The 288,358-nt window shown below is 44.5% G+C and overlaps 5 protein-coding genes across 12 annotated transcripts in view; 1 reads left to right on the top strand and 4 right to left on the bottom strand.

Moving 5' to 3' along the window:
• Positions 1-54,165: 54,165 nt before the first annotated feature.
• Trap1 (TNF receptor associated protein 1) lies at positions 54,166-57,463 on the bottom strand. The gene is made up of 13 exons (XM_076766396.1): positions 57,317-57,463; positions 57,017-57,109; positions 56,857-56,939; positions 56,543-56,770; positions 56,258-56,424; positions 56,061-56,170; positions 55,908-55,981; positions 55,479-55,825; positions 55,255-55,402; positions 55,058-55,185; positions 54,779-54,966; positions 54,420-54,715; positions 54,166-54,339 (listed from the first exon to the last, which is right to left on the bottom strand). The coding sequence occupies exons 1-13, from the start codon at positions 57,429-57,431 to the stop codon at positions 54,238-54,240; spliced, it is 2,079 nt and encodes a 692-aa protein (XP_076622511.1). The 5' UTR covers positions 57,432-57,463; the 3' UTR covers positions 54,166-54,237.
• A 1,919-nt stretch (positions 57,464-59,382) lies between these two features.
• Positions 59,383-63,006, bottom strand: LOC143347522 (CD151 antigen). Its single transcript, XM_076776781.1, has 6 exons — positions 62,712-63,006; positions 62,344-62,562; positions 60,990-61,172; positions 60,584-60,796; positions 59,602-59,809; positions 59,383-59,520 (listed from the first exon to the last, which is right to left on the bottom strand). The coding sequence occupies exons 1-6, from the start codon at positions 62,772-62,774 to the stop codon at positions 59,462-59,464; spliced, it is 945 nt and encodes a 314-aa protein (XP_076632896.1). The 5' UTR covers positions 62,775-63,006; the 3' UTR covers positions 59,383-59,461.
• Positions 63,007-63,595: 589 nt separating this feature from the next.
• Positions 63,596-68,742, bottom strand: Elp4 (Elongator complex protein 4). Of its 6 annotated transcripts, none has more exons than XM_076770072.1 (6): positions 68,624-68,742; positions 64,892-65,544; positions 64,776-64,811; positions 64,083-64,696; positions 63,811-64,023; positions 63,596-63,737 (listed from the first exon to the last, which is right to left on the bottom strand). In XM_076770072.1, the coding sequence occupies exons 2-6, from the start codon at positions 65,007-65,009 to the stop codon at positions 63,627-63,629; spliced, it is 1,092 nt and encodes a 363-aa protein (XP_076626187.1). In that variant the 5' UTR covers positions 65,010-65,544; positions 68,624-68,742; the 3' UTR covers positions 63,596-63,626. The 6 variants fall into 6 exon arrangements, with proteins under 6 accessions (XP_076626187.1, XP_076626178.1, XP_076626161.1 ...); XM_076770063.1 differs by lacking the exon at positions 68,624-68,742 and adding an exon at positions 67,388-67,507; XM_076770046.1 differs by lacking the exon at positions 68,624-68,742 and adding an exon at positions 67,262-67,366 and having other exon boundaries at positions 64,892-66,527.
• Mam (neurogenic protein mastermind) lies at positions 67,762-270,555 on the top strand. 2 transcript variants are annotated; one of them, XM_076770015.1, is made up of 8 exons: positions 67,762-68,855; positions 188,751-188,798; positions 203,669-205,360; positions 257,872-258,213; positions 263,829-264,009; positions 265,941-266,243; positions 266,586-266,837; positions 268,285-270,555. In XM_076770015.1, the coding sequence occupies exons 1-8, from the start codon at positions 68,388-68,390 to the stop codon at positions 268,518-268,520; spliced, it is 3,522 nt and encodes a 1,173-aa protein (XP_076626130.1). In that variant the 5' UTR covers positions 67,762-68,387; the 3' UTR covers positions 268,521-270,555. The 2 variants fall into 2 exon arrangements, with proteins under 2 accessions (XP_076626130.1, XP_076626139.1); XM_076770024.1 differs by lacking the exon at positions 188,751-188,798.
• A 15,217-nt stretch (positions 270,556-285,772) lies between these two features.
• Kug (FAT atypical cadherin kugelei) overlaps positions 285,773-288,358 on the bottom strand; it is a 316,166-nt gene continuing 313,580 nt past the window's right edge. For both annotated transcript variants that reach the window (XM_076770881.1, XM_076770890.1), the window contains one exon: positions 285,773-288,358. This exon is cut by the window's right edge and continues 629 nt beyond it. The gene's annotated coding sequence lies outside the window, so the exon portion shown is untranslated.

The raw sequence follows: 288,358 nt of genomic DNA, 5'->3' as shown, positions 1-288,358 counted from the left end.
AATACGCGGCCACGCGCTCGCGGACTTTTCGCGTCTCCTCGACCACCCACGACAGGTCGAGTCTCGAATTCTGACCTCCAGCGCGGCCTTTCAAAATCATTTTCGAACTCGACGATCCACGGAATCGATTTTAAAATCGGTTTCTTCGACCCTCGCGTCGATAATCAGCTTGCAAGCAATGGACTTCGAGCGTTTCTGCTTAGACAAATAAAGGCTACAGTAATGATTTTGCTTCTGTGATTTACCTACAATTATGTTTTAGCTGTTATAAAACCTACCAAGTACTGGTACACGAAATACGAGAGACAGATATGCCCACGAGTCTAAGATTAACCCCCTGTCGTACAATGACGAGTCTGACTCGTTACGAGTTCTTGATGTCAAGTTTCACAATCACGAGGCTACTCACTCGTCATCGAGTCTTATATATTAAAATCAACACATTTTTACATTCACGAAGTATTCGTAAATCAAATCTATTCGTTCTTGTACGAACAAATTTAAACAAAATTAAATAGTACACGTTCGAAAAATTATTTGAAATTAAATCGTACGTCAAGGGGTTAAGAATAAATATACTAGAATATTCGATCGACTAAAAATGGCCCAACAAAGTCCAAATAAGTCTACGAGAAAAAATGATATCGATACCTTCGATCAAATGAATTGCTGCATTCCTTCGAGGACTGACATTTCAAACACAATAGAGTACAGCCCCTGGTCCGTTGTTCCAGCGATCGCCCAAAGGCGTTTAACGATTAATTAAAATCGGCGAGGATGGCGAATCGCATCGACGATCGTCGCTTACTTTTTGGCGGGTTTGTACGCAAACAGGGTTATAGGTGCACGCACACGTTAATGAGGAAAGGGGGTGCACGTAATTTACTGGTGGAGGTGAACGGCCAAAGAGGGAGGACAGAGGAAAGACGTGTAATAGGCATATTACTCTCAATATAGCCTAGGGTAACTTAGCGTGGGTTAATTCGGTGTTTAAGTGCATGTATTTGCGTTATAGCCCATAGTAATTATTATTATTATTCCGCGCCGCGAATGCGGGATTTTCAAGTGTCGGGGGTTGCCGAGGGTTCGAAGCGATGCGTCTCAATCGTGTATTTGATTCTCATATTTCGTCGAACGGTGAGATATACAATATTTCAATGCGCATAAAGAGACTCGAGTTTCTTTCTTTTCGTCAACCTCGTTTTCTGTTGCCTTTGGGGACTGTTTCTTTTGCGTTATCATGTTCAGTGTTTAATATAAAGGACGGAAATCAACTTGATTAACACAGTTCAACGATTTTAACGAGAATATCTATTTTATAATATTTTATTTCAAAATATCGAAACGTTCCTCGACGCGAAAATATTGTTGCTCGGAATAATATGTTAGGTGTACCATTAATCTCCGTTAGGAGGAAAAGGCGCGTCGAGGAAAGCTTGTTTTCGACGCTGGTCGAATTTGTAGCTCGCCCCCTATTCCTCGAACGTTTCCACGGTTCCTACGGTTAAATCGCGTTACAATTTTAAATGGCATAGTTTGCAGTCCAGCCGTGCGGCCGACACGTGCGAATCCATCGAGCCAGAAAATATTCGATTCGACGCAAGAACGTTTTTTGGATTAGCCGATATACCGGCCGATCCGGCCAGAGAATCGTAATTTTAAACATCTGACATCGCCACGCGTGTCAAATCACACGCGTTTCCGGATGGTCGAGTAAAATCGCATACCGTGCATAGTCGTGCAAATGACAACGATCCGTTTCGAGCGTTTGACGTTTTGCACGACGAAAAAGAATTTCCTTCGTCCCTTGATGTTCCTATTATTTTAACTCGCCAATTTGAGCCAGCTCGCATCAATTTTGTTACATATTTGTAAGAAATCATATCCCTTCGGATATTAAAATTCCTACTTTGGATGCGTCACGTCTCAAGAACGACCCTTCCGTCCCTTCGTCGAGAAGTTTGTCGCGATTTCGCGATTCTTGGGGGTTCGCGGAATTGGATGGAAACTGGTACGAGAGCGTCTCGCGCGGATTCATCCCGCGATGCAACGCGTCTAGGTTGGTTACGCGCGTGTACGCATGTAAATGACAGGGTGTGCGAATCGCGGGGGGTGGTCGAGGATGGAAAAGGTGGGCGACGTAGGAGGCAGAGAGTGGCAAGACACGATCGCGTAGAATAACGCGCGATGACGAGGGAGACCAAACGAATGATAGATGAAGGGAGATGAGAAAAACAAAGAGAGAAACTGAGACGGAGTAAGAAAGAGGGAAAAGGGGAAACGTTCCGTTGGACGGACGAAGACGCATAGTAGGCAGTAGTCGCGTTACTTCCGGCCGAGCGGTCGCTGTGCCTGGCAGCTGCGGAGTTTGCAGGACGGGGGTTGTTGTTGCACATCCATGCGCCCCCTTTTGCGTATATCCATCCAGCCACCACACCCCCCTCTGTCCAACCTTTCGCCTCATCCGCCCCCGCGGCTCCCTCCTCGTGCCACGGTTCCCTCCCCTTCAGACCCCCTTTTATCGTTCCGTATCGTCACATTGATTCATTCTCTAATTCGATTAGTTTAAATGGCATTAAAACAATCCTGTTCCGAGCGGGACCAACGCGGCCAGGCAACGCTCCGCTCGCGTTTCCGCAGCTGTTCGCTCTCTTGTTGGGGTTTCTCCCCGAGGTGATCCTGGTTTCTGGATTTTGCGCTTTTCCGCGGCAGTGCGCGTAGTTCTCCTCGAGATTCGGGGTCCAGAACTGACGACAAGTCGCCACAAGACACTACGACAATACCAGAACATGACGCGTCGCTTTCTAGCAAATATTTGAGTGGTAATTCATTACGTATGAAATGTCCAGTCACAGAGAAATGGCATACTATATTATAAAGAAAAATAATGAAGTCTCAAGATTCGAGCTCCCATCGCCGCGAGTAATTATCCGAGCATAAAATGGCCCCGAGTTCGGAACGCAGGCGTGTCGCAGAAGGAAGAAAAAAAAAAGAAAAAGGAAAAAAAGGAGGAAAATGTACGATCCACCCCCGCGAGCAAGGAAAGCGCACATATATCCTCGACCGTGTCAATGGCAATACGGAACGCAACTCGGGATATCGCCATTCCGGTCGGGTCAAAGGCCATTAGGCCCGTGAGTTATGAGACAAGTTCTAATACTCTAATAATCTGGCTGTTGATCGCTTAGCCGGCCCTGTGCGTGGAGAAGCGCTCAGAGCCGTGCTTAGGACGCGAGACTTTATTCTGGCCGATCAGCCGCACGCCTCCCTTCCCATTTCGTTGTCCCCCGATTCTTCTTCCCTTCCTTTGCCTCGCTCTTGCAACATCCTCACCCCTTCCGCACCCCTCCCCTACGTGCCGGCGATCCAGCCTCCCTTTCTGGCTCCGCGGCGAGCCAAGTCAGTGTGAAATTCGGCAGCCCTTATTAAACCTTACACCCTTGCGATGCCGCCGCGATCCTCCTGGCCCGCAGACACGCCAGCGTCTCTCAAATTCCCACTCGACACCCCATATACGTGCCTTCGAGACTCGAAAGACGTTCCCAAACATTCCATTTCGAGCTGCAGAATTTATTAAAACAAACGAGCAAATTTTCTAAGACTTCCTTCGTTCCTCGCGATAAACACGATTAAAGTCTCAAGAAAGTGACAGGAGAATTTTATTCAATCGTTGATAATATATTGTGAGCTATAAAAATTTGGTTGGAGTATTTATGATGCACGAGCTTCGTGTTCTTTTTAGCGGCATTCTTGCGACCCGGATGGAACGTGCGTGGGCAGTCTCGTACAGCTCCGAGAGAGAAGGCAGGATAATTTAAATTTAAGGATTTCTGCGGTTGCGCGTTTATGGGCGAGCATATTGCTGGCGGGCCGAGGCTGGACGATAAACGACCCTGGCTACTTGCGTTTAATTCCACTTGTGCCATGGTCGTTCGCTGCCTCTGACTCTGAAACGCTCGATCTAATTGGGTGAAATTACGGCCGAGGGAAACGCAAATTGCACGACGCGTACCACGCGGGTCCTTTCGTCAGCTCGTTTCCCGTGCTTCGTGTAAATTTGGACATCGAACATCGTATTACGTCGCAGAAAACGGAAGTACTCGCCCTCTTTGAACTAATTGTCTTACGTTCATTGTACCCGTGAACTTCCGAAGCAGGGTATCTTAACTCTGGAGCTAATTATCACGTTGTACGAAACGATTATTACACACTGCGTTACCTTGATTGTCAACACCAGAGCTTCTCAAACTTTCTTAGTCACCTGTAATACTATTTCGAGGCTATTGTTTAGACTTTAAAGGCATTCAAATTTCAATATCAACATATTTGTCCCCCTCTCTACATTTTTGACGTTTCATAAAAACTGGAATTCGCTTTTGAAATTGCGTGCCCTGCACGAGTACTAGAGAGAGATTAATTCTTACAGCGAGGTATCCAGAAAAATGTATCTGGACACGACCCTTGAATCTGATCCAACAACCACCGGGCGTTTACGAACAAGAATTTAATTTCGTGGCGCGATATGAGACGGTATACCGTCGAGCGGAAGTTGGTGAAGTTTGAGAAACGCTGGCCACGCAAACACCGGTCCCGCGATCCAACGCCGTTTCCCTTTCGGTCGTTGTAACTCCTAGTTACCCACGCTGACTCATCCTGTCCCACATCCGCGGCGTTCGCAAACCGTCGGACGCACGCGAGCAGTAACTAAATTTTAAATTTTTACTTACTTCCAGGCTGCTGCTCACCCCTGGGCCCCCGTCATTACCCGCTGCAATCAGCGGCTCGCTATCCACACCGACGCCCCTATCCGGAGACCTCCCTTTCGCCGCCGTCCTCTTTACAATCTCCGACCGTCGTCCTCCCGGATTGCTCGTAACTGGATTAACTGCGGATATTTGATAAACGGCCGATGGTCTTCGATGCTGGCGGGGGGTCCGTTTTTGTGCGGCTTCTGTCGTTAGAAAGAAGAACGACCCCCCCACCGGATCTCGCTCGCCGAGTCTCGCGGACTTCTGGCTGGACGAATTTTTGCTGAGACAACGAAACATCCGAGAAAACACCCCTACGCGTTGTTGGAATATAAAATATCGATAACGCAAACACCTCGATGCCAAGTCGAAATCTGTCTCGATGATTTCTTCCGTCTTGAAAGAATTACCTTACTCGAATCATCCTGTACGAAGAGTACTAGCTTCAAAGCCGCAGGCCTTTATTATTCGACACTCTACTCACTTTAAATGCCCTGAAACCTACGAAAGTCCACATCCCTCATTAATTCTTCCGCGCCTTGAATATGCATCCCAAATTTCGAACCCTTTGCCACTTTGTCATATTAAGCTTCTTGAGTTTGACAGAAATTCTCAGGGTGAGTCCCTCGTAAGATTGAACAGAGCGTAATCGAATAAAAATTTGAAAAGATGGTGGCACAAACAATGTTCGTTCGTTAACGAATTCGTTAGATTTTATTATTGTGGCTACCGACCAAATGACAAACGGTAGTCTGTCCACGGTTTGCATCAGAGAAACAAAGAATTCCGTCCGGAAATAGTGCCGCGATACGTGGAAAATGAGAGGCAGCTATTGTTCTTCGCGCTTCACTTAACGCGACGCAATGGAATTTAATACCCTTTGTAGCGCATGAAGTAGCGAAACGAAATTAAATTCGAACAAAACGCATCCGAGAGGGGGAGGGGGACGAAGTCAACCGTTACGTTACTCGCGTTTGTGCGGAAATATACAACAAAATGTAATGTAATACCACAGACGAGATACACGAGTGTACCTCGCACCTTATGGACTTTGTTGGCTTGGACAATTTTTCCATAAAGATCACGCAAGTTTAAAGACTCTACTATTTTCTTCCGGGTGAACTTTCGTCAGTCTTTCGAGCCACGATACGGTATTCGATATTCATAGACTGCATTCCCGTCCGAATGTTGGCAAAGGAACAAGCAATAACAGCACGGTCAATTACCTGTTTCTGAAAATCCTTGGAACGTACATCCGGTTAAAGAAACCAAAGGGAGAGGAGGTAAGCGATTATTACCAGATCGACGGGTGCTCGAACGAAGTTCGCCTTCGAGTTGCTCGGAAATGCGTTTTTGCGGGGAGCTGGAATACACTCCGGAGCCCTTGTCAACGAAAAGTTCGCCGGTCGGGAAAGCAGGACAGAGGCGCGGAACGAAATTGAAAAAGTCGGGACGGGAAAAGGACGGGAGAAGTCGCCGGCAACTCTTACGAAGCAGGAAAGTTCGTCCTTTTGTCTCGAGGACCAGACAAGTTTTTGCAATTGCAAGTTTCCTACGCTCGCCCCGCGAAACGAGATACCGAACGACGACGTTTCCTGGGAGAAGTGAAATACTGCGGTTCTGGAGTCGACGCATTACGATGTAATGTCGCTTCCGGCCCTCCCAGAACGCCGAATATTAAACAACGAATGGTTAACTGCCTTTTTGCGATTTATGCGACTCTCGCTCCAATTTCTGCGAATTTCGTTACCGATCTAACAGAATATCGTACTTGTACGATCGAGCTCGCTTTGTAGCGAATTATTCGCGAAAGTGGAGGAACAACCGTGTTTACAAAGGGCCAATTCGATCGTTTGCGGCGGATAAATCGAGTAACCGTCGCCGACGAGGAAAGATTTCGTTAGTCGGCCAAGGGTTTCGTTACAATTGCAATTTCCGACGGCGCCCAGCGGGCCGTGGACTCTTTTTTTATTCGTCGTTCATCCCGACGGCTCGTCGAGCGTAAACAGGATTGCGAGGTAACACGGTCAGAAAGTTCTCAAGATTCTTATTTATTATCCCCGCGAAGCCGGGCGAGCGGTGGAAGAACAATCGCGGACTAATTCAGCCGCCTTAATTACCAGCCCAGGAACAATAAGATTTTAGCGCTCTTTTGTCCTGGCAATAATGAGAGACTGCCGCGCGGGTCAGCGAGCCCGCGGAACAGTGCATTTGCAGGTAAACGGGCCGTGGACGCATCCTCGCAGCCCCGGACGCCATTGTTTCGCGACGAGCAAAAAGTCGGGGGCGAGTGGATGCACTTTTCGATCCGACCGAGCGGAATTTCTTCCGAGTTTATCTTATCTCGTTGAGAATCGCGGATAACACTGTTCGAAAATTGAATTTTCGTAACGATTTATCGCAGAGAGAACGTAATGGTGGGGAATGGAAAATGTACACGTTTATTTGTTAAACGGATCGTACGTTGGAAACGTTTGTTGGAATTTGCATACGGAGCGTCGGTGAAACAAATGACCACGCTTTTGAAAATGTAGGAGTCAGTCGCCGAATTCGAAAAGCTTCGCAGACCTTTGATCGCGCGTGGAAAATTAAGTAATAATAAGAGGATGCTGATTATCTGTTATTCAAAATTTATGTTCGCGAACGTGTGGGTTAATTGAATTTGCTCGATGTACTCCGTTAAATCGTTCCTGTATAATCGAATCATTTCGATTCTCGCGTCAAGAAGCTGTCGGAGCGCACGGAGCACGAAATCATGGGTAGAATAAAGAATCTGCGGCGGCATGTATGATCATTCTTTCGTAGGAAGTCGAGTGCACCGCTAAATCTTCGACGTTTCGACAAGTCCAAGATTCGTTTCGTCGAAACGCGAGCTGGCGATTTTCCAGACTGCTGCGATTGAACATGTCAGTAATACGAAGAATGGAGAACAGCCCCTTGCAACCGCAGAAATAATCTCGGCAGGTGATTGCGAGTTTCGCGGTCTCGAGGAATATTCATAATTCTGACCGAATTAGTTTCCAGATCGTGTATTTTCGAGATCTCGTCAAAACAGTAATTTCGTGACTCCGCAAATATGAATTCATTTCCCATTAAAAACATTCTACCAAAGCGAGAGTTTTCGAAGTCGTTGCGTATTAAAGAAACACAAAATTTCAATTTTAATAATAAATCGCTGCCATAGAATCGGATACAGCGCAAAGAGCAACATTCGTATTTCGCGGAACGCAATTTTCTCTTGAATTTCTTATCAAAGAAGAACGTCGCACATCGAGTCCGCGCGACGAGCTTTGTCATGCCGCCAGAAGATCACAGAGATAGCGAGCGACAGAGGACTCGTCGGTCGTTTTTAACGAAGATAGAACCGAGAGGGTGGACGAGGGGCGTAGAAGTGATCGAAACTTCCGGCCCGACTCATCAGCACGCGTCACCCCATATTACGGATAACTATTCTTTCCGCTCGTTGCGAGCTCCCATTGTGAGGGGAGCCCCTCGTGTAAGCGATACAGTTTGGGGATCCCCAATTTTATCCAACCCCACACCCCTCCACTATTTTACAGAAGCAACTCTCTCAGTAGCATTCCTTGCCATCTCTCTAATTTTCGTCCTTCGCGTCATCTTCCTTTCTTCCAATCACGAAATACGGAACGTTTCAAGTATTCCCGACGAGGTTGAAAGGCTATAACCTATTTAAGAGATGGTTTTAGAATTTTATACGAAATTCTCCCTCTAAAAAAAGAAATAAGTTATAGTTGTCAACACCGTCAGGATTGCACCCTGTACTTCGATTTCACAGTGGAGTAGAATGAAAATAGGGCAGACGAATAAAATAGCCAGGGAAGCAAAGATTGTTATGGGGAATGGAGGAAATAACGAGCAGAATGAGGCAGAAGAATACAAAAACAAGAGTGAAAAAGTGGAACGAAAAAAGAAGCGGTTCGGAAAGAAGGAGACAAAACGAAAAGGGGGTGAAACAAAAGGACAAGAGACAGAACGGAAGAAAACGGGGGTAGTGGAAGAGGAGGGAAGGGGTGCGGTGTAGGAAAGGTGGACGAAGGGGCTGGTTCTCTCGATCCTGGTTCCGGATTAAACTTTAATTGATTCAACTCCGTGGTCTGTAGTCAGCGAGGCGCATAGGAGAAGAGGGCACTCGCTCCCTTACCAGCGAACCTGGCCAAGGTGGAAGGCACTCCTCCTTTTCCTTTCAATCTCCTGCAGCAGGATGCGCCTATTATTCCGTTCCGCGGTAGGCCGATAAGTCGAGACGGATCGACCTGGACCGGAAGAAGAATTTAATAATTGCCAAGAAGAGAAAAGAAACCGCCGGAGCCATCGTCGTTGCGATTGTCGTGTTCTCCATTCCCCCAACAAGGGGTAATTATTTTTAACGACGCTAATTCGCCTAAAAAGTTGCCACCCTCTTCAGTATTTTGCAAAATCCTTGCTCGCCCCTTTTCTCACCACCCCGAGTTTCAAACACGAAACCTACATCGTCGTTCATCTAATCCAATTCAAGATTTGCTCGAGACTTTTTTCGAGGATTCAGAAAATATTCCAACCCCTCAGAAAATATTCCAACGTACGAAATCGCTGCAAAACCGAACCAAGGCATTCTCGTGGCTCCTCCGTTGTAAATTCGCGATTTAAGACGGCTTATAGTAAAACGATCTTCCCCCTGTGTATTCCTTGGACACGAGCCCCCCGAATAAACGTAACAAGTTACGGGCAAGCTCCGCCCCTGGTACTTCCCATCGAAGAACAGCGTTTTAATCTTCCAGAAGCCAAGAGGCGAAGGAGCGAAAGTAACGGAAGAAGGTAGGAGAGGCAGTATAGAGCAATGGAGGGGATTTTAACCCCCTAGGCGCCCTTTTATTTGGGAATAATTGAAAGGGCTGCGTAGGAAACAATGGCCAGGCCAGTTCGTGGCTGGCCTCGTCTATTCTTCGAGGGGGTAGGAACAGCGACGACATTAGAAACAGTCACGAGAATCGCATTACCGGTAGACCACAAGATAAGTGAGAAGTAACAGCGGATTTGGGTAACTCGATTCTTCCCTTCCAACCTTCTCCCTTTTCCGCTCGTACGGTCTCTAGCGTTTCTCCCTCGGTTCTTCCTGTTTCTCTGCATATTCCTGGAGCCTTCGTCCCGAGAGACGCGAACAGGGGACGACGGGAGGACGACAGGCAAGGGGAGAGAAGAAAAAGGAGCAGGGTTGGTCGACCCGACGCGCGGCTAGGCACCGTCGACGTTGATTGGATTTTACAGCTAACAAGAAAATTATATTCGAGATTGGGTAGGTAATCGTGCGAGCCATCTCACGGGTCGCACAACTTGCACGGTGCGCGGCTTCTCTTTTTTTGTACACCCTCCCTCTTGCGTTCTCTGCCTCTTATACGGGAGTTTTTACCCCTTGTGCGGGAAACGTTACAGAAATAACTCGTCAAGGCGATTACTGGTGAAGATTGCTCGATAGATTCTAGAGGGTCGTACATAAAAGTGCCGATTGCGAGGCTCGAAAATATCCGCTGGAAGACTCCCGCCACGATCACCCTTCTCATAACGGATTTAACCCTTCGACCGGCGATACGATGTTCACGCGCGAACTTTTCGCGATGGTTACGGTTCGCTTGACACTCGGGGCGACCGGAGAACCACTTTTAAACGACTTCGTCGCAAATAAAGGAAACGACGGTGCACGGCTGGAACGAGGAATCGACGTTTTTGCGAAACTTTGCGAACCTGGACAACATCCAGGAGGAGAGTGACTTTCCGCAGTGTTCAAGATATTTAAGAGAAAATTATCTTATCTTATGCTTGGGGGATAAAACTGCCTGTTAAGTCAAAAAAAGTGTCTGTAAAGTGTCAGCTGACATCACAGAACAAAATGGCTAGTGCATCAAAGTGAAAAATATCTGGTGCACAGGAGGAGAACGAAGATTCGAAGGAAGCCATCGCAAAGGGGTGGTCCGTTTGAAATTTGGAAGGGAGGAGGGGATGAATTATACGGGATCGTAAAGCCACGCGACCGGAGACGTCTAGCAGGCGCGTCGAAGTACCGGGAACGTTAGCTCTTCCGCCTTTGGAGGAATAACTAAGTTTTCGGTTCTGCTCCTCCTGGACTGCGTCGATATAGACTGGGATTGCTGCAGCGTGCTCGGGTCACAGACCATTAAGTCCCAGGTTTACCACAATAAGCACGCTATTCCGCCCTGGACGGCGGGTTACCGCTATTACCGAACCAATGAGCCACGGTCACTGATTCACCGGATTTTTCTCCTTCCCGGATGCAGAAATTCGATGCACTCTTAGCCGCGTCTACTGCATTCACCGGGTTTCCCTTTTTCGAATGCAATTTGTCTTAAAATTGCTCGAGTTCGAGATTGTCTGAAAATCCCTTCCCTCGTCGTGGATTAATATGGCGAAAAATATAAAATCGTGTAGCATTCGAAGCGTTGCAACTTTATTCTACTTTTAGCCGTGAAAAAAACCCTGTGATTACGTTTCGTAGCTGTTCTATTACGCACAGAATATATCAGAATGATGAAATGCAAATTTAAGTGGGTGATAAGATTCCGCGACAAAAATAAAGAAGCACTTGACAAACATGGAATTTCAAATTAGTCTACTCTGAAACGCAAACAGACTGTTTCACAAGAGAGCAGTGTTCCGGCGTAGATTTATTTCGAAACGGTATTCAAATTCTCAACTTTTGCTTTGTCCAGATTTCTTTGAAATAATATCGGTGTCTCGCGAAATAAAAATTTTTATTACGTAGAATCTGAAAGAAATTCAAATGGCGGGGCTCAAGATGAAATATCGCTACTATTCGTACTCGAGGACCGTACTACGGAAAATGTCCAACGGAAATGTAGCACTAGCAAAAATGCAAATGGAACGAATTCGTATGAACGTACGTCCACGTTTGTATTACTTACTGACAAACACGATAATATTTATTATCATAGTTACTGTCCTAGAAATTAACAGTCAGGATTAAAATTACAAGTATTTCGGATAAGGGTTTCATTTAAACGGATTTTGATCGTGCCTAGCGCGGTTTTCGGTTTGATCGTCGTTTTATCTTCGCGAATCAGTCGAATCGGATTGATATCTCCTCGCATTCGGCGTTTTATTGCATCGAAGATTGAGCCACGACCGCCATTGCCGACAATGGAATAGTTCTTGTATATGTGGAGCAGGAGGGGTGGGTCGCGAGGGGGTGGCCGAAGTATATTACCAGCGTTACGGTGGTAGCAACCCCGCTGTCGCTATAATCTGTTTATAAAACAATTTGCGGGCCAAGTGATGCGTGAGATACAATATATCTACAAACATTGTTAGCATCGGCCCAATGAGGATTTCAGGGGGGTTGCGGGGAGAGTGAGTTCATAGAGGAGGGAGGGCCACGTTGAACTCTAAGGGACAGTCCCTTCTGTTTCGTCGAGAACGAGGAGTACCGACATCCTTCTGGCGATTCGCCGTGATTTAATAATAACGAGAACGAAATCTCGGAACGAAAACTCGACTGCTGAACTTCTCCCACTTCCTCGTGGAAGAACGGTGCTCACATTTTCGAAAACACATTCTGGAAAGTATGAAAGTAACGTAGAATCAGTCGATTGTTAGCATTTATCTGTTAATATTAATTTGTTCTACGTCACGGGATAGGTGTGTATTTAAATTTGCTCAAATAGCATTCTGACATACCGTCCCGAAAATCAAACTCGTTTCCACATTTTCGACATTTTTAAAATTGCATTGACATCATCAGCATATAGCAATTTAACCCTAGGGTCGATAACCTGGATACCAGGCGAACGAAACGTAAACTTTCATTTTAAAAACGCGAATCGCGGACAAGAGCGTTAAAAAATGTTGAATGAAATATGGAAAAGAGTAACCTGGTGGCCGGTTATTGGCACGAGGGTTAAACAAAACACGCGGAACGAGTGGGAGCGTGCAGTCGGTGACTTGGGGGGGAACAACAGGGTCAAAAGAACGGGCACTTCGGCCGTTGTACGGTGTTATTCGACGATAAGAATCATCGTGCAAGCATGTCCACGGAAGAATGGAAGAGCAGCCAACCGGGGGTTGCGAAACTCCAGGTATCGAAGCATCGCGAGGCGAACGATGGGTTACGTGCACGCGAGCGACGATACGCCATCGACGCGCGCATTCGAAAGAACTGCAAGAGCTCGTTTTCTCGAGCCCTGCCGCGCCCGTTCACCGTTTTAATTAATCGGATCCGAGATTTCGTTATTACCACCGATTAGCTCACGTACCAATGCGCATATTTTTTCGAACGTAAAACGCGAGTAGAGACTAAAACATCAACGCCCCGACAGTGCTAGTTGATGACGGACAAAACGCGCGCGTCACGTACCCACTCCCGTCCCGCCTATCAACGATCCACCGCCGCCAACCCCCGGTTCCAACCACCCCCCTGGACACGCGAGAGAGCTGGTCACCATGTGACTGGCCCACCCCATCGTCCACCGGACGCTCGTCATCCTTTCGCGCGGTGCAGCGTTGCATCGGTGTCCTGCGTGACGCTACACTTCACGCAACAGTAATTTCATCGTTATTTTTATAAATTGGGTGGCCAGGGTTAACGCTCCAGCTGGCCCGCCCGTCGGATTACAGCTTTTTGTAATATTAAAGTTCAACGCAGCTCTACGTGTCCGGCTGCCGTTGTACATATTTTCGCCTGGATCCACCACCCCCTCACCACCCTTCGCTCGGCTCGTTGTTTGCGCAAACTGCGAACGACGGAATTGCCTCGCGAATCCCCGTTCCTTTTTCGCTCTTTTTCTCTCTCGCGAAATGAGACTAAAGACGAGATTATTACGTTTTAGGGAAATTTGAGGTCGACCGGGATGATTTTAACGCGGAGGATTTCGAGTGTTTTGGGTTTGACCGCCGCACGGAGGAAATTTTGCACTGGGAATGGGCGAGCACTCGTTTTACACGGGCTGAAATTATGCTCGAGGGAGATGGGTTGTGTGTAGATAAAATTAACTGAATGCGTAAATATCGCGAGAGATTGTACGGTGCACGCGTTTTCACGATTGTTGCTAAACAAGGAAACGTATCTTGGGATTACGAAAATTTTAAAAGGATTTGTCGTGTACATATTCTACTGAGTAACGAGAATTCATTTGTTTTCTCGTACTAATGCACATCATCAGAACGTTCAGGTACCATTATACAACTAACAGTTTGGGATAATCTTTCATCTCTAGAAAACTATCATGCACTCGTTGGCTCATCCAGGTGTACGTATGGGCAATTTCAGTCGCACAGGACAGTAAAGTTAAAGATCAGAACCCTAACAGGCAATTTGGAATACCGATCTCTCAGATGGTTCCAATCAGTCGGTCCCGTCGGCTTCCGGGACGCAACCCCCATCGAAGGAAGCTCATCCCGGCCGAAGTGGCGTTCGAGTCGTCCCTTATCAGCCGGCAATAATTCCATCCTGGGGCGCTACGGGCGGCACGAGAGGCGTCGGCGTCCTTGTTGACGGCGTCCAAAAAGTAAGTAGCTTTTTATTAAAGCGGGTGCGGCGCGCGAGCGGATCGCGCGCGAGCTAGGGACGAAAAGTGGTGTCGGGAGAGAGAGCTCGAAAGCGGGGAGGAAATGAAAGCGGGCAAGCTCGTTGCGGAGGTGACGAGGGTAGGCCGTGCCGGGACCCGTTCTCTCTCAGGGGCGTCTAAAGTGGGCGGCTTGGTGACAGTGGGGCGGGTTGAGGGTCGAGGGAGGGTTGCTCGAGGGGGGCGCCTCGAGCACGTGACTGCTCGTGCCGCTGCAGGAGGGCAACCCATAAAAAGAACCAACTTATACGTCCGCGCAGAGACGAGCGGACGTGTGGACGATCGTCCGGAGGATCGACGTTCGTCGGCGCGAAATGCATTATCGTTTTCGGGGGCTGAGCGTCGCGTGCATCCCTTTAGGTTTGCTTGGTCGAGGGTGGGCCACGGGTGATTGATATGCGACTTAGACGAGTGTAAATTCTGATTGCGCCGTGTATTATGATCCGAGATACTTTAACGGAGAACGAGCTGGACGCCTCTGGTCAATGGGGTACATTAGACGTGGAAGGGAAATAAAGATATCAGGGGGGTGGAACTATTAAGGAACAACTTATCCAATATTCCTCGCCAAAATACGCGTCGTTTGCATTTTGAAACATTAAAATCCCTCAATCCATTCAGGAGTTATGATGTTTTAAAGATACGCACGAAATTTCAGTAGCACATTTCTGGCCTGGTACGACCATCACACTGTATTTTACGTGTACGTCCTGGAAATTGTAAAATAAATTTTTGTTTGCTGTTTACAAATCGAATGTTTCGTCGGCGCGTATTTGAAACTAATAGATTCAGTCGGCAGCTGGGGTGAATGATTTTGAAGTCCTCTTTCAGGGGGCTCTGGACTTTATGTTTGTTTAAGTTGTGTACCTAAGGGGATACGCGTGTATCCAACGGTAGCAGTTTTCGAAAAGTTTCCTTTTGTTGTCGAATGAAATCGTGCTTTGACATTTATAAATTTGTCGAGCATGCGCAACAAGTTAAACCAGGCACCGAATGCAGAAAATCGAGCATTACGGATGCCACATATTTTCATTCTCCGATGTACTTGCAATATTTACGTATACGCGTATTAACTTATCGCATTTTCATGCTCAAAATATTGTTCTTTACACGAACAAGTGGCAGTCATCAAGCACATCCTGCACGCGCGCTCTAATAACGGGTATCTTTGCCCAGACGCAGTCACCCTTCCAGATCGTGCGCTCGTTCATCGACCGTCTCCCATAACAATCGCCGTGTAATTCGATTCGATATCGAGAATTAGAGTTATGATTCCGTAGGAATAATATACGAGCAGGTCTTACTGTGATCGGACGGCGGCCCAGAGTCGACACGTGCTGGACGTACGTATACGTCGACGGTCCAATTATAATGCGCGATTTGATACGCGTCTCTGCGACGCCCGATGACGACTCAATTCGCTCAGATTTTCTCAACGAGCACCCTGTTCCAACCATCCCCCTTGCAACGGATACGGTTAGCGAATTGATCCTAGATTTATCAACCACGATCTACTTTCAATCGTGACGTCTGGGACAAGCTTCACCATTCCTTATTTGCAACTATTAGTTTCCTTCGTTACATTTATAAATATATCTCGGTCGTTAAAATCTAGAACAGAATTAATAATTTGATAAAATATCAAACGAATACTACGCTGCGTGTAATTGCAAATTCATTCGCCCCTTCTGACGAGTTCGTCGTCCAGTCGGGGCAAATTCGTTTCTCAGCGAACGCGATGGGGGCGGTCAGTGGGTCGCGTTCTCGATGAAATTGAGAAATTAACAGGGTCGTGTGACTTTTCCGATACGTAACGTCGCTGATAAGCCCCGGTGACGCCCACGTGGAAAAGGGGGGTCCAGCAGGCGACGAGGTTATTAAAATGCGACGAGGAGGAAAAAAAAGCTGATCGGCGACCAACGAGGCGCGTGTCGAGCCGAGTGACGGCCGATTCTCACCCCGTTAACGTGGCTCGAACCCCTAAACGGTTAAATGGCGTTACGCACGCCGCTTGCTTGTTCGTCGCGCTCGCTCGTTCGCGTGGGACATCGTGCAAACCCATCGATCCCGGTTTCGCTACGATTTGCATTTAGTAATGACCCGGCATGTCCCTGACTGGTCGTCGCTGGTGACAATATTGAAAATTCACCCGATCGATGAGTCGAGTGGCTGCTCGATTCGCCAGGCTAAATCTATGAAACTTTTCTTACTCGCGAACGTCTAAAAAATTTCGCGAAACATTCCTACAAGCAAAGGATTTAGGTTCGAATCACGATCCAGCGATCGTCCCTGTTCCTTTTCTCCCATTCGAACGATATTTTCGCGTATCCGGTAGAAAAATTCGATTCTTCGAACCCTTCGAGACTCAGAAACAGACGCGAAGATAACGTTCGGAGCCTCCATCAATCTGTCGTTCGCACGGATATAAAATTCCGTAAAAAAATTCCTCGCCCAAGGACCGACCAATACCATCGACCCGTCGTTTTTCAGCGGTCTTGGAGCTCTTCGACTCCCTTCGTGTCCCGGAGGCGCGCGACTCTTCCTTGTTTCGTAATTTCAAAAAGTCCGCAGCAAAGCGGTCCGACGATAGAGAAACAAGAGCAAAAAGGCGAGGGGTGTTTCGGAGGTTGAGGGAGGGGGCGGACAGAGGGGAGAGTCGGGTCCGCGTAATATAATTCAGTAAGTTTATGACTGGCCCGGGGGAATGGTGGCGGTTTGCATATAACCAGGGGTAAGTTCGCCGCGAGCTTTCGGCCGGGTGGACGGAGAAAGATGAAAACAGATAGAGAGACGATGCAGAGGACGAAACGGAGAGGGTGGTCGGTTGGCCGTATTTCTTGTCTGGTGAGCTTTACGGTGCCGCGCTGCGTTATGACCGTCGAATGGATTATCATTTCTCTCTCTTTCCGTCCCGTCCACCCCCGCCCAACCGCCGTCTTCCTCGTCTTTCCGTCCGTCTCTGTCGCTCCCCGGTCCTCCCTTTGGTCCTTTCTTCGCCAGCGCCGACTTCTTTCCGCTGTATCCTGTAAGAAAGCTCATCCCACAGCTAGTCCTCGCCCCATCCCTCCCCACTGGAAAGACATGCAAAGCAGGATGGCCGATGGGGGGTTGGAGAGGGCCTAGGCGAAAAGGGGGAGAGACGTTTAAAGAAGAACGGAGACCGCCACGGAGGGAAAGAGACGCGCTCGACGGAATATCCGCGAAATGTTCCTTTTTCCGAAGCTCCTTTCCTCTTTCCGAGCGTTGTTACCAACACGCTCGAGTTTTCTCTCCCCAGTGCACGGGATAGCGAGAGACGGCTCGACGGATACGCGGCAAAAGAAGAAAAACGGAGAAAAGGGAGGACCGATGCCACCGTGAAAAGGGGTTAGAGGGAGGGAGGGGTGGTCTTCGGCATGTACCTTACGGATATGTAAACCGACAGGTAGCGATGGGACCGAGACGTGTTTACGTACTATCGATACATCGAGGTCAGAAAGTGATTCGTGTCAATTACGAACGATCTCAGACTCGTCGAGGCGACTCTTCCATCGATTACATCAGAAATAAAACAATTTATGGGACAATGTCGACTGACCGATAACGAACAATTTGGTTCTGTCTGCTTCGTGTATAAACTTTGTTGGCTCCCACAAAAGGGTCGTCAAACACATTCTAATAATATCAAACGACCATTGCAATGCTAGGAAATGAATATCGATATTAATGAACGCGTCATTGGATTGGTCCCATCGCTACCGACGAGCACACGAACGCTCGTAGGTAACCGATATACATAAAAACCGTGCATACGCGTATGCGCGAGCGTGCACGTATTTATGGGTTGACAGAGCTGTGTGCACGCGTACCATGTATTTCTGGCGGAGCACGCGGGGCCGGAGGTCTCATCTTATGTTGCACAACATTGGCCGCCATCATTGGAGCAACCCGGCTGGAATTAATTTGAATGTTTTTTGAGCGGTACAGCTCGGAGGTCTTCGTCTTGCAAGAAACGCCAGAAACCTCCGCCCCCGACTACCCGCCGCCACCCTCGATCCTCGTCTCCGCTACCCCACGATCTCGTGCCTCCTCGCCCCTTTCGTCCGCCCCTTACCACCGGCTCGTAAATATACACCGATATTGCGTCCGCGGTATCCAAGAATACCGCAATTTATCTTTTCCTGCGTCGATCCGCAGGAGTCTCGTTTTATTGGCCGCCTGCACGTTCCTGGCTCGAGGAGGAGCCTGAAACGACAGGTGTCTGGTATTAGGGAGCTAGTTTTCAGGGCAGTTTGGTTCCTGCATCAAAAACAAAGGTGAAATCGAGAAAAATTGACATTTATGGACGACTAAAATACAGGGTGCGTTATGTACTAGCTCAGAGATTAACTATTCCTTTTTTGTCCTCGTATCTATCACCAAAACTTTCCAATAGCTACATCCAAACTTAACCCTTTGCACTCTGAAATATATTTCAATTCGTAGTAGTTTCGGAGGAACAAACAAATTCAATTGAATATCTGTTTTATTCACACTATTGTTGTATTCTGCAATTTTCAAGTACATGATATCTCTTTGGTTTGGACTTGAAAAAATGTCGAGTGGGACAAAGGAGCTCCTGAGATAAAAACTGACTTCGAGTCACACTCGATTTAGGAGTGCAAAGGGTTAATATTAACGATTGTGGATGGTTTCAAAACCTTTCTTCCTTGGATCTGTGCCCCAAGGAGGAATCCTTTGACCGGTATCGTGATCAAGATCGATCGTAGCGATCGGGGGTGATAGTTTACGAACCCCCCCGGTTGTAATCGTCAATGTGTGTCGGTGGCTTGGTGCACGACCACTATCAGCATCATCGGCGTCGCCGAGCGTGGGAGGGTCGGCTGCACACGGTTGCAAGGGTTTATGTACCAGAAGTGATGGGTACATTTGTTCGTTATTTCGTTGTGTTTTTGTTTTTAGAGAGACTTTATTTACGACCGGATAGTAGAGCCACAAATATGCGACGAGATCGACTGACGCGTTTTGTGCCCGGCGCGTAACGTTTTGCACTTACGTGAACGCGACCGTTCGCTCGGTCGGTTGTTCGTCCGTTCGTTCGGCAGCGTTATTCCGCGGCGCTTTTATATCCACAATAATTTGCGGGGGTGAGAGTGTGTCGGCGACCGGCACACCGACGTCATCCGACGCCGGTACGTTTGCCGTGGCGTATCACGTGAACCGCGAGTAATGATAATGAACCGCGGCCCACTGGCGATAGGTGATTTATATACCTACCTGCCCCTATCCTTCTCTATTTTACCCCCCTGTATATTTTTCACTCTTCCTGGTTTTATATCGCGGTGCATTCCGAGCCGCGTCCCCGGGAAAGTGCAAATAATATTGGCTCTATTCAAAAGAATCATTCCCATATCCTACTACCCTCGATGATGCGCAGCCATGGGGCAGAAGAATATTCGTTTATTAGTAGTTTTATGTCTAAGCTTGAAAATAACCCTTATCCCAGTCATTAAAAAAGCAATTTTTAAACCGAACGTCCCGTTGTCAGACGACGGTCGCGAGATCGATAGGATTCGTCGCTGGATTTTGGGTTGGATGTCAAAGGAAACGCGTTGTTAGGATATTTTTTTGTGGCTCCGGAAAACGGTGTGCGTTAAGCATGCAGAGCGAGCCACGAAAAGCAAAGCTGTCAAAGGGAAATTCTCGTGGACCGTGAAAAGGTAGCCCTTATGCTACGCGCGGGATGCTAATTTCTAAAATTAATTAAACGATACTTAATACTCAAGATATTATCAAAGATGGTTCCTTGATTCGTGGCAATTTTTATTTACGCGACATCCTCTTTCGCCCTGAATAACGCGAAACTAATACCCATTGCTCGTTAACGTTTAAGCAATTTCCATGTTGTCTTTGAGGAGATATTTAATTAGAGCCCCAGATATAATTAGCAAAGAGTGGTCAGGCTTAAAGGCAAGGTCGTAATGAATCGCGAACTGTAAAAATCCACGGTGGCCCGGTGAAGTTTCTTTAGCCGCGTCTCCCCGTTTTCATTCTACTTAATACAGCATAAGACGTTGATCTTGAAATCAAACTTATTAAAAGGGCTCGTCCCGGTTTCAAGGAATCGGAGTGCTTTTCTTCGTCGTGTCTTCTCCGGCCGGCACGCACGGCTGCGCATGAAAGAACACCAATTTTTTGCTCTCGAAAGTTTCAGGAACGTAGTCGCCGCGTGGCGAGGTCGGAGCGGTTTCGCATAATAAATCTGAGAGATATTTGCCAGGGTAGGGTAGGAAGCATTTGTCTATGTTAAGGGGGTAGAAAGGGCGCCGACAACACGGGCGCCTCCATCTATCAACAGCTCCAGCAAACACATCAATCCACGACTCACGCCACGATGGACAATTTTAAGGGTGGGGGGGAAAAAAATAAATGCCGATCGGGCGGCACGTCGTCACGATGGGCTGCGATCCTTCGAATAATTTCTAGTCTCGCGATCCTCCGACGAAAATATGTCGCGTGCTCGGTGGTCCGTCGCAAATGGATTTATCTTTCTCTTCATTCGAGACGTCTACAATATTTATAAGTTGACGACAATGCCTCTAAATGGAACTCAAGTATTTTAATGAACGTAAAATAGCGCGTGGTTTTAAAAATATGACCGCTTCAAGAAAATTAAATAAGCTATACAAGTTTTTGCAACAACGTTCTCTTAAACTGCCAGCATGCTAGCCTTCAGTATTTTCCAATGCTCGACCGCATCTTTGCACTTCCTATATTCCCGTACACTGTTTTATTTATTTTTAATGTTCGTCCTTATTAAGCAAAATGAATATTATAGACGCGCATAGGGTGTGGTAAAGGCAAGGTTCAGCCATGGTTTTTATTAAGCCTTGGCTAGAACGTAACAGAGTGAGCACAGTAAAAAACAGCTATCCGACACAAAGAGGGAGAGGCAAAAAATTACATAAGAAACATAATAAAGTAGTATATACAATAATAAATAATAATAAAAGTGGATAAAGATATTGCAGTATAATGGAAGACAAAGGTATCGACTGATACGCACGAATTATATTTACCTGTTCAGGGGTGGATTATTCAGTTTTAAATAAACAAAGCTTTACACTTATATTGATTCACAACTATCAGTTTTGTAACGATATTATATTATACATGTACTACCTATAAACTTGTTATTCAAATTCTATGGAATTTCTTTTAACAATTTTCTTGACCATGTCTTTCCTGTCAGAGTCTTTCTATCCCATCGAAGAATCGTCACTAGATTTTTCTAAGGTGTCGTATTAAAATATGACGTTGAAAGGAACAACAACGCGCCCCCATTGAAAATGTATCAGAAACTAGATTTCGATTACAGGCTGCCGGTTGCGTCGACCGCGAAAACGTTGACAATAGGCAATTTCGCATTTCAAAGGACAATATAGGTACTCGTTGCGATCAGCATGTAATTAGGTGTGGTACGTGGGCAGGCACGTGCGGACAATTCATCAAGGGGCCTTGCCCCTGAACGTGCTTCGATCCGCACCACGTCATTTACGGGTGTTACGAGCACAAGGCATTTTGCGCAACTTGCCGGTATTACTACGGCGATTTCGCAATTGGCAGCGTATTAGTTTCGCCCTGGCGTTTCCTTAAATAGCCGAACGCCGAAGGATAGACCCCTCTAGCTATTTACACACCGATCGAATCAATTTTGTCTTTATTTTCTTTGGTAAACAATCATTGCGCGGGAGAATTGAAACTGCAATCGTAGTATTAAATATTTCCTGGACAAAATCGTAACGAAAATCAATTAAATCCCAGTAACCGTTCGATGCAATAAACTTTACGGCGTTTCCATTCCTCGTCCGCTATCGGAACGAAACTTTGCCCATCTCTGATTCAAAGTTAATCCGAAAAAAAGTCGTCTCCGTTGCGTCGAAAGAATTCACCACGGTCGGAGAACAGAGGTAATTGCAGTCCTCCGACATCCGTTCTAGTTTTTTCACGGCTAGCGCGAAATTCAATTACAAGTTACGGAGAGAAGAGGGGGACGTCGAATATTTCTGAAACACAGTTTTCAAACCCGCCGCTTCCCATCCTCTCGCTGGTGTCCTTCGCAGACCAGGCCGAACGAAGTTAAGAAAACAGAGGAGAGAAAAGAGGAACGGAATGTTTCGCGCGACACTTTCCGAGTAATCCACTTGCTTCCTCCCCGCTAAGTCAGCAACCTAATTAACCGGGACTTCTCGACGTTCCTCGCCGAAAAATCCCGACCCCGCCTATTTCGTGAGAGGATTTTTTAAAATGGGTCACCCCGTACGCAGCGTCCAGCACGTGGGTGCACGCATGCTCCTGCCACCCTGTGGATGGGGTGGGTGTGTGCGTAGGTAGCCAGCGTTCTCTTGTCTGCCCTCGGTGGCGGGTTGCTATAGAGACGCGTAACCATCCAGCAAAGGGAACATAATGGCGGTGGGAGGGGAACGGAGCGAAAGAGGAACAGACAGGGGGTGGGGAGTGAGTTTCGGTGGTAAGAAAGAGGGATATTCTCTCTTGAACGCGACGGGAGGGTGGAAGGTACTGGTAAATGGGATTAGAGTCCACCGGTACTATCGGCATCTCCGACCAGACTTTTCGGATTTCGATCGTTTTTTGAAACTGGAGGATCGCTCTTTGAAGTATCATGGCTGAAACTGGCTTGTATCTTCTGTAGAAAATTTCCAAGCAACGGAGAAATATTGGTAAAAGGTTTTGTTAATCCTTAGAGGGCAGATTGATTTAGGGGTAGATCTTGATAGCAAGACGGAAGTAGTTACGTATCGTACGCTCTTGTTCTTCGTTTCCAAGTATAAACGCACAAAGCCTGGGATTAATTATAACGCGATTTAATTCTATTTAAATTATTACGCGCAATTAGCGATCGAAGGGTTAAAGGTGGCCTATATAAATACGTTAATGCATGAGAAGCTATAAAAACGCGGGTGGGTAAACTTTCTTACTGGCAGGATCAAGTTGTATTTATGGAACTCCCCGCGAGGGTACGAATTGAACTTTATTATCCATAAATTCTTTATTAAAAATGCGGGGAAGTCTCTCGATTATATGTAGACTTGGCAGTTCGAAGCGTCTGACCCAACACGCTCTGTAACTCCTTAGAATACATTTGGTGTACGATCTTCGTTAAAAAAATGAGTGCAAACCGCAGAAAAACAGACATAAAATTTGAAATTCATTCTTTCGAATACAATGTTCGATGTTTCACGAGCACCCTGTATAAATATCCGAGGAAATTAATCATCGTCGCGAATGCACCGAAACGTTTACTTATTTCTTCCCTGTTCCCTTCCACGTAATTTGCGGCCTCGTAGCGGCGAAAACTCCACTCCTCGTCCAATTACCGTATCCGTTTCTTAAAAGCGTATTTCAGCGTCGAATTGCTTGAGATTGAAACGTTAATTACTGCTTTGATCCTGCCCCTCGGCGTCGCAGGCATCGACCCAGCGCGACCGGCAAGTGCCAGTGACATGCAGAAGCGTAGGTAAGCAACCTCTGCATCCGTCCTCCCCGTAGCGAGTCAGCCTCGGCCACCTCGGCGACCCTCTTCAAGCATGGTCACGTGGGGAACGGGATACCTGCTGTCACTTATCGGTGGCCTCGTTACGAGCTCTCCCGCTAACGAGTCATTAGACAACCGACTGGCCCGACTTGGCTCTCCTCTTTTCACCCTCCTGGCGTCCTTCTTCTCGCTCTCTCGTCCACCTTTCGACCTGTCCCCCCACGGTTCCCTCGCCCAGTTCACCCTCCTTACGCGCGACCACCCCCTGCCAGCACGAGCTTCGACTGATATTGAAATGACACTAACTCGAGTCCAACTGCTTGGTCACCAACTCACACGCGCTTGTTTCGCGTTGGGGACATCCGGAATTTTTAATACACCGCAGAGCAGAGCTCCCTCAATTGTCGAGAACCTCAAGAAACGCGAGTTACTCTTTTTGTTATTACGAGAATACAATAAATATAGGTGAGAATTTTGCGTTAATAATATTTTCCAAGAAATTCCAGCAACATCTTTTGCCTCTTAACCCCGGAGGGGAAGCTGAAAATTTCAGAAAATTTTCATCGCGCAGGAAAAAGGAGCAAAGCCTATTTAATCGTTCTTTACATTTTAATTATCGCATAATCTTCGAGCAAGACGAAGACGAGGTCGCGGGCTCGCCAGGTTCTCGTTAAACCAACAGTTTTATTTCACGCGTCTCGCGTAAATGCTATTAAGTTTTCGCTCCGAATGGCCACTTAACGCGCGATTTTCATTAGGAGAAAACGCCGGACGCGTTCAACGACGTAATCATACGGTTACCGAGGGAATTTTACTTGCCAGGATCACGATACGCCGGTGTCCCGGGAAGATTTCGAGCCTGCACGCTTCCCACAAGGATTTTCCGGAGGCGTTGAATCCGTTTCCTCGGTTTGCCCGCCGGAAAACCAAAATAACTCAATTAAAGAAGTTCCATGAATCCGGCCGGTTACCACCGGGATACATATTTATGATCTGATCATTCTCGCGCTTGGAAATTTGAATCGAGCGGCCCCGGAAGCCGCTTCGAGAGACACCCGCTGTACCTTAACTCTCGAGTTTTATTGGTACGAGCCCGGAACGAAGAAACTTCTCGAATCGTCGACAGATTTTTCAGCTAACCGAATTAGAAAACACACTGAAATATAGCGGAAATATAGCGAGACGCTTTGCTTCGAATGCACGATTTGTGAGTTCGATAAATTGTTTTAAAATAGGGATTTAATGTCTCTAAATGCAGCTTTACAACATCGAAATACGAAAAAGTTTTCCTCTGGTCGTGAATATGAAATTACTCTATATGTCTGACTTATCGTAGGCTGTACTACTTGCAGCAGCTTCTATGGAAGTTTCAGTCACTATTTCGAGTCAAATGCTTTTTCTCGTATTTATAGTCAACTAATACGATCCTCGAGCATCTTCTGAAGATTCATAATTTTTCAAAATTATTTGTCTTCATATTTTTATTTAAAAGTTACGAGCGATCGAGTATGAATTTTGCGTCCTCCAAGTAGAAAACGAGATAGATACACGCCAGTGGTCAAAGGACAAAATTACGCGAAATGAAAAGGAGGACTTTTATCAGAATCATAAAAACCATTGACACGTTCAGCGTTCGCGACCCCTCGAATGCAAAACTGTGCGAAATTACGTACGACCTCGGTCGCCGCCGGGTGGCCACAAGGCAATTACTCGACCCGAGCTGTACACGTTCTTAAAAATTGCGTTTAGCACCGGAAAGCGGGAGGAACAGTGCTCTTTGGACGTCGACCATCCTCGAGTCACGCAAAGGATTCGCACACCCTCTCCATATTTACCTTTGGCTTGCTCTTTCCGTGACTACGAAAGGAAGCATACCAGATACAGGGTCGAGTGGCGTAGAATAAGACTTGCACGTCGATTCAAGTAGTAATAACGAGTTATGGTCAGACGTGTCAGACAAATATTCAAATTCATTTATCTCGGAAAGGAAGCCTCGTATGAAACAATTGTACTCTACACTTTCTACTTAGTTTTTCAGGTAGAATCTCTCCAGGTGGCAAGAGAAAGAAGAAATAAGCAAATGAACCTTCAGAATAATTAATTTCGGTTTACAGAAAGATTCAGCCAAGACCGGAGTGATTGTACATGACTCTAATATGACTAGAATATGAAGTTCAGGAAATAATTTTTCAGTACACGACGTAATGTTGATACTTTTAGGAATTCGCGGATCTGACCTATCATATAGTAATTTGCCATTTCCCTACGGACCCGATGGTGGAGACAGAGAAAGTAAAAGATAGAGGAGAGGACGAGGGCCAGAAAGAGAGATCCAGCGAGGGATAGAAGCGGATGTGGAGTACCGAAGACTGTAGAAAGGGCAAAGAGGAGGGGGAAAAAAGTGGCGCAGACAGCCGTAGCAGGAAGTTGAGGCTAAGAAAGGAGAGTGGATAAAGGAACGGGGACGGGAACGCGAGAAGAGAGGAGAGAAGAGAGTCTCGAGGCGGGGTAGCGACGGGCAGCGGTTGGATTTCATTTCGTCTTGTCTCTTTGATGTCCGTGATGCGTGCTGCTGGCCCGCTTCTGCCTTTTTAACAAACTCATCTCCTCGGCGACCCTTAATCTCCGCCCTTTGGGCCGTTCTATCCACCTTTCTTTCCTTTCCGCGCGACTCTGGTAAGGGAGCGAGAGTTGCACGTGTGTGCACGACCGTCCTAGGAGGCAGAACGCGACTCTCCTCTTCTCCAGATACAGAGGGAACGTATATATCCGCGTACGTGTGCGCCCGTACGAGCGTGTGCGTGCGCCTACAGCCGTTCCCCGGCTCTTTATATAACTGCAAATGTCTGAGCATGGTGCGCATTACGCCATTTATGTGGCGGCAGGTTCCAGTAAAGATCACTATCTTCCGCATGGATCGCCTAACTCCGTACGCTATCCCGCGCCCCGGAGATTATTTCCGTGCTAGGCGATACGATATTTTATCGACGGGAGTCGAGGCGAAGTTTCTAGCCAATTTCTCTCGCCGATTCGCGAGATCGATTCAGGGGGACTGTTTGAATACCCTCGCGATTACCGTTTGGCATTCTGGGTCTCGTGACGTTTGCTGTTCGCAACTTCCGGTCGAATTTCTGCGTAATGTTAAACGTAAAGGAGACAGGAAATGTTTAGAATACGGCGGTGGGTCGTTTGAATACATCCAGTGGCGAAGAAGACTCGTTAAATAGTTTTTGTAACCTTAAACACAGTCAGAAAAATTCTAGATACAATTCTCTGAATTCATTCAAGAACTGCAGCACGTTTCAATTTTAGAAACTCCGTGCAGGGTCTACTTTTCGGGTGGCTTTTCGAAGAAATGGCTCAGACCGTGATTTGATTATTTTTAACCAGATCATAATAATCGTGGAAACGTTCTCAAAATCAGTCTTGAGATTTCAGGTCACGAAAGTCGTCTCGTGTGCGTAAGTGGTCGAGTCAAAGCTCCCCTTTTCCCCCGTAGGATCTTCCTTTTTTTCGGTTATTTCCAAAACACGATCATTACCGAACTTTATTACTTCGTAACGATCGGGGTCCCTCGAGTAGAACGTCGTTTGCGGAAAAGGGTCACATCCGCATTGTGCTCGCGAAAATTAAGTGGCCCCTTTTGTGCGCCGTCCCCTCGTCGTCGATGATCGCCCGGTAGGTCGTCGCCTATTACGCGAATAAGGGACGAACGTTTCAACACGGGCCGCGATTATGCCCGTGGAACGACGGTGTCTATGAACATAAGTCATGCCTCGGCGAGGAGGCATCGTAAAAAGGGGTGAGAGGAGGAAGTTATGCAAAACGAAATGCCGTACGCGGGAGCCACGAACGATGGACACGGCCGTTTAGGCACACGTGCCCCATCGCTTGCAGCGTGATTTCATTGAAAGCGTACTGGCTCATTGGCATAAAACGAGATAAAAGACGACTGTGTCGTCTCGAAGACGTTCAGTTAACTTGGTTGATTTTTTGTCGCGATCAAGAAAATTTCTCAGTAAATATTCGAGGATTCTGTCCCAGGATTGCTAGAAAAGCACATTGATTTACAGCTTCGAAAGTTTTCCACGTAAACACATATTTCAGTAATTTTCATTCGGGTCGAAGGAACGATATGTCCAGAGAATAAACCGAGTCAAGAATTTTTACAAACGTTTCTTCATTATACACGTAATCTTACCGAGAACACGTTGCTTTTTAAGTGAAATAGATTTATTTAACTCCTAAGTGAATTATTAGGGCCCCTGCAGCCCCCTGCAAGCTTGAACTAATAATTGTTTAATATATGTCAACGTAATTATTTGAGAATTTATGTAATCCTCCATTAGTTCATTATTTGTTAAATGCTTTAACTTGATTTCCATTTACCAAGTTGGTAAAACTTGAAATTAAGTAAAATGATTCAGTTGAAATTGAGAGTCCATTCAAGAATTAAAACTTTCTTTCTCTCCTTCCCCCATAGATGGAAAAGTAAAAAGGCGTAGGAAGTTTGTGAAATAAGCCCGAGCCTTGGAAGCCTGAGGTTCCCCACCCCCGATTCACCCTCTTAGAATCGATGTTTCCGCGTGGGATCTGCCGCGTGCGGTTCGCGCTATCACCGCCAGCGTTATTAGTATGGAAACCTTTTCTAGGAGCGTCGATATGGCCAAAGGAGAACGGGGTTCGCCGTTAAGGGGTTGCGGCTGCGGGAGAGGGTGTACGTGGGAGGTCCTGGATACGTGGGGGCTTTTTGGTTCAGCGTGGCTGGAGCGTGGACCGCTTCCACGCGCCGCGGGGATCCTTGTTAGGGCGTGGAACGACGACACGCACCGCGTCCCTGGGGTCCCTTTTCTTCGACGACGACTATAACCTCACGCTCGTTACCGCGTTTACCACCTTCCTGGGCTCCTCTATTTTGTCGCATTTGCATTTATTGTCCCTTCGCGGTGTTCTTTCGGGCTTTCCGCTAGGTTGGATATATTTTTAATATCAATGGGATCCTCTCGTCGGGGGTCCCGCGGAAGGAATTCGATGCTCCTAACGTTTTGCGGTGGGGCCCCCCTTTTCGCGCGATCGTCGCATTGTAACGGCCAGGCGGAAATAATTTATGGCGCCATGCGTGCAGAATTCTTTCGGTTATCTATACACGTTTAATGATATTCTGACGAGTCGAATAGAGAGACTGGATGGCGATCGAAAGCGTGGATGATGCGTGGAAAATTAGCAGGGGTTGGGCACGCCGAAAAATGAACGACCAAAGCTGTTTCGCGCCTACGGGCACAGTTTGCACACCGTTGATATTAATTTCTAGAAGTTAAGGTCAATAGCGAGTGCCTACACTCGTACGAAACTCGGAGAACGAGATAAAATGGCAAAATGGAACTGACCTAAATCGCGAATAGAATGCTAATGGAAAAGCTCGTCTTTGATAGCCATTTTACATTCTAAAATTAACCTCGTTTCGATCGAGAATGGCTACTCAGGGGACGAAATTTGCTCAATATAACAATATAATTCATTTTTCACGAGCACTTTGGAAACAATTAAAAATCACAAAAAGGGTTAACGAAGAAATAAGAACGGCAAAGCATGTTCATGCTTCTGAATTACTAATTTCGAGGTATACAAAACTTCGCCATTCTTCTCAAATGAATTTTTCTCTGTTTAACCGTGGACATTGTGTTTGTAACCTCTGCATTTTTGTGAAAGCGTTCGCTCGACCCGTTCCCACGTTTCCTCGGTGAATTACGCGCTCCGCGAGGTCATTTTGCAAAAATTACCATACGATTCCGCGTCGTTTCACCGGGAACGGCCCGAAGTGGCGAAACTTATTCCAGATATTCCACGATATTCGCAACCATATGGTTCTCGGTGTGCCAGCTGCTATCGAACGTCTTCGTCGGATTGTCCGTAGGAACGGTTCCGTTCGATTCGTCGTCCATCGCGCGCAAACTGCCGTAAGAAAAGCCGAATAATAAGGCTGAGCGCTCGCTAACGATTAAATTTTATACTCTTTAGTCCAGTTTACGCCATCCACGATTTTTCTTTAGCACGAACGCTTTGTATATCGTAATTTTCTAATCGTTGTCGTCGACTGGAATATTTCTTTCACGTCAAAAGGAAGTTGACCCGCGATACTACACACGTTTCATATTCGCGGGTCATAAAGGCGGCTCTATTTACCAACGGCAAATCGTCGAAAAGGATCATGGCCCGTTTGTCGTCGTTCTCTGGGAACTCGTTATTTGGGTTATCGAATAGATATAGGTGTGCGAGCCATCCATACGTAGGGCAGATACGTTACGAGCACGTATAACCCGGATTGATGCCGTTGCACGGGAGCTCCGCGAAATACCGGATACCCGGCTGCTAGCCAGTATTGTCAGACTCGTGTTTTCGAGGGGATTGGATTTTTTGATTTAAAGGGCTCGCCGATAGCTATCTCACGATTCGCGATCGACCGCCGATCCCAGCACGTCGCATCGACTGCTATTCGCGCGCTGGCCCGAATTTACCGCTTAAAAACAGACGTTATCCCGCGATTACGTCTCCTCCCCCGCACAGAGGGATCCGTGATCGACGCGACACGCGTTTCCCTACCCCTCCGTTCCACCTGCAAAACGAATCGTTCCCTCGTTGTCTCTTCATTCGGTCTCACGTCAAGATCGCTGTTTCCGGGCTGTCACGGGCCATTCTCCCTCGCACGCAACAGTCCTTCGCTTCAAGACCGAATCCACTCCTCCCCTCCCCCCTCTCCAACGAGGCGTCTACGCCGTTATTATTCATCATTATTCTCGTAATGGCGAATTTAGATATAGTGGTAAATTAATTTTCAGATCGTTTAACCCTTAAGTGGATTATTGGGGCCGCTGCAAGTTTAACCTAATAATTATTGTATTCAATTCATTATTTTCCAAATGCTTTAAGTTGATTTCCATTCACCAATTTGGTAAAAGTCAAGAATAAGGGAAGTATTTCAGTCAAGATTGAGAGTCGACTCCAAGGGTTAATCGATCTCGAAGCGCAGTATAGTAAGCTCGAAGAGGTCGACTCATAAATTCCGCGAAATCGCGTTCGATTAACAAACATCCCCTCGGTAAATTTGCCGGAACACTGCCAGCCCCGAGGCCCTAGGATTCGATGCTAGAGACGCATTATCCGCAACCGGATCTTGGAGGCTCGAACACGGAGATGGCTTCGCGCGTGTGTGGGCGTTCGCGGGAGGAAGGATTGGCACCTGGTCCATCTATCCGTCTTGAATGTATCTGCGGATCTCGCGTGGTAACTGCACGGAAGGGGATCGTTGGAGGATTGCGGGAGAAACCGGCAGTAGATTCGGTCTGTACGTAGACGGACGGACGGGGAACCGAGCGAGGCAGAGCGTGGCGCATAGACGAGCAGGTAGGAGCAGGCATAGACGGGGGCAGCAGGCAGGCATTCAGGCAGGCGAACAGCCAGGCATGCTATGTTAGGCCGTTTGGCTGCCTGACTGGCTGACTGGCGGGCTGGTTGGCTATCGAGCGACGCCGATGCAATTCCAATTCCTGGCTGTCAGCGGCAGAGCTGCGGGAGACGCGTCCATTCGTGATCAGCCTCCCGTGAAATCCTGTGCCTCCACCTCCCCCTCCTCCTACGGCTCACCCCGAAACGAAACCCGGTCTCTCTCCGTCCCGTATCCGTCTATACCACCCCGATATCTCCGTCCGTCCTATCGCTCCTCGTCTACCGTTCTGTCTTATTCCCTCCTATCTGCCTCCTGTCAACCGCCCCCCGAAATTCATCCGCGCCCATTCCCGCCTGTTAATGCGTCGAATGCGTGGCGTCCGCGAATTTCGCGTCCCGAAGATCCCTCGAGCCAATTTGCTGACCCACTGGCAACGGGGACGTCGTGTCACGCGCGACGCTGGAAAATTGTAAATGGAGGGCTGATCTTCCATTTAAAGACACGTTCGAAACATCGTGTCATCGAATTTCGTTTCGAAAGTGCTTGTTTTACTTTTTTGACCACGATCCGCCGTTTCCGCGAGGTCTGCTAAACTATTTATCAGGGCAGAAAAACGCTGTTTACTCTGAAAGGATTGGTCCGCGGGTCCGTGTTGACCAAGCATTCTTTATTCGGTTTAACGGATACTGCGAGCTTGCAAAGTCTCGAACCGCCTTCCGAAAACATTCGATATAAATACTGACCGTCGAAGCTCTCCGAAAGCACGATGTCTGACTATTAAGTAGAACGCGTAACTCCCCTAACAATTCGATCGTCGATCTCTGTACGCCGAAAGTCAACCCCTGTTCGTTTCCTCGCGAAGATTCGAAGTCTCGACCGCGTCCATAATTCTAGTCTACGGTTTAAATATACACCTTTCATCGGGGGTTCTCGCAAACCCCCGACGGGAGTCCAACGAAGCGCGGGAGAAGCGACGATTAACGGGGGGCTCCGCGGCGCAGCGAGGAGTCCGGGACATACCGGAAGCTATCGGCGAATCCGATAACGGGTGGCTCGCAGATGGATAGGGAAAAAAGGAACGAGGAGAGATAAACGTCGTTCCGATACATACGTATTGTCAGGTGTATCTTTCTACCCGCGACAGGGTGCATCGTATCTCCGGTGTACGTCGACGTTTCTGGCTTCTTTCACAGGGGCGCGCGCTCGGCCACGACGAAAGTAGAAAAAGGAAAAATAGGGGGGGGGGGGGGGGTTGGCAGAAGGTAGAGACGACGATGGAGGCTGCGAGGGAAGGATACAACCGCGGAGGCAACGGCGGTGAGATTGCCCTAACACACAACACAATCCGGCGGCTTCGTCTGCTTCGATGGATTTTAAAAGATCCCCGAGATTATTACTTTTTCCTTTTCTTTCATTTTCATTCTTCTATTATTATTTCAGAGGAGCGAGGAACGGATGGTTGCGCGGGCGCAACCGCCCCTTCTGCCCCCCTGCCGCCCCGGTATCGGTCTCTCTCCGTCCGTTGCCGCGTGTTTATACCTATACACGTAACAGGGTTGGATGTGGCCGGGTACTCTCGATGTGTGCATCGAGTCGGCGTGTACGTGTCGGTCGCGTACCAGGTTGAGCTAGGCCGGGTTTGGGTTGGGTTGGATGCGTGGAAACCATGGACGACTTTGGGTAGGCTCGTTGGTTTCCCGCCGCGACTATCGGCGCGTATTGAAGCTCATCGTCACGGAAGTAACGTCGGGACAACGGCAGCGGCCTGAACGGGAGAGTGAGGACAGGGTGAGTAGCGGACGGAGAAGGAGGGACGCGTATCGAAGGACAGAGAGAGAGAGAGAGAGAAAGATGACAGGAGAGACGGAACGATACGGGACAGGGATAAAAACGACGAGGCGGAAAGAGACGAGCAACGAGTAAGGAAAAGAGGAAGCTGGGGAGAGGGGAAAGGGTGGCTGCACCAGATGCTGCCGCTCGAAGCCGCCGACGAACCCCGCGCTCGTGCCTTTACTTCCATTTCGTGTCGATGCTCCTCGGCTTTTTCTGCCATCCCGTCGGGAAAAGGGATGCACGGGATGCAGGTGAAGGACTGCCGCTGATAATAGTCCCTGGAGCCGCGACCACCGCAAGATTTGCGCGACCCTCCCCTCCCAACGTTCCTATTATTCCAATAGGGTCGAACTGTCGGCCAAATTTTATTCACGATCTTATTTAGAAATTTTTTAAATCGATATCCTGCCCTTCGGAGAGACTGACATTTTTATGCGCTAACCGTGAATAACATTTGCCCAATTCTGATTCGAGGAATCAGTTCCCGAGTTTCGGTCGAAAGCTTGGAGAATCGATGCGGCGTACAACCCCTTTGGAAAGTCGAACGTCGCGTCCAGATACGAATTAATGCATTTCCAGGAGCCCCTAAGCGAGCAAAGAATTTTTTACTCTATATGTTCCATTCTTTGAAACTCGACTACTATATGGTTGACTTGAAAAGCACGAATTTTTCGAATTTTTTTTTACACAGCTCTGTAAACACGAAACAGAGACGCAACTTTTGTTGAAATTTTTTTTCGATGCCTCTCACGGTTCCCCGGCTGTTCCGCGTAAAAAGAAAAATCTGCATTTTTTTAAAGGGCTCCCTCGAACCGTATTATGCCACCAATGTAAACTGATTGCGCGTTACAAACGAATTCTTCGTTAAAGTAATCGTTGTGCACAATTCGCGTGTTTTATGCTCCAAACGGGAGAATCGATTTCGTCCGTAAAAAGCGTAAGGATTCTTAAGTTTCGTTGGAAATCTCTAATCCTGTCTCGTTGGGCGTGAAAGGCGAAGGCATCGTATCCTCTCTAAGGGTAGAAGAGGGCACAGGGTTCGCCGAAATCCCACACGAGCCGCGATAGTTGCGGCACAATATACGCGGGCACAAAGGCGAGAGCCCAACGCTATTATTAACTCCAACCGATTTCTTACAATACCGGATTTAGTAAGGGTTGTCCCATTACGTGCAGTTGATCACACTCGGGCTGCAGGTAAAGTACAGGTGTGGATATCGGAAAGTTAAATCCGGCGGCGAGCCGTGAACGGGACGTGTTCGTTCGGTAACAATCTGGCCGAGGGTATAATGAGCCGACAGAGTATCGTTGCGTCACAAACGCATCTACATTCGTTATGGTAACACGATTGTACAGTAATGGCTACGTTACCAACGCGTGGCGGAGGGTGAACGATACACTCTGCGATTTAAATACCCTCGTTAACCTCCTCGGAGCTCTTGCATTGCTAAAAGAAAAGCACAAAACTTTATACGTCCTGCACTAACTTAGTACATCTCGTCCCAAACAAATTCAGGGATTGTACGATTTTTTAATAATCCAAATTCGTAGTATCTCGATCCTGAGGCTTTAGTATAATGTGCAAGGAAGAATACGAAATAAATTTGTGAGAAGTATTAAGTAAAATAGATATTTAATTTCATCGCTCGAGACAAGTCCATAATTCTCTAATTTAAGCTACTATTAACCCAGTATAACGCTAGACATTGCGTCTCCTTTTTCGAGGAACCTCTCGGAGCGGAAGCTGATTTAACAACGATGACGACATCAAACGTAAATGTGCGGAATTTCTTGCGTCCAACGAACCAACCATTGCAGAGGAATGCAATTACTTCCAGAGCGATGACAAAAGATCATGCTTGAAATTACCTTTTGTTGTAAACACTCGAGGTTTCGAAATGGTTAATATTTTCTAGAATAGATCGCAGAATGAGTTGACTGGGCGAAGGTGGTAGGACGATCCTTGCAGAAAACATTAGTAGACCGAGGTTGGGTCGGAAATAAGATAACAATGGTCTTCCTCGGTTAAGACAGTATTACATAGCCGTGTAACGAGGATAAGCTTCTAAAAGCGGCAGTCTATGTTCGCGCGGCCAATCGTTCTGTACATTGATCCCCATTTCGTTCCACTGTGCTTCATGCTCCGCGAAGCGTCTCGTACAAGTTTCAAAGGATTTTTGTCGGCGACACATCGACTGAAACCGTATTCAGGATCTAGGCCTCCGGATAATAATCACCACTCCATACGTTGTTTGTATATTTCGGAACCCCTTTGTTAAAATCGAGACTCGGAAACTTTAATGTCGCGATGGGATACTTAATCTAAAAATTATCTTGCTCGAGCAACTTAATCTTTTATTTGTGCAATTTAACGTGGTAGACTGAACACATACCTCCTGTATAGTTAATATTACATAATATCCTCTTAGAGTTAAAACCCTCATATTTTAATTAACATTGTTCCTTCCAAAAGAATTAGTATTGTAGAAGGAAGATGCGAAGCGAAACATAGGTTTTTTGCGCGAACTAAACAAATTTCAAGTCCAGCGTTTCTCAACGCGAGCGATGGGGGCGGCGTTAATGCGACAATAAACTTTAGGGGGGAGTTGGAGCGACGATAAACTTTAGAGGGGCGTTTGGACACATTACAGGGACCTCGACATTGTAGATTGAACGTAGTCGTTGAAGGGTTTAACTTTAATTTTATCAAACGTTTAAAACGAAAGTACGAGAGGATATCAGAGTATTTGAGAATGTGCTTTCCACCTTTTCTCCTTGAGAAAAATTCTAGAAACGAGGATCTAGACCCACCGTGGCAGTCTTTCTGAGGCTAGAATCGTTGGTTTCGCGTCCCTTCGTCGATTCTTTCCTAGCATAGGTGGTATCTTGGTGGTGGGAGGGACGGAGGTCAAGCGGTAGGTTTGCCGATTCTCGTGTGTACGTCCCGCAGAACCTACGATACATCATTTTCGGCTGGGATGATCTTACGGTAGATTTACCATTTGTACAGTTTATGGGCGTCGGTCTGGGCCATAAACTTGGTTGGCAATGACGGCAGCGCGGGTCGCCGTCGAGTAAGTTGGGTAAGCTCGACCGAAGCCGGGATACTACGTGGAGGAAGAGGGAAGAAGGGGACGCTAGGAGGGAAATCTCGTGGCCGGAGGAACCTTGCGGGGGTGGAAGTAGTCGGGGAGATCCTGCGGAGGCAATAATCGTGTCCCCCAGGTCGGTACCGACGAAAGTGCCGTCGATGTATTGCTCCCCGCTAACCTACGTTACGTCGAGCACCATTACTCGATCCAGACGCTCGAGGGATTCTTGTTTTTCGCGCAGAAATTGGTTCGCGTTACTGGCCCAGCTGCACGATGATATACTCTGTCAGTGATCGCGCTACCACTCACCAAAATCATGATATTTCTACCTGAAGTATCTATTATGAATCAGGTGGCCAGGAAAGTTAGTCAACAATTTTTCTGGATGATTGTATCTCATAACCCACCCTGTATGTATTCTCCTACGCTCTCGAGTCGAAGCATTCCAGAGGAAACAGTTATTTACGAAAAAATGGCATAGTAATTATGCAAACAACCCGTATACAAATTTAAATTCATTTTCAATTAAACAATTTACGATCCAGTTTTATGGCACACCAGTCGTATGATCAATAGAAATTGTTGAAACTTTTTTAGGTATATAGCGTCAAAGAAAATTTCAAAATAAACATAGAAGATAGCATAAATTATAGTAATTGGTATAGTCATCGGATGGGGGGTTAAATGCCCTTTAAAATGAGCGTTTGTACGAGTCAATAGCGTTATTAGTTCCGGAGATATGAGGATTTTAGTTTCAAGTCGATGCGGTGGCTAGTTTCGGAGATATAAGCGTCCGAAGTGTTCATTGATATCGATGAACTCGCGCGCGTGACAAAAGTAAACAGTGCGTAGTAAATTCTTGGAAATACTACGCCCGAAACTAGGTCACGACAGTCACGTACGCGGGCTAGGTCAGCACCACGCACGTGCGACAAGGAGGTCCGACTCCGTTAGACGGAGACAGCGATAGTCGAATTCAAAAAATTACTTTTTACATAAATTACGATATCTCGAAAACGGAAAGTCCGATCGTCAAAAACCAAAAGCCATTTTAAAGGGGAGGCTTTGCCGCTGCCGACAGTGGTTCAATTATTAATAAATCACTAATAGTTTCAGAACTACACGCATCTAAAGATTTATGATTTTTAGTACGCGTTAATAGGCCTTTCTAAGGCGCCGAGCGAGATCGTAGTCGAATTAAAAAATTATCTTTTACATAAATTACGATATCTCGAAAACGAAAAGTCGGATCGACAAAAACCAAAAGCCATTTTAAAGGGAAGACTTTGTCCCTTCTAACGATACCTCAATAATTAATAAAACACTACTAGTTTCGGAACTGCACACTTCTAAACTTTTAGTATTTTTAACACGCGTTGATAGCCTTTTCTAAGACGGGAAGCGAGAGACAGCGAAATTTTTAAAATTACCTTTTACATAAATTACGATATCTCGTAAACGAAAAGTCGGATCGTCGAAAACCAAAAACCATTTTAAAGGGGAGGCTTTGCCGCTGCCAACAGTGGCTCGATTATTAATAAAACACCAGTAGTTTCGGAACTGCACGCGTCTAAAATTTCACTATTTTTAATACCCATTGTTAATTTGTTCTAAGACAGTGGAAACTGAAGATTCTCTCCTTTCGTCTTTGCTATACATATACTACCTATTTACATCGGAAGTTAAACAGAATTTGGTATCAAATTTTATCCAGTTCAAATATAAATCATTCGACCGGTCAGATGACCAGTCGTGGTAGGTTTAGTGTTAACATTTCAGCTTAAAATTTAATTGTTTTGGTTCCTCTGTAAAAAGTCTTGTCACCCATCTATGGATGACGCGTTCCGATATATAATTAATATAATTTTAAAAGGCCCTGAGACTCCGCTCTGGCAAGATGGCGTCCCTAAGCGCTAAACGATCGCGCGTATTTCCACGTAATCCGGTCGTCTCGTGCGTCCGTTATACAATCGTACGTCGACGATTACGAAAGCTTATTAGCGCGTGCACGTACGCGGCGCCGAAAGAATCGCGTACGATCGTTATCGTGCGGATAAACAATGCACCGTGAGCGCAATTATCGGAATGTGCTCATTTCCCAGTAGGAGCAATGCGATCGCGTAACGACGCGTACAAATTCGATACCGTCGCGGGCTTAACGCGAATCGGATCATCGTCGATTCATCGTGATACCAGGCAAATCCTTTTTTGCGTGGTGTCATCCGTCGGCCGTACTATGATCGCAGGATTTTCGCGGATAGAAACGAACGCTGACTGACGCGCAGAGTCCTCGCGAAATAAATTCAGGGGGATGTTTTTTACTCGCAACGCATCGCCTGATTAGGATATTTGAAACCTCGAAACGATTTCTTTGTTGCTTTTGTTTCTGTCAATCGTATTTTTGTCAATTTTTGTCAATCGTAACGTCGTATCTGCGAATAAACGGGATCCTTGGATCCTCAAATTCACGTGAATTGAGTGATTGTTAAAGTATTCGAACGTACATGTGTAATTAGATAATTGAAACATGATGTGTTTGGCAACAGTTAAACGTGAAAATAAATAATTACGTAGTTAGGGGCCAATCGTTACTGCAGAGTGAATTTCATCTTGCTGTTTTGAAATTAAAAGATTGAAATTGAAATGCAACGCTGGAGGAACGAAACTGAAAATAACGATTGTCGTAGTTAATTTCTGGAGTACGTTGAGGCGCGAAGATACAACGATTAATCTGTGATACCTTCCGATTCTTCTCGTTAGCCGGTTTAGTATCATTTCGTTTGGCTGTCATGAATATGCATCGGCCACCTCCGCGTACAATTCGAACTCCTTCTTCTCGTCCTGTTTATCCCGTATCCTCTCGCGGCATCAGTTCTCCCATCTTTCCTCCCAATTTCTCTTTTTCCACGTCCAATTTAATGGCATCGGCATCCGCGCCGTATTTCATCCTTCTCCCGCGTCCAATCATCCATTCTCCGTGTCCTAAATCTCTTTTGCGTCAATGTTCGCAAATTACTCTCTCATCCTTTCCTTTTAACCCACCTTCGTCCTTCCCCCCTCTCTAAACCCCCGAACCGTTTCGCCTCTTTCGACATTTTCTACCTCGAATCCTCTTTTCCTGTCGCCTCCGTTTTCCACCCTCGCCCCCTTTTCTCTCGTGTGGCCACCCAATTCCTCCTGGCCTCTCCTCTCGTCGTTCTATTTGTCCCATATCTCTCTCTCTCTCCCCCACTCTCTGTCCCTCTCTGTGTGGATCAGAAGCCGAATGGAAATTAAATGCGCAGTCGGCCGTTACGCCGATTGATTTGTATTCTCCGATCTGCCGGGAACGGCGAGGAAGTGTGCTAAACTGCGGGATTTATGTTCTCTCCTAATTGCGTCGCTCCCCATCCCTTACCCCCCAGCCACCCCTAGCCAGGGCGTTGCTTCATCACCTTCCAGCCAGTGTGTGGCCTCTGTCTTTCCGGCTGCGGCCCTTACGAGATTGCTTTCGCGTTTCATCGAAACGTTCGATCGTTGGTCAGACCCGGTTTTACCGAAAAATTGCGTCATTCGATTACGATGATAGCCAAAGGCTCCCTGGAACTGACCGTAGCAATTCTTAACCTTCCCTTTCCACGATCTAACCTTCTTAAATATTATCTAAATCAATAATTTTCGTGAAGCTTTCCATCAAAACAAATTTGTTTACACCGATCATCCCCTAGAGGCTTCACATCCGGTTCCAAGGCAGAAAGCCCTCCTCCAGGCAGACTCCCCTCGTCAGGAGACTGTCAATTTTATTCTTTTTTTTTTTAATGAATTTCTAGAAGCGACAAAGTAGTATTTTTAATCGTCGAACGTATTTTTAGCGCGTACCGCGCGCAAAGTCCGCCATCCGTGACAGGTTAGGGTTCGTCGCGTCAAACTCCGCGAAACTAAGTTCGCCAAAGGGTAGTCGACATTTTGTCGGCGTCGATCGTCGACAAAGGAGGTGGCCAGGGAACAGACGTTCCCAACGTTAACCCGGTGAATCACCGGGGATCGAATTTACGTCGGTCACGCGATAGCGATGAAATTATTTTGTATCGTTGCACATCGACGAGCGAGTGACAGTTCACGGTGAGATTCACGATGGAAACGTCGATGGGCTCCGGCGAGCGTTTAATTATCAGATTGATAGACTGACTCGATTATCGCATGCTCGATGATTTTCTCCCCTGCCGCGCGATAATCGTTCATGTAATGTAATAACAGGGGAAAAAATCAGGCGGAAGCGCGTAAATCAACCCCCGAAGAAACATCATACACTCTCCTGTATTAATAATAGCTGTGCGTATGATAACGCGCCGATGGGACCGGTCGTTGAATGGGAGTCGATATCATAGATAACGCGAACCCTTGTATCGTACACCCCCTCAGCTATATATACGGAACGTCCCTCGACCCTTCTTCCTCTCGGTCTACTTAACGATGCTCGACGAATTTGTGTAATAAGTTTTTCTTATATCTGGATACATATATTTAATTATCGTTTGTTCTCCAAATGCGGCAACGAGCGGGTATCGCATCGTTTTAATTCAAGAAACTGGACTTGGAAATGTCGAGGATGCAAGGGGGTAGTTTCTATGAACCGGGTCATCGTAAGGGATGCGTAGCTCGAAAAATAATCGATGTTATATCGATATATAGATGTTCGAATCGATATCGATGTTATAAATTCCTCGTTGAAACGTGTCAATTATGGGATGATCAAGAGTAATGAATAAAATTTGTACCATGTTTTAAACATGATCGAAGAAATTTGAATCGTGCCTCCATCTAACGCTTCCCGCTTGAAACTACAGCGAATAAACGTCGAATTACATTTTTAGTCGCGAATGTTAAAGTGAATAAGTTTTAAACGAGTAATGTGCAGCTGTGCTGGTAAATTAAATAGTCTCTCTATTTAAATAAAATAGCATTGACCAAGTTCGAGTAAAATGATTATTTTGTACACCCTTTGAGTTTAAAATCGACCACTTGCCCTTTAACGCATCGCTACTTTTCATAATTTGTTTATTTATCGCTTTATATATTATTGTTACATATATATAACATACTTTGACTACAGACGAGGTATACGAATAGACCTATCACCTAATGTATTTTTTCGGCCCGATTCTCTGGGGCTCTAGAGCCCCATTACCATTTCCGTGTCACTCGCAACATTACCAACAGATTTAGAAATTAACACAAGAGGAAGTGAGACAGAAAATGAAATTTCAGAAATTTTATTATTTTTTAACGAAATGAAAGTTATTAACGTTTAAAGTTCCGACCGTACTGAATTTTCTTCTCGAAAATGCGCAGGATTTCGAGGGTATGTCTATTCACCAAAAATGATTGTATTTGACCCCCACAACTGAAAATAATTTTTTTAGAACGATTTGAAATTTTTGAATTTAATTGTTAATAACTTTTTAATGAAGCCTCCATCAACAAATACTCGTATACCTGGCCTGTGGTCCTACGTTCGATAGTTATCGAGGCCCGCGTCATGTATCACGTCATAATACATGCTGAAAGCGATATGCACTTTCGTTCGAGAGGATGCCACCTTCCGATAGATTGAACTCGATCTTGCGGAGGTCCACGTACCTCGAGGAACTAGAAAGATTGCCCCTAAGTGACGTTCGCGATGCGAGAGAAATCTGTCTCTTTGCCCGTAAAATGCGATGTCGCGATGGTAATGGTATTAATCATTGATTCGTGCGATACGAAATTTTAACAAATATTATAATAATATTTTACAAGAATACCAATTGCTGCATGTAAACTTCATACAGAGTACGTGCTCGACGATGGTGTGAATTAAACAATTATAAATAAAACTTAGCATTGTTTAACATTCCAACGCAATAGTTTAAACAATTCTTAACAATATGTGGTATATGAATAATGAAAGGGCCCATCAGTATGCGTAAATAATAATTTTTCGCGAAATAATTTGTCCACCGGACGCGTAAAGATGGCTGACGCACGCTATGCTCTCCCCACTCCGCCGTCACGCATTAAAGGCTCGTGCGGAGACTTACGTGTCTCATTCTCGCGGGGGGGTCCAAGGGTGGCGGACTTCCTGGCTCGGTGGGTATCCCGGGATCATCCTAGGCTGACCAAGGAGGACCAGGGGGACCAGGGGGACCAGGGCTGACCAGGGCTGACCAGAGCTGACCACTACTGACCAGTGTTGACCAGTTGACCGGTACTGACCACTTGACCAATGGTGAGCTTGCGATGACCAATTGCGACTACTTGCTGGTCAGTGGTGAGCTCTATTCAAATTTTCCCCCTCTCTTATTTTATTGATGCCAAATTTACTTGTATGTTTCTGAGTACCGTTTGATGGAAATATTGATTTTGTTTGATTTACTGGTTTCTGTTTCGTTTCTATGGATGTTTCCCCTTATCGATATTCTCTTGAATCGTTGGTCATTTTTGTTCTTCCATTATTAATTTTGACAATCCTAGTGGTATCTTAAGTATATGTGGTCATTTACTGTTTCTATCTTTCGATTGTTTCTGGAATTCATGTCTGTCTCTAACAAGAACTGCTGTTGACAGACGATGTATGATAAAATACTGCTTTCACTTCTTATTATTTCGTACAATCGTTTGACTCTTTCCTGCGTACATCAGTATCGTCAGTTGATTAATTATAATTTTTACTTTGATGTTATTTGTGATGTGGTTTCGACGTTTCGTCCATTTTCTTCCGATTATCAGTATCGTCAGTTGATTAATTATAATTTTTACTTTGATGTTATTTGTGATGTGGTTTCGACGTTTCATTCATTTTCTTCCGATTCTGACTCGATAAAAATATTCTCAATTCGTACAATTCATTGACTCCAGCTAGGTATATCAGTCATTGACTCCAGCTAAGTACACTGCTAATAGAATAAGACCCATACTAACATACATCATTTAATTCTTTAGGTATGAGTGTTTCTAAATTTCGTAGGTTGTCCAACTTATAGATTCTTATCTGCTCCATTACATTCTCCGATACATCAGTTCTTTAATGATACTAACACAAGTAGCAGTTTTTGTTTCAGGTCAGATCTATTGTAGATCAATTCCAAGGACATCGAGGGAGGACGCTACAACCGCCGAGGGATTCAACCGCCGAGGGATTCAACCATCAAGGGATTCAATCATCGAGGGATTCAACTACCAAGCGATTCAACCACAGAGGGATTCATCCGCCGAGGGACCTTTAATACCAAGTACATTAATCTTAAGCTTCGTCGCGAATATTAAAATTAACGTCGAAGATTTCTCTATTGTCCGTGTTGCCGCGCCCTACCAAGTAATTATTGACCAAGTAGCTTCACTTTCTCTCGTCCTCTCGTTTCCCGTTTCGATCACCACTGCTTTAATGTAGAAAGCAAGTGATCGGCCGTGTAGTTGGTCCAAAAGATATAATCGCCTTCCCTTGGTAGCTCGAGATATCAAGGGCAGTAGATTCGATCTTAAGATCCGCTGCATGGTTTAGCATCGCGTCGCGTCGCGTATCCCACGATTTAGCTTCATTCCTTCTTAAAAAGGATAATTGCTTGGTACCACTAATTTAGAAAATAGGAGTCTCGTTTTCTCCTATCTTCAGAATTTTAGTTCCGAATCTACTAGCTCATATTTCGACGTTAATTTTAAGTCTCTAGTGTATCCGCGTATGTGCCACGCAATTGTTTACCAACTAGCTTCTCTCGACTCGTTATCTCGTTTCTTGCTTCGGTCACCACTGTTTCATCGAACGAAGCATGTGATCGGCCGTCCAGTTTGTCCGAAAGATCTAGTCGCCTGCCAATGATAGATCGATTTCTAGAAATAGAAATCAATCTACCAAGGGTAGTGTTGATTCGATCCGAAGATCTGCTGCACGGTTCAGCATCGCGTCGCGTCGCGTCTCCCAGAATTTAGCTTCACCCCTCTTTTTAAACAAAACGATTGCTTGGTACAATTAAACTAGACTTAAGCTTCGACGACCATTGTACGCGTCTCCGTATGCCAAGTAATTATTTAACAAGTAGCTTCACTCGATTCGTTCTCTCGTTGCTCGCTTCGATCACCGCTCTTCCATTGAATGGAACATGTGATCGGCCGTCCAGTTGGTCCGAAAGGTCTAACCGCCTTCTCTTGGTAGCTCGATTGAAGGAAAATGTTTCTTCGCTGGAAGGTGTGGAGTTTCCGTATTCTGCGGAAACGCACACCTTCCAGCGGAAGTCGTTCCTGTCTCAGGTACTCTCTCTTTGTCAGACAACCCAAGTCGGGTCCTTCGGGCTCCCGGCGGGTTGCGTTGGAGAAATGGAGACCTCGATTCAGGGATGCAGCATCCATTTTTCTATAGAGATCGAGTTAGCAAGTGCAGTAGGTTCGATCCGAAAGATCCGCTGTACGGTTCAGCATCGCGTCGCGTCGTGTCTCCAACAATTTAGCTTCACCCCTCTTTTTAAACAAAATAATTACTTGGTATAATTAAACTAGACTTAAGCATCGACGACCATTGTACGCGTCTCCGTATGTCAAGTAATTATTTAACAAGTAGCTTCACTCGATTCGTTCTCTCGTTTCTCGCTTCGATCACCGCTCTTCCATTGAATGGAACATGTGATCGGCCGTCCAGTTGGTCCGAAAGGTCTAACCGCCTTCTCTTGGTAGCTCGATTGAAGGAAAATGTTTCTTCGCTGGAAGGTGTGGAGTTTCCGTATTCTGCGGAAACGCACACCTTCCAGCGGAAGTCGTTCCTGTCTCAGGTACTCTCTCTTTGTCAGACAGCCTAAGTCGGGTCCTTCGGGCTCCCGGCGGGTTGCGTTGGAGAAATGGAGACCTCGATTCAGGGATGCAGCATTCATTTTTCTATAGAGATCGAGTTAGCAAGTGCAGTAGGTTCGGTCCTCGGATCCGCTGTACGGTTCAGCATCGCGTCGCGTCGCGTCTCTCACGACTTAGCTTCACTCCTCTTTAATGCAAATAATTACTTGGCACAACTAAACTAGAAGATCGGAGGGACTTGGGTTCCTTCTATCTTCTTAGTTTAGTCATTCAGATTGTATAATTGCGAAAGGGAGATCGATGGAACTTGGATTCCATCTATCTCCCTTTGGGTCTCCACTCGCAGCAACCTCCTCGTGGTGAGACCTGGGTAATATTATTTAGCATTTAATTAGTAATCCTTATTACTCTTAGCCGGGTAATGCAATTATTAATTAAAAACTAAATAATATTAGCGAATTGGCTGCGATCCGCTTTGCATAGGTCATCATAAATACAGAGCTTCTTTGCTAGGTTAGTTTGGATTCTCATTGATTCATTAAAGATTCTAGAGTATTGTCTCAAACGAGGTATACGAGTAAATCTTTCTCCCAATGTATTTTTTCGGCCCATTTTTATGGGGTCTCGAAACCCCATTACCATTTTCATGTCATTCGCAACGTTACCAACAGATTCAGAAATGAATTTTAATCTCTTCCATAGTCAACTCACATGTATTTACGCAACACTATAGCTGTTTGCCTATCAATATTAATTTAGTGAATAGTTTCTCAACTGACCGCCATCCATGAGATGAGGACGCTAAAATTACCTCCGAATTTTCAGGTCGGTATGGTAGTTAGCTGGGGCCGCGAAAGTCTATAAGGTAAAAAGTCTACTTTTACCGAAAGTCTGTAAGGTAAAAGGTCTACTTTTACCTTATAGCTCCATTACCATTTCCGTGTCACTCGCAACGTTACCAACAGATTTAGAAATGAACACAAGAGGAAGTGAAATAGAAAATGAAATTACATAAATTTTAGTATTTTTTAATGTTATCTATAAAACTAATTATTTGCAAAGATAACTAGACAAGCAACGCGAATAATTTGTACTTCGTAACGCTAATAGTAAACCGGTATTAATTCTTATTCGCAACACTACTCTGAAAGCAAACGCGAAAATATTCATCGTTCCCAACCACGATCTGCCCCAAAATACTGGCTGTTGATCTGAAAAACTACAAGTACTACAACTACAGGCGACAACAGTGACATAATAGGAACATGGAATGACTCTCCATCCTCATCCGAAGATGAAGATGAAGAACCATTCGTCGTAGCCCACTCTTGCGACAGTTTGTCAGGGCCTCTTCGACTCCTGAGAGTCTCTTCTTTCTTCGGCGGTCCTGCCAAAGCCTGAAACTTAAACCTACGCTCGAGATTCCGTGCAATACACAGTCCTCCAACGATTCTACGAATCGTTATCAGAACAGGTGTGGAGAAACTCGAGCGGGACGAGCGTTTCGAGGATCCTACCGCGAACGAACGCGACCGCGAAGAGCGACTGTAAAGCCGCGCGATTCCAAGAACCGAAAGTGCAACCAACACAAACGGTACAATCCGTTTGTATCAGCTAAAGTTTCGATTCTCCAAATCGAACTACAGGTACAGGACCTGTGGCAGTCCTGCCCTGACCCTACCTACTTATATCTAACATACACACCAGAAAGTAAGTTACCTACCTACCTAACGCTATATTTAAAACATTGCAAAACTCATTCTCGCAAACATACGCTCCACGGTTCTCACACATACTGTCCGGGCGCAAAAGCCTACACTAGAGAGGACGCCCCGGGGTTCCTCCGACACCCGAACATTCCATACAACATTCACACTCTAATGTTTACGTACCAATATCTGAAATCAACCGACAAAGCCTAGTGATCATTGCGTATTTCATGTGACTTTTAAATAATAGAATCTTTCATAAAATGATTTTCTACATTCTGCTGTTTAAAATCAAGAAACTAATTGTATTTACGTTTCATTAAATATTTTATATTATCGTCTTCGAGCATGCAAAAAGTATGGACAAGATGAAATAGAATTTTATTTGTAAATTATATTAAACTTTTAAAACGACGCAATTCCGCAGCCTAACCACACACACACACATATGTGGAAATTGCGTCGCGCACGATACACTATCCAATGTCAGTCGCATATGTGTATGATTAGTAATTATAAACTAAGTCATCGTGCCCTTTGCCTCCACTCACCCAAGTAGCACCTGGGCACTTGGGTGAATTTAGGCAAAGAACACGGAAAAGTATCCTGAAAATCCTGCACTAAAAAAAAATGGTTACTGTAAATACTAGCGAATAACGAAATAGTATTTATATATTCTTTCTTATTTTATTTCTTTTACTGAACTTTATATTTCTGGTAAATAAAGAGCAAAATTTTAATATACAATAATAATGAACAATATTATTAGCAAACGAAATTACTTTGATTAAAATTGAATTATTTAAGACGAAAGGCTTTACAATAAAATAATTTATTTTGAAAATGTAGGGAAAAATTATTGAAGCAAATTCATTAAAATATTTAATCCTTGAGCAATTCCGTTGTCAAAGTGTATTTTTTAAAGATGAAAGTAATACGTAATGCATGTTACTTTGACTCAAGAATTTACCCATCGCGGAACGTCTTTTTGTACATGAATTGTAACATCAAATTTTTTAATAACAAAAAACTTTAGTCTTCAAAAATAAGTCATCAAATTACATTTTCATATAAAGTACGAACAATATAAAAAACAATCAATATTACAAGTCAAAGAATTTATTTTTATATTTTGACAAATTTCACGTTATATTAAAAATCGCGGAGCACAAAAAGACCCTAGCCTGATCTATAAAATAAAACAATATACATATGTTCCTATTCACGGGTATAAAAAATACCCGTGGTCACTACTCGCCAAAAATGCTACGTATACAACCGGGCACCCGTGTTGTTTCGGACCTTTCGCCCTACAACATGATTGGGCATCGGAGGGACAAAAATCACATGCGACTCACCAATCGTTGACTACGACGGTGACGATGCTGCCCAGTGAAATACATCAGTCCAAGTTATCTGCATGGTCCTGCTGCTGGTCTCCAGGATGTAAGGATGAAATCCATAGCCTGTAAAGCATAAGAAAACAATTATAATCTATTGTACAAATTATAGGTAATGAATTAATATAAAAGATACTATGTTCAAAACTAATTACTGGTTTTTGATCATTTAAAAAATTTTAAATCGTTAGCAAAATTTGAAAATATTATTTTTTTCTAAAGGTGCATAGAATAAAATAGGATGATACTTACGTTTTCTATTTGTAGACTTTCGCTCAATATACATATATTTCTCTTCCGTGATACAGTGATTCTAACACCGGCGTCGAGTAATTTTAATTTTTAAAGGAAAAATGAAACAAAAATATTAAAAAAATGATAAACTAACGCCACCGAAAATCAAAGTCGGCGATTTCGAAAGTAAAGAGCCACGACGCTCTGGAAAAAATATAGAAATGCGCATTATACACTGACTCGATCTTCGCGTGTGCCTAAAGTATAAACGAAAATTTACTCGAAGCAACTGTGCTTCGAAAAACAATCAACTAATCTACGCAGCAAACACTGACTCTACCGACCGCATTGCGCGCGGTCACTAAAATTTCTGAAAAAAATACTGAAATAAGAAATAAGAAATAATTAAGTAATCGCTCAGACATGTCTATTTATAGATTTAGTATTAAATTTGACCGATAAAAACACAAAAATATGTAAACATATATAGGTACAAACTCACTTGTTATAATGAAGTTGATTTCCCCGATATTCCATTTTCAATTCCTTCCATTTGCAATTTCCAAACATGGCGTCGATTGCATGTCGATAGCGTCCCTTCCAGTCGAACTCGACAATCAAAATCTGTAACAGCAGTAAAACACATATTACGATTCAATGCGACAACATAAATGTACCTATAACTTAATTAAACATCGACTCAACCCGAAATATGGTCCATTAATTGTTAATTATGTTTGCAGATTTCATAATCGACGACGGTTATGTATGGGAAGAGCACGTACGAAACAGATCAAACATTTTTCGCGATTCCGATTGACATGAACGTCAGAAACATGTTAATATCACGTGAAAGCATCAACAGACAATAAGGGAAAGTACTGCGAGCAATTCGGAACATTAAGATGACAATAATTAAAAATTACGCACCTCATTAGACGCGAAGCCTGTCACTGCATCTCATCACACGAGTTTCCAAAGGACGAAAGACGGACAGGAACGGACACATGTTCCACGGGGGCGCTGCTTGAACATCGATTATCGACCTGTTAATCGACACAGAAATAACTAGATCGATTGAAATACATTAATTATCACTATTTTAATCAATGCTTTTTATACAAATTTTGTGAATGCAACAACAATAGACAAATAATAATATATATAGAATATAGGAAGACATTCATTTTTCACGATGTTTTTCCTTTACGTCATATGACTGACTCCCACTAAATACTGCCCTAGTCTCTTACTAACCTGTATCTATTTCTTTTGTATTCTACAGTATTTTGTAAAAGTAATTTTATTCTTACCGTTGCTAACATTCGTAAGCCAAGGATAGTAATCTGATACACTTACACTGTTTTGACGCTTGGTTAGGTTCTGTTTATATTCGCGTTCGCCGGCTACTCGTCTTCACCTTGCAGCTGGACTAACGAATTCTTCGTCCGCGCGACACGAAAAAAAGTTGCTTCACACTTTTCCACTATGCATTGTATGTGCCCTTAATCTGTGTGTTACGAAAAAATGTTCGTCTGAGACATCTACACCACACTTCGTTTCTGTCTGTACTACCAACTTCTTACCATAAATCAAGCTCAATGTTATCGACACAGAATCACGATAGATTTTTAACTAAATCTAGTGAAAACTGAAATAAATGATTTTCTAAAATATACTATATACAAAAGCAACATTTATATGAGAATCTGATTGCAATTTCGATTAAAAGTTAATATTTACGCGTTATGTGTTTCTATAGTTATAATTAATATATTTCAATCGATCTAGTTACCTACTAGTCGCTTAACGGATCGATATTACATTTTGAAACAGCGCCTGTGGTTGGCTGTTACTCATTGTGACGTCACAGGGATATAAAGACAATAAATCATTAATTAATTGTTAGTCTGATATCTATTTGTATTTATTTTATTTATTTGCTTCATTTATTGTCAGTTATTTGAGATATAAGGTTTAACCTTTTCTTCCGAAATGCAGATCGAGAGTCGAAACGTTGACCACCTCACCCCGCTCCCCACCCATTGCTCCGCGCGGAAGACGCGACCGTTCCTGTCTGTCTTTCGTCCTCTGGAAACTCGTGTGATGAGATGCAGTGACAGGCTTCGCGTCTAATGAGGTGCGTAATTTTTAATTATTGTCATCTTAATGTTCCGAATTGCTCGCAGTACTTTCCCTTATTGTCTGTTGATGCTTTCACGTGATATTAACAAGTTTCTGACGTTCATGTCAATCGGAATCGCGAAAAATGTTTGATCTGTTTCGTACGTGCTCTTCCCATACATAACCGTCGTCGATTATGAAATCTGCAAACATAATTAACAATTCATGGACCATATTTCGGGTTGAGTCGATGTTTAATTAAGTTATAGGTACATTTATGTTGTCGCATTGAATCGTAATATGTGTTTTACTGCTGTTACAGATTTTGATTGTCGAGTTCGACTGGAAGGGACGCTATCGACATGCAATCGACGCCATGTTTGGAAATTGCAAATGGAAGGAATTGAAAATGGAATATCGGGGAAATCAACTTCATTATAACAAGTGAGTTTGTACCTATATATGTTTACATATTTTTGTGTTTTTATCGGTCAAATTTAATACTAAATCTATAAATAGACATGTCTGAGCGATTACTTAATTATTTTTTATTTCTTATTTCAGTATTTTTTTCAGAAATTTTAGTGATCGCGCGCAATGCGGTCGGTAGAGTCAGTGTTTGTTGCGTAGATTAGTTGATTGTTTTTCGAAGCACAGTTGCTTCGAGTAGATTTTCGTTTATACTTTAGGCACACGCGAAGATCGAGTCAGTGTATAATGCGCATTTTTATATTTTTTCCAGAGCGTCGTGGCTCTTTACTTTCGAAATCGCCGACTTTGATTTTCGGTGGCGTTAGTTTATCATTTTTTTAATATTTTTGTTTCATTTTCCCTTTAAAAATTAAAATTACTCGACGTCGGTGTTAGAATCACTGTATCACGGAAGAGAAATATATGTATATTGAGCGAAGGTCTACAAATAGAAAACGTAAGTATCATCCTATTTTATTCTATGCACCTTTAGAAAAAAATAATATTTTCAAATTTTGCTAACGATTTAAAATTTTTTAAATGATCAAAAACCAGTAATTAGTTTTGAACATAGTATCTTTTATATTAATTCATTACCTATAATTTGTACAATAGATTATAATTGTTTTCTTGTGCTTTACAGGCTATGGATTTCATCCTTACATCCTGGAGACCAGCAGCAGGACCATGCAGATAACTTGGGCTGATGTATTTCACTGGGCAGCATCGTCACCGTCGTAGTCAACGATTGGTGAGTCGCATGTGATTTTTGTCCCTCCGATGCCCAATCATGTTGTAGGGCGAAAGGTCCGAAACAACACGGGTGCCCGGTTGTATACGTAGCATTTTTGGCGAGTAGTGACCACGGGTATTTTTTATACCCGTGAATAGGAACATATGTATATTGTTTTATTTTATAGATCAGGCTAGGGTCTTTTTGTGCTCCTCGATTTTTAATATAACGTGAAATTTGTCAAAATATAAAAATAAATTCTTTGACTTGTAATATTGATGGTTTTTTATATTGTTCGTGCTTTATATGAAAATGTAATTTGATGACTTATTTTTGAAGACATTAAAGTCTTTTGTTATTAAAAAATTTGATGTTACAATTCATGTACAAAAAGACGTTCCGCGATGGGTAAATTCTTGAGTCAAAGTAACATGCATTACGTATTACCTTCATCTTTAAAAAATACACTTTGACAACGGAATTGCTCAAGGATTAAATATTTTAATGAATTTGCTTCAATAATTTTTCCCTACATTTTCAAAATAAATTATTTTATTGTAAAGCCTTTCGTCTTAAATAATTCAATTTTAATCAAAATAATTTCGTTTGCTAATAATATTGTTCATTATTATTGTATATTAAAATTTTGCTCTTTATTTACCAGAAATATAAAGTTCAGTAAAAGAAATAGAATAAGAAAGAATATATAAATACTATTTCGTTATTCGCTAGTATTTACAGTAACCATTTTTTTTTAGTGCAGGATTTTCAGGATACTTTTCCGTGTTCTTTGCCTAAATTCACCAAAGTGCCCAGGTGCTACTTGGCTGAGTGAAGGCAAAGGGCACGATGACTTAGTTTATAATTACTAATCATACACATATGCGACTGACATTGGATAGTGTATCGTGCGCGACGCAATTTCCACATATGTGTGTGTGTGTGGTTAGGCTGCGGAATTGCGTCGTTTTAAAAGTTTAATATAATTTACAAATAAAATTCTATTTATACTTTTTGCATGCTCGAAGACGATAATATAAAATATGTAATGAAACGTAAATACAATTAGTTTCTTGATTTTAAACAGCAGAATGTAGAAAATCATTTTATGAAAGATTCTATTATTTGAAAGTCACATGAAATACGCAATGATCACTAGTCTTTGTCGGTTGATTTCAGGTATTGGTACGTAAACATTAGAGTGTGAATGTTGTATGGAATGTTCGGGTGTCGGAGGAACCCCGGGGCGTCCTCTCTAGTGTAGGCTTTTGCGCCCGGACAGTATGTGTGAGAACCGTGGAGCGTATGTTTGCGAGAATGAGTTTTGCAATGTTTTAAATATAGCGTTAGGTAGGTAGGTAACTTACTTCCTGGTGTGTATGTTAGATATAAGTAGGTAGGGTCAGTAGTTCGATTTGGAGAATCGAAACTTTAGCTGATACAAACGGATTGTACCGTTTGTGTTGGTTGCACTTTCGGTTCTTGGAATCGCGCGGCTTTACAGTCGCTCTTCGCGGTCGCGTTCGTTCGCGGTAGGATCCTCGAAACGCTCGTCCCGCTCGAGTTTCTCCACACCTGTTCTGATAACGATTCGTAGAATCGTTGGAGGACTGTGTATTGCACGGAATCTCGAGCGTAGGTTTAAGTTTCAGGCTTTGGCAGGACCGCCGAAGAAAGAAGAGACTCTCGGGAGTCGAAGAGGCCCTGACAAACTGTCGCAAGAGTGGGCTGCGACGAATGGTTCTTCATCTTCATCTTCGGATGAGGATGGAGAGTCATTCCATGTTCCTATTATGTCACTGTTGTCGCCTGTAGTTGTAGTACTTGTAGTTTTTCAGATCAACAGCCAGTATTTTGAGGCAGATCGTGGTTTGTGTTATTGTTGCGGAACACAAATGATCGCGTTTGTTTTAAAAATAGCGTTGCGCATAATTTAAATTTATCGTGATTACATTTAGCGTTGCGAACGATGAATATTTTCGCGTTTGCTTTCAGAGTAGTGTTGCGGATAAAAATTAATTACCGGTTTACTATTAGCGTTACGAAATACAAATTATTCGCGTTGCTTGTCTAGTTATCTTTGCAAATAATTAGTTTTATAGATAACGTTAAAAAATACTAAAATTTATGTAATTTCATTTTCTATTTCACTTCCTCTTGTGTTCATTTCTAAATATGTTGGTAACGTTACGAATGACACGGAAATGGTAATGGGGCTCTAAAAAATACATTAGGTGAAAGGTCTACTCGTTTACCTCGGTGATTTTACCGCCCTTGTAAAAAACAATAGAAGTTTAAAATCATAGGGAAAGAATGTTGAAGGTTTGGTCTGTGGCAAGAAAGGAAGAGTAAATGAATTCAATAAAAGAAAATATAATTATTTTCTTAGAAGTGATAAGATATAAAATCAGATGATTTGTAATGGTAAAAAGGCGAATGTTACAGTTAGAAAATGGAAATTTTCTTTAAAATATATACACAAAATACTCGTAATTTATTGAATAATAATTCTATCAATATAATAGCTTAAACTAATGTTTCTCTAATGCGAGAGTTAATAATTCATTCATCGGGGCTAATAATATCCGGGGATCTTCTATTAGACCCGCTCCAACCATAGAGCTAGTGAACAGCTGAAACAAATTAAATATAAAATTAGTCAAACTAATGAGTAAATAGATCACAGTCGTTTTATATTTAAAAGAAAATATACCTGGTGTATAAGAAGGTCTGCTAATTTCGGATCTGACTTTATCAGCTGACAGAGTTTCTTAATGATAGGATGATTGGGATTTATTTCAAAGCGAGGTTGAAGGATAGAATACCGCATTTCTTCGTTTAATTGATGACTCTGAGAACGGACAAAATGCCTTGCAGCTGCCATATCTTTTACCGTGACTACACATGGATGCGATTCGAGACGATTCGTTATCTTAATATCAGAAGCTTTCTTTGTCAAAATATTCCTCATATGGCCCATGAGATTGTTGATTTCTTCTTGATTGATTGCTACATGTAAAAAAGAAACATGTTAAACATGTGCATATTAAAAAAAAGTTACAATGTACTCACCAAGATTATCAGGTTTACTTGACTCTGAATCTTCCCGCATTTGTTTTTCGACGGATGTTAAGGTACAAGATTTATACTCTCTCAAGTGCGTTAAAACCAATTCATCATAAGACTCATAACAGAATAACACTTCGACATTTCGTTTCTTGAGAGATTCATAATATGGCGATTGCTCGGCTAGAGTTCGGCTAAAAGGGATAAAATCAATGTAGAAGCTGTTTCAACAATTATTTGTATGAATTATCCGATATAATATGTATGGAATGTCATAATTTTTACCTTGGTGCTGACAGATAATATATATGTTTCTGATCTTCGGGCAAACGTTTACAATAGTCTGGTATACTAACTAATTCTCCCGGTGGCATAGAAGATGATTCAAATCGTAAAAGTTTCGATATTTCTTCCTAGAAAAAATGTAATTACGAAAGTTTATAAAATATGCAAGAATCTTAAACTTGTTAGGGTGACATTACCTTCTCACTGTGGTTGTTACTGGTGACGATACCTTCTTTTAAGAAAAGGCCATAATCTTTATAAAATTTAGTATAGTCTTCAGGTTGTTTCTGAGATCGTTCGTTTAAAAATTTCAAAATACGCGACGTTAAAACATCCCGTAATTTTCTACAATAGAACAAATTTGAAAAAATGAAAATGATTGTTCCATGTGAAAGAATTAAATTAGTTTTATTGTTCTTACCCAATTAAAGTACTATTTTGTAACAATTCGCGACTTAAATTAAGAGGAATATCTTCAGAGTCAACTACGCCCTTCATGAAACGTAACCATTTCGGTAAAATATTTTCTGCCTTGCTTTTAATTAAGATTTTACGACTATACAGAGAAATGCCGCTTGATGTATCTCGAGCCAAGTCAAATAATCCTGGTGCTTCCTCCGGAAAATATAATAATGCTCTAATACTAAGCGGAACATCAGTCGTATAATGTAGAATGAATCGAGGCGAATCGAAACAGTTTCCAATAAATCTGTAGAATTCAGCATGTTGGAGCGGTGTAATGTCTTTTGAATCCAACATCCACAGTGGCTAACAATAGAAAATACATTGACAAACATGTATGTAAAATAATTTAAAAAATGCAGATAAAGTCAGATCCTCCCAAATTTACCTGAATAGTATTAGCCCTTTTACCATCAACAAAAATAGGACTACCAACAAAGTTGCTGTACTTATTAATAATACCTAATATATATTAATAAACATTAATAGTATGTTATATAAAGGGAAACAATTTTATTTTGTAGACATTTTAAATACTCACGATTTATTGTAGTTTCATCGCTAAATTCTCGGCAATCAGGTTTCAAGTGTATAACAATTTTTGTTCCTGGTTGAACACCTTCAGCCGTCGAGATTTCGAAACTACCGGAACTATATGCAAGAATATTTTAACACATTATGCATTTGTTTATCGCACAAAGTTAACAATATTCGTGAATCACGATATATTGTTTTTACCCATCAGACGTCCAGCAAAGACCTTCTGCATCCTTTGCATATGATTTAGTAAATACTTCTACTTTATCAGCAACCATAAAAGCACTATAAAAACCAACACCAAACTGTCCAATAATCTGAGATGTATCACCAGCATCTTGTTTTTCTTTCAATTTCTCTAGGAAAGCCTGCAATTAGAATATGACATTGGCAATGTTACATCTTTATTTTTTTAATTGCCATTATTTGAATTTAAATTAATCAAATTTTAAAAAATACTTTAAATTATACTTTTGTTGTTCTTACCTTAGAACCAGATCGTGCTATAGTTCCTAAATTTGATATTAGTTCTTCACGAGTCATTCCAATTCCTGTGTCCTGAATTGTGAGGATTCTATTCTGTTTGTCTGTAGCAATATGAATTTCTAAATTTCTATCTCCAGCAGTTTCTGCAGCCTGGGTGTCACTTAATCTAACATAGCGTAATTTTTCAAGAGCATCACTAGCATTAGAGACCAATTCACGAATAAATACCTTGTGACAAGAAACAAGGAAGTTACTAAGATATAAAATATTAATTCCAGCAATAGATAAGACAGCATAATCAAAGATTAAATTACCTCTTTATCCGAATACAAGGATTTTGCAACAATTTGTAATAACATTTGAGTTTCAGACTGAAATTCATGTTTACTACTTTGACCTAACAAGAAACAAATAGGAACACATTAGAGCATATTTGCAAAATATATAAGAAAAGGCAAAAATGTTTGCAAGTACCTGTAGGCTTTTCTGTATCTTTTATGATACTGTGATACTCCGTAGTCTGAGTTGCAGTTTGAGAAGAAAAGCATCTTGCTGAACTGGTTACACCTATACATTTAAAAAGTTACTATTTGGAACTTTAGAATAGTTTGTAAAAATGTAAAAATTGGATACTCGAGAAATATGTGATTTAAGAGGAGATAGTTGTGATAGTATCATACAAACATTCAGTTTAAATGCATGAGAAATTTGCTATATAACCTCATGAGCTGACTATAGAACAATAAATACATGATAGTGTAAAAATATGCAAACCTGAAAGCCGTCGACATTGTCTTTCTAAAAATTCCTTCTCGAAATTTCGACTCAACGGTCTTGAAAGAGTCTTCCCTAATTTAACTGCAAGTCTTAATCTGAATGCGGTAGCCATGCTTTCGAGTTTACCAGAAAATTTCCGGCTTAGTAATTATTACCAGATGGCAGACTAGTTGTTATGACGCAAGATAATCGCTTTTAATTATTTCAATAACTTTTGAAGCACAATCGTTTTAATATCAAACACAAATTTTATGATTATCAATGTAACATAACATTACAAGTTCAAGTGTTTCATCTTACTATCTTTCATAACTTCTTCGACGTATTTAGGTCTTTCCAAGGAGGGTAGCAAGGGTTCTTTATTATGTTATTCAAGAATACAATATATACTCCTCTAAACATATTTACAAAACAAATAAAATATACGTCTTTCATAACGAATTCAACGCCATATAGCAAGTATGCATACAAAATGCAGGTAAACGAGTAATTTTAATCGAATCATTGTATTACATCCCTATATTTACGTGACTGATCAAGGCACGAATGCGCAATCGATTAGTATCACCATATCATATCAGTTTCTGATTTCGTACGAGCCAAAGGATTCAAACACAAATTCTTTAGAACTTGTACGGCGTCTTCTCCATCATCCCTCGCGTACAAAGTTTGTCTTTTGTTGTTTTCGGCTTCAAACGATCTTTGACGAGTGCTACCAGCCATAGAATTTTCCTTACTTTTCTTTGCATGTGATTTATACGTGCGCTTTATAGAACTTTTCGAAGAAAACGTTCCCGTTTTCTTTGCTTTGAACGATGGACGACGCTTTCTTCTTTTTCTAACTTCGCTACCGCCTACGTCGTAAGATACGAGCGACCTTATCGACGGATAATCGGCCTTCTTATCGGAGTGTCTTGAATCTGGCGACCGATTGCATTTCGAAATACTGTGATTCGGTTGCGGTGCTCTTCTCTTGGGATGCGTTCGATGGCGAAGGCTAGTGGTCGCGCGATGACCTTTGAAAATCGGTCTCAGAGTACCTACGACTCTGCTTCTAATTCGCAGAGGTTCCAACAATTCGTGATCATGCCAGGAAGCCACGACGGGCAAACCACACGCGTTATGCATTCCCACCAGTGGTACACCTATAGTCCGATGCTTTGGCGTCTCCGAAAATACTTGGTACCTGTCGTGGAAATCCCAGTTGCGCCCACTGCATCTTGCGTTCTCTTCATACGCGGATATTTTTTGACCAACGTGTCCACGTTCCAAATCGATCATTCCCCATTTACTGTCGACGCATGCCTCGTCGTTTTTCGAATGTCCCGCGCCTCCGTTTTTCACTGTTTCGTTGTTGGGTTGGTCCCTAGATTTCACGTCGTTCGATTTTCGGTGACCAGAATTCACCTTTCGCGAGCTAGACTTATGAAAGTAATCGTCAAAGTCGCTAAAACCTCGATCATTGCCTCGCGTGGAAACGTTGTGCTCGCTTTTAATTATCCTTCTGTCCAGCGTCTTTAATTTAGAGGCGGTCTTGCTGTTTCTGCTTTGAACTTCGCGCTGATAGTCGCAGGAGTGACAGGATCGCCTAGTTGGATTAATAACTTCTGAATACTTCGAGACGTGGATCGTTCGCGGAACTTGAGACGCATGTTTGGTTTCATTTTGGAGGAGATTCGTACTGTTCGTGGAGTTGATTTTATGCTTTGAAGAGCAGAGACCCTTCTCAGGCTCGGAGATCGACGATTCAAATTGCAATTGAGGCGCCATGGATCGTCTGAGCGTTCCAAAATTGTGCGCTATCGATGCCTGATAATGTTTGATCGGAATGCTTCTAACAGTGCCACTGTTTTGCTTCGATTTTCCAATGTTCTTCTTATCTTGGCGAACCTTGACGGAATCGTTGTTCTTCTTGAGATAGTTCTGATGAGAAGGATAGTTTGGCACATCGATCGCGCGTTCCTCGTACAATTGATCGTTTCGCAGTACGTCGTCGCTGTTTTTCGACGGATTTTTCCAATCCTCGATTATACTTCGCCCGAATCGCGATACATCGTTAAGCCTAGGTAGATTAGACGCAGTTTTCGTGTCTGCATTCTTGACGTCGATTGGTAATTTACCCTCGCTGCCCTCTAGCCACCTTCATGATTTAGCACCGAACGTCGTTCCAGCCACGTGCATTCGATTCTCGATCCCCATGCCTATGAATAATGCAACATCTTTTAGGAAATAAGTCGATGGACGTGGTAAAAGATTTGGGTACAAAAAATATAATTTCTCACCGAAATCGTGATCGCTCTCGTTGAAGGGACTCAAGGTTTGCGTGGACGTAAACGTCGAGGCCTGAGATTTAGCCCTTTTATTACCTTTCGAACAGGCGAAGAACGTGCTTAGAAGCGCGCCCACTTCCACGAATATCACAGCCAATCCAACTGTGAGCAGTATCAGTGCTTGATCTTGCGTCCACTTCTCGAGCATCTCCAAACAACCCTATGCAAGTAATACCTGTTGTAATATACACGCGAACGTACGTGTACCTCTTTGATATTCCAACACCTCATTTTCTTGGTCCACATACATTCAAGTTTATTCCACTCAACCTACTTTTCGAAACGTATCCATTTATAGATTAAACTGAATCGTCCCGCATAATGCGCAACAGCGTCACAGTGTACGCTTCTATATGATAATGTCATCATATTCGCGGACAACGTCGGCACGCGATGACATTTCAATCTGTATTCAATTTCTGCGCGGACGCGTGAAATTTAATGCCCGACGCGTACAAAAGATAAAGAAACTTTCTCCCAATAACGGGACATTAATTACAGACGCGCGGGCGCGATTTTTCAATCAATTATACACTTGAACGTTGGAATCTCGTAAGAAATTGGTCAATGCTCGTGGACTCAACCCCCTATTTCCACATCTTTGTACGAATAAATGAATAAATATATAGAGGGGCCTCGACGCGACGCCCTCGTTTCCAGATACGATACCATCGACGCGCTTTTACGCAACCCGCATCCGTTAGAATATCCCTTAGGCCTGTGATATTTTCATGCGGGTCTAAGCACCTGTAGTTGTAGTAGTGGTAGTAATTTGGGTTTTACGAATACGCATAGTTACTTTCAGAGTTGTCAACGATTACAATTATTCGGTGTTGATCGATGGTTTAGCACGTGACAAATCTTGATCGCTCGTTACAATGTTTATATCCAGTTGTTTTCATTGATTTAATTGCTTCCTGATTAGCATACGTACCGTGGTGTGTCGGGCGTATTGATGTTCGGCTGGGTTCAAAGCCTGGCAGAGAGTAAGATTGGCAGGTTCGGGGTTGAGGAAGGAGTCCGTCTCATTGGCGTTGTTCAGGGCGCAGCAACTGAGAGGTACCACTAATTCTCTTCGTCCGATTTCCTGCAGCCGCCACCAGGAGGTGCCGTAATTGCTGCTTCCGTTTATGCCGCAGCAAACAAACTGAAAAGGTCGATGCAATTTGCGGTATTCGTTGCCAGAGGGGTGTGCGCGTAATTGCTTTCTACGATACGTCCATGGGGATTGCGCGTTTCGGGAAAGCACACGGGGCACACCTTCCTTGATTACTAATCGTAAATGACGTCACTCTTCCATTCGTTACGAAACGAATTATCTCGAATTAACGCGGACGTACCGAGGTTTGTGCAAGATCAAGGGCTGCCGTGAATTGTTCTCGACCAGGAACGGCGTAGCTGCGTTGCAAAGCACGTATCAATCGCGTTGGCCTGACGTCGATACCCAAAACGTGTGGCCAAAACACGACCAAAACGCAAACGGTACATTCACCGATCACCAGCAGAATTATCGCCATGAAATACTGAAAATACAAGACCAAAGCATCTAATGATAGATGGGAAAACATTATAGAAAGCAATCGTTAATACATATACGATCGAAAATGAACATAAGTATTAATTTCTTGCACTGAAAATCAGCGCCACATTACTTATGGAACGACCTAATAGAAACATAAGAGAAAATACTTTTCGAAAGAACAGTAAACAAACGATTGCAGTGTTTGACTACATAGTGCGTACTTTCTGAAACGTTAGACCGATATTCCGTTCGTTGCTATTCGAACGGTTAACAGCTTTTACTGTAATTTGTAAACAGACTGTTACTAATAAATACTCGCATTTACAGATTCACAGCTAATTGGCCATCTACAATTTCGCATCGTGCATCTGACTTTTATATCGCGTTTGCAAACGTTTGCACGTGCTGACTAAGATGCGTTCACGAGCGGTGCACGCGTTCGCCTAATAAGCGGCTCCTGAATAATTGTTGTTTTTAAATGATACACGGACTCGCCCTCCTTCCGTGAGCACGCGTGCCCGGACTTATGTAGATCCGTTTCCGGGCAGCGACGCGTAACCGTATTCCTGCAAAGCGGGAAATCTGGTTTCAGTCGGGTCTGCTGAGCAAACTCATCGTCAGGGTCTGACGAAGAACCGCGTAGATCGCGCAGACCTTGACTTCTACCGATTAAAACTCGCGTTTACGACGCGAACGACGTGCAATGCACTGTGTTATACACGAAACGTCGATGCCTATACAATCCATTTGTCGTCCATTTTTGTAGAAATTTTAAAAATATCAATGATGTACATTATATCGTTACGAAAACACGAACATATAAAATACACTAATGCAGCGTTTACCAAAGTATGCTTCACAGAAAACTGGTTTTTCGTGCAATGTGAACAGGCATACCGCGAAAAATTGTGATTAATATTATAGCATATATAATTTCAACAGGCACAGTTTATTTTATATTATCGGTTCAACCCTTAATTTAAGTTACGATCCTGTTTTAAAAGCTAAAATATTCATTTTAAAATTCAAATAACCACGAAAGAGCGTGAGTGTTCCATAAGTATATCTTAAGATGAAAAGTGTTCTGTAATTATAAAAGTTTGGGAAACGCTCCGCTGATGTATGATAACAGCTGTGTAATTATAGTCGTTAGTAAAAAGAAAGTGTCTTACAGAGACAGTAGCGCATCGGTTATAGAGACAGGTTGCCCAGCATCCCAGTAGACCCGCGAGAGTGATTAAAAATCCCAAACCGACGACGGCAAAGGCCAAATAGTAGAAAAGTGGTTGCTCGGGGTGTATGTCACCCGGTCCCAACAAACGTGACAGCAGAATGCGTTTGTCGTCAGCCAATAACAATGCGCCCAATGACATCAACGCGAAACCCGATATCTGAAAACGGAGATAATAATCTGTGACGAATTGTACCATATTTAAAAAAGAGAATTGTAAGTTTATTTTGGAATTGGACTACAAGATTGATACGTATCGTGGGCCCATATTGAGTATTCGTAAGATTAAAAAAAAGACTCTTAACTCACCAAAAAAATGATATTCGAGCAGCATACGAAGATTCGTGGTAGTCCAAAGTTTTTGGTTTCCATTTTAGAGTACGCGGTCTTTTAATTACATCGAGTTCTTATGTTTTCTTACTTTTTGTTGGCGCGCGCGATTACAAGGCACCGGTGACAATTCGTCACGTCAATCCTTCGCGATGACACTCCATTAATCGTCGCAATAAACGAAACTGTTGACGCTCGAAATGCAATTCATTCGAATTTGTTCTCCAGTTATTGTACACTTACTGCTTTCTCCAATTCCCGAAGCGTACTTACTCGCGTTAACTGGAGGACTAAAAACCACGCGCGTGATAGATGCTTACACAGTGCTATATGAATACTGGCATCTGTAGGTGCGCTTGCGTTGCGTGCCCTCATGCGCGACCGACCGGATGGAACCGGAAGGAAATAGAAAGGCATCGAACAAAAAAACATGGGGAAGGGGTGAAATGTCCATATGCACGTACTTATGCGATTGTTACAGATACGACTCGTGTTTTCCAAACTTCACGATGGGGAAGCTGAAAATATAAAATCGAACGTTATGGTTGACCGAGATAAAGTGTTACCGGGGTATTGGATCATGGTGTAGGTCGATCTTTTTTATTTTTTTGACTCGCATCACTATAATTCTCAGTCCCTCGTATCATACTACAGAACACGTAAACGTACTACGCGTATCATTGTGAGTGTTCACCGAGCCTATCTCCTCCTGTCTACATTAATTCACCCACCGCAGTATGTATTTCTAGTTAAAATAGCGCAAACAGTACCAACACATATCTGAGGTATACTTCCTACTATTTATTGAAATAAAAAATAAAAGGGAGTTAGAGTTAAAAGCTACAATTTTATTGTGTATGAATTTCTGTATTAAATATTTCTGTACATTAATTTTTAAAAGTCCAATAAATTTTTACGCGATTGACTAGCGCATCCAACCAGCGATGCTGTTTCATCTTGTTCTCGTTGAGCGGAATCTCCAAGTTCAGCTGGTAAATGTAAAATCTGAAACAAAGAGTACGAAGTTATGTATAATTGATCAAACTAAAAATAGAAGCGCTTATTAAATTTTATTCACCTCGATCACGAATCTTTTGCGACGAATTTTGAACACAAGATCCCGCGAATCGGGATTATGCGGAGCTATTGTGTTCAAGGCAGGTAACTTTCTCAGGTGCAGTAAGCCATGGTAGTCTTTAAATAGTGGATTTACTTCTCTTTGAGTGCCCATAAACGATTCTAGTCTAATAGCAATGTCCGATAAGTGCTCGATTCGTTGTATAACGGCATCCTAAAAATTGATTACGATACATAATTTCGTATTTATATAAATTCCTACGTAAAACTTACCGAATTATCTAAACAGTCTACAGGTACGGTTATTACCGCAACCGCGTAAGAATATCTTAAAAGTGCTCTAAAGAAATATAAAAATTTCAATAAATCTTGGTGGGAAGAATCCTTTGAATCACTAAACCATAATCTAGATCCTAAAGAATGTATTACAATTCTTAAAACTTGTCTTTTCGAAAGCATTTCCGAAACCGAGTATTGTCCTTTTGTCAAGGTTTCTTGAACACATTCTAATAGTTTTGAATAAGCCGAATTTTCAAATACAGAATCTTTTTCAGGACAACTATCATCATACCACTGTGTGATATCTGCTTTCTCAATTACTTCTTTTTGCATTGTCTTTGTAAGATCATAGAAATGACCAAAAACTTGTCCTCCGGTTGGAGATGAATCGATTACTTTCATGTTTTGGTATCTCCAAGCAATTTTCATTTGTTCATCTAAATGTGGAGGTTGATTGGTGGAGTTAACATCTGTTATAACAGCTGGTAGCTCTGATACTAACTGTGTTGTATCTTTGGATCCTACAAGCAATGGCTGAGACGTGACCACACCTTCTGCCATAAAATATTTTAACATAACTCTTGCATATATACCATATCGATCTTCCTCTGAAAATAGAAATTTATTTTTCATATAATATACTTGTACATAAAAAAATTTTTTAATTTTAAGTAGTTTTATACGCACCAATTAAAAATAGGGAACCAATAGGTAAGCCACCACCTGAAAAGATAAATAAAATTAATATAACATAAAAAAACAACTTTATTTAATTTTAGTGAAATAGAAAAAATAACACAAACCTATTATATGATCCAAAGAAGGAATTCCAGTTGAAATGAGTAGTTGCGAATTTTTTATCGAAGGTTTTGTCCCGGGTATAAAAGGGAACCTAGTATCTTTCGCACTACTAAGATCCATGTTTTATATTTATATCTAAACTAATCATACAATATGTTTGAAAACTTTGTTTACGAAAAAATCTATTCGAAACTTTGAAGAGAATATTTAACGTGTCTATAATTTGGAACCAAATTTTATGTACATAGGATTTCGATGGAGAGCCAATTTTATTTACAATATGTAAATAAATAGTTGTATACATTAAATCTTATTTTACGCGTTACTACAATCACCGATTGCATTTATAGGTTATGTTATTACACTACAGGTTATGTTATCACTATATGATATGAATTGTTACTACATCGTAACATATTTCATACAAAGTACATAAATGTAAGATATAAAAGTATTGTAACGGTACATGTGCGATTATGTTTTGAAAATTATTTCGGATTTTTTTACAGAATAATGTAGCGTTTTATCGATTGGGCTGTGTTTTTAGTTACATTTAATTCTGCAAAGGTGGTAACACATGCAACTGGTTCGCAGTCGGCAGGTGATGCATTTCATAGTTTGCAATTCTTCTGCTAGAATGCCCCTGTATCATTATCTGCAATTATAATTTACCAGTTGTATAATATACTCTCCTGTTTTAACGCATTCAAAGTTATTTTTCTATAATTTCAAAGAAAAAGTTTGTTTATCTTTAAATTAACACATGCACTAATTCGATTTACAAGTGTTCTTTTAATAATATCTTGCATTTATTCATATAAAAATATACTGCAACCGTACAAAACACTCGGACTTACTATTAACTAACGATATACGCGCATTACAAAAATGCTTTATGTATGCGAAAAATCATTATACAGATATTTTATTTCAAATGTAAATGACTTTTTGTACGCACGTGAAAACTAATAGGTGAATATCTTATGAATTAAATGCGAAAATATGAAAACACCAATATTTGGTCTACGTTCGGCGTCGCTAGATTAATTCTCAAAGGTTTAAATATGAATTTAAAAAAAGATTCAACGCCAGACTGCGGAAACGCTTCCCTGTGCTAGAGATTGCGACGAGCCAGAAGAGGGGAGTTCAGAAATACGTGAGCTAAAGAGAGAGAAAGAGAAAGAACGAGGGGACGCGTGAGTAACCCGTCTCGTGCATGTTAGATTCGAAGCTCCGTGGCACGGGCAGTTGTGCAAAAGCACGGTGCAGAGGTATCCGGCCAAACACTGAAACCCCTCCCTGTTACCATCCCATCTTTCTCCCCTTCTAGTATATTCCGTTCGTCTGTCTTCCTTCTGCTTCTCCCTCCGTTTCCCCTTCTTCCGCCGACGCTTCCTCTCTCGCTTCAGCACACTCGTGCCGTCTGTTGACCTCTTGCTTCCTCCCTCGGTCTTTACCTTTCTTTTTACAGACGAGCCGGGAGCACGCTGCCCTCGCTCAACTACCTGTTGTGACGTCCAACGCGCACTCGACGACGCACTGGGACAATCGGGGGATTCACCGCGCCGCGTGCGCTGCTGCTCTCCGTGTATGCAGCGTACCTTCCTTCACGGTCGACATGACGGTCGTACGCCGTCTCTACGCGCAAGAAAGCCTTCCGTTGGTAAAGCGTGTGCCTGATCCGTGAGCCAGAGCCGATATTAAACCGCGAAAGGCTTGTCGCGTACTCCCACTATCGTCCCGATTCCCATCCCTCCCACAACGACACGATAATAACGAGCGAGGAGGAAAGAGAGACAAAGAAAGACAAATAGACAGAGCGCGAGCGAGAATATAGAGAGAGGCTCTTATCGAGACGTTTTAGTTAGACTTTAGCAACTAAAGAGGGCATTGGAAACACATTTGGGATCCTTCATCGGGGTAATATTGACTCTGAAGTCTGTTGATTAGTATCGATCGCGCTACTGACTTAGTCGAAAGGTATTTTTTACACGAGAACATCGGGGTCTGGAACGTTTGTAACGGTAACGATTTTTATTTAAAATTCCTTTTGTCGCATACTTTGCTTCAGTAAATTAATAAGTTAATTAACAAACGAGACGTTAATTCAATCAACTAAGTGCCTAACGAAGAGATGGAACGATGTTTAAGAGTGTTTGTAAAGCAGGTAGTACACAACATGTTGTTGTCGACGCTCGGTCAACGTATTTAATATAAATATAATATGCATTTAGTTTTGAAAACTAAAACAATGGGATCGAAACGTTCACATTGGGTTAGCAAACTAAACTGTTATATTGAACATTCGAACGTACGAAGCTGAATAATCTTTTAAAGCTGAGAAATTAGTAATTTCTGACAGTATACCTTACCGTAAAGCGCTTGCCAATGAAAAAGGAAAAATATTAAAACGGAAGAACAGTGCTTTTAGAGTTGATCGATTGTAACGTGTTGTGTAACTATGTCGAAGATAATATATGGTAAGACGGGTTTCATACATGGCGCCAATTCCGGTTAGTTGTCGAGATCGCCGTCAGATGGCGCCGCAATTTGGCCGCCTCTTGTATACGCGGAGTTTCCAGGCCCTGAACTTAGTCGCGCGCGGTGAACGTTCCGTCCTACCGTCGAATCTTCGCGCGCGTCTCGTCGAGAGTGACAGTTCGAAAATCTCTTTACCCGGAAGACAAATGGTATCGCGCGACCCGTGGGCATTGTTGCGCTGTCAACGGGACGATGGAACGCGGACGGCGCGGAGTTAGTTAGTGCATCGCGTACACGTTACCGACTCCGAAAATATCGTAGCAATCTCGTGCGAAGCGCGTTCGCGTGGAGGCTGAACTGGCGGTGACTGGTCGCGTTGGAGCGACACGGACTTCACGGTATACCGTTCAGTCACGTGGCGTCGGGAATAAAACGCGACGAACAGTATCTATCGGCGATACGTCGCGATGTCAACAACCGGACAGTGAAAACAGCGACTAAACGTAACATTGCCGCGAGCCTGAGCGCGTTAAAAGGGTGACGAACTTTGTTTACAATTTCACGCGCGTCTCTGCGTTTTCGCGATTGATATCAATACCGAACGAAAGTCACCAAGATGAGGAAAGGGAGATAGAACTTCCGCGAACTGATTCCTTTTATCCGCATCGACTGGATATCGTAGGCGATTGTGTTGTGTTGTGCGGGAAAGTACCGTGTACATTGAACGGACTGAATGAAAGTGAGGGTCTTGAAGTGATCGACGCCGGAGCAGCGACAGCCGATCGAGCGAACGGGTGTGCGCAACAGGACTGTAACGCGCGAACGACAACGACATATTCCAAATGCGTCTTGACCGGAAGTTGAGGATCGTCGCATTGGCAGGGTGGCAGAGGATGCTCGGCTCGAGGGCAGCGGCGGGAGACGAGGTCGCAGCAGTAGCAGTAGCGCGCGTCAGGCGCTTCGGTAGCAGAGGTTCTCACTGAGCTGGCTTACCCTGCGGTGGATTTAGGGGGCTGTATGGAGGCCGGGGGGCTCCTGCCCCGCCAGCCCCCGCAAGGCCCCCCCGGCACCGCGCCTGGCTCGATCTCGGTCTGCGTGGGCCAGGCTCCTAACACCAATAACAATAGCAACGTTATCGGCCAATCGGCCGGGATTCACGATCTGAACACGACCGGCCAGTTGAACGTAACCGGTCAACAGCTGCAGCTGCAGCAACAAATGGGTCAAGCACCTGGTATGGGTGAGGTACTCACCCCCAAGAGGCAGGCGGTCGTCGATCGTCTCAGACGGAGGATCGAGAATTATCGGCGAAGACAAACCGATTGTATACCGAGATTCGATCAGAGTTTCAACGGACTCTGCGAGCAGAACATACAAGACACGCTCGTGCTGAAACAACGTTTCCTCGAAAGCAAGGCGAAACGGCAAGCCAAGAAGACGGACAAGAAGCAAAGCGACCCGATCGGTCTCTCCAGCGTTCACGTGGTGAGTCATTTACTCTACTTGTGGCTCTGGCTTTCGTTCGCGGCTCCTGGCGTAGGTGCTGCCGCACGCCGGTCGTCAACCTTGTCGCAAAACGCTTCTTATCGCCCTCTCTATTGCGCTCTGCGTATTATTACGTGTAAGCGATATTCTGTTTACGGTAAGATCGATGGTATCTCGCGTATTGGTTTGTATCATGCTGTTGTGCTTCGTCATCGAGCTTGAACCAAGTATATCGAAGTCCGTTGTAAATAAGTGACGAATAACGATCGCGAGACTGTTACGAAATTTTGGTACTTTTAAAGTATGACGGATAAGCCAAGTTTCGCGAAGGTCGCTAGAATTGAAAGCGATCCACGAACGATATTGTTCCGGGTGGGAGGGGGTGGGGAGGGGGGTCACGCGATTGAGAACATCTAAACTGTAGTATATACCAAGTAAGCGGCACTCGGCAACTTGCCGGGTCAAGACTCTACTACACAGGTTTGGAATCGAAGCGCGGGCGTAATGAAATACCACGCTCTTTACACCTATCCAAGTTTCATTTACAAAGCAGCGGGACAATATCGATACACTTTGTATACGCAGAAAAGTATTACTTTGCTAGTAAAGAATATTAATATTTCTCTGGTTTCTATAATAAGGCATTTTTATCCAAGAAAAACATCTTTGCCAAACGAAAGAAAACTCTGTTTGCATTAAAAATGTCCATCGTCCCCTCAAAGAGATTTCGTTAAGTATGCATGGAAACTACTGTTCCTTTTCCAAATTTTGAATAATTCGCAATTCTTCTCCAATACTATACAATCACAATGGATTTATCTCGAAGCAGAAAATAGATTCACGGTCATTTCTGTGTTTTTATTTGAATAGTGCAAAAAGAAGCAATTGTGTATAATGCAATGGCATAATGATAGTTGTCCTGAAAAAAAGCGTATTTCAGGATAAAGTTTATTCAGAAAATATGAAAATGTAGTCAGGAAACCTTGAGAAGAGGACAATAATCGGTTTCAAAAGAAACTATAAAAAGACCGGTTTTAAGAACTATAATTCATTCTTCAGGATCTGAATCACCACTCTGCGATTCTAAAGTCATTATTGACGTCTCTGTGTTTTTATGATAACCTTACGCAGTTAACGTAAATGTCAGTAATCATACAAAATTTCGATGATTTTTAGAATTGCAATTGTTTTTTAATTATTTTTAAAGGCAAAAGTAAAGTAGAAAGAAAATTATTTTTAATTTTACGTTACAATCTCAAGAGCTAACCGGGGCGTTATGAGCCCTTTTCAACTTGTTAGCATAGGCCTTTAACGTCGATTAAGTCTACACGTTTCTTTAACACTATCGATTATATCAAATAATTAGGTCAAGGACCTTTACTACTGTTCCCCTTATCCGTATAAAATATATAAATTTGGTTTCCTTCAACCGATACGATTGATTCTGTTAGCATTTCTATACAAAAGTCCGAGAACACTTTTAAATATGGGCGGTGTTTTAGTTGTGCTTCACGTGGGTTTCTGTCGTAGTACAAATTGAGAAAAGTCGCTACAGAATTACCGTGACACTCGTCGAGATTTTCTTGCAAGTTCGTTTTTGTTCCACTACTTGCGTAGCTTTAATCTCCGCGTAGGAGTATCTGTACGGCACGCGACTAAAAAAGAAAGGGAAATTCACACCCCGTTGCGGCAAAGGTTGTCAGCGAGGCTCATGAAGGTCGAAATAAACGCATCGCGTATAAGTTCGTGACAATGACGTTACACCGTACCGTGGAACGCCCCTGCATTGACGTAAATCCAAGGTTAATACGGGACGTCTCGAATCGAACGCCTACAGGTAACCGACGTAGGCAGGAATCTACGACTTAACGACGCCCTCCTCCGCGTCGACATCGCGCATCCACCTGTTTCGCGTCGCTTTCAAAACGATACGGGGATTGATACACGACAAGAATAAAGATAGAACATTGGCTACTCCTCGCCTCGAACGATGAAAACAGGCTCGGTTTGAAACAACGTCGTTTGGAATATTGGATATTTGTCCTTAGTCACTCGGATTGGAAATAATCCTTGGCGGAATTAATGGTCCGATTAGTTATTAACGTAGACGCACAAAGTTGTTAAAACATGAAAGATTCAATGAATTTTTCTAGCAAAAAGTCTCGTTGTTGGCTTGTCAGAGGCCAGTACGAGAATATTATGATAAATACGGTATGTACGACACGATGGAATGTTGTTTGTTTACGTATTCTGTGGTATCGAAGAACATGTTAGGCTACAGTATAACAGGTATATAACAAGATGCCAGTAACTAAGAAATATGTGAAAGATCGTACAAGAACAGCTTGTGTCGAGGCAGGCGAAAATAACATCCTTATCAAACAGTTTGAAAGCACGTATCGTCGTTCGAGACCACCACTGTAAAGCAGTTGAGTTTATTGTTTTTATTCGAGTATTCGAAACACTCGAACCATTCGAACAGATCGAAATTGCTCGGACAGTGTAGTCGTTCGAACCATCGCTCCAATAGTCGAGCACTCGGTTGGATAAAGAGCTTTACTCGGCTTCAGTTTCAAGTGTTCGGTTTGCTTCGATACAATCTGTTCTACTCAACTCGAATCTCGAGCGTTCGGATATCTGTACTGAAAATATCTTATATACACAGTTTCGACTCGAAGAAGCATATTTTAAGTCTTCTAACTATTTTCAACGGTAGAGACCGAATTAAAAGATGGTCGATTCGTTATTTCTTCGACGAGTTTCACAACTCCCGATAACTCTGCATATTATATACGATTTTAACATCAGTATTTTTATCGTAAAGTCTCAAAATTTCTCCAAGTAGGTATCGTGAACGCGAAGGTTAACGTTAATATGGATAGAATTTTTATAAATATCAGCAATATTCTGCATGCAAGCTGTGTCTCAATATAGCGAAGAGGTTGTAAAAATAATGCATCGATGCGCTATTTGCAGAACCGATAAGCGATAAGTGTATCTACCGCTTATACGAATGCGCGCGAACGTAACGCCGCTCGTCGCCAATTACTCCTTTATCCGCGTGGAAAATTAATTTCTTACGACGCTCGTAACTAAACGGTAGAGATTTCCCTTTTTCTTGCGCGTTTGCGGTCACCGTAATCGAATGAATATGAAATTTACCGGCTTTGTTTGTTTTATCGGCAATCACAGGAATAAAAAAAGCAATGGTTCGAGCACTCGTGGGTTCGATACACTTGTTTAAGTTTTCATCTATTCGTTCTCATAGAATTTGTCCGATACCCGCGTCAAAGTTAATGCTAAAAAAGAAATGTGACCCTAACTCTTCTCAACTTTGACGGAAAAGTGACTTTTGCCATCCGACCACAGAAGTCATTTCCACGTAGTATAGTCTACGTATAGAGCTCGTCCCCGAGGGTAATCTTGAAATACCAGAATGCATAAAAAATCTGAGGTTGGCACACGGAAATCGCCTACGTTTGCATAGACAGAATAGTGACCGCGTTCTCCGCGCCCGAGGGGCTAAATGATCTTCGCGTTGTACGAGGGTCCGCGGATCTCGGTGTATTCACGAAGAGCGCGTGTCAAGGTTGTACGAGACCAGTTTAAAAAATCTCGCGAGCTCTGGAAGGTACGCATGCAAATGTCGCCCATATCTGGAACGGATCACTTTGGTCGTTGCGTGTGTTTATTACGGAGCATATGCGATCATTCGTCCGATGAATATAGCGTCGAGGAAAAGGTGACGGTTAAAATTGTCGTTACGAGAAATTTTTCTATCGTATCTAGATGATTGGTAGGATGGGACGAAACGAGAAACGCGACGACACGCGTGAAAGCTGAAGCACGGCCGAACGCGTGCACCTTAATTAAATTCCTGTTGTCGCGATAAACGAACTATTATTTATAGCGGGATAAATAAGAGAGTTGCTCGCGTAACGACCGTGAATTTTTGCGAGTGTCGTGCTAAATTATTATGCGTATACAATTATTTCGTTTTAGTTTTCTTGTTCCTTTGGTCGTCGTTTTGTTCTTTGGTCGCCTCGCGGCTATGGACGAGATATCTCGCGACGCAAATCAACGTACAATCGTACGAGGATCCAATTTTATGTTATACTGTTTTCTTTGGTAATAGACGACCTACCGTCTACAAACACAACCATATTCGTTGTTACGACGAACCTTATGAAACGCGAAGCGATAAGGAACTTTGCGGTTCTGGTATCACTGTTGATATACAATCATAGTAGCTCTATTGTCGATAGCGCGGGAACAGTCAGTACAAGTAGAACTTATCAAAATGTAGAAATAGAACTATAGGAGCTAAAAATTTCGAGTAGGAAGCTAACTAATCCAATAAGAAATAGCCCCGTTTATATAATATCTCGCGCTTAACCTTTTATTTAGGCTACACTTCTAATTTCACTTGTTGCTAAGTAACCTTTCAATTTCAACATAGTACAACGAACGAGGTTTGCATGGAATAATCGAGGGTCAACTGAACACCTGGCGTAGAAATATCGTTTCATAATTACAGGTGCACGAAACATGTAAGGAAGACGGTCCTTTTTAGACTCACAGTGCGCAAGATGCGTGCGTGCACACACGTTTCATGCATCCTTAATAGCGAAACAATTTTTTTGCATCGAGAATACGTACGTCAGAGATGAGCAAACTATTTATCTAAATAAAAATCATGAATAACGATTAAAAGATAAATGATCTGTAATAGGGGGAGTGATCTTGAGCAGCCAATCGGCCGATAACGGGTGAAAATAGACGATAATGTATTTGACTTTTTTGGTTCGGAATAACTTGCCAAACGTGGTACAAAGTTCGTTGGTCACACGATGGGACACCCTGTATACATTTGCCATCGAACGTTGATAATTTGCCTCGGCGTAGATTACGATGGTCTGGTGTTATCAGCCCCCACGTTCACGATTTTCAGCAGAAATTAATCATCGTTTTATCGCTTGCTTACCATTGCGCAGTCGTGTCTGGTTCTTGGCGACTTCTGTCTCATTAACATCCATCGCCAGCTTTCACTGAATGCGTACACCTTATCTCCTATCGAAATCGCTTGATCTATTAATAAAGTTCCAAAGGTCATCTTTTCTTTTTCAAAGCATTAATTCGAGGTATCGTTACGGGTAGCCTTAATACCCTGAACGTACGAAATTGTAAGGTGGTTCAGGTAATAGTTATCTACTTCAAAACTGAAACGTATGTATCTCGTACTAGGTGGTACAACTGCGAAAGAGAAGCCGTTGCATTGAAATCTTTTAATTTATTTTCTCCATGTAGAGTAACCTATATCTATCACATTCAACAGTTGGTTGTTCATTCAATAAATTCTATGCTATTCACGCGCTCCGATTGGCTTCTGCCATTTAAATAAATTCAACTTATGATTTTTACCAACTCAACTTTTTTGCTTTACGATCGAGGAGCCATTAGAAGAGAGACATAACGCCGTGTTTACATTGATTTTTGGTTTGTTTATCATCGAGTAGCTTCTGAAATCCAGCGTCTATTTTAACACCTTGCAAAATCGTGGCGCGTAGTCTGCCCTGAACGGATGCATATTTAAAAACAAATGTAGCGTTCAAAGTAAATTGTAATAGGTGTCGAATAACACGATTGTCAAATAATAAATACGCCAGGCTCTCGGATAACAAATTAAATAAAGGAAAAAACATAAAGTCTGGAGGAAAACCGAGAAGGATGTAATAGATCTGCCAATAACGATACGCACTCGCAATTCCGCTGGCATTCACGCACACGCGTGGACTCATACGTGTACACATTGCCAGATTATATACCGACGTGGTAGTTGTTTCGCTCATTCATAATCATGGCGACGGTGCAGCTCACTACGAACAATGAGGAGCATGAACGGCCCATACTCGTAGACCACAACGCGGGGAAAGCTGTGGGAATCGCGATTTCCGTTGGGAAGTCGACTGCGGTGAACCAGATTCTTCTCGGGCCTACTCGTCCCTTTCAGTCTTTCGTTTCTACCCCGTATCACGTGTTACTGATTTAGCTGACAAATTCGAACGCTGCACGTGGCAAATTGCACTCCAACTCGTTTAGTGTATTTGGTTTTCAAATTAATTAACGCGAATGGTTAGAACTTCGTACTGAGAGTTGTATACAGAGTATCCTCGAAGAAGATGGTCTCCGTACGATATTATACAGGGTGTTCGGCCATCCCTGGGAAAAATTTTAATGGGAGATTCTAGAGGCCAAAATAAGACGAAAATTAAGAATGTCAACTTGTTGATTTTCGGCTACGGGAGACAATTACAATAATTTTTGGTGAATAGACATACCCCCGAAATCTTACGCACTTTTGAGAAAAAAATTCCTTACTGAAAATCTAATGTGTGGCCGGAAATGGTTCTATAACTTTTTAACGAAGCCTCAATCAACAAGTTAGTATCCTTGATTTTCGTCTTATTTTGGCCTCTAGAATCACCCATTAAAATTTTTCCCAGGGGTGGTCGAACATTCTGTATAACAGTGGTGGTCAAACCAGCCATGTATAATCCTCCTTTCATTCGACAACTCCCTCCTATTATTTCAACAAAGCCATCGTATGCTTACGGTTTAAAGTCACTCCGTTAGTTGCCCCCGAAATATTCGAGATTGCCCCCTTGCGAGGCGTACACCCCACGTTGCAAAACACTGCTATGGATTGTAGCTTCTTCCTATGCAAAGATGTCTATCTTTTTCTCACCATATGTATTCCACAAAAACGACGCAACAGTAGAAAATGGCAATTGGCTTGTTTTTCTTAATTGGAACCGTATAATTTGTTTTTTATTCTTCTCGTTATGAGTATAGAAACATCAATGTAAGGACATCGAAAAGGGAACGCGATGCAAATCGAAATTACGAACGCTCGCCTGTCTTCGACACTTCCTTATACATACTTCGTTGTTGACTTTGTTGCTATGAAAGACCATGTGACGATGATGGGATTTCTTCAATTCAATACTCCAGAGTCGGTCGAAAGTGTAAAAAGTGTAATTTAAAAGTATCGATATCTAATTTTCTAGCTGGTTTCTAGATCCGCCACTGACCTCGGTCGGTGTAGGAAATTCGCCAATTATTTCCAGCAGTGCAACTAACGCATAATCTATATATAACGGATTCGCGAGACTTCATTAAGAAAAAGGCACCAGGCGTCTAATTAATTCTCTTATCCCGTTAGCAGTATCGCTCCTCTTCATGTTTACGCCGTTGGAATCACTTTGTCGTTATTTGTCTGCGTTCATCCTTATTCGAGCTCGTCTAGCGACAAGGATGACACGTGTCAGAGCGCGCGTCTCGTGGAATAAGTTTGGTTGGATTGGCGCGCGCCAGCGGTGCTCAACCGCCGACGTTCGACTCCATTATGCTTTCAAAGAGAGATCTCGTCCTCAGAGCCGGTAACGCGAGAAGGATTCGAGGTTATTTGTTCGCGTTCATTCTTATCCGACGCAACCTCGGGAGTGACTCACTTGCTGAATGCTGAACGCCGAGACTGACGGGATCACTCGCAGTGGTACTCGATTCACGCACGATTTATACGACCCAGAATCAAGTTGGTGTAACTCTTTCTCACAATTAGTTGCTGGGTCGAATCGAGACACACTCGAAACGATTCGTACGAGAAGCGTCTTCAATATCAATTTCCACTTCCCAAACATGTTTTCTTTTCTCGGTTTTTGATACAAGCGAGGAAAAAATATATCCGAACCTTATCGTTAGTCCAACAGCTTTTAATAGTAATGCAATCGCCATGGAGCGAAAATAAAGTGTGATTCCTGACCGTGCAGGCTCCTCTTTGCCCATAAGCAATCAAGAAGCCAACACTCGTCACAGTGTTGTCATTGCAGTGGCTCGACAACTCTTATTACAATCTATTAGTCCAACGCCCACTGACAATTTAGAGCGTCGTATCGACCGTCTGCGTCCCCTCCTTTCGCGTCTGTAAAATCAAACCGCGAATATCGACCATCTTCAATGAACTTATTTGGAGTATCTTTTCGGCCCTTTAGACGACCAGTAGCCACAAAGCACGCCGGGCTTGACCTTTCACACTCGAGATAGTTTCAAGGATATCTTGTGTTCGACTCCTACCTCGTACACGTTACGCGGCTCGGCGTTGTTACGGAGATATCGAACCCGATTGTTGCTCGAACAGATTCAGAATTCGTTTCGTTTCTTCTCGATCGTACGCACTTTATCGCCCCTCGCGAAAGAAAGCGCCTTTCTCGATCGATCGCGAGCCTCCTTCGATCACTTCCCATGGAAATTTATTTATTGCCAGCGAAAATTGCTGAAGATGGGGAAAGTTTGATCGAGTTTCAATTGCGTTTCACACTTCAAAAAAGGGGCGTGCACTTTGCCTACCTTTCGGAAGTTGGCCAGGCTTCCGGTGCCTTTCATTGGCCGGAGGACGTAATCTTTCGTGGGCATAGAAATTAGAATATTACGTTGCATCAAATTCTTTGCAAGTTGGTGATCGAATTGTGTCTGGAAAAAGATTGATTTTTTATAGAAAATCGATTCAGGAACATCCTTATCGCGAATTGCGAACCATTCGACATTGATACACCGGTTTTCCATTCTTCCGAGCGAACGATCGATTCCGTTCGTCGGAGAATGACTTGGAAACGAGTCTCGTGCCCTCCGTACATCGGTGTGACGGGCAACAATGAAGAAGAAACAGTAGAAGCGAGAGACGCAGAGGGGAGAAGGAGGCCAGTCTGGGTTCTGTTCCACCTACGAGCTCGTCTGGTCGTGACTGAAGCACCTCCGCCAAATAGGTCTGCTCACCTTGGACGACAAGTTGACAGGACACCGAGAGAAAAGGCAGAAGGATACTGGACCACAGGAGGGAGTAGAAGTTGACGCGTCTTTCTATGTGCATGATTTGCATCACATGTCACGCACCAGGTTCGCCGATTGGTCAGATCGGCTAGAGGTTCTCATGTCTACGGGCACCAACGCCCTCCTTGGTCCCACGTAACATAACGTTCGACACAGTTCGTCTAGAATTATGTCTCAGTACAAAACTTGTGATCTTTGTTCGTTACAAAAATTTTTAAGAAGAAAAAATTTACTTATAACTGGACTCGCGTTGCTCTAAACGAGGATTTCGAAATCCACGGTTCGATTCGAAACGAATTAACGAAATTGAATTTAGAAGGGGCGACTCTCTCACTCGAAACGATCGAAATATCCCCGTATCACGGCGTCGCTGAATTGCAACAATAACCGCGGCAGCTCGAAGTGTTATCTTCGTGAAATGCAGATTGCCTTGTGTTCGATTCGCAGAATCTCAAGGCTGCATCAGCCGGCGTGATGCCCGCGCGAGCCGTTTCGACCTATACGCGCGTTGTAACGCTGTCATAACGGTACGAGGGGAAAATAATTTCACGACAAGATGCTCGTTATCGCGGCCACGAAAATAGCGTAAACAGACGCGTTGGAAATTAACTTGCCTTTTAAGACTCGGACGTGAGATCAACGGCTCCGAAGTTCCGTCTCATCGCGCAGTGAAACAGATTTCCTGAAATTCTTTTTAACATTATTCCGAACACGAGCATAATCTGCATCGACCAGAGTCTTTTTTGGAATTTGCTTTGCTCGAAAACATCAACCAGAAAGGAATAGCTACTTTTTTCTAGAACCATATCTAATTATAATATATATGCAACGCATATATTATTACAAACCAAGTCCTGTTGAAACATAGTTTCAAATAGTGTTTAACAAAGATGTACACGAACGTATAGAAACAGCAGTACGTACAACATCCATTTATTAAGACGTTTCGAGCACATCTTTTTTGTATGTTGTAGACAAACAGGTTTTGAGCAACCTGAACAGTATAAATGCGCATTGGGACCCTAAGACCCCTGCGTAGCATTACTTATAGATTAAAATAATAAGAACGACTAAACACACTATGCAATTATTTATCCGGTGTTTTGCTTCGAGTAAAAAATTAATTAAACAGGAACACGATCCAATTTTCACGAGTCCAAACAGAATAATGGTGGTTTAATCAAAATCTGTTCGGTAGATATTGAATTGACCTGAAACATAATTTGTATAATTTGGCCTAACAAGACGAAATCACCTAAAGAGTTTACAATGGCAGACAGTGTTATTTATATAAACGCGAAAAGGTAGAAATAATATTGAATAGCGGGGGGAGTAAAAATTAAACCGTATCGTTTTGTTTTCGTGCAAAGTGGCGAGAATGCACCGAGGCAGCGTTCGCGCAGCGATATATGTAACGGTCCTTCTCGGAATTCCGAAGGGTTGGAATTTGCTATGTCCTGGCCACCCAAGGAGCTTCACCCGGGTACGCCACGTCCTGAACGAGGTTGCGCGTTTAAATCGTTGCGTGCCTCTCAGGCTCGATTATGTTTACGAGCCGTTCACCAGTGCATTTATAATAAACTTTATCGACGCGTCCGTCATAAACGAAAGGGAGACTCTCGACGAAGATGATATCAAAGATACAATGTTCCGATTCGATGCCGAATGCTTGTAATTGAGCGCGTGAAACCGTGTACTTCCTATTAGCGGTCCTCTTCTCCATACCTACGTGTTTCGGTGCAAAAATTGACAAAATTCATATCCAAAGTAATACTTTCTGCTAACGAATACAAGGTAAATAACTTGTATATATTATTTACTTAATGGAAATTAAGAATACAAATTTAAATATGTGAATCAGTGGTTCCCAAACCGTTTGGAAGATGCTTGTATAAACGAAGCAACCATAACCGAAGTATCTCTGCTTGTTAATTTGTCGTTGTGACCGTTTAAGCAAAAGAAGGACGAAAACAATTGCGTACCTTACATGAATGTTAAGGTAGCCACTTGTTTGAATATTTTTCTACGTCTGTCTCTCGCCGATATTAGTCAATTATTTTTGTCACGCTACGAATGATTTCTGATCCTTTGTGCCGGAGGTCCGGTTAGCTGTGATCCATACTAATATGGGGGAAGTGTGCGCTCCGAACGAGCACCGTTCGAGCTCAAATTGTAGATGCCAATGAGTATAACCAAGCTATAGTTCAACGTTTCCTAAAATTTCTTAGTCCCTGCACTTTTCGTTTCAAGCGATCTTGCATTTCCTCAACCGTAAATATCAACTTACCTTCCTAAATTCGGCGAATCATTCCACCGTGTTATTCATAATAGACGTAAATCTAGCTGCTAAAAGATTTAGGATCGTCTGGTCGGACTGGAACACGTCCACGAACCTGAGGCCCACGGTTGTCGGACGTTTATATGATCTTCAAAAGTCGCCAGGACTCTCTCTCTTCCTCTCGCCGTAGTTTTCTGCCTATCGCTTCTCGCGACCAAGCCGCGCCAACAAAAGCCCCGAAATGCACCCACCGTTCCAGGAATCGTCCGTCTCCTTGGCAGTCGTAGTCGTTTCGAGATCCCAATAAACGCTCTCTCGGCGTGTCTGGGACCCCGTGTCCGGCCCGTCGCACAGTGGGCCCAGAATTCATTCCTATCCATATTTCTAAATCCGCTCGTAGGAACTCTTAGCTCTTTCTTGCCATTTTCGAGAAAGTAAAAGTCCTCTGTTCACGCAAAAATTGAGTAGAACGAAAGTTTATAAGTATTTTCTTGGAACAGAAAATTTAACGATCAAAAAATTCTATCGAAAGCAATAAAAAAAATTGTAATTGTTCGGTGGGACCCCTGGAAGCGAGTTAATTATTTTTGTGGCGCGCCACGGATGAATTCTGATCCATTGTGCGTGCGACGCTCGCGAAGAAGCGTACGTGGGTGAGAGACCTGGGCCCGACCGTGCACGAATTCGTGCGTTTTCGAGCCGACGAGTCGCCTGGGACCGACCTTCGACGGGCCTGGACCCGACCCGGCCTCTTAGCCAGCATATAATAAACACGGGAGTACATCTTCCGACAAGAAGACCGAGCGTTCCGACCAAGGACGACTAATCGACAGAGGTCGAATTTCGTATCTGGGAATAACCGTCAGATTGCAAAAGTTTGCGATAGCGGGAGCAGCTGAGACGGCTGAGATTCTGGTTAAAGCGAAGGACGGTTCGGTTGTCGAGATTGTGTAAACGAGTTTCGATGATCTCGATACGACCACGCGGTTGACAGATGATCGTTTATTTATCACTAATTGATTAATTATGCGAATCGTCGCTGTAACGGACGGTCGTTAAATGTTTCACGCCGACAAACAGCGTGATATTTCAACAATTTCGCGCGATAGAAATATTAGTTTCTCGATAGAACTCGATTTGGTTCTCCTGTTTATAAATATGTATCATCGCAAGGGACAATGATTCTTAGATATTTGTAATTAATATCCACAGTTTTCGGTATGACTGTTGGGATCGTTCTTGTTAGCGAACACATGGCTTCGTTGTACGATATCTTTCTCATCACCCTTCCAAACTTTGGTCTTCTTGCTCTTATATATCGTCTCGTTACTAAATCTTCCTCTTGAGATATATTTATTCCTCGTTCAAGGGCGCTGCTAAGTCCTTCGTCCTCCCATACTTTTCTCGGCTCTGCTTTTTCGTGGAATTTATTTTTCTTTATTCAGTTTTTAGTTAAACGTTAGGCCCAACACAGCAACGTTACGGTCGTACCTCGCCTTTTATGCTGTCGTATATACTTACGTTGTTACGCGTACTTTCTCTCGTATTGTTGCATAATAAAGAGGCTTATTATTGTTATTATTGTGGGACGGGACGGATGGTTCAACCGGCCTGGAAGTGACGTCTTGTGTAAAACTAAGCTAAGAATATTATAATATTTATTTTTTATATTTTGAGATAAGAGACAAGAAACTGATAGCAGATGAAGTATAGTAAATCTCTTCGGGTCGTTACAAAATTATCTAGACGGAACAAGTTTCGAATCTTACGAGGAAGTTAAAACCACCCTTCGACTCAATGTAATTTTGGACCATCTTCGAGCGCCCATAGTTCTTCCATTCACTCCGAAGCGTATCCTGAACCGATTAAAAGATCGTGTTACTTACTCCCTGTCAGATTTATTGGTTTCCATCGCGAGGAAAACAAACATCGTCCATCGCGATAGGCTTCGCCTCGGTTCTTGTTCGCGTAATAAACGCCGGGAAGTTATGGAAACCCGACGCTCGGATTCCGAAAGAGGAACAAACGATCTGTGACGCGTAACCCTCATGAACGCCACTCGTCTTCTACCCACGAGACGCGACGAGTGGTGCATTCCCGTTGCTTCTTTGGTTGTATCGCGCTCGTAGCCTCGCTTCAAAATGCTCCAGACGTTGTCCCCTTTGCGGTTGCACTCCGACGAGACACAGGGTGTTACATTCCGGACGTATGACGCATGCTGCGGACGCTCGCTACGATTCCTTTTCCCTAGTCCCCCCGGGGCCTTCTCGCGCTATCGAGAGTTCAATAAGAGCCTACCTCACCGACAAACCTCTAGTATTCCTTAATCGGGCCATTCTGCGTCAGAACGCTCAAAATTACGCAATTCTCCACATTTATTTCTTTTGATCGCGCAGCCGCGGCGCTCGAAGTTTAAAGCGTATCGCGCACGGTCGTAAAAATTTCGGCAAAATTGTCGGTGATACGTTCTAATTACGAAACGGAGAAAAAAAACGTACTGTCGTCGGAGATCACGCTGTCGACAAACATTTTCAACATAATTTCAGTCCGCGTCGCGGGTCTCGCGGACATTGCGTTAACGAGCCATAGCGGTGTCGTTGACGCGGCACGAACCAGAGCAACCTCCGTTTTTAATGCGAGAATAACTCGGAAAGATTACGCCCGTGAAAGTACTCGACCGATTACGATCAGTTCCTTTCTTCTCGGGACGTTACGTTTCCTCGAACGAGCGAGCGAGCGAGCGGAGCGGCGTCCGTCTCGCCGATCCGCGCCGTGGCAGATCGCATCGTTGTTCAACTCCGTGGACGCTCATGGACACGTATGACTCGCTTTCGTAGCCGTATGTAATGAGCGACATTTTAGTCACCGGTCACGTTTCGGTTAGATGGCCCGTACGCTGTTGAATACGCTATCTACCCCACCCGTTGGTCCCCGGAAAAGTTACTTCTCGCTCGCTTATTGTTTCAAATATACGAAGTCGCGTGGAGGATTCCACTGCATCGTCGTCGAGATCGTACAACCGATATCCTCGAGTACCACTCGGTTAATGCATCGGCGGTATCGGTGGAAACTTGTCCCGTTCTTCCAACACACGGAAGGATTCCCGCGTAACGAGCCTAAGAGCGAGGGATCTTTATGAATTTTTCTCGGGAAAACTACGGATGATGGTGGACCAAAGTTTGTTAGAATAGAAGACGTGGAAATCGCTTTTAGGTTGGGTATAATTTGTGGTATACTCATAGCGTGACGAGAAGCTCGTACCGTCCATCGAAATGGGCTTTTGCTCTTGAGAAATTTCACTTTGGAGTTTTAGTATAAATATAGGCACAACGTCGATTCATCTTTGGAAGTTGCTCCATTTTTCAGACGCCAAAGTGTCAAAAGGTGGTATAGAATCTTGTGTTATCTAATGTTATCAGGCCATTTCATAAGTTCTTACGTACTTTATTAAAAACAGTAAACATCCACAGAATGGTCGTTTCAAAATTGGAGATCGTTAATAATTTCGTGCTATGCGAAGGGTTTCGGAGTAAAAAGAGAGCCAAGAGTCGAGAGAACGACCTTACCGGAAACCCTCTCGATCGGAGGCACGTCGGGCGACAGAAACCGACCGTTCGCTGGAATGGGACGAAATTAACGTTTGCAATAAAGTAGTTGTCGCTGAGGATTTACCGCGATGGCACGCGGAGGAGCTTCATTATCCGCGCGTGACGCTGGCTTTAATGGAAAAAAGTACGAAATACTGCGTCAGGAAGTAAAATGCAACCACGGTGTACAGGATGTGCAATAGCCTCTAGATAACGTCCATAGTACCGAATACAAGTATTGGCATGGGGCCATTCTCGAAATGAAAGTAGTCGTAGACGTTTATTATTGCATTTTTGGATACAATAAGAAAACATAAATAATCATACGCCTTTATTGCACACAGAAAAGACAAAGGATAATAGCACAATAAAATAGAGAAAATGACATACAGCATATACAATTAATTCTCACGTCAAATGTGGTAGTTTTTCTTCCTTCTATTATTTTCCTCGGCGTTTCTTTACTATAATTTTACACTGTGTACGGTCTCGTAGATCGTCGAGTGTACAGATGTTAGGCGCACGGAACAAGGAGCCAATCAGGACCGTTGACCCAGGTTAGGTTTTACGCTTGGATTTCCATTCTCCGTCGGAAAAGTCGAATTAATGAACACGGAAAAAGCGGTCGTTGAAGTCGAAGTCGCTCCGCGTGAGCTCTTTGTCGCGCGTGGCAGCGGTTGAACCCGTGGCGGAATCAAAGAAAGGAAGGAAGAGCATCGCCATTGTGGGGATTACTGTCGGAATAATAATGCAATTGTCGTACTGAATGCCGAATACATTCTTCCCTCGTTCATCATTTACAAACTGCAAGCCTTACCGCGTGTTGCGGTGTTCATTAAGATCCTAATGCACGACGCGAAATTTGGCTGTGCATAATGTAACCTGGCGGCTGTACAGGGTGTTTCGCGAAACGTGAGCATACAGGTGAATAAAAAAAAGATGCGACGGACGAGAGGAGTTAGTTATTCAAGTGGAGTAACTTTAAAACTGGCTTTCCGAATACTAATTTAAACCAGCTGAAAATCCAGTTTGAAAATCCCCTGGTTTCGCGTTTAAAATTCCTGCACACGTTTCGGGAAACAGCCTGTACTCCAAAATGTCGCCACGCGCCCGAACTAGTCGCAATATTTAACGATATCGTTAGTTCGGCTAATGCAACGTCAGCCATCTTGGTTCTATATTTCGAACGTAATGTATTCCGGCATATTGACGTAACACAGAATACGTTCATTATGACAATGGGCTATTTATTCCTATTTAGACGGTGCTCTCTGATCGCTCTGGTGCTACATGGAAATTATTGTCGCGCCTCCATACACCGGCGACTCACGTTCACGTCGAACGTTTGTCAACGATGTTAATAATTTCGCATGCGCGTCGAGAGATAGACGAACACATACAATGGGCTAACCAACCAGTTGAATAATAAATAAGGTCCTCCGTGTTGTTCGTTGGCTTATGCGCTCGCACCTTCGAATAATTCGTATCGGCGATCCGCATTGCTTCTGTTCTAGGTTAATCGGCACACGCGGATAAATTATCGATCACTGTTCAGAACGGTGTACGAGTAACCCTGTACAGTGTTATGATTAATTGAATGAAAACGAGAGGGGAGCCGATGAAGTCATCGGATTGCATTACGTTTGGGTGTGACTTTTCGCCCCATTTCGATAAAAGCGACTCTGTTTCCTTCGTCGGTTTTTAGTAACACTGAGACTATATATTTTATAGACATTCGAAAATGTCGTTTGTAGGAAACGTTGCGATTCCGAAAGACCAGTGCAGGTTATTGTAACGTACAAAATTTGAAACAGGGATCGCGCGCGTTATGGACAATAACTTTGGTAAAATCTGTAGTCACGATTACCTTTCCCTTCACAATGGACTTCGACAAAACGGATATTGCTCAACGCGTGCCGTTTATACACAGATACGCGCGTCGTCTTTAGACTCCCACTAGTTTCAGTATGACACGCTCGAGAAACTTTCTCCGTTCGACACAATTTGGTTGTACCGCGAATACGACGCCTTCGTATAAATGTCGCTCGGAGGACGACGAATTTTTGTCCCGAATATGCCTTCGCTTACATAATTAATCAACATAAATTGGCTTATTACTGAAAGCATTTCATAAACTGGCTCATTACTGGAAGCAGTTACGTTATTACCGTCCAAAAGAGTTACGTGTAGGTTAAGAAATTCATGATGCAAAATTTCTGCATCTAACAAATGGATTATAAAATTATTGCACTAAATTTTCGTTATCTTGTTTTTTTTAAATATATGAATATTTAATTTTATTCATTATCTCCTCAATAAATTCCATATTTCCAGTTCCTTCTGCCCCTATAGAGCCCTATAATGTGGCGGCTTCTCCTTCATGTTTCACTGTCGAGCAGATGTTACCTGCCTGCTTTTCGGTATTTTTCTGCTCCGATATCTGCTATAGTATCTTAACTGTATAAACACGTATGCGCAATAGAGGATACCGCATTCTGATAGATAATACACGATTTTTATCGTAAGGTTTGACCACCACTGCTCCGTACTCTCAGAACATATCAAAAGACAAATCGATCGTTTAATCCTGAAAAACGGAAATACCCTGCAACTATTATCCATTGTTTGGCGAGTGTTTCGGAGTCGGGCACCCCGCGACGCGTCGGTTCGGCGCCAGAAGATGCCCACCACTCAGAAGCGCGGGCGTGTGTGCGGTGCGTGGCTGCGGGGTGGACCGTAAAAGCGGCACGATCTCTCGGGCCAGATGCGACTCGTAGGTGTCGTGTCGGATGGTTTACCAATTGGTACAGAGCTGCGCGATGCGTGTGTGTAAAAACATTGGCGGAGGGGATGGAGTCCCCGCGATCTGTGCGCGCACGCTGTCGTATTTGCGCAAAGGCGCACGCGTGCGTGCTACGCAAAGAGCACGGTACGTTTCACGCGATGCACACGGTCCGCGTGTACGCACGGTTCGTCGTACGGTCGGCTGTGCGTATTCCGTACCCTCTCTCTCTCCCTCCACAGGCCGTTATCCCCCCAACGGTGTCTCATTCTTCCTCTCTTTTCCCGTCGGAAGGCGCGCGCTTGCGCCTATGCGCGAACCAGTGCCACCCGTCCGTCGAGCGCCGCGCTGTTGCCACCTCTTCGCCTCTCTTCTCCTCGTCCGCCAGTACCTCGCGACGGAACTCCAGCTGAGCGTGCCGTAGCGGTTCTCAACCTTCGGCTACCACCTACGATCGGACATCGCGGAGAGCCACGTTGCGGGTAGGTTTCATTTTGGCCCGCACGCTTTTCAATTTTTACTCTCGGACGCGAAAACATCGATCATTGATTTTTCTTCGCAGTAGTTTGAACAATCTTCTAAAATAATCAGACGTTCGGTTTATCTTGACAACACATTTTGATCGAAGATGGTTTTTAACCCGAAATCGGAAACAGTTACTCGTTAGGATGTCCGTGCGCCGAGTACTTTAATTCAAACGCAAGCACATCGCAACACCTGAATTGCAATCTTCGTAGCTTAGCGCGGTAAATCGTTTATTTTCACCGGGTGCTAGTTTCTTTGTCGCATTAGCGACTCCAAGGCTTTTTCGAACGAGCAAAAAGTGGTAGCGCGTTGCGACAATGTTGGGAGAAGGATTTGCTCGGTCTGGCCGAGGTCCGTTGAAAAACGTAATGAACGATTTCGCAATGTTTCTTTATTGTATATGCGATTTACATGATCCAGTAACCGGTTGCGTAACTCCTCTTTGTTCATTACATTGTGCTTGTGAGAAACGCGTAAAAAAAGGATTGCAGAACCTCCAGCAGCGTTCGCCGCTACTGACGTTTCCTCGCTAGAAAAAACCTGTGTTTAGACGTCGATTTTAATTACCGTATCGTTCCACTCGTTGTTATATAAAGCTAAAGAAATATGTAAACAGTATAGTCGATGGTCATCTGAGAGCGATCGGTCCCACTTAAGAAAAGAACAAAGAAGTTACTCCGTTTTTAAAAAAATCTGCTAAAGTTCGTTCTTCGGTGTCCAGGAAGGTTGGAAGCGTGGGTCAGGGGCGACCATCCGCGGACAGTTAATCGACCAATCACTGTACTGTTTACCTTTACACGCCATTGTGTGCATACAACTGCGAGAAGCAAACATTTGAAAGCGAAAAGACACTTTCATTGATTCGCGGCCTACCGATGACCCACGATGGAATTAAGCTCGATAGCAGAGTTACCGTCGAAACGAGGTTAAGCCAACGTAGAAAGCTACATTCATAACCATATGGTGTCTGTGGTAATGTTTCATACCCGAGAAGGGTTGGAGTGCGATGTGTGCGTGGTCCACATGGTAGCGAGCGCTGCTTCGACCCCATAGCATCCTGTCTATGGAAAAGGTAGTAAACGAGGGGATGGTTGCAAAGAGAGAGACAGAGAAAGGGAAAGAGAGAGTGGTGACGAGGCTCTGGCGCAGAAGAACTGGAAGCCCGGCAGCGACACTCAAATTTTCAATTTAACGTCCGTGTAATTGATTCGACGAGCTTTAGCAACTCGAGTTACCGGCATTCCACCTCAGAAATAAAGATTCGCCAGTATGCACGCGCGAAACGCGTTTCGTTTCTCCTCCCATGAACGTTACGACTCCGTTGTATCGTCCAGTATTAATTATTTCCTGTATTTTTCGTTTATTTTTCAACCTTCATCCGGATATATAGATTCGAACGATATAAAGCGTACTAATTATGTACAACATGGTATTAGGAGAAGCTGAATTCTGCAATATTCAAGAATAAAGCCCACAAATTCCTTACAGGCGTTTTTTTAGTCGTTTTCAAGTATTATTTTCGGCGGGTCTATTCTGATTATTTAGCGAGGCGATCGAAAAGTACGCACAGTCGGGCAGGTGTCTCGTTTAGTTGGTAGGACTTTCGAAAATCTCGTCGTGCGGTGCACCTTTGAGCACCGAAGGATCGAGTACAGCTGCCAAGTGTCCTCAGCGTGGCCAGGTAGGTATTTATTGATTCAATGGTAGCAGTATGCCTATAGTTAGGCACTGTGATGTAACTCTAGAACGGGGGAGAGAGGGCCTGGCTCGCTAGAAGAGGCGATAGGGACGATAGGGTTGGAGGTGGCCAGGATGATCACACCGATAGGAAGGCAGAGAGAAAACAGTGTACACACTCGGTTGTTTGCAAATGCTCGGCGATTAGCTTTTAACTTTGCTTGGAAAGCTAATCGTCTCGTATCTTCCACGAAATAGAAATTAACCGTTTCGTTTAGCGTTCTAATTACTATTTCTGTCGTATCGTTCATGGATTAGTTCGATCGATCATGTACGGAGTATACAATTTTACTGTCTTGTCTCAACGTTTGATTATGCTTTCATCGAATCCTCCTCACAGATGATTCTTCCGGAGCTTAGCGTGAAACTATGAATAAGAAAGGGATCTTTACCTAGTATTATACATATTTAGTAAGTTATGATATTTGAAGCCTTGATACGATTACTTGTTTAAGTTCCATCTATCGACCTGTTTATCGCGACTATAAGATCATGAAAAAGGAAACAGTTCAAGAGTTACGCGGAAGTGCTAGTCTTATCATACTTCGTGCCACTTTGGACGTAAGCGGTGCAATTGCCGTCAAATAAGAATATTATAGAACGCGAATACAGGTTTATCCACGGGGAACGGAATTATGACACAAACCTCGATCGGTCACGCGCATCAACCACATTCGATCACTTGTTCATAAACAATAACCAACACTTTCGAACCGGACGACCGTACAAACGTAATAAGCCATTGTTCGGTAATCGATAAACAAGCAATAAATAATCAATTAACGCTTATCTATAATTGGACCATCCATCGCGAGCTCCGTTACCGCGTAACCCAAACGTTCGTCCGACAACGGTAAAAACCGTGTGCTTCTTCGATTTTCAAACTCGACGCGTAATTAAATTGGATCCGAACGTTCCGTTAATGCGTATAAGACGCGTAGATTATGTGCGTTTAATTACAAATTATCGCAAATTCTATCGCGGTAATCGGGAGGCTTGGATTTCTGTCAAGCGTGTGTGCTCGGCGCTTCCTAGACGGTTGATTTACGCGCTAATTAGCTGCAGCGAGATTATTTATTAGCCGAAGGCGGTACAATGTCTTCGCTCGACTTGGCCAGAATAATTATTAACAGTGGTGAATAATTAGCTGAAACGTGTCCTGTCTTGTTTATGGGAACGGGACACCGGACGGAAACACGGGTTTCGCGCGAGCGCCGTTCGCCAGCCGATTCGCGACCATAATATTTTGGAGAATGCTATTTTCAGTGTGCACGCGTCATTCGCAAACAATTAGCACTGCGCTATTTACCGGAGCCGACGTGGATCCAATCTTCAAGGTAGCTCGTTGCGATTTATCGCGCTGATTTTGCCGTAACGTTGTTATGTGGGGCAAAATGGCGGCGAAATGGAGGACAGGAAACTTGTATCTACAGTGGTTTGTTTTAAAATTACGCGTTGCGGAAAACGGACCACGCAGTATAAAGGAATTATGGGTGGTGATAGAGAAACCGTGACATTTACTTTTAGTTGACGAATGTAGAAAATATGCGTTCTCCTTACTCGATCGATTAGCGAAAATGTCATTACGAAATTGCTGTCATTGCGGATATTAGTTTCTTTGTACAATTTCTGTGTACTTGTATTGCTAACGTGCATTCGTCACATACCATGCATTCCTCTTTTTTCTATAAATAGATTTTTAACTAACAGAAGACCTGTCAATATAGTTGTTTATCACCTGCATTCGATTGTTTTTCTCTGCTTACAACATGCGTAACTTTCTTTCGCTTTTTACTAAACGTTGTGATTATAGGTTATATGAAATAACAGTGTGGTCGAGCCTCATTTTTTACACCTGTGCGTTTACCTTTTTATGGTATAATAAAGACATTATTATTATTGAATCTAACCACGTGTTATTTATTTAACGTAGTTACAAGATTAAATTGATTCGGAATAATCGTCGTAAATTATTTCAAAGTAACTTTAATTCTATATTATTATTCCGGAAGGCTACTCAAATAATGAATCAACTTGAAACACGTTCGAGTACCGATTTAAGTTCTGCAGGTACAATATCTAACTTACGTCAACCGTTTCTGCATAATCCTCGAATAAATTCGTTTGTATACAATTACTCGTGCTGGTAATTACTTTTTACCGGTTACTAATAGTAGCCATTGGCGTTTGAAAGTAATTATATTATAAGGTGCTCGGTGGGATTATAACGTTGACGAGGAGGAAGAGGGTTCAGAAGCCAGGAAAAGAGTCAGGGTATGGTGCATCAGAGCAGGTCGCTCGATACTGACCACCTCACACCTACGAAGTAGCTTCTCTCTGTCTTCTTGTTTGTTGTAGTCTGTGCCTCTTGTTATATTTTACACTTTTTTTTTTTTATTTCCCGTCTACATTTTTCTTTGCTCCGTACATCTTGCGACGTCGAGACGGGAAAATGGATTTATTTCTTGTCGGTTCTCCTCATATCGTCGCTGTATTCCGATTAAATACTTTTGACGTTGAATTCTATTTTCGTCTCTCTCATTTTATTCCATTATTTAATCGTGTGTTGGCTTCATTGATCGCATAAGAAATTAACGGACATGAGTGTTCAAGGACTTAACTAACGTCTATTTCGCTGTTTGCGTCGCTCGTCTATCTGGACGACCGAGATTGGGAAATTGTTCTCCGCAATATTCAATTGTATCGCGTCGTCGTAATAACGCGATAGAAACTGAGAATTAAGTAAGATAGGAAGACTAATGGAAAGCGAATTGTCGTCGTGGTCGTTTTGAAAAATAAACGCAAACGAAGAATAATGATTCACAGCGAGAACCAAGTTGGAGCGTATCTTCGTTCTGGGAATCTTCAAACTCGTTTTTCTCGAAGATGCGATCTTCTTCTACGAGAAGATTTATTCTGCAATTTTATTTGAGCTTTTTTTCTTCTAAGAAATTACCTGGGGTTTGAACCACCACGTGTCGAGTAACGCGCGTGAAACGTCTCTCTTTCAATTTATTTTTGGAATTAAATTGAAAAAAGTTATTCTTTCTCCTGGCCACGTTTGCACGCAGCAGTGTACAGTCGAGTAGAGTAGGGTCAAGCACGTTCCGGAGCCAAGTTGCGTACACGCTAAATCTATTTTCAGTTTCGTCGTTAACGTTTAACGTCGTTGCAAAGTTCGTGTTGACGCAAGGCTCACCGACAAGGACTGACTCGGACTTCTTTATCGATAAAAGCGATGTAGGTTGCATTGGAAAGGCCCGACGGTGGTTGGTTAAGGAGCAAATGGACAAATCTGCTCGAGAACCACTGGCGAGCAGCAGGCAGCTGAGCGGACAAAGAGCGAACGGTTATTGCAGGACGACAGTGTAGACTCGAGCAGCGGCACGCTGGTGGGCCTCTCTTCCTCTCTTTCCCACTCTCTTCCCACCATCGGCCATCTCTCTCCCCCCTCCTTTCTCACTCTCTGTGTCGTCGTGCTGCTTGCATCTAAACCTATAAACTACCTGCACCTACACTTCCTGCCACTCGCAATGAAACCTTTTTCCAATCGCGTCTGGAGCAGTCTCGTCGACCTCCATTTTCCAACTTCCGAAAACTTTTTTAATTTATCCACGTGACTTATCGGCTCCAGATGGCCAGGACTAGATAATTTTTTTCTCGTTTAGCGATAGGACGGCGATTAGTTCGGACAGGAGAGTCCAACGAAATTTGTTCTTAAATTGATTATTACAAATAACATTGGAAGAAACAAGCTAACCATTGTACCGATTCCCTTAATCAGTTTTCACCCTAAAAGCATGCGAAGAAATCTGTCGGTGCTCCCGAGCAACAAAAGGACGTTTCTTATCGACTTTTGGTACCTCCTCGCGCGACACACAAAAAGGGTTTCTCCTGGCATTATGTTCTTCGATTTCACGCGGCGAAAATAACCGTTTTTATCGGGAGATCGATCCGGGGGTACAGCATCACAGGCATGAATTTAGCTTCCCCGCCGGTCTGTGTAAGACCTTTATTCTCTTGGCGAAGGTGGATGGGATTGGTCAGTAGTTACTTGTTATTGAATCACAGGTGCAGTAATTGCCGACGTCGCCGTCGCCGTCTCGGAACGACGCAATCGACGAGCAGACGGTAACCTTGTGTCCGCACTAACTGCAGACAGAGAATTGGAGAACGACGGGACAGAGAGTGGGAGACCTGCCGATCGGGTAGAAAGTAACCGAGTAACCTACGAATTGCGTAACGCGAGTCCTCATATTAATATGCAGAAGCGGTGGTTTGTAGTAGACGGGACGGCGTAGTCTGTTAACCGGTGAATTTTGTCTCGCGAAATCGCTTCTGACTCCGCTTACTCGATTCTGCAACAGGCTATATTCGAATCATTTAATACTCGAATAGTTTCAGATATTCGAATGTATCGAATATTTTACATCATGAATATCACTCTTCGAACGTTTGAGTATTCGAATATTTGAATATTTGAATACTTGAATCGTCTAAGAGTCCGAATATTGGAATATTTGTGCATTGTGCCCTGTTTTGCAACCATCCATGGATCGTGAAAGACACTCCCAAGAAAGTTTGCTCTCGAACGTAGAAACCATATAATCTCGAACGTTTTTAAAGAGTAGAGATATGTACGTTGTTATAATAGTCTACAGCAGTGTTTCTCAAACCTTTTACAGTCGACTGAATATTCACAGAATACTCGCATACAGATACATATAATTTTTGAAAATTAAATTTTGTGGATCATCGTAGATACCATTAATACATTGTTACTTATGGTAAACCGGCTGAAGCACGATCGTTGGAATATTTTTGACTGTTGTAAAATAATCGTACATCTGCGACCCGCGACATGGTAGCAAAGTGCTAATTGGCTGTCGGGCCAGAATGAGTTTTACATGCCTCGTCTGGAGTACACGAGAAAGTCCTGTAAATTATGAAACTGAAACATGTAAATTTTGCTTATTCAACGTTTTTTACATCGCTTTTTCGGTCGTCTTTAGAACGTGGGACCAAATTCGTCTAGAATATATGTGCGTACGAATTAACACACCAATGTTACAAGGAACTTCTCGTTCGTACGCCTATCAACAATAGAATAAACATATGTCCTAAAGTATCGATGGTATCGATTAGATTTCATTTTCATCACTGATGAGACATTGTGTATAAAGCAATGGATCAACAATTACTATCTACGGCTGCGTGTCGCACGATGTACGTCCTTTCCACGAGAATTGCTAAAAGCAATCCTTCCGCGTTCGCTGTAACCATTAGTGGACTATTTTCTCCGTCTACGGTGAAAGTGTTGGTTGTCCACGAAGAGAGGACAGGAAGCGTCAATTTCTCCAAGAGATCGTGAACGACCCGGGTCACTTGCACCCAGGTGTTATCACGAGAATCGTCCTGTTCGCCCTGCTTTCTCGTACCACTATTTCTCGTCCTTCTTCGTTCCTTTTCCCTCGTTTTTCTTCGTTTTTCCCCGACGTCGAACTCTCCGCGAGACTGCAGCCTCTCGGAGACTTTGGCAGCGTTTTATTCCGTTACGTAAAAAATTGGAGAACATCTGGCGTTGATTTCAATTGCGCGCAATTGACGAGAATCGTTTGACTTACTTCCACTAAATATTTGCAATTTTTGTTGCAACCGTTACATAAAGTTACGTCCAGGTCATTTTATCGGTTCAACCCTTTAGGGACAGCGTTAGATTACCTTACTCCATCAAACGAAGACGTCGAAACGTGTAAATTCTCTGTTCTACGTTGTTGGAGCAGGAATTACAATCGGATTTCGATAACTCGAACCTCTTTAAGTCCAAACTTTATTAATTTCCTTTCGCGAAACTTCGATAATTCGAACAACAAGCAGAAGTTCAGAAGCCGCACAACAATATACCTACTTGACTCGTAACACGACCGTAATTTGTTTCTGCTTCCTTTACATCGTATTACCTTAATCTGCGTTTCGTTTGGTCGAGTCTTGCGGTAAGCACTCAGTTTCCAATTATGTTGCGGACAATTCTCCTCTTCTTTCCGGAGTTATCCTACAGAACAGTTTGAAAACCACTGGACTTATCAACAATGTCGCGTCGCGAATTACCCGCCACGCGTGTTCGATATTCTCCTTTCGTTTTGCTCGATCAACTCCCCCCTCCATCTTCTTTCTTCTTGATCTTTCATTCCCGCAAATAAACCGGCGGGAGAGTCTCGGTTGTCGAGACGGCTAATTCAAGGTGACGGACAGTCAATGAAGACACGGGTATCCTTGAAGTGGCTTGAAATTAGGCGTTCGCCCGTCGATCTGCCTCTCTTCCCGCGTTTCCTATCTAGCCATATTTTCGCACCCAGCGAGATGGCTCGAAACTATGCTTCGTTAAAACATAATACACGTTCGAAACATCTATGAAGATGTATCATTATTTTCAAAGAGTCTCTTATATATCAAGTCAGTTATTTGTAATCTTGTATTTCACCAACTTTGTATCGTGGGAATTGAGTATTTCACATATATCTCTTGTTACAAAAATTTCATAATGGTGTCGACCAGCAAGTTTCTACACTGGAACTAATATTTTCTTTCTTTATACCGTCTAGTTTCGTTATTGCCACATAAATCCGTCTCTCGTAATCGAACTTGGGCATTTGTCGGCGCGGTCTCTCCGCAATAATGGTTCATTTGCATTGCAACTTTGCTTGCGTTGAAAATTGCTGTCGGTACGCTTTCCTTAATTCTATTCCGTAACACGATGCTGAGTTTACATGTCGGAAAAACGTCGGTCGGGTTTGCGCCCACGGTGAAATTATCTTTAACGAGTTAAACGTTGCGTATTCGTTATTTGAAAACGCGAAACGCGCGTGTACACCTGTCTGCTGCGATTGTTAAAAAAAATAGAAAGGAACAGAGTTGCGAGGGCGTTTCATTTTATTGAGATTCACGGCGAGAATATCCTTTGTTTCGTTGTTGATGTTGACGATAATCTGGTTCCGAGGTATGAACGCTTTATTTCAACGTGCTTTCCATAGTTCGCTAAGAGGAAAAGTTTGCCCAATGAACGCTCGTATTGCGCGCTGTTTCGTATCATTTGAACGCAGAAGAACATCTGAACGAACGAACTGGACAATACGCGTACTGTCATTGTTTCGCAAACATTAACCAACTACTTTTTACTTGTTCTTTGGTTTGGTTTTTATGGGCATTTTTATTTTAAAATATTGACCTATTGCTTTATTCTAATCTTATTCTTGAATTTTGTTGCAGGTACGTATACATCGATTCATAGAGTGTCAATAGTCCTTGCCGAATAACATGGGGTAAGTGTTCAAATATAAAATGTCAGAGAATTGAATGCTCTATTATTCAAACGGTCGTGTTTTACAATTAGTTCGAGCAATGGAATCTATACTATAATCGTGCGCCAGATCATTACTAAATTACCACGTTCGCAGAGCCTCGGAAGCGTTTAATTCTTAAAATTTTCACATTCGATATGTCTGTTCTTGTCGGATTTGAGAAGGAACCAAAAAATTCGCTCCAGTCGGCTCGTACCAGTGACCTTTTTCTTTTTTCTTCATTTTTCGTGACGCCTTCGCAGGTTTTTGGTTATAAAAATTGACCCACGAGGTCATTTATGTTGGAGGGGCCTGGTTTTTAAGAGCTCCGACACGCGATATACGTTAGTCACGCAGCAAAAATATTAAAATATCAAATACACGGTACTTTTCTCTCAAATTCTTTTTTCATTCAAATTGTCGAGAAATCTGATGCTTCGACTGTTTTGAATTTCGTATTAACCTTGGAAGGCAATTCATTTTATTACAAACGAATCGCGCTCGAACGAGTGGAAACCATACGAAGATCGTTTTTTTCGCTGGTATTGTTGGAAGAATGATTAGATACGTCGACAATTAACCCAAATTACTTTAGATTACATTGATTAAATTACGTGGACTCGATTAAGCGAATCCCGGGTCGTAATTGCATTTGTGTAAGCCGAGTCAACCACGGGTTCAAGAGAGAACTCGAAAACGTCGTTACGTTATTGCATTATGCGTGTACGTGCACGCGTATTACGGTCGGTGCATCTAGGACTAGCGCTGTTCGAATAATTTAATATTCGAATATTAGAAAAGTACGATGCAGACTGATTTCATGATTTGAATACTATTTGAACTATGTTCGAACCACTGAAGCGTCGGAGTTTTATTCGTGGAATGTTGGAACGGCTCGGTGGTTCGAATACTCGAGTACAGAGAAATTGGACAAGATGTCCGTAGCTGTAGGTGTATCGAGCGATAGGCAGATGAACGTTTCGGCGACGGATTATCAGTACCGCTGCCGTGACATACCGCAACCGGCATTACGGCATTAATTAGTCGGTTCGAGCGAAGACAACTGGTTGGCAAGGTCGCCGGTTGCTTGCCGATGCTCTGGACCCTCTTCACCGACAGCTGACAGCAAACGTACGCAATCGAGGTAGTACACGCCTCTCCGTACTAATCACGCTACAAACGTTTCCTGTGCTCAGCGTCGCTCAACCCGCGGCCCCGTCGATACTATAGCATTCAGAGAGATTCGACATTTTATTCGAGCAACGGATAGCCACTAAAATCAATCTACAGCAATTTATTCGTTACGTTCATTCCAAAGAACAGTTCAATTTATTCTTTTCATCGTGAAATATTTGATTTTATACGGCGAGACACGTAAAGCTGAATTACTTTTAAAACTACCGTATACAAAATGTTATTAGAGTAAATTGAAGTGTTTTAGAAGGCACATACTTTGGTTTAATTTGCTTCTTCGTGCGTGATATCAAGAAGATTTCAAGGTTACTGACACTTTAATGAAAGTACGTTTTTTCAATACGTATCAGCGTAGACCATATTCTGATGGATTCACTGATTATGTTCACTGAAGGTTATAGATAATATTAAATTTCTCTATGGAAAACTAACAATAATATGATAATGACATAGTGAAATGGTAAAATCAAAGGGTTGAAAACTCAAGCCGTTGTATTATAAAATTAGAGTATCAGATTTTCCCATCCGACATATATTCTCTCCAGAAAATGAAAATTAATTTAATTCGCCGATGCTCCCGGCGACTGAAAAGAACCTTTGAAAAATGGAAAAAGATGAAAAGTTATTCCGCTCTTTCGTAAATACGCGGGTTCGTCGGTGCTTTGAAGGAGGGATTTCGCGCGGTCGAGCCTTAATTTTTTGGGAAAGCAATTAGTCTAGTCGCGACACGGTCTCGTCGGTCGTTGGTCCGCGTTTTTGAAGTCGGTTTCCCGCGAGCTTCTGTTCGCTGCGTGCGCGCGGGAATTAGAAACTGACATTTTCTACTCTACGGAGTGTGTAACAGGTAATTAGTTGTTGCACGGAGCCCAGACCAAGACGGCAAAAAAGTGGGGAGGCAGGAGCGAGAGAATGAGAGAACGCTATTAAGTGAATTACACGTTCGCGGATACTGTTCCAGGTACACCTACGGAGTTGCGCGCGTCCCAATGGCCGTGCATACGCGCGCGTAACGCAAAACTAGCATTACGCTTGGATCCTTCGGTCTCCCCTTTCTGAAAAGCCTGTGAAAGAACCGCGAACGACGGCCCTTCTAGGGGCAGATTTTGAAAATTACACGGCTTCGTGTCCGGGACAGTCGGACCGTGCCGCTCGGATGAATTGTTTAATTTGCGAATGATAGTGATTCGACAGCAGTCGTATAATTTCCACAGAGAAAAGCTTTCCGGAAATCTTGCCATTCAGTCTAACGTAAATCCTACACGGGTCAGTTCGAATCGTTGTTTCTCTCTCTCTTTGTGGGTAATTTTTTTCAAGGGTGCACGACTCCGGTACAAATCCACCTATTAACACGTTGGTTGTATCAATAATTTTTATTCATCGTCGGAGAAAACTTTTACCAATATTATCCATCAGATACAGTAAATCTTTTTAAGAAACTAAACATCAACAAGATTCAACTTTCCATGTTTTATAATGGAAAACCCTTTGTTACTTAATTCATCTTGCGATCAATATTTACTTATAACTTTGTAACAAAGAATTTATAGCCGACCTTTATATAACAATTTTTTCTTATTTCTACTTGTAGAGTATGCTACCTGGGGGGAAATCCCAGAACACCCTGAACAGTATCCATTTTATAACTATTTTTAAAAAATAAACGATCCTTCAGGATTTACGTGTTCCTCGTTACGATTTATATTTTAACAATCTGATCCTTAACGTCATCGTTAAATAGAGGTTTGAGTTACCGAGGGTCGACTGTAATAAAATATTGCCCCGGGGCAAAAGTATTATAATATCGTCATTCGATGCCATGACTTCTCGTTTATCGTTCTTTCTACGCGAATAATTCGCGAACGCCAAAATTTGGAATAGTATCGTTATTGTAGCTAATGAGAGATCTTTTGATAAATTCGAGATGTACCAATGAAAGGTTTTCGCTTGTTCGCACGACCATTATAATTTATTTTTCCGGTCGCATTACGAATCATTTTGGGTATCAGATTTTATGATACAATCTGTTACGATAAATTCTGCAAAACGCGGTGCACTTGTTTTCGGTGTACACCTGATTGCTCGTAAAATAGCACGTTTATGGCGTGACCCTAATTTTAGAGAGCAAGCCTGTGCGTTTCCGGTTTTGAAGAAATCCGGTTTCATCGTATCTCTGCAGATCATATTGCGCCGAAAAGGGAGATTTTTTTCGTAACATAATTGCGACTTGAATTTCCAGATTTATTTTGTTTTCATTATAACATTTGTGCTTTCACTTACATTTTCCTTAACGCAATAGCGAAAGGATGACGTGTTTTAATGACACCACGGTACGTTTGCAATTCTAGTAATCGATTTTAATACTAGGGAAGGAAGAAATTTTATTGTAGGGAGCCAAACAAAGACGAGAAAAAATTTTCTTCTATAGCTTTAAACGAATCGATCGACGTACGTTGCGTGTCGAAGTTAAGCACGTATAAGTGTATTGAAATATTGATGACTCTCTAGCGAATCGACATAGAATCATGGATAAGTATGTATCAAAGAATAGTACTTAAAAAAATATTCTCATCGATCGTTTCAATTTTTCCGAGGGTGTACGACTATATGAAATTATAAGAGCACTCTGTTAACCTGTACATCCACTTTGTACTTTATTTCCTATGCTATTGTAAATATTATAAGAATTAAGGTTTCTATTGGAGCGACGTAGAAGTGATAAATCTAGCTTTTAGGATTGATTAAGCGCGCAAAATGTGTTGTGCGAGTGGCCGTATGTATTTTAAGTGATAATTCCATCACGCGTTTCGAGTACGGAGTGCTTCGACAACTGTAGTTAACCTTGAGCATGAATTTCGGAGTCGTGGGCTTCATGCTTTTCCTATTCGAGAGGGGGACGTAGAACTCGCGTTCGCGCAGGAAGGGTCGATGGCGCGCGAGATGAAATAGAAGGGGACAGATTGACGCAAGGGATGAAAGCGTGGAGAACAACCGAGAGAGAAAGATACGAAACAGCTGTGCTTGTTCCGTGGAGACAAGTCTTGGTATACGGACCCATTCGGATATACCGTGTAATACCGTGCCGAAGTTATGCACCCCTCGTCGCCAGAGGTTCTCAATTTTCATCTAACTTTAAACACGAAGAGTTGAGATTTAAAACTGCTCGAATGGATGGAAAGAAAATATTCGGTTAGCTCCAATCGGAGACGATTCATATCCAGACAATAGTTTCGAACAACGAATAAAAGATTTAGATTACTTTTCCTTTGAGTCAATACTCAAGTACTCGGTCTGATTCGATGAGTCTAGGTTAGAGCCGATACGTTGGAATTAATAAATGTGACATAATTAAATCGTTTATTTCAAACATAAATAAGAAAGGAGTGCTTTTTATAATACTAAATTGTACATTCTAAAACGACGTTTATCATCATTAATTGCATTTGGAAGATTGTTATTTTTAAAGCACAATGTTAGAAATGTAACCACTCTTATCGATTTATTATCCTACGTTTAACGTGCAGTTTTTTGCTTGTTCCATCCGCGGGTAAAACGCGAGAATTAAAAACTCACTAGCTCAATCGTAGGTTCCTGAATATTATATTTATCCAATATAACTCTGGTAAAATAAACGATCTACAAAGCGTGAAGATTCGTGAAGGATTGTTGCTTTTTATTACTAACTCGATTTTTCTTTTTTGTTTCAGGTAAGTCACATGGACGAATCCACACGTAATTATCAAAGATATTTCTCATCACAGGTATTTATTGTATAAATAACGCTACAGCTATAGATGCTGCTGCAGAAAAGAAACGAATCTTAAACCCCTTTCAGTTAGGTTTCGCATATTACACAATTAGATATTTTGTTCGATATTTCCACAATCAGGAAACGTAAAAAGCGATAACGCCTTTCGCCGATAGAATAACAAGAAATTTTCGATCCATCTCTTCGAGCCATAATTACGAAATTGACTTTCGTCTCGCTCCAGCCGAGCAATCCGATCGTTCGTAGCAAAAGATTGTCGCTCCGTCGAAAATCTCTGGAACGGAGAACTCGGATCACTTACAAAGGATTGGCTAATTGCATCGTTGATTGGAACGCTACTGTAACCAACGTTATTCAACGTTTGTCTGGAATTACGCTGCTCCATTTCTTCCTTCTACTAAAGGCTCGGTCGCCGTAGCATCGACTTTCACGGTGAACATTGCGATTCTAATATTAGTCGGTGAATAATACTTTAGTTTCGCAGCACGTACGAGTCGCGTCGTTAAAGAAAACTTCGATCGATGAAAAACGACGATTTTCGTCGCGTCGTGAAAATCGTTGGAGAGACTTTACAAACGGCGAATCGGTATCATAGTTAGCTGCATGCAGAGCCACCGGTACAGAGTGTTTAATTGTATACACTCGGGTCGTGATAGCTTCAAGGATCTTATTCCTTTCTGACGTGCTTACATTCCTTTCTATGTCGAGAACATTGCGTTATAACATCAACTGATCGGGTTACGGTTCGGCCGAACCCTGATTTGCTCCGTCAGCCAGCTCGGTTAATTACTGGTGTCGAGTAGTTTTTAACGAGAAAATTGTAGTATCGTAAACCCAAATGAGCCAAAGAAATAATAGATACCTTATCTTTTATCCTACTTTGATATTCAAGAGGATATCCCGAAGATATTCGCGAACGGTTATAGCTCAAGTTTTAATTCGTACTGTCGACAGGTTCGCAGAGTTCTCAGGTGTTATGGTTTCATAGGGTTATCGCAAGACTACCAGCATTGGGTATCCATAGGTTGCTAGGTTGTATCCGGCCAGAACCAGTTCTCGTAGAAATTAGGTATAGCGAATAACTGAGATTTGAGCTCCTTCGGTCAGTATTATAACGTCGGTTGATCGTCATTGCGCATACAACGATGGAACTATAGATCCCATTTCATATTTAGAATCACGCTATTAGGAATTGAAAATTGTCAAACGCCGTCGCGTTCTTCGAATCTGCATCGTAACGACTATTTTGGGGGCGATTAAATTGCGCTCTGATTGCATTGTAATTCCAAATTTAGAGCTGTTCGCGATAAACGAATTCTGTCTAGAAGGAGTGTGTCTCAAGAGGGAACAAATGTCTTCTCTGTGCGTTGGTAGAAATTGGGCGTGGCCGATAACTAGGATTCGAGCTCCTTCGATCCTCTGGCAGTGGCATTGACCTTGGCGATCCACGGCGTCCGGTGAATATCTGCGTGGCTACGCGTTAACAGGTACCCAGCAATCACCGCAATAATGGTCGAAGTTTCTTGCGACCGTTAGGTATGGAAGGTTGGTAGATACGCGGGGCATAGGTATAGGCAGTGTGTAGCAGCGGCGACGAGGCGCGGATAGATCTGCCGTTGTCAGCATAGCTCATTGGTTTCACCGGAGGAGGATTCCACCTTCGATGCAGAGGAGTGCCCGCAGGTTGTTGATCCTTTCTTCTTCTTCTTCTTCTACTTTGCCATATTCTTCTTCGTTCTGGCTGGTTCTCCTCTTCTTCTGCGGCCTCTACCACGGAGTCCTCCTCCCTGCTCCCATAACCCATCCGCGGTACAGCGTACCTTTACAAGATTATTACTCGCGGATGACAGGTAAAAGGTACACGATCTCTCGCGCGCAAACTGTGGGCGCGGTAATCGTTCGATGGTACGCACACTGGGTCCCGGACACGAATTTATTTCCACGGACCCCATTAACGTTTGATCGCTGTCGATTGGCCACGGAAAACCCGTGAACGTACGATAGAAACACGCTCAATACCATAGCTAATTCCACACATGCTACCCCCCATGCTTACAATGCGAACCTCGCTGTATCGTATCGCGGAATAGAAGGGGTGGTCGGTTAGCAACAAGGGCCGTGTCTTACTCCCAAGACAGAACCAGGTCATCGACGAGATTAGGAACCTCGGTACTGGCACCTGAACTAAACCTGAGACGGTGGTGAGCGATAAATGAAATTTAAATTCAATTTTTGTACCACAAACGCTATAACCGATCGGATAGTTTAAACGAACGACACGAATCATTTCTACTTCACCTTATGAGGGGTTAATAGATACGGCGAGTGAGTCGTTATTTCGCTATATCTGAAATTACAATCACATCTCTCACGCTGTTCCATCCACAAGAACGTTTGCTTGAGTTTCACGGTTAAATCCAGCCGATTCCAGCGATCATCGTTAACGAATTGTCTTCGGCGAGCTGTAGTTTATAAACTTGCTGCAAGTACCTATAAAGAATGCTACTGAGTGATGTTCGCGATACGAGAGAAGTATTTTCAACCATAAATCGCGTTTTCATGATAGTAATGATATTAGAGTGTGGTTTATGCGGTACGAAATACTGATGAATAAGAATATAACCTTTCTGAAAAATTCTGATCATTAGTCTTGAATTCCATCCAGGGGTATTCCGTGCATTAGTTTTTCGTGCGTGTTTCCTGTTGTTCCAAACCTTTTCCTATAACTTGGGATAAAAATTTGTAGATGGGATCGATTTTCGCGAGTAGCCAGTTCAGTGACTCATCGACGTCGGTGACAACAGTCGTTAAATCGTTGTTTTTGTCGCGTTTTATAGATTATTCACAGTTAAATGGCAATTATCTATGGATTTCCTCCTGTGGATGATGGACCCCACGGTAATACCGAGTGTACCTGTTGGTAACGCAGCGAGCGTTTGCCGCGTTCTAGGTAATCGTAGACAGTGGACGCTGGTGGCTCGGTGTAATGGTGCTTAATTTCGCTTGTCTACCGAAAGTACCGGCCGAGTGGAATTCTACAAGCGCGAAAGCTAGGTGGACGGTAGGTACCTGCAAGCGACCACGCTTTTCGTATTATTGAATCGACGCGAGAAATTTCGTGGATTTTCGTGTATCGTGTTTCATCGATATTTTCACTTCTCACTAGTCAATATTCATAGGACGATCCGGAAATAATCGAGTACTTCGAATCAGAACCATGTTTCAAAAAAAATATTATTAACGCCCAATCCAGACCTGATCTTTTATCGCGTATAAGATTATTTGTAAGATAGTATTGATTATATCTTGATGCACAGTTTACCAATGTAGAATGCAGGAATAAATAACTTGTTTGATCTATGATTTATGAGCCTTCGAGGCGCTCCATTTTATTGAGTGCCCCTAGGCAACTGTCTAAGTTCTCCTGTGTCTAGATCCTGCACTGCTTCGAATGTATATATTTTTGAGAGAGTTCGATCATCAGTGATGTCAGAGATGGGCAAAATTTGTATCTAGGTAAAAATATTTGTACAAGATTTAATCTGTTCTGGTATCCGGATTAGTTCCTTGAAGTTATAGAATATTAATACATAGCAGGAAAGTAGAAATACGCCAGGAAACTAATTTTGTACATCGTGTCTAATATCCTGACAATATCTCGCCAATCGCGAATCATTTTCAATTAACACGGATACATCAGCGTCATTAATCTTGATTGACCACCCAATCTGCTCTTCGTTAATCTTATTTTGCGATAAATAGAAGGTACGATACGATAAAAACAGGAAATTCTTTAAAACAGTATCAAACGAAGCTTACTTTTTAAGATGCGTGTCTTAATGATAGAAGACCGGACTAAACGTGGAATCAATTAATACGGATACGAATTCCTCAGATTTGATTAACCTCAGAGGTGATGAAATATGAGTTTTTACAGTGCGGAGAAAGCTACCTAGACGCTCGGTCTAACCTGTCGAGCAACTTCGACACATTCTTCGCAATGCTTCAGTGTCACGCGCCGAACGAACGTAATTAAAAAGCGACAGTATTCGATGAAATGCTCCTTAGAACCGGTTGTCCCCGTTGTTTCGCGCGGTTCGCGAGGTTTTCGCTCGGAGGGACACACATGGCGTTCGCGTTGCACGAATGGAAAATCGTGTCGGATTATTACATCGTGTATTATATATATATATATGTATATATATATGGCAAGTATATATATATGTATATATATATGTATATCGGGCATATATGTGTCTATTAAGGCGAATACCGGATGCACTTCGACACGACAGGTCGCGCAGTTCGTATACAAGGGGCAATCTAAGCGTTACGAGAGCAGCACGAGTGCCATTTGTCGCTGGGACTTCTCTCCGATCTGCTCCAATTAACTTTATTAATCCTTCCGCTTTCGCGGCACAGCCTGCCTTACGTCAATCTCATTACCCTGTTTATCGTTTATTACGCAAACTTCGGTCCAACCCCGAAAGTTCATCGTTCATGCGATTACCCTTAATTATTTATTTACTCGAATCTGACGACGGTCAGAAGATACCGAACGCCCAAAATTTAACGTCTTCGATCCGTGAAAATTGGCAGATAAATTATCAGAAAAAAGCTGATGCTTTTTTCACGCAAAGGACCCTAGTTTCCCGAGACGAAAGAAACGGTTTCTCTCGGTTGGATAAGATCGAATCAATTCCGATAATTACGCCTCCAGGAGAATAAAGCGATCGACTCTGCGTTCCGCAAATTTTTCAATTTTAACTGGTATTGCAATATTGAAACGGTGTTTATAATAGCAATTTTCTGTTCCTTTTATTTCATGAAGTTAATTCGTTGGGCTTCCAGAGAAGCTCAATTAAAACTCATTTGAAGAATAGCTCGGAACCTTCATTTCGTTTGTCTGTCATTGACGTTCTAAAAAAGTATGTTACGTAGCTTCGTTTCCGAGAGAATCGATATGGAATCGCGTGTAACGGTGTAGGGTTGGAAATCAGTATAAGTAGAAACAGTGAGTAATGAACAGACGCGTCAGCCAAATCGTATCATAGCATATTGGACTCCACTCTGGCGCTTGGATAGTAACTTACAGTTGTTTACTTTCACAAGAAGTGTTCAAAATGGGCATCGTCACGGAGATTCTCAGCCTTTTAAATATTCTGTATATTTTATCGAATTCGTTGACAACCTCCTGGTTGGATTTAAATCTCAGGAACGAGCAAGCCAGGCAATTGGGCCCGCGCAACCTATCCATCTCTTAGAAAATCGTTCGTTCAAGAACTGTCTAGCTACTCGGCTGAAATGATACGGTGCACCGTCAAGCATAAATCACAGGCGATATACAACATGTAATGAAACTTGAGCCAATAATTCATGCAATTGACTATTACAAGAAACTGACACAAGATTGATCTGTTAATCTCCCATTAAGAGAAACGAGGAGTTATCGAACATTGTGTACAAACAGTTTATTAGAATCAGTGGAACCGGCTCAGTTTGTGATTACGAATTGTGGGAGTACAGAACTAGGTCGCGTTTCCTTATTGGTTTTTCTATCTATCAAATTTGAACAATAAGCACCAGATTATCTTCCATTTTATTACGATTCAAAGTTCCGTCGTTCTCATCGGAAAACCCTATGTAAAAATTCCCGCCACTATTTATATTTTACAAACTCCGAATGAACAAAAACAAGGACATCGTTACTTTGTTTATTCGTTACGTGAGCCGGGGCTTTGCAAGCAGTCGGGCTCCGGGAACGGAAAACTCTCGCTGGTCAAAGGCTTCGGGAAAAGGCAATACTCGAACTCCCCTCGAAGTATCTGTTTTTCCCAGGCAACATCGACTACCTGAAAATTAGCCGACGCGGGTAGAAATATTATGAACGCTCGTCGGGATGCTCGGGTATCCACTCCATTATACGTAAGATCGTAAACACGCTTATTTACGCGGCGACGCGGCGCGATAACAAACATCACCCCCCCTTCTTTCCCTCTGGACTCCCCCGCAGCGTATCGTTCGGCCTCTTCCTTCGCGAGTAAATAGGAAGAAAAGGAACAGGGGGAGGGGGGAAACTAATCTCATGAATCAAGGGACTCGTTCGCGGGTAATTTAAGAAATACGCGCGCGTTTATAAAAAGCGTCCCCCATTAGGCGTGCAGCGCGCGGCCGCCATGCTAAGGGATTTTATTGCTCCACCGGCGGGCTGCGCGCGCGAACTTCTCGCGACTTTAAATAACGACCGTTAAGTCAACCGTCCTCCTCGTAAGTCAGAGCCGCGCGTCTTGGCGCGCCACGCCGAACAAAGTGGATTTACGCAGTTGGGGTGTATTTATCGACTGGTCCTCAATGGCCGGCTCCGTACCATTAGTATTAGCCGGTGGTCGATTATACTTCTCCCGGAGGGAATCCGACGGTCGCGCGGACCAGGGCCAGGAGGGCAAGAGGGCAAGAGGGCTCCGTTGCGCGGGCGCGCGACTCTCGAATAACCGCCGATAGGAATGCCGGATGCCATATTCGTTAAATCATTCGTGGTCGGTCATATAGAACGAGCGAACGCAAGCTCGCAATTACCGTCCATTCTGAACCAGAGCCATCTCTGACTCTTTCTTTCTATCCTCTTGTTCGCACTCTTTCTTTCGTTTCTCCTTCCCTCTGGTTCCACACCTTCGAGACGCTGCGCGACCTTCGAAGAATTCGACCTTGAGCCTCCGGACCGCCCGAGCGACGCACCTTTAAGCGACGACCTAGACGACGATGCCCACCGACCGACTTAACGTAGTCCAACTTTCAATTAGGCCGAGCCTAATTGCCAATCGCCACCGGCGGCGACCGCTTTCGTTCCAGGGACACCACTCTTAACCCTTATCCCAACGGGATGTTTCTTCGGGACACGTACCAAGTTTACATAACTGTTTGGGTGGCGTATTTCACGTATTTCGTAACTTAACCCTTACGTCGACACCCGGGTATCATATTTCATTAACAAATTTTTAACACGCTTACGTAACTTTCCTAATATTCAGTGATCAAACAATTACTATACAATTATTAGTACGCGTCAACAACCGTGTATATAGTTTCTCGGTTGCAGAGCTATGTTGTTAATACTAATACTGTTCTGTCATTCCTAACTAATTTCTAAACTAACTTTTTTGACAATCCAGTAGAACGCACTACTAATCTACAGAAATGGATCTAGCCGACAGTGACGCCAAATATCCAACGTAGTAGGACTCTTAAAACGAAGTAGATTCTTTATTCAGGCTTGTCGCTAGCAAATTGAGGAAAATAAATTAAAAATTTAAATTAATTTCGAAACGTTTCGACCAAAGTTCAAGTTATTTTTGGCCCAACGAAGTAAGAAAATACACACGGAATGTCCCTGAATCATATAGAGGCGGATACGTGGTGATTCCGTATAAAAAATAGTCGAGTTCGAGAATTATCAACGATTGGTTTCGAATTTGCGTCGAAACGTTCAAATTGAATTTAAAGTTTGATTTTAATTTCTTCACTCCAAGCATTGCGTTTCTAGGATAACTCGTTACGAAGATTTTTCCATCGCGTGACCTTCGTAGTCTTTAATCATCGAACAACCTTTTTCGCGTCGGTGAGAGCCGCCGTCGATGCAAGGATTCCGATTTATTGCGTGTCTGAAAGCAGCCTCTAAATTAGGAACGATCACAGTCCATGGTTTACTTAAACTTATCTCTGGACGTAACTTGCAGCAGTGGCCAATTGATAGCTGCATCGACTTTGAAGATGCAATCCAATCAACTGTAGCTTCATCAGCGGTCGCTCTGTAACTATCTCCAGCCTTCTCTAATCCCCTGCCTTTCAATTTGGCACTTTTTCGCGCTATTTCTTTCCTGTTTCTCGCTGCCTCGCGAAGCGCAGACGTAGCCAGACACACGTCCATATTTCCTACCGACGAAAGTTGTTACCGTTCCATTGAAACAAGAGTCTCTTTACAGACGGTGCACAAAGTACCTTTTTCCGAACGATAGTTTGCAAAGATATAACGAATTTGTTCTGGAATACTTTAGGCAGATGTAGATACCTTCGAACAGACTTTGAAGGAAAATATTACCAAGTATCGTAAACGTGTTTATGTTAACGTAGATGTGCGAATAGTCGATATTAGTCGAGGAACAAATATTTAATTTCGTACTGATTATCGAGAACGCGTGAAACGTAATAATTATCGCGAAAACTCAGTCACTATTCTTTTTATACTTCAAACTTTAATAAGGAGTTCGTTCCTAATCCTATAAATATACTAATAAAGTGTGTGTTGTCGAATAGAACACGTAGGAAATAGGCATTAATTAAAATAAAATAATAATTGAGAGTTAAAAAGCATCCTCCATTATATCGAAAGAGATACCAGTTTTATATTTGGCACGAAAGTCTCTCAGCCTCTACGGCTCGTCAAATGTTCACTGAGTCGTTATCAAACTTACCAGTAATAATAATTCATGTATGCCACAAAAGATATATGAGAGGCAACGGACACGCTCGTGTGCTCGCTTGTAATTGCAAGAAAAATGGCACGATAATGGTCAGGAGACGAATAACAAGACACAAAGGAAAGTTACAGCATATAATCCAGAAAGAGGAAGTGCATCCTCTGAACGTCTGTAGTCTGCCAGACTGTTTACCATAAGCAAATTGATTAAGGTTTAATTCTACGCAAGACAGCGAGAAGTCTACAAAAATACTTGTCAAAGGGAATGTAAGACACATTTATCGTGTAGACTTTGAAACTCTCGATGAGTATAGTGGTGCTACAGTTGCATTCTGCGGTGTATGTACGTGCGATGGATGTTTGTTTACATCGGGAAAAATTTAAGAGACGCGGGAAGAAGGAGTCACGCGTATCGTGTTCGAAAGGACAGCTACGAAACATGGAATTGTTGCGTAAATAGACCGAAAACGACGATGACAACAGACACGTATACATAATATCCCGATCATAACGGTTGCTCTGACACGGAGCTGTCAGTGGCGCCCGACAAGTAGGAATAATGATAATGGTAATCCGTGGTAAGACGGGTAAGCGCGGCAACCTCCTCGTCGCCCTCTCGCGCCCCCCTCCATGGGACGATTTCCCCCACCCCTGTCTTGCGTTGTGATTTTCTCCTACCACCGCGCGACGGTGTCTGTCCCCTCCCTCTACCTCTGGGCAGGTTCGGTCAGCATGATGCCTCGCCCGCGATTCAACCTGTTTTCCACCCCACCACGTGCCGCGATGGGTTAGTTCCCCTCCGTTGTGTTTTCGTTCCCCACCGTGCTCACCGATGGCTCCCCCTCCCTGTGGCACGCTGCTCGCGCATGCGTGCGACGGATGCGTGCGTGCGAGCGCGGGCCGTGTGCGCTGGTGCGCGCGCGTTCGTGTAATAATAATAAGAAGAGAGCAACTCTATGAGGAACCAACGGCCTCCGACCCGTTCACCCTATGCTAGGTGGAGCCGGTCTGATACTGTACCCTCAGTGGCTCTCAACTTGCGGCGTGGCGCTCGAACTCGGTACACGGTTCAAGTCTGCAAGGAACTTTTCTATCGCGATATAAATGCATAATGCAAATTTTTGCTCGAGCAACTGTCTGACGTTTTTTACCGTGTTCGCGATCAATTACCATTGCGATTCAAATTCGTTTCGTTTACGTACGTAAACGGATAATTTGAAAATTGAAATTTAAAGTTGTATCGCGATCGTTGATCTAGTGGGTCGCGGTAACGTAATATCTGCGTATGGATCGGAAGATCGAAGTTACGATTAGATGCACCGAAAGCATAGAGAGGTTCGTTTAATTATTGCTCGACGGAAAGGTCTAACCGTCCGTTACAGAATCCATTTAATAACAAATTTGCTTTACCCACACGTAAACGCCGCAACGTTCCGTGCGTTTATTCATCGCGAGCTTGCTGAACGATGTTAATCGTACTGAGAAATTCATGCATCATTACGGCTTGGCTGCGTTCGAGTATTCCCGGCTCGCAGTTACGTTCATGTATTCTTAATCGCGTTCGTTCGGATCACCGGGATTCGTGCGGTCGCGCCGATAGTTGAGAGCCGCTGCGGGTGTGACCGTGAACGAAGAGGCAGGAAAGCAAGACAGCGTTGTGGAGCAGTATCTCTGTCCTCGCCCTCTGCCTCCTCCCCATACCTCGGCGTGTTTCTGCCGTGCCTACCCCACCCATAGTTCCCACCGAGAGCGAAGTGGACACTAGGTGAAACGGTGGTGGGGGCGACGTGCCACAGAGGGGAAGTTCGCGGTACCGTAGACAGCGGGTACACCGAAGGGAAATGAAAGGGGAGGGGGCAAGAGCGGCGAGGTTAGGTTAGTTTAGGTTAGACGTGCCTCCGAAGAAGAACGGAACTGGTCTGAAGCGAGAGAGACGGAGGTCACTCGAGAGATCGCCGAGAGATGACACCACCGCGCCCACACGATCCAATATAGTGGCAAGCTGCATTCGTGCAGGTGTAACGTACCGCACACCAGCACCCTCTGCCCTCTATTGCCTTTCTCTCAATCTTCGCGACCTCCCTCCTCTGCCTCTAACCCTAAAAAGTCCGTCTTCTCGATCCTTTCCCTCTCTCTTTCCGTTTCGGTTTCGCGTTGTCCCCCTGCGTCAGTTACGAGTCCGTTCGGGGATCCTTGCGACTGATCGGTTTACTCGCGGCGCACGAACAAGAGTACGAATACAATTGCAATTACGATTACGATTACACGGGATTGACCTGTCGCCAGCAGCGTGCGCATGCCGGCAACGTCGCAAATCCACGCTTCCCCTACCCCCCACCTCCCCTCCGACCATTCCACTCCCGCGGTTCCGTCTAACTCTCTTCCTCGCGCTCGTTCGCTTACTTGATCTGTCTGTCTTCGTTATACGATACGTGCACTAGCCGGCGTCGGTCTGCGCAATACTGTCGCGCCGTTGCAAACGCGCGGTGCACTGTCGTCGCCACCTTCGTTTGCGACGCGAGGTCACGCACCAAATTGGGTGATAGATCGAAGGTATTTTCTTCGAACACACTATACAAACAGTAACGACCCCGTAGGGTAAGGTTGCCTAAATTGATCATTTTTTAAATTGCAATTTTAGATTTTAAATTAAATGTTTTGCTCAAAAATTTTAGTATATTTCAGTCATGATTGCAACGATTGAATGCTTTCTAAAAAACTTGCAAATTGACGTTTGTTTACTAGTTTTAACCATTTATCAACGTGCTCTAATTTAGACATCTTTACCCTATAGTTATCAATCGACGAAATTTCACGAACGTCACGGCTCACGGTTTAAATAAATCTCTGTTGCAACGTACTGTTGAAATAGTTTGTTGGTGTTGAAGCGTACAATCCTCCTTACGAAAAAAGTACATTGTAAATTTTGTATTAGGTCCGTTGCTCTCTTTGAACCGACGCTCCTCAGAGATACGAGTTCTCAAAGTTTACACGCGTAACGTTAACTGGTGTTCGCGAGCAACGTCGAGTGGTCCAGCCAAATCTTGTCAAAGGAGAGGCGGTGTATTTCATTCAAGACTCTTGCAACAGCGTAGAGTGTTTGAATACAAAACACTATCACTTTCGAAGAATAAGTGTTTGCTCGCGCAGAGTTGGCAAATACATATTCGGCGATTGATAGCGGACAAAGCGGCGCACAATTATCGAGTTAAGGACCATTCGGATAATTCCGAAGATTAGATTAGGCAATTTGTAGGATATAATGTAAGTAAATTTAATGGATAGTAACAGCCACCTGCGATTAGAATTAAACTTACAAAATGTATGAATTTCCAAACTTTTATGACTGTGCCCAACTTTTGAAATTTATCGTGAGTCTGTCGGTCCACTTTTTAATCGACTCGACCAGCTTTTACAGTATTTCTCTTCTAATCGTGGTAGGTCATTGAATATAGTTACAGCCGTGGAATACCGTTGTTGATACCTACATTTTGTATGGTTTATCTCTGGATCGAAGCTCGAACTCGGTTCTGTATAAATAACTCGCAGGAAGAAGCGCATGTATAAAAAGACATTCGGCGTCTGCTCAAAGCGAGTCGACGGTCAAGGTGCTTGGAATCTTTTAGCATTTAAATTGCGCAAAATCACGGAGACGTATGCATCAACTGTGCGTCGATTTCATCTATCGTCGCCATCGTCTCTCCGTTAAAATACGTATCACGTGTCCTTTTTCCTTTCGAATGCTCCGATGCGGTCACGTGTTTACTCGAACAATTAACTTCCTCGACTCTACAACTCCTCAGGGACTTCCATCGACTCTATTCAATTTAGTTTGTTTTCTAGGACGATCGTTTAACGCGTTTACTGCCACACTAGTTTTCCATGAGATATCCTCGACAGTTTTTTAAATTATAGCGTAACAGACAGAAATGTTTTTCAATAGTTCGATGGAGCACTCGTTATTTCGTAGTATTCTTAATTCTTGATGCGGTTGATAAAAATACGATAAAAATATATAACTGCGATCGTTCAACGACGACATTCCTTCTTTTTAATATCGGTGCGGAAAAGAGTGCATTTAGTTCAACGACACGCACTCGTATTTATTTGACGTATCACCGAACGTCCGGATATACATACGTAAAAAAAAATTTATCGCGTGCCTGGACGCTTTGTATTTAGTCCTCGCGTTGAGATGCCATGTCCAGAGAACGTCCTCACGGTGAATTTCCAATATCGAGCCTGGACCGATCGTGAGCCCTCCATACACTACAGTTTGATTCACGTGATCCACCTCGCGGCTTAATATCACTGCTTGTTGTACGTTAGCATAAGCAAACAGGGGTCGGAACAGTACCCTTGCGTATAAATAGTCGATAGAGCTCTTGATACGCCGAAGAATGGAAAAGAAAATTGTCAAAGGCAACCTTAGTGAATTGATTTTGCCGATCTAATACCGCTCCCGTCATAATCGAACATTATCGTGAATACCGTATTAGAGTGACAAAAGCATAATATTTACGAAAATTAACTGATATTTTTTGGTTGAAAAGTTTTACAAAAACGTCGCTAAATTTTTCAATACGGCCGAGTTTTATTTTATCGAGTTTTATTTTATCGAGTGTGTTAAAACGCGACGAGACGCGGCCCTTCGCGATAAAAGATAACGGGGGCAAGAAAGGGGATTTCGATTCGTCGCAGATAGAAGCTCTCGGTGGCGAAGTTGCGGGTGTATTGCGTTGGGTGAAATTAAACCGGATTTCACGGCGGATTAAATGGCATTTCACGACCCGCGGGGATACGCGGCCTCAGCCGCCCCCCTGTTTTGAATTTGGGCGTGAATGTGACAGTTGGTTTATACGATTTTCGGATTGATGGGCTCGTCGCGCGGAATGCCAGGAAATGACGAAAATAATTATTATCCGCGGAGTACTCGGACCCGTTCGTTGTTCGCGGGCGTTTATAGGCACGCGTGTGTGTGCGCGGGCATCGATTCCCGTACCTTTCGATCGTGGATATTAACTGGACCCGGAATCATTGCCCTGTACCGCGTGCCCGTCGGTGGTCAGCGAATTGGTAAAACCCGAATTCACTTGTTTCGTCGATAAAAATTCGCCCGGCTGGAGAACAACATCATCCAGTGATATCGAGCGTCGGTCGCGTGTCACTTACTCGATCTACAATAGTTTTGCGTTGCTGGCAACGCGCGATATTGTTGTCCATTTTTCCTCCCCTCCGCCGGTCGTCTCTTTGAAATGTAACGTTTGCTCAATTTGTTTTCGCCAGTGATCCGTTGCGCCGCGATGAAAAGTTGGAGCCATCGAAGACCGCCTATTTGGTATGTTTCGCGTCTTTGAAAGCTCCGAAGCGCAGAATAATCCTACATTGCACGTCGGTGCTGCACGGCAGGGGGGGATTAATCCAAAACATAAAATGGAAAAAATGCGCAATACCTGTGTATGTTATGGGGGCTTTGTTTTTCGAGTTATAGTGAATTGAAAAATAACGTTGAAGCGTTATGCGTTTGGGGGGGGGGGGGGGCTGTATCTGAAAGGCTCGTACCCCAAACTTACCTTAAGATGACCCAATAATATAACGCTCGAACTCTGATATATATAATTTTATGAATGGAATAGGGTTTCAGATTTTATAGTTTCGAAACTTTTCCGACGCAGCGTGTACCTTTGGAGCGTCGCGACGCGCACGCTAGATCGTGGAACAATATCGCGGCTGCCGGTGAACGCGCATCGCCGTAAGCAATGCATCAGCTTCGGCTGACCAATCCCAATAATTTACGATTATCGATCCAGCCGTGGTGCTCAAATTTGCTAATTACGCAATAATTATACGGCCTGCATTAGATCCCCGACTACGACGCCGTGCGGCCAACTACGCGGCAAAGTTATTGTCCGCGTGTGCATCGGGCGGGCGCGTTTCGAGCGGGCCAATAATAGTTCGGGTTTGTCGTGTCAATAGTTCATAGTCATGTGGCGTCGTTTATCTATTGGCCGTGTTGGTGCAGCACCTGCACGCCGATCGAACGCGTCCGGTGCGCCTATAGTTTCGCGACTGGCGTGCATTGCGAACGGGAAATGCGTTCGATGGTTGTGTGTTCATGTAGGCGTGTGTGTTCGCGTGTGGTTGCATTGGCCGCGCGAGCGCCACAGAGAGAGCGAGAACGATGCATCGGGTTCGCTCTTGGACCGTTCACGGTGCTCGACGCAACGAGCGACGTTCGCTGACTATACGCACCGAATCTTCCCATAATATGCATTACGCGTATCCGTTTATGCGCTATTAATAACTTTGTAATAACGTTGACTCGCGTCAACTATTCGGGATGGTCCGCGAATGTTGAGCTTTACGGCTGGATCGGAATTGAGTATTCAAACATCGAATTACACGCCTCGTGTAATTACACGTAATTCAGACTATCCAGCGATTGTTGTTTGTTTATTCTCTCGGTAGGCTCAGATTTTCATGACTGCGTCGATCACCCTGTATAGCCTTCCTTCGGTCGATGTTGTCGCTACGTGTTTTTTTAAAACGTATTTCAAGCTCCCCAGATAAAACGATTTCGATTGCGGTTTCCAAAAATAACCAGCCAGTATCTGTAAACACGTTAAATATAGAACAAGCAGGGGACAGTTTGAAGCGATCGCTGGAATATATTCATAATTTAGTACCACCGATAAGTTTTTTTTTTATATCGATGGGTTTTCCCTCATTGATCATTGGTAATCTTCGGCAGGTGCAGTGGTTCTTATCGGTTGCTTCGAATATAGACGCGATATTGTTGAGAAGTTTCTGCGCGTGTCTTCATTTAGACCAGCGATAATCATGCGCCAGTTATCACGAGTGCGTGTACATGTAAATGCGTCACGTGGTAATACGCGTCACGCGTATCAGCCTCTTTGCGTCGTTTGCAGCGCGATACGCCTGCTTATAATAAGATTACTTAATTACATGTCCGAGCAGCAAACTTTTCGCCGACGAATATACCGGGACCCCCTCTTCTAGAGCGAAATACCGAGCTCAAGGCCAGAGATAGGTGAAATTCTTATTGAAAATGTATAAAAAAATTTTGTCGTATAGTGTTTCGTTTTCGAGATAGTGATATTTAAAAATTTGTCGGACACGCGTACGATTGAATACGATTTGGCTGGCGCGTCTGTTCATTACTGTCTGTTTCTACTTCCACCGATGTCCGACTCGAACCAATTACGCGCGACTCCGTATATTTTCAAACACGGTCTTCTCACGAGGAATCACTAGTTTTATTTTAGTACAAACGAGGAATAATTATTAAAATTCACGTCACTTTTGGTATTATTAAAATCGTCGGCGCGCAACGGGAATTTACTATGCTTTTGAATTCATCGTTGTCCCGTTACCGCCGTACACTGTCGCATATTTTGCCTCCGTAAAGCGATCCGTTCTTTCTTCAACCGCGGAACGGAACGAGATTTTTCAGTATAGTTGCTGAGACTCGTCTCTAATGCACGCATTCCTTTTTGTTTCAAGTAAGTCTAAGCATAACGGTACACCACCGCTGCCGCCTAGCTCTGTAACCGATTATAGTGAGTGTACAGCCTCGTATAGTGGATTTGTTATACAATACGTGTTGGGAAACAGTAGCTTCCTGAACTGTGGGACCATAGGTACATGCAAATGAAGACTGGGATTTTTTAAATTTCGCGAATACACGAGTGGGTTGATGCGCCATCCGGTATCCTTCATCGATTTATAATATTTTGTGCGGAATTTGTTCGAAGCCTCTGTCCGTTGAAAAGGATCAAATCATAAGAGAACTATTAAAAAATTGCATCGAATAATTTTTAATTTATTAATTTTTCTCGACGTCTTCTCGTATCTTTGATCGTTTTAAAGACGTAGCTTTCGCCAGTTGCGCTGGATAACCTGTGTACAAAAATCGCTCGCTATCGCGACACGATCGGTGGTTTCTGGGAAATATTGACGGAAAAGAGTAGAAAAAGTGTTTGAGTTTCTAATTGTTCGCAGCACTGTATCCGTGCTCTCGGTCTTGTTGGACGGCCTGGTAGAGTAGTCTCGAGTCTTGGCGCACCCTGCAAAATAGGTTTCCTCCGTCTCGTTTCTTCTTGGCGCCTCGGGTCGTCCTTATTCGCTGCGTGTTCCTCCGCGTCGCGAAGGAGCAAGACGGAAGACGAAGGAAGACGACGATGAGACGGCCGCCGAAGAGGTGAACTAACAGGATCGCAACAAGTGACCGACCGCCGCGCCCTCCTTCTATTATTTCCTCTCCCTCTCGCCTGCCGACTTGTATTCCCAATAGCCTTTACCCCTACCCTCGCCGTGTTTCTCTCTCTCCCTCTCTCTTTCTGTGCTTCGCTCTAGCGTTTACCATCTCGTAGTTCTGGCCACGGCGTCTAGCTCCTTCGTTTTCACGACCCCTTCCTCTGACACCGATTTTCCCCGCGTCTCGCCCTCTCCTTATTTTCTTGCTCGCGCTTCTTTTTCCCCGAGCGACGAAGAATCACCGACGGTGAACGCACTTAACCGCGGCTCGCTTGTTTGCCAAAGGAGCGTCGAAGAGTTTGCCGGAAAAGGGGGAGGAGGGGGGGGGGGGGATCGAGCGCTCGATCTGTTTGCACGAGTGGAAGGGCGAGCAATTAGGAGAGGTCTTGGACGACGCACGCCACACTATACACGATCGGGACCGATCTATTTGCTCTCCGTAATTCGCGACTGTCGCGATTAACCTTTCGAGGACTAGGCGTTTATAACGGGAGCGGCTAATCCTTGGGGCTGAATTCTTTTCCACGGCTCTGTCTCTTCCTCTCTTGTACATGTCCGAACGACTTTTATCAGTTCGAAATTCTACGTAGTCGGAGCGTATAGCGTGTTTTAGGAGGTATCTGTCGCGCTGCAGGAGTGTATTTGTATAAACCAGGGATGGGGGAGTTTCTTTTTCGCCTGGAGCCGCTGAAGCTTTACACCAGCCATCGGCTTCCGCTAACTAGCTATCTACCACTACTGTTCAATGTAGAGTCTTCAACGTAGTCTAAATACAGGAACAGGCTAAACGTGGAATCGGACCTGAGACTCTTAACTTCGTAGCAAGTAACTTGGAAATATATCGTTGCGCCGTGCAGCACACACAGGATCGCAGCAAAAAAAGAATCAAAGAAACTTTAGAAACGTCAAGCTTCGAGTATGCTTAGATCGAGTGCAACGATCATGACTGACCCGAGCAAGTGGAGCGAGTATCTATCCGTACATAATCGGATAAATTATCGTTTGAAAGTCGAACACCGTTTGCCCGTCATTCCGGGGAACATCAAACGTAATGGAAATTCTTTGTAATCTCCTTAGGTGTGATGTTAATTACAATTATCGTAATAATCTAAAAATATACCTGCACAACAAACTTTGAGGATCTATTAAATTGTACATTGTTTCGGTTGTTATGGAAATGTGATATCCGTACAGGAAAATTGGAGCAATAGTGGTATTGGAATACTTAAATATTCAAAATGTATTTGTTCAGACGTCTCTAAATTATTCGAATGGCTCCAGCCCCCCCAGAGTATAGGCGAAACCGTACATTTTCAATCGTTGTGCGGTCACATAGCTCCAGAAACGACGGTGGCGAGCCGTTGCGTAACGGTGTCACGTAATAACAACGAATCGACCTTCTCCTGCAGCTTGTAGCCACCCACCTTCTCTTACCTTCCAGTTCGTAGCGCTCCCGGTGAAGTAGCCACGTTCTAGAAAGCTGAAACGTTTCTCCTCGTGGTGTACGAATACGTCGTCTCTCGTCGTTTTGCTCTCGAGCGGCGCATCCCCCGTAAGTCGACCGAACCGGACTAATCGTACGAGTTTTATCGATCAAGGACACTGACAACGACCGCGTGATGATAATCTGCTCGTAACAAATGCGTCTCGAAGACGCGAGTGCAAGTCGAGCGCGAATTCTTGAGCAATCGCAACGTCCGTCGTCTACGTTTCGAAAAATTACAGAATTCATTTTTAAACTTGCTTACCCGAGAATTTGTTTACAGAGTACACGATTGACGCTATAAAAATTCTCTATGCAAGATACGTACACTCCCATCGTCTGCACAGCCTCAAAGTTCTAACAACCATTGTATTCGATTACAATCTGACGCTCTTCTCGGGATCGAATTCTGTTGCTAATTGAAATGTACGTTCAATTGTCGTGAAACGCAAACAGTAAGCAAGAACACGATAGTAAATTGCGAAAGCAATGTAGCGAGCAGAAGATCAACAGTTTCTACCGAACGCGGGTGTACATTGTGCAGTAAAGGACTTCTACTCCATAAAATATCTTGGTTAGGATAAACCAACCGTTTAATAATTTAATATCCTAACGCAATTAAGTTATTCGTAAAGTTTATGTTTCTGTTCTAACTTCTCTTTTTTCTGAATAGTAAGTTTTCGATTCACACAGTTAATTCTTTCCCAAAACATCAATCTGAGGATATACAAAATAAGACGAAAATCAAGAATATCAATTTCTTGACTGAGGTCTCGTTAAAAACTTATTAAAAAATTAAATTAAAAAATTTCAAATCGTTCTGGAAAAATTATTTTTAGTTGCGGGGGTCAATTACAATCATTTTTGGTGAATAGACATACCCCCGAAATCCTGCGCATTTTCAATAAACAAATTCAGTACGGGCGAAATTTTAAATGTTAATAACTTCTTAACAAAGCCTCCATCAACAAATTGGTATTCTTGATTTTCGTCTTATTTTGGCCTTTAGAATCTCCCATTAAATTTTCCCCAGTGGTGACCGAACACCCTAGAATGCGACACTTAAAATGTCTGACCCAATACGAGTGGTAACCCCTTCCGGGACATTTGGTATACAATCTTAGTTTCGAAAGCTGAGATTAAATTTATCATTATTTTATTTATATGATATTCGCGTTCTCTCGTGAGCATACATCGCGCCTAGCGCTGCTTCTGGTGTTCTAAATTCCTAAGGAGAGGTGGAAGAAAAAATGGAGACGGATAATGGTTGGCTACCGCGTCGTTGCAATTTTTCGCCGCGCTCCCTCTCCTTTCTGATTTCTGTAATCCCGCCTAATCACCGCTCCCAACAATTGCGGCAACTTTTATGTAAATAGCGTAATAGCCGAGGAGTAGACGGTCGCGAAGCACGCCTGAAAGGACGAAGAACGAGAAATGCACGTCTCTCGACGTCGCCGCGAGGCCCTCGTTCACGAAGTGCAAAATCTTTGCGAGACTCGACGAAGTCAAATATTGCGTGTCCACTCGACGCGAAAGCGAACCGCAATTCTTGCAATCTTTCTTTTCTATCTCCCCGAGCTAATTGGAAATTATTAGCACGTCGTAAAGGAAACGCCAACCATAGTCGGATCGAACTAAAAATGCCCCTCGGTGATTACTATTGCCACTACGAATATATTCATTGAAATTCGTAGATACGTTGGTTATCAGAATATTATAGATCAATGGTCGACTGTTTGCGCAAAAGTTTCAACAGTTTACAAGATATTTAGCATTTGACATCACGTTTTGCGCGCCGAAGCGCTAAGTACCTTTGGCTACATACTTCTTACTATATTTGACAGACATCGCGTGCCTCGGGTTTGCCAAAAACGACGAGGAACAGAGGAGTGGGGGTACCATAACGATATGGTAGGGCTAGTCGCTTAGTGGCCTTTGGCGATTAATTGATTTTATTTCGATTACAACCGACGAAGAATCAGTCTGCATTCCAAAATTGAACGAATATCGCATCGACACGGGAATGCGAGAGAACCGATTGCCGGTGCACCGCGAATTATTTTCGAAAACGTGTTTTGGCACGCGCGGAACTTCCGTTACATCGCGTCCAATTAAAATGTATGTTCGAATGTAGAGATACGCGTACATAAATATTCGCAGGCAGTTTACGACGCGAATTATAGATAAATTAGGTAGCGGATCTTGGCGATGCAGAAATGGTGGTCGTTCGACGCACCAGCGGTTCCCAAGTTTTCGTAGAATACTTTTGGTTCAACGTCGCGTTTAAGAAACACCTATGATTTTTTGAAATAAATACTCTTTTTATAAGTTTTGAAATGCTTTTTTCCGTGACGCTCGTCGACGTGTTCCGAAAGACGATTTTTCCATCCCGAATGCGATTTTCCGTACACCCTGGTTGCGAAAGTGGGTTCCTCCGCGTCCAATTAAACCGAAAAGGAAACAAAACGAGAAGAAAAAAGATCGAATTCTCTCGTCCTCCGGTGTTCCAATTATCGTTCAATCATATCCCGGTTCGAATTGGTCTCGATCCGCGCGTCCCCACGGCTTCTCCCTTACACAAAGAGCGCGACCACCGGGGGAGGCCGGTCGCGAAGTCGCGAGGCAACGATAAAAATCCATTATCGTCGATAGTTCGATAAAGTTCGTATTATAATACGGCCCGTAACGATCCTCCGTGAACTCGTGGGCCTAGAAGAAGGACGAGGGGTTGGATGGATATTTCGTCGGTAATTTCCACGTCGGTGTTCCCAGCGGCGGGAGAGCGTTCCTTCGAAACGATCGAAGTCTTGGCTCGGTGTTGCTGCCGTGGCGCGGCGTCGGAATGCCTTCGAGGCTTTTGCTTAGGACAGTACCCCGGCGTCCCGTGTTGCCGGCAGCGGCGTAACAACGCGATAAGTACAGCGGCCGAGAGTCGAGTAGTAGGGTACTCTACAAGATAGGCTGGGCAGGTTTCCTCCCTGGTAAATCGGCGCGGACTGTACGCCCGCTGCACGGAGAAAGGATACTACGCGGAAAGGTAGCGGTAGGTTCTCTGACACGGACTCTGCATATCCTGCTCTCGCTTCGTCGTTCCACCGTATCCGTCTCTCTCTATCTACCTCCCTCCCTCTCTGTCGCTCCTTTCTCCCTCATCCTCGCCCTTCGTGCTCCCCCCTCCTGCGTCCCCTTCTGGTCCTTCCCTGTCGACGAACTCACGAGTTCATAGACAAGGACTCCGGTGTTGTTCACCGCAGGTGGAACCGTCGAAAGAGGGAGCGCGGAGTGGTGGGGAGAGACGCGACCGTCGCGAGAGGGGTGGATACGCCGATGGTGGTGGTGATGGTCGAGTCGCTAGAGGGGGTTGGTTGCGCGCCGCCGGAGCCCCAGAGGGGGTTGCAGTCGCCGATGGTAGGGGGAATTGGGGAAGTTTCGAAGTTAGGGGAGGGGGGAGAACGTGTAAACGCGTGTGCAATACCGTCGGACAGCTCGCTCGTGTGTGCGACCGCGTGTGAGTCAGCTTCCTGTATCACCGGTCGAGTCGTTCCGTGCATATTGATATTTTCGGTATGGCGGGCACGGCGACGTCGCTCGCGCGCGACGGATCGTTCTCGCGAATTCTTCCTTAGGGACTCGAAACGATTTTTCGTTTCCGTTAATTTCTTGTTTCGACGCATTAACCCCTTCGGTGATCCTGCGCGACTTCGAGATTTGCGCCGGCCGATAGAATCTGGATCTTGCGACAGTTTTTAAACTTTCGAAACTGCGACGATTCGAATCGATTCGAACATTATTCGAAGCCCGACGGTCTTGAAAGTCTCGATCGTACTTGACTTCTTTACTTGCTCGGAAACTTTCACCGAGGCTGAAAAATTTAGCATAAGTAAATTGATTTATAGATTAAACTTTATTGTTGCGATAGTAGCGTGTCTTGTGGAAATTTACAAAAAATTGCAGAACGCGATTTCCAATCCTTGTTTGAAGGATTAAAGTTGTTAAAAGAGAGGATTGCTTAAAATGGCGAATATTAATTAAAGTCAATGAGTTATTAGCGAAATAATGAGCTCGGGGACCTCGACAAACATCTCTGTGATCGTCTAAGTGTTAACTAATTTTGCAGTCACGTCAGGAGTAATACTGTTCCACCCCTCTAGTGTAACTCGTTTTAATCCTCTTTTGTTGTTCGCATTGTTTTCGTAACGGTCACTTTATACCGCCCTACAGGTGTTCAATGAGATTCATATCCGGTGATTGTGGCGGTGTATGAAACTGTTTTGGCACGTTGCATAGTAACCATTCCTTAACTTTTCGTGTAGCATACTTTGATTCATGACCTTACCGATGCAAGAGGTTGTAAAATATTTGTTGTAAACGGATGTAATTGACCCCCGCAACCGAAAATAATTTTTCCAGAACGATTTGAAATTTTTGAATTTAATTGTTAATAACTTTTTAACGAAGCCTCCATCAACGAATTGGTATTCTTGATTTTCGTCTTATTTTGGCCGAGAATCCTCTATTAAAATTATTCCCAGGGGTGGCCGAACACCCTGTATACATATAATATTTGGTAATTTAACGTTTAATTCTGCCACAATTTTGACGTCGCACAATGAAATCACGCTTCACAGTCAAACGATTAAAACACTAATACGACCATCAATCTGTTAACGACATCTATTAATTACAACCATATTATTATCTAGAATTAACGTTTCGTTCGTAAATGCTTTTGCTGTGAAAGCAAGTATACGATATGTACATTTTATGGTTTTGATTTTACATAGTTAATATTTTAAGTTGGCATACTTTAGAGATACATTGTAAATCTCATCGCGATTCCTCCAGCCGTTTTCCCGTTACGCGGAAGCAAGCAAACAGACAGACGCAACTATGTTTTATTTATAATTGTTTATATAGCCTATCCTGTTCCCTGATATATACGGGATGGAGGTGGTTTAATCATAATCGATTCAGTAGATTTTGAATTAACCAGGAGCGGATAAACAAACAAACAAACACGCAGATAATAATTCTAAAAATGTGTAATTCGATATAGATTGAACGGATCGATGCAGTTACAGAATTTGTTAGATAGAACAAACGAATTTTCGGAATTGTCTTCGATTTCGTACGATTGTTACGAAGACGCGCGAAATTGTTAAAGATATCCGAGTCGCGCATGCGTGGTGAAAGTTTCTTTTCAAGCAAGTTTATTGCGGGAAGTTGGGAAACGATGTATACACACAGCGCTACGGAGAACCGTTGTAACGAAAAACTTTTCTTATTGGAATTTTGCCGGCTGTAATATATATTTTTCAATTTTCTTCAACCCCGTTGCTGCTCCACTCGAAATGCTTTTCGTTTACTCGTAGACACCAGATAGATTATAATCAAAAAATGTTCGAATGGACGATACGAAATTCTTGACATTCAGTCGACGTTATCACGAATCACTATTTCACTAGATTTCTATGCGAACGTTCGTTTTGCTTCGCAACGCGGCATGAGTTAATTCTCGCAAAGAATAGAGCTTAATTATAGTCTGATATCCAGCTATTGGGTGTGTGCCCAATAACGTTGTTTTACCCCCAATAGGGTCAATGGCGGATATTTATGCCTTACCTATTTTACAAACTGCCATTTTCATGCTGCGCACCTAATAGCGTATGCACTGTTCGCCAATTGGCTGGTCATATTTAAGGATCGATGATTTGGGTGCGATTCACGCGACACAGACGCGCAAATCGCCTCGTCCGAATAATTTTCAATTGTTCGGTGCAAACTGCGCTAAATTTTTTACTAATTTATCCATTTATTGCTCGTATAGAAATTCACGAAGAAACGAAACTTCTTTTTATTTTTCCTTTTTTTTACGTGGACTCTCCCTGCGGAAGTTATCCCGAGTACAATTTACCCTTTTTCCTTGCCTACAGCGCCGCGAGAATTTAAATATCACAAAAGAATTCCACTCGTAATATTTGCAGAATATTCGCAGTTCCACTCGATCTTTCGTTCAAAAGGCTAAATACTGATTCATAGAGAACAATGTACGAAAGGGGTAAAAGCCCTGCAGCAGGACAAAAAACCTCGCGGTCGGTCGCCAGTTAGCGATAAATATTAATCAACCGTAATCAACGTCGTACGACCCGAGCTTTCGTTCGATTTTTGCCACGAAATCGTATACCGCAATCTATCCGGTCGAGGATAAAGGTCGCGAAAAAAACGTGCTCGTCGCTCTTTCCATGTTCCTATGGGGGTGCTGCTGACGATAACGTTGCCGATAAATCAAATTTAACTCGAAACATTAATATGGGAGATCGAAAGTGTGACTATGGTGCATGAAAACATGACCTACGAACAGCGAGCGAGGAAGACCAATTTCTAAGAATTGGATCAGAAGTAATCATGTTATTCGAGCTCTTGAGTATACTGCAATTGAAAATCTAGCCGTATAATGATAAATTAGCGTTCTATGATTTTTTTTCTTTAATAATTTTTTCAAAAAAGAATCTACAGTAAAATATTTCTATAAAAGAAAGAGATACACGTTTGAGCGTGCTCTACGAAAGTCTATTTACCCCATCTTGCGTATATTATTTCCGCGTACTTGATTCCACCCCTAAAGTTCCGCTAATAACGAAACACTCTCTACGGAGACTTTTATCCATTTATCCAGCCATGATCCACGGTCCCTCGTCGTTCCACTCTCGAGCCGTACCGACAGTTGCGGGTATTCGTCGCAGTTTTCCGTTCTCTTCGACCGGCGAACGAGACGGAAAAGCCCCGGCGAGGCTGGAGGGATGGGAAAGAGCGATAGAGCCGGTCCGCGAACGAGCCATTCGTCGAAACCCACCAGGAGTGCCGCAATTATTTTATTTTCGTCGCTGGCTGTCTCACGAATTCAAAAGCTCGTCGAACAGCCGGGAGATCGACGGATCTGGCGATTCGTTGCAGATTTGTGGCCATCTCGATGCGCGCGCTCGTACGCGCGTTGTCACTGGCCGAGCAATCGTCGAGCTTTCTACTTGACGCGGAAGATAACCCGGATTCCGCCGGGCTTCCGTTCTGTCGACGTCGAAGATTGATTCGAATCGTTCGTTATCGCGCTCCAGGGATACCTTGTTCCACCTTTTTGACGATTATTCGATCGTCGTTGCACGCAATAGTTGTACATTAATAGTTTAATATTCGATTGAGAATCGTGCGGGTCTCACCCACCTCGAAAATAGGTTTACGCCGTGCAATATTTTTCTCACCACTGTTTGACTGGACGCATTGCAAAATACATTGTTCTAATTTACATTACGATACGTAACTATAATTTCTTTTAAAAAGATCGATCGTTTTACCCAAGAAAAATAAATACATCTTCAACCGTTTGATAACAACGCACGAAAAGCTAATCTCATCGCGTACACGATATCCTTTGGTGTTTATTTGTTGTACAAACAGCCCGTGCAACGGTGCAACCGCGCCTCCCCTCTCAGATGTCCGTCGTCGTAAACATTGACCTCGTTTGCAATTGTCGACGCGGTGGAAAGGCACTTGAGAAAGAGACCTCGGCTAGGCCATTTTGTCGTAATATCCTGGCCATTGTGGAGCAACGTTGGAACGTTGCTCGCACGCAACCGTGCTCGCGATTGTGCCTTCTTTCGAGGATGATCGTTCCGAGCCGTGATGGAGGATACGACGCGAGCCAAGGTTAATTTCGCCCTTGCTACTTCTGTCACGAGTCGAACAATGTAAGCGTCAAGAATCTAATTTTTCAGACGAAAGAATTGCTTATAAAGACCGTAACATTGAAGGTTGTAATGTAAAATAATGGATTAGTTACAGGTACTTGACGCTTCGGCGTGTTTCGATTTAATGGCAAACGCTTGGGTTACGCGAAATTTCGGGGATATTATGCAGTTTTAACGATTCCCCCGAGTTGTCAGTGTATTTTACTGCACCGTAACGTCGAGTTAGACGCAAATTAATTTACGAAACCATGCTCTGCGCGTACATTCTCATAATTCCGGGCCAATCTTTGCGAGGTCCGTGCAATATACGCATTAACGTACCCCATTGATGTATCGCGCTATTGTTCGAGGCAACGTGTAAACACCGCTGCGCGCAGAAATTGCAAGGGTAGTTTATTTATTATATTACACGGCTATCCAGTTTTTTAACCAACAGAATAATCCCCGGTGCAGCGTTGTCTGCGAATGGCACGAGTTTTGGAAGACGTTGAGCGGAAGCGAACAGACGAGTACGATTTTACGTTAACGCGACCGTGAGGAAGGCGTCCTCCATTTTTGCTTGCCAACTATCCGGGTCACGAAATTCGTGTTACGTCTACAGGCAGGCTCTATCATCCGCATCGCTCTCCTGTCGATACTCAGCGTAGCGACGACAAGGGGTAAGGGGTTCGGAAATACTCTTTTACACTTCCCTCCGAGAGGAAAGTTATTTTCCTTCTCTCTCTCGTTCGACATTTATCCGAGAACGTGTCAATAAGGATTCTCCTCTGTTAAATCTTTACACGTGACGCTGATTAAGGGCAACTCGGTCGTTTTTCCTGCAATCCGTAGGAAAATGTCGGTTCCGGTTCGAAACGCCTTTCGGTGCATTACTGTCGTCGAAGAGGATCGAGCGTTTAAGGGCGATCATAGAGATACGTGACACAAATTGCAATCTTTTTGAAAGCTGATGAAATAGTGGAACGATCGATGATACGAAGCACGCAGCGAATGGAAGCGGAAATTGATTTTGGGAAACAAATTCGGATACAAATTGGTTTTCTCGTGATCAGGTTAGTCCAACTTTGAGTAAAAGGATAGCCTCCGCGCAACGTTAATCCTGAACCGGTGGGTTGGCGACAAAAATATTCACGCTGTCGATGCATTTATTTTCACATTTTTATTTAAACTTTTCAACGACGAATTGATTCGTTTAAAATATGGAAAAATTTAAATAGTAAATCACGGAAAATATTATTTGATCTGTTCCATTGATGGAAAAGATTGCGCAGCATTCCTTTCTGGGATAAGAACAATCATCCGATTAGGTAGACCGAGTACGATTCATATACCAGCTACATTTCAAATCAAGGCCGAATTGATCTCGTTCTACCAAGTATGTAGAACGCGTTAGGTCATCTGGATAGTTCACAGCGTTTTTCTAGAGACGACATTAACATAACTTGAAGTTTAGGTACACGAACGAAGTTACACCTATCCTCCAGCTCTAATTGGCAACACATTTTTTGATTTGAGACACAAATGACTCGATATTTCGTCGTATCGATTCGAGAGTGAAACATTCCAATCGGTCGAGAAAATTTTGCCGCGCTTAGACGAAGATTTTTCCAAACATACTCCAGGCAGCCCGCGAGTGGTGGGTTTATGGTAGCTCGTAAGTTCCAGGGTCTCACGAGAGGCCGCCGTATCATTCATGAAATATCAGGCCTGACGGATGCATTTTCATAATGCGGTCTCCGGCAGTCTCGTCACCAAGTAGAGAGCAGCCACGATGCGCCATTCGTTGGATATTTTATGGTATCGTCCACGGTTTTTCAGTCGGTCGCTGTGCTCTGCAAGCGCGAATTTCTCGGCTGCAGCTTCCGTGACCCAGAAAAGCTCAGGCCTCAGCACCGTCGCATTTTCGAGTTCGATCCATCCTTGTTGGACGCCACGCTACGACGTTCGATAGACAAAATTCAAAAACTCGAAGCTTGAAATGCAACAATTCTTATATCGAGAAATATCGTTGGGGTTGGTCAAAAACTAATATCGGAATTTTCAGCAAGAATTAGTAATCATTTTCCATTTTTTCTCAGATTTTACTCGGATCGAAACAAATGGCAATTTGAGGGTACAGTATCAAGCGAATATGGTGGATGGATAAGATCATCGTAATTATAAAATATTTTTCGGAATGTTCTGTGAATCAGGAGACGGCATTTAGTGGGTTAATGGTGGTTCGTTGAAGGTTTTAAGGAATATGGGCGAGTGGTAGCATTAGCTCAGGATGCAAATCGGTTGCGTCCTGACGCCACGATACGAATCAAAGCTCTCCTGTCTTAGATATAATTCAGTGGAGGCGGTGCCGCGGTGCGTGGCGCGTAAACTGCTCGTAAAGTGCAGCGCGATCTCGAGGGCAGCTGCACGTGTAATCTGATAATGCAGGTGCAACGAGCCGACGACGTCGGTGACGATATTAATATAGAGAAATTATTATAAGCGACGGGCATTAACGTCAATTCATAACCTACCTGCCCCGCTTTCACGGACTTTACCATCCGGGCACAATTATTTCGGGGAACAAGCCGTGTCGAGCGTCTGGTCGCTGAAAACGTGCGCGCTTCAACCACTTGCCAGTCATCATCGATATCGAACAGATGTCTCTTCGAGATTACATTGATGTTCCTTCGTGTACGATTTCTCGAAAATCTCATGTCGTAAAGTCACTTTTTAATAACATATAGAGTGACGATAGAATTAGTAACGCGACTTAATAAGAATCGTTAATCGAGACCTACCTGTTCGCAAATCCGACTCACGAACGTTTGAAACTGAAGCATATTTAAAAGTCTTTTCTCAGACCTACGTTCCAGGTCTTGAAATTCCACGCGGCTGCACCATTAATATTCAGTGTAGGACGGAGATCCGTTAAACACCCACTGTCGCCGATATACTTTCTCCGCTACTAAACTATATCGACATCGTTGGAAGGCAAAGTATCTTCTGAAATGTCAGGTTATTTTTAATGACCTCGAGTGGGAGTTCGCAAGACCTGTCGTAGGTAGAGCAAGCGCGTCTCCTTTCGGCGTCACACTCGAAGGATTTGCGATCAAAGACGGAAGAGGCCAAACGATACTATATTGACGAGTGTGGGTGAAAAAGTAAAGAACCTTATTCAAGATCGAAGAAGCACGACGTAAAGAATTCTCACATTAATGAGGGAGACTTGCATAGGAATCGAAAGCGTCATAATAAACGATAAATGATTAACAAACTACAGACACATATATGCGTTAAATGCACTTAGTACGGCTAATTTGTGTACGGATTTTAATTAGACGCGACGCCGTTTCACCGTATCGGAATGCAAGCTTCAGAATCACGAGCTAGGAGGAAACAGCTCTTTACGATCATGATTTACGGAGCATTTTCACGGCGAGAACGAGAGAAAACGCGCCTTAATCGCTAGTGATGCGTGTAACCGCCTCGTTACTGGAAATCTAACGCGATATAAAGAAGATTGCACAACAAGCGTCGAACCGTCGCCGAAACAGGGGTTAAAAGGAGCATGGGTCACGGGTCAAGGGAAGCGAACGATACGTTCCGTCGGTCCACCTGCCGATGCGCCTTAATTGCATCGTTAGAAGTTCTCGTTAGTATCGGCCGGTCGTCTGCGCGTGCGAATATTTTAACGAACAGCGGGGAGCGCGATAACGATTCCGGGGTACGGGGAATTCGACTGACATCGACGACGCGAATCCACAACCGGTAGGACTTCCTCGTTGGGGTGGTTAATAAATTGCCAGCAAAAGTCCTGCCTGATTGCGATCGATGCCGATTTTTAACGTCGACCACGACCGAATCATTTTGTAAACGAAATACAGCGAGACGTACTCGAAATTTCTGTATTTTTTCTTTATCGCAGATGCATTCCGTTACTAGCATCCGCAAGAATTTTTAGATTATTCCGTTTCAGTCGAAAGTCGTGCGATTTTGTTACGAAAAATACGCGTGTCGTGGAAAGCTCGCTCGACGTCAGAAACTTTTTCACCGGAATATTCGACTTTTTACCGATTTATTAGATCGGAAAATTACTTTGGAAGTATATTCGTACATACGCTGCTGCAAGAATTTTTTTAATCATCTCGGTTCTGCAATTTTTATATCGAGATATACGAATTCTTATCGATAGCACGAATCAGAAAATTTCTCGTATTTTCGTATATATTTTCGCTCTGCGAGTATTCGTCCGAGAGCTTCCGCAAAAATGTTTCGATCGTCTTATTTCCATCAGAGATCCCGCAATTCCGATACGAAAGATGTAATTTACTTCCGGCGCGCGGCGTCGCGGCCCCGTAACGTCGTTTCCCGTAGGAAAATTTTTCGACCCGCGCGGGGTTCGTACAGTTTTGCCCGGAGAAAGAAACAGTTTTTTCTGACGTTAACATTTCCAGTCGGTGTTTCCGAGCGACGAGCATCATCCGAGCGTGGGCAGACGCGGCACGCAAATCCGCGAGCTTGCGCGCCCTCCGTGTCTCTCCGTCTCCGTTGCACCCTCGGCTTTCGAGGAAAAAGAGCATCGACCACCACGCGCCTCCAGGAAAGAGGTGGGGGCGTAACGAAACGAGAGTGGAGAGGAGGGAAAAAAGGACAGTTTCGACCGCGAAGCTCAGAGCGTGCGGAAGAATGGAGGTGGTACGCGTCTGCAAAAATAAAAAAAAAAGAAAAAAAGAAAGAACCCGTGCCCAATTTCGCCGCTGAATTGTTACGAAGCTCCGCTGTTTGTCCCGGCCGGTTCGATGTAATCTGCCGTTCAATTTTCATTACCGCGATTTGTTTCTGGACCGCGTCAGCTGCATTCTTGCATCGCGATTGTGCACTATTTTTATTACGTTTCGAGATTAGAGTTGCCTGTCGACCAGTAGACTTTGAATTTTCCGAATAACATCTTCCGCTTCGACCGACGCTGGAAAGCTATCGTACAAGGAAACGGACGAAACATACTATAAATAGTGATAGTACAAGACAGTGGTTCTCAAACTGTGCGCCGCGGAATATTTGAAATTTTCGATCGCAGCTTTTAATAATCGAGACGTTCGTTCGTCTAAAATCGATTACCTCCGGTTGCTCTGTGAAAAAATTAATTTGGAAATGTACTTTGAGAGGATCGATTATCTCTAATATACATATTCCAACGAGAAAATTTAATTCCTCCGAATTTTCGTTCATCCAGACTTAATTAGTTTGGATCATCGTTCGTCTAGGTTCTGGAATTAATTATTTTCTAAATCGAGGCTGTTCTGCTTGAAATTTTCAGCTTGTTTTGTACTTTATAGACTCTCAAATAATATTTCTAGCTAGGAACGTTCAATTTTGCATTCCGTGTATTGCGCAAAAGCTTCAACTGTTCGAAGCAGGGCGAATTTTTCGGTTAATGTTTAACTACCGTTCTGCTATTGGAACAAATCAACGGCGAGAGAGCAGCTTCGAAAGGTTCTCGATTATTCGTGAAACTTGGCACTTAGATCCTCTCAGGCGACGCCTTTTGCGCTCCCATTTCTTCGATGCACTTTCTTCGCTGATCTCCGTGAAAGTCGAGAGCAAATTACGTCGAGGCGAAACCTCGCGTCGAATTAGAACCATCGGGGTTCGTCGAATTTCTCGACGAACATCTATACGCGGCGATCGATTGCAAATAGGCAACATTTTAGAGGATGATTCTGCGCGTCAAAGGTTCGACGTTTCCCAAATTTCCAAAAATTTTTACGGCGTATCCATTTGGTGTAGTTGTTGCTCGTTACTGTAATAATCTCGTTATTTTCAAACTCGTTACAACCAAGCTTGAAAATACTTCTTTCGCGAAACATAATTTTTTACTAAAAGTTACAACGCGTCCTACAAATATTTCTTTTTAGTAAACAAATTATAATATATGGGATTTACAATTAATTTTATTAAATTAAATTATTTTGAAACTTAACTCCTCGAAAGTCGCATGTAAAATTCTACAGCCACTGTTTCCGGGCTAGCTTTCATAACCGGAATTCTAGTTGAACCTTGTCCACGCCTACGTACGGATTGCTATACATACTTCGTGCAAGAAAGTCAGTATTAACTTTTTCCAAATACAAGTTCTTTTACATATTATCATGTATGTACATGTATCATGTGTGTATATTGTACATATGAAAATCCATAATCTCGTCAGATTGAGAAAATATGCTGCAAAGCGATGGAAAATAAAAAACTCTCCAATGGAAACGCTCTAAATATAATGAAATTTTCAAATCCTCGATATTTTCAGCACCGCCCAAACGAGCGTCTGTTTCTAGGGATCCGTTGAATTCTAGTCAATCTTTGGGGATAGGAGCGCCTATGGTTGCCGGAGATTTTCCATCTGTCGCGGCACTTAGGCAGTCGAAGAGTTTGTTCTTGCTTGCATGGCCGTTGAAACAAAATTGTAGTAATGCAACGGGTCGTAGCACCGCGTATCCAACGTGAAACGGTATCTCCGCCGTGGCGCGCAAACCGAAGCAACCTAGCGAGTCCGCGTGACGCGTTCCCTCAAACCGATTTACACGGAACCGAGAACGGCAGAAATAGCATGGGCCGCGAAGAGTCAAAGAAGTCGTTGCAACAGTTGCTGCAGCGAAGGTCGATTAAATCTCGGCGCAGAACGACGTTACGTCGCGGCTGCTCGTAATCATTTTATGGCATGACATAACCGCCTCGTACGCAGAGGCGCGTAGGTCGATCGTGGAACGGCCAGCGAAACGATCGACTTTTCCAAGGGATCCTGAATTTTCAATGTGGCCCAGCGAAAGAGACCACGCACACGCGTGTACGTGTGCCGTACACACGATCGTACGAACGCCGGGTATGTACCCAGCGTGGTTCGAGGCGCGCCGCCAACTTGAGAATAGTGGAAGCCCTCGTTCGCCAGTACCTATTGCGTCTGTACATGGCCGTATGTACGCGTATATACGGGCCGCGATATGCATCCACCTTCCGACCAACCTGCCTTCGCGAGGCCGCCGCCAGTACAGAGTGGAAATTATTCCGGTGAGCGAGGGAAAGACGAAAGGAGCGCGGAACACGCGGCCCGATGCGAACGCCCCGACAGAGACACCGGTCGGAGAATAGAGCCGACGCGGATCGTTAATGCACGGGAATCCGTGCCAGAAGATTTATCAGACAATCCGCGAGATACGCTAATACAACACCCCTCGATTGATTTCTTCGGGCTCCACGCCTGAGATACGCGCACAGTAGTCCCTCGCTCCAAGACAGAATCTTAGCACTGCGTTCAAGAAATGCGTCCCTACCGCTAGTACTTTTCGATCTCTCTCCATAATAACTCGCGAAGCTTGTTTACAATATAAATAACCACGCGTATCTCTTTTAAGATCCGCTCGTTAAAAAGGGAGAAAATCACGTTGAGAGGAACGCCCTGGACATCGGTGGTCCAAGACGTCGCCCGTACAAATTGACGTCTTCGTGTCCGCTAATAGATTTCAATTTCAACTCCGAAGGACTCTCGAAGCCAGAATTCTCCTGTCTCTAATTGTACCCCGTCGCGAAAGTCTCGTCGCTTAGCTCGACGGGGGAAACCAGGCGGGGCTGTTGTGTTTCTTAAGCGTGGCCTCGGTAACGACGCGCACGGCGAAGCGTGTTTGCAACGTTCCGGTAATAGGCGGATCGTATTCCCAGCAACAACGTAGCAATTCTCGGCTCGAAGGCTCGATTCAGCGGCGAGGAGCCCACGGCCCGATCCAAAGGGCGGACTTCCAGCGGCCGTCAGCTGCAATTAGGCGGACGGTCGCCGCGCAACAACGTGCCACTACACACAACCTCGACCTGTGTTTCGACGCTGCGCTGCTTAGGGCTGCTCGCTCGCTAGCTCGGCCGAGTGCAGCCAATTTCGGCTTTGTCATGGTAATTTCCCGCTCGCGCGAAATAATACGACGCCCCGACGACGACAGCCAGAGATCCGCTGGCCAGGATTTTTTTTCCTCCCCTCCCTCACCCAGAATATCCAGTCTGGCTGCAATTTTTCTTCGTTCGACGAATATTGTGCCATTCTTTCATCGAGCGACGAAATTGCACACGCTGACCTCCGATCTGGAAAATTACGCTTTTTGTGCGTCGGGAGGGTCTTTCAAACGCCAGAACTTTGGGAATGGGTTGCTCTTGAACAGAACTTATAATAAGGTCGCCATTTTGATATTGGTAACATTGTATTCTTCGGCGCATTTATATCTCGCGACGTCTAAAACCGCCGTGAGAAGCAATGCCGGTTCATTACGCACCCACGTTTCACAGTCGTTAAAGTGCATTGTGTTAAACCGTGATTCGTCGGAAAATATCCAACGCTCTTCATAAATACGCCGATACTCGAAAACTTGCACCGTGTCTGATTTATTAATCCTATTTGCTACTTCGGTAATCGTCTCATTTTACCTCTGCGGAGAAGTTACGTTACCTGTGCTTTTTTGCTGCGTACACCGATCGAATACCGATTTCTAAAGGTAGTAAAAGCGGGTGTTATGAGAATTAAAGTTCCGACCAACGCGGCGCGACCGTTTCAAATTTTTTCGTTGTACAATCGCGGCACGCTACGTCGACCCAGAGCGGATTCGCTTATCGAACACGGAAGATGGCACGGTTACGTTGCTTGTTTGTCGCTAGAAAGTTTTGTTCGCCGCTGTTATGGAAAGGGGACACAGCTCGTAGTCGGCGACGAGAGTCTACATCGGGCGCAGGCTTGGACAAGAGTCTCCAGCCGGCATCGATTAAGCAGAGAATTTCGATTGACGTACTTAGCCGTTAATTAATTGGTTGCCAGTGTGTAATTCAACGCTTCCGCATTCTAGATCACGATTGTATCCCATCGGGAGGAAGGGAGGGCTGAGATTCTTGATGCATACCATCGGATGCCTCGGATGTTTCTTACACGCGTAGCCCTGGCTCTGATTGGGAATCGAATTCTGTCTCGAAACGGACATCGCAGAAGCTGCGGCGTTTCCGCGAACAGGATGACTACGGGAATTTTCCGACAAGAACTATAATCTTGCGAGAATACTGATAATTAATAGACGCTGGCAGATTGTGTTACTAGTTTATGTAGGCCAAACTGAAAGGGAACTGTCGACCGGGATCAAAGAGCATCGAAGTAGCGTGCATAATTCAGGCTCGGGATCATTAAAATTACGTTGCTGCGCAAAATTGCCATGATATGTATTGGGATCATGTTGACCCTTCTGAACCTGGTGGTTACATAGTCGATAATAATTTTACAACGTATCGCGTAACGATACAATGACTATTTTTAATATATTTTTCGTTCATAATGCTTTGAATTTGTCCGGAATTACTTGAAAAATATCGGTGCTATATTCCAAGTTTGAAAGAGTTGATTCAAGTTCTTCTTACAACGATCTCCCCAGATTATTCAAAATGGCCAAATGAAAATGAGATTGTTAGCTCGAGAAACGTGACATTTTCTTATTTCGTACGTTCGGAGACACTAGACCGCCGGGTACCTTTAAATTCACACCCTGTATAGAGAGTTCCGATGGCACCGAGCGTGAAAATGTATTCGGCGTGGCCGTCGACGTCGCCGAAGCCTCGCCGATAGGATCGATAGACGCTAGAAACGCAGCCAGCCAGCGAGCCAGCCTCTGCATCTCCGGGTCGCCTGGAAACTGCCTGTGCAATTCCGTGCCAGAACTGCACATGCATATCGTGCGTACAGAAGCGCGAGGAAAGAGCCGCGCGGTGCCACCACGCCGCCAAAACGAGACGAACGAGTTCGCGCTACCGACCAGAGCACCAACTATTTAATATTTCAATATTTTACACCTGTTCGAACGCTGGGAATCGATTCTAAATATTTCAAAATGCGACCAATCCCCTGTATTTCCGTCAAACGCTTCGTCAAACCGTTCCAAACGAGCCCAAACATCGATGCACAATCGGTGGTGTTTCCGGTTACGAAGTGGTCACCGAAGCGATTGCAATTTTTGGTTGGGAAGCAATTATGTTTGAGGCACGTTGAAAATAATCGAAGTATGTTTGAACTACGAACTAGTGGAAGTTTTGGGCAGCTAGGACAGACTGAAAGTAGGAAAGTCTTTCTTGTTTAACAAGTAAAACTTTAGCGTACACCACGTAGACAAGTGGTCTCGATTCTCGACTGTTTTGCAAAGCAACCGATGCACTGTCGCGTTTCATTCTTAAGTTACAGTCGTGCTGCGAGTTGCCATACGCCCAAATGTGAAAGTGCATTCATAGAATTCACTTCTCTCGCGACCTATACTCAAACCTATACATGAATTCGATCCTCGTCATTTATTGCTGTCATAAACTGAGATTCTTACACTGTTGCACGCTGCTAGACACCAGTATCGATTATTTTACACGTCGATCCTATAATGTCTACGATTCTCGGGACAGTATATTCTGATGTTATTATATTTACTTGACCGAAATTATCATTCTACTTATCGAGTTTGTAGTACGTGCATTATTGACACCGGTGCTTGATGCAAACGTCTCCTTCGACAAGATTCGAAAGAATCGCGAGACAAGGAACGCTTGGATGAGCTGCAACAGGGAAACGAATAATTTCACGGTGCAAATCGAACCCATTTCGAAGAGCAACCTTCTTCGAAAGAACTTTCTCCCTCGACAAACATAACATTACGTTCGCGCGTCGCTAGGCGGTGAAGCGTGAAAATCGTATCATCAGCGATCGATCGAGGGCAACCTTCCCAAACGGAAAGCAACATTTTCTTCGTCGCGAACAAAACCGCAGAACAAATCGCGTACAACAGATATTTTCCCTTTATTGCGCATAGTTTCGTCAACCCCGTACTATTTATATTTGAGAGTAGAAGACCATACGAACAGCTTTCTTCCTCGACTTCGATTTCTAAGATACCATCGGGTCAAAGAAATTTTAGTTTACGTTATATCAGATCCCTCTTTGAGAAATAATGCATGCAGGAAGAAAAGTAGGATCGATCGAGGAGTTCGACGTCCAAGCGTCGACGCAAAGTAACGGTACGAGAGACCGAAAGGGAACCGATCTTGATTTTGGGATCGCGGCCAGTCGCGACCGAAACTCGGTAGACAGTATTATTGTGTCGGCCGTTACGTAGATAGGCCTCTCATTTCCATGAGTTTCGTCAGCTTCCTTGTTCGTCACTGCCTACTTACCCGGCATCGATTAAACGATTACATTACCAAACCGGCACGAATAGCGGGCCCCGATGGCTCCTTTCTTTTCGCGTTGCCAAACGATCGTCCGTGTTGCATCGCGCGATTCGCCTCCGTGAAACGCGGAGAGGATCAGGATCGCGCGGATCGATTACGCTAAGACGATAAGTCGATTAGAGAGCACACTTCGAACGGTAATACGACTGGGATTACATCACCCCGGAAACAACGAAAAGAACGCTCGCAACGCCTTGTAAAACTCATTTCTGCTCGAGGAGCAGCCGATGAAATTTTACGAAATAAGTTCCACTTTAATCTCGAATAATATAGATTGGGGTCAGAGAGGAGAGACCCGAGAGAAAACGTTCTTCGAGCCAAGATGGTGTCATTTAATTACCCTCCCTCGATGATATCGAGAATCTCGAGGGGGTAGATTACATGCTTACGATCTTTGAGATTCAGAGTGGCGTCGTACTAGAACGGTCAACGGAGATCCAGATTTTTGTATGTTATAAATATTCTGTTCCTTGTTGGGATCGCGAGATATACCCGCTACCTTTGGAGACACTGTTCTAGAATCAGCATTGCGAATGCGTGACGAAGCTCGAAGAGCGGCTACGCAACGGTGACACGAGGCGCAAGACCTGCTGCTACACCGAGAGATCAAAAGGCGCGTGCAATGGCACACGCCTCTCACTATTGCGAAAGTTGTTCGGTGCACGAGCAATTGCCAGATTATATGAAACGCTCTGTCGAAGCAGATGATTTGCTACGTAGAAATGTGTCGACGCGTTCCCGTTCGCCTTTGGCAATCGGGGAACGTACGATCGAATTTTCGATTAGATTATAAAACAATCTTGTTTGCTTTCGCCGTGCTTGGTATATTTTTAATTTTGAATCGCAGCGTGTACAAAATAAAAAATGAAGTTGAAACTCCGCGATAGCCTTTCGGTCGATGTTAATTGCGACTAATTCAGTTCCAATCCACTGACCGTAGATGCTCGTCGGTACACCCGTGGTTTCTTCGCCATCGAGCGGCCAATTACGCCGCGTTTCGACTAATCGTTCGACCGAGTGCATTCTTTTCTAGCCGTTCCATTGTCCGTTTACGACACTTTCACCCTCTCGCTTTCCGACCGGACCAATCACAGTCTCTTCCGCCTTGGTCCGTAACACCGGAGTGCCACGGACGGCTGAAAGTTTCCAGAGTGCCGTAAAAACGCTCGGAAACGAAATGTTGCTAAGCAGACAGGTGTATCTTGCATAAAAGCGTGCAAGTAAGTAACCTAGCGAGGAGTCTACCTTGGAAACAGGTTCTATCGCGAGGTATCCCCGATGCGACGAGCCTAACAGAGGTTTCCAATCCAATGACGCGTCCATTAATATCGATACTTATCGGGTTCCGAGCATTGTGTTATACTATCAAACAGACACCCAAGTATGTTGCCGTTGATTTAGTAAGACGAATCTGTTGACGTTTCTTGCGGCGGTAGTGTGTCGTGTTGCTCGTGGCAATCGAAGCGTTACAAATAGAGTAGATCTCGGCTCCGAAACGTAGATCAAACACAGTAATTGTAGTGGGGACGAAATTAATTGGCTGCTCAAGAACACTTCCGACATCGTGAAACATCGTGAATCACCGTGAATTATATAGCGGCAGTTTTATTTATTTATTCCTCGTTGTAAAATATAATTTATAAAAGTAGCCTTTGGTCATCGGTCGATTATTACGCACGAAACCGACGATAATTAATATTTTACGAGTGTTTGCATTTTTTTCCGTTCCAGTAAATTTCGTCCGAGGAAAATACGCGCGCGTATACGGGTAAACATTAATCATCCGACACTCGATTAATTGAAGACTGACATTCGACTAATTTAAGACGACTTAAACGCATTAGCTAATTGGCGTGCAAGAAGTAATTTACCATTAAACGTCCCAAGTGTCGTGTAACAGGTTTTATGCGTAAGAAAGGAGTCATCATCTGTCTTTGTATGATTAATGGCACCGTATTTTCGACGTCGTTATGCTCGGGGAATCGTCGTGAAAGAAGAAAGCTCAAAAGAAATATCGAAAAAATAAACAGTATGGGGAATAGAGTTTGCCTGTTTGTAGACTCTGGTAATAGGATCGGATTCAATTAGGTTCGTTTCTCTTTTGCTTGTCGCAGCCTTCCTTGGGTGTTCCGTTATCGGCGAGAAGAGGACCATCGCGGAAATAAAGAGACGCTTTTGTGGGTCTGTTGGTGCGTGACTCGGTGATCCGGCGCTTCCGGTAGCGTGGTGAAAGAAAGCGACGGGCCCCGTCGACGAGTCCCGTTGCAAAATCAGCCGAGAACAAACGAATCGAATGGAGCCTCTCGGCGCCCGATGGCGGCTGAAAGTGAAACGGACCGTGCACGGCGTTCTCGTCGAAAGGAAGAAATTTCGATTGTAAAACGGTGACCGGGGCTTTGCTCGTCTCGCCTCTCTCTTTCCCTACAACGCCAACACTTTTATCTCGCTGCCATGGCGGCGTCTTCCTCGTCCATCCGCGTTAAAACGCGTATCGAACCTAGGGCAGAGTCGAACAAAATCTAGATAAGAGTTTTCAATAACGAATCGTGTCTCCAGAATTATTTAAATGACAGTTTGGTTAAAAAACGGTGGGAAACGCTGATCTAGAAAATGCTGCGCTCGGTATGCGCGTAGTTTAAGCAGCGGGAGCTACATAGAGGCCTCTTCCGAACGAGTTGATAAATACTTTCCATTTGTTAGAGCCGCGGGAAAGTACGACACGCCGCGCGATTCGACGCAATCGTTTCTACGCGGGTATAGAAACATTGCGCGCGATAAATCGGAGGATTTGGGAACAAATAGAACCCTGGAACAAAGTTTGCACACATCCAAACGGACCCAGAGTCCCCTGGTTGAGAGTTAAAACACTTGCACGGCTAATAAAACGTTGTCGCACGAGACGCAGATTCCCTAAATTGCCTAAAAAAAGGGACACTATGCCGGCGAAGATAACTTCGTCTTGGCTCGCGGAGGGAAATTTCTTTGAACCCGAGTGGCATTACTGTTTATTCTTAGGCGAGCACAACGCCTGGACAATGGTGATTTCAGAAACTAAACGGAGTTATTGCGCTTGTCGATCGGTCGCGCGTAGATTCAAGTGGTATCGCAGGGGCGTTCACGGCCGATCGGTCCGCACCCTTTTGTCTGGAATTCCATCTGGAATTCCTGCCCCGGGAGAAAGTGAAATGCCGCGAGACGAAATAAACCCGACAGGAAGAGAGGAAAAAAAAGGACACCGACAATGGGACGCGGTACTACTTGGCGAGAGATATGCCCTCGAAAAGCAGAAGATAAGCATCGAGTCGTTTGAAATCGTACGGACGTGTCTACCTGACACAAATTCTTACGCCGCTCTCGCCGGTTCGTGTAGTCCACCGTTGCTGAACCGACTGGACAACGTGGTATTTATTCGTTCGTAAACGGGACCGATACGATTACGTATCGATGATAGTCGAGCAACTCGATATTGCACAATACATATCCATACGATAAATAATTACACGTAACGCGTCATTTTTTCACTGGGACCATTTTCACATTATTTTTAAAGATCCAAACCAGTCAAAGAATTTTTTAAATTCCTAAACTGTTATACGATTACAAATGATCGGCTTTATGACCTCCTATCGCTTATAGTTAGTTCAAAGAATATTATAATACAATCGGAATCTATATTTTTTAAGCCTGTTGGCGGGGTAGAACGCGAAATCCGCATCGTGCACGACAGACATTTATCCGCGAATAACCAGGCAGAAATGCAACGAAACGGGAGCTGCGTTAACGGCTGGCGAATCGCGCGAGGGTTGCATAGACCGCCAATCGATGGGTTCGAGCATTCACCGAAATCCATTTCAGGAATGGCGGATGGTGTCTGCCGATATTTTCATATCCTCCGTGTGGACGTGTCAACCATTGGCGTGGGCACCGAGAGAATCGAGCATCAAACGCTCGCCTCTGGAAGAGTTATATTCGTTCCGTTCGCTTCGAAACCGTGGATTCGTTCTCTTTTTCGCGCTCGCGACGAATAAAAAAAAAAAAAGAAAAACGAAATACCGCGCTCGCACACGGACACAGAGACGGAGGGAAAAATGTTTCCGGCGAAAGGTATCGGCGATCGACTTCTTTCGCTTCCCGGTGAATCCGAGATTCGAGAAACGTGCAGAAATTTCGTGGGAAACGTTCGCAGCAGCCGGAGAAATCGCGACTTCTTCGTTGATTTTCACAGCGGCTATAGCACCGTGACCGAAGTAATGCTAGGTTGAGAGATGAATCGATCCTCGCGCCCTGAAATATTCACGGCTGGTATCAAAGTACGTACACAGTGCGGTCTGCGGTAATTCTTGCCGATGTGTGACGCGTGTGGCGTGTGTGCGTGCACTCGGCGGTCGCAAAGCCTTCGTCGGGGCGAATCGTTGCGGCCCCCTGAGCTTTTACGGTGCCGCGGGGCCGAACTGGGACGGAAACTTAATTGAAACCGATTGAAAATTATCAAATGTATACCCGACGGTGCCCGATTTCCACTTTCTTTCGTAACGATGAACGCACGACGTTCGACGACTATGCCGCAGCCACCTGAGAATTCATAATTTTTACATCCCGAACCAGGTGTCTGATTACGCGTTGTTGACCTTTTGGGAATCTCCGAACAGTAGTTGGCTCGCCTGTCTATTCCGATTCTAAGTGCTGTTTCAACAGGTTGTCCGTCAACTACTAGTTAACACGTTCTCCGTCGACCACGCTATATTTCTAGCATACTTTCAATTACGTATGTAGAGAACTACGTGGCCGCCATTATGGTTCCTCGATTTTGCTCTATAAATTTGTTTCTATAAAATGCGCGATAAGATTTTCTCTGGAAAGCTCTGTGGACGAGTGTACATAGAAGTTGCGTCGGGACGCCACGTAACTTGGTCGCGACACGCGAGCGCGTCTATAAGGTAACGAGAGTTGTGCGATATACGAGCCCCTCGTTTGTTCAATAAACAGGCGCAACGGCCGGCAACCATTCTCGGCTATTATACTTGCAGGTCGAGATGCTAGAATAACGTCGAAACGACGTCGACGAGTTCGGATATGCTTACGCAACGTCAACCTGAATACAAATTCCTCGAGAAGTCGATCCACGAGTCGTGCAAATTAGAAATATTAAAAATGGCAGCCTCGCGAGTCGCAGCGTGTTACTTTTAGCGAGAGGATCGAACGATCGGAGACATCGACGTAATTTTCGAGCAGACGATGGCAGCACGTTTCTTTTGTGCGGCCACTTCCGGTCCAGTGGTTGATCCGCGCGTACGCGAAACTGAAAATTACCGAGAACGATACGGAGGAGTCCGTTAATTTAGCGGCAGTTAATAGCGACTCGTTGGCGTCCTGGTGGCCTGATGCAACGATCTATTCCCGGCCACGCTCTCGACAAAGACACACGCCGATTTACGCGTTTCATCGAAGCCGATGGCGGTGCCCATCGTCGGTGCATTGTTATTATCGTTATTAAGATTATTGGCGGCTTCCTTGGCCGCGCGACTCGGCCCGTTCGCTGAAAAATCGAATGATCGTAAGGCCGTGATTAGGGTTTTAGACGGACGAGGATGGGTAATTACCCGATTATTAAATCGCCACCCACACGCGGCCCGTTTTATTCGAGAGTAATGACTGGCGCGTCCTACACGCGCCTGCGCCCGCGTCGCCGCCACGGACGATGAGAACGAGTTTTCTGTTCGATACGTATCTACTCGTTGCTCGCGAGTATTATTCAGAGAGTCACGGGGAAGATACGGCCCGGGGAGAATCTGTCGAGCGAGTACCGAGGTTTTCGTGTTTCGAGGCGACGCGTAATCGGAGATCTAACGTAGGGTTGCCAGCATCCGAATAATTTCATACGAAGAGGACAATGGTATCTCTTTTTGGGCGGGATATCGAACGATAAAATTGATGGAATTACTTTGGGTCTTAACGCAATTATATGCGTAACGATATTTAAACGTAAATTCTTATCCATCGTAGTTTGTATCGCGTGATATTTCGCGGGCTAAAAGGTACCTTCCGATTCTCGATTTGGGCTGCGTGCGAAAAATATTTTCCGCGTGCAAAACACTCGGTTTTTGTATTCTTTTGCGGTATTATCGTCCCCGACGATACGGTCGCGTTAATTTTTTGGTTGCCCCGGTCCACGCCTTTTGCGGTTGATGGATACGCCCGACCAGATAGTCCGTACACGTTGGATTTTCATGAAAGTTCAAACGCTCGTTTTTTTCGTTGGATCTTTCGCTGTATCTCTGCTTGTTTTTTCCCCACTAAATGAAATAGGCTGCACCGTAACACGGAAAACGTTACGATTCCATTTTCACATAATTTATATGGTAGTTCGAAACAAAAAAGGAACATTAATAACCGTAATTGCAAATATTATTTGTAAACGTCTCGAAAATGAAAATTATTTAATACCTCGCAAGAGACAGATTGGAACGCCCATCGCTATATTATGTAACCGTTATGTGAAAAATAAGAAGATGTAAGCAGGGGAGATGTATGAGAGATATGTGAGAGTTATATGTATAATTATTTCGGTCCTTAATAACTGTTTCAGTACCGGAACCGATATTATAACTGTTTTCAATTCCTGGTTCAAACTCCGAATAAGGATACCCCACTTTTTTCGCGTGATACATTGGTCCGACCAGAGCAACAGGAAAAGGTTTCTCTCATTTATTCAGTACCTTATTAATATTTAAGTGCAGCGTTAATGCTACGCTATTCTCGATTTCATGTAACTTTCGACCGACTTACGAAGCGAGAACAAAAGGCACGATGATTTTCGTTTCGCGATAGCCGTCCAAAATCTAATCTGACGTAATCGCGGAATACGCTCGCATTAGTCATCGAAATGTTCGCGTATGACAATAAAGAAAAAATACAGGGGCATCGAATTTCCATAATTGAATTCCCGAAATCGCTCGAATCGTATTTTAAAATATCTCCGGATTGGAAATTATCATGCGTGTCGTCGTACAATAATATTTGCCCGAATCGATGAAAACTCTGCATCCCCGCGCAACGCTGGTAAAACGTTCGAAAACGCGGCACGAGTTCTGCGACTATAATGTCGTCGGTTTATCGCACGCGTCGAACATCAAAGCTTCGCGTGCTTGTATCCACGCCCACGCCTCCTAGGTGACGACAACGTTTCCGATATATCGGGGCGAAAGACGTGTCTTCATATTAGCCGCCCACGCGAGAAATCGTTTCCATTGTTCGGCAGAGTATCGCATTAATTCGCGAAGGTATACAATAATTGATCTACCCACGATGAGTCGCCGTTCCTCCTGACTTAATTACACGCGGCAACGTAATCCGCGGTTTCCGTACAGTCACGCTGTTCCGTAACTTGCCTCTTTCCGCGAGGGTGTTACAGGCAAAGTAAAACAAACCGAAAGCTCTTTCTCTTCGTTTTTCGCTCGTAACGACGGTAAACAAATAATCAATTCAAAGTATAATTTAAAGTAATATTTAATATATAGTTCTATGTTATTGGAAAACTCTGTGCAAGAATTAGACGATAGGTGGGCGCGCGTTAACGGAAGGCGGGCAAAGTTTCGCGAGACCGGCGACACTTATGTCGGAAAACGATTATTGGTCGGTGCAACGTCGTCGCTTTGTATGCATAGCCCGTTTCGAGAGGGAAAGTTACGTTATTTTCGTACGGGCCTGGTACTCGGCTGGTCCTCGTTTGCGAAACTCTCGTAGTCCCGGTTCGACACTTTGTCGAAACGCTTAGTCGCTTCCCGAGACGCGTGCTTTTAATCGCCATGTTCCGAGAAAATCGTTCCTCGTTGAACGTTTCGCGGCGCTGGCCCTCGCCGCGAACAGTAGTTTACGACCAAAAGAAACTGCGTCTCGAATGTTTTATGTATTCGTTGCACGAGCGGCGTTTATTGTTACCACACCTAACGGCGAGGCCCGAAATTGATGACAATTGTGCGCCGCTGGAAAGGAACACGCCGTGGATGAATCATCTCCCGCCGCGTTCTTTCCATCGCCTGACCTCTTTGTCTTTTCTGGGCCCAATGACTCGCCCGTGTACCAGAATTAACCGCGATTTCTCCGGAAGACGAGTCGAAAATACCTGCCTATTTAGTCGAGCTCGATGCCGCGACGATTAATCAGGATCGCAATTAACGGGAAGACGGTTCAGCCTTTCTTTCTAAACGTCGAAATATTAGGTCTTGGCAATAAATATAGATAGGACAAGTTTATCTAAAAACGATGTTTCGTTTTCGTGGACAATTTGAGGGGGTTGGTGCACTCTTCGAGATCACACTTCGAGATCTCACGAAGTTGGAAACTCGCACAGATAATATTATTAAAAGTGTCGAGTGTATCGGGGAAACTTCGTCCATGTGGATAGAGATTTTTTCCACTACTCCCTGGCGATGCTTATCGCGAGGAAATCGAGCTTACGCCTTTCACAGGGGAAGACGTGGGGGTCAGCGATGCACCGTCTTTGCTCCAGGACGTAAAGACGACGAAGAAACGAGAGAGAAGTAGAACGAGGCAGTGATAGTTCGCCGCGACGATACGATCTCTCATCAGCAACACGAAGCTAACAAAGCTCGACTCAACCCTTGGTAACCGATAACACGAAACGTCGAGCACCGACCCCTTGCTACTTTCCTCGTGCTATTCTGACGTTGTTTAACCGCCAAAGGGAACGATTCCGCGTCGCTTTTCCCCGTTTCTATTGGTTTTAGGACACAGCACCCAACCGGGTTGGTCCGCTGGTTGCGATTATAAACATTTCGATTTCCTCGTGCGATTCTGTCATTGTTCTACCGTCAAAGAGAACGATTCTCTCCGTTTGTATCGGTTTCAGGACCAACCAGATTGTTCCGATTGCAAACATTTTGATTTAAATCTCTCCAAAGGGGCCTCGTTCGAAAGTCGAGGGCAAACTAAAATTATTTTCAGTCTTTTCGCAATCTTCGAACGTTCGTCTTCGTTCCGTGTAAAGTCTCCCGCAATTTCCCCGGTTTCGAGCACGCCTTCATTATTCGAGACAAAAGCGGCCCCCGGCGCGAGTTTGCCGCGGGAATTCGACAGCGGAGGCCCAAATTAAATAATTACGTTCCCGGCAACGTCGATAAATATTCTAGCCGGGATTAAATGGAAAATCCTGTTGGTCACTCCCATTGTCCAATCTACGATTCTTGTTCACTTTCGCGTTGTTCGTCGCCGTTTCTCTCGGCCATCGAGCTTGTCCCGACCGCCTCTCGCCTCTATCCTCTTTGTCTGTCGCCGATTTCCAAGGTCCTTTAATAACGGGCGCCGTTGATTTATCGACAACGGGCATGAAGAGAGGTCCGCCGCAGCTCCAGATTCCTAGATAGATGGACACGCTCTCGGAACAGGTATAAGTACATCGACCTTCTATCGATTCGACCGGACGTTTCTCGTTTTTCTTCCGCGTTCACCCTTCTTACGTTTTCATCTCGCTGTCAGTTTGGTCGAGCACGTTGGACGCTCTTCCGATCGTTCAACCTGACCAGGGATCGAATTAGCATCGGCTAATCGGGGATATCGATTCCGCGTAAAACGGAACTCCTCGATGTTTGTTTTTCGAACCTTCGCGGAGAAGAAGTCCGGTTTAATCGCGGATTATACGAGCCCCGATAGTCGATAGCCAAGCTGTCGATGCGTTGACTTCCGGTCGAAGTTCGCGCGTTTTCTCCTCCACAATTTTCACAAACACACGGGGCGTTACCTAACCGGTGCTACGAGCCGATAGGGGATGAATCTGTTACGTAAGGGCTGACGAACTTCTTACTCGCACGAATTCCACCCTAGAGATACCATTTGTTCGATCAGGTCATTCTCACGAGTTGTGTCAGTTTCAACAAAATTAATATACGATGAATTAAACGGATAATACCGACTGGAGTGTAATAATAGCAAGTTCAAAGTTTAAAAACTTATTCCACCGCTGTTAATGAAATAAAGAATCAATTAATTATATATCTTATCCGAGTTATTAATTAATATTTTTTCTCCTCGCCTCGAGACGAGTAGAACGATCCTCTGAGAGTTATGTAATTGTATTAATAAAAAGTACATCGAGGAGTAGTAGAGAGGAACAGTATCTTTATATAGGTATAAAATTAGTAATACCGATATCCTCCCTTCTGTTTCTCTATTGTTTTTTGCTTGACGAATATTTGTGGCTAATTGAAGTTATCGTCTAGCGTTTTTATCGAGCGCAGAAAGATAAAATAAGTTTATGAGAATTAATTGAATGATTGTATTCGTACAACCAGATATGCAGAGAAGGTTCTAGGTATTTTCATCAATCCGAATGTGGATTAATTCTTCTTTGCTAATCTTGAAATTCTTTTCACTGCAATCAGTCTTGTGGTCGTAACAATGTTTGAAGTACGTCAGTTGCACACTCTGCTGATTCGCAGCTGCAATAATTTCCCGGTCGTTATGTCTCTTTGAGTGTCACCAGTGACCTTCGTGAAATAATAACGAGTTCAATATTACGGATTACGATTTAATTGTAGGTGTGCGAGCGACGTTCCAGCACCGTTAATGAACTACAATTAGACGGGGATACGTAACTCTATTGTTTAAAAGAGTATGTGTATTAAGGTCTATCGCGGTAACGCCCACGTCTATATTCGCATTATTCGTTAAACTAAGTAGGCAGAAACGATACTACTTTAAATATTTTTAGACGCTATAATCCGGCATTTTTATTAGTCTGGATGTCAAATAATGAAAATACCGATACGATCGTCTCTGTTTTGAAACGTCCTGTGGTCGTAGGACTGCAAAGGATTAAAGAGCCCGGGAGGTGGTGCAACGACTTTCTAGAGAAGAGGCGACAGTAGTCACGGAGAAAGGGGTTTGTTTCCGCGTCCTTTACGAAACCGAGGACACGGTATCGTGGAATCCGCGTAAGACACATTGAAGAACGAGAAGAAATTCCTTTCCCCTTGTACCCGGAAACCGGTCGAGGGAGTCCCAACAGAGGCCGTATCAGTGATCTTCGCGTGGAATTCTCGTTTGTCAGACGTCAGCCAGCTACTCGACCGACCATGACGATCGCGCGAGGCAGCCACTGAGGGAACGACCCGATCGGAAATCCGAACGTTTTGTACGAGCCATCGGCCTATCTGCCCCTATTAATCCGCCTTGCCCTCTGCACGGCCGATGATATCGAGTAGTGTTACGATCGACTCATCGCCGATCGCGAGCCACTCTCGCGGATTCGAGTCCCGAGGAAAATCGATTCATCGCGCGCGACACGGTTCGTTCGGTTCTTTCCGAACGATTTCTCGGTTGTCACTTCGGCTACTTTGCTGGACAATTTCCCTTTCATCGTTAGATCGCGATCGTCAGAGAGAATCGGAGATCATGGCAAGTCCTACGAGTTTTTATCGAAGGAAATAAATTCAGTAAGATCGTATCCTGCGAACAGGTTAACGCTATTCGCGATCTTTGCAACGTGGTTGGGCAGGAATCTATATTTTCCAGAATATTTGTGATCTCTAATCGTTGATCGGTAATTTGTAACTACACAATGACTGATTACCAAGTATGTATATTCATTATAAACAACGCAAATACATATTTACCAAAAAATTTTCATAGTATTATTATCATAAGTAAATTACCGATTCGATCAACGATCGAAAGTATAATCGCCTCATGATTAATGATTATTGAATTAATCACGACCTTTGGTCACAGTCTCTTTGGTTTCTTCGATTGTTCATTAATCAAAGAATTGTTAAATAGTCGGTAATCATGATTAATAAATAGCTGGATTTTTCATCGATTGGAGTACGTTTCGCTCAATTCTGTCCCACTGCGGGGAACGCGCAGGAATTAAAAAAGCCGACGATTTGCATCGACGAGCTTCGCGTACGACGAATCGAGTGAAAAGTGTTGCAAGCCAAGGAAGTTTATTTCAGGGAGCGTTACACGTCGCGAAACACGGGCAACGCTCGCGCAGCCATCGAAATCGTAGAACGAAAGCTCGCCTATGCAAATGCACGACCTGCGCGAGAAATCGATGAAGAAGGTCGAAACCTGGTCGCTTTCACTGCGCGACGCAAAATTTCCAATGTTACGTCAGCGCTTGACGAACCGCGTGGGGTTAATTGTAATCGCTTCAAGAGACGCTCACTTTGCACTTTTCATAAATTAAACAACGTCTACAGCGTTCAGATTGTCTAACAGAACTTCTTCGTGGATGCGTCTACTACTACTATAACTCTTACAATAGTGAATGTATCTCATTGTAATTTAGTTGTGCTGTAGAGCTCATAGATACCTACAAAAAAGTATTAGTTAAAATTTTTCCTAGATTTGGTCGAACACCCTACATAAAGCTTCAAGCTGAAACGAATAGAAACGATGGGTTGTCAGGCGTTTCATATGCAATAACCTGATAGAAACGCATTTACTTTGAGTGAAAAAATGGACATATCATACGTTACAGCTTAATACAAGTTTATGTCTAAGCGAATCGATCCGCGTTAGAAACAGCAACGGCAACCGAGCCGTAAATCGCCGGTCGCATATGCACCTGCGCATAAAGAAACGGCGAGGCTTGCGTCGCGTAATTCCAAAGAGGAAAGTCACGGCGACTCCGATGCAAGCCGTGCATAACTGCTCGTGGGTGGCATGGACCGTTCGAGCGTATACGTTGCAAACGTTGATACACGCCGCGTAAACCGCTCTAGGATTCCGCGACACCGAGGAAACAGGTTACAGCCCGGCACTCGTGACACGCACCGCGGAAGAAGATATACGTTTTCACGCGGATTCCGCCCAGGTAGTCGTTGACGGTGGCAAAGTAATAAGAAGCGGCTTAGCCGACAGATTGCCTGCTCATCCCCATCTTGTGTAATAGTGGCTTCTTTTCCTAACCCAACGCGAGCTTCTTTCGAACCTTACCCTCCCCAGTCTCTCTTCTTTCGATCTTGGTCGTCGTTCGGATAACCGAACGAATCTTGCTTGCGGTGAGCAAACAAGAATCGATTCTAGGACCTGCGATTTATCATAGCTTCCTCAGGATTTCCAAGTCCGTCCATAAACTTCTTAAAGCAAAGGCAAATCGCCTCCGTGCAACACCTTCCGCGCGGAGACGATCGTAGAGCTGCAGGCAGTCTCTCGCAACGGTAGCAACAATTTCAAAACGCATTCGACTCGACCTCTCGCGACCCGTTCCGCCTTTTCCAACGCGTTCTACTGCTTCCTCTATCGTTGCCGCGCGTCTCTAACCTCTCGATACCTCTCTCTGTCTCTCCAGTTGCAACGATGCATCTTTCAGCGAACGTGCGCGCACGTACGCGCACGCACGATTCGCGGTGGCCGCACACAGGGCTAAGCTTTCTCATTACGAAACGAGACTACGCGACTCCGAAGAAGCGGGGACGCTCGAGTGGCAACCGCGTCGTTTTAATGCGCACCAGCGTGATATACGCGAGTCTATATGAATAACAAACGAGGATGCGCGAGCACCGACCGGGGATTCACGTGACTGACGCGCAACCGCGCTCACCGGTTGCCCAACGCGCGCACGCATCGCGAATCTACGGACAATCTTGCCAACTTTTTCGTTTGGACGCGTTTTGCTTGTATTTTTACAGTATTCGCTTAGGTCAGCCCTTTTCAAAGTTTCGCAACATGAAATTATTAACGTTACATTCGGTTTAGAACTTGTCACGTTGCATAAAAATTGTCGTGGGTAGTTCTCGCGTTAACGAATCTCAGTTTTGTAAAATCTGCAAGTCGGGCATGTCGAATTCATTTTAGCCTGAGGGCCAGTTTGCAATTTGCTATCATGTCGCAACCTGTTGGTGTATAATTATTTTATGACAGTTAACGATATTGTGAAAGCAATTTTTTCAGTCGTCTCAAGGCTACTCGTTACACCGTCGTCTCGTAATCAGAAAGATATATACGCACGAAGACATATTTATCGAATATACGCGGCAGCGCGTCGCCATTATGTGGTCACGTGATTGCACGCAGTTGCACGTGCGCGTTATCTAAAGTCTATTCATCCGATAAATCTACGAATAACTCGATCACCTAGCCTTCTTTTCTTTTAATTTACACAACGACACTTTCGAGAAAAAAAATCGTGTATGTGCTGAAAGTTTTGGGTGAAAAAAAAGACTTTCGAATCGTCTTGGAAAAATCATTTTTAGTTGCACGGGCCAATTGCAAGCATTTTTGGTCAACAGACATACCCCCGAAATCCTACGCATTTTCGAGAAAAGAATTCAGTACGGTCGGAACTTTAAACGTTAATAACTGTTTAACGAAGCCTTCATGAACAAATTGGTAGTCTTGATTTTCGTCTTATTTTGGCCTTTAGAATTCCCCATTAAAATTTTTCCCAGGGGTGGCCGAACACTCTGTATATAGCTTTCATTGCGATACGCGTTTCTGTAGATCCCCCTCGTGGCCATTGAGGGATCACGTGATCGTACTTAATCGCGCATGCGCGTAATTCAACTTGTGTCTCGACGTCGTTTTTCGAAACCCCACGAACGACCAGGTAAAATTCATTTTCTTTCGGTCGACGTTCGTTTTGAAATTGTCCGGCAAAGGAAACGCTGACATATCGAGCACACTCGAAACATGAGCGGCTGTCTAATTGCCTTCGTGCACCGCACCCTATCGCATTGGATTAAATAGCCGCGTCGTTTGATGGTCGAGTGACCCACTTTCGCAGTTCAGCCAGGAGCATTTTGTACGAAAAGTTTTGTACTCCTTTCAGTTTTCTTCGGATCCCCTTCAACTGCTTTGATGCAGTTCGCGTACTCCATCCAATATTAGGATGGATGTATCGTGTCGAAGGAGGCCTTTGTTCGGTACAGTAGTCTACCAGAATTTTTAGTTATTCTTTGTATTTCGTCAATTGTTCTTACTAAAAGCGACGATTTTATTTTCGGGATTGAAAATTTGACAAAAACTGAACGTTTAACCCTTTACAACGAATACGTCTGCTTAAGGGTCGAAGTTATCGCTTGATAGATAAAGTTAGCGTAGCTCTATTTCCATTTCACTAACCATAACGCTTTATTCAAAGATATTACAATATCTGGGCGACTCTAACTACCTCGATAGCGACGATTATACGATCGGGGCTCGAAACTGGGTGCTCGTGAGGACCGGATGCGGAGGGTTCTGACGCTCTTTAGCGAATCAGTGAACGCTGACCTTTGGAAAGTGGTTACTCATTTGTTTTCCCAGGGAAGTTTCCTCGGAGATAACGAGCCACGTGTTACCGTATTTATACACGTTGATTTCTGACGAGAGTCCACGACGAACGAAATAATTCTGCTTCGTTATTTTTTGGTATCCGGTTACAAAATGGTTCCCAACCCCCGGGTGTTAGGACATGTGGTGAGAATCGAAGAGATTGGGCGCGGATTGGGAGGGTGGGTCAAAAGATTGCATCGCCGATACCGCGTGTTCGACGCGCTGCAGGACACGTGTTCCGTTGTGAGCCGAAGCGCATACATCCGCATAGGGAATCCCCTCGGACATGCGCAGCGCACAACGCCACGGAACGATCTTGATTTCGAACTTATGTTGGCCAAGAAACAACCCGTAGCTTCGTAAATGGAACAACTCGATCCGTTCGGGCTCGAATTCTGACGAGATATGATAGCACCTCCAAGGACTAAGACTTTATTTTTGTTCCATACACGCAAAAAGTCAAGAACTTAATAGCCAGGCAACCTTACCTTCGAGCACAATGCTTCTTTTCCGATTTTCGTACGTGGATCTTGCCTGTGCAACGGTGTCCACGTTTCGTGAAGCACCCTGTGCAGACTGCGAGCCGAATCGATGCGATGGAACGTTCGGATCGGTCCCCCGAATCCAGTAGGAAAAAACCATCGCTTTTCCAGCCAAGTTTCTGGCCACTTTCAGCCACGTCTGGCCGAGGAGACGAGAAGGCTGTCGTCTCCCGCGTCCGAGATGCGGAGCCGTTAATTAAACTATGTAATCAGCGCGACAGGGAGGGGCGAACGTCCATTTATCGGAGCGATTGCAGAACGGAGTGGATGATATGTTCAAGAACGGAAGCAGGAGCGGCCATTGTTGTGCCAAGGGGCTCGAAGAATGAATCTTGCCGCGAACGGATTTCGGCTGGGATTAAGCCGTCCCACTTTCGATTCCATTCGATGCCGCGACTTATTGTGCCGGCACTTCAATAACCTTCGGTGCGCCGGCCTCGCAATTTCCGGGCGTGCGAATTTTGAAACGCCAACGTTCCGACTGTTAAACGAACTTTTCCAACGAGACGACACCCCTACCCCCCTTCCTGTAACAAAGGCAGACCTACATTTCACGATTTTTTCTTACTTCTTCTTTTTATCGACTAAACTGGTCTTTGCAATCTGCGAAGTATAATTGCAACAAACAAATTGGATGACGAGGCTGCGTCTTGGAGGATCCAGAACTCGTCCGTGGGAGGGTAACAATATGGACTCTATTCGGAAAGAATAACCCGAGAGAAAACGTCCTGGCTACCAAATATAGACTCGGGTCGACAACTAACGAAGCGACTTCGTCAAAATCAATTTGTGTAAATTGCAGCGGATATTAACGCGCATCGGTGATCCCCGTTTCGAATCGACGTGGGACTCGTTGGCTATTTATAAACGCTTTCGCAATACTTCGCATGTATTTTCTTGATAAGAACAATACGCGTCGGAAGTCTCTAACTTTCTCTGCGAAGACACGCGAACGATTGATACAATATGTTGGAGGACTGTCGTGCGTCGGTCCACGCTTTCTCCGACTGGTTGCTCCCTTCTGAAAGAGACTCTTGTCTCCGAGTCGGTGAATACGATTTTCGTGAACCCTAGTATGAGAAACGCTGGTTCGATCCACGGAAGTCGATAGTATGCATCTAGTCTGAACTTCAACTTATCCATCCACTCGTCTGGTCAGCGATGTTCCGAATCTCCTTTGCCTGAACGTATCTAATTTCCTCGCGCGAGGTTCGGCGCTCAGCGTAGACCATCTGATGCGCGGACTCGTCTTCGCGAACCGCAGTCTCGTCTCCGAAAGCGAACGAAAAAAAGGGAAGAAAGCAAAAAAAATTGTTCCGTTGAAGCGCGAATCGATTCGCGGGTCAAGTACCCTCCCCCCTCCCCCCACGTTCCCGGGTGTCTTTCTCCGCGTCGCGTGATTCCCGACCCGTCGCGGTAACTGTATCTCCAATTAAAGCCGGGGTGCCAGTCCGTTGAAGTCAATTTGTTTGAGTGGCGACGTTGGTCCAAGGGGGTTAAAGAAGCACCGTCGGATTCATGCCGTATCAACAAGCTCGGTTGCCAACCGCCCACGGCTAAAAGCTCCTGTGTGTGCCGATCTCGGTGGCCCTAGGTTGCCGGTTCTTACGCCACTGGGATCGATATCCCGGGAGGCCAAACAGTAAACAGCCGGTTGGTCAGGATAGAGCCGGTGGTGGGGCTGCATAACATGGAGGCACCTACTGCCTTCACCCGCCTACTCTACCTACCACCATCACCTCTGCCCGCCACCGACGCGGGGGACGAAAGAAGGATGCCGAGTGCCGCGCGGAAGAACAGGCTAACCCTCTGCGAAGTAGGCGCGACGCTTTCGGATTAACGAACGAAACCGATGCATCGACCGAGGCTCTCGCCGCGTCTGCACCGCGAACGTAAAGAATGCCACCGAACGATGCTCACCGTGTCGGTGAAATCCCTCCTTTCGGTCATAAACACTGTTTTACGACGATATCGCTGACCAATGACGAGGTAACGTTGTTGAAACGCGACAGGAGAGCTTCGAACACAAATATTACAAACGCACACCTTCGAACGCCTACTATACACGGAACAGAGTAGTGGTATTTCAATAACAGAGTTACGATTTTAGTTGTGTACTATGCAGAGCTGAAAAGTAGGCACTCGAACTGCCACAGGGGCAAGGGTACTTGGTTCGTTCCACCCAAGTCCCTTTAGGTCCTTGCCAACTTGCTCGATCTCGATGCTTCTTATTTTCTTTACTCGTCATGTTGTTCGACCAATAAAAACTAGTAGCGACTATCAAGTACTCTATTTTATCAGGTGCCAAATTTTCAACTGTGCACAGTAGATGATCATCCAATAGTTTAGAAAAACAAAATGTTGATCCAGTAGAAAACGCGTGGCAGCGAACGCGATAAAAAATGTTGTATCAGGGTAGAAGGGTGCACGACTGCTCTCTTGCACCTCCCCCCCACCGTCCTGGGTACAGCAGTGCGCCGACGTACGGATAATCCACGACGAGCGTAGAAGGCGAGAGAGCCGAAAGAAGCTTCATTGCGAGCGACAGGGCCCGATAAATCAGGCACGGCTATTAACCGAATTGGGAAAACGCGTCCCCCGAGAAATACGCAACGTCGGGGGTATGGATTTCCGCCTAAACGAGGGGCGGGGTGGAGAATCCGGAAACGAGTCGGCGGTGTCGAAGGAGAAAAGCGGAAAGCTGCTCTCCGAGATGTATTCCCGTTCTCTGCCCCCTTGGTTGGTCTCGCGGCCACGAGGGGGTGGTGAGCTTTTGTGAAAGAGTCTGGGGGTTGGTGGGGGATTTCGTCGTCGAGTGGTAACGGCTAAAGGTTGCCGAGGGTGGTTGATCTTCGCGCGTGAACGTGATCGGCAGAAAGGGACACCTACTCTGCCCCCCACCCCCCTATCGCTTTCTGAAGTTCCATCAAAGTGACGCAGGGGGGGGGTACGCGACGATACTTTTACTCGATTTCCCGCGGTTTCTCTTCCGACATTCTTTAAAGCTATCGGGGGTAAAAAAGTTGTTTCGCGAGAGGTATTTAAACACGTTAAAAAGTTATAAAGGAACGCGGGGGTAGGTGAGAAACAGGCTGGGTGCAAGGGTTCTTTGTGGCGTGATAAATATGTTTGAACGGGGGGTGGTTTATTGGTTACAAAGAGCAAAATTGCGAAAACTTTCGGTCGACGATTCTCAGCCTTTACAGTATTCTCTCCTTGGAAACGGAAGGGTAACAATTAATAGCGTACTGGTGGAACTGTGGGAGGCAATCTCTTAGGACCAATGTTAGCCCCGAGTAGACTAAATGGGGTTGTTTGTCTTGAGTTTTTACGGGAACATGTTGCAAGAAGTATTGCTCGACGTGTCCCTGAATATTAGAAATAAATTGTGATTCGTCCACGGTGTTTTTAGTTATTTTGGAGAATAGTTCCTAGTCCAGCTCTTCGAGCGCGTAACACGGACGTTCCCCTTGAAACGATCGCGCTGAGGTCGCGAAAACGCGTGACATCGCGATGGCGGGAACGCGTTCTCGTCACGCGCACGAGTTTCCTTCGTCCTCGTCGATATCGATACCATTCTCCTTCGTTTCTTATCTCTAATCGTCGTCTCTGGCGGTCGTTCATCCTTCGTCGAGGTTTCGTGTTAAAACGGCCGGGGGTAGCGGGCCATTCGACGCTGGAATAGAAAAACGAGCGAACCCCCCCGACCCGACGACGTACGCAATCGACTTCGCGTTTTCCTACGCCCTCTTGAGCGTTCAAGGGTTCGAGTTGCTCGGCTTACCTTCGCCATCCTGTCTCTCCACCCTTTTCCTCTGTGGCGGTTCGTAGCTTCGGGAATCTTCACCGCGTCCCTTCGCCCTTCACGTCGCGATGCACACCGTGCGTTTTATTTTTATTTTTCCTTCGAATCCCGGCCCCTTTCTTTCGCCGAACGATTTTCCAGCAGAGCTTTACGTCGCCATACGGATTTATCGACGTAACGTATTCGCAGTGAAATGTTTATTTTATTTCGTTTCGTTCATCGACGGTTTCGCAACTTTTAGGGCGCGATAAGAATGTGCAAAAAATATGGTGGACACGGAATATTAAGGAGCTTCGAGCTCCTATTGAACCTTTCGAAAAAAAGGTTCACGTTTAATAAAGTATAATCGAAGGATGTGGGACTGGACCAGTTAGATATAACTTTTCGACTTGATCGAAACCCATCTTCTTCCGATAGATGTGACGAAGAATCTGATCGAACGTATGGTAAAGCATCGCGATTCGGATTTGAACGGAACAGAAACGTATCCTTCGCCTTATCTCTTCATTTCTCTTATTCGTTCTGTATTCGTATACATCGACACCCTTCGTGACAGCCAGAACCTGCAGCGAATATCTCTTGCAACCTTTTCGCCTTCTCTCTCGCTCGCTCTCGTCACCGATCACCCACGATCGGTGTACTTTTTTTTGCGAAACCTATTCGTTTCCTCCGGTCGATCATCAGTTTCCCGATTTACATCTCGATCTACGATTTCCCTGGTGATCCGTCGGAACGAGCACGTTTTCGAGCGTGAAAAATGCAACGACAAGAGTTTTATTCGACAAGCGAGAATACACGAATTAATCCCGCTACGACCACCGATAACCGTGATACCGTTGTGCCTCTGGAAATTTTAAAGATATCAGTATCCCTGGATTAAAATTATAAGCTCAAAATTTGATTTTCGTTTAGCACAAAGTGTCAATTTGATTAAACAACACCTGATTTTAACACTAAATGATTTAAGAAACACGGGACCAGGCGAAATGGCCGATTTAGTGGAGCGAGGAGACGAAAAGTGAGGATCGCGCGCCATATTGCATCTGTTGCAACACGGTCTAGTTAGCAGTGCAGTTTTCTGCATGGTTTACACGTGGAATGGACGATGCAACGGGAAGAGGCGAATTAGAAATTTGTTCTACATACTTATGTTGGTGTAAAGCCAACCATTCCGCGAGAGTCTGACCTCTCGCTTCCGAGTCGCTTAATTTTCCGTCGATCCCGTCTCTTTGCTTTCGATATTAGCCCACCGCTGCACCGTATGAACCGTTCATTATGAAAGTGGCTTCGGTCCATTTATCTTTGTTTCGAGATATGAGGTTAGGCTCGAGTATAAAACATTTTGCGCTTCGATCGATTCAAATATACGATTGCAACGCTTTCGAATTTCAAAAGTGAATTTCCACGAATGTGTCGGTTGCGTTTTTTCGAGGATCTAGAAAGAACTTTAAACGATCGTTTCAAACGTTAACTTATTTAAACTGATCAAATTTTTGGTTATAAATTTTTATCGCCGGCGCGGCGATGGAAGTTTCACGTTCTTTTACCGCGAAAGTCATCGCGTTAAAGCGTGACGTCGGGTTCAACTCGATGCAGTTCACCGCGAAACGGGTTAATCTCGAGCGATTTCGTTCAAAAGTCCTCGCAAACGGCGAAACCGCGCCGCTACGAATGTAATACCGACGCGGGAGCGTGGATCAAAGCGGCGTACGAACGTTGCCGTTCCGTCTGATATTCTCCCCTTTAAGCCTGATTCGCACCTCCGCGTTGCGTTTCGCGATTAAAGTCACACGCACACAGATTGGGAACTAATACTCCAAAACGAATTCCGTTGCGAACCGTTACACGACCCAGATTTCGAACAAACAGTTCTTGCGCAGGCTTCAACGATGTAAATCTTGTAAATGCATAATCATTTTGTTGCAACACGTGTACAACACACTATTACACGCTATTATACGATGTCACATCCTCCTTCAACTACAGTTATTAGAACCATTAATGTGGGTGTTCTACGCTAGTACAGAGTTGCGTCCAGCTTAACTGTAATTTAGAATCGTTTCTATTATTTCTGTTTCGCTCTAGAGCACCATTGTTCCGCAAAAACCATATAATCTCTTACGAATCATCGAATCTGGTAAACAAAGTTATTAGCAATATTGCTACGACACTGTAGCGATCGAAACATGTAATCTTCGCAATTCTTCAGACTCACTAGGGGTGCAAGACAAATATATTAACTCTCGCTCAGCAAATTATTTATTAATTTTATTCGATAAACAAGCGTGTAGACGAGTCAAATTTATCGTAAGATTAGCAGCGTATCTGCCCTGCTGCAAAAGGATGGGTGCGATGTATAATTCTCGATCAATATTCGTCGTTATCGACTCCGTTTGAAAATTTTTCAATGTACAAAGTCACCGTACTATTCTTCGGGCAACTATAATAGTACAAAACCCTGCATAATTTTTATTTTTTAAATACACGTTCCTGGAACCATGACTCTTTGTCTAAAATATCCAGGTGGAAGATTGAAAAACTGTTGTAAGATCCTGCGTGTAAGATTGGCGCGGTGGATGATCTCTGCCGCAACAGGAGGCGGCGCGCGCGCTAATCCTGCATCGAGGGGTTGCGATATTTGGCACTCGGTTAATATCCGTCGACTGGTAGCGGTTCCTCGGGACGCCTAGCGTTGGCCTTCTCTTCCTCTCGCGAGTTTTTATTACGCTTGTTCCATATTTTCTGCCCTCGTCCTCTTTCGTTTCTATCTCGGTCTTCTCCGTCTCTTTTTCGCCATTCTCCTTCGACGGTTGGTCTCGCTCGGTCGTTTCGCCACTCGTTTTCTCCCCCGTATCGCGCTTGGTCTCCGTTCCACCCTCGTCGCGGTGTTCACCCGTTGGTGTTCCTCTCTCGTCTATCGTCACTCCATCCGTCCCCCTTTATCTTCCCTCGCGTCTCTTCCGTCTCTCCTCTCGCTGGCTCCACACCTCCGCTTAATAATACACACCAGCCAGCCACCCGCTACTACAACGGCACACCGGCGGCACCGACAGTATGGCATACCACTTTATTGATCTTCTTTCCCCGCTTTCACAGGTTTCAACCCGAATTTTCCACCACTTTATGCAAGCGTCGCCCTCCTGCCCGTTTACGCGCCCCTACGCTCCGGGATTCATCCCTTCGTCGTCGATAAATCGAACCGACCTACGGCGAGCCGCCCGTGAAACAGTCGATGCTCCGAGAGTCCGAGTACACCCCTGCCTCGAGAATTCTACTACTAACAAGGAATCTTATCGATTTTAATAAAGCTTAACCTGACTAAATTTATACACACGCTTCTGGCAAATAAAAAAAAAGAGACGACGTTCCCGCAGAATTTTCTCGGTTTTACAAGGCCTTTTCGAGACCTTACCAATCGATCGTCGATTTGTGTAACTTTGCATTACCAAACAAAATATAATTTCTAGGAAACTATACACACAGAATCTTTATACAGGTTGTTTGGCCACCTTCGACGTAAGGTACTTTGAAATATCGAAAAAAATCTGGGAGGTGAAAGGGGGTAGGGGCAATTGTTTACCTATAGCAGGACATCCCCTCTGTTATTCAATAACAGCCCGCAAAGTAAAACCAATTGAGGATGACTTTCGGTCATCGACCCAGGAAATAAATATTTACGAGGCAAGGGGAAAAGGAACTTCAAATTTAGAAACGTTGAATAATGCATCGTTTTACACAAAACAAAAGGAAATCTTCCGTTTTTGGAACGTTTGAATCTTTTTATAATTACTATTCCTAGAAAAACGCCTCTTCAAGCTTATCAAAGTTTCATTTTGATTTATTATACAATATTCGTAACGAACATCTAGCTTTCAATGTTTGCGGTAAAACGGTTACGCGACGGCGTAGCAAAATTCGAATAAAAATTCGTGAGTGCCAGGAAAATATGTGAAAAAATCATGCTGCACCGATCGTCGACATATACGAAAGTCCATTAATCGATATAGTGCACCGATGTTGTGCCAAAAGGGCTAGTCTGATGGGACAAATTGTCTCTTGCGGTACTTCCGACAATGTACTCCAACCAGTCTAATACTGGTGGTAATAGCGTGAACTAGATTAGCGAATATCGAAGTTGATTAATTCGCATAGGGGGGAATATTGTAATTTTCTCCACGAAGAAATTACAGTTGAAAGGATTAATATCTCCCACTGCCACTTAGCCATTTTAATCTCGAACAAGATGTCTCAGATGGTTAGATAGCCAAGTAATTACATTTTTAGACGTTAAATTAGTCGAGTTACTCGGGTACTCGGATATTTAGACGTTCGAATAGGTTGTTAAGTAGTTAAATACGTAGATAGGCGAATACGTACAGCAATAATCGCCCGATTGGAGCACTTGGGGCGACTTTTAAAATGAAATTCAGAACAGGACATCATCGATAGAGGGGTTTCAATCGGTCTTTCATCCTCCACCTTGGAGAATGGAATTAAACAAATCGATAACGGAATAAAGGCGCCACAATTTATTCCACGCAACCGTAGTAGGCTTTCATCGTACAACAATTCATTTACGTAACAATATCGCGTTACATAATGCGCCGCAATTTTTCAGCGAAGCGAAAACACTTGTTCCTACAATACGCGGGGCACAATTAAACAGATCGATCCTGCAAATTCCCGACTGCCATTTAAAGCATCAAGCCGCTGGAAAAAACGGTCCTTTCGAACACTCGAGGATTGTTCGGGTTACTTACTTGCACCGTTTGTTCGCCGAAGGTAATTAGTATTCATGTTGCAACTTTAACCAACGCAGTATACTCGCGTCTCGAAGATCAAGTACGCGATGGTAAAAGCACTACCAACGATAACGTTATCGACGAGCGAACTTCAATTTCGCGCAATAATACAAAGTTGAGTGGAAAATTGTGTCTCAACGTTTATAACTTTAAGTAACAAATATTTTAATTGGTGTAGAGTAGAATAGAATTAAAAGGTAGTACTAAAAGGAGGTTCTTAATCTTGTTGCACTCGTGACACAGTTTAAAGAAAAATATGCTTGGTCCGGTTCGTAATCGCGAATAATTATTTGCAACAATGTCGAAAACTGTAAAAAGTAAACACAAAAATGTAGCTGGCTTCACGTTACGATGGTTAAGAGGCACAGATTTAATGTAAGATATTCAGAGTTTTCGGGACGCTTATCTCGTTCGTTCTACATAATAAAATACACAAAAGTCGTTGGTGATTGGACTAAATCCAAGTTAAATTAGAGCAATCCTGCTTTCAGAAGTTTGATCGAAACGTTGTACATTAATCGAATAAGAATGGGCCATTTCTGATTTGTACAAAGTGTATCAAACGCAGAACCAAATACACTAGCTACAGTGATTTTTGCCCTTCTAGGAGAAAGTCACCAGATACACGACAACCAACCTGATGCCTTTCTCTTAAATGGGCAAGAATTACTGTGACCAGTGTAAATAAGTAGTTGGCACGCGTTTTTATGCGCCCTGTGTAAACTAGTTCGCTGTGACTTGTCTCGAGCTTCCTTAAGAGGGGATTCTCGTGCAACAGCTCTAAAAGTAACTGGCATTTATGGCTTTTCCTGGTTTTAAACTATTGTGAATTTGGATCGAAGTTGGTGAATAATTTTTATGGGCATAACATAAAGACGTAAAGCCAAAATGTTCGGAGGATACAAACATGGACTTGACCTTTTGGATACCCTGAGTTGGAAGATGAATCTGGACTCAAGAATTTCGCAATCTTCTTTTACAAATGGTCGGTTGCGAAATATTAAGAAAGAGTACAACATTTAGACGGTCGATTTCTCCATCCATCAAAATGGCAAATACTGTTCGCTTTGTTGCCAGAGGCGAGTCTCACGTGCACCATCAGGATTTCGAATCAGGCAATATCGAAGATTGTTAGAATAGAGAGGGTTCAAATGTTGATTTGAACACCTCGTCTAACGAGGGTCCGGATCACGAGGGAAAGGAAAGTAAATTCTTAACTTTGGACCGTGATGATTTTGGGCCTGCCGTTCCGAGCTAGACCCTTGCTATCGGTTTCAACAGGCCAGTCAAACACCGCAACGATAGGACCGCTTTTGTGACTTACTACTCAAGCCGAGACGTCTCCGCTGAAAATCAGCTAATTTCTAAGCGTTATACATATATTAGATGAGTCCGATGCCTTGGTGGGACTCCGGTGAACATGCGTCCGGACGGAGCGGAGGCAGCGTCTGACTCTCTATCGATGTGGCCGAACTGTCATGGCGCTGCCCTGACTCCGACGGGATTCAGGTCCGCGACAATGCGCCGCCAACAATGTGACCGAGCAGGCTCGACGCTAGACTCACCAGCGCCCCGACGCAACTTTTTATTGAGGCAAATAAAACCATTGGATCAAAGGAACTTCTTCTTTTCCTCGTTCAAAGTGTCGTCGATAGAAAATGCTATCCGCAAGATACATTTACGCTCTATGAACGCTATCGAACGAATTATCAAACCCATTTTGAATTTAAATAGTCAGAGTCGATTCATCCGGTAAACGGAATGTCGTGAAAAAACGGTTCGTTCTATTGCGATTGTTGCAATGCCCACTCGCAAAAAACAATGCGATTCTGCAATGAAGTTCCTGGTGCCGAGTAGTATATGGAACGGATGGAATTTATGACATCGAATTATTCGCCTTTCACCAGCTCTGATTACCATTTAACATTTTAAAAGATGAAACGATGCTGTGGAATTCAACGTAAACAAGCATAAGTTTGCCAATATCTTTCGTAACGCGTCGACTGTACCCTTACCATCTATAAAATTGAAATAACTATAATTAATTAAATATAATTTGAATAATTGTCGAACTTTTAAAATGTCTTCCCAACGATCGAGTGCATCGTTTGCATCCCCTAAACCGGTCCTAAGATCGCGCGTGTATCAGACTGTGTATCCGCTTTCTTGCCTTCGCGTTTTTCTCGCCCCCGCCGCAGCAATTTCCACTCGTTGTTGCTTTTAATCTCGGAAAGCGAAACGAGATACTATCGGAAGATTTTCGACTCGAGCCAAAGAAGAATAAAGTTCTCGATCGAATGTCGTCCGCGCGTATTCTTTTCTTCGAGTCGATCTATTTCCGTCGATGAGAACGGAACTCTCGTGACATTGCACTTGAACAAGATATCGTCTTTGTGTGCTGTAAGTTCGTGGCTGGGCGTTCGGCGTCGTGCATCTCTGCAGTTTTGTTATCAAGCTGGCACGAAAAGCGTCGATAACGAGAACACTTAGCCTCGCGTTCTTCGTATTGGAATTACGTCCAGTTGCGAACCAATTTTAATACATAATTGACAACTACCTTACCTAACGTTTTTAGGTAAAAAGTCGCCTACGTCTGAGTAACATAGCGAACGAGTTAACACGAAATTTAATCATCGAAGTAATCGTACAAATTTTATTTCGTTTGTAATATAACCCGTACAAAATTCGAACGCAGATATCATAGTGTTTACCAATGCACGTTTGTAGATGGCAGGATACGTTTAACACAAAATGACAGCTTTAATGAAATTCTGTAGCAGCGTTTAAAGCATGTTATGCGTTACAGTTTCATTACATTAATTAATTTACAATAAAACCTGTAGAAGAATCGATTCGAACCAATCTCCACCGTTATTTCTGTAATCGGGCGATGTACGCGTTACAAATAATTAATGGAAAATTTCTTTTTGTTGCAGGTAAGTGTCTCCATGGACTTTTTCTGATCGAACGGACGCAGATTCCTGGGTAAGCTCGAGTATCGTCGAATCGTCGGATTAATTTTACGCTTTTACATTTTTATATATTTTTTTTTTTTTAATTCGATCCACGACGGCTGCACGATGGCTGTTTCTCATTCATGGTCAAGCCTCGTCGCCTATTTCCACGGAATCTCATTTACTGGGAACGGATCTGTTTAGCCGGGGCGACGAGCGTGATTCAGTTACGTAGATGCGCGATACTCCGAGTGGCTCCGGGAGCCATAGTTGTATAAACACACTGTCGGTCCGCGCACACTTCTGAGCCTCTAATGAAAACAAGTAGGTAGTAGATGTCATTCCTCGGCAGTGACTCTCATCAATGTTCGCGTGAAGAGTGTAATTAACCGGGACGGCACGCCTAATCGACGGTGAATCTGACGTTAAATTGCAATCGGCGCGCAAAGAAGGTGCCAATTAACGCAAAACTCTTGTTTCAAAGACTGGCGTCGTTGCAGGTAGAAACGTTGCTATCCCGACGATCCGAGTTACGAAACGACGATGTCGCATCGCGGCCACTGGGCTGGTGGAACACTCGCCAAGCTAGCATTTAAAATTATCCAGCACGCGAATGCAGTTTAGTGGCGTTCTGCAAACGCGTGCATCGAGGGGGGTAGTCGAGGCTCCAAATTACATAAAAAATTCAATTCCTGAATCTTTACGCGTTTCGACCGGTACAAGTGCAATGGGGCGGTCCGATTTGCTTGAAGTCGGGGTGGAGACGAAGAAATTTTCGAACGTTCGTCAAATATTCGAATAGTTGTGCGCCTAGAGACGTTGCTCGCGTTCGGTTTTTACCTTTTGGCCGGTCGACGAGTAAAATCGACGACGAGATCTCTCGCGCCAACGTCCAAAGCGACGACTCGACTCTTTGTCCGCCGTAGGAATTCGCTGACGACAGGTTTCACTGGAATCGCGCGATTACGCGCACGCCCCGAGATAAATCGGAGTACACCGCTAGCTAACGTGGCCAGCGAGCGAGCGAATTACTGCGGGGCACCGCGCGATCCGCCAACGAGGAACAAGCGCGCGCGCGCGAGTAATTGAAATTTGTCATCCTTAAGGGGCTTTTTGCGACGAACTCTATGGAACGGTTGGTTCGTTAGCGCGGATGCCTGCCTCAGAGGGGAATACACGGACCGCGTACGCGTCGGAGATATAAAAATGTTTCCTCGCATTGTATTTATTTTAGGTCCCTACCCGGTCGCTTCCTTTTTGAACCTCGTTTATTTAACCCTCCGCGCGGTACGCGTTTTCGCACGCGCGTATCTTGATACGAGCTTACCAAGAGTCGCGTTTCGATGGCTATTATCTTTTTTCCGTCGATGATAAACTGTTTTAGAACTTCGTGGAACACTCTGACCAAGGAAATACCGTGGATTTAGTCCGACAATGATCAACGAAACGTTAAAATATTAAACGACATGGAAAGTATCTGTCCTGTATACGCTTAACGAAGATTATAAACCGACGAGGCAACGTTGCGTCATGTTTTCGCGCGTTGTCAGCGGTTTGGTCAGCAACAGAGACAGTCTTTATCGTCCTGTTACGTTGTGTGTTTTATCCGCGACGCCACTTATCACAGTTTCTCATCGACGATAAATCGTGCCCGTTCGATTATAAATTTGCATAATTTCTCGATAAGCAAATAAGATCCGTCAAAGCGATCGCCGCAGTCGCGTATAAAGTTTCTTCGATCGAAATGTGCGACGGACGCATGCGCGTCTTCGTATGTTTTCCACGCTAGAGAAAAAGATTAAACTCAACGGTACAAAGAGATAGAGAGATCCCCTGTTTCTGTTTTTCGTCTTTTACCGAATTACTCGGGGAATCACCCTTTTTTCGCGAGACAACGGTGCAACGCTCTCAGCGTGACGTCTTCGTGGCAGCCATCGTATTCTTTTTCCTCGCAGCCCGTTCTCGCTCCCAACGAAATTGTTCGGAACGGCGATATTTTACAAAACAATTTCAACTTGAGACTGTACTTTGCTTTCCTTCTATTTTTGGAGAATTTAAAAATTTTCATCGTCGTAAATAGAATTCGAGACGGAGGTTGGGAGAAACCACCGGCTTAGGAATGGAAGCTGGGCGCTGTTCGCACCTGCGATCTTCGATTAAAGCGCCTCGCGAGTCGGCATCACGCTCGAGCGGCGAGACGACCTGATAAGTAAACGCTTTTCGCCCACTATCGGGGCAAAGCACGCGGGACAATAATTGTAACGATAAATAGGGACGCGACGGAAGCAATGGGACGGAAAATCAGTCGGTTCTGCCGGCGTACCGTCAAGGAGGTCGAGAGAGTACTCTCGCATTCCGATGAACAGCAAACCCAGAAACAGGAGGGACTGGCAGGGTGACAAGTTGCGATGAGAGAAAAAGCAGGAGAAGGTGGATTGCTGGGAAAGAGAGGGCAAGAAAGACAGAGAGAGAGAGTGATCTCGCAAATCAGTAGAAGGCGGCATCGACCTCGTCTCTCCGCGTCTCTTTCTCCCAGCTCCGTTCGGTTCGACCGACGCTTTTCTCTCTTACGCGGCTCGCTCCTCTCGCGGAATCCTTTCTTCTGTGTGTGCATTGTGCAGATAATACCGGCACTGGCTTCTTTTTCCGTGGCTGTGGGCGAAAACGAGCCAGTCGGATACGTGGCGCGGTGGCGGAAAAAAGAGAAACGTACGATCGGTATTCTCCCCCGCTCTGTCTCCCAGGCTGTCCGTTCCTCCCTTCTTCCACGCATTTTCGAAAATAGTCTAACCTAAAAATATGCGGGAACGGCGAACCGTGACACGACGTGGCACACCGTCGATTCTCCACGAAAATTGCATTTCTTTTGCGGACCGATGCCCCATCGTTCGATCGCCAGACCCTTGTTTGCTGTTATAGTCGTCCCTGAGAAAGAGAGACCTACGAGGGAACATCCTTACAGTCTCTGTACGCTAGGATCAAGTGGATTTCCCAAAACCTGTTCCTTTCTGACTATGAGGGCTAGTTATTTCTAGATACAGAGGGTAGATCGCGTCTACGGTCCATTCAGACCAGGATGTTTTGGGATTTGTTTAACCTGGGTACTCCAAAAGCCCTAGAGTGTGGAGGATACATTTACAAGCGAAGCAACTATTCATCGATTGGTTATCTTGTTTATTACGAATTTCTACTATCTGCATATTGCAGCAGGTAAAGTTATCCAAGAGAAAACTTCTTTACGTTGACTAGAGTCTGATGAGCCTCCTGGTCCCGTGCTTTTATGACGCGGATGACGATGAGAGGACTCGTTATTCCAAGTCCAATAACCCCTGGGTGGCCGTGGAGCCAGAGGGTAGAACACGTTCACTGTCCATTCAGTCTAGGAGATTATAGACTTCATTTAGTCTGGGTATTCCTGAAGTGCCGCGGTGCTGAACGGCACTCACTATTTGCTGTTGCAGTAGAACCTCGATTATTACGAGAGTGTCTCGTTCGTTGCACGGTGTCGACAAGTAGAACAAATAGTCGCTAAGTAACAAGAAACCATGGATACTTGGAGTACAGTATAGGAATTGATTACTTTGATTATTACAAGAGCCTTGATTATTATATTTTCTACCGAGTTCAAACTCTAGCGGGTCAAATTACTCCGAACGAAACTTCCTTGCGTCGATTAAGTTTCAATGGGGCTCTTGGACTTGTTCTTTCAACTTATGATCATAATCTTCGATTACGGAAAGAAAGATACGAAAAGTACAAAGTATTTCTACGCCAGGAACATTTCATTAGTCTAAGGTTTCGTGCACGTTTTGTCATTTTCACGTTTTTAAGAATTTATGTCCCCAAAACGGAAGAGAGACGGTCCTTTCTACTTTCTGGGACTGTTCTACCCTACAACTAAAGGATAAAAGGAACAAAAAACCTGGACCATAGTTTGCGGCTTACCACTGTTAGAATATGTGTACAGGGTGGCCCACAACGAATGGTACAACCGAACAGAAGGTAATTCTATGTGATTAATTAAGTCGAAAATGTAGAATAAAATGATTTCGTTTGGTTGTACCACCTGGGACACCCTGTATACGCAACCAGAAAACTGTATCTAAAAGGTGATTCGGTTGAAATTCATCGAACCCTTTTTCCTTAGACCATAGTATATGTCGCACGCAATAGTTTCATTATTTGGCCGCAGTTCAAAATACAAAACACAAAACAGCATCGTGGTCCTAGAGAAAGCATAGAAGAACTTTACGAGAATATAAACCTGACATGGGACATTGTGGTGGTGGTTTTTCTTCGCATGGCAGCTAGTTTTTTGCGATTCCCGTATAAAATCCATTCCTCATCTCCAGTTATTAAATTCTTTAACATCTTTGATTCCACACCCTGTACATTCGACGGAAATACTTGGGCGCATTTCGTTTTCGTCTCGTCATCGTATCCAAAATGTCTCTCCCCTTGTTCATCGGGCTTTCATTCCCATAATTTTGCCTTATCTTTATTATGCTCTAAAATCGGCTCGTAAATTTCGAGCCGCTCCCCGATCGCTGACGGGTTACGTGTCCGTTAACGTACACTCCGATACCAGAATGTGTCACCGTCGAAACTGTTTACAGCCTCTTTGTAATCGTTCTGCGCGATACCTCCAAGTCCAATCGTGATTATCTAACGATTACGGGGAAAGCTCGTCACGGTTACGAAGGGATAAATTATCGCTCGGCGCGGTGGTAGAAAATTTATCGGAGACCACCGTCCACAGAAACGAGCACAATTCTCATCTAGATAAATTATTAACCCCTTATTTCAATCATCAAAGTACCATAGTACCGAGTCTTCGCCGTGCTGTATCCGGGCATTTAATTAGAAACGTTGCTCCCTTGACCGACCGATGGTGATATTCGCGCAATATCTGCACGCGACATCCGAGTTGTTAATATCGCTTGTCATTTCGAAGATGGATATCGTGGCTGGAAACGTCACCCCGAATCTGATCCTTAATTATGGTACTACGTTTAAGCACTTCATGCAATAACGATTATTAGTTTACGTTAACGGAGATAAATGTACAGCGACGATCAAAAGTATTAGCACTGCCAAAACATAGAGGGACAAGATTAAGAATAAAATAATAATTTCCAAGGAAACAGGGCTTACTTATAAAATGGTATAGGTACGTTAAAAAATATTTGTTTCTTGACTCCAATGTAGGTCTCGTTGGACGTAGTATAGATCCGTCACTGTGCACCGATCGGTCTCGCTCACGCGTGTCCTTTGAGTCAGGTTGAGTATCACTGACAGATTTGTAATAAGTGTAAGCGGATCGGCACAGATGCGTCGCTCGCACTGGTCCCGTTTGCGCGCTCGCGCGCGCTCTCTTCTTGTCGAATCCCAGCACACCGTGAAACCATGATGACGCAACGACGAAGTGTTGGTGGAGGTTGGGAGCGCGGGCGACGTGTCGCGAATGAGCCTGTGTAAAAGCTTCACAGCCAGCTGCACGGCAGGCTGCTTAAGTCGCGCTCACGACTACGTTGCTCAGGGTACGAACGATTTCTATGTTTTGGAGAAAGTTTCGCTGTCTCCGTTGCGTTGTCGGCGAATAATCGATGCCCCGACTCTTTACCGCTCGCCGTAAACTTTTATTCGAACGATAGGTAACGAACAATATCACGGTCGACCTACTGGATCCTACTGGATCTTACTACGCCAACAGATTCGGATTCGACACATCGAAGTCTCTAAAGTTTGCTTAGTATTAGTCCAAAGGCTGATTTAGGTATGGAGTAGTTCGAGTATCAGGCCAAAGGCAACGAACAATTTCCTACGTGAGTCATAGTACGTCGATCGTCGTTCATACTGGCTCGCGGTGCATCATATCGACTCGGCTTCCTTCGCCTGACGCCGCGCCGCACTGACACGGCGTAGGACTATCGGAACTATACATGGTAGACGCGTTACGGTACAGTCACCGTTCGAGGAGAGGCTTTGTAGTCGGTGGCATCGTGTACGGGTGGTGCAAAGCAAGTAGGCAGGCAAAGCTCCGATCGAAACGGAGCGAAGCGCGAATCCGAGTCGGAGTCGAAGTAGGAGTTGAAGTTGCGCGAGAATCGGAGTCCGAGTCAAAGTCGGAATCGAAGTTGGAGTCGAAGTCGGAGTCGGAGTTGAAGTTGAAGTCAGATTCGGTTCGGGTCGAGTCGGGTTCGGGTCGAGTATAGCCGAACGCGTGGCTACGTGCGCGCTTCGCTGTGGCGTGGTGCGGCGTGTCGTAGCATAGCACGTCGGAACGGGTTGGGACGGGACGAGACGACACGAGACGATACGGCACGAGACGATACGAGACGGGACGAGACGACACGAGACGGAGAGGGACGGTGAGAGGCGAGGCTAGTCGAACCGAGCCGAATCGAGTCGAATCGAGAAGAGAGTCAGTGGCTGACGACTCCTCGGGGCGTCAGGTTCTCTGTATGGGGCTTGTTGTTGTTTCGCGCTCCCTGCAAACCACGTGCGCAGCGTGACAGCTCCGTCACGGACGTTTAAAGGTACGCGGCGTTACCGTACAATAACGACGTCTCTGCTTATCGCGATCCAAGTTTTCGAACGATCGAGCGAAACGGAACAAGATTTTTACGATCGAACGCTCTCGAGGAAGAATCGCATCGTACGAGGAAAGTAGTATAATCGTTTGCCGTGCCGAACACGCTGTTTTAAAGTACCATCGTGTCATCGTCCATTGAAATTTCGAAAGTGGTATCGCGTTTGACAGAAGTGACAGAGTGCGTTCGAATTACGCGCGTGGCACCATTCGAGCTATCGATTCGACTCGAAAATCCATGTTCGACGCTCGAACAAGTTTCAATTTTGTTAAGCGATCGGAACGTGCTGTACGGGTGCTACTTGTTGGATCGCATAGCTGCCAATAATGTTCAGAAACGCGTTTCAAGGCCCGGCGAGATCCGTGAATAATAGAATGTTAAATTTGTCACGATAACTTGGCTACGTGCCCTCGCCGGTTATCGCAGCCGAGACTTTCGTTAGCAACTCTTATCGGGCTACGCGAATAACCTGACCGTGCGCAGCGTAAATATTATGAGTGCAGGAATCTTCGAATCGTGCGACGAGTTGAAATTACGATGTCGTCTAATCGCGCCGAGCGCGTTGCCAACCGCGAAAAGCATACGGCGGAAAATCGCGCCAAGGACGAATGATGTTCGAAGAATTTATCAGCCCCGTTGGCCAGAGTCTCGAAAGAGGTCGCGTCGTTGCTTACCAAAAAGCAAATAAAACGTCTCGAACGAGCGGTAAGCCTGCTCGTGCCATTGAGGCGGCAGCGGGCAAAGTAAGTGGACCGCGCCGGGCAAGAACGTAACGCGGGTAAATTAGTCGCGGAACGGGTACGTCTGCGACAAGAAACGGAGTAATAACGACCGCGGGCCGGAAGAACGTGGAAACGAGCGAAGAAGGAGGAAGGAGGCGGCGGGTGTACACGTATTTGCGAACCGGACAAACTCCGAACATAGACAACCACTGCGGGGAGATAGAGAAAGAGAAACAGAGAGGGTGGGAACCGTACGGGAAGGGGGAAGGAGCGAAGGAAGGAAAGAACGATCCAGAGGAGAGGGAAGAGAGCGGAGAGAAGATTTCTGGGCACGCGCACTCCACCTGCTAGCGTGTAGTGGCACGCGCCATACCCACCCCCCTCCGCTGTGGACGTTGCGGACCTCCTCTCCCCGCGGTCCCTCTTTGCCGTTACCTCCTGGTTCTACCGCGGCCGCCGCCACCGCCACCGATTCTTCCCTCTCACCCCCGACCCCGACCCCGCTCACGATCTCCCCACGTTCCGCGGAGCCTCTCCTCCCGCGGGAATCCCCTCCCGTGCTCCCCTCACGCGTGCCACGGTTTCAAGCTGTGACGCGCGGGAGTCAATCGCTCGCGGACTTCGATAGGACGAGCACACAGGTCCTTGCTCTTCCTCTTCTTCTCCCGTACGCCTCTGTCCGACCGTTCGCGCCTCCTGTGCCTCGTGTTCTACCGATCTTTGCTCCGATATACTCGTCACCCTCTCCGTTTCGATCTTTAAATCTCTTTTCACCCTCCTCTCTGAGAAACCCGATCGGTCTCGAAGACATAGACAGAGGATAGAGAAGGGAAGAGGGAAGATTCGTAACGTCGCGTGGCCGACGATTTCAAAATTCGCGGTGCATAATCGCGATCGATTCCCATTGCAATCGAGAGACAGACGGTTTGCCGGGGCGAGGAAAAGGCGAGCCGTACGAGAAGAGTTGTGCCGGCCGATGTTCGCGTATGAAAAAACCCGGTCGTCCTCCAGCACCTCTTCCTCCTCTTCTTTCCGGCGTCCGTTTGCTGCCAGGGGGGCAACGTGCCGGCCGATCTGTGCATTGTAAACAAAGGGAACAAAGGGCCAACGGCGACAACGAGGTGGACGACGACGAGGAAGACGAGGAACGAGAACGGCGAGTACATCGAGCACGACGAGTACGGCGTGGAGAAGAACGTAAGAAGGAGGAAGGAAAGCGAACGAGCGCGATAAAGAGTGGGGGGCTGACGCGTGCTACTACCGCCGTTACTTCCATCGCAACAAAAATAGTCGAGTCTCCGTGGAGGAGGAGAGACAGAGAGAGAAGGAAAAGGGAAGAGAGATAGTGCTGGCGAAGAAAGAGGAGGAATAAAGTTATCGTAATATATACACGCACACGTGTGACTGAGCATACAGTGGGGTCACGCGCGATACAGTGGTTCGGAGCAACTCGTCTTCTTTCGTCCGGTGCGTGACGTATCGGCGAACAACCGAGACAAACACGATCCGCGGGCGAAAATAAATACGCGATAAATTTGGGGACGAATCGCGCGAGAGACGCGAGACGGAGAAAAAGGAAGAAAACAAGCCGCTCCGCGACAGGAAAGTTTTTATTCTGGACGTTGTATCTGACTTTCGGTGCCCTTTGCCGTCAGCGGTGACAGTGCGCCGCGCGATCAGCTGTTCGTCGCGAGGCCTCGCGGACTTGGAGATACTCCACGATCGCTGTCATCCTCCACGAATCATTTTCCAACGAAATTCATAGTTCGTGCTCCGACACGCCACGGGAAGAACGTTCTTCTCGTTCTCTGTACGCGTGTTTCGAGTCGACGTTCTCGAACCACCTGTTGACGATTTACGAGGGAAAATCGACGCTGTCCGCTTCGAGGTTGCTCTCGAGTCGTTGTACGTGGCGTGCCATCGGAGCAAACGAGCGATTCTACCAGTTCGGTTACCAGAAAAGTGAATATTTCCCATCGATCGTGTGCCAGGTAAAAAAGAATAAAAATCAAGGATACGAGGAAAATCGTTGTTGCCATGGGTTCGATAACATTTCGTCGAAAGAGTGTCGCACGGACGTGTGTGGAATCGGTGGCGGCACATTGACATGCAAATTCGGGGCGAGTTTTCGCCGGAGGAAGTCGGTGTTAAGTATGCGAGCAGAGAGAGCGTCGGTGGCGGAACGGCGCGTCGACTGTTTTTCGGAGTGAGCGTTATCGAGACGTTGTTAATACTCGTTATCGGTCGGTCGCATCGCCAGTGACAGAGACTCGACGCGTAAAGGTTCGGAGGTCACGGAACCGTTGGACGATATGCGGCACGCAAACTCGTTTCAACGAGCAGAGAATTTTGGCCCGCGGAACAAAGGGGCGCTCTCGCTTCGAACGGGAGAGGAATCGCGACGGGATCGTGCGTTGATATGCTCGGGGTACGCAGGAGCGTCGATGATTCTATTCCCGGCGTCTTTTTATTCGGCGTGCCGTTAAACAGGCAGTGTGCACGCGCGTTGGCGACGTGTCGCGCGCGGGAACTTCGAGTTCACGGGTGATAGCTAGTCAAGTGATCGGAAGGGCATTACGTTTTACGGGCATCGAGACGGGTTCGTGTATAATAAAGAGAGGCTCTCGTGTTAGACCTAAGTTTTTGTACAGTAAAGAAAGAATATTCTACGTATACTGTTGGATTCGAGTAGCGCGCGTGACGACGGTATTCGAACACCGTTCAGACTGTTCGGCGCCTTTGTACATTTCGTTTTCTGTTATATGCGTCATCACGGGACGCGGATTGTTACGTTGTCGCGAAAGAAACTTTGGAGAGGCGCGCGCCGCGACCGTTTCCGGAAAAGTGTCGCGGAGGCGACGAAAGCGAAAGTGTCGCGCGGCGTCGTGTGTACGTTCGACGCGGGAAAAGAAAATGACCTTCAAGTTCCGTTGAGAATCTTCCACTCGGATCGAACGGAAGAAAACATGGATCTGTAACGGGGGATCGTAGATCGAGGAAGAAATTGCGACAGTGTGTTAGTGCGGATATTACAGTGACGCGAAGAAGTGATCGGAGGAGGGGCATGGTGGGCCCCCACCAACCAGGGCCACAGGCCCGGGTGGCCCCCCTGTAAAAAGGAAATCTCTCGCTATTGTGCCGCTCCTGCTCCATTACACTGCCTGGAATGATGGTATGTCCATGAAAATAATATTCTTATCTCTCCGTATCATAGTTTTCTTTTCTTCGCGATCGTTCGCAGCCTCGCTCCTAACCGGGGATTTCACTCTCGTTGTTGTTTCGCATCTACGCGAGGTTAGGCTACAATGCAATCAGATTTATGATTAACGAGTATGATTACCGTCTAGTCGAGACAGTGATTAACGATCGTCGCTACCATTATTTGTTTATTTGTTTGTTATGTACACGGATTTAACCCACTTGTACGTTACGAGTGGCAAAACTCGAATTGATTTTTCTCGCTCGAAACACTAGGAATTCTTGTTAACCTTAATCCTACCGGAATCTAAAGTTTGGATCACGTGCCAAGGTTGAATAACTGTAGGATACGTGAGCAAATTTGTACACTAATGACGTTTTATGTATTTTATGATACGTAAAGTAAACTGTAAACTGTACTTGTACCATGAACTATGCAAAGATTATATTTTGTTCGTCTTATATAGCGAAAGGGCTGAAAATTGAGCATGTTATTATAATATTTGTTCTTCGCGTTTTCGAGCGTACTGCGAATTCACGCTCTGTACGTTCTCGAAAATAAGCTCCAGCCAACATTAAGGGATCAAAGTTCTGCGAACAATGAACTGCGACTCGCTATCTGGGGTTTTCATCCCCGCATTCACCGTTAATGCACATAAAGGATATCGATTTGTGAATTTTTTATCTCGTGCGTTGTCTGTCGGTGACTTTGAATGCGCGCGAAACGTCACCAGATAACGGAAGTTCCGGACCCGATAAAAATTATTCGAGCCCGCGAAACCGATGAAAAATCCTGATTTATTTCCCCCTGTATCATCGGGGCTTGGGTTCCCGCGATGATGTATTCACTCTCTCGAAACGACGCCGCGCGGAATCTATTTCTCGTCTTACCCACGCATTGGTCTCACTCGAAGATTCAAAGAAACCGGAAACGTCTGACCGCCGTAACTGTATTGCACCACACGCGCTGGTTGTTTGTATTGAAATTGCGCTGCGTGTCCCTTGGTGCGTATAACACGGTCGTATTTATTATACCGTGACTTTGTGCACCGGTGCAATGTTCGACGATGATCGAACGAAAATGTGGTCGCATATGTTTTTCACGGAAACGATTCGATTCATATTCTTAACAGAATTGTGGTCTGATTCTTGAAGCGAAATCTTTCAAGTTTCCCACTCGAATTTTGTATGGTATTGCGCGGTATTTAAATTCCCTTTGTCCGTGGGTTTGTGCATTCTATTTAATTAGTCGAGTAACCGAAAAGAATGATCGATATTGTACGATATCCAAGGTATACTAAATGTCGCGTGTCACGGTAGGCGAACAGACGCTTTCGGATATCCCAGTGGCTTCTAAAAGTTGGTTCAAACCGTGGACCAGCAGTGTACGATGCGATGGAACGTGGAAGTTTGATAAGACGATGGCGTGGGTTCGGCGAGACAAGCAAAAATTACGAGAGCGACGCTATTGATTCCGTCCCAGTTAGGTCGTCGTTGGCTTCGCTCTCCGGGCGTCCCAGGAGCGTCAAGATCGCATGCACACACGTAGAACAATAGATTGACCGTCGACTAACGGCATTCTGGCGGTCGGACGACCGATAATAGGGGCATCCAGCGCGAGCTCGCGGACATTCCGCGTTTCTCCGTCCTAGGCGCACCGGTTCCGTTGCACTAACGACCGGGGCGGTAGTCGGGAATCGGCCATTCGTGGACGGTTCGCCTCCTGTCTTCTTTAAAACCGTTCGCCAGTTTTCATCGAACGACCGTGAGAGTAGCACGTTCGCCATTTCTAACGATGCAACGTCAATAGAAAGTCAGTATACGGTAACGTCTCGGTTATTGATCAAATCTACGTTAGAGATATATGATTAGGAGTCATCCCCACCACTGTTTATGTTAACCCCTCGTATACGAAATACATACAGATAATACCTGGCTGCGAAAGATAAGTCGATCTCCACGGATCGAACAAATATGCTATATAAAAAGTTTGAAGGTTCATCGATACAGTGGGATATTTAAATAGCACAGGTCCAGAGGTATAAAGGTGAAAATTCTATCAAGAACGTTTAAAAAATCGATTACTTTTTTATTGGATTCTCTAAAAGTATGTACGAGCATAAAAATAAAGAAAATTGCTTTATAATATCATACTTGTAACCACTTGTTGCTTGAACCGAATGAAATGTACACGTTACAAATCCAAATAGAAAAAATTTCGAACATACAAATATACAAATCCGGTTACATGGATAATATAACACATATTTTTTCCGCTTAATACATTATTTTCTGTTTTACAAGCAGTTATAGTATAATTAAAAACAAATTTCCTCAAATATGTCCAACGTTGCCCGTTACTTTATTTTATCGTTCTACACGATTATAATTAATATTTATGTCAATGCTTTTTTATGCGCAATAAAAGTATCCATTTTTATCCACAACGTGGCTTTGTATTTTCGCGTTTCATGCTCCCGTTTGAAGCCTAGAATTTCCAATTTTTCACTCCACGCACATTTCGCTTTATCCGCTACTTTTTTTTGTATTATTTCCCGTAAATAATTGTATTTTAGCCATTTTCTATCGCTTTCCTTTCAACGAAAGGGCTACAGAAATTCAATCGTCCCCTGCATTTTCTCGATGTACGCCTCATCGTACATCGAGAAAACAGTAAGAGCAACTGAGAAACAGTGAAAACAATTCAGGTACAGTTAATACTCGATCGTTGGAAACTCATTAGTAACTCGAGATACTTTCGGTCGCGTGATGGAGGTAACAACGAACCTCGCGGTGTCAGGAACTGGTGGGGATAACGTTGTGACATAATGAAAGTATTTGCGGTATTTTTATTTGTTTCATTACCCATCGACAATTCTATAATCGAAACCAAGACTAACTGGTATCGTAGGGCATTTCGATCCTCCAGAATACACTATTAAAATATGAGACTCAGGGTTAGGGTTAAGGGTTAAACGTCAAAAGTCGGGTTGAAAGGGTTAAGCAACCGATCGACGAGGAGGGTTGGAGTTGTGTCGCGAGGAAGAAGGGGGTTGGTTGGTGGTCTGTCGTCGCGACGCGCGTCTCGGCGTCCCGATTCCGGCGTGTCATAACAGGGGAATGAGCTCTGCTCGGGTGGCCGGCTCATGGCTGCATCGGAATTATTTATACCACTTGATTACACGCGTTGTGCCGTGCCGAGGAGCGACGGAAACTGCCGAGGCACACTGCCCGGTGTACATATATCGTGCACGCATCGTTTTATCGAGCATCGATGCGAGGAATCCGGCATACTTTTGCCGCTTCCGCGATATCGAGCGCACGATAAAGAGTATGAAACGCTCGAAGAACGAACAAAGGGTACGGAAAGGGAACGAATCGTGGAATCTCTTGCGTCGTTCGGTTTTGCTTTCACGTTGGGTTCTTTGACATTCTAGGGGGAGGTAATTGGGTAATTGAAATTTCTACGGTCGTTTAACACTCGCCCAACGGAGGCCCTGGGTCTGTTTTTGACCCGGGACTGATTTTAATCGGTTGAGTCAGACACTTGGCGCGACGTTTGTTGCGTGAACGCGATAAGGAGAAACGATACTTGCTACCTTCTCGTAGTTCAATGCTACGAGAATATATATTCGTCAAAATACATTCGGATATTGGCTTCTACAGCTCGAAGTTAAATACGTAAATTTGAAAAACCAGTGGCGGATCTATAGTTCGTGATCGGCTCCTGAGCAGAAACGAGGTACAATTTTAGGAATCACTAAATATAATATTTCTTGAAAGGATAATAGTTGACGCTCGTGATCGAATATAATAGAAAGTAGGTAGAACTTGCTATGAAAATTCAGCACTAGGTTGGCAAAAAGGTTCTTACGCAAGTCCGTTAATTTTATTCGATGTAACTTCTGACGTAACGTTTGTTTACAATTACTGATTTAACAAGACGGTCGGTACGTCAATGATTTATCGATACATTAATTCTAATAAGAGTCAAATGGATTGAATTTGAATTTCCGTACAGATTTTCTTTTCTCGGTGAGTTTAAAGTGCCGTCACTTAACATTTATCAGCGTATAATAAAACTTGTTGCCAATGCTGATACTTTGAGCCGTAGTTTCGTGTCTTCGAAGCGTCTAATACTTGTTAAAATGTATAGTAGAAAGGAAAAAGGAATAAGAACTCGACTCGAAACCCGGTAAACTGAAATTTCACTGTGACTCATCAGGAGTGACTCATTGTCAGCCTCTGTTGTGCACGGTCCACCGTTCGAGGGTTAATCGTATCGATTGTCGAGCGTGCATCGAGAAGTTGTCTCGTTCGAAACAGCTTTGCGGAGTTTCTGATAATCGTTCGCGCCTCGGGAAAACTCCGTGGCCTCGTCTTGGAAGATACGAACTTTATTAGCTGTCGCGACTGACAACGATACCGTTTGTCATTACTACGAAAATGAAATCAGACGTTCTAGCAAGAAACCGTTGTCTCTCGCGAGCGTCTCCTTTCATCCGAACGGATATTCGAACGCGACAAATACATATTTTATTCATAGCGTGTACGTTTCGATGGACGATCTAAAAATATCTGGCATACAAAATTATTGAAATATACGATATTTTGTGGGACACCCTAATAGGATGTTTCAATATTTATGAACGCGGGAGGGCCGTTCCGGTCGCTTTAATTCGTGAATTCCAGCGAGGAACCTGTTCGTTAGGTGTATCACGATCCGTTTTAGAAACACGCGGCCGTCTGGAGAATAAATTTATTTTGCTTGCCGAAGATGATGGCCTCCAGAAATTTTTGATCGTTTCCAACGGCTCGCGAGATGGCGATCGACGACGTTACTTTTCAAATTTTCGTCTTCCCCGTGGAAGATAAAGTTAACGATGTTCGATATCGATGCGTTTCTAAAGGACTCGGTTGGATGTAGAATTTCGTGTCTCGTCTGCGATACGTCGCGTCGTAATTAGCAGCTACTCGAAGACTATTAATTCCCTGGTAGAACGCAGAGTCCCGTAACTCTCGATCCGAGGCACCGAAATACGTCTCGACGACCTTGCCGCGTTATTAGGCTACGCTTTAAACGAGATTTTCAGCAGCGTCTCGCTGTTCTGTCGATAGACCCTGTGTCTGTGAAGATATATTTAGCTTCGTAGCGGGGTATCGCGGATCGTCGATGCAGAGGGGCGATCCGGCTCGAAAACAGATAGACAAGCAGATAGATAACGTTGGATCTAATATAGTATAGTCTCAGAATATAATTCCTATTCGTAAAGAGCGGCCTCTTTCTTCCAAACCATCGATAACGACGATAACGCTTGTAAATGTCGATGGTCCCTTCTTTTATAGTTTTTCCAACTCTATGATAGTTTTATTTCTATTAATTATTTTGTATATCGTCTTGATATTTAAATTTCTCATTTTACACAGATTCTGCATTTTATTCATCGAGTATCTTGGCCATCGATATCAAAATTTGCTACGGCAGAAAGATTAAAGGTCTCAAGAATGAGTAGTTCGATCGAGACTCTCGCACAGCGTTCAATCTAAGATCGTAGGCTTTTATTTTAGTCGCTCAAGGCTATTGCTGGGTGAATTCCACCGTGCTGTCTTCGACCACTCTTGCTGCACTTTCTTATCTATTCGATTCGCGTTTGTTGCTCCACTTTGTTTGTTTCCGAGCCAGGAATGAAAGAAACAGGGATCGCAGACTAATGAGTTGAAAATCTACGGTAGCAAAGAGAGGAAGTAGGAAAAGAAAAGATTCTTTGGTAGAAAGAAGATAAACGGAAACTGTCATTTGGCGATCGAACTCTATGGCACTAATCGAATTATGCTATTTCTTGTAGAAAAGAAACTCCGATACTTGAGATTTTTATTTAATTTTATTTTCCTCAAAGGGGCATTGCAAAAAGTTTCGAAAGCAGTGGGTCAAAGGGTGAGACGACTCGTAATCCTAAATCTCGCGGATCATTCGTGCATTTCTCACGAACGAACGAACAACAGAACTAAGAGGAGAAGAAGGTCTTCGAAATAATCGCGATTCGTGATCCCCGACTGCCCTGTCGTCGCAAATATTCCACGACGCGGGTACGTCCGATACTTTAGCGCGCGCTGTAACTCGCGTTGGCGTCGTACGCGGCCCTCTTCGTCGCTCTTATTTTCCCCTGCTCTCTTTAGCGTCGTGGTTGGTGTTGTTACCGTCCTGGTCGGCTGTTTGCGCACGCCATTCCTCGCGATGCGACCGCGCTTTACGACGCGATAAACCACCGCGTTTCTCAGCTAATTTCCACTCCGACGAAAAGTCGTTCCGGCCATGAATTCTTTCGACGCTGCGCCCAGAAATATCATGTCGAGATTTCAGGTCTAGCTCGATCCTAGACTATACTAAAAAATTACATAAAAAACGTACGAGTAGATTGAACGATCAAAAGATCAACCCTGGGTTAATTCTGCCACCTAGAAAATGTCTGTTCAGAGTTTACTTACCGTTTAACTTGCTCACTGACTACTTCCTTGTTTGTGAAACGTCTTGGAACTGGTCGGATAATTGTGTCGTTAAGAACGAGGCGCAAGTGGTAATTAAAATTTTTAAAGATAGATCTTCTACCTTTCGCTTTTTAGTCGTTCAGCGAGAACGTACGTATTTTAAAACGGGAATTTTTTAGTTTCTGCAACGTCAGCTGAAAACAAAAGAAGCAACGATTGGAAGGGAAACAATGCATCCGAAAATATACTATCAAAATCGAATGTGTATTGTCAAAAAGTTTTTTACACTTCGGGAGATTTTGACAATCGGTTTGAAAAAACACTGTTTCGAGATAAACGCGTTCAAAGTTGCCGGACCGTGTTCTCCGGCCATCTGCCACGCACTCGAAAATATTTTGCAACTCCATCGCCTTCCACAATTTCGCTACACCCGAATTCATCCAATATCAAGAACGTTTCTAAGTACGAGAAATTCATTTCTTTTTTTTCAAATTCACCCCGTGCTTCAGGGTCGTTGTTTCGAAGTTCTCGAACCGAAGATCCACGGATCACAGTCGGAGGAGCGATCGATGTCGGCTAACCCAAAGAACTTGCTCTTTCGTCGCACGAAGAAACCGAATGAATTCTTCTCGCACGCCATTGAAATTCCTCTGGCCCTCTCCTCCGAGACTACCATACAAACGGAATTAGCGGCGTCGTTCTCACGACCAGAAACGCTCAGTTTCAATCAGACGTTGGCGCGTAACGGCGCGTAGGTGTCTCGAAAGCGCGGAGAGCCATAAAGACGCGTTATTGGCTCCCTCTTTCTCTTACCCTTCCGTGTGTTCCTTGGAAAGGGATGAGCGAGACAAAGGCAATTCCAGCCGGAGCGACGGAGAGAATAGGGCCCAATAGAGGGGTTTACTCGGTTGCTTTTCCTTCTCGCGGAGGACTTTACCGTGGAAAGAGGGTGGCGAGGGTCGACGAGCTTGCGGAGGGCGGAGGACGCGTAAAACCTCCGGCCGCAGATCGATAGGAAGGTCGGAGGTGTGTCGTGTCTGTTAGAGTTTGGCCCGAACTCGCGATTACGTAGCCAGCCTTTGCTGGTGCTACTTGCGTCGCGTACAGTGGCGATTTCGCGAACAAAATCGTTCGATTTCGATTTTAATCCACTTTTGCAGGATGCTGGATAACGCGCACGAGTCGCTACTAACAAAAGATTGGGTGCTCTCAGCTAACGGTACTGTACAGAGATCGTAAGTTGTCGACGAATTAAATTGGTCGTACCACCATCGGGATTGTGTCATTATTAGCTAATTGCCAGTCGATCGTGGGCAAAAGTATCGAGCGTTGAGAATCGAAAGGTGGGGGATTTCTGGATGGGAATAGCCCGGAGTGAGTGACCTAACCCAAATCTATTCCCTTGCCTCCACGCTGGAAAGTTTGTGGACGCTTGGCAACTTACGATCTCTGCATAGTACATACCTCACACTATGAATATCAATCTTGTTCGCCTTCTTCCATCGAAGCGGCCCTAGATGGTGGAAGCTGGCATTCGTGAGTTCGAATTCCATTTATCCCTGTATAAATTTTGTTTCTTTATAGATTAGAAATAGAAAAAAATGAAGTTACAGATTATCGTTTCGATATCTCTGCCGAATGAGTGAATGGATTTAATATTTCGTGTGCACGTACAGAAAATGTCATTAAGGCATTTATCCTAATCGTGTCGACGGTAAAAATATTCATTTGCTTCGTCAGCAAGTGCATCGTAGCTTAGAATGCTGGAAGTATTTATTGCTTAGCGTTGGAACACTTTAAACTTTGTTACTTTAAACTGTACGTTAAATATAATGCAGAAGTGAATAAATACGTCTATAAAAGTTTTTATTTCTATTTCTTAAGCTTTTAGTTAAAAAAGCAATCAAATAGTTACGTGCATAATCGTTTATCTATGCATAGAAATATAAAGATCATCGAAGGTCGTCATAGATTAACTACGATGGAAAATAGTTTACTTCCAGGAATCGATCGAACACTTTCGTGTCTTCACTGGTAGTTGGCATATCGTTCTTGTAATCGCTATACGGATCGTAGAATGTAAACAAACATTCAATCACGCCGTTGTACGCTGCATATTTATCTGTATCCATTAATACTATTATTAGTCTGCGGTACGCTGGCGACCAAAGTACAGCTTTGTAATATTCAAACTTCCAAAATGCGGTATACGAAATCGGAGAAATGTAGCTGTCTCTATTTACGGTAAATTTCGGTAAATTACGTGAAAAGCAGCGCAGTTGCGTGGAAAATTTCCTCGTCGTGCTAGACTTAGCAATAAGGATATTACGTAGTATTCTTCGTACGTCGCATTATGCATCGCATTGTCTCACGAGATCGAGCTAAACGCCCATTTAATTTAACCAGAAATGTAAGTTTCGCCGTTTTTATTTCATTTCTCTTAAACTTGTATTTTACTTAAAGATTTTGATGCGAATCTTGAGACCCTCGCAGATGTACCCATATGGAATCAGAACGAAACATCAAACGTCATTTTCTTGAAGAATCGTTGATTAATAAATTTGAATTTATATTGAATCGGCTTTGAAAGATTTAGAAAATAGGAGGTTTTTAATTTTAACTGTGCCTTCGTGAACAAGGGTCAGAAGAAACTTTGTGGTTGTCTTCGGGTCTTTGATCGTACGAAATCAGTAAAAGATATAAGAAATTTAAAGAAAGAGGACTTTTATCAGTATTATTACTTCTAATAAAATTCTTCGGTACGTAAATACAAAAGTACTGGATAATGAGAAAGATTGAGATTACTGTTCCTTGCTCCCAAGACCAAGTTTTCTTTTCTACCTTCGACAACTACCGAGTATAAACCAAGAATCTTTTATTCACTTTTTAACCGTGCTCCTATAATTGGCACTTAAATGCGTCAATGTTTGATCACGGATATTTTTAGAACAAAAGTTTTAAATAAGTTGCGTTTCAATCATAATAGCCGTTCGATATTACTCTAGAGGCGCTCGTAAATCTCTTCGTAATCGAATGATCAGCGTATCGAACCGAAACTTCTCGGGAAGCGTGACGTTGCTCGATCGGTGACTTACCGAAAGACAATAAATTTACGTAATATGCTAGGGTAAGTACTACCAAACTGGCGTTCGCGGTGATTTTTACGCGTACGATTATCCGTTCGGGAGTGGGGCGAAAGTGATTTTATTAGAACAAGTTTATATCTGAAGCAAGGGCGACGGAGAGTCAACCGGTTTATCTGCGGCAAAACGTGCGTTGTGGGAATTCTGGTGCTAATATCTCGCGAACGAGCTGTCAGCATCGTCAACGGGTATCTTTACGTTCTTTTTAATGTTTTTTATTGTCGACGAATAATCTTCGCGCGTTTATCTGTCCTCGTGGCGACAAGCCGTGTATTTTCATTCTCGTCGCTGTAAGATACGCGTCTCGTTCGCTTTCCTCGGTTCGTTCTGTATCGTTGTTAATCGATTCTTTGTCACGCGAACCGATTAGCCGCGAAAACTCGTCGATTTTTTTAATAAAATATCAATCGTGTAACAATAGCAGTGCATATTTGTATTTCGTTCGTAGTTTTAATCGACTGGATGTACTTGGCGCGAACGTCGCCGCTGTTCGCTGTAAACGGAGTCGAATTAAACGCTTAGTGCGCATTATATTAGTCCACGTGCCCATAATGAATACCGTGCAAACCAGGAATGTCAATCACGCAACCCGTGAGCCGCATGCGAACCGATCCATTACATTTCATTAGATTTTCATTAGATTATTTACTCGAAACACTAATCTTTTAATACTTTAATACATTAATAATGTTAGTACATGGCACATTTTGATTCTACAGTAACGTGAACGTCAAATTTGTCTCGAGCAGCGTATTATTGGAACGTTACGTCATTGAAAAATGGTCTTCAACCCCTAACGATCAAAAGGCTTGTCACAGTTACCTATACCATAAAAAATATACTTTTGTTTCATCCTTTGATATTCCGTCGCCTTTTAGGCGAGTATTGCAGAACAAAAAGAATTGGTTGGGAGTAAAATATCCTCTACTATTCTGAGGTAATTGTACGTTCGTGGCCCCGCGACACGGCAGTAAAGTGTAAATTGTCCCAGAATGAGTTTTACATGGTCGGTGTGAAGTAAGTGCGTGCAGGGCGAGAAATAAAAAGCACGTGGCGAGTACTATGCAGCGCGGCGCGAATGCAAGCGTTATCGATCAAGTATTACCGGAAGCCTTATCCGTGCGCAGAACGCGAGCAGAGCTGTCGGATATATCGCGACGAGTATCCTTAATTATCGGCGTCGCGCGACCAACTAAACGCTAGCCTCTAACGTAATAAAGCGCCTGTTGGGTCGTGGAAAATTCTAAAGGTCCGTTTTCACGTGACATTAATTCACGACTTTTAATTCCGTGACATAAGTCGCCATATCGCGATAACGACGCACGACGCTAGCGAGTAGCTTTGTTCGCGACCGACAAATCCAACGAATCTTTCCCTGCTTTTTCTACAAATATTATTTTCCACTGCAAAATTGCGATTAATTGTACGAACATACTAACGAGTACGACACTTATCGATCTTGTCTCCTGTAAAATGGCAAACGAGGCGGTGAAGCAGCGTCCGTTGGTGATTCGTTGACGAAAAATTGGACAGAAACGGTGCGTAACGATCGCGAAACAGCAAAGTCCGCGAGACCGTTCTCCGGAAGCAATCGTCCGGTCCATCGCGAATTAATATGCATATCCGGCGATTCGTATGCAAAACGACGCAACGGGGTTTTTCGGGGGAGACGGGAGCGTAAATAATTTTTCGAAATCAATAAACGCGAGCGCGCCGCGTTCGTTGTAAATTTAGGTACGGCTGCACGGTCGACGAGCAACGGAATAACCGTAGATCGCGATAATTAATAACGTAACGGATCGAGTACGATCGATCCTCGATTCTCTGCTCCCGTTCAATTATTTTTCCGGCGTTTTATTAGGTCGCTCGGAGAATTCTCGAAGAGAAACGAACCGTGGCGGCGGTTCTCGATTTCCTACCGAATTCTCTACGCGGTTTCGAAACGTCCAACCCTTAGAAAATAATAGTATTACCAGAGAAGTGGTGTATTTGAAACTAGAATTTTTACTCGACAATTTGCTGTGTGATTGGTGCAGCCAAAAATACAAAAAAAAAAAATGATCCGAATATTATATTTAACTAAATTATGGACGCGGAGCGCGGAGTAGCAAGGAAGACGAGATTTATCGGAGTAGTAATCGATTCCTCGAAACCGAGGTTCTCGACTCGTCCTTTTCCACGGGATTCGCGTTGCGTTTCGCGCACATCGCGAACGGTAACGGAAGATTTGTAACGAGCCGTATCGGGCACGACGCCATAACGGAACAGCCGTAAATCATTCGGGCGTACTCTTTCGCAATTAAATCGCTCGCGCTCATTTTGAAGGGAAACATATCAGCCGCGAGGGGCTCTGTAAATCACGAACGGTTAATAAAGCTCGGTGGGGCAGGCGTCGTGCCTTCCTCGTTCGTGAGCCCTCCCGACAGCTAAGAAATTCGAGAGGACTGGGAACTGCATTACGACCGATCGGAGGCGGATCCGACACCTCCAGTTTTATTAACCCGTAATCCAGGCTAAAAATCGTATCACGTAGTAGCTTCAACGTTTTGCAAAGGGAAAAATTCTATCAAGAATACCGTTTTCTTCCGACTACGAATCTGAAGATTACTTTAAAATCTACACGACGCGAAACATCGCCTCTCCCTCGTTTCTCTCGTGTTTCCCGCAAAGTTTCCTGTCTCGTGATCCGTGTCAGACTTTGGTTTCAACGTTGCTGATGTCGGGTTCCCGCGATGGTAACATTATACACTATCGATAATCTTAGGATATATTGTTAGGTAACGTTTCCTCGCGAATGGTCTAGGCCAACAGTATCAGCAGTGTTGCTGGACGCTCGTGATGAATCGACGTAGGTGAAGGTGCGTCCTACGAGCAGAATATCCGCCTATCCGTAGAATAGGGATCCTAAACAATATGGTGTACAGCGTGTCTCAGTACGAATCAAAGAACGTTTGTCCACTACCCTCTGTTTCTACTTACGCTAACAATCAACCTATCCAACCTATTAAATTACGCACGTAAACAACTAGTATTTTTTCTTTGTTGCAGGTAAGTGCCCTATGGAGTTTTCGAGACCAAGCAGACTCGGATTCGTGGGTAAGCAGCTACCTTTGACCCGAACTAAATTTGACGAAAAACAGGAACAAAGTTCCGAAAAGACGCCGGAGATAAAAATTTCGACGCTCACGGAACGTTGTCCGCGGAAAATCGTAACGCCACGTGTGAGATCCGCTCGTTGGCCAGCGTCGTAAACTCCCAACCCCCTCGCGCGCTCGAAATCGTCACCCCGACGGCGCAAAGACGAGGAAGTCGAAACATTGTCGTGGGTTTTTGATCTTCGTCGTCGAGAAACTTTTCGCGACGCGGCGACGACTTAAAGGCAACTCGCCGCCCGGAAGTTGCCACTCGTGGGTAAAGTTCACGAGACCGTGCCGACACTTGCACCCTCTCTCGCAGCTTCTTCTTCTTCTTCTTTCGCCCCTCGTCGCGTCCCTCCTCTTCGTACCTGTCCTCGCGGTCTCTTTCTGGAACGCTCGTTTGCTCTGCGTTTCGTTCAGCCCCTTCCCTCCCCATAACCACCCCCTTCCAGGGTTCGATCCTCTTCCTCCGCTTGTATCTGTTCGAACGCGCGCCCGTGCTCTCGCCCTCGACGACGACTTTCATGCAAAGCAACCCTCCGTCGAGTCGATGTGCGAGCGCGAACGCGTTCAGAGGCGGTCGGAGGGCGAAAGAGGTCGAAGGGAATCGATATTCGGCGGCGGCACGACGCGAAAATCGGAACGGTGGCCCACTCGTTTAACCCCTCGTCGCCGCGACGAGGTGGCGAAAACCCTGCTGCTCCCGGTTGCTGCCCCGTTCTCTTAACGCGTTCGTCGCGACGCGAATTTTAAACGGTCCCCCCGTCAAGCAACGATTTCAAGCAACGAAACGAGGGATGAAAAGCGTTTCTGCGTTTTCCAACCCTCCAGCGATTTTTTCAACTTCCTGTCTAAAACAAATTCCGGGTTAATTTTATTCGCTGGCATATAGAAGCAAAGCCGAGTCTACGGCAAGAGTAGAAGATTTTATTTGTCTTCTGCATACAAAAATTTAATCATATATTAGGGGTTCGTAAAAATGTTCATCATTTGAACATGGGTGATTTTGTATTGCAAATTATAATTTCCTTTTATTTTTATTTATCGCCTCTTAAAAGTTCTTCTTAAATATAAATATAATTGGACACGAAAGGTCTCGAAATTACTAATTTGTATAAATTGAATTCGTTGTTGCGAGATAAGATAGCCTTAGCGGGGTAGTTTGAATGCCGGACCGGCAGAGAATTAGCGTAGTTCGGTAGCTGGAATAATAATGTTCGTTTGGAGCGTCGGTGCAGGCGAGTTAGGCCGTGTTGGGCGTTAAATTGCACTCGTTTCCTTGTCCGTTCGTGGCGCGAGCGAAGAAATTCGCACCAGAGGCAGAGCAGCCAGCGCGTGGACGGCGGTATCTTTTTTAATTAAGCGTCCACCCGGCCCAGCGTCTGATGACATAGTTGAATAAATGATAACTAGGAATAATCCCGACGACCGTGTAGGCTACGCGGCGTAATGAATATTTATCCAACCTGGAGACTACTGTACCCGCGGGGCAAAAATATTTCTCTTCGAAATATCGCGGCGTCCTAATAAAAATTAGACGATAGCAACGATTATGTTTTTTAATTTTCGTATCAAATTATTTTCGAATCCCTCGTTTCGTTTCGATGCTCGAGCTCGGGCTTTTCAGCCATGAAAGACGGGAGGATGGGGATTCGATGCAACCTGGGGACCCAGGATATCGCGTAAATAAGAAAAGCTGTAAATTGCATGATTCCTAGAGCTCCAGAGTCTGCTCCAGTTCTGGCCAGTTATAAATTTCCGCAAAGACGTTTGTTCTTTTCGTCCAGCCCCGGTCCGATAAGTTCGGTTCGCGATGGAAACAGTCACCATCGACGGTGGATGTAAGTCAGCCATCACGATGTTTGTTCAATAATCAATTCAACGCCCCCGATGGGAGTCTTGCCAAGGTGCTGAAATATTTTGCTGGCTAGCACGCGTCGCGATGCCCCGTGCTCGTAAGTTTCTAGAATTTATTCGTCGAAAACCAGCCCAGCTTGCAGCCCGATCGATCCGTAGCCTCTTCAGAAACCACCGCGGACCAGAGACCAAAATTTTAAACAACCCTCGTACGATATCGAGCCATCGAACGTTTCTATTTGTCTCCTTTAATTCGTCGAAGCAGATTCGAACCAGTCATGTCTCGCGGTTCTTCTTCCCGGAAGTCCTCGACCCGTTTGTTCCTGAGCGCTCTTTACCTTCCGGTGTTCGCGTTCCACGGTTTCACATTGTGAAGCGTACGGAACTGCTGGATATCTAACGCAAAAATTTGCATGCGTATTGTAACACGAGCGCCATGTATCGCAGTTTTTCTTTTCTGTTCGCCGTTCCGCGAGCTCGAGGTCAAGGCAGTCGCTGATAATAGTCTATTACCGCAGACCCAGTGGACGCTTTCGCGGATTCGCGCAAACGCAAACAAAACTTCCTCTAAGCGAATCGAGTCGTTTCTATTCATAATATGCTTAAAGATAAACTTCCACACGCTCGTGTAAACAAGCTTATTCAAAAATAACAATAAATGGAATATGTTGTCTTCGCTTTTATTATATAACAAGTTTAAGGGGATCCTTGATTTCCAAGACCAAGTAACCCATCCTCGGTTAGACGTTTTCAAATCCATTATTCGTCGTCTCGATCGAACGCAGGGGTAGCTACGTTTCCCTTCTGTGACTTTTTAATAATTCTGGAATGAAAGGGTTAACAACAGTCGCGATATCGCGGGAGAAGCACATGTGTCGAAGTTTGCTAAGCGTTCGCGAACGAGGATACGCGCGATTCGAGCACGCAATCGGCGGCGGCGGCGACGGTGGCGGCGGCGCGACGTAAGGGTTGCACCCGCGAACTTGTCGCGTGCGTGTACTTTCGTTTCGCAAATGGAATCTCCCACGCTTATGGTGAATAATTTCACGGCTGGCTTCTGAATTATGCGCCAGCATTAACTATGTCGCGCATACGCGCGACGTCGGGGGTTGCTTGGTCGATGCGAAATTAATACGCTCGGGGTATCATCGAGTCTCGCCGTCCTCCATCGAGACAACTGCCGATTCGCTGCATTTCCTTCGGGCCCCATTGTAGTTTTTACGTTGTACTAATTCCCGGTCTCGTTCCACGAACAGTAATTAATTTCCAGGGTAAATGTTCTAAATATTTTAACCTTTCCTTTCTGTTCCTCCCTTCTGCGTACTTTTTCAACGTTTTACCAGAGTTGTATTCTACTGCAATTTAATACAAGATGGTAGGGCGCGATTCGTCGTGGAAAAATAATTCTCTAATACGTTGGACGTTTGATAAATGTTTTGAGGAATGATTTCTATCCATCGATAATTCGTATTTTTTTAAGTCGTAGCGCGTATCTTTGTTTTTAAGATACCACAGAGCGTCCAACGATTGTTTCGACGAAAATGCGTCGTGTCTTTCGGAAACAATGGAACCAGAGAAGGTAACCTGACTCGCGAACATCGCCGCGGAATTACACATCCGCGTTAGCCTCCTCTCCATTGTCGATGCACGCGTGTCGCCTTCGCAGAGAGAGCAACTTACGTTTGCACGCGAGAATGAGCGAGATAGAGACAGATGATGGTGAATCAGGGCGGGGGTAACGCGTTACGCAATCTCGTCGTCGCACTTGTCGGTAATTGCTTATTTATTACCCTATCACGTCGGTGGGTCCGAGTTTTTCCCGGCGCCGTTGTCGAGGATGTTATCCTTTTCGATGGTGTTCCGCTACCTCGTTAAATCGATCAGCTTTCAGCCACGAACAGTGGCAGATCCACACTGGTGGGTAAAATGGAGGCATCGGATGGAAAAGGGCACGTGCATTAAAATACCGCTTCGAGAAAATCTATTTCTAACTTGTCAGTGAGGAATTAAAAATAATACAAGAAGGTTGTGTTTTTTGTTCGACGTGAAAGTAAAGATAAAAATTCAGGCTCGAACCTTTCGAGGAGTTTAGGAGCGGATCGAGCTTTCGCGGAGCAGAAATTTACGAGGATTTCTGACGTTGCGAGCGCACTGTCGTTGGGACGCCTCGGCGTATCGCGTATTGTGCCGTTTACGCACGTTACGATCACGTGATTCCATTATGCCTGCCTCTGTGCGATTTGTTATTGTAATTACTGGAATCTGCATATCGAGCGACGAAAGTCTACGGCCGCGCTTGTGCTTTGTACCGTGACACGCGGAACTATCGTGCAACCGTAATAGTTGACGCGTGATATCATCTAACTGTGGAATACGAAAACTGATCTTGTTTTCGGAATCGGGCGAAAAGGGATGCTTAAAAACCTCTGCTATACTGGGTAAAATCAAAATTATTCGCTACCATACCTAAACGAAATATATATATCGTAAAGAAACACCTGAAAATTTTATTCTGCGGTCTTCGATTATTCTCTCGAGTATTAGGTACAGGTATCTTTCTGGCCGAGAAATTCGACACTCGTATGCACCAATCTAATAATAATCGTTGGTCGTGTGACAATTTAGGTCGATTTTCTGTCATTCGTCGACAAACGCCTCTCCGTTGAAGCTCGATAAGGTCGTTATACAGGGGTGGAAAAAATTAGGTCAGAAAGTTGGAGGTCCACTTCCACGATTCCTTCCCATCGGAAGATGCGCCACTGTCTCCCCAATCTGGTCGAGTTTTGCGCCCTTCTTTGCCGCGCCATCCCCGCGACTTTCGTCGAACCGTTGCGGTTCGTTGGCGGTTTAGAATCCGAACGTAGGCGGGAAAGTTGATCGTAATGCCGTCCACGAAAGTTTCTGTCATAGGGTCGTTTGTCATTACGCGTAGCGAGACATACTATGCTGCTATCCTAAATCAAAATGGCATGTCTCGAGATATTTTCGTAAAATTGAAAGAAAATTCTGTAACAACTTGGCCAGCATTTTGGATTATCGTCGTCCCACGCGTGAAAGGACATCGTAAAGACAGACTGTTGGGTCCGTTTATCACTGCATCGGTCAACTCTGTATCCGATATGCAAAGCGCTGGTAACACGTGGACGAAGAAGTGTACCACCTTGTAGCCGAAGATGTGGGTGTTAGACGCGATCGAAAAGTTGCAAGACTGTAAAAGGGGCGATCGTCTCGAAAACAGCGACCCCGACACGATGTCGTATCAGGGCTCTCCAAGGACTTTCGTAATGGAGTTGTATCAATAATATAGGGGCGTAATAACTTCGGAACCAGGGGCTGCCACACCCTATTAACCGCATCGCTTCCACCGCAATTACAGTACGCCATCGTACACTCGTGGCTTGACACGATATTACTAGGCACTGATAATAAAGTTATATAGAGATAGCCCTGTGATGGCATGCATTTACTCTCTGCGCACGTGCGACGAATAAATCGGTTGTTGATCATCTTCGACGGTCTAGCTCACGCAAAGTTACAGAGTTTTCTCAAACTCTTTACATTTTGCTAAAGTAATCTTTATGGAACTTTTTATTATTTCCCGACTATTGGCTCGTTTCTTGCCAGATTCGTACAGGAACTCTCCGATCGCCATTTTCGCAAGTTGTTCGCTTCGGGAACAATTTATTTGGTAACAAATTATTCAGATGCGTAAAACATGAGAATCCGTTGGCGGAAGATCGAGGTATCCAGAGGAGGATATGGTAAAATTTTATATTACAATTCAGTGAGTTTCTTTATCGTCATCTTGACGTACAAGATTTTGCATAATCGAACAAGATCCCTTATTAATTCATCGATGCAGTTTTTGCTTCTTCTAATTGTAAATAGAATCGTTGATGCCTCTTCCTCTGTAATGTGGAACAATTTATAACCGAGCGTATATATTTAACTTCTGTTACCACCTGTAAATATTCAATCCACTATAAGGCGACATTTCATATGCACCAACCCAATTCAATAACTCTTTGTATTAACTATGCCTCGTAGAATGCGTAGCAGTCGACACAGTTCTTTGTAAATATTTATTAATCTTTTCTCTCTGTGTAGTTAAATACAACGAGATTATTTGCTCGGAAATCGATCTTGGTATCTGGAACTTCCTCGCATGTTTTTCCGTGTTCGAATACGTTCCTATTTTTATCCAGGATGTTCGGCTTAAAGTCATGCTTATTGGCCGATGACGCCAGTACTGCGATTAATTTGAATAATGTGTCCCAACGGTAACGAATAACACATACAGACGCGCGAATTGTTATATTCGTTCCTTACAGTACAGTGAAAAGTACTTCGGTAATACCATCCAAACAGGGGACTATTTTATTCGTACATTACTTTTGGTACTGTGCAAACATAATGTTTGGCATATCTGTTTTAAAAAGCCTACGGTTGTTCACCCTATCTGTACTCAATCAATTGGCTTCGTTATCCCACAATTAGTATCGCTGATACTTGATGCTACAATCGCAAGATGTGTCGTTTAATAAAAGATTACATTTTGGAAGCGACCGTCGTAAAAAGTTACCGTGCGTTAATTGGTACAACTTTGCTATAATGTTCACCGTAATTAGGGTACAATATTGATACAATATACGATTTCTGATAAGCATATTCGACGTGCGTGGGCGAGGGAACACAGCGTCGAGCAATCCATATTTCTTGTCGGCCGGTCGAATCGCCACAGTCGCCGTGTTACATTTACATTTGCACAAACGAGTATCGTAATTGCATCTGCGACCGCGACACGCGAACGAACATGAGATGCGCCCGGCAAAAATTATTTCGCGTCCTAATTGAAATACATTCCTCGTCGAAAGATAGTACCGTATCACAGGATCGAAGAAATTAAATCATTCCCACGATTTGATTGGCAGGTTAGCCTGACAGCTGTGGAATTAAAAATTTATACATTTCTTTTATCATATCTTCGTGGAAGTACTGCCAACGGATCGACGAAGTTTCCCCAATTGAAACGAGTCCAAACACGACCACATTTGGATTACTTTCTATTGTATACTTCTTTTAACATTTTTGAAAAGTTGTAAACTGCTTGGAATTAAAAGCAGTCCGAATATGGTCGTGTTTGGAATCGTTTTCATCGAGAAAACCTCCCCAAGCCATTGGCAATACTGTCGCGAAGATAAACTAAAAATTTTTTAGGTTCAAAAAGGAAATTTTGGGGCCATCTGTTAACGCAATGGAACAATACGATCGAGAGAATCGTTACTTTATTTCATTCGACATTTTTCGATTTACGTGGCATTTCTTTCGCTGGGGGTGCAGAAAGCACGTTTAGCAGAGAAAAGGGTGGCTGAAAATTTGATTGCGATCGAAAGCGTATTACGATGAAACGACAATTGTAACGGCATTGCGCGTCGGCCGCGCTGAATTGATATTTATACGTCTGCTTCTAAATTAGAACGGCTTATAAATACGCTGGCCGCAAATAGCGTTCCATCCGCGACACGTGCGACCACATGAGATGCGCTTTATCCGCTGTTTATTATTTACTGTTTACCCTTTGACACATCGTCCCTCCGATTACACGGCATCGATGCAAGCGAATTCGTCGTCAAATTTGAGAGATCGAGCTCCTAACGTGTCGACTTCAAATAAACGACTGTACGAAAAAATGTTTAAAATAGAATTGCATGGTGTCTAGGGAGGCTTGCAGAAACATTTTTGTATCGTCCATCGAAGCAGGTACCACTTGTGGAATATCCTGTACGACCCATAAAGCGATTAAGCCCTTCGTTGCGAAACGCGTCAAACGTAAAACGCTCGGTGCTCGTGGACGCACGGAAACTGTCCAGTCACGTTGGTTTTGATGCGTGACAATATTCGCTCGTGCTCTCCCGCGTTCGCAGATACGGCGCTCCACGGCACGAAAAGGTTAATAGTCTCGTGATACGTCGAAGACGCGCTTGAAAAATGAGGGAATAAATTCGCGTTGTCTCTCTGGATGCTGGAATAGAAAGATTCTCTCGTTAGCGGGAATCTGCAGGCTGCTCCGTTTCGTGGAAAAATATCTCTGACGCGAAACGACGACGGTACCTTTTCAGATTTCGTAATTTCCATCGAGAGACAATGAGATCCGGCGAACAAACGCGGAACGACGCAGGCATCGAAAGAGGGAATTGCTGCGAACGGGTCTTCGTATTTCGAGGATTAAAAGCGCGAGACGGTCGGCTCGCCGGCTGATATTTAGGTCGTGTTAACAGTTGCGTCGCTAGCGGAGAGCATCGTTAACGAAACGTAACGCTCAATAGAGCAGCGTATCCTCCCACGCAGGAGGCAGCTAGCGCGCGCGTCAAGGTTACTGACACGTTTCTGCTTATCTTCTCGAACTGCTCCACGGCGGCTTCGAATCGAGAAAATCTGGCCAAAACCCACTGCTCGACGAGCAATCGTTAAATTTCCTACGTTCAGATTCCATTCTAGCAAATTTTTAATCAGAAATCTCAACGTCAACACGAATTTTTCCAAATTAAATTTTGTTCGCCATGTTTCGACCCGATTTCGTGGGACGCCCTGTACACATTCCTTATCGTTCCCCCCTGGGATTATCGGCTCGACGAAGTAACGCTTTCCCGTCAGCGTTTTCATTTCCGAAAATATTCATTTACTCGCGCAACCGCGCTGCATTACTTCCGGTCGAAGTGGCGGAACGTTGGACCCCCCAAGTTTGGCAAACTCGTCGGCGCAGTCGTTAACCGATTTCGGGGGTCGAATCGGGTTTACGGGACGCGGGCAATTCCCGCGTTGCTCTCGCCTATTAATTTGCAATCGCTAAGCGGCAGAATTAATCGGTCGTGCGAACTCTTGGAGCGTGATAAAGAGCTGGACGCGGTCAGGGGTTAGAGGAACGAGATAGGCACAGGGAGAGAAAAAGATGGCGCGGAAGGGAAATAGGGCGTGGTAGGAAGCGCGAGTTGATGAAACCGAATCGGACGGGAATGAAAGTCCGGAAAGATTTATGTCCGCGTTAATAACTGCGTCGTCTCGTTCATGGCGACGCCGTCGACAGTCTCGATTATGTTTCGCGGCGGCGAGGAAAATCGGCGAACCCTTCGACGCCTTTCACTAGTGTCACGCACTGGGCTACCGATCTCTCGATTTCTAAGAGAACAGAATTTCTCTAGATTTACAGGCATTCGTAAAGTTCGTTTGTTCAACAAAAAATAAAATAATTAATAATGTACAGCGTCGCCCGTGGCAAGCCAACAACTCGTATCATCGAGAATTCGTTAGCAGCAACGAGCACGTATCATATCGTCGCTTCTTACGAACATAAAGAAACAGATCTCCGCGCGTAGTCGTAGTAATAAATAAATGTAATCTCTTCCTGTTCATTTCCCACCAAGGAAATCCAAAGGTAATCATCAATTACACGGTTGTTAACTGGCGAGCCACATGTGTTACGTTGTACGACCTGGACGCAACGGTTACGTCAAATGAAAAATAAATAATTTATTTACTGAAATTGCATCGAGACGCCAACGAGGAAGAACTTTTTTATTTTCGACCGGTACGAAATTACTATGATCGTAGTTTGCAGATCGATGCTCATAATTTTTCTTTCAAATTGGACCGTGAATCTCTTTCAAATTACTGTGCCGACTATTGATTCTGTATCTTCCTCGAGCATCTTGGACCATACGTTTAAGAGTTATTTATAGTGGAAGTTCCATATCTGCGGTGTCTCCCTCATCTCGAATATTTATCAGTGTTTACGAGGATATTCTAACGACAGGATGAATATATTTTGCTTGCAAACAGTAAAGCAGCGGTTTACGTCCTTTCTAATCACAGGAAGGAGCTCGCGTAAATTCTGCACGCGTCTTCTTCCTCGGTCGTGTTTATCAGCACCGACGCGTTTAATAAACGTCGCTCGATGACGTTAATTTCTGCACGCGCGCGCATCAGCTTCGTTTTTAACGAATTTCCTCTGTTATTAACTGGCTGTCGTTTCAGCCTCGCTGTTTCCCTATTTTGTAATACAAGCGCGAGCTTCTTCCACGCGTTGTATTTAAATTAGGGGCGACACGTATTTTTCCAGACAGTGCAACGTCGAATATATACACGACGAAAGAACAAAATTTCTTCTAAAAAGTACAAGAATGAAAATTTAATCGTTGAACTACGTAGTCGTGCAGCTATTTCTTATCGAATAATTATCGAATTCGTCCACTGGAGTCTTCCAGTTCGAGCGTAAAGAAATCACGTAGCTCTGGAAACGAAAGGCGTGTACAGAAAGTTGAGAAATGATGTGACGTATCTCGTGGCGTTATGGGTAATTAAAAGTGCTCGGAGTAAATTCAAGAAAGCGGCAGACCGTGAAAGATCGATCGTTCGCGAGAACGGATTCAACGGATTCTTCGTACAAGAGTTAAAGAATCACTCTCCTCCCGAGAAGTTTGAAACGATCGTTGAAACTTGGAGGTCCATTCCCCGTTCCAGCAATCCTTGAAAACTTCGACGCACGCACGTCGTGTCTAATAAAGGAGGACCAACGATGGACTTCGGAATCTTTTCGACCGCCCCTGTATCGTTAGGAAAACAGTCTTTCAGCGATATATGAGAAGACTTTTGTTAATTCGATAAAAATATTCTTCGAACAATATATTGTCTAGGAAACGGATGATCTATCGTCGCAGGATTCGAACGTTCGTGCTCACGAAAAATGATAAAAAGTGAGCAAGTCGAGCTTTTTGGTAGTCTTGAGCCCCCTTATGATCGTATCTTTCACTATGCTATGCGTCTGCAACTGACACGCTTTTGGGGCCGCGAGGTTCCGTAGGCTATGATCAAATATAATTATATTAGCTTTAAATACAGACATAAATCCTGGCTCTCTGGATCGGTGGGGGGTTAAATGACAAGGGCTGGAGAGGGAAGAAACGGTTTCTCGTCGTCTAGGTTGTACGGGTCAAAAGCAGAAAATTAGACCGAGAAGGATGGCGCAGGATCCGCGAGGAGGATATTGACGCGAGCGTGAGCGAAGGTTTCCGTTGTCTGGCGAGAACCGTGCACTTTCCGCGCTGCGAAATTGCTCCGCTGAAGGCATCGGTTGCTAGATCCCGACCGAAACTGCTCCCTGGGATCCCGTCTCGCATCTATTACGACTTACGTACACACAATCCGGGGCCGGCTTTCTCGTTTTTCCCGGGCGAAAAATACGGGCGTTCTGGTTCCGCGCGAGGCGACGGAAATGTCTGCATTACCGCGCGCTTTCTCCGCAATTTCCTCCGTGGCCGCTGATACGCCCGTCGGTGCTACCCAACACACGTAACCTCGAAATTTATCGAGCTCAGCGAGCTCTCGATGAGAACTCACCGCGTTTGCTCGCGAAACGCCGACGGGGAATTATCCAGCGCCATGTTTTCGGGATCGAAATTTCCTGGCGAACCTGTCGACGAACGCTTTCCTACTCGAATAAATATTTGGCCAATTTACGGCCACCTTCCGGTTAACTGAAAGAATCATACAAAAGACAAAATTAATTCTCGAGATTCATAAATTTCAGTAGGGTTGCGCAGTGTACAGTTGTTTAAAGTCAAAGTTTCTCGCGTAGAATTGTACGGTTTCGGTCTGGCAGGGAACGCATTAAAAGAAGCAGTACGGAGAGGATCGGCAATTTCTTTCGTCGCAAATTTTCTGCAGAATCCATCCCCAGCCCGGAGGGAGTCCTCGCGTCCTGCGTCAGGACGAACGCAGGAGGCTTGATGGAATATCGTATTACATCTGCGACAGACGCGGTCTCGATTCGAGATACGACGCAGGTACAGGGGTTTGCGGCGGATGCCCGCGGAAACGTAGGACGCCCGATTCGCTATTAGAGGGTAATACGTATTATCGATTTTGGAACGAGGCAGAGGTTATCCCGGTTCAAATCATGACAAATGTGCAGTGGTGTGCGGCTCGGTTGTCCGCGTGGCTGTGTGTGCGTCGCGGCGGCACGACCGCACCCTGGAAAAACTTTTCCCAATCTTTTTTTCCCTGTATCGACGCTCCGCGTATTTCGCTTCGAAAACTGGTCCCTCGATTAGCTTCCGTCGTGCACCGGTCGTTTTGCCGTGTCTGTGCTCGAATTTTGGTTCCCCGTTTACAATTTCTGGCAATACAATCGCGAGGAAATGGCTCTGGAATTGTCTCGGTCGCTGTTCGATCACCAGCGAACGAAAAAACTTCAGACGATTTATTCGTACGATATTTGTGGAATAAAAGATAACGTTAGAGATTCGTTAAATATATTTATTCTAACATCTTTCGACTCGTAAAGTTCTAGGGTTAATACCACCCCTATATTTCTAGTTTGCTTGAAACTAACAAATCTGAATCTTATTATATTCAAAATACACAGAAGCTAGACACGGCGCTAGTAAAAAATTTTACGTGGAGTTTAAGGTAAAATAGAGTATCGTGATTGGTTATCGGGAGGAACCAACCGCGCGGAAGCATCGCGAAATGGCCATAGACTCACGTGCCGCGCGTCGCCCGATTCGTGCATCGAGATTTACGCGACGAGAGTAGGAGACACGAGCCTCGGTGAGATAAAACACAGTCGCCAGGAACCGATCGTCGGTTCGTCGCTGGTGGACGTCGGTGCAAAGGACAAAGACACGTGGGTAAAAAGCGCGGTCAGTATTGACAAGCACGGTGAGAAATTGCCGGGTTAATTGCGAAAGAAACTCGACGGAACGAGGCATCCGGGCCCGCGGAGTTAAATATCCCGCGCTACCGGTTGCCAGCTCGAGGATCGTAGAAAAAGCGGCGAGTTTAAAGGACTCGTCGCGTTCTGCTTTGACCCGCGAACAGAATGCTGCCGAGTGATTCCCTTTTTTCGATTTCGAGCCGATTATCGCGTTCCTTCTTTCTTTGCCTCCCGATTCACGCGATTTCGTCGAGCGTCCTCCACGTGGGAGGTGGCCGGGGACGAGTCTCGAAACCGAAATAGGCGATGATTCTCCACGCACCGACGCGACCACAAATGGGAGTTTAGCGGCGATTTCAATTAAAGTAAAAACCTCGCTTAAGAGGACCGGGCAGCATCTAATTCCAGCGAAATAAAGTCTTCTTCGGAGAATCGTGCTGTATGTAAAACTGTCCCCGTTCAATTACGAACGTGCGTGTATTCGCTAATGCGTTTTGACTTGTTAAGTCGTCGAATGCGTAATTAATAACTGTCTATTAATCATTCGAGATTTTCAATTTGCCTATCGTAGCCACTGTATACAAACACGATAGGTGAACGCACGTAGTTGATTTTATGACCTCATTTTTATTACATATTTTATGTTTACTTTAGTAACGGTTATACTCCATTCAGGATGTGTGTCATGTTTGGTCTCTGCGCCGAAATATATCGTACTGTAGGAAAGAGCGTAGCATAAGTTTCCGAGGGTAGCGGTTCGCAGAGTAGGTCAACCCATGTCTATCCTTGACCATAATTATGCACTAGTACCGACAAGGTTTAATTTAGCATCGTTGCAAGACCGTAAAATTATGGCAGGCCTTACGTTTTTATTTAAAATCGGCAATGGATATGTTATCCGATCACCCTTATTAAAATTAATTAAATTTCATATTTCACGCGGTGCGCGGATGGGAAAAACAGATTTAAATTCGCGCTCTTAAAACTTCAAGGGGGAATATCGCGGCGCGGAATTGAACAAATCGAAAAATGTTGTTCTCGCGTTTCGAAAGTTTAATTATTTAAAAATATATTTCGAAAGTTTTGCTTTAAAATTTAACGAAGTTATCGTATATTTTCGAGAGCGTGTCAGATTGCTCGAGCATACCGACCGGCAGGTTTCAACGAGTTTTTCTGAAAACTATGTTTCTCGAGACTGTCGACGTGATATCTCGGGAATCGCTGAACAGTTACATTTTAAATTTCGCGTGCATTTAAAGTAGTCTGTTTGTAGCTTGTGCCAGGCTGAAGTTTGTAGCGTTAAATTTTCTACGTTTCTAGTTAAAGGTATTTCTTTCTAAAGTGCTGTCATTTTGATAAATCATATATTCGTTATCTCCTGGTTCGGTAGATATGGCAAGAAAATGTACTTAAATAAATATCTCGATAGTCTAGCTAATGGGAATCCCCTTTTAATCACCGATGCCTTCATAGATATCACTTCTAATGGAAGCAAATTCAGCTGACCGCTCAAGGCTGTTAAGGGGTTGCCTCGCTATAACGTTTAGCTACTCTACCGCTCTATGTCCCATCTGTTCACTCAATCCTACATACGCGTGTTATCCGTGTCCAAATATTGAGGTGGATACCTTGAAAGAGGAGCTAGTTTCTAGCGATATTCGTAGTCGCGTACATGCTCCGGAGCAATCCGGTAAATTTACGTTCCCTTTAGTCGTTCTTTTACTGTCTCTCTTAATAAAATATACTTCCACGAAGATGCAACGAATGTGGGCGTCGGTGTAGTGGCAAAGTAGCTAGATAGTACAGAGAAGGTTACCCCTCGATAGCCTTCAACAGTCAGTTGAATTTATGTCCGCTGTAACGTCAAATGTCAGCGCGTATGAGAGACAAATCTGCCAGGTAGATTTAACCACGAGCCTTCCAACGCTGAACCAAGTTTCCTACAGCCATCCGATTATTCGTACTTTCGTACAGTTTATCGGGTCATAGATTTTGTAGGAAGGTTTTTTTTACTTATAACTTGGATATATATATAACACAATCACCTCGCTATCTAAATGCTTATCGTAACGATAGATCCCCATACGCTTCTGCCACGAGTAAAAGATGATAATCGCTACGTACTTAAATGAGTCACCGTTTAAGAATTCTTAAGAAAGCTCGGCATACCCTTAGTCCACGAGTCTCCCTTCGTCGTCGAAATGCCATCGCCTCGGATCGGTGATTAACGACTGATCGTCGCGTCTCGTTTCTCGTTTCAGCAGCAAAAATTCGTGAAGAGGACGGCCGAGGAGTTGGAGCCAGCCGGCGGCGGTAGCGGTGACGGAGGGTTCGGCGAGCCCCCGGTGAAGCTGCAATGCACGCAGGCGCAGCATCAGCACCAGCAGGGTCCCGGTGGCGGCGGTGGAGGCGGGCCTCATCACGGTCACGGTCAGCACGCGCCAGGAAACGGTGCGAACTCAACGGGCCCGACGCACGGCGGGGGCGGTGGCGGTGGCGGCGGTGGCGGGAACGAGGGCCTCACCAAGTTCTCGGTGGAGATCGTGCAGCAGCTAGAGTTCACCACGTCGGCCGCGAACTCTCAGGCCCAGCAGATCTCGACGAACGTCACGGTGAAAGCGTTGACGAACGCTTCGGTGAAGAGCGACCTGCTGAACGCGTCGTCGTCGCCCAAGTCGGGCCCGGACACGCCGGCGTCAGCGACCTCCAGGCCCCAGACCGGGGGCGGCGGTGGTCCTGGCAGCGGGGGCGGTGGCGCTGGCGGTCCGCCGACCGGCGGGGGCATCGGTTGCGTGGACATCGGTAACCTGGTCGAGTGCAAACAGGAGCCCGACAACGAGTTCGTCGACCTGGAGCAATGCGCCGCGGCCCTGGAGAAAGACGCGGCGGCGAACGGCGCCGGTTTCCCCGGTTTCTCAGACTTTATGGGCGACGACACCGGCGACGAGATCATCACCTCGGACGCGTTCAAGGACCTGATCTCGGAGATCTCCGACTTCCATCCGGAGTTCATGAAGGACTTCGACTTCGAGGAGAAGATACCCGTGGAGGCGTTGGCGAACAACGCGGCGGTCGCCGCGGCTGCCGCTGCTGCGGCGAACAACAACAATAACAATAGCATCGGGACGAACAACGGGCAGATCAAGATCGAGGACGACAAAGACGCGATACACCAGCAGCACGGGAACGCCAACAGTAACAGTTTGAACAACGGCACGGGGACGAACAACGGAAACGTGCCAGCCAACTCGAGCCCCGGAGGTCTCGGATCGGCCCAGTACTCCCCGGCCAGGCTGCCTTACTCCAGTCTCGACTTCAAGTCCGAGATGAGCCCCGCCGCCCAGACGCTCAAGCAGATGGCCGAGCAGCACCAGCACAAGAGCCAGCAGCTCGGTCTCGGTGGATTCAATCCCAGCGCCGCCGCAGCGGCCAGAGGACCTACCGCTCGGTCCCCTTACGCGGAGTTCCCTCAATTTGGCGGCACCTCGGACTACCTGGGCAGCCCCGGTAGCAACGGTCCGCCGGGCGGACAGCCCCAAGCGACGCCTGGCACCGGGTCTTATCACAAAAACAACGGAGCGTCCGGATTCCAGAGCCAGCAGACCAACGACATGTTCGTCAGCTCCCAGACGCAATTCGCCGCGGGGCTGGCTGACATGAAGAGACCGCAGCCAGCCGCCGGCGGTAAACCGAGCATGCTAGGCCCGAGCGGAGGATACAAGCAACAATACTCGCCGTACGGAGGTAGTCCAGGATCGATGCCGAATCACGGCAGCCCCGGTTATCCGCTTCCACCTAGAGGCTCCCAGGGAGCTGGACCCAATCAAACCGGTTCCCAGGGACCTTTCACTAGCTCCACGCCGCCGAGGCCTCCCTCGGGACCCGGCACCTCATCCCTGCAAATCAACCAGGCGCAGCAGCTACACATCAACAATCCCGGACATCAGATTCAGGTTAGTGGAACTCTCGTTATTGCGTTCCGTGGTTTCGATTGTCCTCGCGAATTTCGGGATCTGTGTTCTCCGAATTGATAGCGATCGAGACTGTTGGACGGAACTGTAATAGATCTTGCAAATCAGAGCTCAAAATTTTGGTAGCTCCTCTTTGAAACTCTCTCGAGAAAGGTCGAGAATCCTCCCTTAAGAATCGTTGATGTAAAACGTGTGTTTTTCTCGCGACGCGACTAATGGAGGGCTAATTACTTTCCGCGTTAAAAGAACCGTTCTACCGTGGTCCGCTACTAATCGCTGTCCACGATTTCAACCCCGAGAAGCCACGGTAAAGACCCGGAGGATCGTCTCGTTCCCGAGACGGTGAAAGATGAGGGAACGGGACGCAGGAGTCAGGACCAAGTCGGAATTCCTCGGCGCGCGAGTCAGGCGAGGCCGAATGATATCTGTTGCGTCGCGACGACATGTCTATTTTTGTCGGGCGGGATTACGAGTCGAAGTCGGTGGCGGCGACGACGCCGTCGCTGGCGTCGGTGGTGGTGGCAGCGACGTCGGCTGGTGGCGTCGCCAGCGAAGGGGCGCGCTAGCCAGCGGCGCTAACAGCAGTAGCGGCGAGAACTCGATGGTAGAAAACATAGGGGGGAGATACCTGGCGTCACGAGGGCGCCCCGACGCGCAACAAGTAGTCTGCCCCCTCCAGTCGTCTCTTTATAAATTTTCCCTCTCGTCGTGCGCCCTCCCACCCCCTCGATGAAACGGTACGGTGGGGAGGAGAACGATCGACGGAGGAGAAAAGAGGGCTGCATGGCCGCGCGCAGCCGGCGTCGCGACGCCGCCACCGTCTGCTCGATTTAACCTGCGCCTGCAATCCGCGTCAATACGCTACGAGTCGGTAGTCGCGAGGCTGCACTCGCGACAACCTGCACGGGGTCCGACTTTGTCCTCGCGATTTATTTCCGAGCGTCGTCGTTTTATTTATAACAAAACGGCCCGGAAATGGTAACGCGACGACACGAATGGCGTAATAACTGGCGCCGAATCGCGAGGGGAACGTTTTTTCGACCTCTCTGGATCGCGTTACGTCAAACGGAAAGAATCGTTGGTATTTTTTGGACGCCGATCCCTTATTTATCGTTTTGTTGCACTGACGAGAATATAAATACGGAAATATTTATTGGGAAATTTTTCGACTTTTCAGAGCTAATTTATAAATTAATTTGGATTGTATTAGTCCGTTGATTCTTTAACCTTTGCAGAGGGAAAACTGGCTCTTTTTGGATCTGACTTTTAGCCAATGTTTATGCTTAAATTGGAGAGACATTAGAATTTCTTGTGTGTAAAATAAGTCAAATTTAAATAATATTTTGGTCCATAGATAATGATAGGTATTCATTGTAAAAATCGTGCAGAGACATCTCACGTATCGGAAAGTATCGTAACGTGGTTTTTCGTATTTGTTAACTTGTTATCGTTATGGATTTACAGTGGCGAGAATATAAATGGGAAAATATTTATTTTAAAATTTTACTTTAATTTGTTTTATCCTGTTTTTATTTGTTTGCGCAACGTCCCACTTCAAACGAGATACGGTGAAAATTCTTATCTAGGTAAAAATTTTGAATTTCGTATGAGAGATACACAATTATTTATCCAATACTCGTTAAAAAACAATTAAAGTTCAATTATAGAATGAAATATTTCACAATGGACAGATAAAAATTTAACTGCTCGATTTATTCGATTGTCGTCGCGAATAAATTGTTATACGTTGGTTTTATTGGTCATCTGTTATTGGGATAAAATTTTTTCCACCTCTATATAAAACTCCGCTCTGTGGGCTCTAACTGACTCTAATTGAATGGGGAAAATGGGATTTTATCGTATTTAAAAAAGCAATGAAAATACAAATAACACAGAAATTAACTATAATTGATCTACACGTTCGATGATATTTTTTTCTGACTTTTATATTAACTTTGATAACTTCTTGTAATAAATATTCGATAGTAGTGCAATGTTCCACGAAGTATAGAGAACCACAGAGAGAATCTAAATAGCAACTGACACGTAAAAAAATACGATTAATTGAATCATGAGCCTGGTAGCTACATTTGTAAGCGAGACAGTGAAAAATCGGACTTCTCCCGAGACGTTTAAACGCTAGTGAAAGTTACTAAGATTTAATAAAGGTGAACATCTGACCTATCTATTAATGAACTTGATCAGAAAAATATAAATTAACTACTATTCGCATTTAACGTTCTGCTACGCTCTTAAATAGTTTAAGTAGCATATACTATCTAACTTATACGAGGCAAGTCTCAGGTATTTATCCCGTACTCTTTGTATCGCCATGTTATACACTTTGTATGTTTAATTTCCAATTCCAATACGATGGGGGGCAAGGAAAAGCTTCAGACGTCAAAAGGAAGCTACCGATTGAGGAAACCGAGACTAGTCCCTCCGAACGACTACTCGATTGTATAAAATCCCTCGTCTATTGTGACCGTTTCGAAGAGATCTTATCTACTCGTCCCTCGAACGCCTTCGAGAACCTAAACGTACTCTCTGTCCCGATCGCGTATGGACACTTCTGTCCCTCGTAAATCACGTCGGCTACCGCGCGTATTTGCATCTCAATGCGTCCAGGCGAATGACGCCCCCCTTTTTTCGTTCTCCACCATCGTGTTTTCAGTCTTCCGTGTCCAATTTTGTCGTCTTCGATTTTTCTTCCTATTACTCGTAAATGTATTCCTCCGTTAAATTATTAAGAACTACCCCGTGGAAATTAAGTAGCTCGTATTTTTTGTCGGGGCATAAGGAGTAACTAAGCACACAGATTTGTAACTTTTGCTATGAAGTTAATTGTTTCTCCAGCGATACTTCCGTGAAACGAAACGCGTTGAAAATTTAACGCAACGTCACGTAAAAGAATGTTATCTCGCGACAAATTTACATATCATTCAGGGCGAGACCGAAAACCGCCGACTTTCCCACGTTGTTTTCCTTTGGTTAATCGGCACGGTTATCGCGACGGAAGTCAAAAAGGTGTCGAAACGAGCTGCGTTTCTACCCCCTCCTTCCTTTTCTCTGTTATCGGACGTTTGTATGCCCCTCGCAGAAAGCTGCTGGAATTATAACGATTACGCATTGTTATCGGATTCAGACGCTAACGCGCGGAATGTAAATGACTTGAACATTTGGGTCACCGGGGTTGTTCGGCGTTGGCGTTCACGCGTGACTCTTCGTGAAAATGGATTAAGTCTAGAAGAATTAACAGGATCGTTTCGAGCGAAAATTACTCGTTTCTGCTTTGCGTTTTATAGAAAAGTAATTTTGCAATGCGAAATGTTAAATAAAATGTAACGATTATGGAGCGGACAGCAGGAAATTAATATCGCATCTACAAAGGTTGCCACGTTGTTGCAGTGCTTTCACGGAATTAATTTAAAAGGTATTCAATTATCTCGCTCTCACGGATCCTTTAAATATGTCCACCGTATATTTTATCATTATCGAAGAATGTTTCGATAAAAAAAAGGCTCTATCGCGAGATTTAAACGTTCGAATAGTTGAGCGATAGAACGATCGAACATTGGGATAGTTGTGGTTAGTACAATAGAGGTTCTACTGTAATCGAAACGGTTCCTCATCCTTGAACACGACGAAGGTTACACAAAGTTCCGATCGACGTTGGTACCGGTTACGATATGCCGAGTCTTTTGGAGCGATTCCAACTACAATGGATCAGAATATCCGGATACGAGTGTTTTCCTCGACGGGCTTGTTAATAAACGGACACTCGCGTATTGCCGGAAATTGACCGTGCGCGCAAGCGCCTCCCGTTCGGGTTCAAAGGTTACGTAAACCTTCGATCGTACGCGTTTCGAGTACGCGCTAACGCGCCGCATATGTAATTCGTAGCGCGCCACAATGGGACAGATTCCCCGGAACATGGTAAACATTCGATCAATTAATTTATCGATACTTCGAACACGAACATAATTAATCACTAAGAAAAGCAACGCGTTACACGTCGATAAATAATATACAACGAGCGTCGATAACTCTCAGATTGAACGACCCAATAATCGACACGTTTTGCGCGAATTGCTCTTCATTTATTAAATTTTAACAAACTTTGACCCTTGCCAAACTAAATCATACAGTTCGTGTATGCCAAACTGATTTTGGCCAGTGGCTGTTTACAATTATTTTGGAACAGTAAAGAATATTTTAGGGGCCATTTTTGTTGTGCTTTCGAAGTATACGGAACAATGTGATATTAGTGTATTTTATCGAACAGTTAAAAAGAGGATCGTGAGTGACAAAAATTTAGGAAGTGCCCCTTCGAATAACTCTACGAGGACTGGCAAAAAATGTTCGGATTCGGTGAGATTTAACACAAGCTGTGCGTCGACGCGGAAGGAAAGTAAATTACAGTTCTGCGATAAGTAGATCCGCGAAATTTTATTCGTGTCGCTAGGTACACGGAGGATTACTGGACCGTGGGAGACGGTTCGCCCTCCGCGGAGGTTTTCATCCCTCTTTGTGTCGCCCTCGAGGGAATTTCCGCGGTCGAAAAATCGACGTTAACGGGGAATCGAAAGGGAAGGGCCAGATTGTATCTTACGGGGCGGGAATCGGTATCGGTCGCATGTGCTACGGATGGAAATAAATCGCCGCCGGTTGGCGACCCTGTCTCACCTATGCAAATCGGCCATCGGCTTAATTGACGAAATATTCAAATCGTCAGAAGCTCCGTGGCGCATTCGAATGATAATGGCTCTGTATGCGCGCGCGCTGACTTCCTCCTTTTTTTCAAAGGTGGCCACCTCTTTCCTTTTATTTCACTCTTTTTCTTCTCTCTGTGGACGTCGTTGTTGTTCGTCGCTGCTAGATCCGGCGCGATATGCGCGGTAGGCCTTAACGTTTGGTCGTTTGTAAGGTACGCGTTCATCGTTGAAGGGTTATCGATCGACCCGCGTCGATCTACATATCCGAGCAACAAGGACGCGTTTCCTTTTTAACCGACCTTCATCTTGACCCTCTTAGCGCCGTCGTCGCCGTTAAATATAAATCAGCCTGGAATTATTGTTCGGAAAGAAAGAGGAACGGTCGATCTCGCGTTCCACCTCCGTGGAAGGCTTTCCACCCTGTTGGCTGAAAAAATAGGTCACTGTATAGACTCCCGGTCATCCCTCTTTAAAGGAGCGCAGCACGGCTCGACGAGTAAATGCAGTTTCAGGAATTTTTTTCGAACAAACGAGGTAAATCAATAATCGGGTGAGATTTATTAACACACTGACGAAACTCGACTTAACTGTATTTTTATAAGACAGTACGTAGCAAAACTTAAAATATTATTAAAAGGGGGTCGCGACTGGGGTAGGGTCGTGAAACATCGCCAGTAGAGGAGTCGAAACGCGTCGATAATCCTCGGTGACGGTAGTTTCTCGTTTTTCCGGTGGGATCGTCGGGCTGCAGTTCGTTCCGCGTGAACAGGAAAATTCGATATCCACTCCATAAATATTCATTTTTCTGGAGGCGTCGCGTAAACAAGGATTCGTACGCGAGCGGAAGTTCAACGCTCGGCCGCGCTGGTCCGGTTCTGCGTTCGTTTCTGCGCGGTGTGTACACCGCTTGAAACGTGATTCGATAATGAAACAGCACTCGGCCTAGCTGACTTTCGCGCGCCGGACCGCAGAATTGTCTCGCGTTGTTCGAGCGTCGCGACGCGCGGTCCAGATATTAACGCGATCGTTCGCGACAGCCTCTTGCGCAACGTGTCGGCACCGTGTTGTTTTCTACTAATTAACGACCGCGACGTACAGGACGATTCTAGAACCTGGGACGTACCGCGACTTATCTTCACTCAGCAACGACTCGGTACTCGCACCCTCGTGCCAGATAAAATTATTCTATCGTCGAGAGATAGTTCCTGTCGCGACGTTCGATCCTTTTGCTTCGTCGGTTTTGGATGTCTTTGCTTATAAAAGAGTTATAGCTTGGTCCAGTTTCGAGAATCACCCTGTATACGGTGCACTTGCTGGAAATCGGCCGGCCACGGTGATTGGTTGCCGTGTTGTCTCTGTATCGGTGCATCCTGCGGCGATAGAACGATATCGGAAAATTGTATCTTGTCGGTCGAGGTAGAGTTGATAGTGCGGACTCTGTAGTTTGAGATGGACTAGATAAATTCTCTTAAGAGGTTTCTCTACTTTGGAACCCTAAAAATAAATTTTACAAATAAAAATAATTGATTTTTTGAGTAAAGATTAAATCAACTCGTTGCTTTGATAGGTATCTTCGTTTGGAAAATATCCAACGCATGTATTGGAAACGTATTTCTTAAATTTCTTTTTCTTATGGAATAAAATATATGTTTAAAGAGATATTATCGACAGGATTTGAAAAAAAAATTACCAATGAAACGCCCCTTTTTGGTATTAGAAAGTAGGAAAACCCAGAGACGAGGATCGTTTGAGAGATTTTAACGATTGGTTATTAATGTCGCAAGCTTAAAAGTGCACCCACAAACGGAGTCCACGCACGCAGCAAGAATATTTCCAATAGCAGAGAGACGAATGCTAGGATAATAATCGTCGATGCTCAGCCATTTTTACAACAAATTATTTTGAATATTTATGGCTAATTAATCTTGGAGAGACCGAGCCATAAGTCATCGCTTTAATGACTAGGAGGGAGAGAAACGGGGATCCTCGAGACCACCTACGTTATACGGAGTTATTTCTAGAAAATGATCATTAAAAACAAGCGTCTTACGAGCAATATACGTTGTTTATATATCTAACGAGCTGGGGGAAAAATAATACGAGAGGAACATACTTTTAGACAATTTCCTTTGATCGATGTCCTTGCATTTTACTCGGTAAAAGAGCTATGTTTAGTATACAATTTCGATTACTGTTTTTCCCGCGCGTTGCATTGAAAATTCAAATTTTCACTTGCGGGCGTCGCGAAGTTCGCGGAAAACGCGGCGTAACTTCCGATCGCCAGTCTCGGGGCGCGTTTGAGACGTCCGCGGGCATCCTGAAATATCTTCTTGACGCGCGGTGTGCCCCGACAGAACGTTAGAAGGTACATTCCGCAACGGTGCTGCGTACAGCGCTGAAATCGATATCCATGTCCCTCTGTTTGTAACCTACATCGTGTCTGCTCTGGCAACGCGCGTACAGTCGACGACAAAACGCATTGTTTCGTTGCCCGCGGCTGACTCGTCCATTCTTCGGGCAATTTGGTTGAACATATCAGTATACAACGTCTGGAAATTGTCAATAGGGGCCCAAAGAAACGGTTAACTTTTATTTATTTTCAACCCCAAACATGCTTCGTTCAAAATGATTCGCAGAATCGATGTATACGAAGAAAAACTGTGTAGTTTTATTAAAAAACGAGTCGAAATTGCATCGATGCACTTGAGACAGAAATATACGAAACACAAACAGTTATTGCGCCGTTCAACTTTGATCGATGCCACTGTTTTCGAGCATCGAACGAATTCGATTTTCCGAATTCGAATCCGAACGGAAGCGTGTAAGAGATAGGATCGTTCCAAATAAAGCGACTCACCCTCTACGTGCTATTGGCGGTCACCAGCGCGGACGAATCGAGCGGATTCGATTTTTGGTTTCGCCGCTTTCATTTCGGGAAGCGACGTCCGCGGGGGTGGCTGCAACACGATTCCGCGTTCTGTATTCAGGTGTTGTGACTTACTTTTTGTTTTGCAACCGGACGCTGATTCCTTTTTTATTGGCGCGGTTGTTTGTTCATCGGGAGATATCGCAGCGAGGATTTTGATAACTTCTTTATGAGCCATCGGAATTTGTTCTCCCGTATACAGAATCGATCGTAAATCAAATCTTCCGGCGAAGAAGTTTTGGTTCGAAGGGTAGTAACAGCTAAAATTTAATCCCGAAAGGCAAAAGGCATCTTGTTCGCTGTGTCATCGATGGCAGAGCGCCGATGGCCGGGGTTTTCGACGCGATTCGGCCGCAAAGGCCATTCGTCCTGCGCGTGTAAACGTAACTTAAGCGCGCATACTTTGCCATCGGTTAATATTTACGCGTTACACTCCTCCGGGCGATGTCGTGTTTTACATGCAAATATACGGGCGAACTGAAAAAACTGCTGTCATTGCGGCGCGTAAAAATTAAAACGGTCCATGCGTGATTTATATCGCGGTGCATAAAACAGGTAATGAATGGCGGCGCGCGCGTACGTGCGTGGCTGCTCGCGTGGCCGCGCGCGCCGCACGCGCGAAACCCCGCGTAATCGATACAGGCTTTAAGTTTGTTTGACGTCGATGACCCTGCGTGTGGTACTCTACGATCGACACGAAATGGATTTAACCGTTTGCTTCTTATTTTTTTTTTTTAGAAATATTTTTGTCACGGAAAATTGAGAAGCGTGCACCAAAATTGAATTTTAGCTGTTCAAATTGTCGACTCAACAACACGTTCGATCACTTTTATTATTTATTAGAAACGAAAATATAGAATTACTTTCGAGTTGGTTAAGGTATTAAATAAGGGTGACTGTTTAAAAAATGAATAAAGCTCGATTCGACTCGATGGAAGGCGATTTCGCGTACCAGTGATTCGTTGTAGCGTTCTTGTGGGCGAATTTAGAACTCCGCGTATCTTTCGGGCGATCTACTCCCGTATTAGTTTCACGTGCAGCACGTTTGGTTCCACCTATTGTTTCGATCCGGCAGACATTGACCCGTACCAAGTACGTAATACGTTTCGGAGGGTGCTACGAAAGGTCTGTCGCGAGTTAAAAATAAAGTCAGAGGTGCCGTGTGTCTTTACATGAATTTATGCAAATGCTACGCCGAATCGAGACCTCTTTAGACGCGTGTACGGTAAAAGGACATAGCTTACGTATAATTATACTGAAATAATCATCGAACACTTGTTTTAAATTGACGACAGAGACGTCAATCTACGATTCCGAAGGAGCCGTTATTTAAGTAAAAGAAAATGATACATTTTGATACTCTTTAGTTTATAATTCAGTTTTCGTCGATGTTAACAACTTCTTTTTATCTTGATGTGACAGAAAGAACGCTTTTCTGCGCGAGGTAGCTGTCCGAGCAATCGGACATGCCCCAGTTATCGGATACTTGGCATAATTGTTTTTTTATTATGGAGAAAACAGGTTTTCTTTTAACGATATTCGCGAGTCTCATAAGATCATATAATATTTCTATACTTGACTTGTGTTCCGAGCATTTTTAGCGCCGATGACATAAATGCCTCGGTTTATAACGCGTTATCTTAAACGAAGAGTGATTTCCTTGGTACTAAAAGTAACGAATGTTATAAGATTGATCGACTTTTAATACCGAGTAGCTTTATTTAATTTTACGGTTTTGATACGATCAACGGTAAATAGAACATTTTCTTAGAAAGATGATCTATTTAATTTAATTAATTCCTAAGGAACAGTGTCCTACTCGAGTCCAGCTCGACGCAGGGTCACAGAAACGCAATTTTCTTTTTATCGGGATCCGTTATAAACCACAGCGAGTAACCGATACAAAATAATGTTAAGCGATCGCGCAAGGTTTAAGAAATCGGTAAATAACGATGGCAGAACTCGATAGTTTCGCGGCAGCGTTCGCCGTTCAGGCGGCTCAGCGTCGCACAGGAGAATCCGGTTGACTTGCTAATTTTAACTCGACCATGACACCGCACAAGTGCACTATACCACCGCAGTTTCGTACGTACGGTACGATTGTCTCATATCCAGCCAGCCCAGGGTTCCAACCGATAAACAGGAAAAAGCTCTACGGCGTCCTCGTCGTTCGTCGAACGGATTAATTAAACAGTCGGTTAATTATGGCGATGCATCATCGGCCAACGCGCGCCTCGGTCGCCAGCTTTGACTTTTACACTTTCCGCGAGAACGTTGGAATTTTAAAACCATCGAACAAACGTTCCCAGGTTATTGGAAATTAATTTTCTTAATCAACGAAGACATCCAGGAATTAATGCATGAACTTTACGGTGTTTGGACATAAATTATCATTCGAGGCAAGTTTCACCTCTAAACATCGGGCCTCCAAAAGTCCAAACGTTATTAGAGATTAGCTTTCTCAAGGAAGAGTCGGACTATCGAACGTTCAAGATTGATTTTCCGTGCGGATAGTCTCGTAGTCGGTCCAGGGTTCCATTCGATACACAGGAAAAAGCCTGACGGCGTTCTCGCCGCGCGTCGAACGGGTTAATTAAACCGTCGGTTAATTATCGCGTTGTATCGTCGGTTAACGCGCGCCTCGATCGTCCAGGGTTGGACTTTCGAACCAGCGGTGTTCGTTCGTTCACTTCGGTTCAATGAATTCGCGGACGCGAAAGGTAATTCGAGGGTTGCGTGTACCCGGGGCCCCCGACAATTGTAATTAATCGAACCGGTATAAGCAAAACGCTGTCGACGCGATTATTGTTTGCCAGTTCGCGACGCTGGACGCGACGAATACCCGTGGCCCTTTAACCGATTCGTTTTTCCCGGGAACCGTTTCCATGGAGCTTGCACGCATTTTCGATGAGACGAAATTGCCGGTCGATTTCACGTCGTTTGTTATTTTTTTCTGCGCCGCTCGGTACCGCGTGCATTTATATTTCGGCTTTAATTTACGAATGACGCTAGAAATCTTAACGCGCGCGCCGGATGGTAAAAATAGGCGAGCGACGTAATTTTTCCGGCACTTTATGGATTCGAGGCGCCCGTAACGACGAAGACCGGGCGATCCAGCGATTCGAGAACGAGATCTCGAAGCGTCGGGGGATCCCTCGATTCTGGCGCTCCGCCGAAAATTCGCGGATTCCAAATTCGTCGGCAAGTAGCCCGCGCAACTACGCGTATTTTTGGTCGGTCCTCCGCGAAACCCCGGCTAATAATGACTCGTTCGAGGAACTATCGACCGCCTTCTGGAACTCATAACTATATATTTGATCCGGGCCAGATAAACATTGCTCTCGAAAATAGTAACCGCGGCGGTTGCTCGTGGCGTTAAGCCGACGCGATACGTCTTCGTAAGGTCTCCGGCTTTTTCCTCCATTTTTTGACGGACCAAGAAAAAGAGAGAGAGGAAGGAACGAAAGGAGGAGAGCCAGCCATGCTACTCTGCGAGCAACAGACGCGCTCATGCGCTCGAGATCTCTCATCTGCTCGTTCGATCTCTCGTACGTTTCTTTCCACGGCCCGAGATAGCTCGCCTCTAAAGATAGGCCGCTTGTTCTACACGCGTTTCGTATTATGCCGCCATTATCGATAAACCGACCGGCGAGTGGATATTTTTGGCCTCTAAAAGGTTCTTCTTAGCGTGGCGTTTCGGGGCGACGCGCTCCGGGATATACTTCGCGCGACGATGCCGCGGGACGTCGAAAACTCCGGGGAGAAAGAAAATGCTTGCTTTAAGAATTTCCCCAGTCGACGGAAAGTATAACTCGCGCTACTTTTCTAAGTGAAATTGATGAGAAACGGATCCGTCGACGCGGCAATTCGAAAATTAATTCCCTCGATCAAAGGATGCAATAACGAAGGTGACAATCGCTTGGAGTAGTAAGAAAGGATCCGACGTCTGCGTGGATATTCGGAGCTTAACTTTCCTCCGTTAAAAAAGATTACCAAGACAAGTCTCTTGGAATATTAGGGCGTCTGAATCTCTGATTAATTCTCTTGGTCAGGCAATAATGACGATATTAGGCTCGAGAAGAAAGGATCCGTCGACGGGAAGTAATAAAGTAGAAGACGGCGTGTAAGGTGTAAGAACAATGAATCTATCGACGTTGTGGAAAAGTTAGCGATGAGACGGCGTTGTTTAAGACTCACGGGCGTTCTTAACACTTTCTTCTGGCGCGAGCGTTCGTTCCAGCGTCGGATACGGGGTTATGAAACGCGGCGGTAAAGTATGCGATAATCTTGTCCTCGATGCGCCGTTTAACCATGGTTCTGGTCTCTTCTCTTTGGCGCAAAAACAAACCGTGATCCGCGTGCAATCGCGCGACTGCAAATAACTCGGCTTCTGGCCGACGTGGGATGCTCGGAGTTGTAAACACGCTGCTCGATTCGAACGGCAGACTCGAAATGTTTTATTCGGGCCTCCGCGAACAAACGACCAGCGACTTTCACAGTCGATCGCTCTCTCCGACGCCTACGATCATTTATTCGGCTAATAGACCGTCGAAACCGGACGTTCGTAAGTCTCGATAAATTTTTTGCTTCGTTAATTTAGTTGGCGTTAATTTAATTTCAAAAGAAGACGACGTAAATGGTAACGACTACTTTGGAAGTTGCTGTTACGAACTGTGACGCGAAAACCACCGATATAACTGTTTGAAAACACGGTTAAACGGACCACCGAAACCATGACAAGTTGCAGAACTGTGCACGAGAGAACGAACGCGAAAGAGACAAACAGCGAATCGCGCTTACGTCATCCTTTATACGGGAAGACGGTCTCCGATATCATTGAGGGCATCTCGTCGACGCCTCGCCACGCCTAATTATCATCCCTTCTACGTGGAACGGACAGTGGTGAAGCAACGCTCTATTCGAACATGACTTCTTTTCCGTCCGTTTATCTGGAAGCATCCTGGATATCGGAATAATCTAGCGATTCAAAAATTTACTTCCGCGATAAAAATGGCTGTCGAAGTCTGGTCGAGGAACTTTGAGAGCCATTTTCGGCTCGTCGATAAAGGGAGGTATTCGCAGAAAAGTGTCGCGGAGGAATGACACTCTGGTAAATTCGTGATTTACAAGTGGAGCGGAAGTGGCTATCGCACAAAGCCGTGGCGCGAACCTAATGCAGTCGTAAACGAATTTTATTGTCGCGTGGTTGCGCAAACAAGTAGCCAGAGACTGGCGTGGTGGAAAATAGAGCGGTGTGCGGTGTGGGCAACCGCGTAGACCTCGGTATCGCCGATAGCTGGAATCATATTGTGAACGACGAGCTCAAGAGTAGTTCTTTCGTTGTCGGTGCCATTAAAGAGCGTCTTACAGCGCTCGCAAACTCGCATAAACTTCCATCGTGCACGTTTGGATTTTCTGTACGAGACTGTCGGCAGCTTTCTAACGTTGCTCTGAATTCTTTCGGCAATTACTATTTTAGATTGAAATCGAACTGGAATAAAAATATAATTCATTAATTTCGTATTTATAGTTACGGGTGACAATCAGTTGCCAGTTTGTGATTCAAGGGAACGGTAGATCGAAAGAATTTGGGAATCGTTGACGCAACAGCAATAGAATATCGTATATCTAAATAAAAATGTAGCTTGAAATAAATATTGAAAATATTTCGTTTCCTATAATTAGCTGTTCGTTATCGGTAAGATTAATGCTTGGATATGCATATATTTAAACCTGCAGTTTGCATAGTAACATTAGTATTATATGAATTATTCAATTCAATTATGTTACGCGTTTCAAAGTTTTTGTTCGTCTATTATTGGATAAAATTCTGCCCATCATCGGCGTCAAAAAGTTCCACGTAGTATCGAGTTAATCCGATTCGTCCGAATCTTCGATCAAGAACATTCTCAATAGCGATAGCGTGTCATAAACACTCGATTACGTCAACGAATTACATCCTGTTAACTGTTTGTAGCGCGGTGGCTAGCACGGGTGGCCACCTAGAAAATATCCATTCAAGCACAGTGGTTGGATCAATGATCGCCCGCTACAATAATTTACACGCGTTCGAACCGTATTTTCATTACGGTTATCATCGCTGCTAAGATTTATAGACCAGCAACCTTAGCTATTTACGGTTTAGTTTGAGTATCAATTAATTCACAGACGTTCAAACGACAAGGAAATAATTTCTATTTGGAAAGACGAGCGAGACAGAGGGTTGTACATTTTTCCCAAAAGCTAAAAATAGTTTACTTTATAATGAGTCGGTGATTAAACGCGATTCGTAATTGCGCTCTTCCTCGTTCGGGCGGCAAAAATTATTCCTCGTCCGCGCCATTGTTCGAATTAGTCCACATCTTGAATAATTAGGTTAATCGTCGAGCAGGCTAATGCGAAACCCGATGCCGTGTTTGTCGCTAGTTTCTGAAATACACGGACAAGGTCGGCTGGCAGCGTTATCGCGGCAAAGTGCGCCGCCGATATTGCATAATAGTTCTTGGATCGGGCCGCGTACGTATTGCTTATCGTCGCGTGTTTTCTGTCCGTCGCGATTAATTGAAAATACCTAATAAAATCGAGGACGTTCGATCGTCTCGAGACTCTCGTAACTACGTCGATCGATCCGTTTCGCGTGCGTTTTTCCTCCCGGTAGTATACTAATGCCACGAATCCAACGCAGTAATTCCACCACCGTCCGGAGAACCGATATAAGCGAAAGCGACGTACGAGAATCTCCGCTACGCAATTCTAACCGGACAACAGTTTCCATCGTGGCGCATTCTATCGTGGCGTAAGAGAAACGTTTCTAACGTATACCGTTTGTTTAAATTCGTTACTCGAAACAGAACAGATTCGTTTTATAAATAAATATTGGATTTCACGATCGTTCGACCCAAATCAAGTACTCGAATGTTCGAGCAAAGTTAATTAGTCTATCGAGCTCGACGTAAATTCGATTTTTGTATTCTTGGATAGAGTCAAGAATAATCTTGATTGGCATGTTAAAGGGTAGAAAAAGTATGAATTTTAATACGTTTCGAGTTGTATAGATAGTCAGGTACTCGACTGAAAATTAATTTCGTCTTTGTGAAACTTGACATAAAATATTTACAGCGAATCGTGTTATTAATTGCACGACAAGGAGGGTTGAATTTAGAAAGCAGCGTTCGATGAAACGCGAGGCTTGATTCTTGAGGGCAACGAACGTTCGTGCACGGTTTCATCAAAATCGGCGTCTAGCGGTTTTATAACGTAGGTGGTAGAAGTTACTTTCGGAAATGGACGGCTCCAGCCGCGAATGTAACCGCTGGGATCTCGTGGACCAGGCAGACGAGATGGAATGGCGTCGGCGGACTGACAAGCAGGGAGAACGAACCAGAGGGAGAGGGAGAAAGAGAGAGAAGCCGGACGTAAAAGGAGACGCATTGTTTACAGTAATGAAGGCGTAAATAAGTGATGAGCCGCGCGACGCATCGATCTCGGCCAGGCCCCGGCTCTGTTTGATACGGCACTGTTCGCGGGGATGCTACCCCCGATGTGCCAGCCACCCTCCAACCGCGCACAGACGTCGACCAGGTCTTTTCCCGCCTCTGCTCTCTCGGTTTAATAATCTTTCCACCGCTATCGCGAAGCACGATAAGCGTAGCGCGACCGCCGCTACGCGGATCATCGAACGTGCTCCGTTAATTAATAATTTAAATTTCGCCTAATCTATTTTCTATCTCCTCTCTCGTCGACGTTTATGCAATCTTTGAATACTGGAATCGAACAGAGGAACGATCGGATACAGGAACTTTTTTAAAATTATTTCTTTCACCGTTCGATTAATACCAAAATTAAACAGCGAGTGGTCGGATCTGTAGAGTTATTATGTGTTCCTCCCGAATACATTAGAGGGTGAATCTCCTCTTTTTTTTCCACCCCAGACTGTATATTTTTGGATTCGGATTCGACAGAACTGTCACTAAGCTCTGTCAATATTTTACTGGATTCGAACGTTCTCTACGTTTCTTTGTTAATCCATGTTTCGATCGATGAGAAAATAGTTTAAATTTTCACAATTTTCCCTCTGGTCGTTTTTCCGTTGCACTCATCGTTTTGCATACTCTTCCGCAATCTAAACACAGCCGAGCCTCGAGTCTCGAGGTGAGGTAAGAGCGATTGAATTTCAGATACCTCCCTCTCTAAGAGGCATGGTCCGAAGTCGAGCCAGCGCCTCTTAGAGAAGATTCACCGGTACCTCTGCCTCCTGGTGTCCACTGGAGGATCTCGCTCTCGAGGGTTAAGGGTTTTTACGCGTGAACGCGTGGGGATGTCCACCTTGCGACAGTCGCGAGGGGATTATTCTCAGATACTCGCAAGAATGAAACGGACAAGAATGATCCTTGCTTATTTCATTAATCAGAGATCCACAGTTTGGGCGCACCCGCGGGGAATCTCGACGAAAGGTATCGGAGTAAGGTGAAACGTGGACGCGCGGCGATACGATGCCGGCTGCACGGTGAATAATTTAGGGGCGCAATTAAAAGGAACGACGCGTTTCTCCTACGACATTAACGTTCATTAATAAACCACGAATGGATGAGCGAAGAAGCGAGAAGTGGTTAGCGGTGGAAGAGGCGGTATCGCGAGAGCGAGAGGCGGCGTTTTCAATTAAAATGCCGACATCGCCGCATTGCAGCAGTCGGCGTCGGTCGGCGTCGGCGTCGCGCGTTATGTGCACGACGTGGGCCACGCTAGTCCGCGAACCGACGACACACAGCCACGTTTATCCGCTTTTCCGTCTTCGTCGTCGCGCGTCCTTTTGTCCGACGCCACCCCCTACCCCACCCTTGGTCCGCATCCGTCTCCAGCCACTGTTTCTCCGCTTTTTATTACCGCCCTCGAACATTGTCCGCGTGTACTTCGCTGCCTCCCCCTTTCTACCCGAACCACCTGAAGCTGGAAGATTCAACCCCTTCCGCGAGGGGCGAGAAACGGTCCTCTAAACGAACTGCTTACGGAACCTTGATTTCGAAACGGTCGAAAAAGGTCCTCGAGACTCGTTTCAACCCTTTGACGGTCTAAAACGTTTGCAAGAGTGCTAGTTAATATTTTGTTCCGCCGAATAATGTTATCCTTTCCGAGGAACTTGTATAAACCGAGCGGTATGCATAATTGGTTTAAAAATTTCATTTAATTTTTCAAAGAGCACCCTTTGACACAATAAAAAATAATCAGAGAAAGTGCCAGAAGCATTCATACGAGGTACCGAGCGAAAATATTAATAAATACGAATTATCGCGCATGAATTACGTTTGTAGAAGAATAACAATTTTCCAAAAAAGTTCAACTTGTCACGGTGAGCATTAATATTCTCTCATACGCGATTTATACAGCTGGATTTACGATAAGTCTCGGTGCGTAGAAGTGGATGTTCGCTTAACATAATGTTTGATTAATATCGTCGACTTTTTCTCCGATTCTCTGCCGTTATTTAAACGGTCGTTATTTACTACCGCACGTGACTTATCATAATTTTTCGTCCCTTTTTCCCTTTTGTGTATTCTCGTATATTTGCTGTTTCTTTCTCCCCCGCCCGCCTCCCGTTCTCTCGACCGTATTGCTTTTTGCATCAAAGGGCTCGTCCGTTTAAATAAATGAAAAATAAATAAATCGCTGTAGGTTTTGCGGACAAGACACAAGTGTTTAGTACGTTGGGAATAAATAATAGATCATAACCGTGTGCTTTTTAAAACAGATTCAACCGACTTTTTCCGAGCACGACTCGAATATGCGAGCACACACGCCGCGTTATTGGAGGATTGTCGCTATGATTGCTTGTCCCGAAGAAAATACGTGGCTTTAGTGTAATAAATCGCTTTGATAAAATCGTTGGAAGATGCAGATACTTAGAAACGGCCGTAAGCAGGTATTTCTTAATTCCTCGAACTTTGAATGTACTAAATAATTTTGTAAAATTGAATTCTAGAATCCTAGAATCCTTCTCGATCAATTTGTCGTGATTAAGTTACTTACAGAGGTGGAATAGTTTAGGTGGACAGATTTACGGGACGAGGGGAATCGGTAAAATGCAAAGTGGAATTCGTAGCGATTCGATATGCAACGACGATGTCCAGAGTCGATTAAACTTTTATTACCGCGGACGAAAGTCGCGCAAGAATTTCGATCGCGGAAGCTTATTGCGGTGACTGGGTTCTCTGGCTGGTGTCCTCATTTAGCTAATGCTCCAGAGATCGCGAGAATCACCTTCTGATAGATTCACGATCGTCTCGGGGGAGCGTACGATACGGTCACGAGCTCGAGTCACGTTCGAGCGAATGTTGTTCTTGAATAACCCACATTCGCGCGTCCTTCGTCTAGTTTCCTTGAATCGTCGTTAAGGGTCCAGTCTAACGGTCCTAGACTCGCTAATTTAGTCGGGAAGTTTCACCACAGACGACTTATACGAGTAGACCTTTCACCCAATGCATTTTCCCCCCATTACCATTTTCCAATCTGTTCAGAAGTTATGAGTCTTTAAACATACGCATGAAATTTCGGGGTAACATTTCTGGTCAAACATTATGTTTTCGGTAATGAATTCTTTTCTCGAAAGTGTGTAGGAATTCTAGGGTATCTCTATTCACCAAAAATTATTGTAATTGACCCCTGACGTAATTAAAAAAATTTTTTAATTTCGTCGAAAAATTTCAGCACCTACCCCATATCGATTTTACTTAAAACTTCGTTTTTGATTTTGAATATAAATGTTCGACGCTGTAGGGAGGGGAGTAATTTTAAAAAATTCTGCAACTTGAAACATCCATTAGCGAATTCGTAATTGATTTACGCTACATTTATCACTATTAATTTACGTTGCGTTTTAATCGTAACACGCGTATGGCAACATTAATCAACAGAGTAGAACGCAAAATCTACGATGGCGTGAATTTTCCATCGCAATTAATTTGCAGTAAAAAGCGTAAACAGGAAAAAGGGGTGTGCGGGCGAAAAGCGGGGGTGTCGTTGGTTTTGGCTCCCTGCGCGGAAATCTGAAATTCCCGGGCGAGCGTTATTCTTCTCGTTCGATCGAGCCACGTGTTTTATATTCATGAAATCGCGCGGAAAAAATGATATCGATGCTTAAACGCTTGTTTGTCAATGACAGCGCCCGCGAATAACCGATCTATAACCCTGTCGCCAAGCTTTGCGTCAGCGTCGACGATATGCGGTTTTATAGGAACGATTCATTTCGTTCGTGCAAAGATGAAAATGTAGTTTCTTCCGAATCTGAGTATTTTCTGACGCGAAAAATAAAATAACGGTATCGTTAAATGCGAAGAAATGTTCCAACAAAATAATAATCACGGTGAATTGTTCGATTTTTCATTTGCTAATAATGGAGGCAAGTTTCGAGAGATTAAATTTAATTTTGAGCCCAGCGAAATGAAAAGCGTATGCTGTCGGAATTAAATATTAAATGTAATTTTTCGAAATTTTCTCGTATCGACGATAAATAAAAAATCTAAATTCTCTTCTGTACCGTAAGCTGTTTATACGAAATTTTAATTTACCGTACGGTGAATTATTTAATGAAAAGTAAAGTAATCGATGCTGCGGGGGTTACTCACATTCCGACTAAATATTTAAAATAAATAATTGGTTTATTTGACAGAAATTACTATTTGACTGGTTCTCTAGAATTTGATGTTTGATTTATTCTCCATGCACGATACTCACGAGTACCTTTTAAAAATAAAAATAGCATCGAAAATATCGTGGAGCCGTTTGCTTATTAGAAAGTAAAGTAAACGATTTAATGATATTTTTAATATAAATTTCCGTGTATGTTGGCAGCAAAGAGTCACGAAATGGCAGAAGGAGTTAATTGGAAAATTTTAATATAGTGTTACTTGGTAACGAGGTTAAATTGGAGGTTGAATTAAATGGGACGCGTGTTTATCTCAACCATTTTTTGCTGTTATTTTTCTGTGTCCTGATTTCACCTCTGAAGTGGCGCCCACATGTTGCAATACACGGTGCACAGGTTTTATCTGTCTCTTCGATGCGTTTCACAATCGAAATTTTCCAGTTATCTGAGCAAGCATAGACAGAGCAGCAATTTGGGTGGAAAGTTTTAATTCATTCCTCCTGTTTGCCTGCTCGAACCCCTTTAGATGATCGTTTATTTATATCGTTGCAAAATTATTTGCCCGATCAAACACGCAATTCCTTCGTACGGTTAAAATCGAACAAACGACGATACTTCCTAATACTTATTGGCGCTAAAAAGTACGCGTTCGATATCGTATTACGTCGATCGCAATAGCTACCGAATGCATTATTGCATCGCGGTAACCTACATATCGAATCGAAGCTTCGTCTAGTGCGATCGACGCGCAAAAATTATCCACGCGTCGAAATTTCAGCCCAGAATTAACGCGAGGTAATTAGTTTGCTCGTTAACGCGAAATGAAGTCGCAACGACGCGGAGAAATATAACTGGAGATTCTCTCTAAACGTAGATTTATTCGTCGACCAACTTTGAAAGAAACAAACTTAATAACAGAGCAGCAAAGAAAAATCGGAGAATCTATAATTTTTTAGGGTCGATCGGGTTGTTAGGAATAACGTGTACGAGAAGGATCGAGATACTCGAGATCCAGCCATCGTTTGACCAACGGGGATCGAGTGCGGAATCGATTCTCGCGAAGAATCGAGAGCTCGATGGTTCGCCTGTCGCGTTATCAAAGCTAATCCAATTTTCCATAGAGTCGGTTCCCATTATTAAGCCGAACACCCAACGCTCGCACGCGCAGCGATCGATGGCGAGGCTCACGGTCGATCGACAAACTCACGACAAGAAATTAGGGCTGGAACTTGAAACACTTAAGCGATTCGAATCAGAATACACTATCTTGTTTAATCAGATATTGTTTACAATAATTACATGCGTTCATCTACGTCAAGAAGAATTAAAACTCTTAGTGGTGACATTTTATCACTATACAATCTTGAATAGCAAAATTTTCATATGGTATTTATGACTGTAGCGTTAATTCTACGCATTTAAAGAGGATCTTTTACGCTTCGAGAGTTGTTGAACACGTATTTCTCCAGAAGGGATGATAATAGAGGTTATTATTATTGTGTGAAAAAGGGTATCGATTGAAATTGGGAAGTTTCTGGGGCAGAAACTATCCTTCGGACGGTCGCCTTGGCCGATAGAATCGAACACGCGCGAAAGAACGCGGCCGCGTCGTCGAGTAGGAGGGGGAGGGAATATTCCGCGGCAAGTAGGCCGTAAGAAATCTTAATTAAAGCTCTGGAAGGGTCCATCCAGGCCGTGTATTTTCGGGTGGACGCCGCGTGAATGGCCCAGGGCGCCGACGTCGGATTCCAAGAGCAGAAGGCACCGATGAAGAAAGCGAGTGCACCGAACGCCAGTGAATTGGCTCGAACAGAGAAATCTATTCTGACCGCGGGATGCCGTGTGCTCGCGATACGCTAATATAGTATGCTTCGCAGAAGCTAAGAATGGCATGAGGACCGCCATCGGTTTCTGTTGTTCGCTTTTGGCTACGCTCGTTCGCGCGCGCGCGCTCCCGCTGATATAGTCGCGATGCAATTTAATTCCGAGGTTATTTTTGTAATCGGAGGAAGAACAATATCCGGACCGCGAATGGAGTATCCATCGCAAAAATGCGATGGACCGTTTTTTATTTCGATATTTCGAGATTTTTCACCGATTTAGCCGATCGAGGACCAAATTTAAAATTCACAAACGTCTTTGAAACGGCGTGCAGTGCAGTATTTACACCCCCGAAGGCGGTACAGTCATTTTATAAAAATATCCCCGCCATGGAAACTCGTTTTAAAAATCAAAATGACAAAGTATTGCGAAATAATGGTCGAATAATATTATAATCCGCCTCGAAAGGGTTAAAGCGTTCCTGGTAGCGAAAATATGCACCGCGGGCAAAGAGCTGAATTCCGCGCGATGCGAACGTCGACGCAGCGCGGAAAGAATACGCGGGAGACAATGAAAATGGATGGCAAAGTTTTTTACGACCACACACGGCGTATTTAAAAGCGTACCTTTTATTAGACGCGGAGATTCGTGTTTGGCGCGCGGCGTTCGCAAGAGTAATGGAAAACTCCATAAAGCCGAATGCAGCCCGACGCAGAAAACAGAACGAAACAAGGGAAAATCGGTAGCGGCAGAAAATTTGGCAAATGCACGCGGAACGTGTTTCGAGGTTAGCCATCGCGAAGGCAATTCGTTCCGTACTCGGCCATTACGCTATTATTTTTTCTTTTATGGATTTCTTCTGTTATTTCGCTGTGTTCTTTGTTTCGTCAATCGTTACGTAAAGCAGCTGGTATTATTATTATAGTATTGCAAAGTTTCTTGACCTCCTAAACGCCATTACATGTTCCTGAAATAAATTACCAAACTTGGTATTCATGAAATATAAAGAATAAGGGTTTCTAGATTTCCTGATTCAAAATTATTTACATCGTATAGTTATTGTAAGAATTAACAAGACAGAATTTAATTTCCATTATGTGTTTAACGAATTTCGTTTATTAATTCGTGGAATTATTTCGGGACAAGACAAGAACCGAAAGATCGGGGTCCGCAAACGCAGATAAACAACTCCCTTTCGCAATAGATGTGTAGAAACAAGTTTGTTGGCACGTGGCTCTGGGATCTTATAATGCAGATAAATCACTACATGCGAACATATAAGTTGCCTACATAGTTTCACGCGAATTTACTTGTTGCGGATATATCCGTGATAAGCGCCGTGCAACGTGCACGTGCACGCACGACTGTATCCTTCATAAGCGTTTAAGAAGTTGTTTTGTAGTCGATGAATTATTGTTTAAACGTGTTCAAAGTTCCCCCAAAAGGGAGTCTCGATGACAGTGGTTACTGTACGATCTATACAGTTGAAGATCTTCTTCAACGACTTTAATTGAAACAGAAGCGTATAAAAATAGCATTATCGTTTTATGCCGCTTTAAACGGAGAGAGGAATTTTACTTCTTTTGGATTATTCGCGGCAGTCGACTAAAATGAGAGCCCAGGTAAAAATAACTAAAGTATTTAAACTTCGTCGACATTTTTTGCTCGCTCGTTTCATCGCGAAGAAACGCGACGAAAGAAAAGCAGGATTTAGACTCGCAAACGAACGCGAAGCAAAAACAGAGGGGTAAAAAGTACCCGTGCAGCGCGAACTGAAAACCAAATTTACAAAGCTATGCTCGTATAGTTCATCTTTCTTAAAGACAGCTCCGGGATCCGTGTCAAGTGCCGGGAAAAATATTTACGGGTCACACTTGTTCTAACCGTTGACCCTTTTGCTCTCGAATCGCAGAAACCAAGCAAGAATTCTTGACGCCAACCAACCATCGTCTTACGTTTCAGAAAATATTTCGAGTTTTCGGGTGACATTATTTACGCGATAGAAAAACCGAACAATATATTTATCGAATCCTACTGGAAGAACGTCAGCCATAACTGGGTTAAAACTACATATCGCTTTCGTCAACCGTTTGAAGTTTAAACGTCAAAGACCCTTCAAGAATATTTTCAAAAACATCAAAGCCGCGCAGCTCGGAACGTCACGACGCTTCGAACGATAGCTGGAAGCGATCCGGTAGTGTATTCAAAAGACAGCGGCCATTAACGGATTCCACGAAAGCACCCCGAACGCCGCCAGTGTCGGGCATATAACCCCTAACGCCTGGCTCTCGCCTGTACGGTTCTTCCATAAACCATCCCCGCGACTTGACACTCCGGGCACGTAGTATAATTCTTTACTCTTCCATCCCCTTACCTCCCTTCTCTCTCTCTCTCCTGGAGGATGCACGATTCTACGGTCTCCAATATAACCAGCGGCGCGGCTAGCAACACCACCGCCACCCCACGATCACCGCCACCCTCCAACCTCCATCCTCCACTCTACCGTTAAGGTCTCGGTTTATCCTCTTGCGTTTCTCTTCCGTCTTCCTGTCGTCCGTGACGGCGGGGGCGTATGTCGTTTTCGGTTCCTGGACGACGGTTCCTCCGCGTTTCAAATCAACGAATCCATTTTGGGAACACTCGGAGATAGCTGTATCTATTAATCGAAACGACAATTTATCTTCGAGCGGATTGAACTTTGGTAGATTCTGATTTTTAATTGTTCGACAAATTTAAACAGACTATGTCTTGGCATAGTCTTTGGTATCCGTATTAGAAATGACCATGTATAACCTTAAAAAATTTCATACGCATACCAACAGTGCAGTAAACGTCAAACAGACAGTATAAATCAGCCTGGGTTCTTCTAAATCACGAACACCGGATTCGAAAGTTACCGAACTGGTATTTTGGCCGACCGTCGAGGACTTCCGGTCACGTTGCGCCCCCGTTCGAGGATCCAAGTACGTCGTAATCACAGATTTCGAGGATTTCCGTCCACCGTGCATGACGGGCAAGGCACCGACGCCGACGATGGAATCCCCGGGACTAAATGCAACGGAATCGATCGCCGGAAATACCAAACGTTTAAGGATAAAAAAAAAAAAGAACGGATGGTTCGTTCCGCGACGAGGCCTTCGAGCGAACCAGAGCGAAACGCGGTTACAGAAGTAGAACGAAGGACATGCATATCGAGTCAGGGACGAGGGAGCGAGGGCGGGTTGGAGAAAGACGACAACTCGAAGGCTGACGGGGTGCTGGAAACGGGTCGTCGAGGGATGCCAGGACGTAAAATGGAAGAAGCCCCGAGGACAGCGTGCCACCTCCGTCGGCCCTCTAATGCAACGTGACGCGATACGAGCAGACTTATGGTTCACCCAGGGGCTGAAAAACGAGAGAGAGAAAAAATGTTGAGGCTGTCGGTCGGTGCCAGCCGCCCCCGTGCCTGTCTCCGGGAATGTTTCACCAATCAGGAAGCACCGCAAGGCGCGCCGTTAATAAACGAGGCTGCGCCAGCGCGCATAATTCAGAATATCGTCTCGGTTAAGACGACCGGAGCCAGGTCTAGCCAGCCGACACAGTGTGTGCGCGCTTGTGGTGTGTCTTTCATCTAGGTCAGAGGTGATTTCCCGCAACCGTGCTCCAGCCATCCTGTTTTGTCACTCGAGAGGACGCTGTCAACCGACGGAGTACGACGTCGAAGGAACCGTAGTGAAATCTTCGTCGATGAAGTTCGCCATCGCGAGGATGGGAATTGAATATTCATGAATCATGACTTTCTGTTTCGTTTGACACGAATGCCGTAGTTAAACAGTGTTGCTGTATTTTTCCATTCGTTCGCCGAGCTTTACGAAAATTAATGGAAAATTTGATATTGTTCGACGACGATGAATCTTTCTTCTTGACATGTGAGAGCAAGACTAACGAAAACCTTAGCGTATGGAATATTTATTTGAAAAGAACGTACAATATACCCTTTTTTACAATTGGTCGAGTGTAATTGCTACGCAATTTAAAAACGTAATGAAAAATGTAAAGAAGCGAGTAGTAAAATGTTTAAACGTTGCGGATGGGCCGTTTGGATACCTGGTGGAATACAGTAATTTCCTAACGCGTGAAATATAAATGATCTCATGCAGTATTACGTTTTCAACGGTCGTGCTTTAATGCTTTTACGTGCGAAATGACGGGAAGAATCAACGTATATAAACAAAATATATGGTTCTGTAACAGTAAGGGGGAAAACGCATAGTCTCGAGTAGTGTTTAAAATATTTCGAAACGTTTCGTGACCACCGCAGTACCAGTACAGTATCGATTCGGTCGAGGATCGAAGCTCCATTCGATCTCAGACACAGATACCGAAGATGTTGGGTCGAGTCTGGGTCGTTGTGTCTCTGACGCGATTCTATCGGACTCGTCGAAGCGTAATACGTAATTTTGTTAATGCAAAACGTAGTTACTCTTGAACTAGGTGTGCTAGGAGAATATTCAAACTCTTATTTTGATAATCAAACGTAGGTGAACGTGATCGCGCTGGTCGTTGACACCAGACGCGCGACGGATATTATTGAAGATGTCAAAAATAAAGTAATACAAAATTTACAAACTTAAAACGTCAGAGTTAGTTTTTGCCTACCCCGTTTCGAAGTAGGATTTTAATTATAGAATCCAAGCTGCTAATTAAAAATATACATGTTCTTTGAGAGTAACGCGACGCGATCCGCTCTCGTCCGCTAACGACTAACAACCCTAAACCCCTAACGATACATAGATTGTTACGTCTTCGCCTCTAATGTTAGTTTATTGCCACAGCTGAATCATTATCCACGGTTTACGGTACAATTACGATACAAGTCAACGCGTATCGCCAGCAAACGTCTTTATCAACAACGTACGGAGACTTTATCTCCATCTGTTCACCAGACCTTCAAACGCTCTCATCTTAACAGATTGATTATTTATGCATTTTCTTCTAAATTATCAATTAGTAGTTCTCCCAACCGTAGAAAGATATCCATCGGTAAAAAAATATCCAACGTACACATCGTTCGAGCACCCTTGTTAGCGATCGAAATAGTCTACGTAGCATTTCGTTCCAAGAAAAATCAAGGAGATTGCGTTGAACAATAATATTAACATTCTATTGGTATTCGAGTAAAATTGATAGCAACATGCTTGGTATGCGTTCCGACTTCGATCCTCTTATCTCGAACAGCCTCTACTCTAAATACTAACTACGAACAACCACCGAATTAGTCCTGGAAATACCCGACGACCGCATTCTCGCGCGCCTCTTGATTCCGTGGATAGCCAAAATCGAAGTTGCCCCCGGAATCATCCCTTGGACCGAACCCTAATTTGACTAATCACCATCGACGGGGTAGCCTTTTCATTTACTTACCTCGAACCGAGTCGAAAGGTTAAACAATCCGAACGTCGTCCTCGGGCCGTGAATAAAACATTCTTCCCGGCCATTATATATCCGAGACTGACTTTCGCGAGGAGTGCTAATCTGAATTTTTATTCGTCTCTCGCGGAGACGCGAGCCGGAGAGCCCCGTCGGGCAAGAAGGTGGATGGAAAAACGAGCGACGGGGTCGGTGGGAGGTTGGAAAAGGCCGAAAGCAACCCCGAAGGTGCGATCTCGGTCGAAGGTATTGACTTTCCCCAGGGTTGGCCCTCGTTCCTTGCTAGTAGCGCGATGATGAGACCCCTCGGGGAGAGGACTCTCCCTGTTACCGCCGAGTCTGCCCCTCCGCGTCCTCGGAGCGTAGGTGTGCACGGGTGGTTTACGAGTGTGCAGGATCCCGGAACGCAGATACGCCGAGGGAGTGTTCCGCGTGTAGGTGGATAAAGACGCAGGTACCGAGGCAGGGTTGTTCCGAGCCCCAGATACCAGCTACCGGCCGACAGAAATCTTTCCTGGAAAAAACGATCCTCCCCGTCTCGTCTTGTAATTTGAAGGGACTCGAAGGACTAATATCTCACTCTCGTTTACCCCTTGGAAGAACTTCTCGGGTTGATCTTAGCCTCCCTGCGTCGTCGAGAGTTCGCCAACGACGCGGGGATTTTCTTCTCCTTGGTCGGTGATCGAGTTACGCGACGATTGATACCCGGCGTTACTCTGCACGGAGCTGGGCGAATTTCATTCGCGATCAAATTTTAGATTCGAATTGGAATCTGTAAACGAACGTTCGCGACGTTTCGCGCGAGTCGTATCGCGTCAGGTCAGCCGCTACGGTCAGACCGTCCTCATTCTACTTACCGAGACAGCCGGATCGGTACACCCGTGAAAGTCTCTGCGAGGCAAGAATTTTGTTTTTAGCGTATTGTAACACTTACTTTTTCTAATGCTTGATTAGTTTCTACGCATCCTCAAGTGAAATGTCACCGCTAATACATCATCTGCGGTGGATTAGGTATTCATTATGAATAATGAATGATAAATGAAGATGAAATACCGATCGATTAAGAAACCTGTTTCGGGGGAAAAAATAAACAAAGAAAATTATATAACGGTACTATAGATGGTGATTAATTTACACTATTTCTCGCGGTTACTATATGCACAAGTAGCGTTTCTGAATAATTTGTTTAGGAGAGTTTCCTGTATTTAAGACCAATGATTTTACAATCGAGGAATAGATGTTGAATATGCATTGTACGGAAGCAGATTTGTGTATAGGATTCCTGATAGTCCGAGGAGTCCTGACAGTTTCTGGGTTCATCGTTTCGATTCTCGGCAACGGTTACAGAATCCATCAATACTGCCCCGTAGTCATAGAATCCCCAAGTTCCTGCGTCCTCGTTCGTTATGCATCTCCGAGATTATCAGTACACTCTTGCCATTACCAGGAAGGATCGATCGTCTCCGTGGCACAGAGATGACCTGCGATCTGTAGTCGCGATAGCTTCGGTTATCGATTACCGTGCAAGACTGGTCGTTAAACAAGTTCCCTGCCTATTTCTGGTAGCCAGCGGTCTTGCATTTCTCCGCCGCGTTTCCGCTAATCTCGAGAAGTCGTTTTCCTTCGTTTGCGCAGAGTTGCTAGAGCAAACATAACGACTTCGTGAAAACTGCAGGTTACCAAGACGAATAGTCTTTGACTACAGGGCACCGACAATCCACGGGTAGACTGGAGGAATTTTTGTTGTACCCTAGAAACTTAAAAGCCTCAGCGTTTTACGACAAGAAGACGTTAAGGGCTACGAGTGATTTGTGTGACTTCAACGTGCGACTGTTACACAGGGAAACACCTATTTATCGGTTTGTACGTAACGAGGGTATCCCTTAACAGACTTAAATAGATATTGGTTGCTTCCTACATTAAACATTCACAAACTCGTATCCGGGAAATATCATTCTTACGATTCGCTGTTACAAATTGATTCAAAGGTCGGAGACACACAAACAGCAACCTTTCTATAACTCCATCCGTCCGGAGGCTTAACACCCCATCGATCACATTGCACGCTACTGATCTATAAGCTCAACCAACGATACTCGTGATCGCGTAGCCAACAATGGAATACGTAAACTCCCCATCGAACGATCGTATCGTCCCTTGCTATTAAACAACCGAGTCTGCCTGGTCTTATTTCATTAATGTAATTAAGACGAGGTCGCAGAACAGCGAGCTTCGCGAACCGGTGAAACGCGTTTAGAGTCATGGTTCCGGCACAATGCGAGCGAGGGAGGAATTTTTGCACGGTCTCGGGGCGCAGTTCGCGCGTTGTTCACCGAAATCCGTCGAGTTTCGTATACACTTACACGGCTTTTCTCAGTTGTTTTCCGCGCGTGTGTACGTACATCGACAGTTCCGTCGATGGAAGCGGGCAACGGTGTGCGCGCAGCGAGTGTAAGCGATGGGAGGCAGTCCTCCAAGACAAGTGGTGTTGCGACGAGGACCCGGGTAGTGCCGGGTACAACATACCCTGCCATTACCGCGCTGCCTCTCGGGTAATGAAGGCGGCAGCGGTGTCGACGAGGACGAGGACGACGCTGCCGGCGTCGGCGTGGGTCGCTCCGGTGCAAAGTAACGGCGTGATCAATGCCGCAACGCTAATTAATTAACATTCCCTCGCGGAAGAGGTCTCTGGTAGACACACCTATACGAGAGGAGTGCGCCCTTTCTCTTCGCCCTGCGTTTCCACCCCTTCCTCTGTTCTCTCGGACACTCCGTCTCTCTCTCTCGTTGCCAGTTGATGCCTCCCGCTCGCTCCATACCCAGCCGGTTCTCTCGTTCCTCTCCTTTTCACTCTAGTGACTTTAACGCCAACGATCGTTACCGTACCGCGATAACGACGACGCCGGCTACGACCAGCAGCCAGTAGGAATATTCCTGGGAGGATTATTTCTCGCCGACCGGCCGAGAAGAAGTTTGAAGAACGACGGAGAGGAGGCCGCACTGGCTGGGATATCGGGATTCTCGAAGCCCTCGGATACGGTAGATTGGCTCCTGCGTTGCTGGGAACGATTAGAAGGGGAGGATACAACGGAGCTTCGAATGTAGACCACCGTGAATCGAAACGGGTCTTAGAATATTAGTGTATTTCGTAGAAACTAGCACAACCGCGTCTTCCGAAACTCGCATCAATCGTAGTTAGGCTGCTAGAGTTCGTTGAACAATTGGTACACACTCCATCTTCCTGTTCATCCGTTTACCTCGCGAGCTCCTACGCGTTGATCTCACTTTTCAACGAGAACTTTAAGAAGCGTTCATCCGTATTTTCCCTGCGAAGGTATATCGCGTCGAGGACGCTATCGTCGAAAGGCAAATCCAAGGAAACCGAAACCTCCGTCTGAAACCGACTAACCGTTCTACCGTAACGAGCTCGACGGCAAATACATTAATTAATTAATCGCGTTACACCGCGTTCCAGGGTAGAACGCCGGCGTGTCCGGAGACGGAACGTCAAGAGTAACCAGACATCGACGCGATTCAATTTAACTGCTAAGTACACCGGAGTTTGGGGGGATGATGGGTGGAGTTGGGGGTAGCGGTTACGCAAGATTTAACCGGGGGTTCGGCGTTGGTTGAACGCTCGCGGCAGGAAGCGGCGCGACGGCGCGGAATAGGGGCAGATTTTTGCCTCGGTTGTAAGAAACGCGCAGCATCCTCTCTCGATCCGCTGGCGGCGAGTGTCGTTCTGGTGTCCTACTTAGAGAGCAACCCCCTATATAGGGTGGAAGCGTGGGTGCGCGCGCACCACGGATACGTGTGGAAAGTGTATCCTTGCGAAGTTTCGTCTCCTGGTCAACGTTCTTCCATCGGTAGCCGAGTTGGATATCGACCGGGGCCGAAGGATGAGACGCGATTTAATCCTCCTGGGGGCACGGGTGGCGGCGGGTGAGAGCCACGCCGCGGGAGGGAGGGGGCTGGTCACGGTAAAGAGGCAAGGCTGTCTGAACGAACGAGGAGCCGCTATCGGTTCGCGCGAAAGCGGATTGCCTCGTGAAATAGTCAGGCGACGGATGAAAAGGACGCCAGGCTCGCTTTTAAGCAAATAGACGGGATTCATTTTTGAAGAGCGACGCGATCAACGTCGCGCCTCCCGCGACGCAAGATTTAATCGGAATTTTCCTATCCTGTTATTAGACAAAATCAGAACGTCTGAGACGAAAGCGTCTTCGAGAGGCTAGCCACCGAGGAACATTTTCGTACGCAAGAAAATCACCTAGTCAAGGTTACAGGGTGGGTGGACAGTTTGTTAACCTTGATAATGCTTGAGTTGTGGCCGCAGTATGTGGCCAGGCATTGTCGCGAAGCGGTACAACACCGCGTGCGAGCATGCCACGCCTTTTGTTCCGGATAGCACGACGCAGGTTTTTTTAATGTCCGACAATAGACGTCTGCGTCAATTGTCGAGCCCGTAGGCAAGAATGCAACGAACGAGTCCGCGTCTGACCCAAAAGACGAATGACGAGCTGCATTTCGCAGCTCTTTGAGCCTGAGTTTTAAACGATAAATATTTATATAGCGTTTCGCGTAAAAAAATAAATTGTGGGAATGCGCTCCTGGGAGTTCCAAGGACGATGCCACATAAAAGATTCCACCGAACCGTAAAACGCTAGAAAAAAGTTGTTACCCCTAATAGTTTCTGAGAAAGTAGCTTGTAACGCTTTACGCGACCTACCTTGTGTGCAATGTTGGTACTTCTTTACGAGGCAATTAAACAATATTGTATAAGCGTCTAAGTTGCCGAAGTTTATGGACCACTCGTCGCGTGCTACTTCGCCAGTGCCTTTTTAATAATAAATTCAAGATCTTGTATAGGGGAGCTACGAAACATAACAAATAGCCAAATATAGCGTTGGGTTCGCGATTAGAATGAATTTTATTCGTAAACTGACGTGAAATCCAATTTTCGTTGCACCGAATCCTTAGTTGGAACCCGTCCAGGGCTGTCAATAACTGCAAAAACCCATCCACGATTGTACGCTTCGGTTTGTCGTTTTATAGATTTCCTTTCGACCGTGGAATAAAACCTGAAGAAAGGGCGGTTGTGCGAGAGATTACAGGCTCACTTATGTTCTTTGTCCAAGAGAACCGCGGTCAGGAAAGTTAGACATACACTGGTGTACATTGTTTGCTTCTTCCTTCTCCGCCCTAACCAGCCAACCCGTCTCTGTCCGTGTCGAGCCTTGTCCTACATCCCTCAACTATCGCTCTTCCTTGAACCCCTCTAATACTATATACGCCGCATCTTTGCGAATCGTCGCTCAACGCCGAGCGTCGTTGTTCGTTTAACGTTAATTAACAGACGCAACAAGAAAGCGTCGAGGAACTTAACTCGGTCGCCTCTTAATCCCTGACTGCGGACGAGCGGTGCAGATCGCAGCCAGGATCAGCTCTCCGGCGAAGGAGTTTCAGAAAATCGATCGGACTCCGTTCTAGCGTGCGTTGCTCCGTGAACCGGTTTAAAGCAGTTCAACGCAGGGTGGTTTTACTAATTGGTGCTGAGCATCGATTACCGACCACCCCCCCTCCCTCCCTGCCTCCCGATGCACTACGTTTCCTCGTTTCCCCTTCAATTTCTCTGCCATATTCGATGCTCTGCCGCCTATAATGCGGTCCTCGACTTCCTTGGCGCGTTGCGTGCCATTACTTCAGCTCCCATCGCTCGATATCGCACACTGTCTTCGCGACGCGACCATTGCTACGTAGTAATTTGCACTTCGCTACGCGTTAAATTTCAAAAGAAAGTACTACTTCGTCCCTTTTTGTTTTTTGGGCAACTTTACGCGCAAGGAAATCGAGTCTCGTCGAAGCGCTATTAAATTCTGGATTTACCGGTTATCTTCCAGGCGCATGTTTCGTGGCGTCCAGACGCCTGGTCCTTCAAAGCGAAATTCGATCGCCGTCAAGGGAACGAGAGACAATAGCCCTAGTGCAGGTTTCACTTAAGACATTGTGCAGACTTGAACTTCAGGAACTCCCTACCGCCTTGACTCCTTTCCTTGTTGCATCGACTGCAAAATCTCGAACTACGGCTTCATTTATCAATGCATTATCCAAATTGGAACTTCCTCCGACAATCATCGTTAGCCAACAAAGAATCAGTTTCACGTCAAAGTATATGGCTATTATTATTTCTAATGACAGTGGTTCCCGCTTTCAAGTGACAAAATCGATACAGTCGGTTCGCTTGAAAACGGGGTCGGTATTGATTCGATGGTTCGTTCGCAATACATAGATATACACAGGGGAATGATTTTAGCATATTTTTTTTTAAAGGATGATCCTTGTCACGGTAAAGTAACGTAACCACAGGATCAATATCGATCCATACTTTGACTCCGTGCGCTACGTGTCCCGAGCATCCTTGGGCATACGCGATCGGAGGCTGTCGCTGGAAACGCAGTGGGACATTTCTCGTCCCATCGATTTTTCGTCGTTACGTAATATATATTTCGTGGGCAGATATTCTGTACTACGAATTGGGGAGGAAGAAGACCCGTCTGGGGTAGGTCAATTGGTTAGAGCAGTCGGCCGGCAAATGGAAACCTCCGGGCTGAATCTCCGGTTACGTAAATCGTGTCCTTCGTATCTTTTATTCTCCGACGTCCACAGTATCGAGAATATTTCGAAAATCACCGATCCACCGTGGGTCCTATTCTACCATTTTTATAAAAAGACATTCGATATTTATCAACAGTTTGCCATTAGCTTCTTCGTAGCTAACTCGATTATTTCTTTTTGTTTCAGGTGAGTTACGAAAATTTGCCATGGTCGAAGCCACAGTTAATTTCCACGAGAGTTCTCATCATAGGTATTTATCGATAAGAAGAATAGATTTTGTAAACATCGATGAAGGTATCAGTGACACATAGGCCTCGAGCCCTTCAGTGTCTCAATGTAATCGGGTTAAATCGCGATCCAGAAACACAGGAAGCCAGTTGCTCGCACCTCGGGCGCAGCAGAAACTACGGTTTGCCTCGACTTCATTGTTGCGCTGGGGGTGACAGGCGTCAAAACTAGGACAAGTTTACCCACCCATCGAGTCAGGAGTCGTTAGAGGGTGGCCGGGAGCAAGGCAGGGATACGAAACAACGCGGAGAATCGATGACCGAAGAAACTAGTCGGGTCGACGATTCCGGTATCCGTAATCTCACGATCCGAAAGTTCTATCGAAAAATCGACGCTCGTAGGTCCGTATTCGCGCTTTCCTTTTTCACGACGCGAAGACGCAGTTCCGCCGAGGACGTAGGAGGCTAGACTAGGTGGTAAACAAAGGCCAACGCTGGCAATAATTAATACGTGGCTGGAGGCATTGCCGAGAAACGAGAGAAGGAGCGAGGTCGTCTTGTGGAAACCGAGGATTTGATTAATGACGAGTTTACCGGTTTCCTCGCCATTGTGCCAGCTAATTATGTCCTGGTCGCCCGGCGAACCTACTCGACGATGCGGGGACCATCCCTCTTGTCGTGGAAAGTCGGGCTCTTGCGGCGTGCAACCTTTCAACCGTTGGTTCTCGAGTCTATTTCGTTTTTGATCTTAAAAGTTCGAAAACTACCGAGCTTGCAATGAAATTTCTTCGAGGTGCTGGTATTCCGTGCCCTCCATAGTTTTTTAGCGCCGCATAATTGCTTGGAAGAAGAACTACCGGGGCTACTTCTTTCAGAAAAGTGTCAAACAGCGTCAGATGCCTTTCGTATTTCTTCAATTTTTCAGACACAATGACGTTCGATAAAGTTGCCATACATAGGCGAATCCCAGCAGTTTCTCCAAGTAAGATTTCTAGGATTGATATCAAACATCTCGGTTTCCAGCTGAAAGAGACAGGCTCGAAGAATCCATTGTATCGGTTCCGTCTCTACGTCCTCCGCGACAGTACGATACCCGGGCGCGCCTCTAATTTCAAATTCGCAGTCGATGGAAGTTCGCGAGCCAGTTACGTCTGCCGCAGGCCTTCCGTCGACGTTTGACCACGTCCCGTCTGACAGGGTCGCGCCGTCAGACGTCCGGCATTTGCCTTTCAACGTGTCGCTTTCGCCGTGGCCGACGTTGCAAAGAGTACTCGGTTCGAAGGTACCCGAAATGCCAAACTTTGCCGAGGCAACGGAACACGTTCTCTCTTTGCGTCACCTTGCTGGAGGGTCGTTTGACTGCAGTGCCTAGAAGCAACACCCCCGCGGTCCCCTCGTCGTGGTGCACTCTCTCGTATCATAGTGCCGCTCATCACGGATACCTACACCTACACGTCCCCATATCAGACACGTATGGGAGTAGACAGAATATACAGAGCACTAAATGCCGCTATCGGAAATCGATATCGGAGAGCCACAGCCAGCAGCCACTCTTCGTATCCGCCCCCCTCGAACCGCTCTTTCACTTTCCTTCTTCCACCCGTTCCCCAAACCTCCGCGTCGTCTCTTTTCCCGACGATTCCTCCGTGCCTCTCGTCTCCCTCTTCTCGCGATTTCATTAGCCCTCTCGCCCCCTCCAATTTACCGTCTCCGTTTTAGGTTTGTTTCTCGCGTCGCGGGAGACATTTTTCAAACGTGGCCCAAATTCTTTTCGCGTCGTTTGCCCTTCGTATTCGCTCCCGCGCCCCGCGATGCCCGCGTCGGGCGAACCCGGAGCTCTCGGCCGAGATTCTCGACGAGCGTATCGATCGAGCCTTCGATAACGATGAACGTTATCGTCGGGACACACCGGAGAACGGTCGCCGGCCCGATCTCGCCTCTCTAAAGTATTATAATTGACGATATTGCCCGCGAGCAGAGCCCATTTTCCGGCGCGATAGCTTCTTAGGAATTATCCGCCGACAGCTGCGGTCAACTTGGAAGTATATTCGGCTCTGTCGAGCCTTTGTTTTTCGTCGTCGTCTAGTTTAAAGCGTCTAGGTGGCACGCGAAGTTAAATTAAAAAAAAAACGGTGAACGTTTGATCTGCTCGTTAACGATCTTAAGAAGACAGATTAGCGATCCACCAGTGTTGACGCGTTGAGCATGTGTAATAGTGGAACGCAGTCGAGATCTAAGTAGGACATACTGTTATGTCATTTATAGGATGCAAATCGTAGAAATTTATCTTGGCCGCTCTCCAACGTTACTTCATACTTAGAATATACAGGAAACCAAATAATAGAAGCATGTACTAGGCTGGTATATTTCACTCTTCGAGCGTGACCTGGTCGGTTTTTTTGCACGTATATTCATATTAAAATCTTTATGTTATTTTCTTGGAAGCTACAGTCTTTCGGTAGGTATCGTTGGTGTCTACGAGAAGCGTTTTATAAAGTCCATCGTCCACAAAGCGGTGTTTACAGTTTATCCGTTCCGTTCGTGTTAGGAACAAAGAACGGTAAGAAGGAAACGGCGATCGGATCGAAAACCGGAAGCACGCGCGCTTCTTAGCGACACGCTCCCGGCGAGCGTGCAAATTGGCACACACGTGCGCGCGTACGAGTTCGCGTTCGCGCAAAATCACGCTCGCGCATTGTTCGCTAACTACCTCCGCAAACACCGACTAGTTAACTGTATCGATCAACGCGGGTGCAACCAGCCGCCCCCTACCCTGAAAACGTGGTCTCGCGTGTGCGTGCGCGCGTACGAAAGGGACTCAAAGGGAGCCTCCGGAGGGCTAGAAAGAGAAAAGGAACGAACGTCGGCGCGGGAAGGGTGGGCTGACTGTACGGAAACGAAAAAAAAAAAAAGAAACAGGAGGGAGACGCTGAGGAAGATGGAAGTCGTTGTCGCGCGGGGGTGAGCACCACCAAGTCACAGAGAAAATAGCGACCGCGTTACATTAAACGACGCAAAGACCGAGCGAGAGCGTAACGCAATGCGCTTTGAACGCGGCTCGGTGAACGATGCCTTTAATACATCGATGATCTAGCGGTCGCTGAACCAATGGAAGTTGCCTGACTAAAAAAAGAACTCCTAAAGTGACCGCAAAATCGCTCGTTCATAAGCGATATCTTATGTTTTCGCTTCCAACTTCGAGTTACGAGGGATCTCGCTTAAGCCTCTAACCGGGGAGACAACTTATGCGAACGTATTACGACGAGTTAACTCGTTAGACCCAGGGTATGCGTTTTAAAAATGTGTCGTTGATCGTGAGATTTACGAAGAGTTGTTAAAAAAATCGCATGAAGATTATATCGAGTGGATAATAACTAGAAAAAAGTCAGTATTAACTTCGATTTCGGTATTACTCTGGATCCGGTATTTTTCGGTTTTGCATACGAAAAATTACCAGCACCGATATAATCTCGGTTTCAAATCGTGGAATATACATATTTATTTCGTGTATCGCGGAACAGGCAATAAATGTTAAATCTACGTGGCATCTTAAACATAAAATCAATTTTTAGTTACCGTGTATTTTTTTGGCACCTTTCGTCGCGGAGATCCGACAGGGGCAACTAATTTGCAGGGAACGTATTGTATAAATTTAAATAACCCTTTGGTAACGCGAGCTGGCGTAAATAGTTCTCCGTTCCACGGAGATTTAAATGCCCTTCGCGCCGGTACGCACGGTCCTAATTAAAACGCTGCAACTTTCGTGAATTTCCGGAGCGAAAATTTAAAAACTAAATTAGTATCGAACCGTGTGGGGGTTGGGAGCAGGTTCAGCCCGCGGAGATAAACCGTGAAATTTATGCCCGTTCGCGAAAAAAGGCTGCCCCGGTAGTTCGTTCTGCTCGAAATTAACGATCGCGTAAAAATTCATTGAACGGCGCGAAAATGCATCGCTCGCGGCTGCCGCGGATACGAAACAGGGGTCTCGAGCTTGCTCCACATTTCCCGTCTCCGTGAGTTCCGCGCTGGTATCCGTTTGTTCTCCGTCAGGAAGAGTGGCTTCGATTCTCGCCTCGCGTGTCCATTCCGTTGAGTACACACGGAATTCGATTTACTCGTGCTAATGCCGTTTCAAAGCTTACCGATTACGCTCCCTGTGAAACGTATACTTTTACGTTTCCCACGACAAAGAGAAAACCAGCTTTTCAAAATGGCTATTCGCGCTTTATTGTATCCATATCCTTAAGGGGTTGCGCCTGTCGGCGTTGAAACAGACAATTTTTACGAATTTTTTCTATCAATGCTAGTCTGATCGAAACGAATTTTATTTCTACGTATACGAAATTATTTTTTCGTGTTTATACTAGACGCGTTTTATAGTTTAATATATGTAGTCTTCGATGTTACGTAAACGTTTGATAAAATTGCATTCCTGCCTCCGGAATAAATTCCTGAAATTTGCCTTCTTTCTCAGCGTCACCCTGTCGTAGCCCCTTTTTAGAGAAAATTCCAGGAAGCAAGCAAACCGCTTCTATTGTGAATTTTGATACGCGAATGCTGTAAAGTTCCTCTTGGCGTAAATACAAAATGAAGTTATCGAGAAAACAGTTTCTCAGCACGTTTGTCATCACGTGTCGCATATGCAACGCGCAGATTCTCGTTATAGATCAATCCGACATATGCTCGATAACGATGATCTTTTACGTCCGCATAAACAAATGTAATCTGCCGTACGAGCATCGCGTATCTGACAAACGAGAGACCTCAGGGTAGACTGGTCAAGACAGTATAATTTTTCGAAACCTCTAATCAAGATTAGACGGACAATACAGGACTAATTGGGTGATGAGAGCTTGGGCCGTGATGGCGTTAATGTTATCTCCGGTTAAATTTCTTCGTTCAGAGTTCGTGGGAAATTGGCGCGTAGTGTGTCGGCTAAATTACCACCTTTCAAGGAGTAACAAATGACAGTTGATTCGAGGAACAGTTTAATCTATCCCAGTCAACGCCTAAACTAAATTATATTAAATGACCGTGGTGACAAACGAGTATCTTTTCTTTTCTCTTGACGTAATTAAACATCGAAACATTTATAAAACACCAGACTACCTCCAAATAACGATCTCCGTTCTCGCGTGCGAGAACCGAAAGTCTGTCGAAAGTCGGTCCACCCACTCGCCGCACGCACCCCGTAATTGCACCATGAATATTAACGTTGCCGTGAATTTCGCGACTATGTCTCCTTATCGGGCCAAGACTCGTGGATCGATCCAACTAATTAGACGCAGGAGGCGTCGGTTGGGAATTTAAAGGCGTCCCCATCGATCGAACGCGTGTGCGTGGACGGTTGGCTCGCGTCCTGCAGGCCAGAATCGCGGAGACGGGACGTTTGGCCGGGGTTACCGGTTTCCCAGAGTTGCTAATTATCGAGTTAGGCGATATATCTGCACGTGGAGCTGCGGAGGAGCCAGCATGGGACGCACGTAAGCGGCTGCGACGCGTTGGATATCGACCAGGAAGCCCCGTGCACCGGCGCTCCCGCTACCAGCAGTGTCCCTTACCGAGAATATTACGCTTGTCACCCCCTTGACTGAACTTCTCCGCGCGTAGCTAGCGCGCACCCCCGCTTAAACCGTATTCAAGCGTTTCCCTTTCACGGTGTAACCCAACCTCTTCGGTTCGCTACATTCTTGCTCACCCTTTCCACGAGTCATTAACCACGCGTTAAATTGCACGGCGACGCGGCTCGTGCAACCCCCCACCGCCCACCCCCCTCCTGGTCGACCAGCGGACACTCGACGCCGTCCGAAAATTTTTCACCGCCGCGGAACCGGCGTGTCGATGACGGTCGATAACACGGATTCACCGTTTGCGAATCGACGCGTTTGCACCGCGTATTTACGGAAGCAAACAGACGGCTTAAAATAATTAAGTGGCCGGGTACACCAACGTGCCTCGCGACTATATCACCGACCCGTGTTTCTCATTGTTCGTACGTGATCATTATCGGTCTACCTATTTTTAATTTTAACGGAGAGTGCTTCGAAGACGAAATAAAAATATCGCGATGCAGCGGCTTAAGTACCTTCCGAGGCTGAAAACGTTGAAACATTAAGCGCCGTACATCGTGGCCCTACACGTCCAGCGCTTCTCGTTCTATTATTATGATTCACACTGTGCACGATCGCCGTGTTAAATGGCCACACTCGTGAACCCTTACAGCGGTCAATTAGTCGCCGTGCATTAACCGGCTCACGTTGTCCGGGGCTTTCGAGCGGAAGGTAATTAAGCTGATTACCGGGAGGAATCTTTCGCGTATATGTTGTCGGTCCCAGCGTTCCATCATACGAGTTGCGCTTCCTGTACGTGGACTCGAAACGAGCGCGATATTTCTGAAGTTCGAAGGCGCTTGTGGCCGAACGGAGCTGAAAATCAGAGGAACGAGAAACGATTACTAGCGTCTGTATTTCGTATTACTCGAGATTTTAAACGATCAAAGTTATAGAGACGAATTATCAATTTTGTTTCTGAAAATATAGGTATGACAGTATGGCGATTCTACGTGAAAAAGTGCGTGGAAAACGTAGAATGAAATTTCCTCGTACGATGCTTTGTTTCCAAGGAAATTGAGTTTGAAAATTCGATGGCGAACCCGTGCGATTTGGTACGGCCCGTCTGACCATTCTTTGATATTTCTACTTGCGTTCTTAAATATTGACCGTATGGTATTACCATATGGTTGTACATATTGTGCTGTTACCTACCTACTTAAAGTTAGTCGATACATATTAGCATGTACCAAAAATAATACTGCAAACCCCTAGTTTAAGTAGAAATAACCAATAATGGTCAGACGTGTTTAACGCCAGGAAGGTTTCTATTTTTAACTTCTACCGCCTATCAAAGTATTTTAAGCTTATAAAAAGTACAAAATCTTCTTAGAGATGCACGTTTTAAGTTTATAAAAATAACGAAAATATCGCATTGTTATTGTTCTTGTTATAAACAATAACGTAAACTGATATAAAACTTCGCAAATAATTCTGATATTGATACAGCGGTTTCTGTGCTCGTCGAGGTTGACGACCACTGGTCTATCGCGTACTATTATACCACACACACACGCACACATACTGTCGAGAAGCTGCGATAGGATCGTCGTCCGAGGAATTTTGTAAAAAAGAAAATTAAGTCAATTGGTATTCATAATTCTTTAATATGTCGACGAGTAGCTATTTACGTAGTAATTCGTCGGGTTTTTCGTATTGTTTCGCACCGTGCACACGTCCGCGCGATAATTAGCTACTTAAAACACCATCGCTCGTCGACTGTGCATTTCTCGCGCGCCGGTGGCGCCCGCGTGCGCTCGATGAATCGCATTCTTGCCGGCACGTAAATGCATAATGCGTTTCCCCTTCTCTTTCTCTACGCGTTTCCACCTCCGCCGTCGTTTCCACTGTGCCGCGATGCGCAGATGCAACGACGAACCGAGCGAAATTAAAATTATGCATCATCCAACGACACTGCGCGCAGCGTTTCGCGCGTACGTTTCTACTGCGCTACGCAGACGCTAGATAAATAATTTTTAATTTCTATTTAAATATGGAATAATATCCAGAACTCTTTAATATTCGAGATTGAACAGTCGAACGCCGTTTCCGTAAAATCGATGACTGGAAGGGTTAATATTGCATACCTTTACCGAAGAAATGTTACACTGTACAGTGAATTCTCGGATTTAGAACATCGAACTTAGAATAAATTTAGATTTCCTGTGTGTTTCACCAAAGAGGAATTGCTAATGTCGGTGGTATCTATTATTGCGAGAGGATGGAAGAATTATTTTTGTCGTTCTCGGATAGAATTATTAATGGCCAAGTAAATTGTCATTCGATGTAGAGACAGAAATGACAATTGTTCCATTGACATGCGTAGTTGGAAGATTCCCTTCCTTCGGGTAGAAACTATTCCAATTATAGTAACATCGAATCTTTATTTCTGTAAACTTATACTCTAATTAAGGTTCCTGAACTGTTTAATTCATAAATAGAATCTTCGTAACCCAGACCAAACCCCTGCAATTGTCCACGAATTGTTTTCGCAAAAATGATTGGTGGTAAAGGCGAGTGGAGGAACGGGGCGGTGTGATTAGCGCAAGATCGGGCCGCGGGATTACATTAACCTGGAGGGGTTAGAGTATAAGCTATCGCGGAGTATAAATTTATCAGCGTCCCGGTGATTTCCCCGACGTATTCAAGAGGTTATATCGGGAACGTCGATGCGTTCGCCTGTTGGTTCACGCCACTTACGCGAGTGTTTCGCGGCAGTTCGTAGAATCGACCGAGCAATCCGTACGTTCGAGTGCCGTGGAGAACGAAGGGAATGTAGTCGCGACGAGGGGGAACGATTGGAGCTGGGTGTGGAACGGCTCGCGAAGGAAAGAGAAAAGTAGAGAAGGGAGGCTAAAACAGGAGCTACCTTCGTGAATAGTCTAGAAGGGAAAACATACGGTTGCCGAAGAGCTTCGACGAAGCGTACGTATGTGTACGTGGGCGAGAGAGAGCAAGAGACACAGCCAAAGAAGGCCAAGTTACGACAGAGAAACGCAGACGTAGGTGCGGGTCGCGTGTGGCCTTCGAATTCTTCACGGAACTTTGCTCGCAACCCTCTTCGTTCTATTCGTCCCTGTCGCCGTCACAGTCACGTGACCACACCCTCGCGTGTGCCGGAAAATACCCTCTGCATTTCACCTTTTAACGTCCAGCTCAGACGTGTCTGCAACTGTTGTTTCGAGCCCGCTTTTTCCATCTTTATGCGAACTTCATGTTAATGCAATTCTGCCTTCGTGCAGCCGTGCAACGACCAATCGTTTGTTCTTTCCAGCCCTTCGGTGCCGAATTAATTCTCACGATGACAGAAACTTGACAATCCAAAGACTCCCAGAATTTCAAGGAAAGATAGTTTTGGTAGAGACACACCTCGTATCTTAATATTATTTATACTATACACCTGGAGAAAACTCCATAGATACGTTGCTCGCTGTTTGCGTGCATGCTTGTAAATTTTAACATTACGCGGATACACGAACGAATTCCTTTCTTTTTTTTCCGGGACCTTAAATACCGTTTTAGTTTGTAAACCTGGAATAAAGTGGTACCCTTTCGAAAGTGAATTCGATCAGTTAGCGGTCGATCCGATCCGGCTTATCGAGTGGCTCGGTTAGGAGAAAGGCTATCGTGTCGGACAATAGCCACGGCTGTACTACTGAAAAGCGGCTGTTCTCGTGTCGGGCTACTCCACTACAGCGATCCGTTCTTTGGCTCGCCTCGAAGGGCGGTTTAAAGATCGGAGGACAGCCACGAGAGCCAAGGAAAGGGGCGAAAGCGAAACGATTTTCTATCCAACACCGAGATTTTATTTTCTCAAACCGAGTAACCAGTGTTCGATCACTGGGCGACCTGGATCGATTTATGAGAGAACGTATAACGTAAAATAGAACGATCTCTGCTGTTACCAGCGAGTCCTACCAACGAAGAAACACGGTGATTTTAGGAAAAATAATATCGTACATCGTTAGTCCCGTTAAACGCAAAAAGTAAAGAGTAGAATCCAAGAAACCTGGTTGCTGGTACCGTTGTGCTCTCATTAGCGCAACGCTGTGCTTTTCTTTTTACACGCGTTACGGGACGTTCGTCCGTGTCATGAAAGCATCTCGATGCTATGGAAAAGACCTGGTGAAACCGCTTCTAAATTAACAAATATAGAAAGCGGGTAATGACCGTAGAATCACGTACACGAGTACCATAATACCAGGTCGTTTCGTAAGTCCGCGCATATCGTTATTGCGATCGTTTTGGCAAATGTAAACGCGCGTTCCATTTCTTCTTTCGTTGCAACGGAATAAACTGCCAGAGTTCGTACATCGTGTTTTTGTCAGACACCTGTTAACGACGGAGCTAGCATTCGATCGATCGGATAACCAATATCGACAAATTTTTGCCAGCCCTAGGAGAGTACGTCAAAGTAAAACGTACACGAATCGCGATGTTTGAACGTCCAGAAGAGGCGCACTCGTGAAATCATTTATGCCAAGCCCCGAGCGCTCGAGGTGCTCGTGTAAGTGCTGTAAGCAGAATGTGGATGACCGGTTAGGTGCGAGAAATAACGATTCCATGGCTCTCCGACGAGCCACAGCTCACCGCGTTCACCTTCTTCCGTCTAGCTTCTTTTTCCCTCGTTTTATTCCTGCCATTATTCCGAAGAACACGCTTCACGCTCGCCTCTGATCCCTAACTAGTTTTCTCGATAGCACCGCGTCCATTCGATCTCGTACAAACGATATCATACTTCTATTAATCGTTACAAAATAACAAATACCTCTATTGAACTATCGAATATTTCTATTTTATATGGACCTTATGGAAATCGTAAATAAATCGGTGACAAAAATGTTAAATCTTGACTCGTTAACTGTGCGTACATGAGCGTCTATCACGGTTAGACTTAATAACAACGTAATTTGTTTTCATCCCTCTGAAATCCCTCGCCCTTTACGCCACAGCTGCCGCAAACTTTCCCTATGGTTCGCCAACTTTCTTTTTGTTGTGCATCTATGCGCAATAAAGACGTATTATTATTATTTATGATCGAGCAGTTAGGCGAGTATAGGAGGGCCGATTTGCAAGCGCCTGGTTAAAGAGAGCCGGGTTCGAAGCTTCCTGAGCGAGCCAAAGCGTACGGTACCTAATTCAAATCTTCCTCGTGGCCAAGGGGCCGTAAATTCCCGCGGAAACTCGTATTTACTTCGAAGCCGGCGTACGAATACGTAATGCGGGACTGGAGGAAATAAAAGGCGCGTCGAGGACGGATATACAGGATGTTTCATAGCGCGTGTTACCTGGACGAACTATTTTTATGCTTTGGTAATTTTGTAATAGATGCTCGAAATGGTCTAATAAATCAGCCTCAACACTGACAATAAAATTCGAAGCACGCGAGCTATTTGTTTGTTGTGAAATCGTTCGTACAATGATCGATGAAGAACGTGGTGCACCGTCATGCGTTACCAGATTTGATAAAAAACATCGAGCGTAGCTTCTTCCCATAGTTCGTACGATCGACTCAAGAAATTGGCATAGGATTTGACCCGTTAATCTCTCATCGAAAATAACGGGTCTGATCAGATTATCGCCAATTATTACTGCCCATACGTTCCCCGGTGAAGAGTTGACGGCGATTTGGCCAAAGAATAGCGTACGGATTTTCTACAGTCCGACGAGGAGCTGTTGTGAAAATTGTCCATTGAATTTCCGGTGAATCCAGCTTCGTCGGTTGATAATACGGCGGATAAAAAGCGTTGGTCGGTGATAGACACCTGCAGCGACTGCTAAAGTTGATTCTCAGGTAAAAATCAACTTCGTTAAGTATCATCTTCTTCGCCTTGGAGATTCTCAGGACGAGAAGCTTCGCCGCGTAAAATAGAATGGGTGTAACAATATTCTAGGTTTGAAATGGTCTCTGGCACGATAAAGCAATTTCTATGCGTTTTACCTATGCATAGAAGAGAAATTGCTTCTTTTTTAAACCTTTCGGGATCTCTTGAAATGAACGAGTTCTGCTCGGAGATCCGCGATCGTTTCGGAGCGATGATTTTTTCCTGAAAAGTTAATGACGCGTTGTTCATATTTGGACAGTTAAAAGAGCGGCATAAATGGGAAACGCATTAGGAACGGCTGCGGGAGAGTTCATCTTGCGTAGTCCGGTTCGGAAGCTTCCACGGTTGCGCTGAAGTATCAGGGATTCTCGTTACTGGCGTCTCTCGTTTCTTTCTCCCAACCGACTGTACGCTCGTTGCAGAGAGAGGGATTACGGAGAGTAGTACGAAGCACGCCATTGTTCTACGGTGTTAACTTTTCGACCGGATTATTCCTCTGCGAGCACAGTGTTCCTAGTTTCCTGTCCGTTACCCAGCGGCCATTCCTAGACTCACCGATACCTACCAGCATAGAAATATCCGATGCTCGTCGTTCGTCGCGAAAATTAACAGTGCACGATACCAAAACCGTACCAAGTCACGATTTAGTTTAGCGTAGATTTAGTTTAGATAATATTTCAGTTGTTGTCCGCGCGCAAAACGCTAAATACTATAAACTGATTCTCGTATTAGGAAGCTGACAATCCCGTATCGAATGGCGATAACCGCAAGATTTTCGCGAGCGTTTCCCCCGTTTCAATTTGCCCGCGTATTTAGTTTCACCTTAATCCGCGGGATCAATTATTCCACCTGCGATCACGAGATGTCCCGGCCCGATAAAAACCGAACTGCGAAACCACTGCTCGGTTCTCATTAATTTCAAGCAGCCTCGCGTATTGATCGGTACGCGGTGTGATTCGCAAACGCGCGGCACCGGTGATTGTTTAAAAAAACGGGATTCCCCCTATCTGATGCAACACGTAAGATAGAGAGACCGATAGAGCGGACGAATGAAAGAGAAACCAGCGTGCGATAGATCGGCATTATGCTGTTGAGAACGATGCGATCGGGCGCAAAAAAAAGGTGTTACTTTTTGCGCAGATTAGCGCTGTATCCTGATCCAGATCCTGAATCTAGATTCCGTATCGGAAAACAATGGAAGTTCGTACAAACGTGTGCGCGGATCGCGTTATTCCACAACTACGGTCTTCTTTTTCAGCCAAATACGTTTCAAACATTCGGGTGACTGAATCTACTCGCGCGTGGTTACCCCGGATTCTGACGATCGACTACAGGGAAGATCTACCATTAATTTGAAATCGCGTTTAACCCATTCCGGGGTGAATGTTGTTTCAGAATACAGTGGAACATCCAAGCTCTAGGTTCGCGTATGTAATTTAAATTTTCTGATATTCTAAACACGGAAACAAACGATTTCGCCCCGAATCTAGAACAGACGTACTATAGTCTATTTATCAAACTACATTGTCGATCTTACAGTTGTAGGAACCGACGAGTAGTTTCAGAAAATAATGGGAAATTTGGTGTTGCTCTACAAGCGTTAAAATCTACCTATACGTAAAATATTTAAAGCACTGTGGACTTGGTCTTTGTCGCATAGTCTCTCGTTTGATCGATGAATTAGACTCGTATCGTGCCCCTGAAGGGTCGAATCACATCGTAGATCGGGTTTTAATTTCCAACCGCGCGTCGTCTCGAAAGTTCATAGACACTGGGAGATTCTTGATCCCATCCCTAGTCATTCGTCACCGGCTACCGGTGGTGGTGGCGTCGCGGCGGTGGTAGCATCGCCACACTGGATGTGTACAGAGTAGCATTCTAGGTGGGGGTGGGGGTGGGGGTGGAGGTCACCGTCCGCGGAGACTCGTGCGACTTGCCCGCTGAGTCCTCCACCTCTTTCGTTCGTTTACTCTCCCTCTTTGTTCCGCCTACGTTTCCGTCTCTCTCCCTCTCTCTGTCCTCTCTTTGGCTCGTTCTCCTTGGTCTTGGACGGTCGTGCGGCTCTTCCTGCCACGCAATTGCCCGCGCCGTTCCCCCGTACGCGTCGGTGCAAGGATTACCTCTCTCCGCGGGCACACGCACGCGATGCACTCCGGATTTCTCTTTGCAGCGAGGCGGGATTCTCCGTCACGAGGTGTCCATCTCAAGGTCACTCGACTCGGGATGCATGCCATTCCTCTCTCGTTCCACGGAATATTCCCGAACCCGCGGTGCTTACAGCTAAACGCTTCCAGTGGTTCTCCGGTCTGCACGGAACGACGGAACTACGCTCGAACGAAGTCCAACCGATTTAAATCCGTCCCTCGGCCGATCCAAGAGTCCGCGGAGGCTTATTAAACATTTATTCTCACGATCGATCGATGTTAAATACAAGTTGTTCCGTTCCGCCTTCGAGAAACGTAAAAGTTCGCCGTTGCTCGAGGGATGACCTAATGCATACGTCTTTGTTAATTCTCGTTCTCGTGTTCCAACGTTTGTTGCTGCATCGCGTAGCGTCAAGTTTCCCCGCAGAGTCTTATTACGGTTTTGCTGATCATTAGACAACGTTGGCTCGTCTTCCTAGGAACCGAGGCTCTGTACGGTCGCGGATACGTTTTCCCGCGGCGGGAAGTTTGGTTTCCGTTGACGCTCGAGGAAACTCATTCATCGGGAACGTCGTTGAGTAACGACGTTGGTCAATGTCGCGAGAACACCGCCGCGCGGGTTGCACTATTTTTAACGTCCCGGTGACTCATGTAAACGAATGCAGGCTTTCGAGGCACCGATTCCGCGATCTCGACGTTGACGTCCATTATATTTTCGCGTCGACCGTGCATACTTGCGACATTATACACACGCCGGCGAGTCTGCATCGAAAGAAACTCGACATACTTGTTTTTTGCCACGTAATTGTCATTTATTCGTGTTTCGGTGCAGTATGTCGCGTCAGTCGTGATTTACAATCCGAATCTTTCCCGAGGCGGACGTTTGTAACGTTCATGACTTCATTCTCGTACCAAACCATTATTCGAAATAATTTCTTGCTACGGAATTAGCATTTTACTACGAACGGTGACTATTCTGAACTGGTAAACAGTACCGCTTGCTGGCTATACTCTCGATTTCGAGCCACGACGGTCTACCGTTTCCTCTCGGAGCTCGTTCCAGCGCTTTGGTCCGACCGACGATCGAAAACTAGAAGCCCAGACCGGAGGCTTGCTTTCTAAACTCTCCCCGTGGTCTGTATATCTTTCGACGAGCGCATTCGCGGGCCTGCATTCGCTGGTGGAACGCAACGGGCAACGACGCGAGCGCTATGATTAGCGATTACCGCATCGCGATATTAGCCGCGACGCGATTCCTCGCGAACGCGTGAGTCACGGCCTCGTCGCGTAGCCTACGTGACGTTCAGCATCAAGCTTCTGTGCAACACGCTAATGACGATAGATTTATACCCACGTTAGACACGCTTCCATCCGTTCGCCATTGCTAGTCTCTGCCCTGGGACGTTCGATCCACCTGGAAATTCGCGTCCAGGTTAACTGTCAGCCGACCAAATCGTAGGTGGGGTCGATTCTCTTTCGATTACGAAAATGGCCTGAATCTTATAATTTAATTTTATGTAATAAAATATTTATGAAGATGTAAGACACAACCGATAACGCCACGGTGTTAACTTTAAGGGCGAAATCGTACTCGGCAAACGGAAGAGAACCTGATACTCAACCAGAGACATTCAGACATTTATCAAGAGACTGAGCAAATAGATTCAAGATAGTAGATACTCTACTTCAAACACCTGTACGTTCAATGGAGAGGTGCACTCGGCTAGGCTGTGTAAATCCAGCTGTGATAGAAAATCAAAAATCTACGGAACGATACGAAAAAGGGAGATCCTTGATTCTTCGGGAATTTGTTTCACCGTTCGGTAGACTTGGTGCCAACCTTCTTTAGGAAGAGGACGTGTTCTCTGTCGCTGGTTTATAGAGTATTTTAATTGTAAACTCGAGAGACGAAACGAACAGGAGCGTTTCCAGGTTGTGGGAAAAGCGTGGACCACGCGTACGCGTTTCCCCAGATCGATACCGTGGTCGTGCAGCGACTCGCAATCGCAGGCTCAGATGGATATTATTAATTACGCGAGACGGCACTAACAGCTCGCGTAATTAATAATTAATACCTGACACGACCTCTAATTTCAGATACTTGGGGTGTACCTACCGCAACTGTCGGTGTAACAGGTTCGGTAACCTGTTTTCGCGCAGGTAGCCGTGCATAGGCACATAATAGCAGAAGACGGCGATTATGCGAAACACACGTCGGTGCTCCGTCGCCCCTCCCCGCGACTGCAACCCGTGCAACCGCGATACGCGTTTATGGCAACTGCCTCGGACGATCGATAAGTTGTTCGTAGAGGCAGGCCCTGGAATCGTTCGAGGAACCATACCGATCGCTAATGGCAGTGCCGTCATTAACGGCGCTTGATTGCGCTGTATCGTGATTGGAAATCCCTCGAATACTCGATTCATGAAAACCTCGCCTCCGCTATGCCTCGAGAAATATCGTTCCTTTTGTTCTCCGTACCGTTCTGTTCTTTGACGCGTGAATATTATCGCTTCCGCGTAATGTCCGCGTTTCTGCGCCCGGAAAAATAGAGAACGCCGATGTCTGACCGCGTGCTACGTATCCAGATTCCACTCGAGGAGGCCCTGACGAAATAAAATTCGAAATAGTCGATTTCACTGTACCTTGGCGACCCTGATATATCCGATGCAAATTAAAAGACCAGTCTTAGGGCCGTGAAACTGCGTTTTCTATCGCGATTTCCAGTAGATCCGACGTTTAACCCCGTCCAACGGCGATTCCCCTCGGATCCCATGGCGAGCCGTGCACGGGGTCGCGAATGAGTGCATCGAACGCGGCGAATGCATTACCCGTCGCGATCTTCCCACGCCAACAATGAGAGGAACAAGGCGACCACGTGGAAGGGAATAAAATTAACGTCAGCGAGCGATGTCTCAGGGTAGCCAGAGCGCGTTAAAGCGTTCGGCGTTCCATAGAAGGCCGTTGGTCGCCTCGTTCCTCCCTCCATATTAGTATTCCCGTACGGATGACCCGTTCGGAGTGTCTTCTTTCCGCGGAAGAAGCGCGGATCTCCGCGCAGTCTCGTCCGAAACTCCAGTCCTGGCAGATAACAAGACACGCGCTATGCAGATGCCGCGGCCAGGAGTTCCCAGCGGGACGCCCCGTCGTGATTTAGGCTAATTATGCATGACCGGGTCCCGGGTAGGTTTCTCCTTCAGGCGTCATAACTAAAAGCCCCTGGTGTCGCGGTAGCCAGCCCTCCTCCGGCGAACACGTAACACGAACGCTCGTTTTACGCGCGCCAGGACACTCTATGCGCGTTACGTGCTCGGTTTTGGGTAGCCTCGACTTCTGCCCTGTCTCGTTTCACCTGTCGCGGCCAGACGACTTACTAGCTTTTAGGGAAAATGGGAACGCCGGCTGCCCCGCGTCCCGTTTCTCGCTATAGCCGTATTTAAAGTTTCTAAAGGTTATACGCATTTTTGGGAGACGTCCGCGATATTGTAAGGCTGCCAGGGATGGTTGGAAACTATATTATTTAATATTACATTAAACTATTTGACACAAAATACATAAAAGATATAATCTATTTATCGCGAAGGAAAGAGTCACCGACTCGAAGGGCACGTAAATATTCGCTCATCTTAGCCTAACCACTTCCATCATCGACACGCCAATATACATTTCTTACAATATCGCCTGAACGACTCCAAGGAGCTCTCAGTTATTTTCTAGCCGTGATTCGAGCAATTTCGAGAGTGGACGGGTGTCGTAAGATGCCCGAGCGATATATTTAGAACGAAACGAACTGAAAATTTGATATCTATAGAAGACGATCGAGGCTTGGCTCGATTATGCATAGCCGGTGCACACGCTTGAGACCTTGTGACACTTAGGCAGCCATGTCGGTCATAAGTCGCTCGCTATAATGCGGTACCGACGAGGCAGCAGATCGGCAATCTCCATACGGTGCGTACGAACAAAGGACTGGCGGAGACGACCAATAAGTGGTCCGAGGCCAAAGAGGAACGTCGTAAGCTCTTATTATTCGACGCTTCGCGATGGAAATTCGCTCTCGGACGAGCCGCGGACGGTTCTCGTCGTCGGTCGTACGGAATAATAAAAGTTATCGCTCGATGGGAGGGGAATATTGTTTTCCCCGTAAAATGCAATCGATTTCGGTGCAGTTTCCGAGGCGAGGGGGGAGGGGTTCAATTATCGCAGGTACGTGCGACGCACGTAGAGTGGATAGTCTGTAGCTGCGCGTTGTCGATGTAACGAGAACAAGGACTTCGTTACAAGGACCCATTAAGGGGTTGGTATTCGTTCGGGCGTACAAAACAGACGAGGGGATGCAGGAACTCGGACTAGATTACCGCGACTCGATTGCCGGGGTCAAGAGTCATCGAAGCCATATAGGTCCCGATCGTGCCTTATTCTTCCACCCCCCTTCCCCACGGTCCCTTTTCCCTTTGCTGGCCGGTGGATGAGATATTGAAGAACGGTAGCCATTTTGTATCATTGCCTACGATACGAGCGACGACAGGACAATAGTCGCCACTTGTCCGCCGCTTTTTTGCCAGAAACCGAATTCCAGGCCGCCCGTGGCGAGCCGTTGTTCGGCTCCGTGGCCTCCATGAAAAGCACCGCTTGATCCGATCTACCTTCGACCGTGGATCATACGTAACAGACCGAATCGTATCGCGCTTACAACCCGAGGGGGATGCTGGACAATTGGAACAGCTAATAAAACTTGCTGTCACTCGCGTCAGCCCTACGCGTACTTCTCCTGGCGAAAGGGTTCGAGACGTGTTACTATCGTTATGAATCATCGTTAGGAAACACCGATTTATATTAATAAATTCGAAACAAAAGATTGGACATATTGCAGTCTATATCTAAAGTCGAAGTTGGTCCTAATTATAATTGCTCGACGAGAGACCCGTGTCACCCCGATACAATGGAAACTTGATTATTGTAAGACATTCAATGAACAAGAAGAGACCATCCTATCCACTTGCCAACGCGCTGCAATGAACGAGGCTCTCGTGCAATAATCGAGCTTTCGCCGTAATTGAAGTTTGGAACTCCCATAAGGAGACAAGACATTGATTTTCTGAACTAAGATTTTAAAACTGTAGCTTCTTCCAGCCGATTGCTCCGACCAAGGTATTTACACCCTCCGGTTCCTCCTGCCTCTTAGTTCTAAGCACAACAGTCTTAAATATAATAGTCTTAACCTAACAGTCCGAGTTCCTGTAGTCCCATTGTTAGAATTATGCCGGAACCTTTCGATAACGAACATTCAGGGCGAGGGGTATCAGCACAGACAAGATATACGAGTAGACCTTTCACCTTACGAACTTTCGTGATCCAATCTGAGTGCCATACCAACCTGAAAATTCGACAGTGATTTTAACGTCCTCTTCTCAGTGATGGTGGTCACTTGGGAAACTATTCACTGAATTGGTATTAATGGACACACAATTTTCAAGCGGTCATAACTTCCAAGAATATTCGATAAGTTGTTGCTTATAATTGCAATGGAAATTCGTAGTACTGAGCGGTTCCTTTCCTGTTATAGGTGTCCGCGGGTCAGCACATGCAGCTTACTGGAGACCTGAAGCCAGGCGTGACCGTAGCCGCTCAACAGGGGATGTACTTCAACCAGCAACAAAGCCAAAATCAGTCTGGACCCGGTGGCCAGACGGATCAGACGTATTGCTCGGTCTCGCAGTCTCAGACCATAAACTTCACTCAACAAAGTCTGAGGCAGAGGGCGGCGGCCGCAGCAGCTGGTGGCGTTGCTCAACCCGCCGGTGCACCCGGGGCACGAAGTCATCCTCAACAAGTACCGCCGAATCAAGTGGATCAACATCACCACGCGAAGCTCCTACAGCAACAGCAGCTGATGCGCACTCAGCAGGTACGTGTTCCCTGATCGATCGATCGAATATTTTGTGCGTTTATTGCATCCCGGGGGCGTGAGCGCGGTGGTTTATGGTTTAATTACCTAATGGCAGTGAACGATGGTTATCTATGGTAATAGGAATGGTATTTCGCTTCTACCGAGAGGTGGACGCCATTCGATTCCAATGTTATCCTAGGAATGCGCCGCGATGACATTTTTGCCGTCGGACAAATTTCATATCGAACGTTATTTTTTATCGCTGGACAGTTCGAAGATCGATTTTATGATCGTAATGCTTTGGTACAAGATATAATCATCCGACTGTTTAAATAAACTAACATCGTTGTAATCTTTATTGCAATAACGCCCAAGCCTGGTATTAAATTAACTTACTTTTTGTCGAGGAACTCTCAACTACCGGAAGTTTCACGCATAAAAATTTCCTAAGTAACCTCACGAGCTTGATAACCGCAATTATCTTCGCTAAACTTTAAATGAGAGCGTAATTATCACCTCAATTGATGCTTAGATGACTAAGAAGTACGAGATCGGTGCTGTTACCCAATATTAATCTATAATGATCTGTTATTTGAAAATTGAGGAAACCCATCCGCGTAAAATCATCTAGTTTTACTGTTTCTTGCCCTGGATAGGTTCTATAAGTTAACGAATTTAATTATAATATACATCTAGCTTCATTTACTTATCCTGTGAATCAATTTATAAATAAAATCCTGCCATCCTGTGTCATTCACCTTCGGAATGCACCGGTTATTACTGTAGTTCGCTTAGGATTATCCTGAATTATGATCACGTTAGGTTTACGCTATGTAAATTAAGTAAAACGAACGAAGCAGTAAAGATTCCAAAAAGGCAGTAAAAAATGATTATCCTATGTAAAGGAACATAGAAACACGATTTATTTTCGAACACTGAACTCGCCAGGGCAGCGTTAAACGGGGAAACTTAATTGAACTGAAATCTTTCTGAAAATACCAAATCGAAGGAAACTTAATTGGACCCCAATCGTAGCTAGAAATAACGGATGAAACCCTGCCACTCGGAGAAGCACGATACCAAAATATCACGAAACATCCGGATCTAAGAGAAATAATTCACACGTCCATAGTGTTCACGCAATGACTCTCTCTGGCTTCGGTGTATCGATTCTACCAGGGATTCTCAACGGGGATCATGTGCCCCCACCCTCTCCCAGAGAGCCACGAATGAAATATGTAGAAAATGGGACGCCAAAATTTTTAATTCGGGCCACGAAAAATATTACAAAAACGTGACCGTAAGGTCAGGGTTAGCGGAGGAACTCAGAGTAAATTCTAATGTTTTTAAATGACAGAATGGGGGGTTAAATTTTGCAGAGAAGAGTGGTAAGAGGTCCACGAATTGGGGTGAGGTTGAGAAACCCTGGATTATACGATTCGTTTGGTCGCACGACGCAAATTGGGCGGCGCCGAGACGCGGGTCGAATTGATCCGAGCTCGTTCTCCTTTCGGTGAAATCGCGATTCGGATATGTCGGTCCTCCGGCTGACGCTAACGGCGCCGTGCACCGGAAGCGTTCGTTCCCGGGGCAGCGATCGAGCGATTATCAAGCGGCGGAAAAGATTGCGACACGATATCGTCGGTGGCGCATTATCCGAAACATTAAGTTTCGTATCCGGCGGTTGAGTCGTTCCCGCGATGCTCGCGTGCAACAGGTATCGCAGCTCCTTTGCAACTTCTGTTCCATCGTGCTGAAAGAAGCGGCACAAATAGGAACGAGCTTCTTGGGGGCCGCGGAACAATGAATGGAAACTTTTTCCGTGACCGGGAAATCTGCGCTCGCGTGCACTTCCTGGGGAAAAGGCGTCGTCCAAACGATGTTGCATACACGTCTATCGTGGCTTTCCTTTCTTACGATACACAAGGCGGGTCGTTTATCTCGATCCACTTGGCGTCTTCGTCTCGCAGAGTGTCCAAAGAGAAACCTTAGTTTTCGAGTTTGGCGCAAATTAATTCGAGATTATTGAAACTAAGGAAGGTTTGAAGGCGAATAACGTAATCGAATCCGTTGTATTTTGTATTATGTAAATAGTCGTCGAAACGTTTGAAACACAGATGCATGCGTCCAGCTTATTTCAGAGTTGCAGATTTCACGCGAACGTATTATTTTCACACCCTTGCCCGCGTCGCATTATGCTGTTTAGGGCTCTCAATTTTTACTGACGCGTAAACTGATTGCCCTTTGTGTCGTGGCGAAAAAGGGGGACGATGTTTTTTACCGCGACGTTGTTCCAGATTACCCAAGGTATAATGTAACGACGGCAGCTTTGTAATCAGTCAACATTTGCATGCAGTCATTTACATCTTGTCCAGCACAGTGTTCTTCATCTTTTATGCATTTCCAATTTGCATCCGAAGAAACTGTGTCCGCGAACCCCAATTACTATCGCTGAATCGTCGTCTTCCACGAATTATCCCTTCGTACGGTCTTTCGTCGGTGCATCGAGAAAGTGTGAAAAAATTGATTTAAAATTGTCATCGACTCGTCTTGTCCTTACTTATGAATCCTCATCTGGCGATCGGTACACTAATTTCAAGTTTCGAATAATGTAACGTTAGTGGTTCTATTGACAGTAATAACTTTTGAAACGTTTTCGAATCGCTTCTCGAAATAATTAACGGAACAGATTTCTGCGCACAGTGCTATCCGCTCGGATTTACCGCGGATAGAGTTAATAAAGTTTCGAGAAACAAAACTGTGTATCGAGTTTCTCCCATAGAAATGCCTGCACGAAGAAATCTGCTCGTTTAACGGCACGATGGTATCGTCGATTCGCTGATCGGCAGTCGCTGCAGTCACGTTGCTGCTCGCGAACATGCGACACGATTTATTAACGAATGACTCAGTTGTAATACAACCATTGCTTTAACAACGTTAAGGTATCGAAGGCAGCTCTCTGATCGTGCTCCAGTTACTAATTGTACGTTTCGCGCAATTGGTTAGTCATCTCCCGTCATCGCCGACCTTCCGTTTCATTCATCGTTTCTCTCTTTACGTATCGGCCCTTTTCCCGCTCTTAATCGCGCGCGTTGCATTCGCGAATACGTCGCGATACGATTCCTATCATTATTTCTTACTAAAATTTAAGTATAAACAATTTTTTTTAATATCCTGACACCGTGATCAGGAGATTTTTAAACGTATTTTTCTGTAGAAGATGTTCTCCTTTACAATACCTTACCCGTAGGTCGAAAAGGAAACACGAGTGCACTCGATCGATCGTTCGTTCGAAGAGTAGTGATAACGAAACTGACCGGCTGACCCGATGCATAGTCCCGTATCTATTTTAATCCATTAGGATAGTTAACGTGCAGCATGCTGCCGGATGCAGTAGCCGTGTTTGCACGAGTTCGAGGAACTCGGGGATCTAGGAATCCGTGATCGACGTTATTATCGAGGTATGACGGCGTCGCTCGACCTCCGCAATTTGTTACAGCTAAGTTTTTGGTGAAAATTGGGTATTACGGTTCCGTTAATTTTCATTTTTATTGCTTCTTTTTATTATTAAAGACGAAGGAATATTACGATATAACTTCGTACATATATTTGTAGTTGTAATAATATATACAATTAATTTGCAGAACCATCAGTCTATGCATTCGCGAGTGCAAACGTTTGTTTTACGACTCTGTTGAGTCCAATTGTCGACAAGGAGTGCCAGTCGTGTTGCTCTTGTATACAAATATACTCGGTGTTCTTGTATTTACATTTTAAAAACTTTGACAGTATCGTCTACTAAACTCTGAACGTTCAATGATCAACCATAGTAGAATTTCCGAGTGAAAAGTAACGTTTAAAGAATCATTCGCACAGGCAATTATCTATTCGTTTCCGACAGTTTTCCAATTAAACGCAGTCGATCACAATGGTACCACAGCTGCAAAGATTCGTAACCCTCTAACAATTCTCTCCGCTCATGATAAACTAATCACGAAGATCAGTCGTGTCTGTAATTACCGTGAGAACGTTTCCTCGGCTGCCTAACGAAACGGTAGCTCGCAAAACGAGCAAGGATTTGCCGCTCGTCGACCAAATCGGTCGATCTTTCTGCGCTTCGACCACAATTCCGTCGACTATCCGATCGTTCTCGCCAAAAAGGAGCCCAGAATTCGATTACGTTTACGAGTATGCGACCCACGGAAGCGTTCCCTTTCTCTACCGCGCGAATCAATGGGAAAACGACGCGCGAAATTGCTACGTGCCGATTCCAAGGATGGCTTGCTTCCTCTGTCGAGGCCCCGCGAGAGCAACAGGGCAGCGTTCGCCTAATCCAGTGATTCTTTAGCGTTTCTCACGCCAAAATTTAAGAAGCAAGCCCCGATAAAAAAGTCATTGAACGACGATCTTTGCTTTCGTGGCAAATTATTCGCCTCGCGTTGCATTTTACAAGAATATTCTATAGAACGAAGGGAACAGTTTCGACTTCGATTGCTACGACACAACCTTAGGAATAAATCAGCAATATTTGCAATTTAGTCCGTTCGCGCGAACTGTGTTTCCCAACTGTGGTCGTCAAAGACTTGGAAGGTAATTTTCGTCAGTACCATTAGTAAGTTGTTAGACTCCGTACCGTAGTGCCTCAATTATTTACGAATCAAGAGCATGCAAATACGCAGCTCGTTTACAGTTTCTGCGGGGGAATATCAACAGTCCTGTCCATACTTTAGTATTCAGGACGACGATTTACCAAATATAATAAAAACTCTGGGTCGTTGATGACCCACGTAGCCTACGGAACAAGTAAACTTGGCACGATACGAGTTGAATAAATGGCGCGTTCCGGGCGTTGTAATCGTCGATCTAGGCTTCGAAGCGTTTTAACGGAGAGAAAGAGGTCGAGGGAGGAGGTTTTGCGAGAGGGGGGCTGGGAGAAAATGCGAGCGAAGGTATCCTTATAGTTGGTAACGAGGAAAACGGTGGCCAGAGTCTCTGGTTGCCTTCCGTCACTGTCGCCTTCATTGTCGTCGCGTTCGTAGCCTTTCGGTTGCGTCCGCGTAACACCAGGAAGTGGAAACGCAATCCACTCGAGAGGAGGGGGAGGGAAGGGACTTGTGCAACGACACCGATGGTCGAAACTTCCGTGGTCGCCGGCTCGACGACAATGCGGCTCGCAACGAGTCATCGATGCATGCCGCGCTGAGTCGCAATTATTCCTTCGGAATCTGTCGGTCGGCTTTCTAACTCGCTTCTATCATTGTCCGTGCCTTACGAGCCGAATCTACTCGTTCTCGTTCACTGCGCTCGCCGGTTCGCCGTGGCGCGCAGTATTCAACGGGTGCTCCTAAGGTTCTCGGGATCCAAGAAATCGAAGATGGTTTCGTTGCAGCGCCGTTTCCCCCGAACCCAACGACCCTCGACGAAATCTCTTTCGCAGCCAACGCCTCGAAGAATAGAATAGAAACGCGGATCTCGATCCAGCAACCCCGTGAACCCGGCTCTCTCGTTCTATTTAAAATCTAAATACGAAACGTTTTCACACGTAATTCGCGAGTAGCGCAACAACCGCGTAGATTAACGTTCGAAACACGAGACGTCGAGTAATTGAAATCTATTGTTCGTTTATGTTCCAGGTGATGCAACAGCAACAGCACATGGCCGGAGGAATGGGAGGCGTGAGACCACCGCCTCCCGAATACAAAACGGCGGCTCAGGCCCAAATGATACACGCTGGTATCGGCATGGGTCAGCAGCCAAGGTTTCCCAATACCGGGCCTATGCGCAGGGTTACGCAACAACCTATGCCACCTTCAGGTTGGTACATCGATACCATCGAGAATGCCCAGTCTACGTCTCCTTAATCCTAATCCCAATATACATTATGTAGATACGCGTTCGAAAAATTGAAATTGTAATCCCGGTCCTCATAGAATTTTCATGACCCGGCTCTCTTGCGATTTCTCTTTTTACTCGCCTGTAACGACTAATCGATTACTCCTGAACCAAGTAATTTATCACCGACAAATAATAGCGTTTTTTATATTCTTGCTTCTGTAACTATATCGGAAGGCACTTTAACTAATAATTATTTTATATATGTCGATGTAATTATTTGAACATTTATGCAATCCTCCGTTAGTTCTTTATTTTTTAAATGCTTTAAGTTGATTTCCATTTACCAATTTCGTCAAAATCAACATTAAGCAAAATAATTCTTGAGATTGAGTATTTGTATTAATATTTTGTAATGTCTGCCTTTCTTTTACACATAAATTTCGAATCCCCGGGCAAACCGCTTCGAGTAAGTCGAAAACGAGCGACGTGCGAATTTGCAAACGCGTCGATTCACACTTGAAAACGAACGTCCAACCAGGCACGCGTACTTTCGAAAAAAGAGTGGAAATCAAATGCGGCGGCGCTCGTAGGCGGTCTTCCGTTTTGCTTTTTACGTTGAAAGTGGCGACGGTACGTCACTTTCATATACGCTGGCCAGAGTCGGAAGGCACTTAGGCTAATGAGAATCCGGCGCTGCTATCGATTCTTTCATCTTCTCGTCGAAACTGGGAATGGCTCTTTCGGTGTATGCCCGTCGTCGTTCGTTGCTTTGATTCTCCGCGCCTTTTTTTTATTTATCGGCTGATAAACCGACGATGGTTAAGAGGACAAAATTCGCTTGGAAAATCGTACAAGTTTACGACGAGCTCGCGAAACGATTGTCAAATTTATATAATATGTACAGAATCTTTTTCAACGTTTCCGTGAACTGGGAATTCTTAATCTGATTTCATCGAGAGATCGTTGTACCACTTTCTAATTCTCTACCGTATTCTAAACGTAGCGGATGAAATCTTGGGAATCGTAGTTTACAGTTTCTTTAAATTCTCGCTCGAATTACGTTGGTCCGTCGGACGAATCAGAGATCCTGTAAAAGTTCGAGATAGATGAAGAAACGCGTCACCGAATGCTACGAGCGCCTCGTATTAGAAAACTTCTACGAAAACGAGGATGTCGAAGCTGTAGGGAAAGTAATAAAAAAACAGAGAACACTGGCCGTTCGCTCGAGACGATTTTAATAGAAAACAATTCTGATTTTCGAACGAAGCAGTATATTGGATCACGCCTGTTGTACGAAAACTCGCCAACGAACGTTAAAACGACGAATAATCGTGAAAAAATATTAGACTCGTCGCGGACCGTCCGTTCGAACAATGTTTACACGGTTCTTAACCGTTGGTTAGACGAGTATTCGGGGGAAATGAACTCGATCTCTCGCTGGATCCGCTCCAGACCACAAAGAAAGAACGCGAACGGGATAGTAAAGCGTAGGGAGGGGGGTCGTAAATATCCTTATACACCGTACCCCACACGAGACTCCTATCGATCTGCCCGGAGCTACTTTCATAAGATTCTATCCAAACGAAAATCCACAGAGCAGTTTCGCGGTGAGTTTCATCCGCAATACGCGTATATCCTCGCGTGTCCGACTAACTTGAATGAACTCCTCGATCGAATCTTGCGTTGGAACCAGGACGTGCCCCTGGGTGTCATTTTGTAACATCAGAAACAGACGACCTTAACGTTTGCTAGTTGCAAAGGAATATCGTCGACCAGAGTACTGCAGGATCAGAGAGGATCTTCAGACTTACATGGAACCGAATATCGATACATCGACCGTTCCTTGGAAGACCGTGTCTACGAGAAATTTAAATTGCAGGGTCATTAATGTTGTCTTCTTGTTACTGTAGGTCCGATGATGAGGCCGCAAATGGCGCAACAGCAGCAACAGGCGTTGCACGCAGCCGGTGGCAATATGTACATGAGCGGCGGCGGTATGGCCGCCATTGGCGGCATGCATCAGATGCATCAGCGTCTCGGATATCCTAGGACTAATAATCAACGGCCGCCTAACGTCAGTGTCGGTCCGCCCGACGGCCTTGGGAATAGCATCGCGGGCCGCGGCGCTCAGCAGGAGTGGCGACATGTTCTGATGCAGCAGCAAGGCTTTCAAGTACAGATGCGGTCGCAATTCAACCAACAAGGTCACCAAGGTGAGCATCCAGTAATTCTGCACAAAGCTTCTGACAAAGGAACCACTCAATTTCAACCTAATTCTGCGAGACGACAGATTACAAGTCCCAATTGCCACGCGTAAATAATTTAATCCCTTTTTATTAATTGAAATATCTAAATATCTGTGATCCACCGATCTGCAAAAGTAGTTCGTAGCGCGGACTGGATTCGCGATAAAAACCTAGCTTTCTCGCCGCTTTAGAGATTTAGAAATTTGCATCTCGCGATGACGGTGTTTCCAGAAACGGGGATATGATTTATCGTTGACGCGCGAGTAACTAAATCGCGTTAAACCGTTCGACTCGCTTTTGTTTTTGTAGGTGGGTTCGGAATGGGCGGTACGGGCGGAATGCAGATGAACGCCGCACAGATGCAGCATCAACAGCTGATTCGCTCGCAGAGTGGCGGTATTGCTGGATCCGGTATGGCCAACAGCACTCAGATGCAGCAACTACTGTCGCAGCAACACCAGCAGCAGACATTAGCCATGCAGCAGAGTAATAATCAGATGTCACTGCAAATGCAAATGTCGCAGTCCTCATCAGTCAACTCAGTCAGCAGTACCGGCACGGGTAAGTCTTGGCCAATCATCATTCTACCGTCTCCATCTTCGAGACAACGATCACCGAGAGAGTTTTCGAACGAACGGAGAAAGGAAAAAAAATTTTCTTTAAGGCGTCATTAATTATCAGTTGCACAGGGATTTCGTGATTCGTTGAAAAATAATAGTATCCGTCGATCTTCTCCACGCGGTATTCAAATTTTTCCGCGCGATACCACATGAGTAAACAATTTATGATCCAGTTTTATCGCACATCAGTCGTATAATCAATAGGAATTATTGAAACTTTTTTAGGTATATAACGTCAAAGTAAATGTGAAAATAAACATAGAAGGCAGCATAAATTATAATAGTTGTTAGGTTCATATGATAGGGGATAAAATGCCCTTTAAAATGAGCGTTTGTGAGAGTCGATAGCTTTATTAGTTCCGGAGATATGATGATTTTAGTTTCGCATCGATGCGGTGGCTGGTTCCGGAAATATAAAGTTCCGAAGATTGTTTACATTTTCGCTACGGCCTTGCCAAGGTCGTTGACCGCACGCGCGCATTGAAAGTAGGTCACGCGACCACTCGGTCACGAGTCACGTACGAAAAAGAGAGGTCCGGCGCGACGCGTCAGACGAAGACAGAGATAGTCGAATTAGAAAAATTATCCCTTTACATAAATTACGATATCTCGAAAACGGGAAGTCGGATCGTCAAAAACCAAAAACCACTTTAAAGAGGAAGGTTTGCCGCTTCCAACGATGGCTTAATAATTAATAAAACACTAGTGGTTTCGGAACTGCAGGAGTTTAAAATTTATGTAATTTTAATACGCGTTGATACACTACTCTAAGGCTAACAGCGCGATCATAGCGGAATTTAAAAAATTACCCCTTTACATAAATTACGATATCTCGAAAACGGGAAGTTGGATCGTCAAAAACCAAAAACCATTTTAAAGAGGAAGGTTTACCGCTTCCAACGATGGCTCAATAATGCATGAACACGAATAGTTTCGGAACTGCACGTGTCTAAAGTTTTAGTATTTTTAATACGCGTTGTTAGACTGTTTTAAGACAGTGGAAACTAAAGATTCTCTCCTTTCATCTTTGCTATACATATATTTTCCATTTACATCGAAAGCTAACTGGAATTTGATACCGAATTTCGTCCACTTTTTTATAAAAAAATATAAATCATTCAACTGGTCAGAAAGTGGTCAGAAAATGGTGAAACGAAAAGTGATATTTGACAATTTTTTTGACATATGGAATAACATTTATTATCTCGTCCAAAGTCGACAAACCCTTATGCTGTAAAAAAATCATCAAATATCGCTTCTCGTCGTACCGTTTTACACGAGTCTCCCCCTTAAAGCTCAACAACCCTTACTTTACCAGCTTCCACGCTGTCTTGTGCAACAAAGGGTGTCTTCCAACGTGTTGTAATAATAATAAAACCAATTTTCAGGTTCGCCGCTGCACCCGCACCAACAATACGGCGCGGGTAGTCCGGGTGTGCGCAGCCTGCCGCAACAACAACACGCGCAACCGCCTAGCGCCGCGACGGATCCGTCTGTAGCCGCCGCAGACTTCAGCCTCGAGTTTCTGGAGAACCTGCCAGCCGGTGACACGTCGAACTTCAGCGCTCAGGAGCTCCTGAATTCCCTCGACTCCACGGCGAGCTTCAACCTCGATATTCTGTAAGGCCACGCCTCTCGCGGTCTATTCGGGAATCGCATATAACCAGGCCGGTTAAAAACGACGCGGACCAACGTCGGGGGGATCGATCAACCCCCGTGGACACGCGCGCGCGACGATATCGACGGAGCCTCTGGTCGCGTATCGTGCGTCGATTCGCGTTCCTCGAGATCGACGAGTCCACGCGGAACAAGATCGTCGCGTCTCGAATCTCGCTCAGGGAACAAGAGGAAATGAAAACCGCGGTGGGAGTGGGCCTCGTCGAGGGCGGGTTATCGCGAAAAACAAAACGAAGTTATCGATTCTCCGCGCGTCGCTCGAAACGATCCGTTCGATGTCCATCGTTTTGGGGGTACGTTCGATCCCATCCGCGTCAAATAGTTACGAATAGCAGAAGCATCCTCTTCGGGAGCAAGAGAACGCGAACGAGTCCCGGCGTGGACGATCGTCGTCGTCCGTCAGCGGCGTCGGATGGACGTGTTTGGGCAACCGGTTCGACGTCGCGCGACCCACGGACACCAACCGGTCGTAGCTAGCATTTTCGGCAGCTAACTCTCCAGGCTGGCGACTATTCTTTCTAGGCAATCACGTTTTAGGTAAAATTGAATTTCTTCTAATGGTAACCGATCCGAAGCAGCGGGGTACGAGAACCGAGAGAGCAGCGTGGGAAATCAAGAGTGACACGCGCGCTCGTGTTCGTGTTCGCCACGATCATTTTTCTAACAGCCACGTCGAACCTCGGGTTCGATTCCGCCCCCGATCTTTTCCCTCGTCCCTTCCCCCCGCGAATTATGGCCAGCTGGCCGTCCAGGAGGGGAGGATCGATCAATTCCTCGAGTGCACGCGTCGACGACACTGCGCCTGGTGACTTCGACGGGCACTCCGAACGGAAACGGACGAGACTTCTCTTGATTTTTCACGCGGCAGTCCGGCGACGACGCTCTGGCGAACCGAATCGCGGTTCGATACAACCGTCACGGACGATACTGTCGTTCGAGGACGGTTTCGAACGCCGCGCGTCGCCGAGGAGGTTCGATTCGCGGCTGAACAACGTTATCGATAACGGCTAGAACGTAGTGTATTTAATGATGCCGCGACGGCGTATTCTACAATTAAACAGAAAGTCAATTATGAGATATATATTCGATTCGATGAATCCCGCGGCCTGTAACGGGCGCCGGGGGTCGGTACCGATCCGATCGGTCACGCGGTAGGGTTCGCGTCGTGTTCGACGATGAAGAAACTGAGAGAGAATGAGAGAGCGGGAGAGAAAGATAGATAGAGAGATAGATAGAGAGAGTGACAAACCCTTCCTAAGAACGCGGTGTTAGCGTTGCGGGGATAAATTAAAATCTTGACTGTACATAGGTATACAAGTTAGAAGGAGAAACGTTTTCGAGACGATGGGCTCTCGCAAAGTTTAGCCGATTAAAATTAAGGAAAAAAACCGTATGATATAGGTGAATATTATAATGATAATAGTAATTGATAACGGTTGTTGCGCGAGACGAGCAAATGGCCAGGTAGAAAGGGGAATGCCAGGGAACGAGTGACGACGCGTGTTCGGGCGACGGAGCACATTTCCACGATCGAGTGTGTATTTATTCAGTTTAGTTCCGATAAATGTGCCGCGTCGCCGCGTCGAAGTTGCACACAAATAATCACGGTGAGGTGAGGAGGCCGTTCTTGGGCGCGACGAACCCCGACGTCTCGCGCGGACGTTACGGTCGGACCGGAACTCGATCGCTCGAGGCCACTTCCCCCCGCTACGAATCGCTTCCAGTTCGACTTTCGCGCCGTACCGGCTTTCCTCGCTCGAAGACAGAGGGCGTGCGTTGTGGTGGGGGTAACCAAGCGGTATGGTGGGGGTAGCTCCTCGGTGACCTCGAGAAACCAACCGATTTCGCGCCGATCGTCGTTCTTTTCTTTTCGCGTTTCCGTCGCGAGGCGATGGGTTCGTCGACGCCCGGACGGCGGATCCGCGACTAATCTTCCAAATAGTGATACATTCCATAGATAAAGAAAAAAAAAAAGAAGAAAACGACTAGGAATCCACGGTTCGTCTAATCAAAACTATTGTTTCTAAAAGAAAGAGAGGAGAAGAAAAGTCAGGGCAGAAAAAGGTCTTTTTTTCGATCGATATATATGGGTGAAAGCGCCGCGAAAGTTGAAACGCGTGCTCGCCGTGCATTCGTGCAGGGGCACGCGTTAGAACAGCGCTGAGATACACGCGAGAGATGAATACAGGAGAAAAAGTATCCTCGACCGTTCGCCGAAAGTGTGCACGAATAATTCCGATTCGGAGTTTCGCTTGTCACGATACATAAGTATAATTATACTCGCGCTCGAGAGACAGAGAGAGAAAAAGAGAGGAAGAGAGACAGTGAGAAAGAGAGAGAGAGAAAGATAGCGTGCGTGTGTGTATGTCGCGCGAAATTAGAAGAATATATAATCGTTTTTTTTTTTTTTTTTTTTAAAGAAAAGAAATTCTCATCGGGCGGAGCGACGACGCGTTATTATTGTCTTGTAAAATATTGGGGCCACGAAACATAATCTAAACAACAAAAACGATAAAAACGAAAACAACAAAAAAAAAATGATGAAAATAAAGGAGGGAAGGAGAGATGGGTGCTCTAATTCTCACGTCGATGTGAACACCGTGTAATGTAAATCGAGAATTACTCTACGGGAAGAGAGGAAACGTAAAGTCGCCGTATGTTCCGTTCTCTTTATGTTTTTTTTTTTTTTGAGGAATTTCATTTTTCCATTATGCGTTTCGTGTACGAGGGAAGGAGAGACGGAGGCGTGGGCGAAAGATAGGCGAGTAGAAACGAAAAGGGAGACGGAGCTGTCCTCGCAGGAAGAGAGCATTAGGGACCAACCAAACCGGAGAGCAACAAGCGTGTGCTTGGTGATGTCGATTGTCACGGTGGATCGTTTTTCGCTTTTTTTTTTCTTTTTACACGTCGAGTCGAGGGAACACGGAGAAAGTAATAGCAGTGCCTCGAGTCATTCGTGACCGATCACCGACGTTCTGTCGATCGAGAGATCCGCATAGTCGGAGAAAGAGAACCGGAAGCGAACGGTAACGCAAGGCGACGATAACGCTGGCGACCGCACTGTTTTCTCTAACAGATCGAACGACGTGCAACGGGGCCAGAATTCGTTGCTAATGCGACTAAATTAATCGATCGACTTCGGCGAGATTGCACGTAGGAAAATATTCGGTAAGTAATTTCTTTGATGACACAGATTCCCCTACAACCAAAATTATCTTTTACTTCTGGAAAGAATTCTACGATAGAGCTATTGACAAACACTAACAATGGGATAGAAGTTGAAAGGTAAAGTTCAATAAAGTGTAACTTTTGACTGTACCCACCCTGATGTGAAAAATTGTAGAGTAGTTGGACACTTATTGTTCGTGGACGTACTATTACTTTAAAATCACGATCGATACATATTGACAGGATTAAAAAAGACTTGAAAGATGTAGATAATTAGTATGTGATCGTCAGAGTTCACGCGGGGTTATAGAGGGTTAACGTTGACAAGAATACGAGTGACTTGACTCTTGTATAGCAGTATTCGAGAAATCTTATTGTAAGTTATTCTATGATACGTTTTAGAGAATTTTTTTTACATTAATTATAATTTAATTATTTAACGTTTGCGTAGAGAAATTGCTTGAATGCAATTGGCTGACGTACTTTCGTTAGAAATTAAGTCTTATATTCGTTGTTGATTTGCTTTATTTTCTTGTTACAAGTTATAGATTTACTTTTTAAAGTCATTGTTAAAATTAATTATTTGGCATGCGCGCAATTATTTTTCCATTTCTTGTTTGCTACGACTTTTACAGCGACAAGTAAATGAATACAAATATTTTAGTTATGGTTATTGCATCGTTTATAATGTTGTTTCTATTTTAGAATGTACTGTTTAATAATGTCAAAGTTTAAGAAAAAGGTCTCTCTGTTCACATAATGCAAGCGCATACATATGTACGTAATTTCTTTAATTTTTCTGCATGTTATAATTATTCTCCGTGTAATAAGTTATTTAAAACAGTGTTTAAGACTTCTTGGATAAACGACTGTACTGCAGGGAGTTAGAAATCAATTAACAATTAGTTCTGCCGCGTTACAAACGAATGCATAAACATAATTTCACCCGCTTGCATAATATGAACGGTTTACTTCGTAAACTTTGACATTTATAGGATGAACTATTGCATTGTAAAATAGAATCAAACAGGAACAATAGCTACAGTTGAAATATCAGTATCTGTTAATTTATCTCCGGCAAGTTAAGCAAAAAGAAGATGACAATTACGTATCTGATCTAGAACTCCTATGTACGCGCTGGTAGAAATTAATAAAGACGATTTTAATTAAAGACAGAGACAAGACTCTTTGCGATACAAAAATTTGAATAATCTTGAGATCGTTCGCGTACGGGGAATGTCGAAAAGAGCAGTGGTTAGCCAAGAAAACCACTATAAAAAATGTAATATTAATCGGTATGCTTAAAGAAATTACTTATCGAATGGTTCGCTGCGTGTAATATTCTCTGAAATCGGTAAATTGATTTTAACAAGCTGCGATTGAATTCTGGCTCATTGTGCGACAATTAGATAGCAAACGTCGGTTTCAGCCGAGAAGCGAATGGGTTCCGGGGTGCGTTTGCACCTCGATTAATTTATAATATTTATAACTTTATACGATACACGGGCATTTCGCATAGAATAAAAAAAAAAAAAAGTTCCAATGTTGAATCTCGAACTGTTATTAATAAAAAGCGTTGAGTTCCTACAATCGTTTCTTTACTACTGAATAATCATCCGGATGCTCGCGTTTCGTCGATCCATTTCTAACGAACAGACCAAAGAAAAATAGGAGAGGAATACCCATGGACGACGCGATGAGATTTTTGTCGATAATAAACGAAACGCATATTTGAAGCGTGTTGCGCGCGTTCCAACGATCGTAATATTTTCAAGAGAAGGATGTATCTTGGTGCGAAAATAGACGAAACATTGCCTTAGTAATTGTTGCAGCAGAGACAGACTTTCAGAGTTAGTTTTCTCGATAACGTCGTAGAGAAATATTTTATTTCACGCGTTTAATTTATTTTTGCATAAAGAATCGTTCCATTCTCGGTGGTGGTACGATTAATGGGACGCTCTGCATATACAGGAGGCGGCTATAAACGTCGAATTGGCCGCGCTATTTACCGGGTCCGTAACTTCGCTAATTGTCGGGTCGCGTTCAACCCGCGACAAATCAGAGCGCTCGTTTCAATGGATTTCGACGTCGGTTATTTACAGACCGAAAATAATCGAACTGTTCTCCCAGCAGGGATAGCAGAGACAACGGCCAGCGAATCGCATCGATCGGTTCGCGATCAAACGTTTCCTTCCATTACGTTTCACGAAATTTTCCATCGCCGTCCGGGTGGTCTTCGACAACGTACCCGGTGTTTCCAAATTAAGAGCTGTGCCAACGCGTCCTATACTTATCTCGTGTAAACTTTGGTCCAAATTTACGAGAAAGTTGTAAGAAAAGTGTTAAAGAGCGTACAAGAGGATTGCTCGTACATTGTGTAATATAGGAATAGATCGATATTTAATCTGTTTATCACATGTCTGCGTTTACTGTTTTTCACCTGGAACGAAAGACCGAAATTTTTGAATGGAAAATTGTTATGCAAGGCATTCCTAGAATGAATGAATTCAGGATGCATAATTTTCAAGAACTCTAACAAGAACCATTGACAAACCTATATTTGATCGCTTAGTTTAGGAAGACCATATATAATTTTCATTCTCAAAGTTGTGTGTTTACAGGATACGAATAGCACTTGTAATCAAGCAGCTTTATTAGAAGGTTTACGATCTCAGATACTCGATCCTCTTCTTAGGTCTCCGCTATCATCGATCGAAGAATTTATATTGTTTGCTTCTTTTCTTTCCTACACGATTAAATACGTTTAATTTTTATTTCTTATCACAGTGCAATTGATTAGAAAACACTCGTAATATCGTAGACGTAGTTTCGCGATGGTGGTTCACGAGGCTCCGGGGAGACGCTTCCGCGTCTTTTCGAGCAAGTGTCGCTGAAAAATTCAGATGCGCGCCGATCGATCGAGAAAAACTGGAAAGGGAATCTCCGTTACGAGTCGGTGGCGACGCACGCGAGCCACCCACGCGCCGCGAACGATAATCCTACCGAAACTTCGCTCATTATCGATTCCTTCGAGCCTGTTGTTGCTAAGCGGATTCTCCACGCTCGAAACTAATCCCCCTCCCACCCCCCTTACGCCTCGAACCGTGTTACGTCCCCATTAACCCGGTCGCTGGGGGTTCCTGACGTCGCTTACCACCCGGTGGGTTCGAGGCAGCCCGTCGAAACGGGGATCCCATTGTTTTTCGAAGTCGTTCCGCGGCATCTCCGTCGGCGCGACGGTCCAACACTAGGTCGAACAGCGGCCTAACGCGTAGTCGCGACGAGGCGGGGGCGAAGGATCAATATCACGGTTAGGGAGAGACCGGACTGAAAATAGGAGCGAGAGTAGGAGCACCGCGATGAGGGATAAGGATTACCAGGAGAGGAGCGAGAAGAGAAAGAGAGAGGGGAAACGCCGAAAATGTCAAGTCGTCGTCCTGGCTCCTCGTGAAATTACCAACGAAACGAGGGGGTGGCCGTGGGTCGTGGCCAATTTACGCAAACTTTCACGTAACGTCGGTTTACGGTCGAGTTTTAGAGGATGATCAGCGCACGCGGGGTTCAAGGATTCTTGTTAACTCGAGGCACTAATTATCCGATTCGAACGATGATTCCGAGCTTCGAATGCCTTCGAGAACAAGCTGGATTCAGCCTTTTGAATTTTGAACATTTCTCTGTCTGGTTTCAACCCTCTGCTGCAGGTTCGTTTTTAGTTTCAAGGTTAATTATGGGAGATAAAATTAAATAGAGGATCGTGGGTGTCTTCGAGACTCGGTTCTTCAACTGTTAGAGTTGTAGAGTTATCCTCGATTAAATCAGGTTCAGTTTCTTCGTTCCAAGTGGAATTAGTGGCCAAAAATTTTGTAGGATCAACGAAAATTCCGTTTGGTATCAACGATGATTTGTTCGAGGCCAAGTTAACTCTGTTTTTTAGGCACAGTCGAATGTCAGGCGATTCAGAGGGTCGAGTAAAAGTCGAGTGAGGGTTTTGCAGGATCGGTAGGCTCGAAGCAGGGTTTCATTGATCCAATGCGCAAGCACAACGACGATCCACTGGCCGACATCGACGCGCCACGCAACGATGCTCCGATATACACACGACAACCGAGTAGCTCATGAAAATCCATTACGAAACACGATATCAATTAGCTGACCTTCGCGATTAATAGGGAAAAAGAGAGTGGCGCGCGACGGTCGTGCATCGATAATGAGCTTTTTCCCGTTTCAGCGTTCGTATCTTCGACTCCATGACAAATACTAAACGGGGCGTGAAAATTTTCTATCACCAAAATAATTGGTGAATTTATCGAAACGCGACTGGTACACGAAGATCGTATTTATAATTTGGTGTCGTCTACATTGGACGTTGCCAACCAACGATTATCATTTGTCCAAAATTGGATGTATCTAAAGGTTGACGAAACCTGCGGTTCTTGTATCCAATTTATTTTATACTCGCTTACCTTGCGTAGACCGTCGACTAGATCATTTTCTACCGATCCTTTCTTTACAAGAACACGAGAAACACCCTCGAACCTCGTCGCAAGAATTTTGCTTTCTAAGGTCGGTTTCTTCGGGTGTCTACCGATACATATTTCCTTAATTTTGTTAAAGTTTGCATTTCAATAAAGAACCAATAGAACTTTACGTCCATTCTACGCATCCTTATTACACCAACGATTACCGAAAAGTTATTCAATTTTTATACGAACGTGTGAGAGAACCTCTGTACCATCGTGACGAAGAGGCCGTCCTTCAGAAACAAGCGATAGAAAGAGGGCATACGTGTTACGATTTATCAAACAAATCTTACCAAAAAGTAGTATAACTGCTGTGGAACCGAGAATATCGAGGAAGGTAGCAATTCTTAAGAGAAAGAGAAACAAGAGACAAAAATTGGCACGTGCGTTACCACGATAATTTAAACGATCGTAATTTATGGTAAATCGTCACTCGTGAGTCCCCTTTTAATTAACTGCGTGAAACGAACGCTATTTCTGTCGCACGATGAGGTTTTCGATGGACGCGGTAAAATCTAAGATGGCGACGCCTCGGAATCACGGGGACGGAAGCACAGGGACGCATCAGTTTCTTGATTCCTTCGTCATTGTAAATATTGTAGTCAGGGGGCGTGAAGGAGGTAGATAGAGACACAAAGAGAAAGCGAGCGAAGCACGTGACTGTAATTTTTGCGGCTTGCGGATAATCGGCGAAGTCTTATGGCGTTTTCTTCTTCGACGGTAGACGAGAGGGGATCGAGAATGCAAAGGAAAGCCGTTTCTCTCCCTTCTCGACGAGAAATCGCCTCGAACGGGTCATGGGATACGGTCAGAGATGGGAAAAATTTTGTTCGATCGACAGATAACAAATACAATGTCCCGCGATTTAAATTTTGGTCTTTTTCGATGAGTAGCAAGTAAATCGTTTATTCCATTATCATCTCGATAGAGATTTTCCCCGTCTCTGGATACGGTCCGCGATGGACATGCACAGTGACAATCTGGAGAAGAGTCGAGGATCGATTCAGTCAATTCGAAAACATTGGCATCGAAGTCTCCATTCTGTGGCTAGGCACACACTGAACGCAACGTGACACAGTCTAGATAGATTAACAGACATTAAATTCGACTAGTAAATTATTTGTTTGTGTAGTTGCTTCTGTATATAATCTATCTACACTTTACGTAACTTCATTACAGTATTGTCCCTTTTTCTGCGACTAAACAGTGTCCATAATGTCTCAGCCAGACTCGGAGCTCAACTGTAGTCCCTTTTGTTGATCGAAATAACGATTGCAATGCATTGTTCTGTAACGATAATTCGATGGGGCAGCATTAACGATGAATCAAATCTATATGAGAAGACAAACGAGACAGAAATTCGTATTGTGTGTTGTGCAAAGTGCGTTTAATATGTGCCTAGCCTGATCGAACTGGCGCGAGCAATTACTGTCGGGGCGAAGGAAAAATCGACTTGGGTGGCGAGGGAAATTTAATCATTGGAATACCTGGGGTACAACATTAGAAATATTTGGAGTTTCAACTTAATTTCACTTGCTAAAATTTGTTTCGTAACCACGAAGAACGATCGAACCATCGTTAGGGGGAAAACACATCCCCTATTGGGACGATTGGTCACCCAAGTCGATTCCTTCATCGATTGCAGAAATAAAAGAAAACAACGACGATCGAGAACGACGTCGTTGATTAAGGCCGATCTTTAATTAAATCTGAGAATCGAGGACCAAGGGTTCCTTCGGACCAGACATTCGTTGAGACATCCTCTTTTTATTTTTCATTTATCAGTCCACAACGACATCCTTCAAGCTATCAAACTTTGTACAGAGTTTGGAAACTCGACTGGAACCCGTAGCAAATTTAACAGAAATTAACTGGCCACTTCCAAGTCGTTCCTCGACCACGAATTACATAAACAGAGAGCATATCCGCAGGTTTGCGTTAAAAATAGTAGAATAATCGTCGTGGTGGAGGGCCGATAATGACTCTCGAGTGTCCTCGAGCAGCCAATTAATGTTACCAGGACTTGAAATTGTTAGAAAAAAGGTGTCTCGTCCGAGAGAACCCTAAGTGGTAAATTAAGGTAACCGGTGGAAAGGGAAGAATGGCGAATGTCCGGGATGGCGCGTGCTGGCGGTTTCGCCGCAGATTCATCGACGCAGAATCAATACTCTCTTAACGCTATTGTTCTCAACGATTGTGATATATATATTGTTAATGCTGTAATGATAATGGTAGACTCGCTCGTTAAGACGAGCCATAGCGCGTATATAGAGGCGCCGTTGTTTCGTAGGCCTCCTGGGGAACGTTTAAAATGGCCGCGGCTCGCAGCATCCCGGGTACTCGAGCAGACGGATCGACTCGACGATTGGTTTTCGATGATCCGCGCCGCGAAACATTACGCCTCGCCGTTTCTTTCCGGGAGAGCGGATCTCTGGCCATCGTGAGACGGAGGACGGGGCAGCAATAATTTAAAAATCGGAGTAAAATGGATTACGAAATGAATGAGAGTGAGAGAGAGAAAGAGAGAAAGTGATACACGTTGATTGGATCGAGACGCGAGGGAAAAAAATAATGCCTGTAAATAAGAAAACGAGAACAGTGTTGCGTTCTAATTATTTATGTTGCTGATCGAAAGCGGATTCGATAGTGAATTATTGTAATAATTCGTAATTTAAAATGAAAACGAAGAACACGAGAATGGAGTAAGAGAAACGAGAAAAATCATATACACAGATTATGTAAATAAGCTAATGGGTAATATGTCCCTTGGTAAAGGATAGTTTACGGATAGTTATTTTTATTACTATTATTATTATTAAGTAACTATTATTATTATATTATTATATTATATTATTATTGTCATATTATTATTATTACTTATTACTATTGTCATTATTAATATTATAATTATCATTGTTATCCTTCGGCCAATGATCTCAAAAGAAAGATAGTAATTGCGTTCGGTTGAGAGTGTTGCTAAAAATCTGAGCCGATTTCAATTCTCGTCAAAGGCCACGCGGGGGAAAAATAAGGATCACCGTCTTTTCGTTGACAATTCAAAACGCATTCTACTTTTGTCGTCCATCCTTCCTCTTCGACTATTTTTACTGTCGTTCACTTTCTTCTTATTTTTTTTTTTTTTTTATTTCTGGCCTACGTACTCTCTAAACATGTTTATGACGCGCTCGAAACGACTCCTCGTCCACGGTTGCGCTTCTTTTTGTGTTTTTTTCTCTCCCTTATTCTTTTCTTTTTCTTGCTTCCTTTTCTTTAACGCTTCTCGTTGCGGCGCGCGCGCATTCCAAAAAGAGAAAAACGAAGAAAAAAAACCAACAAAAAAAAAAAGAACCGAGAGGGTAAACGCGTTTCGTTTCTCTTTATTTTTTCATAGACCACCTTACTTCCGTTTCGATTCGTCCCGAGAGTCGTTCGTACTTTTGGTCATCGAGACGTTAAGCGTACGCCTTATTAGAGAATGAACGTTCCTTTTGTGTGTATCGGGTCATCGCATTCTTTCATTGCATAAGAAAGAACAGAAACCGAAGGTAGCCGTTCGTGTCGCAGCAAAGTCCCCCGTTTGCACGTCGATTACGAGCCAGAGAATTATTTTATGAAAACGCCGATGGTTTATCGATAGGCCGTAAGTGCCAGTTAGAAAGGAATTTCATTTTTTTTTTCCTTTTTCCTTTTCTTTTTATTTCGTTCTCCCGACGAACACGTGCGAACGGGGACTCCGAACGAAACGCGGTTAAATCGTTTTATTTCGCTCCGGGTTCATCGATTAATTAAAATTTTCTGTGGAGACACTGGGAGGGGGGGAATAAAAGAAGAGAGGAAAAGAAAAATCGCGGTTTAAAACGACGCAATTCGAAAGTGACCTATTTAAATTGATTGAATTCCGTTAGAACCGATAGCGGTGCAACGCTGATCAAATTATTCATGAACATGTTTTATCAAACGAGAGTCAAGACATTTTGTCATGTCTTTGTATATTTTTATGCAATGTTGTAGAATGATATTGTTTCAAATATATTATACAGATAATGATAATAAACAAATTTATATGCCATAAGCTGTATTTGACTATGTTTCAACCACCTTGGCCTTTAAACGCGTCGCTACCTTTCTTAATTTATTCATTTATATATTAATTTCATGCACATATATAGCATGCTTCGATGTTCTGGCAGAGATGCCAGATTCAGCATCCGGTGCCCTACTCACGCATACCAGATCACGCGTACGTGAGCTCGTAGAGTTTCGGAAAGTCGACAAAGGCAAACTGATACATGCTCTCTTTCTCGATTCTCCGAAGCTACCTCAAGTAATTTCGATCCGCCTCGTGGGAGTCGAGAGAGCCGCTCAAGTTTGTCGTGGAATAGTACGTTATTTTCAACGCTAGATGGCGCTTATTTTTCGACCTCAAACCCTCTGGTGCTAAAACGTCCAAGTTTGTCGTGGAATAGTTCGTTATCTTCAACGCTAGATGGCGTTTATTTTTCGACCTCAAACCCTCTGGTGCTAAAACGCCCAAGTTTGTCGTGGAATAGTTCGTTATCTTCAACGCTAGATGGCGCTTATTTTTCAACCTCAAACCCTCTGGTGCTAAAACGCCCAAGTTTGTCGAGAAATAGATCGCTGTCTTCGACGCTAGATGACCTAGAAGATATATTCCAGGAACTACTCTTCGTTGTCATCTAGCATTGAATTATTTAATATTATCGTTATTATTGTCACGGACGAACTATACCTCATATACCTCGTCTATGGTGTAAGGTTTATTCGTATACATCGTCTGTGCGCATACCTCGTCTGTGGTGTTATTATTAATTTCCTACTCGATCGACGCTAGATAAATGCTTGAGCCGCCATCTAACCTCGAAGAAAGCGTACTATTGCTCGACAAATTTGGGCAAACTGACACATGCCCTCCTTTTTTAGGTTATTACTTACTACTGTTTGCTATTCCAGAAAAATTTCCAAGTTCCCCGGAAAGATTTCAAATCTCCAGCTGCTTCTTAATTTTCGGCTACCAGAATAGAGAAGGGGTGAGCTCAATTTTAAACTCCATTTTAAACTCACAGACTGCACAAAATAACATCGTCAACGATTAATATTTTTGTGTACTCTCTACATATTTTTCGTCTGTTGTCGGATTCACCAAATTTATATTAAAAGCAGTGATTAAATCTCGAATTAAAAAGTAATGTATTTACATATTATTAGGTACATATTTCCATCGATCTAGTTATTTAAGTGTCGCGCAATATATCGATATTATCGATATTCAAGCAGCGCCACTGATTGGTTACTTCGTATCGTGACGTCACAAGGATATAAAGATAATAAATCATTAATTAATTGTTTGTCTGATATCTTTTTGTATTTATTATATTTATTTTATATATTTTCTTTATTTATTTTCAGTTATTTGTAACATTTCCTTCGAAGAAACACATCGGGAGTCGAGACGGACTACGTGACTCTCTCCCCCCACTCCCCACTCCTCGCTCGGTAGCGCGCCCGATCCTGTTCGTCATTCTTCGTGTGGAAAGTGGTGTGATAAGTGCGTGACAGCTTCGTGTCTAATGAGGTGAATACTTTTTAATTACTGTAATCTAAACATTTCTAATCGCTAATAGTATTCTTCGTCGCTCTCTGTTGCTGTTTTCGTTCAATATTAATACGTGTTTATTATATATTCAATCGGAATCGCGAGAAAAGTCGAGTCAGTTTGACGTTTTCTCTTTCAAAGCTAATCGACATTAATTATTATATCTACAAATAAAATTACCATCTCATTGAACGTGTATCGTGTTCAGTTTATGTTTAATACGCTGATTTTAATGCATTTGATCTGTTAGAGTTCGTAATTACAATTCGAATACATGGGACGGTCAAACTACGGTCACGCAGTCGACGCGACGCCACGATGCTTTGAGAGTTTGTGAACACGTTTCGACAGGAAACGTGCATCTATGCGAAAAAGAGTATTTGGCGATGCCAACATGCGAGAAATGTAAGTATCCTTCGTATTTTGTTCCGAGTACGCTTAAAAAAAGTTATTTAATTCAAATTTTCCTACGTCAAGTTTTCAAATATCGTAGAAACCTTTTCGTTAAAACATTTACTCTTTCTTTCTACAGGATCCTGACATCTGATCATCGTACTTGTGGATCCAGAGAAACTCGACGATGATTTCGCTGCTGACATTGATGCTGACTTCGTTGCTGACTTCGCTGGTGACTCTTACTAACCTAAATCGTCGTCCGGGTGCTTGCATTCTACAGTTGGTGAGTCGCATGCTATTTTGTTTCCTCTGGTTCCCAACCATGTTGTAGGATGAAATATCCGAATCAACACGGGTGACCAGTTGTATACTTAGTATTTTTGGCGAATACAGTGACCGCGGGTATAAATCATACCCGCGAGTAGTAACATTTACTGTTATATTTTCTAGTTCAGGTTAGGGTTTTCTTGTACGCCGCGATTTTTAAAATGATAAATGACTTTGAAAAAGAATATTTATGATTCAATATATATGATAGAGTAATGTTTATAATATAGATTGAATATTGATTGTCTTATATTATTCAATAATTACATTCACTTTGAAATGAGGAATATTAAATATAATTTCCAATATTGATTGCTTTTCAAATTATTTATGTTTCAGTCATACTATGATTTGATGACTTTGTATCGAAAATACCAATCTTTCTTTACTTATTAAAATGTACAAGAAGACATTTCGCGACGGATAGATTCTAGAATCAAAGTAATATGCATTGTGCACTATTTTTACGTTTTCAAAATATGCTTTGACGACAGAATCGTCCGAGGGTTACATATTTTGATTAATTTGCTCTAACAATTTATCTTAAATATTCAAAGTAATTTACTTTATTATAAAATCTGGATTAAAATCTTTTCTCTTGTATAACTAAATTTTAGTTAGTATACTTTTTTTATGAAATAACATCTTTTAAATATTAACTCTAATATTAAAATTAAATGAGAAAAAATAGAGAAACTAGTTTGTTACACGCTATTATTCATAATAACCATTTTTGCTAGTTTAGGATTTTCAGGATACCTTTCCGTATTCATTGCTTAAATTCACCCAAGTGCCCAGGTGCTACTTGGCTGAGTGAAGGCAAAGGGCACGATGACTTAGTTTATAATTACTAATCATACACATATGCGACTGACATTGGATAGGGTATCGTGCGCGACGCAATTTCCACATATGTGTGTGTGTGGTTAGGCTGTGGAATTGCGTCGTTTTAAAAGTTTATTATAATTTACAATAAAAATTCTATTTCATCTTTTATACTGGGTGTTCGGTCACCCCTGAAAAAATTTTAATAAAGGATTCTAGAGGCCAAAATAAGACGAAAATCAAGAATACCAATTTGTTGATGGAGGCTTCGTTAAAAAGTTATTAACAATTAAATTCAAAAATTTCAAATCGTTCTAAAAAAATTATTTTCGGTTGCGGGGGTCAATTACAATCATTTTTGGTCATTACACATACCTCCAAAATCCTACGCACTTTCGAGAAAAAAAATCGAGTAGGTGCCTAAATTTTTCGACGAAAAAAAAAATTTCAAATCGTTCTGAAAAAATTATTTTCGGTTGCGGGGGTCAATTACAATCATTTTTGATGAATAGACATACCCTCGAAATCTTGCGCATTTTCGAAAAAAAAATTCGAGAAGGTGAGAAATTTTTCGACAAAATTAAAAAATTTCAAATCGTTCTAAAAAAATTATTTTCGGTTGTGGGGGTCAATTATAATCATTTTTGGTCATTACACATATCTCCGAAATCCTTCGCATTTTCGAGAAAAAAATTCAGTACAGGCGGAACTTTAAACGTTAATAACTTTTTAACGAAGCCTTCATCAACAAATTGGTATTCTTGATTTTCGTCTTATTTTGGCCTTTAGAATCCCCCATTAAAATTTTTCCCAGGAGTGGCCGAACACCCTGTATATTTTTTTACATACAATATGATCATGGTACAATATATTTAATGAAATATAAATGACCATTAGCTTTTAAACATAGAATGAAAATCGATTACGATCATATATATAATAACATATTTTCAACAAAAATTCTATCAAATGAAAATAATGTAATGTACATAATAGAAATACGCAATGGCCACTAGCCTTTGTCAGTTGATTTCAGTAAATGGTACGTACCTTAGAGTGTGAATGTTTGCAATGTTCGGGTGTCGGAGGAACCCCGGGGAATCCTCTCTAGTTTAGGCTCTTGCGCCCGGGCATTATGTGTGAGAACCGTGGAGTGGTTGTTTGCGAGAATGCGTTTTGTAATTTTTTAAATATAGCGTTAGGTAGGTAGGTAACTTAACTTTCTGGTATGTGTGTTAGTCGTAAGTAGGTAGGGTCAGGACAGAGCTGCTACAGATTTTATTTCTCTGGCAGACCTATTCCTGTAGTTCGATTTTAAGAGTCGAAAAGTTAGCTGATACAAGCGGACTGTACCGTTTGTTTTAGTTTCAGTTTCGATTCTTGAAATCGCGCGGCTTTTACAGTCGCTCTTCGCGGTCGCGTTCTCTGTCGCGGTAGGTTCCCCGAAACGCTCGTCCCGCTCGAGTTTCTCCACACCTGTTCCGATAACGATTCGTAGAATCGTTGGAGGACTGTGTATTGCACGGAATCTCGAGCCTAGGTTTAAGTTTCAGGCTTTGGCAGGACCGCCGAAGAAAGAAGAGACTCGATGGAGTCGAAGAGGCCCTGACAAATTGTCGCAAGAATGGGCTACAACAAATGGCAATTCATCTTCATTTTCGGATGAGGATGGAAAGTCATTCTTTGTTACTACTAATGTCACTGAATTCGCCTCTAATTGTAGAAGTAGTAATTGTAGTTTTTCAGATGGTACTTGTACCACAACATCCAGTAGTTTTGGGCAAATCAGGATTTGCATTAGTGTTGCGAAATACGAATGGTCGTGTTTGTTTTCCAGATAGTGTTGCGAACAATGAATATTTTCGCGTTTGCTTTCAGAGTAGTGTTGCGGGTAAGCACTGATCGTGGTTTGCATTAGAGTTGCGAAGAATGAATGTTATTCGCATTACTTGTCCAGTTACTTTTGCAAATAATTAGTTTCATAGTTAACTTTAGAGTTGCGAACGATGAAATGTTTTCGTGTTTTCTTTCAGAGTAGTGTTGCGTATAAGAGCTGATCTCGGATTGCATTAGTGCTGCGAAATGTGAATATTATCGCGTTGCAAATATAATGAACCGAATTTGATTACTGTTAGAGTTGCGATCGGTTATATTCTTCGCGTTTGCTATTGGAATAGTGTTGCGAATAATCACTGATCGTGTTAATTTTAATGTAGAATTGCGACTAATAAAATGTCGAATATATGATACTTGTACCTGCTCCAGCATCCAACGTAAGGTATAAGATTTATTTGTATACCACACATGTGGTAATATAATAACATACAAGATGTAGGCAAGATTGTTTTCTTTATTACAATAGGTTGATCTTGTACAAATTAATTATAGCCTTATAATTATAACAAGTCAAGTTCCTCACTGTTTGAAAGATTTCATGATATCGATATGTATCCTATTAGCAGGGCTAAGTGTTACGGTGAATTTGGAAGTTGTACCCACATTTTTTTTTTCGTGTTAATTCATTTTCTACTTCTTCACAATTGTACAATTATGGCAAGTTCGTGATAATGTGAGAAGTAAACGGAACTATTTATTAGTTTGTAAATTATAATCAAGTACAAAACGTCAATAATAAGTAGTTCGGAAAATAAAAAAGTAAACGCACACAAAAGAAGTATTATGTTTCTTCGATCAATTCCGGTTGCTTGAATTGTTAATCATATTAAATCATTAAATATTACTCTTACGAGAACGTCTCATGAAAAACTTAATATTGCTAATTGATCAGAAGTTCTACAAAATATTGCGTGTTCTCTTTCTTATCTTTTCAACCAAATACTTTACGATCTCCGCGTGATTACAAACTGATTGGTACAATATTTGCGAACGGGCGATCGTTTTAATCATCCGCATCACTTTACAGTCTTCTTTAACCAATATGTGTTCTTTATTGATTCGTAAAAAATAAAATTAATCTTAACAGTTAAGAGCTTGCTGCGCTTCGTCGTGAACTGAAACTTTCATTGCGTGTTGATGTTGATTCCGATACAATTTGTTAAGTTAAAACTGTACAATATTCTTATTTCATTCTAATATAGAATAAATTATCTAAGTTCAATTGTATCCATGTAAGTGTTGCGTTGAAAGTTCAGAGGCGGGAAGCACAGCTGTTTCGAACTTACACAAGAACGAGATAATTTCTTTTTCTCTTGGTCAACGCAAAAGAGAAGTCACCCTGTTTCGCATTATTATTAACGTGGTTTACTCATTTATCCCACTAAATATAGAGTAAGATGGCTAGCGTCCTTTACAGAACAGGAACATAAAAAGTGAATTTGACAGGAAACTTCTACGTATATATATATATATATAAAAAAACGTGTACACTTCACCCAATTAAGCTGCCGCTAGATATTTGCTCAACTAAAATGTATCTCGCATGGAAGTACACAGTGTTCAAAAGACATTAGGCACGGAAATAACAGTTTCTTGATCCATTGTGTGTCGCGCTCAACTACACAAATTAATCAAGGGAAATGCATTGTTTGTATGGCATTAAGAGTTAGTTGGCAGTTTAAAAAATGTTTCATTATAATTACGTGGACAGATTCTGACAATGAAATTAATAGCGTGAGAACTATGAGTAATTCATGGTAAGAGCGTTAATGAGCTGCGTATATTTCGCATCGCTGAGCAGTCTTATTAAAGAGTAGATAAAATGTTAAAGCGTGATGTAAGTAGTAGCACCATGTATGCAGTTATGTTCGTCGAACATGATGGTGACTGATGGAAGAAGAAATTTAAAGTAAACGAAAGTGAAAAAAAAAGTATTAAAACAGAAAAAGAAGTTAAACGAACGGAACGTTGACTTAGCTTACGTACATGGCGGAGGAGGGATGTCCTCCGCTTTTTCTTCATTTCTTTTCTTTTATAAAACGTTGGATAGTTAATATTACAATCGTTATCATACAAGTCATAGTATTTGATCATCGTATAAACATTATTATCATCACAGTAAAAATATTTCATATCTTTTTAACTATTGTGCTTCGCTGCAGTAAACGCCAGCAGTCATGCACATATATTCGCCCTAGAAGCAGAGCACTGTTTTTCACTAGAGTCAATTCGTTTACTTGCTAGACTACGCTGTACTTATATTTATATTATTAAGTAGTCCGTCGGTTCATTTCGTACGTAACCAAAATAAAGTCGGTTAGCAAATAGTAAAAATACATAAATGTACCTATGTACCTTTTTTTTTGCACTGGAATTATAGTTGCGGATAACATTTAAGTTTAAACGATAGGTCATTAAATAATAGTCATTGGTCTGACGACGCGGTCGTGATTAAATTTACTTCTCCCAAGTAACGAATTTTATCCTTAACCAAGATAACTTCTTACCTGTAATAGTTGCGCATAGTTGCCATAATATATATATGTATATATCCTTTTTTTTTTACTAAACCTCATCCCCTTTGGTAGATAAAGAAAGATTAATGTTTCGCGATACGACAAATAATCAGACGCTTCATGGTCCACGGCGTAAGAATCGTCCAATACAATAAAATTTTTCAAAGAAATAATTCGCGTGAAACGGAACCTGTGAACTCGTGTCCAATCGTTAAAAGAACCTGGTAATTATTCATCGCTCCCGAAAAATTACGGGTTCGTTCGTTTTCGTGCTCGTCGCTCCATATAATTTCTTCAATGATCGCAGAATTAAGTACGTTAGTACCTAAGCTCTACCTACATAGGAGATTTGAGGCACGATGTACTTGCGTGGAACAAGATACATCGTTGGCTCAGTATGCGAATTCCATACTGTCGGCTCGTCGCCAGTTTCTTCCGTAGCTGCCTCTGTACACTCTTTTTTTCTCTCTACCTATGCTGATAATATGTATGTACAAAATTGTCGTATATTCACAAACATTCG

This window comes from Colletes latitarsis, chromosome 1 (genome assembly GCF_051014445.1).
Source record: "Colletes latitarsis isolate SP2378_abdomen chromosome 1, iyColLati1, whole genome shotgun sequence".
Lineage (NCBI taxonomy): Eukaryota > Metazoa > Arthropoda > Insecta > Hymenoptera > Colletidae > Colletes > Colletes latitarsis.
This window is presented reverse-complemented; position numbering and strand designations above follow the sequence as displayed.

Excerpts from the sequence above, each read along its gene's own strand:
- Trap1 (XM_076766396.1), bottom strand. The coding sequence starts at position 57,431 with ATGGCTACCGCATTCAGATTAAGACTTGCAGTTAAATTAGGGAAGACT. Across the intron at positions 54,967-55,057 it reads TATTATCTGTCAGCACCAAG|CCGAACTCTAGCCGAGCAAT; the intron begins GTAAAAATTATG and ends TATCCCTTTTAG. Across the intron at positions 54,716-54,778 it reads AAGTAAACCTGATAATCTTG|CAATCAATCAAGAAGAAATC; the intron begins GTGAGTACATTG and ends TTTTACATGTAG.
- LOC143347522 (XM_076776781.1), bottom strand. The coding sequence starts at position 62,774 with ATGGAAACCAAAAACTTTGGACTACCACGAATCTTCGTATGCTGCTCG. Across the intron at positions 60,797-60,989 it reads TTGATCTTGCACAAACCTCG|TTTGTTTGCTGCGGCATAAA; the intron begins GTACGTCCGCGT and ends CGACCTTTTCAG. Across the intron at positions 59,810-60,583 it reads AATACGCCCGACACACCACG|GGTTGTTTGGAGATGCTCGA; the intron begins GTACGTATGCTA and ends TTACTTGCATAG.
- Elp4 (XM_076770072.1), bottom strand. The coding sequence starts at position 65,009 with ATGGATCTTAGTAGTGCGAAAGATACTAGGTTCCCTTTTATACCCGGG. Across the intron at positions 64,812-64,891 it reads TTCTTTGGATCATATAATAG|GTGGTGGCTTACCTATTGGT; the intron begins GTTTGTGTTATT and ends TTATCTTTTCAG. Across the intron at positions 64,697-64,775 it reads TGGTTCCCTATTTTTAATTG|AGGAAGATCGATATGGTATA; the intron begins GTGCGTATAAAA and ends TTCTATTTTCAG.
- Mam (XM_076770015.1), top strand. The coding sequence starts at position 68,388 with ATGGAGGCCGGGGGGCTCCTGCCCCGCCAGCCCCCGCAAGGCCCCCCC. Across the intron at positions 258,214-263,828 it reads AGCTGATGCGCACTCAGCAG|GTGATGCAACAGCAACAGCA; the intron begins GTACGTGTTCCC and ends TTTATGTTCCAG. Across the intron at positions 266,244-266,585 it reads CAACCAACAAGGTCACCAAG|GTGGGTTCGGAATGGGCGGT; the intron begins GTGAGCATCCAG and ends TTGTTTTTGTAG.